Source organism: Narcine bancroftii, chromosome 5 (assembly GCF_036971445.1).
Source record: "Narcine bancroftii isolate sNarBan1 chromosome 5, sNarBan1.hap1, whole genome shotgun sequence".
Taxonomy (NCBI): Eukaryota; Metazoa; Chordata; class Chondrichthyes; order Torpediniformes; family Narcinidae; genus Narcine; species Narcine bancroftii.
In genome coordinates, this window is record NC_091473.1 from 225,052,816 (window position 1) to 225,291,457 (window position 238,642).

At 43.2% G+C, this 238,642-nt stretch overlaps 3 protein-coding genes across 12 annotated transcripts; 2 read left to right on the forward strand and 1 right to left on the reverse strand.

Annotated features, from left to right (window-relative positions):
• The first annotated feature begins 620 nt into the window (after positions 1–620).
• Positions 621–45,600, forward strand: smpd2b (sphingomyelin phosphodiesterase 2b). Of its 2 annotated transcripts, none has more exons than XM_069941475.1 (11): positions 621–684; positions 13,703–13,785; positions 16,824–16,920; positions 21,700–21,776; positions 25,596–25,689; positions 26,396–26,485; positions 26,931–27,013; positions 27,096–27,228; positions 33,742–33,846; positions 33,949–34,105; positions 35,786–45,600. In XM_069941475.1, the coding sequence occupies exons 2-11, from the start codon at positions 13,736–13,738 to the stop codon at positions 36,130–36,132; spliced, it is 1,233 nt and encodes a 410-aa protein (XP_069797576.1). In that variant the 5' UTR covers positions 621–684; positions 13,703–13,735; the 3' UTR covers positions 36,133–45,600. The 2 variants fall into 2 exon arrangements, with proteins under 2 accessions (XP_069797576.1, XP_069797574.1); XM_069941473.1 differs by having other exon boundaries at positions 623–713.
• Positions 45,601–57,705: 12,105 nt separating this feature from the next.
• Positions 57,706–213,562, reverse strand: LOC138764965 (F-actin-monooxygenase mical1-like). Of its 9 annotated transcripts, none has more exons than XM_069941484.1 (31): positions 213,105–213,562; positions 211,501–211,625; positions 151,664–151,738; positions 145,835–146,101; positions 140,670–140,877; positions 139,993–140,100; positions 138,494–138,595; positions 136,610–136,765; positions 135,222–135,322; positions 129,739–129,996; positions 126,823–126,938; positions 125,509–125,635; positions 124,473–124,554; positions 121,017–121,164; positions 113,813–114,003; positions 113,616–113,725; positions 110,538–110,582; positions 109,317–109,451; positions 106,110–106,290; positions 99,932–100,017; positions 99,126–99,177; positions 95,059–95,193; positions 91,538–91,624; positions 90,116–90,204; positions 79,194–80,382; positions 71,467–71,567; positions 67,614–67,718; positions 66,879–66,972; positions 64,201–64,288; positions 61,622–61,695; positions 57,706–58,095 (listed from the first exon to the last, which is right to left on the reverse strand). In XM_069941484.1, the coding sequence occupies exons 4-31, from the start codon at positions 146,075–146,077 to the stop codon at positions 57,899–57,901; spliced, it is 4,608 nt and encodes a 1,535-aa protein (XP_069797585.1). In that variant the 5' UTR covers positions 146,078–146,101; positions 151,664–151,738; positions 211,501–211,625; positions 213,105–213,562; the 3' UTR covers positions 57,706–57,898. The 9 variants fall into 9 exon arrangements, with proteins under 9 accessions (XP_069797585.1, XP_069797578.1, XP_069797582.1 ...); XM_069941477.1 differs by having other exon boundaries at positions 64,201–64,291; positions 110,511–110,582; positions 213,105–213,561; XM_069941481.1 differs by lacking the exons at positions 211,501–211,625; positions 213,105–213,562 and adding an exon at positions 170,139–170,221 and having other exon boundaries at positions 64,201–64,291.
• Positions 213,563–216,658: 3,096 nt separating this feature from the next.
• Positions 216,659–222,962, forward strand: rpl10a (ribosomal protein L10a). The gene is made up of 6 exons (XM_069941486.1): positions 216,659–216,804; positions 218,739–218,813; positions 220,719–220,799; positions 221,140–221,288; positions 221,947–222,119; positions 222,753–222,962. Exons 1-6 carry the CDS (start codon positions 216,800–216,802, stop codon positions 222,921–222,923), a joined length of 654 nt encoding a protein of 217 aa, XP_069797587.1. The 5' UTR covers positions 216,659–216,799; the 3' UTR covers positions 222,924–222,962.
• The last annotated feature ends 15,680 nt before the right edge of the window (positions 222,963–238,642 follow it).

Consider the following 238,642-nt stretch of genomic DNA (forward strand, 5'->3'; position numbering starts at 1 on the left):
AAAGAACAATGCTTCCTCCATTGTATCTAGTTATGGTTGACTACTGTTTATATGGAGCTGGCCCGCCCACTGATAACTCATAGCCTATCACTCCTCCCCCGTGGTCCTGGGCCATAAAGGTCGAGCCACCTCTCCCTCCCTACCATTCCTATCTCTGGATCTGGGCCAGTAAGGTACATAATGGCCTATAGTTCCCTCTGCCTAGACTTTGTGGTTACTGGGAGTGCACTGCACTGCAGTGAGTTAAGTGAGGGACATGCAGGGTGCACGGGCATTGAGTGAGGGTCAAGTCATGTTCGGAGCCGAACTCCACCTTTGATGAGCAGAGGCCGTGCACGGATTTTGGAGGTTGCCGGAATCCCGGATAAAAGGTAAGGTGCCTGTCTGAATGTTGGCGCTCTGATGCTGCCGCGAAACCCCGAGTTTCGTGATTTGTCCATGGCAATAGATTCTGAAGCACGCCGCCAGCAGACTAGGCATTAGATCTGTCAAGTTGGCCCGCTTTTACTTCTCACGGATGCTGCGTTCCCTGCCCTGCCCCGAGTTTTCCCCAGCGGGCTGCAGGGAACTGCCGACGCGAACTACACTACCCGGCGTGCACGGCGCGCGGAGCCGGAAGTCGGGCAGCCTAGGCTGCGGGAGCTCTCGGTCGGTGGCGAGGAAGACGGTTCGGAGCGGTGTGCGGTCAGTGTGAGCCCGGCGGCCGCGGGAGGGTATGTATGTATGTGTGTGGGGGGTGATGGGGTGGTTGGTGGGGGGGGGGGGGTGACGGGAATGGGTGATGGGCGCCGCTCGGACCCCCATTGATTGACGCATCCGATGCAACGCTCCAGGACAGCGCTTGTCCACTCGCTGCACAGGACTGGCTCACAGTGTTTGCCCCTGTATGATGTCCAGCCCAGTGTCTTCTGCCTGCACATGGTTCATCACCCCCCCCCCCCCAAATTCCCCTGCCTCCTCTCCCACCTTCTCACGCTGATACCCTATCTGCCCCCATCACTACCTGCAGGCATCTCCCACTCTTTGTAGAAAACTCTTGCTCCCCACCTTAAATGCATGTCCTCAAGAATTGACAATTTTACTGTGGGGGGGGCGGTTGATTTTACTATTGCCTCTCATAATATTATAAACAAACCAAACCTTCCCTTCACCCAAGGTAAGGGATTGAGGGTGGAAATGTAAAAAAAAACCACTAAATGCTGGATGTAGGGAGGGCTGCCGATGTTGCTTTTTAAAAATCCATGCAAAGTTGGCATTTCTGGTTTGCCCTTGAGGAAGAAAGCGGTGGTTGGCAGGAGGTCTCTGCGACAGTGATTCTGCTGTGAGGGAAAAACTGATGTGCTTGAAATGGTTCTCTGCCTCGAGTTGGCCGCTGTCGAGAACAGGTCATTGATCTGCAGCGTCAGCATATTTGGTGTTGGGAATCCACTGAGAAATTATAATAGGGTTTCCAGGCTAGTTTGATGTTGGCATTTGAATAGTCATGCGTTAATCTGGCTTTGTATTGCTTGGATGTTATCGTAATCTACTCTTACTTTACTTGCTCACATTGCTGCCACAAAATGCCAAATTTCATGATCTGTTCATGACAATAAATTCAGATTTGCATCAGTGACTGACCTGTGAATCAGCATTTTTTAAAATGCTATTCAGCCTATTGTCTAGTCCCAGTTCAAGGTTTCACCACAAACCAACTTCAGGCACATCGCATCCTGTGACAGGGAGTATATCGATGTCCAATGACTTTACAGCTCTGTTATCTACTAAAACAAAGAGCAACATGTCTCAATCTTTCTCAATAATGCTGATGAAAGACACTTTTGTCACGACAGGGAATTATAAGAATGTAATATAGGGCTTTCTTCCAGGAGGCCCAAGGTGAAAGAGGGAAATAGAAAATTATGGTGTGTAATAGGTATCTGGCAAACCATTTTTAACAAATTAATAGTTTAGAGCATGAAGGATTGCATTTGACAAAAAAAAATTCATACTGGAGTCAGGCTCCTGTAGCTTTTACCCAATGATAACAGAGTGAAGAAGGCGTGACCTGGGTGGTGGGGGTCCTTGAGGATAGAGGCTGCTTTCTTCAGACAACACGTCTTGTAGATGTCCTTGTTGGAGTGAAGACTGGAGCCAGTGAAGTTGCAGGCTGAGTTAACAACCCTCTTGAGTTTTTTTCTTGCTTCTGAGCATTGGCACCTCCGTACCAGGCAGTGATGCAACCAGCCAGAAATCTCTCCGTGGAACACCTGTGGAAGTTTTCAAGAGACTTCAGCGTGACATATTGAATCTCATCAAACTCCTCACAAAGAATAGCTGCTGGTGAGTCTTCTACGTGATTGCATTGACATGGAGGTTCCAGGACAGATCCTCGGAGATGTTGACATACAGGAATTTGAAGTTCTTGATCCTCTTCACTGCTGACCCTTTGATGAGCACTGATTCATTTGTGTTCTCCTGAAGACCACAGTCATCTCTCTCCTTGGTTTTGCTATTGTTGAGTGCAAAGTTGATGGTGTAACACCATTCAACTAGCTCTAAGTGGAGAGCTTGCTTTGGAGCTTCTGCAGCAACAACAATGATGTTTTGTCAATGGAAAAGTTTTGTTTTCATCAGGCTAATCTCACTGGGCAATTAACATTTTTCTTCCTGAACACTTTTGGGTGTATTTTATGGATTTTGGGTTGCTGATCACAAGAATCACCTTAAGATTTTCCTATCGCGTACCGTTCAATAGATATTACCTATTTTTGAGATTTCCTGTAATATTTTAAGTCTGCTTCAAGCCGACAAAGCCACGAATTGTGTAACATGTTTGTAAAATTCATTTTTTGCATTCACACTTGCTGATCTTGGTGCAGTCAGTGACTAATGTGGTGAATGGCTTTCCCAGGACATTGTGACCATGGAAAAGCAGTATAAGGGTATCTGGAACCCATCAATGCTGGCCAACTATTGTTGGACACTGACATGAAAGGGATCAGATGCTGAGTACAAACGAAAATCAGCAAAAACATTTTTAGGTCAGTTGAACTAATTCAATCTGTCAGCCTCATTATGCGATTAAACAGGCGAAATTCAATAAAATGTCAATTTAACGTTTCTCCAACTTCCTATGTGATAAAGCAAATCTGAAATGATCTTTGCATTCATTTTTTTTAAATAATTTTATTTTTCACACTGTGAACCATGTCAATCAAAATATGTACAAACGTTTCTCATTAAATTTACAGAGATCTTTTCTATCCTTTTTTTCCCTTTCCCTACCTCCCCTCTACCCCCCCCTCCAAAATCCATAAATATTCAACATTTACAATACAATAAAACCATAAAACAATTTCTTCACATAAAGGAAAATAAACAAGAAAAATGCGTCATCTATTTATTATACACTGAAGCTAGTCATTTTGTCGTCTTATCATTTTCATTCTCATTTTAGGGGATGGAGGTCGTAGGCAAGCTCTCTCTGATATGTTCCATGTATGGTTCCAAAATTTGTTCAAACATTGTGACTTTATTTTTTAAATTGTATGTTATTTTTTTCCAATGGAATACATTCATTCATTTCCGTGTACCATTGCTGTATACTCAGGCTCTCTTCCATTTTCCAAGTTGACATTCTACAGTTTTTTGCTACTGCTAAGGCTATCATAATGAATTTTTTTTTTTTTACACTTTATCCAATTTGAGGCCTAATTCTCTACTTCTTATGTTACTTAAAAGAAATATCTCTGGTTTTTTTGTTTTTTTTTTGTAATTTTATTTAATATCTGATTTAATTCTTCCCAAAAGGTATTTACTTTTGTACATGCCCAAGTTGCATGTAATCTTGTTCCCTTTTCTTTCTTACAGCGAAAACATCTATCCGCTAATGTTGAGTCCCATTTTTAAAAATTTTTGAGGAGTTGTGGCAGTTCACCTCTAGGCAGGTGAACCGGCCCTGCTTGTAAGCCACGCGGAGGGGCAGCCAGCCAAAATGGCACCGTCGGGGGTGTTCCCTTCCTCCCAGGATGGGGCTCAGAAGCCCATGCTGGGGGACCACTTGACGCCCGGGTGATGTCAGCACCCTCCAGCATGGTTCTTTTTTTTCAATTTCAAAATAATCTTTATTCACAATAAAAATATACAATGCGCAGTCTTTTTTCTCTCATTGCATCTTATTTGTATATACTGTACACAAAGAAAAACCGTGTAGTCTTTTAACATTGATAGTGTCATATTCATTTGTTCTTTGCAGCATTAATCATTTGCCTTCCCATTGTCACTAATGCTCCCAGGGTTCTTCCTCCTTCTGTTGATTGGAGATTGGGTGACCACTTCTCCAAACACATCTAATCTGTTTGCAGATTGGCTTCCTATAGCCAACAATTCAATTCCCCTCTTGATTCTCACACAGATTTATCTGTCTTCTGCTTATCCATGGTAAGGGTGAGGCCAAATGTAAACTTTAAAAAAAAAATTATAAATTTTTCACACTATGAACCATATTAATCAAAATACACACAAACATTACCCTCTTGAATGTACACAGTAGCATTTTCTCCCCTTTTTTTCCCCCTCCCTCCTTCCCACTCCCCTCCAAACCCATTACACATTCAATATATACAATACAATAAACCCATCAAACAATGAAAATAAACAAGAAAATTGTGTCATCTACTTTTACACACTGGATCAGGTCATTTCGTCTTCTTCTCATTCTATAATTTTAGGGGGTGGAGGTCTGCGGTAGACTCTCTCTGTTGTGTTCCGTGTACGGTTCCCAAATTTGTTCAAATAATGTGACCTTATTTTTTAAATTATATGTTATTTTTTCCAGTGGAATACATTTATTCATTTTCATGTACCATTGCTGTATTCTCAGGCTCTCTTCTGATTTCCAAGTTGACATTATATATATTTTTTTGCTACAGCTAAGGCTATCATAATAAAATTTTTTTGCGCTTCATCCAGTTTGAGGCCTAATCCAGCGCGGTTCTCAGCCAGATCCGGGCTGGGACTATAAGTACAGCCCAGCAGCCTGCAATAAACTAGTCTGCTCACTGAGCTCAACCCGTCTGGTTGTGTGTGTTATTGCAGGAGCAGAGTAGCTTCTGCTACAATTAGTGACCCCGACTGGTTCAAACATCTTTGAACCCATCATGAGCGAGCCTGGGATCAGCGCTATAGCCGTGAAACTGCCTGAATTCTGGGTTCAGGAGCTGGAGACTTGGTTCAGCCACGCGGATGCTCAGTTTCACCTCTGCCAGATTTTGTCTGAAATGGCCAAATTCTATCATGAGGTCACTGCCCTGGACCAGGCCACCGCCAGACGTGTGCTGCACCTCGTTTAGCACCCACCCGCCAAAGAAAAATACGAGACCATTAAGCAAGTGCTTACTGGATCCCTCGGACTATCCGGACACCAGCGTGTTGGTCGGATACTGCACCTCGACACCCTGGGGTCAGCTCCTCGATGGAGCTGATGTACGAGATGCTCAAGCTCATGGGTGAGCACACCAATTGCCCACTCTTCTAGAGCATTTTCCTCGACCATATGCCCGGGGACATCCAGCCGCTGCTGGTCCAGGAGAGCTTCACTGACCTGAGGAAGGTCACCCAGAAGGCCCAAGAGTTATGGCTTTCATGATTCCCGGAGGGCTCAGCGGTCCAGCAGGTCATGAGGCACAGGCATGACCATGCCAACCTCGTCCCTAGTGCTGCAGTAGACCATCTGGCCCCTACAGGGCCCCCCAAGAGCATAACCAAGGCCACAGGATCTGCTCCAGGCCTCTGCTTCTACCACCAGCGCTGGGGAGCCAGGGCTTGGAGGTGTCGTCAGCCTTGCTCGTTTCAAGGGAAACGACCAGGCCGTCCGCTGTAGCGGCTGGGCAAGGACACAGTCTCCTCTACGTGCGGGACTCAGTCAGTGGCTTGCGGTTCCTTGTTGACACTGGAGCCCAGATTAGCTTCATCCCGGCCACGACCGTCGAGTCCAGGAACCAAATTTCCTATTATTCTCTTTAGTTCCTTAAAGAATTTTTCTGTGAAAGGAATTGGTAACGTTTGAAATATGTATTGTATCCTTGGGAACACATTCATTTTAATGTAGTTTACCATCCCTATCAACGTTAGTGGTAATTCTTTCCAATGTTCTAAGTCTTCCAGCAATTTCTTTATTAGTGTCTGATAATTTAGTTTGTACCAGTGGCTTAAATTATTATCTAACCTGATCCTTGGGTATCAGATTGCTTGTGCTTGCCATTTAAATGGTGATTCTTTTTTTAAATTCTGTATAGTCTGCGTTACTCATTGGCATCACTTTACTTTTATTTGCGTTGATCTTGTACCCCGATATTTCTCCATAATCCTTCAAGTTCTTGTGTAATTCTTTTACTGATACCTCTGTTTCTGTTAAGTATACTGTGATGTCATCTGCAAATAAGATGATTTTATACTCCTTCTCCTTTATTTTTATCCCTTTCATTTTAATTTCTATTTTTATTAGTTCTACCAAAGGTTCTATTGCTAAGGCAAACAATGAGGGGGATAGTGGACATCTCTGTCTAGTTGACCTACTTCATTTAAAGTGACTCGATACATATCTATTTAATGTTACCTTCGCCAACGGTCCATTATACAATGCTTTAATCCAATTTGTATATTTTTCTTGTAGATTGAACTTCTGTAATACTTTAAATAAGTAATTCCACTCTACTCTGTCAAAGGCTTTTTCTGCGTCTAGAGCAGGGGTCTCAAGCTTGCGGCCCGTGGGCCAACTGCGGCCCTTGGGATGATAGTTTGTGGCCCTGCCTTAATATGAAAGTTTAATATTAGTGCGGCCCGCGAGTTTGATATGATTGGCACTTTTCAGTGTTGTGTGCGGAGCTGAACGAACCTACCAATTACAGTGGGGTATATTGCTCTCGGGGGCGGGACATCGGCTGGGCTTATTGCGAATATAAGCAAATTTGTATGCATTTTCTATTTGTCATTATATGCACAAGGCACATGCACAATTTCCGCGGCCGTTCCGCTTCATGCGCTTCGGCATCCAGTCTGAACCCGGAAGTTGTGGCTCGGCTATGCGAGAGGAAGCACTGCCAGATCTCTAGCAGTAAGAAGTAGGCAGAAGAAATGTTCGTAACAGTTTATGTTCAATGTTCCATTCATGTTCAGAAAGTTAAAGGTTAAAGAACTGTTAATACAGACATTTGAATCTGAATAATAATAATTACATTTCTCCAGTCAGCAACTATATGTGGTTTCTTCAGTCTTCTATATCTTCTGTATTATTATTATTTTCATTATTATTATTATTTTCATTTTATTTTCATTTATTTATTACTGATTTTGATTTTTTTTTCTTATGAATTGTTAATTTATTTATTTTTCATCTTATTTTGTGTTTTTAAAAAAAAAAAATAAATAAATACAAATAAAGACATTTGGTAACATTGGAATGTTTTTGTAAGAGCTTTTTTGTGGAAAATCTGATGCGGCCCAGCCTCACCCAGACTCTACCTCCAACGGCCCCCGGGTAAATTGAGTTTGAGACCCCGGGTAAATTGAGTTTGAGACCCCGGGTAAATTGAGTTTGAGACCCCGGGTAAATTGAGTTTGAGGCCCCGGGTAAATTGAGTTTGAGGCCCCGGGTAAATTGAGTTTGAGGCCCCGGGTAAATTGAGTTTGAGGCCCCGGGTAAATTGAGTTTGAGGCCCCGGGTAAATTGAGTTTGAGGCCCCGGGTAAATTGAGTTTGAGGCCCCGGGTAAATTGAGTTTGAGGCCCCGGGTAAATTGAGTTTGAGGCCCCGGGTAAATTGAGTTTGAGGCCCCGGGTAAATTGAGTTTGAGGCCCCGGGTAAATTGAGTTTGAGGCCCCGGGTAAATTGAGTTTGAGGCCCCGGGTAAATTGAGTTTGAGGCCCCGGGTAAATTGAGTTTGAGGCCCCGGGTAAATTGAGTTTGAGGCCCCGGGTAAATTGAGTTTGAGGCCCCGGGTAAATTGAGTTTGAGGCCCCGGGTAAATTGAGTTTGAGGCCCCGGGTAAATTGAGTTTGAGGCCCCGGGTAAATTGAGTTTGAGGCCCCGGGTAAATTGAGTTTGAGGCCCCGGGTAAATTGAGTTTGAGGCCCCGGGTAAATTGAGTTTGAGGCCCCGGGTAAATTGAGTTTGAGGCCCCGGGTAAATTGAGTTTGAGGCCCCGGGTAAATTGAGTTTGAGGCCCCGGGTAAATTGAGTTTGAGGCCCCGGGTAAATTGAGTTTGAGGCCCCGGGTAAATTGAGTTTGAGGCCCCGGGTAAATTGAGTTTGAGGCCCCGGGTAAATTGAGTTGTTAATAAGTTTGCAGACATTGTCCGCTGTTCGTCATTTCTTAATAAATCCAGTTTCATCTTGTTTTACTATTTTAAGTACACAATCAGCCAATCTGTTTGCTAATATTTTGGCTATTATCTTATAATCTAAATTAAGTAGAGATATTGGTCTATATGATGTTGGTGTTAGTGGATCCTTCCCCATCTTTGGTATTACTGTAATTATTGCTGTCTTACATGAATCTGGCAAGTTTTGTGTTTCTTCTATCTGGTTCATTACTTCCATGAGAGGAGGAATTAATAACTCTTTAAATGTTTTATAGAATTCTATGGGGAATCCATCCTCTCCTAGTGTTTTATTGTTTGGCAGCTTTTTTAATATAACCTGTATTTCCTCTATTTCAAATGGTTTTATTAGTTTGTTTTGTTCCTCTTCTTGCAATTTCAGCAATTCAATTTTAGCTAAAAATTCCTCTATTTTATCATCTTTCCCTTCGTTCTCAGTTTGATATAATTGTTCATAAATTCCTTAAAATTTTCATTAATCTTTGTTAGATTATATGTAATTTGTTTGTCCTTTTTCCTTGATACCAGTTTCGTTCTTTTAGCTTGTTCTAAGTTGCCAGACTAATATTTTTGTTTTTTTCTCCCAGTTCATAATACTTTTGCTTTGTTTTCATTATGTTCTTTTCCACCTTGTACGTTTATAATGTTTCTTATTTAACTTTTTTGTCCGCCAATTCTCTCTTTTTCGTTATATCATCTCTTTTTACTAATTCCTTTTCTGTACTTACTATCTCCCTTTCCAACTGCTCTATTTCCCGATTGTAATCCTTTTTTATCTTAGTTACATAACTTATTATCTGCCCTCTAATGAAGGCTTTCATTGCATCCCATAATATAAATTTGTCTTTCACTGATCCTGTGTTTATTTCAAAATATGTTTTAATTTGGTGTTCAATAAACTCCCTAAATTCCTGTCTTTTAAGTAGTATGGAGTTTATCCTCCATCTATATGTTCTTGGTGGGATGTCCTCCAGTTCTATTGCTAATAATAGGGGTGAATGATCTGATATTAGTCTAGCTTTATATTCAGTTTTCCTAACTCTCCATTGAATATGGGCTGACAACAAAAACATATCAATCCTTGAGTAAGTTTTGTGCCTACTCGAATAATATGAAAATTCCTTCTCTCTTGGGTGTTGCCTCCATATATCCATAAATTTCATTTCCTGCTTTGATTTAACCATAAATTTGGCTTCTTCATTCTTTTTACTTGTCTTTTGTCCAGTTTTATCCAACATTGGGTCCAAATTAAGGTTAAAATCCCCTCCTATCAATATATTTCCTTGTGGGTCAGCAATCTTCAAAAAATATCCTGTATAAACTTTTGATCCTCCTCATTAGGCGCATATATATTGAGCAACTTCCAAAATTCTGAGTATATCTGACACTTTATCATTGCATACCTCGCTGGCAGAGCTATTATTTCTTCCTCTAATTTGATTGGTACATTTTTGTTAACTAGTATGGCTACACTTCTAGCTTTTGAATTATAAGATGCTGCCGTTATGTGTCCTACCCAGTCTCCAGTCTCTCTTTAATTTGTTATGTTCTGCTTCAGTTCGATGCGTTTCCTGCACAAATGCTATATCTTTTTTCCTTCTTCAATAAATTTAGTAGCCTCTTTCTTTTAATTTGGTTATGTATTCCATTAATGTTTATAGTCATATAGTTCAACATGGCCATCTTATATCTTGCATACACCTCTTCACCACCTCCATTCCCCTTTACCCCATTTTCATCTCTTAGTTTTCTGTTATTACAGTTAATGTACGACAACACATTTAAAACATAAAGTATCCCCCAGTTCCCACATCCACCAGTACCTTAACCCCAAAAGTTCCCTGCCTCTCTGAGTTGCCCCATATTCCTTGCCAGGCAACCACAACTCCCCTTTTCATTTGGATTGCGATCTTGTTCGCAGCATCAACTGATTTTGCAGTGACGGTTATTCCCCCTCTACCCAGCCCTCTCCAAAAAACACTTTTTTTAAACACATATAACAAAGCTCTTTTTTTTTTTACCCCCCTCTTATGCCCTTCCTTCCCTTCTCTTTTCCCTCTGTAGTTCTTTACATATACATTGTTTTTACATCTTTATATATACTTTATCACCATTCTTCATTCTTGTTACATCTCTTCTCCTTTCCTGCAAACGTTCTGCAAATTCTTGTACATTCTCTGGATCCAAGAACAATCTGTTTTGCTCCCCTGGTATAAATATTTTAAGTATGGCTGGATGTTTCAATATGAATTTGTAACCTTTTTTCCATAAAATCGATTTCACTGTATTAAACTCCTTCCTCCTCTTTGAGTTCAAAACTTGTGTCTGGGTTAAAAGATTTTTTGACCCTTGTATTCCAATGGTTTATTATCTTCTCTAACTTTATTTCCTTGCCCGTTCCAGTATATTTTCTTTTGTCGTGTATCTCAAAAATTTTACTAAGATGGATCTTGGTTTTTGATGTGTCTGCGATTTCGGAGCTAATGCTCTGTGTGCCCTTTCTATTTCCATTTCTTCCTGCATTTCTGTCATTCCCAGGACCTTCGGTATCCATCCTTTCATAAATTCCTTAATGTCTGTGCCTTCTTCACCCTCCTTTAGGCCCACTATTTTTGTTGTTTCACCTACTATAATTTTCCAACATATCAATTTTCTGAGATAACAACTCTTGTGTCTCTTTAATATTTTTGTCACTTTCTTCAAAACTTTCTCTTATGTAATTTACTTCCATTTCTACAGCCATTTCCTGCTCTTCCACATTCTCTACACTTCCCTATTTCTGTCATTACCAGTTCTAACCTTTGCATTTTATCTTCTGTTCTTTTTAGTTTCCTTTTAATTGCATTAAACTCTAATATTAACCATTGTTTTAGTGATCTCATTTGTTCTTCAAAAAAGACTTTATCTATATTCTGTTAATCAGTTTTACCTTCTATTTCTCTTTGTCCATCAGTTTTACCTTCTATTTCTCTTTGTCCATCAGTTTTACCTTCTATTTCTCTTTGTCCATCAGTTTTACCTTCTATTTCTCTTTGTCCATCAGTTTTACCTTCTATTTCTCTTTGTCCATCAGTTTTACCTTCTATTTCTCTTTGTCCATCAGTTTTACCTTCTATTTCTCTTTGTCCATCAGTTTTACCTTCTATTTCTCTGAAGATCTTGGTCTTCTTCTTTGTGTTTGTGTCCCTTCTGTTTTTCCTGATAAGCTGCTTGTATCTCTTTGTCAGGCCTCTTCTTGCTGGGCCTCATCTTGTTGGTCCTCCCCTCCTGGGCTGCTCGTCTGTTGTGCTTCCTGACGTTGATCTTCTTGTCGGTCATCCTTTCGTCTGTCTCCCTCGTCTGTTTCATCGCTCCCTCTTATGCTGCCTTCCTCGTCCTCCAGCTGAGTTCCCTGGTGTGAATGTCCCTCAGGTGTTCACTCTGTGACAGCCCGCTCCTCTGCTGACCCCCCATCCCACTGGTGTCCTCTTTCTCCTTTGATCGCACACTGCGCACTTTTGTTTGGCTCCAAGAGCCATTTTTGTAGTGCACCGACTGGTGGGTCTCGACTCCGCAGGACAGGTACTGACTTCGAGGGATGGGTGCTCCTCGCCACCACAGCGTCCTGTTTCTTCGTACAGGTAAGGCCTTCTTCTATCTTCTCTGACGACTTTTCTACTTTTTTTCTTGTTGCTTTTACTTTGTCCTTCTTGGGAGCCATCTTCTTTCTCTTCGTATCTTCTATTTCTTGTATTTTATTTTTGTTATGCTTTGCTTTTCCTAACTTCCTATTTTCCTGGAGAAGGCTGGTTTTCCCGACCGGCCACTACTCCATCACGTGACTCCTCATCTTTGCATTCATCTTGAAGTTGTCTATCGTAATCCCCAATTTTTTTTTCAGGAAGCAAACCTTTTGAGAAAAATTGTTGTCATATGTTTTTTGTCTGAATTTCAACATTTTGGCCAACATGCTGGAGAAACTCAGCAGATCCTGCAGCAACATAGTAAAATCTAATGCATATTTTGTGCTCGAGCTCTTTGTTAGGATCAGTTGGTCAGGTCGGTAACCCTTTTATATGGATGATGCATGATCTGCTGAGTTTCTCCAGCACTTGACCCCAGCATCTGCAGACTTTCTTGTTTAACTGATTTTTTTTTTAAGCAATTTTATTTAATCTACTCGATTATGTGCTTGAGGTTCTGTGGCTGAGTGTGGCCCACTCCAAAGAAATTGAGGAGTTGGCTGTTTGATCGAACGGTTCCTGTTTCCAATGCATCATATAGACAACTTGAGTATTTCATTCCATGTCATGTAACCTTTCCTGAGATGGTAAATGCTTTGGGAGGCAAATGTAACTGATCTCACTTATGGCGGAATCGCTAAGTGTGATGTGAAGATTTTCATGCATAGCCCGAGTTGGTACTTTCTGTGTGTTTTGAAGTCATTTAAGCAGTAACTTCATTATTGTCCAAAAAGGATCCATTGCAAAGCCACACAGGAAGGATGGGCTTGGAGGGGAAATCTATTTTGGATTCAGAGAATGCGGCTCCTGATGTCTAATGATTAAACACCGTGACTAATATCAAAGAGTGGGGAGAGGTGTTTTGAAGTTGGGGCTCGAGCAATGCTTCTCATGGAAGTGGAGATAATGTCACTGGAGTTAGTTTTAATCCTCTGCTTGATAAGAACTTCATTGGGTGGGCATGAATGTATCCTGAGGAGAAGATGGAGGAGGAAAAGTGTTGGGCTAAGAAAATCAAGTCAAGTTTACTGTCTTCTGATTGCACAAGTACAACCCAACGAAACAGTGTTCTCTGGTCGTTGGTGCAAAACATGCAGACACGCAACCAGTCATAACACAGAAACTAACAATACATATTTATGACAAGTGTTCATGTACACAATAAATAAGTAATGTTTTGTGAATATGAGAGTCTCAAAGGTTGGTGTGAGCAGTTCCTTTGGTCGTTCAGCATTCTAACTGCCCGTGGAAAGAAGCTGTTCCTCAGCCTGGTGGTGCGGTCTCTGATACTCCTGTATCTCTTTGCTGATGGGAAATATTGCACTGGGAATGGGGTGAATTTATCCCTGCATTGCTGTGACATTTATGCATGTCTCTACCCAGTCCCAGCTGTAGGAAATGGTGAAGTGAAGAAAGGTGAATGCAAGATGTGATATCCAACTTTAACATAGAATTTTTGATGTCCATTCATACATTAACATTTTAAATGGAATTGATGGGTGAGTCTTGGAATGGGCTGTGAAGTAACCTGCCATGAATTTGTTCCATCTTGCATGCTGTATCAGATAAATAGAGGCCATATGCCCCAGAACTGCCAACATCTTTTTGTTTTTACTTTAGAGTCTGCGAAGTTTGTCCTTGTTACCTGATACCATGTCGAAGTCACTAGCTGCAAGGTTCAGAGTGTTCACTCTCAATTGTTGGTAAGACTCAAAGATTTGCAGCTGTTTGCCATACAGGACATGTCACTTCTTATTGCACCATACACATTTTAAAGTAGCGTAAGCATTTTGAAGTAGTGAGCATTTCCTTTGAAGCCTCCACCGGCTCTTCTGCATTAGTCTTATGCTCAATGTAATCTTACTTGCATCTTTTTGAGCAGTTTTTGTAGATTAAAATAAAGTTTGTCAAATTCTTCACATAATTGGCAGCAGACAAAAAGGAAAATCAAGAATTTTTGTTTGTGGAGTAGGGATTATTGGGATCTGAATTACAATAATTGCAAGGGTGGTAGAAGCAAATCCAACAACACAAAAGCAAAATGTGAATTAAAAGTTTAAAAATTCTCGAAATACTCAGTATCTGGAGAGAGAAAAACTGTTACTTTTTATCTGAATCTGATGAAACAGGTCTGAGGAACAAAATTACTGACTGTACACATTTGAGTCATCTGCTGAGTATTTCTAAAATTTTTCATTTTGAAACCATGACTGTCGTTGCTTTTAGAGGACTGTTTAATGTATACAGGTACACAATCCTTTATCCGGACATCTAAAATCTGGAATGCTCCAAAAATGGCAATATTTTTCCTGGTGCTGGTACAGCAGAGAGAGTGAGGGAAGGAGACAGCAGCGCGACTAGGTTGAGTGGGGTGGGGGGGGGGAGGGGGAGAGAGACGGCAGCACGACTCGGGTGAGCAAGGGGGAGAGAGACGGCAGCACGACTCGGGTGAGCGAGGGGGAGAGAGACGGCAGCACGACTCGGGTGAGCGAGGGGGGGGGGGGGAAAAGAGACACCAGCGTGACTGGAAGTGGGTTGATATGGCAGCACAATTCGGGTGGGCTTAAATCTGGGATAGCTGGCCTTTGTTCTGAAATTCGGAACACACTGTGTCCACCAAGGGTTCCGTCCGGATAAAGGATTGTGTACCTGTACTTGGAAATCAAAAATGTAAAAGAAGTTTGGGGAAAGGAGAGAATTTAGATCAATTGGAAAACACAATCAAAGTCGGCAAAATTATTCTTTCTGTGGTGTAGTTCGATGAATTATCATTCTAATTTAAACATTAAATTAATTTTATTTTTCAAGTGCTTTAAATGTGTAATTTAATTCTTCTGTGCTATGTGTAGCACTATGTCACTGCCCTCCACCACTGGTGCATCATGACTATAATGTGTGCAATCTTAAAAAGTACTATTTTCTTCAACTAGGCTGCACCAACTGCATTTCCCTAATTTCTTGACTCACAAGTGGAGAATCTGAGGTCAACAATTAGCTCTGATGACCTTGAGCTGGTTCAGAAAATGATTAGTTCAGATTAGGGTAGCGGCTAGGGCAAAGCTATTATTGGTGCCCAAAATCCGTCGCTGTATGAAAGGAGTTTGTACATTCTCCAGGTGCTCCAGTTTCCCCCCCCCACCTTCCAAATTGAGAGTTAATTAGATGTAATTAGGCTGCGCAGGTTTCATGGGCCGGATGGCCTTCATCAGTGATGTATCATTTATTTTAAAAAAATAAAATAAAATCCTAGGCAAGAGGGTTAGATCATCTGGTCAAATTCTTTCTTTTGTTACAGAGTCCAGAGGACCCCAAAACCCAGCAGCAATAGCTATGCACCACGACGCAGGGTTACTTAAACAAAAGTAGTTTTTAATTATAATTGAACAGAAAACAGAATTGAACTTTAGCTTATTACTTAATCAACCTAACTACTTTATCCCCCCCCCCCCCCAATACTAAGCGCGGGTATGTATAATGTATATTTAAGATTAGAAAAGTTCTTTGGTTCACAGTCCAATCTCACTGGTCGCAGGCAATTCTTGTACTGTGCACAGAAGTTAGCATTAACAAAGTTCACCAGGTTTTGGTGCTTAACAGGCAAACGATTACCACTCAGGAGGGTTCTTGCTGGTTTTCAGAGAGAGATTCCCTTCCCAGGATATCCACAACTGATTCCTTCTCAATCAGTCTTGCTGACGAAACTTGCCCCCTTCAGGGTTCTCCAGATGATCCTCTTTCTTTCAGGTCACCTTTCAACCCGTCAGTCTTCTCCTTCGACCAGGCAGCCTTGCAAAGTTTGCCAGCTTTGTCTTTCTGGAAATCATTTCTGTGACTCCTCTCTCTGTTTCACACCCTCCGTCTCGTAGAACAAAACTGTTCTCCTCTGCCTGCAAAGATCACATGCCCTCCCAGGCAAGCTGTTGTCAATACTTTGTTGCCTCCTGCAAAAAGCATTCTGCAGAAGTCCTGCAAATATTCTGTGTTTTAAAATGAGTGTGTGGAAGCTGCTCTAACAATTCCTCTCAAACCACCTCTAAATACTCTGTCACACTTTTTTGAATATTTTATTTTAAAAGACTTGAGCAAATATATGCAAACAATTAAAGACATTTTCTTATCGCACAATATAATATCCATATATAATTTCCCCCTTAATATATTAAATAAACCATAAAAGGCAAAGAAAAAAAATTAAAATTAAAAACTAGTCAAATTCCTTATCCTTGCAATGAACCGTAATAGAGTACTGTTGTCCATAAACAGTGGAAGAGTCTGGTTCAGGCATGGTTTGCTCAATAGTACAATAGTTTATCATCATTTTCTGTGTTGCCTTCTACAATCTTTACAGCCACTAAAGGAAGGTAATGAAAGATGGTTAAAGACCAAAATGACTTTGAATGAATGAAAAGGTACCTATGTCAGTTTCTCGTTACTTTGCCCTCTTTCAGTTTTGAAATTTCCAAATCAGTTCCTTATGAAATATAATCTTCCTTTGGTTCCTTATCTACATGGAGGGGGGGAGATGGTCTCTGGAAGCAGAGAGCTCACTGCTGCAGAAGAGTTAATGTATTGACAGTAGTGTCTCTATTTGACCTTTTGGTTGGTTGTATCTAGTTTAAAGCCTGCATGTACATTTTGCAGACACCTACATCATTGAGCTTAGCTGTCTTTGTTTTGAGAGCTATTGTAATATGCAGTATACATCACAATGTAACTCATCATGCCCCCCTCTCTGCAACAGGGGAATCCGCTACCTCAGCAAGCACTGCAGGGAGCGCTATGAAATGATTGTCCAGTTACTGAGCGAAGAGAAGTATGACGTAGTCCTCCTGCAGGAGGTAGGTTTCTCTTCCCCGCAACTGTCTTTCCTGCTGTATTCAGCAACTTTCCTGTCTGTTGATATTATGGCGTTCGGTCATTTTGGAGTCCTTTGTGGTCCACCTACCTAGGCAAAATATAGAATAGATGACAAAATAAGAACAGATCCTCGTAGGATCATATCCAGGTCATTGGGATTATACTTAGCACGGTAGCGGTTAGCGCAACACGATTTCAGTGCCAGCGACCCAGGTTCAAATCCGGCACTGTCTGCAGAGAGATTGTACATTTTCACGCTCTCTGCGTGGGTTTCCTCTGGGCGCTCCAGTTTCCTCCCACCCTCCAAAAACTTCTGGGGTTTGCTAGTTGATGGATGTATTTGGGCGGCACAGGCCTGTGGGTTGGAAGGTCCTGTAACCATGCTGTATCTCTAAATTAAAAAAAAAATTAATTTATAACACTGCTGTCCAAACTGGATGGAGAAGTCAAAGTAGCCAACCGATCATCACCTCCGTGGAGTTTTTAAATTACAGATGTTTTGAGCTTTGCTGCAGCAAGGAAGAGATGGAAATCCATTTGCTATTTGTAGTGTTCTCATTGAAAAGAACCCTGGTTGAAATAAAAATACATCATCGATTCTGCGAGGCACATTTCAGGAAGAAACTATCAGTGGAAATTTACTAAAAGATTTTTCATCACTAATAATCAATTTTGAGCTGAATTGTCCTGGATTCACCACCCTGCATTGGCTCCACTGAATGGCATCAACCTCTTTTACAAATGGAAGACTAACCAAGTTGACCTTCCATGCTCAAGCATGGCCCCACAAAAAACACAGGAGGCTAAGAGAGCCTCGGACCTTGGATCCTGTGGCCAGATCCTAGAATTACTGACTCCTTTTTTGTGAACTTGTAGCTACCAAAGACCATTGGAATTGTCTTCAAATGTCTCAGAAATGTGTGAAAGCTGTTGAAATATTCTTGTTGTTTTGTTCGTAAATAGTTACTAGCCAAATAAAAAGTAAATTTAATGAAAACTGCTTAAAATTCCAGGAAATGATTCTAATACGAAGATAAAGTAAATTAAAACCAATAAATTACTTAACCCCACTTACCATTAGATGCAGGGAAGTTTGCACCATTGATTTGAATGGGTTTGTGCTTCTTTTGTTGGATAGTCCTGTTGCAGAATGGAGCCGCAGAGTGCTGTGCACCCATCCTCTCTTGCCAGGGGCACCTGGCCTCTGGCGGGCGAGGGGCACCTGGCCTCTGGCGGGCGAGGGGCACCTGGCCTCTGGCGGGCGAGGGGCACCTGGCCTCTGGCGGGCGAGGGGCACCTGGCCTCTGGCGGGCGAGGGGCACCTGGCCTCTGGCGGGCGAGGGGCACCTGGCCTCTGGCGGGCGAGGGGCACCTGGCCTCTGGCGGGCGAGGGGCACCTGGCCTCTGGCGGGCGAGGGGCACCTGGCCTCTGGCGGGCGAGGGGCACCTGGCCTCTGGCGGGCGAGGGGCACCTGGCCTCTGGCGGGCGAGGGGCACCTGGCCTCTGGCGGGCGAGGGGCACCTGGCCTCTGGCGGGCGAGGGGCACCTGGCCTCTGGCGGGCGAGGGGCACCTGGCCTCTGGCGGGCGAGGGGCACCTGGCCTCTGGCGGGCGAGGGGCACCTGGCCTCTGGCGGGCGAGGGGCACCTGGCCTCTGGCGGGCGAGGGGCACCTGGCCTCTGGCGGGCGAGGGGCACCTGGCCTCTGGCGGGCGAGGGGCACCTGGCCTCTGGCGGGCGAGGGGCACCTGGCCTCTGGCGGGCGAGGGGCACCTGGCCTCTGGCGGGCGAGGGGCACCTGGCCTCTGGCGGGCGAGGGGCACCTGGCCTCTGGCGGGCGAGGGGCACCTGGCCTCTGGCGGGCGAGGGGCACCTGGCCTCTGGCGGGCGAGGGGCACCTGGCCTCTGGCGGGCGAGGGGCACCTGGCCTCTGGCGGGCGAGGGGCACCTGGCCTCTGGCGGGCGAGGGGCACCTGGCCTCTGGCGGGCGAGGGGCACCTGGCCTCTGGCGGGCGAGGGGCACCTGGCCTCTGGCGGGCGAGGGGCACCTGGCCTCTGGCGGGCGAGGGGCACCTGGCCTCTGGCGGGCGAGGGGCACCTGGCCTCTGGCGGGCGAGGGGCACCTGGCCTCTGGCGGGCGAGGGGCACCTGGCCTCTGGCGGGCGAGGGGCACCTGGCCTCTGGCGGGCGAGGGGCACCTGGCCTCTGGCGGGCGAGGGGCACCTGGCCTCTGGCGGGCGAGGGGCACCTGGCCTCTGGCGGGCGAGGGGCACCTGGCCTCTGGCGGGCGAGGGGCACCTGGCCTCTGGCGGGCGAGGGGCACCTGGCCTCTGGCGGGCGAGGGGCACCTGGCCTCTGGCGGGCGAGGGGCACCTGGCCTCTGGCGGGCGAGGGGCACCTGGCCTCTGGCGGGCGAGGGGCACCTGGCCTCTGGCGGGCGAGGGGCACCTGGCCTCTGGCGGGCGAGGGGCACCTGGCCTCTGGCGGGCGAGGGGCACCTGGCCTCTGGCGGGCGAGGGGCACCTGGCCTCTGGCGGGCGAGGGGCACCTGGCCTCTGGCGGGCGAGGGGCACCTGGCCTCTGGCGGGCGAGGGGCACCTGGCCTCTCCTCCCCTGATGCAACTATCCCACCCCCTCCCCCCATATCAGGTGAGTCCACGGCAACACAGATTAAATGCACCATCGTCTTTTTTGGCTTCATCATCACCTCTGTTTCATTTGCATGAGCATTAGTGTCCCATTGTGGTCATGCAAATGTTAGTGGTGAGCTCAACAGCCAAATCATGTTAACCATAACATTCTTTTTAACTTATGTGAACATTAATGGTAGATTTCTCCTGATATCTCCTCATGTGAAACAGTACATTATTTTAGAGCTTCAGTAAGTGACAGAACATGTATGATTTAGATACAGTGCATGGAATTGGGCCCTTTGGCCCACTGAGACTGTAACAACTATCATTCACCCATTTAGACTAATTCTGTATTCATCTCTTGTTTTTATTCTTCATATATTCTCACCAACTGCATCCCCTCACCAATTCTATCACTCCCTTGCATGTCTTTGAAGTGGCAGAGGATGCCTGAGAACTCAGAGGCAGCCCACACAGTAAAAATGCACAATGGTAGAGAAACTCAGTGGGATACATAACCAACTTTTCTGGCTTGAGGCCTTCATCAAGGAATGAGCACATTTTCCCCACATTCTCCTTTTTTGTTGGTGGCATGAAATGCTCTTACAGACCCAGCTATCAGGGACCAGGGTTTGTATCCCGCACTGTCTGTCAGGAGTTGGTATGTTCTCTAGGCACTTTTAAGTTGCAGCCCTTGTGTGGCCCTCCTGGGATCTAGGTGCGATTACTGGGGCTTCTAGCACCTTTTAAGCTACAGGGAGATCGATCCATTAAATCACCAACCCAGCGATTTAAGGGGGATGCCGCCTCCACAATGACGCAGTAAGTGACCCCTCTCTTCCCCACTCCCCGTGACAGCGACCCCTCTCTTCCCCTCATCAACCCCGCAGCAGCAATCCCTCTCTCTTCACCCAACCTCCCACCCCACATGGTAGCGACCCCTCCACATGGTAGCGACCCCTCTCTCTTCACCCCCCCCCCCCCCATGGTAGCGACCCCTCTCTCCCCCACCCACCCTGGGCTCTGCATCTGTGACCCCTCTCTCCCCCCCTCCCCCAATCACGGCAGGCACTTCACCCAGGGGTTTCCCTGTGACGCCAGTGCGCAAATGCTGACGTCACAGGAGCAACTGGGTCGGCCACTTTGCTATTCAAGTCGCCAGAGGACACATCCTGATGAAGTGTAACTGGGATCCCTAACCACCTCTGAGGTAGGTCAGGATCCGGTTGGAATTGGACCACGCTGACTGGCTTGAACCCTTTCAAGCTGCCGCGTGAGTGGGGCGCTAATCGGGCAAATTGCCCGGATAATCCCATTCTACATGACAGCCTGAAAGGGCCTTCTGTGACTCCGTAGGTTTTTCCCAGTTTCCTCTCACTGTTCAAAACGTATCGGGGGTGGGGGGGTTGTAGGTGTAATTAAGTGGCATGGGCCACTTCTTGAGAAGTGCACTGTTTGACCTGCTGAGTTTCTCCAGCATTGTTTGTTTTTACCTCAAACACTGTCTGCAGATGAGTTTGAGCAAGGTCTCTGGTACTGTGGGGTGACCTCTCTGGGAGCTCCAGCATTCAGCACAGTGCGGAAGGGTTACTTCTATTGGTCGTGTAGCAGCTTTTTACATTTTATCAAGGCTTTTTGTGAAATTCAGTCACCTTTCAATTGGTGTCAAAGGTAGGAGCAGGCTTTGAATCTGCTTTGCGGAAGCTGTCATTGTGGGAACTGAGGAAAAGGATTATGCATTTAAAAAAAACAGGAAATCTGTCCCTAAGATTGTATACACATGACTGTATCTTCATTCTCAGGAGGTTCCCAAAACATTTCAGACAATTGACTACTTTTCACTGCAAAGATGTGTGGTGAACACAATAGTGAATGCGGAGGCAAATAACTGAATCAGTTAAATCTATCTTAGTGGTGGGGTTGAAGAGATGTTAATTAAGTTCTTTGACCAGTGCCTTTGGACTGCAAATCCAAAATAAAGGAATAGATAGAACTTTGGATTTAACTTTGTATCCAATGGTTAGAACTTTCCACAGTTCCCAATGACCCAGTCATGGGTGTCAGTCTAGATTACTTGCTTCTGCATTTGCGGTAAAACAAAAATCTGAGACTGTTATTTTGCTTTTAGGTATGGAGTGAGCAGGACTACCATTTCTTGAGAAGCAAGTTGACAAGTGCCCAGCCGTATTCAGTGTACTTCAGAAGGTATGCAATTATATCGGTTGCAGAATTGAGCCATTAACTGGATATGGAAGAGTGCAGCTAGATTGACATAGATATTACATTATGCAGTGTTAAACACAAAGTCCAGGGTGCTACTGATCTGAATTAATTAAAATTAGAACCGTTCAACCATAGAACATTACAGCACTGAAAGCAAGCCCTTCAGCCCTCGATGTTGTGCCGACCAATATTATTCTGCCTAGACCCATTGACTTGCATCCAGCCCCTTTCTCTCTATACCACTCCCGTCCATGTACCGTCCAACATTTTCTGAGATGTTAACATTGAGCCTGCATTCACCACTTCAGCTGGCAGCTCATTCCACACTTCCACTACTCTCTGTGTGAAAAAATTCTCCCAAAAACCTCTCCCCTTTCACCCTTAACCCTTGTCGTCTGATTTGTATTTCACCTACCCTGAGTGGAAAAGCTTGCCTACATTTACTCTAACTACACCCCTCATAATATTGTATACCTCTATCAAATCTAGCCTCATTCTTCTATGCTCCAGGGAATAAAATCCTAATCTGTTTAACCTTTCCCTGTAACTCAGTTCCTCAAGGCCTGGCAACATCTTAATAAATCTCTGCACTCTTTCAGTTTTATTGATAGGCTTCCTGTAGTTGGGTAACTAAAAATGCATGCAGTACTCCAAATTTGGCCTCACCAACTTTACAAAAACATGCCAACTTTGAGGCTCAGTACTGTGATTCATGAAGGCTGATGTGCCAAAAGCTCTTTTTGTGTCCCAATCTACTTGTGACACCACTTCCAGGGAATTGTATATCTGTATTCAAGATCCCTCTGTTCTGATGCACTCCTCAGTGACCTACTGTTTGCGGTATATATCCTACCTTGGTTTGTGCTTCCTAAATGCCTCACCTCTCACTTGCCTGCATTAAATTCCATCTGCTATTTTTAAGACTTCAGATTCCTTTTATTGCCATGTAACAATACAAAAATATTGTGGAAAAAAATACATCATATAATTCAACTTTTGTCTATTATAAAGGCAAACAAAGTGTCACCATGGGCATTGCCCTGCACCCCCTTAATAAGAAACCGAGAAGCAAGTTCCTTCAGAAACACTGAATGTCTGTGGATTTGCCTCCAGTGCTCCAGCAGCCTCACAGACTTCTGTACTTCAAATTCAAAACTTCCGATACAATCAAGAAGCTTTCAGTGCCCAAGGCCCCTTCGAGAACCTTTCTTGCCCTCTTGAAACCCGACTTTGATACCTGATTCCCATGAGCCAGTCTTCAGCAACTTGCAGCCTGGTGTGAGATCTTCGACCACAAGTTGCCAGTAGCCCGCAGCCTGTGTGGGTTCTTCATGCGCTAAGCCCCTCGCTAGTCCGCTGCCGTGGTCACCTTACAGTCGGGTCATTTCTCAGGCCTCTCCTCCTCAACAGGGGTTGTTCTACCATTTCTGGTGCCCTGGGCCAGTCCGCTACAAACCTTCATGGTACGCTGCCCAGCACTGGCACCGCCATCTAGGATACAGACTTCCGTGGTTGCAGGTTGTTTAAAATAAAATACTGTTGGCTCCTTTAGCAGGCTGTTTAAAGCCCATAGAGAGCCGTGAGTATCAGAATCGAACAGTAGGACCCGAGGAGCAGTGCTGTCTCTCCGCTTCCTGCTCTCCTGGGTCTGCACCAGAGGCAGCCCTGCATTTCCAGTAGCTCCAGCGGTGCAGCCATTACTCTCTTTTCTAATGTCAGATCATTGGGTGTATGGGACTCATTATTTGTACTATTGAAGAATGGTGTTGGAAAAAGTTGAGGAAATCATCTTGGGCTTGAACGCAAGTCTTATCTAAAATTTCCTGCTAATTGTGATACCAAGCTTTCACGTAGCAGAGGTTGTCTCCTGAAAAAGAAGGTTGAAAATAGAGGTGGCCTCTATCTATAATTGGTGCATACTGGAAGATGCTTCCATAAGAATAAAGTTGATGTAAAGATGAGGCTGTTTCTGTCAACAGCCAGAATCACAGACTAAATAGGCAGACCATTTAAGTATTTAAATTACTAAAAGACCTTTACCCCCTCCATAAATCTTCGTCCGCGAAGCCAAGCCAAAGAAAGAAGAAGAAATATACAATGCATTATATGACTGAGGGAATAACATGGATTGAGAGTTTGCTAACTAATAGAAAACAGGCCAGATATGGGTTGTTTTCCAGTTGGCAAGCTGTATCTACTGCGTTGCCACAAGGATCAGTGTCAGGCCCTCAACCATTTACAGTCTTTGTTATTGATTCATAAGGAGGAGCAGAGCATATTATTGCCAAACTTACTGATGGTACAAAGTTGACTGTAAAAGCAGTGAGAAGAATGCAGTCTATCAAGGGATGGTAGTCTACCAAGGGATAGTTTGTTAGCTTTAGCTAACAAGGGGGGAAAAATGACAGCTGGAATGTAATGTGAAAAAAATATATTGGTAGACAGAGCAAAAAAAAAAAGCAAATTAATTTTGAGCTGGGAGAGAATACAGAATATTGCAATACTGAGAGCCCTGGTGTCCTTGTACATCAAACAGAAAGTTAGGATAAGTACGACAAGTTCAGCTAGGAGAGCATAGTTGGTGTAGTGGTTAGCGCAACGCCTTATCAGCGCCAGTGATTGGGACCGGACCTGGGTTCGAATCCCGTGCTGTCTGTAAGGAGTTTATACATTCTCCCTGTGTCTGCATGGGTTTTCCCCAGTTTCCTCCCACCATTCAAAACATACCAGGGTGTAGGTTAATAGGGTGTAATTTGGGCGGCACAGACTCGGGGCCAGATTAGCCTGTTACAGTGCTGTATGTCTAATTTAACAAAAAAAAATTAGGAAGGGATATGGACAATAGAAGACAAATTGGAGGAATCACTGCCATGGCACTACGAGTGAAGTTTTGATGATATGCAAAGAAGCATATATTGCAATTGAGGCCGTACGTTGGTTGATTGCTAGGATGAAGAAATCTCATGAGGATTGATCGAGAAGTTTGAGACCTTATTCACAGGAATTTAGAAGAAAATTGAGTAGGTTTGACAGTCTTTTTTTTAATGTGTTGAACCAACCACAACACCATACAGCCTCTAGTGAATAAGATTGACGGAAAAGTGTCACCCACCCCTCCGTTTCATTTGGAGTATTCCATTATGTTCCCTGTGACCCTTTCAGATGGATATGGTGTGCAGTGTGAGTGAGTGGAGGATAATGCCGGCAATACTGCAAAACTAGTTCTAGAAGACGGGTGGGAGGCAGGCTTGAGCCTCAAGTGGGTGCTGTGCCTCCAGAGTTTGAAGACACTGGGTGTTCAGGTTCTGTTGGCTGGCAGCATTTCAGAGTTTCACTGAATGTCCAGCAGCTGATAGATCCTGGAACATCGAGTGAATTTGGCAGTAGGATGCTGCAGCCAGAATGTCCTTGGGATTGGGAAGCCTCTGGATGAGATGTGATCAGGATGAACACTGTGAGGAGGTGGTGAGTTGGCAGTGGAGGTACAGGTGAAGATTCATTCCTGCTCTTCCTAGCCCGCAAGTATTTCTGAAAACAGAAGAGTTATTTAGAGCTTTCTTGTCAATTAAATACCTCTGTGTGTGGACCTGCTGGCAGACTGTAGACAACAAGTCATTCCCTTATGAGTTAATAATACAAACTATGCCTTGGCTGGATCATGTGATTATTTCTGATGGTGTACCACATTTTTAATGGCACAATGAGGTCAAACCATTTCAGAAATGAGAGGCTAATGTAAATTGGTATGATTGTGCGCTGTCATTAAGCCACCGTCAGTGTGATCTGTCGGCTCTCTTTCAGCGGCGCTATAGGAAGCGGACTGTGTGTCTTCTCCAGATGCAGAATAACTGAGTCTTTCCTCTACCGCTTCTCCCTGAATGGCTATCCTTATAAGGTAAGGGCAAGAATTACTATCCAAATTAAAAGCAAGCTCCTGAAAAAAATAGAAACCATTTTCTGATTATTCTCTGTTTACTCCATGTGTTTCTACACACGGACTACAAAATACCTTGGCTCAGCAGGTTTGAGGAAGAAGAACAAGTAAATGACTAAAGGAATAGAAATTGAGTTGGTTGGAGGCTGATGCAGATGAAAATATCTGCATTTGAACTTTATCTGCCGGCAACCTGAGGTTCCTGCCCCATCTCAAAATCTGTCCAGGTTCAAAGTCCATTCTTGTATGTGGTTAATCTGCTCGATGAGAGCGATAACTTCAAAGAAGAATAAAAGAAATTCAGTCTCTTGGGCTGAGCAAAGTATGTCTCACATTTTGTCAGTCTAAGAGATGCAGCATCCGTGGGTAGAAATGGTTGGTCAATGTTATGGGATGAGATCCTTAATCGAAATGTTAACGATTTCTACCCATGAATGCTGCTTAACCATTGAGTCCCTTCATCATCAGTAGCTTTCTCTATTAGTCTAAGAAATAATTTTGATTGAAGATGTTATATCAGATTTTAACTTAATGTTGTTCCACATCCTGGAACAGAGCAGAGGTTCCTCTCCGTTGGACATTTATAACATACACGGTTATAGAGCAGCATTTGTACTGTGTCACGCAACTCTGATACAAAAATAATCCATATTCCTATTGTCTCTAGTTGCACCATGGTGACTGGTTTGGTGGGAAATCTGTTGGCCTGGTCATTCTGAAGCTCCAAGGCATCATCGTCCACGTTTATGTGACTCATGTAAGTGTGGAGTGACTGTCTGGTGAATGGGAACATGAATACCAGCTCTGGCACTTTCTCTTGTATGAAATTGCTCAGCTATCTCTATGCCTGCCCTTTTTCCCTTTCTCATGTAGTTTCCTTCTGTGATTAGCTTTGTTTTTCTTTAAAACTTTGCCTCTCTCATTCTGGCATCACTGGTGTTTCAGTGCTATTTCTGCCTGGAAGTAATTTCTATCCATTAGGGTAGTGCTCTCCCTCTCTGTCATTCTCACTGTTCCCCTGCTTTGTCATCTTCACCCCATTCCATCCCATCACTCTGTTTCTGGATGTTTGTCCACCTCCTCACTAAATTCCTTCCCGTCCCCATATTCGACCTCGCTGCCGCTGGTGGGAGATATCCCTGGATGGTGAAAACTGAACTGTCCGACTTTGTGGTCAAATCTGACTCTCTTCTCTCTTGCAGCTCCACGCGGAGTATTGCAGGGAAAAGGATGATTATCTCCCCCACCGTTTGCTGCAGGCTTGGGAGCTGGGGCAGTTTATACGGTAAGAAGCATGAAAAACCACTGCCACTGTCCTTGATGGGCAGTTCAGCCAACCCTCTCAGCATGTCTTTTTGTTTCCCCAGACACACAAGCAAAACAGCAGATGTCACCATTTTGGGTGGTGATTTGAACATGCATCCCAGTGACTTGGGGAACCGACTGTTGCAGTGTTATACAGGGATGAAGGACTCATTCGTTGAGACTGAAAAGTTTGAGGTGAGCATTTTTGTAAAATTTTAAGTGAGATACTACAAGAAACTGGGCGCAGAACAGCAGTCAGTTCACGACTATTATTTTTTGGTTAGAGGCATAAATGTTGATAAAATTTCTCCATCCTCCTTCAACATCTTTAAGTTGCAGTCAAGAAGATGCAGCATTCCACCAGTACAACATTGAGTGAATCAGCCTGAATTATGTATTCAAGTTTTAAGTATAATTTGATCCTGTGACTTGAGTGTCATAGAAAAAAGCCCTTCAGTCCAACTTGTTTATACTGACCAAGCTATTCCCATTTGCCTGCATTTGACCCATATACCTCTATACCTCTTCTATCCTTGTAACACGAGACATCAAAGAATTTTCTTCCTGAACACTTAAGTGTATTTCATGGATTTTGGGCTGCTGATCACAAAAAATCACCATGAAATTTTCCTATCACATACCATGTTTTAGATATAACATATTTTGTGATTTCCTGTCATATTTTAAGTCTACTAGTATATTCCCAACAAAGCAAACTGTTTTGGCCAGTTCTAGCATCCTTGGCCATGCACTCTTTGCAGGTTCTATGTAAATGTCGTCTTAGGCCTGGCCATGCTTGGTCAGGATAGATGCAGACAGGCTATAAAAGCAGCTCACATACAGAGGTACAGGTATACCCTGGTTTACAAAATCTTTGTAAGCCAAAATGGCGTGAAGCGAAGAAGCGATTACCATTGATTTCTATGGGAAAATTTTTTGAGCATTCCCAGACCCAAAAAAATAACCTATCACATCATAGCAAATAACACCTAAAACCACATTTATTTAAAGTAGGAGTGATATGATAAATACACAACCCATAAAGTAGAAATTTACTTTTTGAACCTTCTAATGTGCTCTAGTCACAGGACTCTTTCCTCCCCCCCCAGCTCAGCACTGCCGTCACCTCAGACAGGTAAGGAACCCACACCTCTTTCTTTGGTACACTTGCTCCACGGAGGGGGTTGACACCATGAGTTACTGCACTGGGTGACACCAACCCTAGTGAAGCCACTGGGTGGGAGGTACAGGAGACTGGGATGTAGGAGAGAGAGGAAGAGGCTGATCTATATATTGACATCTCATCGTAGTTCCCGGGGAAGAAGCTGCTCGTGGTGAACGGGCAGCCTCTACAATGACTTGCTGCTTTCGTAAGAGTGAAAATCCTTTCGTAAAAGTGGGCGCAGGTTTCTTCTTAAATGCAAATTTGCGTAAAGCGAGTGTCCGTAAAGTGGGGTATACCCGTACTTTACATTACATTGATATAGGTTGAATGCATGTTGATGTACATGTTCTTCAGGCAAGAGCATTTATCATCTTCAGGAAGATTTAACACAGCAAAAATCTCACCCCAATGTCACAACAGCTGCGTTACATTCTATTACATTTGTAGCAAGTATACACTTAATGCTAAATTCAATAAAAGTCAATTTGAAGGTTCTCGAACTTCCTTTGTGATTCAGCAAATTTGAAATGATCTTTGTGTTCAGCTTCTTCTTCTTCTTTGGCTTGGCTTCGCGGACGAAGATTTATGGAGGGGGTAAAAAGTCCACGTCAGCTGCAGGCTCGTTTGTGGCTGACAAGTCCGATGCGGGACAGGCAGACACGATTGCAGCGGTTGCAGGGGAAAATTGGTTGGTTGGGGTTGGGTGTTGGGTTTTTCCTCCTTTGCCTTTTGTCAGTGAGGTGGGCTCTGCGGTCTTCTTCAAAGGAGGTTGCTGCCCGCCAAACTGTGAGGCGCCAAGATGCACTGTTTGAGGCGTTATCATCCCACTGGCAGTGGTCAATGTGGCAGGCACCAAGAGATTTCTTTAGGCAGTCCTTGTACCTTTGGTGCACCTCTGTCAGGGTGGCCAGTGGAGAGCTCGCCATATAACACGATCTTGGGAAGGCGATGGTCCTCCATTCTGGAGACGTGACCCATCCAGCGCAGCTGGATCTTCAGCAGCGTGGACTAGATGCTGTCGACCTCTGCCATCTCGAGTACTTCGACGTTAGGGATGTAAGCGCTCCAATGGATGTTGAGGATGGAGCGGAGACAACACTGGTGGAAGCGTTCTAGGAGCCGTAGGTGGTGCCGGTAGAGGACCCATGATTCGGAGCCGAACAGGAGTGTGGGTATGACAATGGCTCTGTATACGCTTATCTTTGTGAGGTTTTTCAGTTGGTTGTTTTTCAAGACTCTTTTGTGTAGTCTTCCAAAGGCGCTATTTGCCTTGGCGAGTCTGTTGTCTATCTCATTGTCGATCCTTGCATCTGATGAAATGGTGCAGCCGAGATAGGTAAACTGGTTGACCGTTTTGAGTTTTGTGTGCCCGATGGAGATGTGGGGGGGCTGGTAGTCATGGTGGGGAGCTGGCTGATGGAGGACCTGCCAAAATGTTCAGCTTGAAATAGTCTATCAAAACCTCAACTTTTTTTTCAGGAAGCAAGCATTTTGAAGGGAATTGTGGTCCAATAAAATTTCAGTTCATTTTTATGGAGTATTTCCTTCCTCCTGCTGGGGTGCTGGACAGCTGATAGGTGAGGAGGTTTTAGACGGTAAAGTGATGCTTTGAAAGGTCATGGGAGAAAATGTCAGCAAATTTGTGCATTACATTAGAGCTCTTGGTCCCAACAGGAAACCAGCTAATCTGCCAAAGTCAGGACCATTGATGATTCTTTTGTTTGCAGAGGCACAAATGATCGTGCAGTTTTCTGAGACACATCATTGTGGGTTCACGTCTGTTCCAAATATGAGGACATCATCTAGACTGACACATTTCAGTGCAGGGTGAATTTTTGAGTTGCTGAGTTTAAGATTAAAGATTTAAACCAATAACTATGAAAAAAACATTCTGCTTTTCTATCCCGCAAAAGTGAATAGTCATCATAACCCAAGTGCTTATTATACAGGAAGTAGTACAGCTCAGGGTTGGCCAAACCACGGCTTGTGAGTCACACGAGGTTCTTTGACATGTACTGTGTGGCTTGCAAAAACCGGACTCGTACAAACTGGTGCTCACAATGGTAGTTTTAGTGGGCATGTTTTAATCAAACATCTGAAGTTTATTGTGTCTGGCTCTGGTGTTGAGCAAGTTTGGCCACCACCGGTGTAGCTGCTGCTTCACAGTCCCAGGGACGTGGGATGAAGTCCGATCTCCAGTGCTATCTGTGTGGAAATTCCAAGTTCTCCCTATGATGGTGTGGGAGTTCACGGTGTGCTCATGTTTCTTTCTGCATCCAAAATCCAAATTTATTACCATGAACACGCGTCATGAAACGTGTGGTTTTGCAGCGCCATTGCAGGTGCAAAATTGCTATAAATAACTTTTTTAAAAAAAATAAATAAATAGAAAGACACAAATGAAGAGGAAAGTGAGGTAGTGTCTGTGGTTCGTTGACCATTCAGAAGTATGATGGGAGAGGGGAAGAAACTGTTTTTGTATCTTTGGGTGTTTGTCTTCAGGCTCCTGTACCTCCTTCCTGATGACAGCAGTGAGAAGAGGGCATGGCCTAGGTGGACTTCAAAGATGTGCACATTCACAATATTATCTGCTGAAGACCATTTTTTTAATATATATATATATATAAAATGCATATATATATATATATATATATATATATATATATATAAAAAATAGATAGATAAATATTTAAATATATAATAAAACCCGCCTGGTCTACATGAATCAAATCTGGCAAGTATTTAGCTAATCTGTTAGCTAGAAGCTTGGCAACAATTTTATAATCTACGTTTAATAAAAGAAATAGATCTATAAGATCCTACTTTCAATGGCTATTCCATCTTGAGAATAACTGTAATAGAAAAGAACCAATCTCCATCGCCTGTTTCAATACATCTGTCAATATAGGAATTAATAAATCCTGAAATTCTTTATAAAATTCAGAAGTAAAACCATCCTCTCCTGGAGACTTCCCACTAGGCATTGATCGCAGGGCTTCACTCACTTCTGTAACAGTAAAGAAGGCATCTAAATCCTTAATGTCCATATTCTTCAAAGAAAGTAAAGCCAATTCAGACAAAAAGTTTTCAATTTTAACATTATCTTCCAATACTTCAGAAATATACATTTTCTCATAAAATATATGAAATTCATCATTAATTTCCTGAGGTTTATAAGTAATCATCGAATCATGTCTAATAGCATTTATTGTTCTAGAAGCTTGCTCTGTTTTTTAACTGCCAGGCTAACACTTTGTGGGCTCTTTCACCCAACTCATAATAATGCTGTTTAGTTCTCTGCAGTAACTTCTCAAATTTATAAGTTTGTAATGAACTATACAGTAATTTCAATTTAGTTGAACATGCTTTCTTAACTTCCGTAGAGTCACGCTGCATCTTTATCCAAAATCTCTTATCTCCTCCAATTTATTAGTCTCAACCATATGTTGTTTTCTAATTTTAGCTGCGTAACTAATAATCTGGCCCTGCAGATAAGCTTTCAAAGCGTCCCATAAAACAGATTTACTATCCACTGAATCTACATTTAATTTCAAAAACAACTGTATTTGATCCCTCATAAATTTAATAAATTCAGAATTTCACAACAGCATAGAATTAAATCTCCACCAATAAGGATCTACAATAAGGATTCTCCACTCTCTCTGAACCAGTACAAGTACTTAATAACAAAGAATGATCAGACAAAATCCTGCTCTTGTATTCAGCTTTAAAAACTTGTAATTACATTGATAATAAAATAAGTTGATGGATTAATTGACTGCTGTAAATTGCCTCCAGTGTATAGGTGAGTGGTACAATCTAGAGTAAGAGGAAGGGGTGAGTTGATAGAAACATAGGAGGGAAACTAATTCATTGACACATTTAGGTGGTTCTCTTGTGGACCACCAAGTATGCTAAAAGTTCTCTACCGAAATGCTACGTCTGCCTACACGAAGGAGGCAGGCCTGCTGAGTGTATTGATGTAACCTAACAACATGAGTGAGATCAGTGATGCTTTCTCACTCCCGTTCTTGTGGTTCCAAACCAGGGACTTTGAGGGCCCTTTAAATTTAAATTTAGACCTACTGATCGGTAACAGGCCTCTCTGGCCCACGATCTCGTGCTGCCCAAATACATCAATTAACTTACAACCTCTGTAGGTTTCTTTGAGGATGGGAGGAAATCAGAGAACTGGAGGAAACTCCTGTAGATACGGGGAGAAAGTACAAACTCCTTATGGACAGTGGCGGATTTGAACCCGGATCTCTGTCGCCGTAATAGCTTTGCACAAACCCCTACGCTAACCGTGTCGTGTATAATCCCAACAGCCTGGATATTATCCTACAACTGAATGATGATTGACCTCGACGGAATCCGTTTCACTTTCCTATGAACAAATGCAAAGTACAGGTGACCCCCACATCACCTAGGGGAGGTGGTAGGGGGAAGATGAAGTTAATATTCCAATTTTTCCAATCCTCTGCACATGAAGAAATAAGAGCTGAAGTAAAATTTGTGATAAGACTGCTAATCTTGGCTTGAGTCACTGTGCCTGAATTGTAAGTAAAATTAGCGCACAAGGTTTAATTGCTCCTGGGTTAATGGCTCTGAATCTCTGTTGAAGACAAACCTTCCCTGTCATTGGGTTCATTCACCCCTTGGTTCCTGTTTATTGAGAGCAATTTAATTGTTTTATTTTGTTCTATACCCATCTTTCATTTTCCACTCAGCTCCCTGAATCCTGTGTCGTTGAGCTGCTTTCCAGAATTATGGGGTTTATGGACTTGAGTCAGATTTTTGACTTCACTGTCAAACCTGGTGTAGCAATTTCTGTCAACATCTAATTGCAGACGTTCCAGAAGGGATTGTAATTGGAGGCTGGAATATGGAGTTGAGGAGATAATTAGATCAGCTGTGATGCTATTGACTGTTGGCGGTGGGGAGTGGGAGGAGGTGTCTCATATTTCCTTGACATAGTAGGAGGTCGTTCACCCTGTTGACTCCATGCTGGCTGAGAGCAATTCCATCTCCCACCTTAGACACTCCACTGATTCTCCCACCACCCAACTACCACAATTTCTTTTATTGAAAAAAAAATTTAGACATACAACAGGGTAACAGGCCAATTCGGCCCATGACTCCATGCCGCCCAATTTACACCCACTTAACCTGCAGCCCCCAGCATGTTTCAAATGGTGGGAGAAAACTTGAGCCCCCAGGGGAAAACCCACGCAGACATGAGAGAACGTACAAACTCTTCACGGGCAGCGCGGGATTCGAACTCCAGTCCTGATTGTTGGCGTTGCGCTAACCGCTGCACCAAATGTGCCGCCCAAGGGGGCGATTTAGAATAGCCTATTAACCTGACAGCCAGCATATCTTTGAGCTGACCTTAATCCCAACCCCAGTGAGTAGACTGTCCCTTATTTGCTCATCTGCTTCTATACCCCTTTTGTTATCTTTATAGTAAATTTTTGAAGGAATGCAGCATCGAAACTGTACTTGAAGCAGGGATATTTCTGACTATGCTGTGTTTCCCGCAGGGCTCTGAAGAAGGGTGTACCCTGCAGTCTCAGAACTGTTTTGCCACAGTTGGTGACTCACTGTCATTCCCCTCGGGCATCCGCATTGACTACGTTCTCTATAAGGTAATGTTTGAAAGCAAGTAAAGAGAGCTATTTTGAAGCCAGCCGAATGAGCTCAGAAATTAAAGTGTAAAATGCTTGAATGGTGTCATTTGGGCATCCTAGGGATCAAGGGGATTCCCTGTGAAATGTGAGCACCTGATGACTACAAGTGGTACAGCTCCTGGGAAAAGCATTCCCTATTCAGACCATGAAGCTGTGTGCGCCACATTAAGTGTCCAGAAAGACTGGGATGGTGTCGTCGGGACAAAACACGAAGAAGGTAGGCCGTCCCCCGCTACTTCATCTTGTACTTCAATAGACTTGTGTTGTGACCATATGCTCTTTACTCTGGATAAGCAAAGCCTGAGGTGTAACTTGATGGGAATTGGGGAAGAGGGAATTGATTGGTTAATGGCAGAGGAAAACTTTCCACTAGTTCAAATTCAAGTTTATTTATCATACAATTGTCAAGTAGAACTAAATGAAACAGTGTTCTTCTGTCCTTGGTGTAAAAACATGCAAACACGTATATAGACATAGCACACATATTTACAAGTGATTTATATACAGTACATATATAAAATTAAATATTGTTAAATAATAGCAGATCCTTGTGGAGGGTTTGTATTCAGCCGTCTCACTGCCCATGGGAAGAAGCTGTTCCTCAGCCTGGTGGTTCTGGCTCATATACTATTTCCCGGCGTGAGCAGATGGAAGATGCTATATGTGGGGTGGTAGGGGGTCCTTGTTCAGACAACAATCCCAATAGATCACGTCAATGGGAGGGGAGGAAGACGCCAGTGATCCTCTCTGCTGCTCTTACAGTCCTGCGGATTGACCTCTGATCCAGTGCTCTACAGCAAGCGTACCATACTGTGGTGTAGGTGGCCATTACGCTCTTGATAAAGCTCTTGTAGAAGGTTGACAGGATGGTGGCCGGTAGCCTTGCCCACCTCAGTCTTCTCAGGATGTGCAGTTGCTGCAGTACCTTCCTGACATTATGGGGGGGATCCAGAACTACAGGCCTTAAATGTAAAACAGTCCTTAACAAATCAAACAGGTTAGCTAAAGAATGAACTCAAGATATTCTGAAATGCTTGACATGAAGTATTTTTGAGGTGCAATCACTTTTATATTGCTGGAAACATGAGAGCGTATTTATGCCTTACAAGATCCTATAAACATCAGTCAGATGTTTCAGAGATGTTGTTTGAGTGATGTATATCATACCTACATCTCTAAGAGTGGGCTATAAAATTAAAAGCAATCTATTCTTGGAGGAGGTCATGTACTTGTGAACAGTAAAAGTGATCTGAGGAATCAGGGGATGACCATTGCCAATTCAATCGGTTCAAACAACCCCTTTATTTTTTGCTACAGTGTGATGGACATTCTAATGGGAGTGGTTGATAAATGCTTGCATCTCTCGCACAGCTGCTTGATGGGATTAATTAGACTGGATGCTAGTAATGGAATCTTGAAAGTGATCACTCTTCAGTAGTAAAGCTAACTTTGCAGTGGGTTCAAATTCATTCAGATCAATTATTCAGATGAAGGGTCCCCAATCCAAAGCATTGACTGTTTCTTTTTTCCACAGACGTTGCCTGGCTTGCTGAGTTTTTCCCAATATTTTGCTTTTATTTCAGATCTCCGTCTTCAGTTTAAAAAAAAGTTTTCATTATTTTTGTAAACAATAAATAACATTGTGAACAACTGCTTCAGCTGTCGAGGCCCTCATAATGTGTCCAGTCCTTTTGGCATTCTTAAAACCTGGCTCTGTCATCCAAGCCTCATCCAGGAAGAGGCTTGGTGTGCAATTCCCTGGTATTTACACAACACAAGTGTATGTTATTGTGTACCACAAGAGCCCTTCTGTCTGCAGTGAATGTTGTTCTGTTTTGTGAATCACTTTTCCTTTTGCACCTCGGCTTGCAAAGTACTTGATTGTATTTTCTTTCAGAGACAAATCCGCAGCTCGTGGACATTTTAAATGAAGCTCGGGCAGAGGTGAAAATTGGCATTCATGGGGCGGAGAAGGTGCGCTACTCCTCTGGAAGGATGGCAGTCCTGGGGCTTGTCCTGCTGCTGCTTGAAGTCATCATGGCGATCGTACCATACCTCACCACCCTGCCAGAGAACTCGTTCCCGAAGTTCTCCTTCTACATTCTGGGGATGGTGGCCTTTGCTGTGACATTGCTCGCTGGAATCCTGTACGTATTTCATACGATTGAAGTGAAAATGTTGCAAGGAACAGAAGACCAAATGAGGAATACTATTCAGGCCTTACAAGAGAAACTACGCGAGTGATGCCATTTGCTGGGCATAGTTTCGACCACACTGAATTTTAGCCAGAAACTAATCCGATCTGACATGCACAATCAGTAGTGAGTGGAGCTCTGAATGATATTGCGTGATGCCAGTCTGCATGTTAGCCTTGAGAATTCATATTGTCCAACACACTCCAGACAGTTGTGCAGTTCCATTGGAAAACAGAGGCTGGCATTTGGTGATAAGGTCCATATGCTTCATCATATTAGGAGCAAATATGCTTACTGTGCATTTTTCCTTCTGTATTAGCCTCATGATGGCATACTTGCCTTCTACCTTCCCTAGAAATATTTAACAGTATTGGGCTAATCTTGGAGGCACTCAACTTCTGCAGATATCATTTGTGTTTAACTTGCTGTTAGCAGCTAGGCTCAACCTGGTTTAGAGTTTGAGTGGGAAAAATTCTACCTCCAGCCAACCCATTCCTTCCTGCAACGACCAGTGTGAAAATTAGATCACATCCCACTGTGGCATATAACAATGTGCTAAATATGACCGCAGGGCTGTCGGGCATCCTAGAGGGAAAGAAAGCAGAGCACATTTTTACAGATTTGTGCGGTTGCCAAGACCATGACCCTGACAGTTGACAGTTCTTCCTAAATCACACTTGATTTTACTTGTGGACTAGAAGAGCACCGCAGCCCCTCCCACCCCACCTGCTGCTCGAATTTCCAGGCAGATAGTCACTGGTATTTTTATGCAGATTTTGCTCCATAGGAACTTTGTGTTATCAAATGTAGCACCAATCGTATAACCTGAGGGCATGAATAACAAATAATAATTGCAAACTATTTAATCCTTGCATGCTATCTGATGAAAGGTGGCCAATCTCTCCTTAGTTATAAGGCCATTTCAGGTGAACCTTCCGCCTTGAGGCCGGCGAATGCAGTGGATTGAAAACTACAAACTCGCCTTTCAGGCAGCAGCCCTAAGAGGCTGCTCCAGCATCCCATCCATGCTTCGTAGCCCCCTCCAGATCTGATGGTAGCGGAGAGACTAGTGCCACAGCACCACCCATCATAAATATGCAGCATAGCAATGGCTGGTCTTCCCTATCCACAATCCTCTCCCACGCAGGTAGAACCGCTCTGTCTTTCCCAGAACAGTTCCAGCTGTGTGGGGGATTACAGGGAGGGAAGACCGCCATTGCTTTGCTGCATTTTGAGCCGCAGAGAGTGGCCCTGAAGACTGAAGGGCCCAGTGAGGTGCTGGAGCAGGCTGTCACAGCCCGGACCGTCCGCTACCCCCCCTCCCCTGAAGTCCCCCGCCTCGACAGCCCCCGCAGACCTCCCCTGCCCCGATGTCCCCTGCCGACCTCCTCTCCCCAGTGGGGCGGGGGGCTGTCAGGTAGTGGGAAGTTGGGTCGCGGGCTGATGGAGTCACTAACCCGCCCCAGACAGTCACTTAGCGCGGCTGTACATTCAGGTGAGTCAGCGGAGCATACCTCCTGAGGAGGGTTGGTTTCGGTGCCTCGGAGATGCTTTTGGCACATTCAGGGAGGTAAGTATTTAGTCACAAGGGGGTAGAATCTTCACCTTTACACAAGGGGATTTGGTCCACCTGAAAGGGGCTACAGTAATCACTAGAGCTCAATAGTAATTGTGTTTTTTTGATCCTTCATTAGCATTTTTATCTCTACTATAAGCTATTGACAGTGATCTTTTTCATCTGATGTTCTCTTTGAACTCTACTGCTGCAAGTAGCTCCCTCAAGGCCATGTTTCAGACTCTTATCTCATAAGCAAGTTTATCTCTAGTTGATTCGCCTAAGATCTCTGTACATTTTTCTCACAGCATTGCGATAACCTTTAGTGTGCTGTGACTTCCACGTTGGCCTGAATGTGAGTCCAATGACAGAATGGTGTAGCTGACTCTTTGTGTGACTGTCCGAGGTTGTATGATGTTGCACTGAGTTATAAAGAAATGGAATACTTGTCAACATCTCGGGGAATAAGGAATGAGAAGGAAATGGATCACATCCTGAGAGAAAGGATGAGCTTGTTCGAGTGTTGTGTGGTCAGATATTAGAAGATATTTTTTTCTGAAAAAAAAAAATGACGGTGAATTGAGACTTCCAATCTTGAAATGAATACAGAGAGGCGAGAGCTGTGGCATTTGACGGCGGGGGGGTGGGGGAGGAATTAAATATAAAGGGTTACTTCCTGCAATGCAATGAGTTTTCTATGGCAGTGTTTCAACTGGATGAAAACAACTTCCTGAACCAACCATCCAAAGTCCAGCGAAAAACGTTAAGTGCATTTAAGGACCAAGCGTAGCTTGAAAAAATGTACAATGGATCCTTTTATTATCACATAATATATTCAATTAAATCATTTACATGATATACTTCAACTTTTGTCTGACATAAAGCAACAGAGAGTTGCCTTAAGCTTTGCCCGGCCGGCGTCCCCTAACATTAGGAGATGGAGAAGACAAAGTGAGTCCTTACAGAGACACTGAGTGTCTGTGGATTCAGCTCCAGCTCTCCTGCAGCTGCAGTTCTCCAATTCAAGCCATAGTAGGTGCTGGAGTAGGCCATTCAGCCCATCAAGCCAGCACTGCCATTCATTTTGATCAGTGGTTCCCAACCTTTTTCATGCCCCACACCCCTAAAAAATATTTAATATTTTCTCGCACCCTTTAAAGTAATCTATTTAAGAATAAAGGTGAAGGTGACCAAAACAAATTTGTATAATCAATTTTTAATAATATCAACAAAAATGAAACATATGGAAAAGAAAAAATATTACAACAAATTAAAACCCCACAAAAAAATTAAATTTTCATCCATGCATGAAATTTCTTTTTTAAAAAAAAAATTAAAGAACTAATGTTCAAATGTTCATAAGCCAATTTAAATTTATGACTCTTTTGTTTCTGTTTATTGCTTTGTGACGCTGTCTTTTCAAACGCAAATTTGAAGCCATCTAAGCTGCAGGAACACTTCAACAACCAGCAGGGTGGAGCAGATGTTGCAGGCCATGATGTTGAATCATTGAATGCTAAAAGGGCCCGCTTTGATTCTCGAGCAACCCTTCCAAAATTAGGTTTTATATCTACTGACAAGCCACTGCTGATGGATTCATACCACGTGGCGTATAAAGTAGCCAAATCCAAGAAGCCCCATACAATTGCAGAAGAGGTGATAAAACCATGTGCATTATGAATGGCAACAATTGTTCTGGGAAAAGAAGCCTCAAACAAGCTTAAATTAGTGCTGTTATCAAATAATGTTATTCAGAGCCGAATTGGTGATTTGAGTTTGGACATTTTGGACCAAGTTATCATAGATATCAGGGCTAGTCCCTTGAAAATCTCTCCCCATTTTAAATGTCCTGATTTTAAAAAAAAAAGTTATAGGGCGATGCCATTTAAAAGGAAACAGTGCGTTGAAACATGCTAAAATTCATAGAGAATCTCATTCTATTGAATAGAGGGAAAAAAAGGACATCCCCTTCTTTAATTTGGACTTAAAAAAAAAATCAATATTTTTATCTTAAATATATAGGACCCCTGGTTGGGAAACCCTGATTTAGATCATGGCTGATCTTCCACTATCAGTTCCCTGTCAGCCCGAGCTCTTGACCCATATGATCAAGGAGCCCTTCTTGCCATATTTGGTTCCAATGAACCAGTCTCCAGGAGCCCGCGGACTCTGCAGGCCTTTGTGCATCCTTTAGCCACTGAGACCCTCGCTGGTTCGCTGACACAGTCACTGCCCTGTAGGGTTGTCTAGTATGCTTTTTATCATCTCAAATAAATAACGATCTGTTGTCCTCTCCACGCTGCATGTAAATACTAGGGGCCAGTGAGCAGTTTCAAAATGTAACTGATGGAAATTAACATGAGTTTGTTTTAAAATGAATTTGGAAGTTTTTCTCAAGTAAATCTGATCAGAAATTGAAACCAACACAATTCGAATGAATTAAGATGGAAATAAGTTATTTTCAATTTAAATGGCAGATTGTGTTTTTTTTTAGAATAACTCATCGTGTGATTTTTCTATTTCTAAAGTTATTCATTTATAACTTGTGGTACATTTTATGTATGTAAAGGTTTCAATAGCTTGTCACAGAAATGATGCAAGGATGGGGAGGCGTGGTTAGCGCAATGCGGTTACAGTGCTAGCAATTGGGACCAGAGTTCGAATCCCGCTCTGTCTGTAAGGAGTTTGTCAACTGTCATTTTAAGTGCATTTACAGTTGTGATATGGGATGATTTATAAGATTGACTTGCGACTAATTTCATGTGACCACATTTACCCTGTGTTTGAGGGTTTTCCCGGGGCTCTGGTTTCCTTCCACCAGGATTGTACGTTAATTGGGTGTAGTTGGGCAGCATGGGCTCGTGAGCTGAAATGGCCTGTTACCATGGTGTATGTGTAAATTTAAAATTTAAATCAAGTTATTCATTAACTTACCAAGCTAATATGTGGGCCACTATAAACCATCTGTCTTTGACGACCCTGTTAAAACATTGATTGCATTGAATTATTACTCCGCTTCACTTGGAAGCAAATTTAATAAAATGATTGAAGGTTACATAATGCTCTTACTATTGGGAATCACCTGCCCTTGAATCTTCCATCTGTACAGATGGAAAGTAATATCACACGACTGGCTCATTGATAACTTTGCATTTTATACTTCGCTACTGAGAGAGAGGTTGAAAGGAAAACCTATGAAAGTTTCTGCTGAGTTGGAAACTCTTGTCTTCAAATTATGATTCATCAACAGAAACATTCAGATAGAAACACAGAGCAGCTGTGTAGACCACTGTTATAACAATCCATAAAAACTCTCCAGATTAACTTCATTTTGGTTGGGGGAGATGGGAATAAAGGAAGATTGTACCCAATGTGATCTTGGAACATTATCAAGCACTTTATAACAGTCTAACTGTCATTTTAAGTGCATTTACAGTTGTGATATGGGATGATTTATAGGATTGACTTACGACTAATTTCATGTGACCATATTGAGGTTACGGTGAAAATGTATTTGGTGAATGTCGCTGAGGGGGTGGACCTGATAAAGCTGCACCAATCATGATGGGCATCGAAAAGATGAAGAGTGAGAAATGTTTTCCTATAATGGAAACTACCAAAACCGGACACCATAGGTGAGGGGTAAGAGGATTTGAGGGGGAGGAAACAAATCACCCAGGGATATTTGCTGTTTGGAACATGCATACTGAGAAGCTGGTAGAGACTGGTACTCTAACTCCATTTAAAAAGTATATGGAAAACCACTTGAATTGCCAGGCATTGAAAGCTTATAAATGGATTGCTGGTAAATGGAATTAGTACGCATGGTTGGCATGGAAAGATGGGTCGAGTGGCCTGTTTCTATCTGTATGACTGACTCAATTGTGGTGAAGCACTGGATTACTCATTCTGGACCATGTTTGAACAGGCTTTCTTTGAGTTGTTATGGTCAGTGAGTACTATCTTTCCATTTAAATAATGTGTTTTATTTTTCCAGCTGATATATTGTAGAATATAGAAATCTACAGCACAATACAGGGCCTTCAGCCCATCTAATTATCTACTCTAACATATGCCTAGAATTTCCTGACTGCATAGCCCTCCATTTTTTTTTCCAGTTCCCTGCACCTGTCTAAGATAGACAATTTTCCCCATTAACAAGTTCAAGTTTATTGTCACATGTACAGTAAAACCCCTGGTATCCAGCCCCTATGGTAATTGACTGATGCCAGATAAATGAATTTTCCAGGTGTGCTTGAGATTGTGTTCTGAGGATTGGCAAACTAATGGCGAGGCACGCCAATTTTAAATTTCCGTATTTTTTACCTTTTTTTGACACTTGGTTGAATTCTGGATAACGGGTTTAACTGTGCCAAGATGCATTGATATAGTTTGTTATGCAAACAGTCAGTCTTGACATCTTGTTAATAGTACAGCAAGTAAGACATACAGGGTTGAAGAGACAGATCAGCTGGGTGGAGCAAAGGCAACACAATTTTTTCTACTTGTGTGAGATTCATTCAACAGTCTGGTAATGTCCGGAAAGAAACCGCCCTTGATCTGGTAGTGTATGACTTCACGCTTGCGAACCTCCTTTTGAACAGTAGGTGGGGATGCAAAGAGAAGGTGGCTGGGGTAGTCTTTTAATATGTTGGCTGCTTTTCCAAGGCAGCAGGAGTGACAGGGGAGGTCGATGGAAGAGAGGGGAGTATATGTGATCACCTGAGCAGCGTTCACGACCCTCTCTGGTTGTTACAGGCTTGGGAGGAGCAGTTCCCGTACCACACAACTTTTGTACCCTGACAGGATGCTTTCAATGGTACACCTGGTTTGGGGATACAGGTGATATGCCACATTTCCTCAGGCTTCTAAGGAAGTAGAGGGGCTGGTGTACTGTCTTGGGCATTACTCCAGTAAGCTTCAAAGATATCTACTATCTCAACCTTAGCACTGTTAAGCTCCACTCCTCTTTCAGACTTCTATCCTCAGCTCCGAGCTTTTCTTGACACAGGTTGATCACTGGATCTTTGTTCCTTCACTTTGTAGCCTCGTCATGTCACCTTCACTCCTTACTTTCCTGTCTTTGTGTGATCAGAAAACTCAGCAGCCATTTATTCAGTACCTTGATTTAAGTAATTCATATATAAATTATTTTAAAATATGTACTGTGGATCTCTATGGCACATCATCTGTCCTGTTGCCAACCAAAAAGTCCTATGTCTTCTTTGTTTCCCATTGTCTTGTGTTATCTGGTAATCTTGTCCACAACAGCATGTGAGTGCCTATACCTTGAGCTTTCATTATACTAGTGGAGAAAGGGGAGAGAATTATTAAATACAACTGTTATTGGACCTCGACTGAAAGAAAATATGCAGATCCTCGTGCCACGTTGTTCAGGAAAACTTTAAACATATTTATACCTGTAATTACACAGCCTACAACAAAGATACGAATGAACTTAATGAACATCACTTTTGAACTAAGTCCTTTGGTGATCTTTTAGATCATTACTACTTAGAGTGTCCACTTAGGACGAGATACAGAAAAATTTCTTTAGCCAGAGGGTGGTGAATCTGTGGAATTTGTTGTGGAGGCCAAGTTATTGGGTGTATTTAAGGGAGCGTTTGATAGGTTCTAGATTAGCCAGGGCATCAAAGGGGAGAAGGCCGGACAATGGGCCTGAGTGGGAAAATGGATCAGCTCATGATTGAATGGTGGAGCAGACTCAATAGGGTGAATGGCCTATTTCTGCTCCTTTGTCTTGTGGTCCAATACCATATCACTAACAACCCATTGGTTATCTAATACACCAGCATTGCGTGCTCTGTTTATCTGATTGCATAATTTGATGCTTTGAAACTAAATTAGGGTGTTGGTGACACTGCCATGCCAACCTTTCCCTCAGTCAGTTCCAAAGGAGCAGATGCTTTGTATTTTATCCCTGGTTGCTCATGTTGAATGAGCTGTTTATTAGTGTAAAATTGTTGAAAAAAAGTTCTGCCTCAATGGAACAAGTTACAAAGGCAGAACCAACACCATGCCATGAGTTTTCAACTTATTCAGTGTTGCTGATGGAGAATGATTTTTACAACAGACATCTGGTTTGTGATATCTATCTGTGTGCCAGTTGGGTAATAGTGTGTACAAGGCCATTGCCTTCACATTGGATGTGCTCCATTGTAACGAGTCTGAATTTGTAAGAGGTCCTGTCTAACTTTGAGGATGTGGCTGTAAAAGTGGGACAGAGACTTCACAAGCTTTGGCAGGTTTTTCCATGTACTCTTCCCATTTATTCTGGGCCGGATTGGAGTGCTGGAAACCCATGTGTACTATCTCATTGAGGACTCGTGTCATAAATGCAAGCCATACTGCAATGCACAATGTTTCAACAAATGGAAATGAATTTTAATTGTCACTTGTTTGCATTTTATAATTCTACTGACTCATACATTGTGGATTTATGTTATTCTGTTGAAGTTGATAGATTTTATATTGGTTCAAGTGACTGGTTCTTCATTGGACCACCGAAGAAATGTTATTTGCAGTATAGATACTTTTCTTAAAAATCTAATGTGTAAAATGATAGATACTGAAACAGTTGTTGAAAATGTCATCCAATCTTACGGATTCTGCTTCTCACAAATCAGGATTGGAGGAAATGATGTCCAACAAATGAATGCTGAACTGTGAAGCTGGTTCTCATAATTATATTACCTGGGGTTAAAAACTTGTAAGATTTCAAGCTGGACTGACTGACTTCCTTCTCAGCCTCACACCAGCAGATCGGTACGGGCATTATGTGTCATGCCTTCCTATTCTGCTCCACAAGAGCCTTTTCTCCCACAAGTTCTTGTGCTCCACACAATCGCTTTGATGTTCCATAATTGCTCTTTGAGTGGAGTAGGGGAGAGTGGGGCACGTTCCTCTTCATGTTGAGGGATATTGATGCAAGTTAATTTTGCTTTGGCGCTTAAAATAGACTAAATTTAGGTAAAGGGCCACATAATGAAGATTAATTCCTTGTTCTCTGTGTGTCCCTCTGGGTCCTCCTGTTTCCTTTCGTATCTTAAAGACACCGGCTGCGGTTTGTATGTTAATTGGCTCTATCGTGTGGAAGTGGCTGGCTGAATCTGGGGGTATTGTTGGGAATGAGAGGAGAATGAAGTTGGTTGTCAGCATGGATGTATGGGACCAAAGAGCCAGTTTCCATGCTGACATGGATTATTGATCCTAATATTGTCCATAGCTTTCCCCACCATTGTGCTTCAAAGGAGGGAGGGAAGGGGGGGGGGAAGGGGAGAAAATGACACTATGTATAGTCAAGAGGGAAATGTTTGTGTATTTTGGTCAATATGGTTCATAGTGTGAAAAATAAATTAAAAAAATTTTAAAACTTGTACGTTCCCTATTGCAGCTTCAATCGATATCCATTACTAACAATGAACATCTTTGTTCTGTTCAAAGATTGCTTCTTTTAGTCACAATTTTAACAATTCTCCCCCCAACCCCACCCCTCCCTGGTAATTGGGAACTGGTTGAGGCTGACCAAAACTTGCTTTCGTCCATTTGGGCATTCATTAAACTACACTGTGTGCCATACAGAATCCTGTATGAACAAGGAAGAACATAGTCCTTATCTTAAACTGATAACATTCTAAAAGGGAATTTTCAACTCTTTGAAACACTGTATGCTGTGTTACTAAACTCGCATGGAAATCTTGTTAATGATTTGAAGTTTTTTCTCCAAATGTAGCCACAATCTAAAGGTTCCTGTACGCTGCACTGTTACCTAAAATTAAGAAAATGTACTTGTGTTAATGTATGTAAACCCAAGATATTTAATGCTTATTAATCTCAGGAACTCTATTGTTTTTAAAATGAATAATTCCTTCACCTTTTGATTTGCAGTAATAATTTGTCCTGCAGACTGCAAGAACATAATAAAGCTTTAAATTCAACCTTGTTATTCTCTTGTGCAATTAACTGTTTTAAGACCTGTGACAAATTTGAAGTAAATTGTCAATAAATCAAGGGGTGGGGGGGGGAGGGGGGTGAACACAAAAGTCTACAGATGGTGATATGGTAGTAAAAACACACAGAAATGCTGGAGGATCTCAGCCAGGCTCAGGGCATTCTTCAAGGTATAAGCACAAAGCAGGTAGGCATCTTAATTAAAGACTAGAGAGAAAGGTGGGGGAGGGGGGGGGGGAGGGAAGAGTCCAGACCAACAACCGAAAAGGTGTTGAGGAAAGGTGAGAATTGGTTTTGGCTCTGTGGAAGGAAGGAAGGAGATGGGGAAGAAGAAGGAGGGGGTTTTCTTAACAGAAACTGGAGAAGTCTATGTTAATGCCCTCCAGTTGGAGGGTGCTCAGACGGAAGATGAGGTATTGTTACTCTATTTTGTGGGTGGTCTTACAGGCAGTGCATGATAACATGGATGGATTTTCTAGCAAGGGAATTGAGATGGTTGGCCACTGGGATATCCACTTTGCTTTGTTGAGTATTTCGGCTCTGTCTGCTGCAATAGCGCGCCTTTAATTAAGATGCCTGCTTGTATCCTGAAGAAGGGGTCAGGCCTGAAACGTCAATAATATATCTTCTGGTGGTTGCCACAAGACTGAGTTCCTTCAGCATTTCTGTGTTTTAAATTAAATAAATCATGAGGACTCAGTTGCACACTGAATTCAAGAAAGATGATTATTTTCTATTTGTGTCCTTTTCTGAACACACTGACTTCTTTAAGTTTGTCTGCGTGCTTTTAACGACTGTAACTGCTGCTATGGAAAAATATTAGATATTGGAGATATCACTCACTGTTTAGGTCTAAAGATTTCATTCCTCATTCACACATTACAAGAATTCAGGCCTTCTCAAGCAGTATTCAGATTATCCCAGTTGGTTAACAGATATCCTGTCTCCATCCAGGGTTGACAAGGATGCTTTCAGAGCCTGTTTGATAAAAGTGTGACATTCCCACATGTATGTGGAGAATACTCAGAAACAGCAAGCTGGATTGTGTTGAGAACCTCGGGCTCCTTCGTCAATAGCAAGCAGAAGCTCAGTGTAAGGATCAAAAGGAGGGCAACATTTCCTAAGCTACCCATTTGCCTGGCCCACTTGTGGCTGTGTCCTACACTGTATGTTCGACACAGACCTGATCAACCACCTCACACAAATTGAGTGGAAGTATGTCACCATCCAGAGGGAAGACTGAAGATTGCCGAGTCCTCATCAGTGCATGAAGATGAAAGCTGGGAAATCATTTGTTTTGCTTGGATTAGGTCTAGTAACATGAAATGGTAAAAGGTGGAAAATTGAGTTGCAAGCTGTCATTTGATGTAGGGTGAGTACCGACTATAATGCTTGTTTCAGGTGCTAATTGACTTGTTATTGCCAACATAAAGTCTGTTAACTGTTTCCATGAGCTTTCGATTGGAATCCTAATGACTACTTAAAGTTTTTTTATAAAAAAAAGTCAACACTCATCAGCAAACATCTACACCAGCCATTCTCATTTTAATACAGTTTATCCTTCCTATTAGTGTTAGTGGTAAATCTTTCCAATGCTCTAAATCGCCCTGTAATTTTTTCATTAGTGGATAATAATTGAGTTTATATAGATGGCCGAGATTTTTATTTATTTGTATACCGAGGTATCTTATTGCTTGCATTTGCCATCTGAATGGTGATTCCTTCTTAAATTTTGAGAAATCCGCATTATTCATAGGCATGGCTTCACTTTTATTTACGTTAATCTTGTAACCCGACACTTCTCCATATTCCTTCAATTTCTTATGTAATTCTTTTATTGATAGTTCTGGTTCTGTTAAGTATACTATAACATCATCCGCAAATAAACTGATTTTATATTCCTTGATTTTTATTTTTATCCCTTTTATATTATTTTCTGTTCTTATCAATTCTGCTAGTGGTTCTATAGCTAACGCGAACAATAAGGGTGATAGTGGGCATCCCTGCCTTGTTGATCTGCTTAAGTTAAATTGCTTTGATATATATCCATTTACTGTCACTTTCGCCAATGGCCCCTTATATAATGCTTTAATCCAATTAATATACTTCTCTGGTAAACTGAATTTTTGCAATACTTTGAATAAATAATTCCATTCTACTCTGTCAAAGGCCTTCTCTGCGTCTAAAGCAACTGCTACTGTTGGCGCTTTACTCCCTTCTACTGCATGAATTAAGTTAATAAATTTACAAATATTGTTTGTTGTGCGTCTTTTTTTAATAAATCCAGTTTGGTCTAGATTTACCATTTTAGGTACATAATCTGCTAATCTGTTTGCTAATAGTTTAGCTATTATCTTATAATCTGTGTTAAGTAATGATATTGGTCTATATGACACTGGTGCGAGTGGAACTTTCCCTTGCTTTGGTATTACTGTAATTATTGCTGTTTTACATGAATCTGGTAAGCTTTGTGTTTTGTCAATCTGGTTGATTACTTCCAGGAGGGGAGGAATTAATAAATCTTTAAATGTTTTATAGAATTCTATTGGGAATCCATCCTCCCCTGGTGTTTTATTATTTGGTAGGTTTTTTTATTATCTCTTGTATTTCTACTATTTCAAATGGTTCTGTTAATTTATTTTGTTCCTCTATTTGTAATTTTGGTAGTTCAATTTTAGTTAAAAATTCATCTATTTTGCCTTCTTTCCCTTCATTTTCAGTTTGGTATAATTGTTCATAGAATTCTATAAAGTTTTCATTGATCTCCGTTGATTTGTTTGTCTTTTTTCCTTGATGCCAATACCATTTTCTTAGCTTGTTCTGTCTTAAGCTGCCATGCTAGAATTTTGTGCGTTTTTTTTCCCCCTAGTTCATAATATTTCTGTTTTGTCTTCATTGTTCTTCTCCACCTTATATGTTTGTAGTTTCATATTTTATTTTTTTATCTGCCAATTCTCTTCTTTTAGTTGTATCTTCCTTCATTGCTAATTCTTTTTCTATATTTACTATTTCCCTTTCCAACTGCTCTGTTTCCTGATTATAGTCCTTCTTCATCTTGGTTACATAACTTATTATTTGCCTTCTAATGAATGCTTTCATTGCATCCCATAGTATAAACTTATCTTTCACTGATTCCGTATTTATTTCAAAGTACATTTTAATTTGTCTTTCAATGAATTCTCTAAAATCCTGCCTTTTAAGTAGCATGGAGTTTAATCTCCATCTATACATTCTTGGAGGGATGTCCTCTAACTCTATTGTCAATATCAAGGGTGAATGGTCCGATAATATTCTAGCTTTATATTCTGTTTTTCTTACTCTATCTTGCATACGAGCTGATAACAGAAATAGGTCTATTCTTGAGTATGTTTTATGTCTACCCGAATAATATGAATATTCCTTTTCCTTTGGGTGTTGTTTCCTCCATATATCCAAAAGTTGCATTTCTTGCATCGATTTAATTGTAAATTTGGTTACTTTGTTCTTTCTGTTAATTTTTTTTCCCAGTTTTATCCATATTTGAATCCAAATTAAGGTTGAAATCACCTCCTATTAATATGTTCCCTTGCATATCTGCTACCTTCAAAAAAATATCTTGCATAAACTTTTGATCTTCTTCGTTAGGTGAATATACATTGAGTAGATTCCAAAACTCCGAATATATCTGATATTTTATCATTACATATCTCCCTGCTGGATCTATTATTTCCTCTTCTATTTTAATTGGTACATTTTTACTGATTAATATAGCTACTCCTCTTGCTTTTGAATTATACGACGCTGCTGTTACATGTCCTACCCAATCTCTCTTTAATTTCTTGTGCACCAATTCAGTTAAATGTGTTTCTTGCACAAATGCTATATCAATTTTTTCTTTTTACAGTAAATTTAGCAGTTTCTTCCTCTTGATTTGGTTATGTATTCCATTAATATTTAAAGTCATATAGCTCAATGTAGCCATTTCATACTTTGTTTATCTTCCCTTTCCGTTTCTCCATCATCACCTTTCCTTCTTATCCATTTCTGCTTTCTTGTTTTGAACACTTTATAAGACAACATTTCTAAAACATCAAACATTTTCCTTATTCTCCTATTTAAAACTTCTTTAACCCCATTCTCCCCTCCCCCTCTTGAGTTGCCCTTTATCCCTTGTCGGGCAACCACATCTCCCCTCTCCATTTGGATTTGCGAATTCACTCGCAAACGTCAACTGATTTTGCAGTGACCGTAACTCCTCCCCACCCAGCCCCCCCCAGAAAAGATTTCAATTTTCATATGTAACAAAGGTCACTCTTTTAATTCCCTCCTTATTCCCTCTATTCCCTTTCATTCCCTTATTAATTCTTATCTATACTCTATATATTTTCCTCTAAATATGCTCTCATTACACAGCTCTGCTTGTTTTGTAGTTGTTCTGCAAATTTTCGTGCTTCCTCTGGATCTGAGAATAGTCTGTTTTGTTGCCCTGGAATAACTATTTTAAGTCCCGCTGGGTACTTTAACATAAATTTATATCCTTTTTTCCATAAGATCGTTTTTGCTGTATTGAACTCCTTCCTCTTCTTCAGGAGTTCAAAACTTATGTCTGGATAGAAAAAAAAATTTTGACCTTTGTATTCCAGTGGCTTTTTGTCTTCTCTTATTTTCTTCATTGCTTTCTCCAATATATTTTCTCTTGTTGTATATCTTAAAAATTTTACTAAAATGGATCTTGGTTTTTCCTGCGGTTGTATTTTCGGGGCTAATGTTCTATGTGCCCTCTCTATTTCCATTTCTTCCTGTAATTCTGGTCTTCCTATGACCCTGGGGATCCAATCTTTTATAAATTCTCTCATATTCTTGCCTTCTTCATCTTCCTTAAGGCCCACTATCTTTATATTATTTCTTCTATTATAGTTTTCTATTATATCTATCTTCTGAGCTAACAGCTCATGTGCCTCTTTAACTTTTTTATTAGATTCTTCTAATTTCTCTTTTAAGTCCTCTACTTCCATTTCTACAATTATTTCTCGTTCTTCCATATTTTCCACTCTTTTTCCTATCTCTGATATGACCATTTCTATTTTATTCATTTTTTCTTCTGCATTCATAATTCTTTTTATCTCATTAAATTCTTGTAATTGCCATTCTTTCACTGATTCCATATATTCTTTAACAAAAGATATATCCATTGTCTTGCCTTTCTCTTCTTCCATTTCTTTCTGTTCTTCTTCTTCCTCTGGATTGACCATCTGTTGTTTCCTTGTTTTCTTTTTACCCTCTTCTTTCTTGTTGTCATTATTGTCTGTGTTCTGCACCTGCTGCTGTGCTGCAGGTGTCTCTCTCAGCTGTGGAGATCGACTCCGCAGCTGTTCCCCCCTCCCGTCAGTGTTTTTTTTTCATGCGCGGTTGTGCACTTTTACTCGGCTCCGCGAGCCATTTTTGTAGTCCCGAGCCCGGGACTTCCACTGACCTGAGGGAGCGGGCTTCTCTCTCCGCGGCGGGCCTCCTCGGACAGGTAAGGCCTTCACCTTCTTCTTCCGACGTTATTTCATCTTCACTTCTTCCCGTTGTTTTCGACTTTTCTCTCTTCGCTGCCATTTTCTTCTCACCTTTATTTTTACTTTGTTTTAAATTTTAATCTTGTACCTTTGTGTTTTGTGCGTTTCTTTTTAAAACTTTTCCGGAGAGGGCTGGAATTCCCTGACTGGCCACTACTCCATCACGTGACTCCTCACACCATCCATTCTCAACCTTTTTCGCTATGGGTCCCTTAGGATTCTGCTCAAAGTTTATGGGCCCCTTCCCTGTGAAGCAGCCCAGTTTAGTTGGTTTCTTCCGTACTTTTCTCCTCCCGAACACATTTATATATAAAAAAAAATTATTCTATGATTTCAGTCCTTGGGTCCCCCCATATGTACTGTGACCCCGTCCCCCCCCCCCCAATGAGAATGGCAGATTGACCCAGAGAGTTTATTGTGAATCATTTTTACTGAACACTCGTTCATTCTGGCCCCGACGCACGGTAAGTATAACGGTTAGTGCGGTGCTGTTACAGCACCAGCGAGCCAGCTTCGAATCTGGCACTGCCTATCGGGAGGCTCCACTTTCTCCTCGTGTCTGTGTGGGAGAAAACCCAAAAATGTATGGGAATCATAGGTTAATTGGGCCATTTGGATGACACGGGCTCGTGGGCTGGTTGGGCCTGTTACCCTGTTGTATTTTAAAATTTAAATTAAATGACACCTAAAAGCTACATCAGAACGGCAGTAATGTGTTTTGATTGCCATATTTAGTTGACTTTTAGTTTGTCTTGATAAAGGGTTCGAACACAACATATTGGCTGAATTCCTCCAGCTTTTGTTCATTCAGAATTCCAGCAACTGCCATGTTTGTTTCTCTCGTTCATTTTTGCTTGGATTATCTTAACACTTATTAAGCAACTGCTAGAGTCCCATGATGTGAAAACCACATTTCTTTGGCTTGGCTTCGCGGACGAAGATTTATGGAGGGGGTAAAAAGTCCACGTCAGCTGCAGGCTCGTTTGTGGCTGACCAGTCCGATGCGGGACAGGCAGACACGATTGCAGCGGTTGCAAGGGAAAATTGGTTGGTTGGGGTTGGGTGTTGGGTTTTTCCTCCTTTGCCTTTTGTCAGTGAGGTGGGCTCTGCGGTCTTCTTCAAAGGAGGCTGCTGCCCGCCAAACTGTGAGGCGCCAAGATGCACGGTTTGAGGCGTTATCAGCCCACTGGCGGTGGTCAATGTGGCAGGCACCAAGAGATTTCTTTAGGCAGTCCTTGTACCTTTTCTTTGGTGCACCTCTGTCACGGTGGCCAGTGGAGAGCTCGCCATATAATACGATCTTGGGAAGGCGATGGTCCTCCATTCTGGAGACGTGACCCATCCAGCGCAGCTGGATCTTCAGCAGCGTGGACTAGATGCTGTCGACCTCTGCCATCTCGAGTACCTCGATGTTAGGGGTGTGAGCGCTCCAATGGATGTTGAGGATGGAGCGGAGACAACGCTGGTGGAAGCGTTCTAGGAGCCGTAGGTGGTGCCGGTAGAGGACCCATGATTCGGAGCCGAACAGGAGTGTGGGTATGACAACGGCTCTGTATACGCTTATCTTTGTGAGGTTTTTCAGTTGGTTGTTTTTCCAGACTCTTTTGTGTAGTCTTCCAAAGGCGCTATTTGCCTTGGCGAGTCTGTTGTCTATCTCATTGTCGATCCTTGCATCTGATGAAATGGTGCAGCCGAGATAGGTAAACTGGTTGACCGTTTTGAGTTTTGTGTGCCCGATGGAGATGTGGGGGGGCTGGTAGTCATGGTGGGGAGCTGGCTGATGGAGGACCTCAGTTTTCTTCAGGCTGACTTCCAGGCCAAACATTTTGGCAGTTTCCGCAAAGCAGGACGTCAAGCGCTGAAGAGCTGGCTCTGAATGGGCAACTAAAGCGGCATCATCTGCAAAGAGTAGTTCACGGACAAGTTTCTCTTGTGTCTTGGTGTGAGCTTGCAGGCGCCTCAGATTGAAGAGACTGCCATCCGTGCGGTACCGGATGTAAACAGCGTCTTCATTGTTGGGGTCTTTCATGGCTTGGTTCAGCATCATGCTGAAGAAGATTGAAAAGAGGGTTGGTGTGAGAACACAGCCTTGCTTCACGCCATTGTTAATGGAGAAGGGTTCAGAGAGCTCATTGCTGTATCTGACCCGTCCTTGTTGGTTTTCGTGCAGTTGGATAATCATGTTGAGGAACTTTGGGGGACATCCGATGCGCTCTAGTATTTGCCAAAGCCCTTTCCTGCTCACGGTGTCGAAGGCTTTGGTGAGGTCAACAAAGGTGATGTAGAGTCCTTTGTTTTGTTCTCTGCACTTTTCTTGGAGCTGTCTGAGGGCAAAGACCATGTCAGTGGTTCCTCTGTTTGCGCGAAAGCCGCACTGTGATTCTGGGAGAATATTCTCAGCGACACTAGGTATTATTCTATTTAGTAGAATCCTAGCGAAGATTTTGCCTGCAATGGAGAGCAACGTGATTCCCCTGTAGTTTGAGCAGTCTGATTTCTCGCCTTTGTTTTTGTACAGGGTGATGATGGTGGCATCACGAAGATCCTGAGGCAGTTTACCTTGGTCCCAACAAAGCTTGAAAAACTCATGCAGAAAACCACATTTAAATGCTTTTTAATAGACATAATAATCAATTGAACATTTCTGTTCTAGTTCACTAAAGTGCTAATCAATGCCAATTGCCAGTTGATACAAGATTGTCAATCCTGATGCTTCTGTCAGAGACCACAATTGCTGGGATCAGAGACAGAAAACAATCTGCCCAAGAAGCTCAGCAGGTCAAGCAGTAGCTGTCGAGGTGTGGTGGGGATGTTTCAGGTGGGGACCCTTCATCAAGACTGATCATGGAGAGGATGGGCCAATTGGGGATTGGTAAAACAGGGAGAGATGAGGAATGAGTGGAGGGGGAGACAAAGGCAGAGTTGGGAGGGACTGTATAATTAAAGTTTAGCCAAGTTGGAAGAACTGTGTACGGTTCTGTCGCCACACTACAGAAAGGATGTGGACACTTTCAAAAGAGTACAGAAGAAGTTCACCAGGATGTTGACTGGATTAGCTATAATGAATGGTTGGACAAACTTGTTTTCTCTGAAGCATCAGAGCGGGCCTAAGAAAATGTAACCATGTCAGGCATAGGTAGGGTAGCTCCTCAGAATTCAGTAAAACCCCTGGTATCCGGCACCAGTGGAGATTGGTAGATGCCAGATAAGCAAGTTTTCTGGTTGCTTGACTCACCCTTACAATGCCTAATACACCTGCATTAAGAATATAACTATTTAAAAGATTTATTTTTAAAAAAAGCAATACTGTGCTTACATTGGACAAACTTCACTCGCATGAATATATAAATGTTAAAGCATTTAACTTTATTTTCAGTCACATTCTTTGAAAACATTTAATTGTTGCTGGATCTGCAGGTTCCCCCCCCCCCCCATGGTGCCACCCAAAAGACAAACTATAACATCATAATTAAACCACCCCCCCCCCAACCCCTCAACTTTACAGATAAAGCCTTTATAATATACCTAATAATTTACTAATAAAGACTCTTACTAAGCACGGATAAGGATACACTTTAAGAGTCTCCCCAGCAGCGAGCAGAATCTAGCAGCTCTTCATCCTGGGCAACGCCATTTTATTCAAACTTCTATGAGCAAAGCATAACCAAGGCACTGCCGGCTGAATATTTGCTCCTATCTTCACCAAAGATTAACGTGTTACTTCAGAGAACATTTACAATTTTAAAGTGTTATCTATTTATTTTCCTTTATAGTTGCTTGATAACAGGAGTTTTACTGTTGTTTTCCCATGGTGGAAATAGCAAATATTTGAGGACCTAGTTTTAAGGTGAAAGGTTTAAAAGAGATTGGTGAGCTGTTTTTTTAATTCATTTATACAGAGTGGTAGGTGCCTGGAATACATTGACATTGCTGATAGAAGCAGATATGAGAGGAATGTCTGTGATGCTTTTAGACATGCACACAAGGAGGCAGGAAATAGGAATATGGACCATGTGCAAACATATGGGATTAGTTTAGATTGGCATCACAGTGTGCACAGACTTGGAGATCTGAAGGGCCTGTTGCAGTGCTATGTTTCTGTTTTTGAGTTGACTTCTACCAGGCAGGCTGAAAATTAACTCTCTTGAGCCTTTTGAAACAATTTTTAGTGTAATTCATTGATAAAGAAAATATACTTTATGTGAACATTTTAATATTGAGTGCAATAAGTTGCAAACTAGAGAAGTATTTTTCATCTGGGAATTTTGAGAAATTGATGTGTAAATGGATTATGCTTGCCAATGTTTTAAGCACAGATGCAGGATGCAGTGGTGACTTAGTTCAAAGACCACCAAGTGTTTGCTTTAAGTTAAATGCTGCACTCGCTGCTTCCACTGGACACAAGGGTGAGGTGTGAATTTTTAGGCAGGAATTCCTGTGGAGGAAACCGCTTTTCCGGCAACGGTGAAACTTCCAAAAGATTTCATTCAGCTGTAAAAACAAATGATTAAACAGAAATGAGGGGGTAATTTTCAATTTACTTTTGGAGTCTTGAAGGAAAACCATGAACTGAATCTGACCCAAAGAGTTTCCGCATTATACAGTTAAGTGAAATATTGATGATGCCGGCTGTCATCCCTGCCACCCACATCAAATGAGGGGAAGTATATTGTTCTCTCTGCAATGCACTTTTGGGAAGGAGTATAATAACTGAGACCTTGTCCAGGAGCAGCTGTGGTGCAAGTTGATAATCTTATCATAGCACTGCCCGCGTCACTTATTCACCTTTTCATCCTTGCACTATCCAACTTGATCTTGCAAAGTTCTGAGATTTCCACAAAGAAGCATGGACTCTGATGCTTCTTTAGTACACCTCTCCTTTCTCCCATCCCTGGCCAGAATGTAGTCAATGTGATCTGTGGGTGTCTAACCAGTGTGTCTACCCCCCCCCCCCCATCAAAGCAAAAGACAGACTGGAGACTGACTAACAAATATGTAGATTCAGTGAAGAAAATGTGCAGTAATGATTCAGATGCACCCAAGATGGTGTGGAAATGGGGCCAACTACGAAAATGGTACCCTCAAGTAATGCCACCTTGTGGATGTTCTGATTCCTAACCCGCAGTTTTCCACACGCTGAACCCACTAGTCAAACGAGTGAGGTGGGATGGAGCCCAACAGATAGGGCACAGCAGGATTGTTGGGATTCATGTCTACGGAAGGGCAATACTGAATTTATTTCCCCTTTCTGCTTTGATTGAAGAAGACTTTGAGCTGCTGCAAGATGTTGGGTAAAACCTTTCCGGTGGGGAAGTGTGCACATAGATTCTCAGGAAGAAGGTTTAGGGTGTAGGAAGCTAGCAAAAAAGCACATGGGAGGGCGGGGAGGAAGTAGTTTCAAACAAAATTCAATGCAAAGTACAATGACTAATATATTTTGGAACATCAAAAAAATAATTCACGGCAATGGTAAGACTAAAAACAGTCTTAAAGTGTGTGCCCACTAGTCCCCTGACAGGAGAGATGGAGTCTAATTTTATTGGGTTCAGAGTGTGGAGAACTATGACCTAGGAATTTGAGAGCAGGGAGATCATTTTGGAACTGTTTGTTAATTGTGTGAAGTTCTGGTCTCATTGGAGTTGTTCTCTAGAGATTTGGGATTATGTTGTTATGGGTGGATTGTAGTTATGAGAAAGGATTGGCTAGCATGGAGTTATTCTCCATGCAGCAAAAGAGCTTTTGTAGATTTGAACGACAGATGTAAAATGACAAGATCCTCAGTCAAGGTAAAGATGAAGCAGCTATTTCTGTGAGCAAAGTGCCCTAACTAACAGAGTAGATATAGAAGTCAGTTGAATTTTTTTAAAAACTGCAGATGCTGGAATCTGAAATGAAAACAAAATATATACTGTACTGATAATGCTCAGTAGGTCAGCCAGTAGCTGTGGAAAGAAAAACCCAGGTAAGATTTTGGGTCTCTGCTCTTTCTTAAGGACTCAGAGTAACCAAGCTTTCTGGATTAAAGGAGGGGGCCTTCCAGATCTATGTGGGATCTCAGACCTATAACATTAGCTTTGATTCCCTTTCTACACATGTCACCCATTCTGCTGTTTCCACATTGTTTTTACAGCATAGATTTAAGGTTTCATTGAAAATTTAAAAAAATGCACAAGCTGGAATATTCAGCATAATTTCCAACTCCTCTTGCAGAGTTGTAGGGGAGGTTTTGTGCCTCCAGAGGGGGACAGACTCCTACAAATAAAGTCCGAGAGTTTCAGCTTAATTTACATCTCAGGAGGTATGTGGAAAAAGAGTCAGGTTTGATGACATCACCCTCAACATGAAAACAGGTGCCCTGATCTACGGTATGTGTGCAAATGATGGTGTCAGCTGGTAAGGTGGCTGAGCTGCATTCAGCATGCCACATTGCTTCAGAGTTTGCATGGAGCAAAACTGCAGTAGATTGAGAGGTCAGCATCTATATTTTTGGCTCTCCCATGACCTTTGGCTGCACTGGAAATTGCGGGTCACAAGAGAGAACTGGAGCCAATCCTGATTGCAGAAATAGTGACTTTATCAAAAAGATCAGCAATGATAGAAAAGTTGACTTCTTGAATATGTTGCTTAAAATTTAATTCAATGATTCTGGAAGCAGAAGTGTCCTTCATGAGGTAAGGTCTCCTTAAGGCATTGTCCTGGAATATTGCTCCCACTGAATGATCTCGGACCACTTGAGGTGGAATTTGGAATCACGACCATCTGATGGCAGTACCTGCGGAGAGATCTTTTGCTGCAGCCCCAGGAACCACGACTGCGGGTTGCTCCAGCTCATGTTGTCTCTGATCCTCCAGGAATGTGACCAGCTGGTCCTTCATCCTCACAACCTCCATCATCCTCTCAAGGGTCCTCTTCTCTGCTTGATGGTCCTCCTTTGACTTCAGGGATGCTGCAGGATGCAAAGGTAGGGCTTGTTAATTTTTCAGTGCTTAAGTTCTATTTTAGAATTGTTCCATTAAACCCCCCCCCCCCCCACCCATTTTAGTGTTGATAAACCGTGAAGATAGACCAGGGATTTGTCATGAATGTTACAGCATGGAAACAACTAGTCCCTTTTGCCATGAGTCTTTCCCATCCATGTATTCTAAATATTACAATTGTCCCTGCCTCTGCAGCCCACTCCATAAACACATCACTCTCTGAAGATGCTCCTCAGATCCCTTTTGAATCTTTCCCCTCTCACCTTAACTCCAGTTTTAGAATCACCAATCCTTGGAAAATGACTATTTACCTAATCTCTGCTCTTCATGATGGTTTAAACCTCAAAGGTCTCTCTCCCCTCATCCCAGTTTAGCCTCCTATGCTCCAGAGAGAAAAGTTCTGGCCTCTCTTTCTAACACGAGTTTGCCAGTCCGGTAATATTTTCTTTTTTTCCATAATATAGAAAACTCTCCAATATTAAATATATATACATATATAATAAACTTTTCCTCACAAAAAATAAACAAAACAACTCCCCCTCCCCCATTCCCACAATTTAAAGTCACACACTGTCAGGGCTCACATTTATGTTCATCATCAAGAACTCTACATGGGGAAATGACCTGCAATTATATTTTAGCAGCATTTATTATTATATTTATAATTATTATAATTGGGTCTATATATTATCATAATAAATATGTAGTTTTTTTTCCATGGGTACACAACTATTCATCTCAACAGTCCACCATGCTCTATGCAGAGGGGAGTTGGATTTCCAAGTAATTGCAATACATTTCTTAGCCACTGCCATTTTAACAAATGAAATTTGGAATTTAGTGCTTATTTCAATAAAGTTTCCCAAAAGATAAAACTCCGGATCGCACATGAAGGTCATCTATGCATACTTCCTTGGTTTTCCATTTTCGCGATAATTAAAGTTGATAGCAACTGATCTGATAAAAGTCTCGCCAAATATTCCATTTTTACCACACTAGTTTTTAACTGGGCAGACATGAAAAACAAATCAGTCCTTTGATGTGAATCATGTAACCTTGAGTAGAACAAATAGTCTCTACGGAGTTAAACTGCCTCCATAAATCCTTCAGAAATGATAGTGTCATTTTTGCAGCTTCTGGCTGAAATTGAAGTCTTCTCCAACCAGTATATTTTGTCTTCCATCTGCTGTTTTTAAAAATACATTCCTCATAAAGCTTCATCGTCATAGTTTGATGCATTTGATGTTCATAAATATCCATGATTCTGTGTAAATTTTACAATCTGCCATACAATCTTTCAGTTTGGTCAGTCAGTGTCTCTTCTATTATTATTGGTGTATTTTTATCAATTAATATCACTACTCCTTTTGCTTTTGAGCTAAATATGGATATTACTTGTCCCACCCATCCTCTTTTTAATTTAGCATGTTTCAATTTGGTAAGATGTGTTTCTTGTATATCTGCCTTTAATTTTTTTTTAGGTGTGCCAAGACGATCTTCCCTTTCACCTACCCATTTATCTCATTAACATTAAGACTAATAAACAAATATTGTTTAAATAATAGTGATCTTTCCCGTTTAAAAAGCACATACAATGTCCCTGCCTTGATGATGACATAAACAGGAAAACCCCAAAGCCCATGGAATCTCTCAAGGAAGAAGAACCACTCCCTTTAGCGCCATCTTTTATAGATATTCCTCTCCGGGCTCTATTCTCCCCCTTAGACCTAGTCTCCATCTTGCTACTTCTTTTCAATAAAATTTAATTTTCAACAATAAATAGAAGAAGGTTTTTTTAAAAAAAACTTTTACTTAGTCCCAATGTAAACATTCTTCATGGATTTACTCTTTGGCAACCTTAGCCTTTTCTTAAACCTCGCAGGAAGTCTTCCACCTCGTTCTTAGTCTTGAAAAATCATCAATCACCAGCTCTTCTGGGTCTGATGAGCCCTTTCAATATGCAAGTTTTCTCTGAATTTGTCTTCTCCCAGCACTTGCGGGATCCACGATTCAAATAAGTTCACTGGATCTCTCCTCAGTTACTTCTTTCAGTCCAATAATTCAGACATTATTTCGTCTGCTAAAATTCTCCACGTCGTCTATCTTGTCCAGCAGACCTTATCTGTCCAACTCCCGTCGCTTCGCATCTTTCTCCAAAGCTTTTAGCTTATCTTGTGTTTTTTACCAAGTCTGTTTCTGCTTGGGTCATTCTTTCTATTAACTCTACAATGATTTCTTTAATTTTAGTCATGTCTCTCATTGAATATTTGACGCCAACAAATTGGTTGCTCAAGTTTTCCATTTTCTCCAGGATAAATATTAGTTCTTGTCCCAAATCTCCAGCTCCGCCAGGGAGAACTGGTTCTGAGGCCGCTCTTGGGCTCCCTTTTGGGCTTTCACTCTATGTTCCTGGCTGAGTAGAAACCTCTTCAATTTTTGTTCTCAGCTGCCTTGGTTTCTTATTTTGTCAATTTTTTTTAGTGAAAACTGTCTTAATTTTAAAATTGTAACCGTCTTTTCGTCTAAGCCCTTTACATAGCCGATTTCTCCCCATCCCATTTTCTGTACCCTTTCCTAGGGCTGGGTAACCAGAACTGCACACAATATTTCAAGTGCCGTTTTCCCCAGTGTCTTGCACTTTTAAATGACTTCCCTTCTTTTATACTCATGATCTGGGATTCACCCCTTCCTGTTATGTCCAACCTATGCAGCCTGTTATCTGACATGATTGCAGACATCACTTCAGTGAGATTAAGGCAAGGCAACTGATGTTATCTATATAGATTTTAGTGAAGCATTTGATGAGGGCACACAGGCTAAGAGACTAAACAGATAGAAAAAAATGTGGCTCAGAGACAGGAGGCAGAGAGTGGTAGACAGTAGTTTTTCAGAGTGGATGACCGTGACCAGTGCAGTGCCTCAGTTTGGTACTAGAACCCCTGCTTTTTTTTAATGTGTATATATGCGTGTAATAGTCAGATTTTGTGGACCAATTTTTAGGGGTAAAATTTAGAATCGACTATTAAACGCCTTCTACTTTTGACCGCACTAAGTACCTGCGTCATTCAAGGCATTCGGAGCTTGGATGCCTGAGACTAGGCAAGGGTCCGCAGTCTGAGCTACGGTGGATGGGGCCAAAATTAGGAGGGGTTGACTTTTAACATGCGATATTGGGGACCAAAAATAGGGTGTTGACTTTTACACGCATATACAATATGTATTTTATAAGATTTGGACCAGAACATTTGTGGCAAGGTGATTAAGCTTGCTGATGTCACAAAAATAGTGGGCAGTGAAGAAGATTACCAATGGGATATCGATCAGAGGAAGTGGGCTAAGAAATGGCAGATGTGGTTCAATTCGCTTGGTACTGCTGTGAATCAGCAGAAAGGGAACACTCAAGGCAGCAAAGGGATGGATTGAGAAATGAAATTAGAATTAGGAATTGGGGGGGGGGGGTTGGAAACAAGAGATGTGTATAGGAATATTACTTACCATCCATGTCCATATACCTTCTCATTTCCTGTTCTAGTCTGTTTTTCTCATCCTGCAGTTCCAGTTCTCGACCACTGAGCAATTAATGTGCAAAACTGTTAGGTCTTCCTTCAAGATCAAATTGGCTTCAACTACGGTTACTCAAAATCCATTGTAAGCAAAGTATTTCATCAATAGAACCATGGAACACTACAGCATAGAAACAGGGCCCTTCTGCCCTTCTAGTCTATGCTGAGCCTTTTTTTTTGCCTAGCCCTCAGTCTATTGCCCTCCATACCTCTCCCACCCATGTATCTATCCAAATTCTTATATGTTAAAATTGAGCCCGCATTCCCCTCGTCAGCTGGCAGCTCCACCACTTTTTGGCTCCATATAAAGCTGACCATTCTGATCTTCAAAGGGATCAATTTTGTCCCTTACTATCCTTTTAATCTTAATATACCTGTATAGATCCTTAGGATTTTCCTTTTTGCCAAAGCAACTTCATGTCTTTTAGCCGTCCTGATTTCTTTCTTTTTTTTGCTTTTTTTAAAATACTCTAAGTATATTTGCTCCATGTTGTCTATACCTGCTATGCATATCTCCTTTCTTCCAAACCAGATCCCCAATATCCCTCAATAACCAATGTTCCCTATGCTTGCTAACCTTGCCTTTAATCCTGACAGAAACATACAAACTCTGTACTCTCAAAATTTTGCCTTTGAAGATCCTCCACTTACCTCGCACATCCTTACCCAAAAACAACATCCCAGTCCATGCATTCTAGATCCTTTCTCGTTTCCTAACAATTGGCCTTTCTCCAATTTAGAATCTCAACTCGAGGCCCAGACCTATCCTTCTCCATAATTAATTTGAAACTAAAGGGATTATGATCATTGGACCCAAAATGTTCCCCTACACAAACTCCTGTCACTTGTCCTGTCTCATTCCCTAATAGGAGATCTAGTCTTGCACTCTCTCGTTAGTACCACTATATATTGATTTAGAAAACTTTCTTGAACACATTTGACAAACTCCAAGCCATCCAGCCCTTTTATACTATGGGACTCCCAGTCAATATGTGGAAAATTAAAATCTCCTACTACTTTGTGTTTCCTGCAGCTGTCTGCTATTTCTCTACAGGTTTGCTCCTCCAATTCTTGTTGACCCCCTTTAATACAACCCCCTGAGTGTGGTCATACCTTTTTTTTGTTCCTCAGCTCCACCCATAAAACCTCAGTACACGACCCCTGTTGTCTGCCCTCCTGAGCACAGCTGTGATTCTTCTGTGACGAGCGATGCCACTTCTCCCCCTTTCACCACCCCCCCCCCGCCCGTTCTATTGCGTCTAAAGCAACGGAAGCCTGGAACATTGATTGAGCTGCCAGTCCTGCCCCTCCTGCAACCAAGTTTCATAAATGGCCACAATCTCCTTTACATTATCTGTGTTCAATTAAAAGCACAGAGGTCATTGCTTCCTTGAACTTTCCTTCTCTGCATCCTCTCCCTAACTACACATCCATACACTTCTTAATTCCAACCTTTCCTGCATTCACCACTTTAAATGTCTACAGCTGCCATGCACCAACCCCTACACAGATGCTGCCTGACTTGAATATCTGCAGCATTTTTCTGTTCTTGTCAACTCTTGCTGGATCTACAGGATACACAGCTCCATGCCACAAACCCCCCCCGCCCCCCTCACATTGAGTCTCCGAAGAATCACTCTGGCTCCCAGTGTGATAAGGATCACTCCCTTTCTCTGACATCCTTCATTTGCCAAACCCCCAAAGACTATTCAACATAGCCCAATAACTGTGCCCACCTACTGAGCTCAACCTGCATCTGAGTCCTGCTGCTCCCCTTGGAGTCATTTATGGGGTTTTCTTTTACACAGCCGCTGAGTTCCAGGAAATAATTCCCAATTTCCCAGAATGCAGTCTGTGTAAAAAGATCGGAACGGAAATAAGGACTCATTCCCATTCTGACATTTTATCTCCTCGACTCCCTGGTTATTTTCCTTGATCACCTGCAGTATGCACCGAACTGCAGGTGATCCTGAACCTAATGAATACCCTCTCGGGTAGTATTCTGTGTAAATTCATGGTGTGATACGGATATTTGGTCATTCCTGTGTGAATGGCCACTCCCGGAAGGTAGGGAGACACTTCAGAATGGGAGAAAGAAATCACAAGTTCTAATGTTTAAAATAAAACATAATTATCTTTAATTCCCTGCAACTGTACTTCATTTTTTTCTGTACCTTTGAATTTTTTATGTAACACCATGTCTGTGCACATTATAAATGACCAGTTTCTCATTGGTCATTCGTGTAAGCATTCCTGAGTATAAGACTGTGGTTGAAACCAATGGTTTCCAATGCAAAGGCGACTTAACCTGCAGCAATACTTCTCCAGGCTTTTAGCACAAATAACCATAGACAAAACATCTTCCAACTTCCTCACCTCTTTCTATTATAAGGATTTCTCATCTAATTTCCAATTTATGCAGCATTTCCAGACAAAAGGAATTGGTTGCATTGTAGTGCTAATTCCTTACAGAGCAGTAGTGTGAGTGTATAAAGAATCGAGTGTTCTCACCTGATCATTAGCTCGGACTCCTCATTTAAGAGCTTGTTCTTCTCCTGCACCACAGTAAACCAGGATTGCATCATCTGCGGTTGATCTTCTGCTGCAAAATGAGCACTTTTGTAAAAGTTCATTCAGTTACCCTATCCTTTTATTGATAGATCTGTCTCACCCACAAATTACAAACTGCCTCTGGAACTCGTATCTGCTTTGGTAAATTACCCAACAATTCCAAAGGAGGGCCAAGCTCACTCTAACTTTGCATTTCTGTCGCAGTTTCCTTTATTCAGGTTGAGGCAGAGGAGAAACGTGTCCTGCAGGAAGGATGAACTTCATTGTTTTGTACAACATGTGTCCCTTTGTGCAGAGCCAGGCTGATTTGCTCAGCAAAATGCTGTTTTCAGCTCTACAGAAGGGGTGGGGGGGGGCAGGGAAATCACCAAACAACCACCTCTGCCAAATACAATTTAAAAAATGAACATTATATTAGGCAGTTGATCCATAACCCCAGTGAACCCATTTTTCCTTCCCCTCATTCTTGGCTTGTAGCCGTCACTGAGATTTTCATCCATGCTTGGAGAGGGTGGTGCTTAACCATCTCCCCGAATTGCTGGAGGCTGTGTGGTGAGCATTTTCCCACCAAGAGTTCGGGAAGGAAGTTTCCCACGCTGTTGCCAATGAAGAAATTTGACAGACCCGCAAAGGCAAAGTGGAGGGAACTCGGAGATGACATTGTTCCCACCATCGAGAAACTGACTACAAGTTGAATATTTTTGAAATGCCAGATCTGATGGAGTATTTCTACCATTTTCTGTTTTTAGATGAGAATTTCAGCATCTGTAGTTGTATCGGTTTTCCATTTCCCTTGACAACTTGGAGGCGCAGAAGAGTAACTGTCTGGAGGGTAAGTCGACTACAAGCTCGGTGACGTATCTCTTACAATTGCTTTTAGTGGCATGTGGAAGGAGTTGCCTTGTGATAATCAAGCAAAAGAAATGCAAGTGCCCAGCAAGGAACCACATGTTCTTCAGCAAATGGTCTGACTGACCTTTTATTCCCTTCACCATGAGGTCCATTTAACTGGTGAGAATCTGGTCTGAAGAAGCAAAAACAGCAAGAATTGGCTGGAGTGAATATCTGGGATGAAATATTATAGGTTGAGAATGGGCAAGTGAAGCTCCCTCACAATGGCAGGTGTGAACCTGGTCATCAGCTGTGAGAGGTGCTCTCTGTGATGCTGTACACAACACGGGGAGGTCCATGCTCTATTCCTATGCTTGCAGTGTTCACCAAGCTTCTTCCATTTCATCCAGAGTTCCAAAATGGATTGTGTCCCCCTGGGACATGATGTATAAGGGATGTAAAAATGTGACCCTTATCCTGAAAGCCACGTTTGTATATAACTGCTTGGGAGGGTTTCAAACACCAAGTAACACACTATGTTGAGGTTCTATCTGACCCCAGTGTGGTGATGGATGGGTTGGCTGTATTGCTGCAGAATAATTGCCTGTGCTTGGTAGAAACATCACTTCAAAGAAACTTTTCTACACTAGTCACTAGGGCAGTGATCTACATGAATTATTCTCGGAGCCCTGTGGATTAAGATGGTGAATCCTCTTTGATGAATTCTCACAAAGACTTTCAGGCTTGGCTGATGGTAAAAAATGCATTCCCCACCTGATCCCTGAGGTGGTTGGGTGCAGATGAGGGGCACACTAAAGGTTTTTGCAGCCATCCCAAAGGCATTATGGGGAGATAACCCAATCAATAATGTGATTGATCTGCTTGTGGGAAAGGCGGCCTAATTCTGTTGATATACCTCTCTCCTCAAGGCAGCAAATCTTTTAGTGTTAAAGCTTTGTCCCGAATTAAACATTGACTTAGTCTTTCTACTCTGACCCACTAAATCCTTCATTATTTTCTCGTATTTGTCTAAGAGACCCTTGAAGGTCTGTTCTGCTGGTAACCGTTAGCTCCATTATATGTATTGAATTAATAATTTTTATTGACATTCTCCTTGTTTCTTTTATATTAGTTAAGATTAGGGGGTGGAGGGTGGGAGGGATGACGGTTATACACCACATGTATTTTTTTCCTATGTATACTTATATTCAGTATGTATATTTTGATGTGGTTTTAAAATGATTAAATAAAATGTTTTAAAATAAAGATTCTCTTATTTGTGTTTCTCTAAAGCTTTGTGTGCTTTAAACAAAAAACTGGCTTCTAGACTCCAGCCCCTTTCACACTTGTATCCCAATAAATCGGCCGTTCAGTGACCCGGGGTAGGAATGGGGGTTTGGCCTTTCACACTTGCAAGGGTCTATCCCCGGCATTTGGTCTGTTCTACCTTTAATAGGAAGTGCCTGCAATGCAATTGCCCATTTCACACTTGCCTGATTGCAACTGCAGATGCCAGATATTGTACTAGGGCTCGAGGCAGGCAATCGCCGGCGTGAGATGACGTCATCTCACGCCGGTGTTGAGCAGATTTTGCTTTCACACGTGCCACTTTATAAAGCCTGATTGGTGTTCGGTTCCTGGGAGCACTGGCAAGTGTGAAAGGGGCTTTAACGAACCTAGTTCAAGACAAATTTGCACAATGGCACAAATCAGGATGATCTTAACTTGTACAGAGCTCCAAAAAGATATTTTTCAATTAACGGCTTTGAAAATTTAGCAACTCTTACGTGTAGCTTTGCGCATTTCCTTCTCTATAAGAATTCCTATCTGTTCCAGCTCGAGGTACATCTGTTCAATCTCTTCCAAACGTCTCTGAATCATCTGCAGGATCGAAATAATACAAAAAAAAGTAATAAAAAAGGACATTTTTTGCATCATTTGACAAGATCTGCATGTTTGTTGAAGAATGGAAAGTTGCAATGATCTGGGCAAGTAAAGCCACTCAGAGGAAGACAATGAATTCAGACAGATCCCTAATATTGTGCAGATTAAAATAAGATATCCCTACTATTTAATGCAGAAAAAGAAACTGCTCTTAGTGGGATTTAAATACTGGGGGGGGGTTGGGATGTTGAGATATAAAACATTACAGCACAGGTTCTCCAGTCTGGCTACGATGTGTCGAACGATTTAGACTTGCTCTACAACAATCTAGTTTTTCCCCAACTCACATCCATATTTTTCTTACATCCACATGCCCTTTCTTGCATCTCATACTCTAAAATAGCAGTGTCTTTCCCAAATAACTGCCCATGATTGCAGTTTACCTTGCTGCATTCTTCTCAACATGGTTGACGGTGGGAAATGAGTACAGAGTGCATTCAAACCCATCTCTGAACCTATTCTGTTAACTCGACCATGGATACCAAAGTGGTATGTGAGATTAACCCTGAAATAAACTCTTTGGTCATCCAATTCTATTATTGAAAAGGATATAAAGACTTCATCTGAACATCTGTTACCTGGGCTTTCATAAGCCTTGCCAGTTCTTCCTGCTTTGCACGACGTTCAATGGTTCTCTGGTGCCATGTTGTTTGTCTTGCAGCAGTCTCCTCGGGAGTTAGCTTCTGTGCATAAAGAATGTTTTCATGTTGTGACCGTAGAGATTGGAATGTCATTCAAATAGAGGGGTTCTGATGTAGCTACATGGACTAGATATAACTGCACCTGACTCCAACACAATTGCATGTGTATGTTTGAATACCTGAAACACCTACGCATGTACTAGATCTAACTATTCACATACTGAACACACCAGTAGGTAAACTTCAGATATGTGGACTGCATCAAGTACACACCAACTTCGCATGATTCTATTTGCACTAGACACGACTAAGTGTGCTGTACGTTGTGTAAAATCCCCATTTTCTGGAATTCAGGCAACCAACAAAAACAAAATATTCAGGTAAAAAAATTCAAAAGTTAAAAATTGGCGCCACCCTACCGGTCAGTTCACTAATCATACAATCTCAGGCAACTGGCAAATTCATTTATCCAGCATCTATCAATCCCCATTGGTGCTGAATCCGAGGGGTTTTACTGAACATGAACAGCAAACTGATGCGATTTGGAGACAATAAAATTGTACTTATAGTAAATGCTACTGTTTATGAACTAAACATAAAGGCACAAATATATTTATACAATGCAACTGCTTGCATACTAGAACACGCACATGTGAATTCAATAGACCAATACAGAGCTTCACTGTTGGCTTTCTTCAATTCTTTCCTAAAGTTTCTCCCTTATATCCATGGAAACCACATTTCAGTCATATGTATATTGTACTTATGTGCAGTTTATGGCAATAAATACATTCATAACACCTCTTCATCTCTCGTGGTTTTCAACCACTAACTCTACTTTGTCCCTTCCTGCTCAGTACAGTTCACAACAGGAACTAAGTACAGGCAGTCCCTGGGTTATGAACGAGATCTGTTCCTACATCTGTCTTTGAGTCAAATTTGTAGATAAGTTGGAACAAACACGTACAGTTCTTATTTATTGTCATTTAGTCAAATGCTTGTCTTAGTTCTGTAAAAAAAATTAAAGAAACAGTTCTTAAAACAGTTTAGACCGGAAAAAAAGGAAAAAGATCATGATTAAAATGTAATACTTACTGTCATTCAATCGATGTATACTGAAAGGGGCATTCGTGAGGTAATATTATGTGCATGTGCAAATTGGGGGTACAAATTCGCAAGTTGGACATTCGTAATCCAGGGACTGCCTGTTTAGCGAGTGATCAAACTGATCTATGATCCTATTCAGTCATCTTGAACAAAGGAGCTACTGCTATCCTGATAATCTGTTGAAATAACCTTTCCGTTAGCCAATTCTTTCTTTAAAAGTGAGTACAAAAACTCATATAACCATATAACAATTACAGTACGGAAACAGGCCATATCGGCCCTTCTAGTCCGCACAGATTTAAGTGAACTCCACTAGTTCCACCTACCTGCTCCCTGACATAACCCTCCAACCCCCTCACATCCATGTACTCATCCAACCTCCTCTTAAATAACAAAATTGACCCTGCTGCAACCACCTCTTCCACTCATTCCACTCAGCCACCACTCTCTGAGTGAAGAAGCTTCCTCTTATGTTACTTCTAAAGTTTTGCCCCATAACTTATGACCCCTCGTTCCAAACTCTCCTACCCTCAAGGGGAAGGCCTATTCACATCTACTCTGTCTATCCCCCTCATCTGTGGGATTTTTCTTTACATTCAGATTAAGGAGGCGCTGGCAAGCTGATTGACCCAAATATGCATTGCAGCCATGCTGAAACATGAGTCTAGGACTCAGTTCCCTCTCATTTTTAGTAGTTGGTGGGTGCAAAAATCTTGCGCTGTGCCAATTTGTTCACTGGGACGAAACTATGTACGCTGAATGCTTGTACAAATGTCAACTTGAAATTGTTTTAAGATCCTTCATGGCTAATAAAACGGTATTGGCATATTTTAATATAATACAAGTATGACTGCATTCTATCAAGTAACGTTTTTAGTTAAGATTTTATTTTATCTGAGGAAACTGACCTTTCGTGCACACCTTCATTTCCTTTGTGCATTGGTCGCAAAACGTGTGTGCACGCACACAGCTTAGAGGGATCAGTGACCTTGAACCACTGCATACCAATCAAGAACAGAAACTGTGGCATGTGGTGCATTTTTTGAAGAGAGCAATGAATTCTTCTTTACTGGCAGAGCAGTAGGTCAGAACAGTAGAATATACAGCAGCCAAACCAAACAGGACAGAAAATTTAACGATGGTAATGGGGATCATTAAAGTCAACAGCGATCAGAAATTGTAATGAATTTAAATCTGCATATATCTGTGGTTCTGCAGGAAAACGAACCAGCAGGTAATCCCAGCATAATTTACTTACATGTCATTATTTAGTGTGGAACGGTTTTATATTTTGGAAGCTGCAAAGAACTGTGGCCCGTAGGCAATTCAACTCTGCAATATTGCAAACTGAAAGAACAGTGAATCAAGTTAAATGAGAAAGTCTGCAGATGCTGGGGTCAAGTGCCAAACAAAATATTAGAGAAATTCAGCAGATCACACACCATCCATAGGAAGTAAAGTGTAACCAACGTTTTCAGCCCATCTTACATATCCATTTTTTATTTTTACTGACCTGGCACTGATAGAAGACAAATACGAAATACTTCAAATAAAATCTATAATTATGCCTGAAGTTATTTCACTTTAATAGGATTGAACACTCAGGAGTTTAATTCTCACCTCATTCATCACACAAATTCTAGAGGATGAGGTCGAACACTAGTTTCACACCCCACCCAATATGAATCTGTGCTGACTTCAATGAAGAGGATCACTGGGGTCCCTCTGCTCCCCATTGACATGATCTACTGGGATCATTGTTTGAAGAGGGCAGGCAAAATCGTTGAGGACCCCCCCCCCTCATCACTCCGCACGTTTCATCTTCTCCTGTCAGGAAAGAGATAACAGGAATATCAGGGCCAGCTCCACCAGGCTGAGGAATAGTTTCTTTCCACGGGCAGTGAGAAAGCTGAACGGCTGATGAACTGCTCATACAAACCCTCCAATATTCTACTAGTAATTATACTATATATACTTATGTTACAGCACCAGTGATCGGGATCAGACTGGGGTTTGAGTCCCGTGCTAAGGAGTTGTAACGTTTTCCCGTCTGTATGGGTTTCCCCCAGGGTCTCCAGTTTCCTCCCATGTGCACACGCACACATACTGTGCCTATGCAGCACAAATATACACATAAATAAATATTGTTCAGAAAATATTAGAGTCTTGGATGGTTAGTGTGAGTAGTTCCTTTGGTCATTCAGCATTTTCCACTGTCTGCTTGGTGGTCCTGTATCGCTTTCTCGACAGGAATGGCTGAAAAATGCTGTGTGTGGGGCGGAAGGGGTCTTCAACAATTTTGCATGCCCTTTCAGACAACCCTAGTGATCCTCTCTGCCACTCTTATTTTCCTGTGAATTGACCTCTGATGCATTTCTCTACAGCAACCTTACCAGACTGCGATGTAGCCAGCCAGGGTGCTCTCGATACAACTCTTGTAGAAGCTCTATTTTACGTTTGTCTGTGCTTTATGCCTGCATGAGTGTTTGCATGTTTTGCACTGAAGACCTGAGAATGCTGTTTTATCGGGTTGAATTTGTCCAATCAGGCGATAATGAACTTGAAAAATAGCAGCAAGCAGGGATTAGAAGAACCATGTTCCTGTCACTCTCTTAACACATAAAGTAGGTAAAAATTGCTTTTTAATTATTGGACATTTCTCACATCAAGAGTCACTACTCACAGGCTCGAGAGGCGGATCAGAGGAATAATATAGATCTTCTTCACTTAAGGATTCTTCCTCATCATCCAATTCCTCATCATCATTCAGGTCACACGATTTCACTGAATAAAGAAAAAAATGAGCACACAGTAAGTACATTAACTCAACTGTGAGTCATGAGTATGGGTAGGTTTTGAGGAGTCAATGACTGATAGTAAGAGTTGAAGAACAAGGTTAACCTGGTGTACAGGAAAGAAAGAAGCAGAGAGAAGACATCTGGTCAGTGTGGAGATAAAGGTAGGAAGAAAAGGGCTGTAATTGTGGGCGATTTCAACTTCCCTCATATTGACTGGGGGCAGCCATTGTGCATCAGTCTTCAATGGGAAGGTATTTGTTAAGTGTGCTTAAGCTTTCCCACACAATATGTGGATGGTTCTGGTAGAATTGGGGAGGGGGGAAGTGTGGGGCACTATTGGCAAATGACTGAGGCTGGCAGTGAGGGTGCACTTCAGAAACAATGACTATAATTCTAGTTTTAAAATAGTTACGGAAAGAAATAGGACTGGCCCACAAGTTCAATTCCCAAATTAGAGCAAGGCTAATTTTGATGCCATGAGACAGGAATTTGCAAAGGTCGATTGGAAGGGCTATTAGTAGCCAGGGGGATAACTGGTACGTGGGAGACTTTCCAGTGTGCAACAGGGAGAGTTAGTGAGAGTTCAGGGCCACCATATCCCTGGCAGAGTGAAGCACAAGGTTGGCAGGATAAGGGATTTTTGGTTGACATGACATTGAGGCTTTGATCAGGAAAAAATGATCAACAGCTGGGATGTTGGAGCACCCTTAAGAAGGTACTCAGGAGGGGAAAAAAAAGGGGGCTCAGGATATCTCTGGGAGATGAATTGTGGGAAAATCCCAAGAGATTCCATGAGCGTATTGAGAGCAAAAGGGTTATTAGGGAGTGTCTCAGTTCTCATAATGATCAGTGTAGTCATTTATGTCTGGAGACACAGGAGATGGGCATGATTAAATAAACATTTCTCACCTGTACTTGCTGTGGAGTAGATTGTGAAGACTAGAAAATTCACAGATGAAAATAGTGATGTCTGCGAAACAAGGGAGTGCATAAAGTGGCTGAATCCCCAGTGCATGGGGATATACTATGCTATGCTATTGAGGGAAGCAAGATAAAAAATTACTGGAGCCCTGGCAGAGAGAACTATCTCACCTGAACAGGAGACGTTCCAGAAGATTGGAGGGGAGCCAATTTTGTGCCTTTATTTAAGAAGCTCTGTAAGGATAAGCCAAGGAGCTCCAGGCCATCAGTGGTGAGAACGTTACAGGAGGGTTGTTTGAGAGACAGGACCTTGCTGCATTTGGAAAGGCAAGGACCAATCAGAGGTAGTCAGTCTGCCTCTGCAGATGAGAAATCGTGTTCTGAATTTGACTGATTTTTTTTAATGTGACCGAGAGGATTGACGAGGGCAAGGCAATGTCTATCAACTATGTGGACTTTAGCAATTTTACACATGACAGGCTGGTCCCTGTGGGATCCAGAACAATCTAACAAATTGGATACAAAATTGGTACGAGCCAGAGGGTGATGGTGGAGATTTGCTTTCAGATTGGAGGCCTGTGTGTGCCACAGAGATCAGTGCTGAGTCCACATTGGTCATAATTTACATTAATGATTTGGATTAGAATGTGAATGACAAGTATCCAAAAGACCAAGTAATCTTGAGAGGGACAGAAACAGACTTTAACATTTCATGTCAATGATCTTTTCATGCAACTTAAAAAGTTAACGTTAAAAGTTAAAGGGAAAACAGAAAAGTATGGCCCGTGAAAGTATGGAAGGTAAGAGGGATTTAAAGAAACAAACAGGCTCATTGCAAGGTAAAGAGAAGGTAGTCAAGGAACAAATAAAGAAACAAAAGATCCCCCTGGACATGGTGTAAATGGGGGAACAAGACCATTATCTGACAACATAACAACAACTTCAGAGGCTGGGAATCAAAAGGGAAAATGGTGGAAAAGCTCACGATCTGAAATTGTTGAATTCATCATAATGCCACACACATGAGCCCTATTCACATTGGCTAACTGGTAAATTGGTGGTTCAATGGACCGGTTCAAAATAGTGTTTTTTTGCTGTTCACACTGGACCAATGTTAGCCGGTTCTCTCCTCCCTTTCACGCTCACCACCCGGCATCCCGGAGCAAATGGGCGCCTATCCTCCAGCGGTAGCATCCTGCATACCCCACCTGTCCCTTTCACACTGGGCTAACCTGTACGCCGATTCAAAACAAATCGGCGATGATACATCCTCCCTAGGCAGTCAATCCCCAGGGCGATTTGACACCTGTGTGCTAGTTTGTGAGCGTTCGTACTGGCACATTAACTGGTGAATTATTGGGTTAAAGTGCCAGAGTGAATGGAGCTCTGGAAATGGTAATATATGAGTTCAGGTGAAGGTCTTAAATGAAGAGCCTATCCACCCGATTTGCATCTTCCTGCATTTGACCTAGATCACTATTTATTTGCTTTCAATTTTTTTTAATATTGTGATTGTTCCAGCCTCTATCATTCCTCCGCAGCTTGTTACGTATATCCACCACCTTCTATATATAAAAAAAATTCACTTTTTATCCTTTAAATCTTTCCCCGTAGACAGATATTCTGGTTCAAGCCTGGAACATCAGCAATATATCTTTGTCTCCTACAGATGCTGAAAAGACTAGCCGAGTTCCTCTCGCATTTTGGTGTGTTTTTATTAGACTCCCCTACCCTTGGGAAAAGACAGCGACTATCTCTCCTATTTATGCCATTCAATTTTATAAAGCTCAACAGTGTTCAGGCTCCAGGCTTATCCAACCTGTCCTTGTAAGTTAAGCCCTCTCTTCCAGGCAACATCTTGGCAAATCTCTTTCCTATTATTTCCAGTGTACCACATCATTTCTATAGTGTGGTGACTAGAATTACACAATATTCCAAGCATGGCCTATTCAATATCTTGTTTCGCTGTAATATGTCCCTGCCAATGAAGGCAAACAAGCTAAACCTCTTCTTCACTAACCTACACTACCATAAGCTATTTTCAAGGACTTATGAACGTCCAACGCAAAATTCTTGTTTATCAACACTTTAAAGGTCTCTATTTATATAGCTGGCCAGTATTAGATGACCCAAAGTTCATCACCTCAAAGTTCTAAAGATGCCTACCCTGAAGCCGTTCTCCTCTCTTTGAAGGGAGCTTCGTGAGAGTCTCTCTCACTGCTCCCCATTTACTTTTTACTCATATCTTAAAGAAGGGCTCAGGCCTGAATGTTATATATTTTTTACTTCCTATAGACGCTACAAGACCTGTTGAGTTCCTCCACCATTTCTGTGTTTTATCATGGGACACAGGGCCTGTCCCTTTGTTCTATTGCTCTATGCTCAATCCATCTCCTTCAGTACACTTCCCCTTTCCGCTCCTGTCTCCTCCCAGTTTCTGACATTACGCAAATGGAATAATGCAAATTATAATCTGCAAGACACAACGTTGATCTCACCAGTTTTAAGTTTTCATTTCAGATTTCACACACAGTGTTTTACATTTAATTGATTCAATTTACAGCACCTCCAGACCAATCATATTTTTAAAAATATTTGTCTAAAGACCAAATTCTTCAACTTTTAACAATACACCCTTTTGTCATTTTAATCTCCCCACCTATCACCCTATTACACACTCCTCATAACGAATTTTGCTACCAAGTGATTGGCAATGCGTCTGTTGTGCAGACTGTTAGCCAACAAATGAAAGGCACATGAGGTAACTATTCAATGTTCTGTCTCCCTCGCTCTTTCTCTTTTTTTTTTACACACACAGGAAACTATTGCCATTTTCCTGGAACACATGCTGCATAAAAAGGTCAGAATGGGAATGAGGGTGCTATTCCTATTCTCGTTCCAATATTTTACATCCTAGACCCCTAGTAAATTTCCCAGAATGCCTGCAGTCTAAAATCAACTGCAAGCATTCCATGAACAACAGACTAACTAATGAATAGCACGTATCGATGATGCGTGTTGCAAGTCCCGCCTCTTTGATTACCAGACTGTCTAAACTCGCGTAAGGAAACGGAGATTTCAAGCTGTGGTCGTTCATGTGTGAACAACCAATGTCAAGATTCTAACATTCTTCAGTCCAATAAAATCACAAATTCTATCTAAAAAAACCCCAAATATTTTAGCATGCCCAGTTCAAATTCATCCCACCTCTGATGGGTTGTTCTTTGCTTCTGACTAACACCCATTAAGATATCACCAAAAAATCTGCAATATTAAGTACAGACATGGGTGCAATTGCATTCTGCACATTTCATTTACTTGCAAAAAAAAGAACAAATCAAGCACATTCAAGAGCAATGTGCAGTTGTCACCTCACTATCACTCTGGCCAAAGGAGAAAATGCTATCATGAAGTTTTAAATTTTAAAAATTTATATTTAGACATGCATCACAGTAACAGGCCATTTTGGTCCATGCTGCCCAGTTACATCCAGTTGACTTACAACCCCGGCAGGTTTCGGTGGGAGCAAACCAGAGCAGCAAACCAAACCAGAAGGAAAACCCACACAGACATGGTGAGAATGTACAAACTCCTTACAGATAGCCCGGGATTTGAACCCTGGTCACTGGCACTGTAACAGCATTGTGCTAACCACTACGCTAATTGAGCTGAAGTAGAATAGCTGAAGGGAAAGGGAATACAAGCCCCAGTGCATGTAGCTACTCAGAATGCCAAGAAAATGGCATTTTCCACTGCAGACTGATCAGTCTGACAGCATTTAAAGTTGAGATACATTAGGCAGAATTGCTGTCATCATAAATACACAAAAATTCTGGAGGAACTCAGCAGATCACACAGCAGCCACAGGAAGTATTCATGGCATGGTTTCGTGAATGAAGGTTTAGGAAGGATCGTAGATGTGGCCATGTCGTTCGAGCCTGTACAATGGCCTTTTTATTAAGATGGAGTGCAGTGTGCTCAGTACTGGCCCCACCCTTTACACCCAGGGTTTATCTGCCATGGCCTAGCACACTGGGTCGGTGACAGCCAGGTCCTCGGGTCATAGGTGTTACATCAGAGTGTCCTCCTAGATGGATAACCTGCCAAGGCTAATGAGCCCCATCTGTCCAGGTTTGAAATCAGTTTTCCTCTTAGGCTGGCGGCCAACCAAGGCTAAAGAGTCCAGCCTACCTATCCAGTTATACCGCCGGACACTCAGTCACGCCATGACATAGCAAATTTGGTAAAAACAGGGGACACCAATGAGAAGGTATTGCTATGGACACAGCAATGTAGGAAAGGCCATTTTCAGTGACCTCCTGCCTGGCAAACCGGACAGCAGCCACATGGCGATTACTACTCCCAGAAAGGAGAGGTGACGTATTACGTGTCCAGTTTTCCTGGGTGAGTGGGACATTAGGCCCAGGTCTCACCCGCCCCTCATAGGAGGTAAAGATTATATAACCAAAGCTTCAGGCCTGTACCCCAGGGCTCTATGGTCACTTCCTGATTTTATGAGTTCCTCCAGCATTTTTTGTATATTTACTTCTCTCTTTGGCTTGGCTTCGCGGACGAAGATTTATGGAGGGGGTAAATGTCCACGTCAGCTGCAGGCTCGTTTGTGGCTGACAAGTCCGATGCGGGATATTACTACAATCACAGCATTTACACTCTCTTCTTGCTGTCATCATTGAAGCTTTTGTCCACATGAGCTTTGAAAAATAACCCTGGTATAGTGGATGGGAAGGACGGAGGGAAGGGAGGGGAGAAAATGACACTGTGTATATTCAAGAGGGAAATGTTTGTGTGTATTTTGGTCAATATGGTTCATAGTGTGAAAAATAAAAAAATTTTAAAAAGAAAAATAACCCTGGTAGGCTCTGCAAGTTAAATTTGATCGTCACACTGGGACAAAATGTCTCTTTGCCAGTAAGCTGCAGTTTAGTTTTTTTTTTGGCCATTATGAATCAAGGGGATAATTTCAATAATTGTTGAAAGGTCCCATGACAAAGCCTTGATCTGCATGAATGATTACAAAAATGGCCTAATACTCTCAGTGGCTACTAATTGCCCAAGAAATGATCGTTAGCACAATCTAATCACTGGAGAGCCTGTGCAAATTGGTCCACTTTCTCGCCTTTGTCCATGGGCACAGAGACCTTTCAACAATTATTGAAATTATCCCCTTGATTCATAATGGCCAAAAAAAAAGACAAACTGCAGCTTACTGGCAAAGAGACATTTGTCCCAGTGTGACGATCATGTTTAATTTGCAGGACCAACTAGGGCTATTTTTCAAAGTTCACGTGCATCTTCTCTCATTGCAGTACACTTGCGACAAAGTATAGTAATAAAACTCTGGGGTGGGATGGGATAAATATTCCACACCAACAGAAAGGAGTTTTAAAGATTTTAAGGGTTAAAATAAAAACACAATGTTGGAGAAACTCAGCAGGTCAAACAGTGTCCTTTATGTAGCAAAGATAAAGACACATAACCAATGTTTCAGGCTTGAGGCCTTCATCAAGGGATGAGCAAAATGTCAGCCTGAATAATATGGTGGGGGGTGGGAGGGGCAGGAGGACAGTTCCACAGCCAGGAGGTAATAGGTGGAATTGGCTGGGGGGCTCACCAGCAAACAAGGGGAGGGGATGGGTCTGTGAATGGAGAAGGAAGGGGTCAGAGAACTGGAGGAGAGGGAGAATGGGGAGTAGGCTAGCAGAAATCAGAGGTTGATGTTAATGCCATCCAGTTGGAGAGTTTAAAAGTTATTAAAAAGTGTGTGTTGGAACCTGAAGATCATCTGTTGTGAAGATCACAATGTGCATCAAACCTGTAACATTTCTGGATTTTCTAGTTAAAAGGTTTTAATAGAATCAAATAATTTATTGGGTCATTAACATATCTCTGGCATTTGACATTAATGGTAATCCTATTTGAGGAACAAATAATAATTAATGTCCTTCAGATGTTCTTTGAGGGGCAGTTTTCTGGGTGACATCTGTCTGAGATACAATTCTGATGGCCAACTCACTGAACCCATCTTTCCAAGGTGCATCTTTTTGATTGGGGTCCAACTACTCTTAAGGTGCAAGACTTTGCTGCAGTGATTATTTGAGGAACACCTCTCTGTGTGTCATTTCTTTTGAGGAGTAGTGCTCTGAGTGCCAGCATTCTCCACTGAATCAAGATGGCACACTGCACAGTTCCCTCTGTCGACTGCACTGCAGCCAATCAAACATGAGCAATGGAGGTCAATTTTACTGGGACATAACCTTGTGTTTCTGAAAATTGCATGTTTGAAAATGAATGTTGAGCATAATTACAGAAATCCTTTCCTGTTAGATATCCAAAATATATTTTTTAAATCTATATTTATTAAATTGGACATCTAACAGCATTCCTTTTGACATCTTACCATATAAATGGATGGTTATAGACTCTATAGCTTGGCATTTGAAAATGTATTAAAGTCATGAAGAAGAGATCTCACAAACAACTACTCTACTTGTCATGTCAATTATTCTAATGTCTAGCCATGGAGATTTCCTTCATTCAATTGCTTAGTCACAAATCTGTCCCTCATCAAGGCCAATACAGCCCACCCATTCTGTTCCTTTTTGTGTTTCCTTATTCTTAGAAAATGCAGATGAAAAAGAAAACAAATATAACAGGCCACAAGAATCCTTACCTTCCTTTTGGGGCACAGAAGATACTTGGGCTACTGATATCTTTGCTTTTGACAAATGAGCCACATTTGCAGTTTCTTTCTTTTTCTTCTCTCTTTTTGACATTCGAGAAAACACATAGGAAAAGTGAGGAAACTTAAACTTTGATGTTTCAGAGCCTGAGGCTTTCTCATTTGGTTTTTTATCTTGCAATAACTTTCCCGCATTTTTATCCTTTGGTACTTCTAATTGGTTGTTGGCGTGCAAAGGCTGAATTGAATTTGGACCAGATTTGCCCCTTGAGATTTTTTCTGATGTGTCCCAAGAAACCAGACTTCTTTCTTGCTCTTCAATCCTCCTATTGTTTCCTGTCCTGAGTGCAGATGAGCAGTTACTAGATACCTCCTGTCCCTGACCAGAGTCTTGGAATTCAGTGCTGGTGCAAGACGATTGAAGGATTCCAGACCCCTCAGTTCGTACTTTGTCTTTTGACCTAATACTATGTGGTATTTCATCATCCTGACCTTCTGAGTCAGATTCTGATGTTACACTAAGCCTGGTTAGTTGGTGTCTTATGCTTGGTGAAAGAATCAGTTTCTTCTTCGGGACTGTCCCATTGCTTTTCTTCTCATCCATGGCTAATTTAAAGTTCATTGAAGATGGCTCTGTTGGAAGGCAGCTCGACTCCGATTCTCTTTCAGTGTCCACTATGCTCATTTTAATGTTCACATTATTAACCTCAGAAGAAACTCTGCCACGCTGGTGATCATTTGTGAAAGCGTCTTCATCACTGGCAGTTTCTATTGCCCCACTGTCACTGTTAGAGTGTGATGGTAAAGTCTCAGAGGTAAGGGACTCAGGGAAGTCAAGATTGGCTTTGATAATCTTATCAGAAATTGGCCTCTTGGAGAAGCCAACTCTCTCAGCATTAATTTTGGTCTTATTGCCAGCTGGACTGACATTGTCATCAAGCACTGGCGGGGGTTCAAAGGAGGAGGGTGGGATCTTGTTTGTGCCAGTGGCACAAGATATAGCTGGAGAATGGGTAGTTGATGGAGGACATTCTTCCCTACGTTTAGATTCACCATTGGCTGATTCAGCAGTATTTTTGTATTCCAAGGAATTTCTTCCAGATCCTGCCTCAAGATCGGAGTTACTGCTGGATTCATGGTTGGGCCTCTGGCGGTCTACCATAGATTGTGAAATAAAAGCCTGTACATTTTGAGAAGAATGAAAAGATGGCATAAAAAAATGGGTGGTTAGAAAAGGGACTGCATTCAGGACAGGCGAAGCTGTTTTCATTCACTCCACTTTACATCAATCCAAGAGTCATACTGGTTCTGCAGAGTGAGGCACTATGCATTGACAATGCAGAGTAGGGGAAGACACATTGGTAATATGGAGCGCAGGAGGAATACAGACTGACAATATAGACAGAGCAATACAGAACTGTGGAACACTGACCAGCAATGCAGAAGCAATGAGATTAAAGAGTGTTGAGGCCTGCTTAATTCAGAATCTATTCCAAAACACTGCAATGAACTGTTGAAAGCAATCTAGATCCGTAATTAATACTAATATAAGAAAAATGCAATGATTCAATATCAGATGAGCTCTATTAGTGACTGGTCCTCAACCAGGTATCACTGAATTTTGAAATGTGTCCGTACACCTTGCTTCCCTCTCCAAACAAGAGATAACCTTTTACTAATGTCGGAATCTGTTCTGTTCCCAGCATTGGAACTGAAGGGACTCTAGACCTTAGTGGTGGTGGTTCAGCTCTGACAGACTCTATCAAGGATGACCTGGATGGGAGTGACGTCAAAGAGCATCGAGTTCCCAATGATACGCTGTTAAAACCTGAGACTATAGGAAGGAGGAAAGATGAAGGAGAGAACATTGTTTCATGGTTTTAGAGACAGTGGAAGCGACCAATGACAGTATACTTAAAAGCATTTAAACTTGGACGAACAATGTCATGGAACCATCCTGTTTGTCATTGCCATGACAATCAGAGAGAGCGAAGTCAAAAATCAAAGGTGGGAGGGACCCGAAACAGTCAGAAGATATCCTGACATCTTGCTGAGTTACTGAACTACACAAGAACAAAATCAACGAGAAAGAAAATGAAGGAGTGAAGGCTACATCAAGAAAGCTGTCACACTAGCAAAGTTACAACATTTAGCCCTTCTCTAAACTAGAATTACATTAACATTCAGCTTGGTATACTTCCTTTAGAAAGAACACATTTAATTTGCACACGCTTCCATTTCCAAACTTCTCACCCCCATACCAGGTGTTATTTTGGGGGGTATTTTAGTATGCAGGTTACATTCTCAGAATCCAGGCCTCCTCTAAGGATGAAAGTAATCAAAAAGAGCATTGCCAATACTGCAGGAAGTGACCAAAGGCTAAAAGAGCCTGCACCAAAAGCTCAGTGACTCCACGAGTCATTTCTGAGGAACCTTTCCACATCACAAACTCATATTGTACACCATTGCTCAATGAGAAAATTACACTGCTTCTGGATTCAACCATAAATCATGTTTCAGCCAGAGGAAAAATACAAGTGGGCGACGAGAAATGAAAGGATTATAAAGACTTGAGCATAGCTATGGGAACTGAACATTAACAAGATGGTTATAACTAAAGCAGAAAATGGCAGAAGCTCAAAGCAGGCCAAGTAGCACCCAAATGGAGAGAAACCAGGACAACGTTTCAATCCAAGAACCCTCAATTAGAGCCAGGAAACTGAAAAACACAAGTGTGTTTTAAGTTGCAGGTTGGTGTAGTGGTTAGCACAACACCTTTACAGCGTCAGTGATTGTGGGACTCTAAGGAGTTTGTTTGTTCTCCCCGTGTCTGCGTGGGTTTTCCCCAGGAGCTCCAGTTTCCTCCCATCGTTCAAAAGGTACCTGTACTGACAATAACCACAGCAGCAGTGCAAGTATAAGACAGCTTTAATAAACTAATATGACACATGGGGTTAAGGAAATTTTAGATGTGGGAGTGAGTGGTTGAAATATTTAATGTTTTAGTTGTGTTGTCATACAGTGCGTTCAAAAAAAGAAAACTGAGAAATGGAAATGGAGAAAAGGGGAAAGGTGGTGGTGAGGAAGCAAAAATGAGATGTAAACAAAGTATGAAATGGCCATGTTGAACTATATGCCTATAAATATTAACGGAATACATAACCAAATCAAAAGAAAGAGGCTATTAAATTTACTGAAAAAATAAAAAATTGATATAGCATTCGTGCAGGAAACACATCTAACTGAAGTGGAACACAAGAAATTAAGGTGAGACTGGGTAGGGCACGTAACAGCAGCATCATATAACTCAAAAGCCAGAGGAGTAGCTATATTAATCAATAAAAATGTACCAATCAAAATAGAGGAGGAAATAATAGATCCAGCAGGGAGGTATGTAATGATAAAATGTCAGATATATTCAGAATTTTGGAATTTGCTCAATGTATATGCACCTAATGAAGATGATCAAAAATTTATGTAAGATATCTTTTTGAAGGTTGCAGATACGCAGGGAATATACTGATAGGAGGGGACTTTAACCTTAATTTGGACTCAAAGATGGATAAAACTGGAAAAAAGACTAGCAGAAAGAACAAAGTAGCCAAATTTATAGTTAAATCAATGCAGGAAATGCAACTTATGGATATATGGAGGAGACAACACCCAAAGGAGAAGGAATACTCATATTATTCGAGTAGACATAAAACATACTCAAGGATTGACCTGTTCCTGTTGTCAGCCCATATCCAAGGGAGAGTTAGGAAAACGGAATATAAAGCTAGATTGTTATCGGATCACTCACCCGTGTTATTAGCAATAGAACTGGAGGACATCCCACCAAGAACGTATAGATGGAGATTAAACTCCATGCTACTTAAAAGGCAGGATTTTAGAGAATTCATTGAGCGCCAAATTAAAATGTACTTTGAAATAAATACGGAATCAGTGAAAGACAAATTTATATTATGGGATGCAATGAAAGCATTCATCAGAGGGCAGATAATAAGTTATGTAAATAAGATGAAGAAGGACTACAATCAGGAAATAGAACAGCTGGAAAGGGGAATAGTAAATACAGAAAAAGAACTAGCAACAAGGGAAGATACAACTAAAAAAGAATTGGCGGACAAAAAAAAAGCAACATTACAAACGTATAAGGTGGAGAAGAACATAATGAATACTAGCTTGACAGCTTAAAACAGAACAAGCTAAAAGAATGATACCAGCATCAAGGAAAAAGGACAAACAAATTGCATATAACCCAACAGAGATCAATGAAAACTTCAATGAATTCTACGAGCAATTATACTGAACTGAGAACGAAGGGAAAGAAGACAAAATAGATGAATTTCTAGCTAAAACTGAACTACCAAAATTGCAAGAAGAGGAGCAAAACAAATTAATAAAACCATTTGAAATAGAGGAAATACAGGATATATTAAAAAAGCTACCGAACAATAAAACGCCTGGAGAGGACGGACTCCCAATAGAATTCTATAAAACATTTAAAGACTTATTAATTCCTCCTCTCCTGGAAGTAATGAACCATATTGAAGAAACACAAAACATGCCAGATTCATGTAAAACAGCAATAATTCTCTTCTTTGGCTTGGCTTCGCGGACGAAGATTTATGGAGGGGGTAAAAAGTCCACGTCAGCTGCAGGCTCGTTTGTGGCTGACAAGTCCGATGCGGGACAGGCAGACACGATTGCAGCGGTTGCAAGGGAAAATTGGTTGGTTGGGGTTGGGTGTTGGGTTTTTCCTCCTTTGCCTTTTGTTCGTGAGGTGGGCTCTGCGGTCTTCTTCAAAGGAGGTTGCTGCCCGCCAAACTGTGAGGCGCCAAGATGCATGGTTTGAGGCGTTATCAGCCCACTGGCGGTGGTCAATGTGGCAGGCACCAAGAGATTTCTTTAGGCAGTCCTTGTACCTTTTCTTTGGTGCACCTCTGTCACGGTGGCCAGTGGAGAGCTCGCCATATAACAGGATCTTGGGAAGGCGATGGTCCTCCATTCTGGAGACGTGACCCATCCAGCGCAGCTGGATCTTCAGCAGCGTGGACTCGATGCTGTCGACCTCTGCCATCTCGAGTACTTCGACGTTAGGGGTGTAAGCGCTCCAATGGATGTTGAGGATGGAGCGGAGACAACGCTGGTGGAAGCGTTCTAGGAGCCGTAGGTGGTGCCGGTAGATGACCCATGATTCGGAGCCAAACAGGAGTGTGGGTATGACAACGGCTCTGTATACGCTTATCTTTGTGAGGTTTTTCAGTTGGTTGTTTTTCCAGACTCTTTTGTGTAGTCTTCCAAAGGCGCTATTTGCCTTGGCGAGTCTGTTGTCTATCTCATTGTCGATCCTTGCATCTGATGAAATGGTGCAGCCGAGATAGGTAAACTGGTTGACCGTTTTGAGTTTTGTGTGCCCGATGGATTAATCCGTGCAGTACAAGGAAACAAGATACCAACAGTGGCGGTTGCCTTAGACACAGAGAAAGCCTTTGACAGAGTAGAATGGAATTATTTATTCAAAGTACTACAGAGGTTCAACTTACAAGAGAAATATATTAATTGGATTAAAGCATTATATAAGGGACCATTGGCAAAGGTGATAGTAAATGGATATATATCGAACCAATTTAAACTAAGCAGGTCAACTCGGCAGGGATGTCCACTATCTTCCTCACTGTTCGCTTTAGCTATAGAACCCTTGGCAGAACTGATAAGAACAGAAAATAAAACAAAAGGGATAAAAATAAAAGAGAAGGAATATAAAATCAGTCTATTTGCAGATGACATCATAGTATACTTAACAGAACCAGAATTATCAATAAAAGAATTACATAAGAAATTGAAGGAATATGGAGAAGTATCGGGGTACAAGATCAACGCAAATAAAAGTGAAGTGATGCCAATGAATAATACAGATTTCACAAAGTTTAAGAAAAATTCACCATTTAAATGGCAAACACAAGCAATCCGATACCTAGGTATTAGACTAGATAATAATCTAGGCCATGTATACAAATTAAATTATCAGCCATTAATGAAGAAATTACAAGATGACTTAGAACATTGGAAAGATTTACCACTAACACTGATAGGAAGGGTAAATTGCATTAAAATGAATGTCTTCCCAAGGATACAATACTATTTCAATCATTACCAATTCCCTTAACAGAGAAATTCTTCAATGAACTAAAGAAAATAATAAGGAAATTCTTATGGAAAGGGGGAAAACCGAGGATAGCACTAGAGAAATTAACAGAATGGTACAAACAAGGGGGCTTACAGCTACCAAACTTTAAGAATTATTATAGAGCAGCACAATTAAGATATCTATCAGATTTTTATCAAACAAGGGAAAAACCAGATTGGACCAGGTTAGTGCTAGATAAAATAGGGGAGAAGGTACCAGAACATATACTTTATAAGTGGGATGAAAAGCTGGTGCAACATAGAAGTTCACCAGTACTACACCATCTCCTCAACATTTGGAAGAAGATTCACGTAGAAAGGAAAAACAACAAATTACCAACTACCAAAATTATTATTGACGCAAAATCAACTAATCCCTTTCACAATAGATAACCTTTCCTTTAGAGAATGGGAGAGAAAAGAGATCAAAAGAATAGAAAATTGTTTTTTGGGAAATAATTTATTATCTTTTGAACAAATGAAATACAAATATGGTATAACTCACGGTACAATGTTTGCATACCACCAACTGAAAACCTACTTGAAGGACAAATTGGGAAGCAGTCTGAGGTTACCAGAAGGAAGCAGCTTTGAATATGTGATTACAGACACAATGATAATTAAAAAATTTATAACAAACATGTACATCAAGCTGCAAGAGAAAGAGAATGATGAAATAAGCTGTAAACCCAAACAAAAGTGGGAACAAGATCTAAACATAAAGATAAAAAAATGAATAATAGGAAAAGCTATGCTCCAGAACTATGAGAAATGCAATAAACACGAGGTTATGCATGATGCAATATAATTGGTTACACAGGGTATATACCATGCCCCAAAAGTTTAATAAATGGGACCCAACAGTATCAGATAGATGTTTTCGCTGTAAAAAGGAAACAGGAACAACAGTACATGCAATTTGGGCATGTGAGAAAGTGGAAAAGTTTTGGGAAGATCTAAATCAAGTATTAAATAAAATCACAAAAAGCAACATACCAAAAAAATCTAGAGATCTTTCTTCTAAGTAATATAAGAAGTAAAGAAGTAAGCCTCAAATTGGATGAAGCACAAAAAAGATTTATTATGATAGCCTTAGCTATAGCAAAAAAATGTATAATGTCAACCTGGAAATCAGAAGAGAGCCCGAGAGTACAGCAATGGTACATCAAAATGAATAAATGTATTCCATTGGAAAAAAATAACAATTTAAAAAATAAAGTCACATTATTTGAACAAATTTGGAAACCATACATGGAACACAACAGAGAGGGCCTACCGCAGACCTCCACCCCCTAAAATGACTGAATGAGAAGACGAAATTAACTGACCCAGTGTGTAAAAGTAGATGACACAATTTTCTTGTTTATTTTCATTGTGTGATGACATTGTTTAATGGGTTTATTGTATTGTATATGTTGAATGTTTCGTGGGTAGGGAGGGAGGTGGGAAGGAGAGAGGAAAGGGAGGGGGAAAAAAGGGGAGAAAATGATATTCAAGAGGGAAATTTTTGTGTGTATTTTGGTTAATATGGTTCATAGTATGAAAAATAAAAAAATTTTAAAAAATAAACTAATATGTACACTAAGAGGTCTTGTCTCTCTGCAAGACAAACCTGGAAGGCTAGACTGTAGCTCTGGACTGCTTTATATACAAGGTCACCATGGGTCACCCTGGTGACCTAGTGGTGTAATTACATATCACCACAATACCGGGGTCGGGGGTAGGGGGGAGGGGTGTAGGTTAATTGGATGTAAATTGGGCAGCATGGACTTGTGGGCCAAAATGACATGTTAATGTGCTGTATGAAATAAAAGAAAAATAAAGATGAGGAAGGATAAAGAGAACAGAGAAGATGCCATGACAAAATGCAGGACAAATTGTCATTGGAGCAATTATTTTAATAACTGGCTGTTGGAGACACAAAAGGAAAAAGGAGAAACACATTGAAACTGTAAGTTAGCCAGACCTGTGAGGAGAGAGAGTGGGACAGAGAATTAAAGGACAGGAAGAAAAGGATCACACCTGCAGATTGAGAGAGCTAGTTTGCAAAGTTGTCACCCAATCTACGGTTGGTTTCTGCAATATCAAACAGATGCGCTACAAGCACCAATTCACTGATTCAAACAGAGGGAAGTGAATCAGTACTGCTTCTGGAAGGACTGACTGGGCCCCTGGATTGTGGGCAGGGAAGAGGTTAAAGGCCAGGTATTGCATTTCCCATGGTGACATGGGGAGGTGTTGTAAGTAAAGAATCATTTGCTGAAGTTGGAAGAATGTAGCAGGGAAGAGAGGGGGAAGCGTGGTGTTTAGAACCCAGTCAACAGTGGCAGGAATATGTATGACGATGAACTGAGTGTGGATGCGTGGGGTGAAAGATGAAGACAAGAGGAAGCCTATCCTCTGGAAAAGAAACAGAGATAACCTTTCAGTTCTTCGCGCCAAAATGTTAATTTTGTTTCACTTCCCATAGATGTGGACTGATCGACAGGGCATTTCCACCACCTCCAGTATTTTTTTTAAATTTTCTGAATCCTACCTTTGTTCTGAGTGAGAGCAGAGGTCCAGAACAAGGAACTGATGTAGTTCCAACGACCATGGTAGATAGGAAACTATGGTCAAGGGAAAAGGAACCATCTTCATAACACTGATGTGGAAAATGATAATGCAGTGTTAGAGTAATTGGGAGTTGGAGTTGGTCATCTTATAATGGAGGTTGGCTTTGAACAAATCCCATGGTGGTGATAGAGGTATCAAGGAAAGTCAGGGAAAAGTTAGTTCTGGATGATGTAAAAGTGAAAGCAAACTGGCAGGAAAGGCCAATTCTTAAACCCTGCGCCTGTACAGAAAGCAACATTAATAAATACAGTGAAGAAAAGAGTTGAAGCCTGAACATTCTATGCCTAGGGTGACCCCATTACCTATCATTTTAATCTTACACCAACTATCTGCTGGGGTAAATCAGTGGGTCAAGCACCATTGGTGGGAGAAAAAGAATGGTCAATGTTTCATCAAGACAGTTTCGACCATTCTTTTTCTCCCACCAATGTTGCTCGACCCTCTGAGTTCCTCCCAGTAGAATGTGTGTTGCTCAAGATTTCAGCATCTGTAATTTCCTGTCTCTCCCCTTTAATTATCCATCCCACTTCCACAATGGACCTCTCCCCTTCAGTCACTTACCTGGCCTAAACATTACCAGCATAACCTCATCTTCCATCATGGGGCACTGCACCCCTCTGGACTTGAGAATGAATTATAACAATTTCAGGTCACTCTCTGCCTGTCCCCTCTCTGTCCACTTTTCTGCTTCACTGTGTCTCCTGCTGCTTCTGAAAGCAATCATTACTTTGAGATCCCTGATGAAGGGTTCCGGCACGAAACGTCGACTGTATTTCATAGCCTGACTAGCTGACTTCCTCCATTACTTTGCATATTGTTTCTTTGACCTTCATTCACCACATCACAGGATCTGTTCTCTCCATTTTTTTCAATGTTTGCAACTTAAAGCACACTTATTTTTCACATGATTGCTTCTTGCCTTCAGTTCTGCCCATGTTGTTGTGCCCATGATCAAAAGAAGCTGCAGAGGGTGGCTGCTGGAGTTCAAAACATTGTGCAAACCTCCCTCCTTTCCAAAAGCACACATCGCTGCCTAGGAAAGTCAGACAACATACAGAAAGACCCATCCCTCCCCGGACACCATCTCTTCCTTTTCCTCTGCCAGGGCAAAGGTTCAAGAATGAGCAACCGACAAACCTCAAGACAGTTTCTTCCCTGCAGCCATCGGGCCCCTGAATGAACCCCACAACAGTGCTGCCTTTACTATATACTAATCTATCTTCCTGGTGTAACATCTTCCTCTGTAATTGAGCTCTTGAATTTCTATGTTGTGTGGCAGTATACATGTTAAAATTGACTTGCCATCTGCTCACGAAAGAACCCTTCAACCTGTACTTGGTAATAACATGGCAATAAACTTGAACATACCAGATAACAAGCAATTGCGGTTTTCATACAAAACAAATGGTGTGCAGAGCGAGCTTATTAGAGCAACTTTGAAACGGATGTTAGTACAAATAGCTAAAAGCCAAAGTCAGTAAGTATAGGTCTTCCCTGATTAGTGGGCATTCACTTAACAATATTTATTCCAGCAGAGGGTTTTGTTGGCTACAATGAACAGTATGGAACATATTTGAAGGAGTCACTGAAAAACAATGACAATCTTTTGGATCATTTAATGGGAGGTCAGAAATAAACATGTTGTTTATATTGTGGTGGGGGAAGGAGAAGAACCATCTTGACAACCTACCATTGGATAAATGTAATTTTCAGCCTGCATGGTTGGCCCCTGATTTAGTACATCTTTCTGGGAGGAGACTGGCCTCTGACTTCTGTTCAAGGCAACTATTATCCCCCCCACCTTCCCCCCCCCCCCCCCCCCCCCACAGTTTACTTCTTTTGGATTTTCAAAGACCAATGAGTTGTTCAGAAATATTGCCCTCACATTAACCAGGGAGACCTGAAGACAAATGTGTTAGTAATGCATTCACAGTCATTTGCTTCCAAGTAAACTCCATCATTTCATCAATCACATCTACATTTATAAATGTCATTGCCTTGCAAAATACTTTACTGGGCCACATTTACTATTATCAACATTTATTAGTGTGCTTAATGGCAAAGTGCAGTGAGAAAAGAGCAAGAGTTAAACAGAAAGGTAGTACCTGATCCATATATTGTGTTGGGTTCTTGCCAGCTGATGCAAGGTGGTTCATGACAGGCACTCTGTCATGTTCTGTGCATTCAAAAGGACCTTATCACAAAGGTAGATGACACTTATTAGGGGAAAGTTATTTTATATTTTTTTTGAACAATTATCTTAGGAAAATTGAAATCCACAGCAATGGAGCTGTAGAGTGACGGAACTACTGGGTTAATGGAAGAGATTAACGACAAATATTCTGCAATACAGGGAGTCCCCGAGTTACAAACAAGGTCCGTTCCTACATCGGTCTAAGTCAAATTTGTAGGTAAGTCAGAAAAGGTACATACGGTTCTTATTTAACATCTATTAGTCAAATGTTTGTCTTAGTACCGTAAGAAAAAAGTTAAGTTCTTAAAAAACAGTTTAGAGTGAAAAAAAAGATCATGATTAAAAGTTAACTCTTTTTCAATCAATGTCTTGCATACCAGAAAGGGCATTCGTGAAGTAACATTATGCACATGCATGAACCGGGGGCACAATTTGTTCACAACTACGAGTTGTCTACAAGTCAGGCATGACATTTATATCTCCCTGTACAGTGAAAAACTTTTGTTTTGTATGCTATCCAGATAAGTCACCCTATGCTAAAATACAGCAGGTAGTGCGTAATAAAACAGAAATTAATGATGCTTGTGAATGCAAGAAGAGAACCTGTTGGATGTAGTTCACAAAAAGTCGCCATGCTCCATGCCATGTGTCTTTAACAACAATTCTGCACACACCAAGTCTTTTGTTTGCAGCACAGGGAGAAATCAAGTTTATTGTCATCTGATTGCACAAGTACAACCTGATGAGACAGCGATCTCTGGACCTTGGTGCAAAACACGCAGACAAACAACTCGTCATAACACACATACAGGCAAACAACACACATACAGGCAAACAACACATATGCATATGGACAAATAAATATTGTTTTGTGAATATGAGTGTCTCGAATGGTTAGTATAAGCCCAGAAATGTGTGGAGACCAGCAAAATCCTGCTGCACTGCGTCAGGACATATTTCACGACAGCAATTGACAAAAAAACAGGCCTCTGCCCACTTGAGTGGTGAGAGATTATTTTGCGTGCTGTGGGATCTGAGAAAAAGGAATTGAAAATTTCTTGAACAAGAGCATATCTCTTTAAATGAGAACAAGACATGCGTTATGAAAACAAAATGCAACTCCATTGAGTCCTCACCTTGGCTTCATATATAATCAATACAATGAAGGAGAGCATTGTGGATCCTACTTGCACAGCAACTCAATATTTGGTTAATGAAGGTCATCACACCTAAACTCTCAGTCGAAATACCCTGGAGTCGAAGGTAGCCATTCAGATCCCTCAATCTAGTGCAAAATAAATCAGACGTTTACTTCTCACGTTGTTCAACTAACCATTCTCTGCAATCTTGTCTCCTTCATCCCCTTGATTTTCAATTTTTCCCAAATCTTGAAGCCCATCTTCAATGACTCCTTCTTCATCTGTGGCAATAAGGACACAAAAGATTATCGCTGAAGGCACAAGTACATAGTGCACTAAAATGACATCATCTTAATGTTACATATTTCCATAAATGGAAAGTATTTTCCTGTTAAACTACAGAGGCTCTCACAGTTGATTAGGAAAAGAATGACCTCCATTCTAGATTAGGAGATGTCACTCCCAATAGAGTAGGATCCTTTAACTCACTGCATCAGTTTTGTTTGCATATTTTTTGCATATTTTCATTTTTGCATATTTGCAAAATATTGCATTTTTTTTGCATATGCTTTTTCTCCATTGTGGATAAGTTCAAAATCCTTCAATTCCTTTGCAAGTAAAGCACTAAAAGTGCCTTCACTACATGGACTAGTTGTTAACTTTCAGGTAACTCGCAGCCAGTTTTTGAAGGCAACCTCGATTGGGCAATGATTCATGTCCACGGTTCACTTATACACTGCTATGGTTGGATCATCGTTCATTGTGCATGAAAGAGCTATGAGTACCATTGAAATATAATGAAGAAATGGGCATTGCTTTACCACATTTGTACTTAGTTTTATTGCTTAAGTAGACTTGAATGTTTTTTTAAAATTCTTAAATAAAATGATCCAAAATTGCCTTGAAAATTTTATTGTGATCAACCTGCTAACTGTTACAGTCTCTTCTTGCTGCTCCCTTTATGCAGAAGGCACAGAATTCCAGCTCTTCCAGATTCAACACAGTTTTGAATCCAACAACTATCAGGCTGTTGAATCTTCCTGTACAACCCGAGCCCCAACCATTAACTCCTCCAGGACTGCACCTAATGAAACATCATTTTTTTACTTGCATAATCTGCAAATGTGAATCTAATTTTGATATTTTTAAATTTAAATTTAGACATACAGCATGGTGTGATGGAATTTCCCACCCCATCTCATGCCATCGGGCCATCCACACCGCCAATTCTTTGGCCACTGCCCATGAATCGGTGGTGATGTCCTAATGTCCCGCTGGGTCAGACCAACCCCTCCTGTCTCCAAACCCACCAACTTACATGGAGACAATGAGATTCCCCCCTCCCCCACTTCTCTTGTTTCTTTCACCCCACAGGAACATGCAAATCCTGCACCGACCCCTGCTGCTAGCGGCGACCATTGGCAATGTCACGCCGACGAACACGTTTCTTCACATTGCCTACGACTTCGCCACCACCATGAACAGATCGGACTGCTGGATCTGCATCCAAAGTCCAGTACACGACCTCATGGGGACACTGGTGGCCATTTGGCTCCAATGGGGATACTTGAGCAACTATCATACACTAGGGGATTGTATTTATTCTTATCATAAAAGTCATAATTATCCTTTGTTGTGCTTGTCAAATTATATGCACTTCGTCATTACCCCATTAGGCTCAGTTATCATCTATCATATATTATTGGCGTGCAGTGTGTCTTCCGAACGGGTGGATTGTAATGGACAAGCAGCATCCACCACCTGGTGGCGCTGCTGTGCTCCTGTTCGGAGGACATGCTTCCTGCAAATCAAAGTCAAAGACTCACCCTAAGCTGTCAAGGTGTCCCTTGCGTTTGGCCCACCTAAATCATCAGGTGGTGCAGTCCAAGCAGCCTGCTCAGAGTCAGCCCTTCACCCAATTTGCCCAGGTGAATCACCTCGGCTGACCCCTGCTGAGCCCCTGCACTTGGCTTCGAGCCATTGGCCACAGCAGCCAACGAGGCCCAGCCTGCCCTGAGCGATTCCCCCACCCACCACCCCATACTGCCTGCAGAGCTATAAAGGACCATGTGCCTTTTTGTTCTGCCTCTTCTGGACTCCTCGTGGCACATAAGTACCACCTTTCACACTGGGTTGGTGTGAGTCTTGAGGTTAGGTAGCAAAAGCTGTGTGGGCACATAGTTTCACCTTGATCCTAACTGTTGAATATGTATGACCATGTAATTTCCCCAGCCTTCTGTCGATTCCTCCCTCGTTATCCAAAGTGTGTATTTACCCCTTGCATATTGTGTGTATGTGTGTAGAGGATCGCCTGTTGTCCCATTTACTACATCCCCGAAATAAACATGTGCTTTGTACTTCGACTTTGGTCTAGTTCTTAACCTGTGGGACCCACACAAACCCGAACAACACATGGTAACATGCCAATTTGGGGCTACGAATCTGTGCCGCCCAATTTACACCCCATTAAGCCACACCCCGGTATGTTTTTGAAGGGTGGGAGGAAACCAGAGTTCCCGGAGAAAACCCACGCAGAAACAGGGAGAATGTACAAAGTCCTTACAGACAGCGTGGGGTTCAAACCCAGGTCCAGTCCCGATTGCTGGCACTTAAAAGGCACGCTTTACGCCAACCATGCTGCCCTATTATCTCTTTCGGTCTTGGCTTATTGTGGCAATTTAATTTTATTTTGGAGTTAGTGTGTCTTATGTATCATTATGGTGCATCCGTAACCAACTTGGCCCTTCTAGTCCACGCCAAACACTCCCATCTAACCCCAGTGACTTACACTCATTCATTATACTTATGCACATGACAATAAACTCAGATTGACTGATCTAACCCAGCCATTCTCTGGTGGGTCCTAGGGCCCCCTGTGGCCACAGCATATTCAAGTAAAAGCCTTGTTTTCTTTTTAGCTCACGTAACAAAAGAACTTGTAATGTTTTGTGTAGTTTGTAGGAGAGAAGTACAGAAGAAACCAAAACCTGACTGCTTCACAGAGAAGGGGGCCCATAAACTTTGGGCAGAGTCCTAGGAGGGCCATAGCTGAGAAAAAGGGTGAGAATAGCTGAGGTAACAAAAGGTCAACAATCTTTAACACTCACACACACTCACCTGCACTCTATGGTGGTCCGGCAACTCTCTTGGTCCAGCACGTTTGAATCTGCAGCCGTTAGTACAAACTCCTTACAGACAGTGCAGGACTTGAACCCTAGAACCGATCGCTGGCACTACAGCCCCACACTCTTACTTCCTATTTTAAGCTTTGTTCTACCTTTGATATGTTTAAATAGGGGGTTCCCTTAGGGGTCAATTTCTGTTTCCCAGCATTTTCTGTGGTCAGCAATGGCCAGGTCCCAAAGTCGCCGGATTAAAGAGGTACAACCTGTTTAGATATTTATATATATTCGTTATTATGTGCTGTGTTTGTATGTGGAGGAAACTGTTTTTTCTGGTTGTGTATGTGTAGTCTGATGATAATAAACTTGATCACAGCTAACATTTCAAGTCAAAGATCCTTCATCACAAATGGCCAGCAGAGTCGACGAAGGGTCTTTAGCCTGAAACCAGAACCCTGCTTCACCTTCTACTGATGCGTAATTTCACCATTTTCTAGGTTTATTACACAAATACCAAGATTTTACTTTTGTAAATTTTATGAACCTTCATTGCTTCAGTGTGTTGTTAATATTTAGAGCATTGCTGGACTTACATTTTCCTGCCAATTCTGAAGCCCTATCACATTGATCTAAGTCTTCCTCTAGTTGCTGTTCATCGCCCATCTGGTCTTTATCAAAGGCGATCTCTTCAGTTTTGCTCATTGTTGGTTCAGCATCTGGCTTGTAATCTGTAATCACAAGGAGACAATCCAGTGCAACAGAGTCATTGAGTTGTTCACCAAAGAAGTAGGCTCTTCAGCCCTGCATGTCCATGCTGCCCACTGTACTGATCTGCACTCATCCCATTTTACCTGCACTAGATCCGTAGCCTTCTATGCAATTTATGCCTTGCCTATGCTACACCACACCTTCTCCCCAGCCTCTGCTACACCACACCTCCTCCCCATCCTCCTGTTACCCAGTTCTATTCCCCTTCCCCACCTACCCACCACACGCACATTCCTCCCACCTTATCTCCTCCCTCATTATTCCCACCTGGCCACTATCCCTCCCTTGCACTGTTCCACCAAACTCCTTCCTTCAGCAGATAAGACCACAAGATATCGGAGCAGAATTAGGCCACTCAACCAATTAAGTCTGCCTAGCTATTCCATCATGGCTGATTTGCTATCCTTTTCAACTCCACTCTCTCGCATTCTTCCCATAACCCTTGATTACCTTCCTAGTTAACAACCCAATAACTCAGCCTGAATCGCCATCCATGGCAATGAATTCCATAGATTCACCATCTTTGTGGCAAAGTAATTTTTTCTCATTTCTTCTAAAGGAACGTGCTTGTGTTCTGAGGCTGTGCCCTCTGGTCCCAGATTCTCCCCACCATTGGAAACATCCTCTCCACGTCCACATGATCTTCACCTTCACCCTCCTCCACTATCCTTCTCACTTCCCCCCCCCCCCCACCACCACTCTATCTGCCATCGACCCTTTCCCTTTTTTGTCTGCTTTGACCTATTGTTATGTGCCAACTTCATCTCACCTGGTTCCACCCATCTTAAGTTCACCTACCACCCACTGACTCCCTCCCCCTCCCCTTTTGGACAGACCATCTTCCTTTTCCTTTCTCGGTCAACCCCAAAACAATGACTATCTATTCCCCTCCAAGGGGAGTCGCTGAGTACCTCCAGCGGTCTATTTCTCTTTCCAGCTTCCAGCATCTGCAGTCTCTTGTGCCTCCGTAAGTACATGCTCAATTGTATTTTAAATGATCTATCTCCAGGGATTATTACATTCCAAAGCTTAACCCCACTCTGTCTGAACAAATTCCCCTCTAAACCTCCTGCCTCTCACCTGAAATCAACACCCTCTTGTCTTGCCCACCATAACTGTAGGGAAAAGATTTTTTTACTCTCTGCCCTCATATCAGCTCACTCCTCAGCCTCTTCTGGCCAAGAAAACACACCCACTTATCAAGGCTTTCCTGAAAACTGAAAGACCCTCTTCCAGGCACCATTTTGGTGAATCTCATCCTCATCCTCTCAAGCATAGTCACATCCTCCTTATCGTGTGGTTACCAGAACTGTACGTAATACTCCATGCATGGTCTAAGCAATGGTTTATAAGAACATAAGAAATAGGAGCTGGAGTGGGCCATCCAGCCTGTCAAGCCTGATCTGCCATTCAATGAGATCATGGCTGATTTGATGATAGGCTCGACTCCAACTAACTTTTACCCATATCCCCTAATTCCTCTGCTATGTCAAAATCTATCCAAGCTTGTCATGGGCAGCGAATTCCATACTTTCACCATCCTCTAGGAAAAGCAGTTCCTCTTTATCTCCATCCTAAAACAACTATCCTAAATCTTGAGGCTATGCCCCCTAGTTCTAGTCTCCACTACCAATGAAAACCACTTACCTACCTCTTTCTTATCTATGTCGGAGAAACCACTCGAAGATCAGGAGATCACTTTGCCCAGCACTTCCTCTCCATCCGCAACAAAAGTGACCTCCCCGTAGCCAACCATTTCAATTCTGAGTCACGCTCTCAAGTTCACATGTCTGACCATGGCCTTTCACACCACCCCACCCTGACCACCTGCAGATTGGAGGAACAACACCTCATTTTTCATCTGGGCACTCTCCAACCCCGGGCATGAACATTGAGTTTGCTGCATTCCACTACTCAGCTTGTCTTTTTCCCCCCATCCCCCTTCACTTAACTAGTTATTCCAGTTCCTACTTCCTTTCTCTCTCCACCTAGCCTAGTCTCATCCCCCACTTCCTGCAGTCCTCCACCTATTCTCTCCCATCCTCACCACCCCCCCCCCCAACTTTTGTTCGGACATCTCTCGTGTTCCCCCACACCTTGATGAAGGGCTCAAGCCTGAAATGTTGGTGATGTATCTTTACCTATGCTATATAAAGGCCCTGTTTGACCTGCCGAGTTTCTCCAGCATTTGTATGTTTTTTCACTTAACCACGGTGTCAACAGAATCCTGCGTTTTACCTACCTCTATCTTACCTATGCCTTTCATAATTTTATAGGTTTCCTTAAGATCTGGTCTCATTTCCAAATTCCAGTGAGAACAGTCCCAGATTACTCAATCTCTCATTATAGGCCAACTCCTCATCATTGGAATCAACCTGGTGAACCTTCTCTGCACCGCCTCCAAAGCCAGTACCTGCTTCCTCAAGCATATAGAACAGAACTGCATGCAATACTCCAGTTATAGCCTCACCAGTACCATGTACAGTTGCAGCATAACCTCCCTGCTCCTTACCTCAATCTCTCCAGCAACGAAGACCAACATTCCATTTGCCTTCTTGATAGCCTGTTGCATCTGCAAACGAACCTTTTATCATTCACGCATAGAGCTCCCAAGTCCTCTGGACAGCAGCATGCTGCAATTGCTTGCCATTTAAATAATATTGATCTTCCATTTTTCCTTACTTCCTCACATTCATCAACATTGTACTCTATCTGCCAGACCCTTTCCCACGCACTTAATCTAACTATATTTTTCTGTATTTTCTGCATTATTCATTTTTCCCACTCAATTTAGTGACATCAGGAAATTTAGTAACGATAAAATCTGTCCCCTCTTCTAGATCATTTATATCATAAAGCTATAATCTGAAACAATTGCTCTTATATTCTATGGCACAGGCAAAGTTTCTTCATTGAAATTGAGTCAACAAAAATGTGCATGGATATTACACATTTTAATACTTCAAAAAGTTATCAGATTAAAATCTAGGCACTGAGCCTCGAGGTGGCTAGTTGAACGTCAAGGTGGCTAGTTGAACCTCATAAAGAGGATTGTTTCCTGGTCCGGGGATCATATTTTTGTAAAGGCACAAAGACCTTGGAGAAAGGAGTTACCATAGATAATTACAAGGATAAATTGGACTTATTTTTCTTGGAATAGAGACGCAAGTCGGAAGTTCATATCTGAGAAATTGTAGAAGCTAATTCAATTATGACATTAAAAAATGGAAGGAAAAAAGTGAAGTGGTCAGTGGGATTTGGTAGAATTCTCTTGCATAGTGTTTAATGGGCTGAATGACCTCCTACTGTTCTGTAACCTTTCTCTGATCCAAGTAGTATTTGTAGAATCTTTTCTTTCTGGTGGATCACTCTATCTCTCTCTCTCTCTCTCTCCCTCTCTCTCTCATGTTCTACACCTCTCCCATGTCCTCCATGTCCATGGTCAGCACCAAAATGAATGTTAGAGGAGGGCATTGGGGCACAGTCTGACACTTGTAAACTCACTCAGCTGGGGGGGGGGGGGTGGTGGCCTACTTGCCAAGCAGACGTAAAACTCCTCTGTCCCTCTGACGTAGCAGCTGAAAGTGCTGCTTTGATTGCATGGAGATGCTGGACACTAGTGATGCTTTATGCATGCTAGTGACGTGGGCGGGGCTGACGGCAAGTGATGGCCGCTAGTGTATGGGGACAGCACCTCTCAAGGAGGAGGCATGCCCGTGAATGCCCCACTCTCTTGGTGCTGACCATTAAGCGGTCATTCTTTGTACAATTAGGCAACTCTATGGAACAGGTATGTCATCCGACAGATGCTTGCAGAGAGGTCTTGCAGTTATTCATGTAATGTCTTAAATAAATGATCAGTTACCAAAGTAAACACTTAATCGTCGCTTACCTCCAGTCTTCTCCAAACCACTGCACCATTCCATTTTTCCATCCAGAGTATCCTGTCAAAATATATCAGGAAAGATGAAAAAAAGGTTGAGGGAAAAGAGAAACTATTTAGCCAGTCCTAATTTTTCCACAGAAACTCACATCTCTATTACTATAATTCTCCACATTTCTATGTTCCTCATTGCCTGAGCCCTCCCCCTTTCCAATGTCCATTTAGTTTAAAGCCTTTCTACAGCTCTATGCTTTCAATCTGCTAGGATACTGGCCCCAGGCCATTTAATGTGAAGGCCATCCCAAAGAAATAGGACTCTCTTTTTCCAGTGGTAATGCCAGTGATTCATGAATCATATCCTTTTTCTCCTACACCAAGTATTCTGCTTTCTGGTCTATTTGATCTGATGCCAATCTCCATTGATTCAGGATGGTCATGCATCGATTCTTACCATCAAGTTTCTGCATCAGGTACAGCACAACTGTGCATCGCTGTATAGTCAATTTTCTTCATACAAATGTTGACGAAGGGCCAGATAACAGTCCAAATGTTTAAAAGGTTCATGTTACAAAAGGGGTACAAGCACCGTCAAACCCATAATGGTATGAAAGTTAGCAAAAGAGGTTAACTCAACAATTTAAATAATAGTGTTCATTCACAGTGTTATGTGTTTGAGCAACGCGCATTACTGCACGCAATTAAAATATTGCAAAATGTGTCCATTGGTGATACGTCAATCAGGGATGAGTGCAAATTGCAAACAAGAGCAGAACAAGCATCGCTCCAAAACAAATATCTAAATATTATTCCATTACCTCATTTGCAGATGAACTCAATTCTTCCTCTTTTTTCTCTTGGTCGCCCAAGTCATCAGTGGAGTGAACAATGCAATAGAACTTGCCTAAGAGAAAAGAGGAAGTGAATTTCTTTTTTCTTAACAAATTTAATTCAATCAGACCATTCTGGCCCACACCGCCAAAATACACCCATGTGACCAATTAACCAACTATCCTTGTACGTCTTTGAAATGTGGGAGGAAACCAGAGCGCCCGCAGGAAACCCACTTCCAATGGGAGAAGTTCCAATTCCTTCCATACAGACAGTTGCAGATTTGAATCTGAGTCACTCACGCTGTAATACCTTTGTGCTAACCACTCTATTAACCATGCCGCCATTTCTCTTGCACGTTGTTAGGGAAATAACTAAGAACGTGAGCATATCTTGAATGCTGGTAACGTGAGCTAACACCTGTGCCCAAATTGCTACTTCTGTTTCCTGCAGAAAAAGTCCATCCTGCTGGGGAAAAGTCCATCCTGCTGGAGTGGAGATTGACAATCATTTCCCTGATGCAAACTGTGAGGTGGTAATACACCAAAACCCCTGCCACCTATGGTAGATGTGGGACAGGTGTATTTTCCAGTTGCTTAGACTTACTCTTACAATCCCCAACTAATACACCTGGCAAAAATACTATACCGTACTTCACTGAACAAACTATGTATTACATGAATACATAAACAAAGCATTTAATTTTATTTTCAGTCACATTCTTTGAAAACATTTAACCGTCGCTGCATCTTTAGGTACCTCCCCTTCATGGAGTGACCCAAAAGCCTAACAATAACTTTATAGATAATTAATTCCCCCCCCCCCCACCCCACAAAGTTACCAGTTAAAGCCTCTAACTGGGGTGACCCTGACTCAGCAGGGATAAGAAGACAACTTAAGAGAGTCACCCCAACGGTGAGCAGCATCTGCCAGCTCTTCACCCTGGGCAATACCATTACGGTTTCACACAACTTTATTCAAATAGCTGCTAAGAACAAGGCCCGACCAAGGCACTGGCTGAATATTTGCCCCCATCTTCACCAAAGGTTAATGTTACTTCAGAGAACATTTACAATTTTAAATGCGTATTTTTTTAATCTATTATTTTATTTTCATTACTGTTTAAAAAATTTATTTTCCTTGATTTTTTTTTCCGGGTTGCTTGAGGCTGCCGATTGCTTGACTTCTGGATACCAGGGGTTTTACTGTACATATCCCCAGATGCATGCTGCAATGGTCCAGAGGTTAGGAAATTGAGAATGAAGATGCAATACACAAATGTGCTAGAAAAACACAGCAGGTCATGTAGCATCCATAGGAAATAAAAGGTAACCAACACTTCGGGCCTTTACTTCCTATGGATGCTGCAAGACCTGCCGAGTTTCTCCAGCAAGTCTGTGTATAGCACTCGACACTGGGATCTGCAGAATGAGAATGATCTGGCCTCCTGTGGTACCTGAGAGATGCCTTTTCCATGACATCCTTGAAGAGGAATGGGAGGCTTGACAAAGGAGAATTAAAAGGCATGTTTAGTTGAAGCAAAGTGTTTGAAGATCCAGGGAGGATTCAGTATTGTGTCTGAGTCACATGCAGATGATGTGTGATTGTGTTCAACGGTGCTCACACGGCAACTATGTGTGCAGTATTGAATAACTTAAGTAATATATTTATTTGGAGCCTTCATGTTCAGTGGCACTGTTTCTCCTCTGAATGAACAGCACCTGTCAGTACTCAAACCATACAGCTGACAATTATAGGCACCGTTAACATCTTTTGCATGAGATAAGAACTGGAAAACAAGTGTTCAGGAACAAGAAACTCTCACATGAAAATGACATTATATCAACCACTTAATGTCAATTTACTTAGAAACATGCTCAGAACTGTTTCTTTCTTTCTCTTTGGCTTGGCTTCGCGGACGAAGATTTATGGAGGGGGTAAAAAGTCCACGTCAGCTGCAGGCTCGTTTGTGGCTGACCAGTCCGATGCGGGACAGGCAGACACGATTGCAGCGGTTGCAAGGGAAAATTGGTTGGTTGGGGTTGGGTGTTGGGTTTTTCCTCCTTTGCCTTTTGTCAGTGAGGTGGGCTCTGCGGTCTTCTTCAAAGGAGGCTGCTGCCCGCCAAACTGTGAGGCGCCAAGATGCACGGTTTGAGGCGTTATCAGCCCACTAGCGGTGGTCAATGTGGCAGGCACCAAGAGATTTCTTTAGGCAGTCCTTGTACCTTTTCTTTGGTGCACCTCTGTCACGGTGGCCAGTGGAGAGCTCGCCATATAATACGATCTTGGGAAGGCGATGGTCCTCCATTCTGGAGACGTGACCCATCCAGCGCAGCTGGATCTTCAGCAGCGTGGACTCGATGCTGTCGACCTCTGCCATCTCGAGTACCTCGACGTTAGGGGTGTGAGCGCTCCAATGGATGTTGAGGATGGAGCGGAGACAACGCTGGTGGAAGCGTTCTAGGAGCCGTAGGTGGTGCCGGTAGAGGTGATAAAGTGACCTCACAGTGGTGGCTACGGGTTGAGTTCAGTGAGCAAAAACTTGTTTATAATTGCCTGGTTGGTCTTATGCTCCCAGCACGGACCTGGCTGAGAACTGCGCCGGGGGCCTTGACGTTGTCGGGGTGTCACGTGGGCCGCAGAGCTTGGTGCCGAGGTCGGGGAGAATCTCCCAATGGTACCATATTGGCCGGCTACCCCGCCGTGTGCATTGACATGTGGGGCCGGTTCGCCTGCCTAATGGCAGGTGGCCATACAGCCCCACCCCCCCTCCCCAGAACCGGCGCCAATGTTCTTTTTTGCCAGGCGGCCTCACTTCTTGGGTTGAGGCGTGACCACTGGCTCATTGGGGTCGAGGTGTGCTGGCTTTAATTGGTCCACAGTAAACAGTTCCCTCTTACCACCAATGCCCAGTGTGAAGGTGGATCCTGAATGTTGGATGACTCTGCACGGCCCTTTGTACGGTCTTTGAAGGGGTGCTGAGGAAGGGCCTCATCTGATAAAAACATACTCTGCGGAATACAGCTCGCTGGGGACGTAAAATTCCCGTGTGCTGTGTCTGGGCAGTGGTGGGGGTGTGAAGGAGTCCAACTGGCCCGGAGGCAGGGAAGTAAACCGTGCATTGACTATTGTGGGTTGTGAGGTGCATTGATAAACTCACCGGGCAGGGCGAGTGGTGCACTGTAGACCAGCTCGGTCGATGATGCCTGCAGGTCTTCTTTGGGTGACGAGCAGATGCCCAGGAGTACCCAAGGCAGCTCATCCACGCAGTCGGGGCTGGTGAGGCGGGCCATAGGTGCTGACTTAAGGTGGCGGTGCAATTGCTTGACCAGTCCATTGGTCTGTGGGTGATAGGCCATTGTGTGATGCAGCTCAATTCCCAGTCTGTTGGTGAGCTGTGCCCAGAGCGTGGAGGTGAATTGCACATTGCTGGTGAGGTAGGTTGGGATGCCGAACCAGGCAACCCAACCGGTCATGTGCTTGGGAGCAGGAGTCCATGGAGGCATCTGGATCACCTCGTACCAATGAGTGGTGCGGTCTACCACCGTGAAAAGGTAATGGTTACCTCGGAAAATGGGTAAGGGGCTGACAATGTCCACATGTATGTGGCTGAACTGTTCTTGGATGTGTTCAAAATCCTGCACGGGCACTCTGGTGTGCCTGTGTACCTTGGAAACCTGGCAATGGGTGCAGGGTTTGGCCCAGTCCGCAATCTGCTTTCGAAGCCCATGCCAGACGAAGCGTTCTTCCACCATACAAACCATGGACCTGATGGAAGGGTGGGTAAGGTCGTGGATATGGTGGAAGACTTGCCTGCACCACTGCTGGGGAACCACTGGTCGCAGGGTGCTCATGGAGACATCGCACAGGACGGTATCATTACTGAGAGGAGTTGGGAGGTCCTGGAACCGCAGGCCCATGATGGCAGTCCTGAAGGCCTGCGTCTCCTCATTGGACTTCTGATCCTGGGCAAGGTGGTCATAGTCTAGGCCGGGTGTCAGCGAGCAAATGGCCGGTCAGGAGAGCGCGTCGGCGACCATGTTGTCTTTCCCCACCTTGTGCTGAATGTTGTTGGTGAACTCCGACACAAAGGACAGGTGACGCTGTTGGCGGGCCGACCAGGGATCTCTAGCCATAGCGAGTGCCTGAGTGAGGGGTTTGTGGTCAGTAAAAATGGTGAAAGGCCTCCCCTCCAAGAAATAGCGGAAATGACGCACTGCCAGGTACAAGCCCAGCAACTCACGATCAAAAGCGCTATACTTGCGCTCTGGCGGATGAACAAGTTGGCTAAAGAATGCCAGTGGTTTCCACTGTCTGTTAACCTGCTGCTCCAGGATGGCACCGATGGCGGTGGCAGAGGCATCGATGGAGAGCGCCATATGAAGGTCAGTGCATGGATGGACTAGTAGGGTAGCCTTCGCAAGGGCAAATTTCGTGGCTTCGAATGCCCTGTTGGCCTCTAGAGTCCAGGCGAGTGTCTTGTCTTTGGCCGCGATGAGGGCAAAGAGCGGCTGCGTGATGCGCGCAGTGACTGGAATGAATCGGTTATAGAAGTTGACCATACCCGCGAACTCTTGTAGCCCCTTGAGGTTATCCGGGCATGGAAACTCTCTGATTGCAGCAAACTTCGTAGCAGCTGGTGTAGCTCCTTCGGCCATGATGGTATGGCCCAGAAACTGCATGGACTCTTTTCTGAACTGACATTTGGGAGGGTTGATTGTTAGGCCAAAGTCTGCTCTCTGCTGGCGACAAGAATGTCACCGGGGCGTCATGTGGGCTGAAGAGCACGGGCTTCTGAGCTTGGTGCCGAGGTCAGGGAGAAACCCCCAATGGCGCCATTTTGGCCGGCTGCCCCGCCGCGTGCGTGACATGCAGGGCCGGTTCGCCTGCCTAATGGCGTGCCACCACAGCCTTTCACTTTAAACACCTGCTTTTCTGGCATTCCCCAAATGCTCAATTTGTAAAAGATCAGGGGAATCTAGAACTGGCATGGAAGAAGAGATGGAGCCTGGGGAAGATGAACTATAATCACATTGAATGGCAGGACAGGACTGAGAGGCCTACTGGGACTCATCTTTCCTCCTGAGCTTCATACCTGGAGCCTTGAAACCTGGGCCCTGTAAACCACCAAAGTTCAGTTTTAATTCCCATCTGTTCTAAGTTGATTGAACTCAGCAGATGGCTCTTTGGAATTATTAACAATATGTCAGACAGAAATAAAACAATGATGACTACTACTGATTACAACTCAGTGATACCTGCTACAAGAACCACCCATATGGATTTTAGTTAAGGTTGAGATCAGCCTGGGCCTCAACTCTCCCTTGCTCCCTTGCTGACCACTAGTTTGCAAGGGAAACTAAAGTCAATGGAATAAGGCTGGTAGTTTTTGTAAAATTCCATTCCGGCTCCACTGTGGGTAGACATTAGTTTAGTTAGTGCACCGAGCAATACGTGACAGAGAACTAGTATCTATGATAAACTAACATGAGATTAGGAAGTTTCATTTTTAATTAGCTGGCCAAAACTGTCAAGAATAAAAATCCCATTTGGACTGAAGCATTCTCAGTGAAGTATGAATTCAGTTTTCAATGGGGATAGGATATGACAAAAAACAAATGCCTGGTATTGATGTCTCACAATCTTCCACAAAGCCACAGAATGACAAATCTCACTAATACACAGGGAGGGATACCCTTTAAGATTAGTTGAAGCCCACTGAGAGAAATTCAAGTTCAACAAGAAAGTTTGCAGGTGCTGGCATTAAGTGCAATACACAAAGCAGCTGGAGAAACCCAGCAGGTCATGCAGCATCTATTGGAAGAGGAGGGTAACCACCTTTTCCAGGGTTGGCCCTTTCACTGGACCACAGTTCAAATTCGTTTTATCATTTGACTGTACGTATACAACCAAGCAAAACAGCATTTCTCCAGACCATGGTGTACCCACATACACAACACATAATAATCACATCTATACATAAAGATACAAATTAAAATAAATGCACACAGATATTTTGGAATATTTACTCGGTTATAAGAAACTGTTCAATCTCACAGTCTGCAGGAAGAAACTATTTCCCAGCCTGGCATTCCTTATTTTGGCTTGACCTGAAATGGAAAGGACTACAATTCCTTCTTCATAATGAAAGGAGAAAACACTTGCCATCTGTGCTGTTGAAGGCATAGTTCCCAAGGCGCAGGGTGGTACCACACTGGTGGCAGGTGAAGCAACCCCGGTGGAAGAAGTGGCCTTCGGCACTGAAACGTTCCACCACGTAGACCCGCTTCTTACACAGATAACAGATCTCACTGCTGCTGGGTACTTCTGCCTGCCTGAAGGAGTCCTGGGACACAGAGTGACAACACAAAGTATTCAGGAACAGCATAAGATATACATATTTTTATGCGCAGCTTGTTGTTGGTATGGACTGTGCAACCCAAAAGTCAGCAGGTACTTTCAAAGGGAGTTTTGAACACAGGAAGGGAACCCAATGTTGGAGAATGTACAGTCATGCACTTTGGTAGAAGGAATAAAAGGACAGACTATTATTTAGATGGAGAAAAAATTCAAAATTCAGAGGCGCAAATCGACTTTGGAGTCCTTTCAGAGGATACCCTAAAGGTTAATCTCTAGGTTAAGTCGGTGGTGAAGAAGGCAAATGCAATGTTGGGATTGGATATACAGGGATGTGAAGTTGAGGCTTTATAAGGCATTGTGAGACCTCATTTGGAGTACGGGGTAGTTTTGGGCTGCTTATTTAAGAAAAGATGTGCTGGCATTGGAGATTTTAGAGAAGCTTTGGATTTCTGGAATGAAAGGATTAGGAGATGAGGAATGCTTGATGGCTCTTGGACTGTACCATTTGGTTTACAAAATAGGTGAGGCAGTTCATTAAGAAGAAGGAAGCATATATTAGATTTAGGAAGTAAAAAACTTGAAAGATGTGAAAATTCTATGGGTAGTCAGGAAGGAACTTAGGAGACCAAGAAGGGGGCATGAGAAGGCCTTGGCAAGTAGGATTAAGGAAAGCCCAAAGGCATAGTACACATATGTGAGGAACAGAAAGATGACAAGAGTGAAGGTAGGGCCACTTAAGGATAAAGGAGGCAACAGGTGCCTGGAGGTGGACGAGGTTGGGGAGGTCCTAAAATAATATTATGCTTCAGTATTCACCAGAGAAAAGGACCTTGGTCAAGATGAGGTTCGAATAGATCATGTGCTGGGCCATGTTGAGATTAAGAAAGAGAAAGTGCTGGATCTTCTTACAAACATTAAGATTGATAAATCCCTGGGACCGGACAAGATGTACCCAAGGATGCTATGGGAAAGGTGGGACAAGATTGCTGGGGTGTTGACAATGATCTTTGCCTTTTGTTTGGCCTCAGAGAAACAGTCAAAGGATTGGAGAATGGCAAATGTGGTTCCCTTGTTTAAAAAAAAGATAATAGGAAGAATCCTGGGAATTATAGACCAGTGAGTCTTACAATACTGGTGGGCAAACTATTGGAGAATATTCAAGAGCATTTAGAGAAGTAGTCTTCTCAGGGATAGTCAGCAAGGCTCTGTGAGGGGAATGAAATGCCTCACAAGCCTATTTGAGTGTTTTGAGGAGGTTTCAAAAGAAATTGATGAAGGTAGGCAGTAGATATGGTGCATATGAATTTTAGTAAGGCATTTGATAAAGTCCCCCATGGGAGGCTCACTCAGAAAGTCATGAGGCATGGGATCCATGGAACCTTGGCTGGGTGGATTCAGAATTAGCTTGCCTGTAGAAAGCAAAGAGTAGTATTAATCAGAAGGTACACTGCTCACAGGTGAGTGATGTGGAGTTCTGCGGGGATCTATTCTGGGACTCCTGCATTTTACGATTTTTATAAATGACCTGGACAATGAAGCAGAGGAACAGCTCAATGAGTTTCAGATGATACAAAGGTTGGAGGAGTTGTGGATCGTGTTGAAGGTTACAACAGAATATCAGCAGGATGCAGAGTTAGGCAGAAAAGTGGCAGATGGAGTTCCATCCGGAGAAGTGTGAGTTGATGCATTTTGGAACGTCAAACCTTAGGAGTGTGGATGAACACAGGGACCTTGGGGTCCAAATCCATACATCTCTCAAGGTTGCCATGAAGGTTGAAAGGAGAGTTAAGAAGGCCTATAGGAAGCTGGGCTTCTTTATTCAGTGAGTTGAGTTCAGGAGTCATGAGGTAATATTGCAGCTCTATAAATCTCTGGCGAGACCATACTTAAAATAATGATATCAGTTCTGGTCATCTCATTTCAGTAAGAATGTGGAAGCTATGGAAAGGGTGCAGAGGAGATTTACCAAGATGTTGCCTGGATTGGGTTGGGACTTTTCGCTTTGGAGTGAAGAAGGATGACGGGTGACTTAATAGAGGTCTACAAGATTTTGAGATGCATAGATAAGGTGGTCAGTCAATGCCATTTTTCCAAGGCAGGAACAGCAAACACCAGAGGAATTGTGTACAAAATGGAAAGTTAAGGGGTGACATCAAGGGTGTTTTTTCAATTTTTAGACAGTTGTGGGTGCCTGGAATGCACTCTCAGGGGTGGTGGTGGAGGCTAGAACAATAGGGGCATTTAAGAGACACTTAAACAGGCTCATGGATGAAAGAAATATAGGGTTATGAGGTAGGGAGGGTTTGGGTTATTTTTTGGTAGGTCAGCACAACATCATAGGCCGAAGGGCCTGTTCTGTGCTGTAATGTTCCACGTTCTATGTTTTTAATGAGGGGGAACCACATAGAAGCACTTCAAATGTTGAAAGGTCTGAACAGAGTAGATGTAGCAAAATTGTTTCCTATGGCAGGGGAGTCAAGAACAAGAGGGGACAACTTCAGGATTGAAGGATTCCCATTTAAAACAGAGATGCAAAAGTATTTCTTTAGCCACAGAGTCGTGAACCTCTGGAACTTGCTGCTATAGGTGGCTGTGGAGCCCAGGTCTTTAGATGTATTAAATGCTGAGATTGACAGCAATCCAAATGATCAGGGTATCAAAGGTTATGTGGAGAAGGCAAGGGAGTGGGAGAATGGTTCAGCTCATGATGGAATGGCGGAGCGGACTCATCAGGCCAAATGGCCTACTTCAGCTCCTACATCTTATGGCATTATTTTTCCAAGGCTAAGGGTGGAGATTTGAAGGAGAAAGAGAACAAGAAGTAAATGGAACTAGTTGGATATATTTTTCAGAGAGCCAGTTCAGCTGTTATGGAGCAATCATCATTTGCCATTACTGTAAAAAACTATTATTTCATGAGGTACAATGCAGTTTCTGTTTGAGAATAAATAAGTAATACATTCCAGAACTCTAGGACCATATCCAAAACAATATGGAGGCAAAGACCCTAACCTGTATCTCAATAAACTTCTTCGGATTCTCTTTCTGTTCCTCTCTGCTCTCAATCCATGGCGAATGTTCCGCTGTTTGCCCAACCAAAAACCTATCCTGATCGTCCGTCATTAACCTCCCTTGTTCAGCCTCTTTCTAAATGCAAATTAAATTCTGTCAGTTTGGACAGCTTAAACCATGTAGAAAGTTCCTGTTTTGAGAATTCAACATTGTTTGCAACTTGAGAATTCACTAATTGAACCTTGCTTGGTTGAAATATGAATGACACAGCATCTTCAAGACCACTCACAAAGAGATGCATGCATACATGATGGGGTAGATACGACTGAGTCAACACTTTTGCATAATACAGCTGACACCAACTCTGTAGCCCATTTAAAATATAGGACAATAAAATAGAATTAAAAGTTCTTTCATTTTGAACCATTTTACACAAGCAATGAAAGTTTACGTCCACACATTTATAATAATATATTAATACGTACCAGTAAGGTTGAGTAGACTGGGTCTTTATTCATTGGAGCGTAGAAGGTTGAGGGGGGATTTGATAGATGTATTTAAAATTATGAGGGGGATAGATAGAGTAGATGTGAATAGGCTTTTCTCTTTGAGGGTAGGTGAGATTGGAACGAGGGGTCATAAGTTAAGTGTTAGGGGGCAAAAGTTTAGAAGTAACTTGAGAGGAAGCTTCTTCACTAAGAGAGTGGTGGCTGAGTGGAATGACCTTCCAGAAGAGGTGGTTGGCAGCAGGGTCAGTTTTGTCATTTAAGAGAAGGTTGGATGAATGCATGGATGTGAGGGGATTGGAGGGTTATGGGCAGGGAGCGGGTAGGTGGGACTAGAGGAGATCCCTTAGATCAGTGCAGACTTGAGGGGCTGAGATGGCCTGTTTCCATACTGTAATTGTTATATGGTTATAATAATACTGGAAATAATGCATATTTTAACCCATTTATTACCTATCTCTGAAATAAAAGTAGGAAATGTTGGAAATTCTCTGCAGCATGTGGAGAGAGACAAATATCCAAAAGGTCATTGACCTTCGACTTTCTCCTATTTCTCCTTCAACATCAAGAGTCTGACCAGCTGAGCATTTCTAACATGATGCAGATTTCCAGGTTCTTGATTTTCAATCATTTTTCTCAAGTTACATTTTGTTGCATTGATCAGATTATTTCTGAAATAATTCATTACCGGATAAAACTCACAGCAGAACCTGACCTTCTGTTGCTTTTTCTCGGATTCATTGTCAAAATCTGTTTTTTTCTAGAAGACAAATCAGAATGTCAGAAGACTTGCACACTCCAAAACATCAAGTTCCTTCCTTCATGTTCATTTTGCATCATGAAACACTTAGAAAACATTACAACCTCTTAAATCATTCCAAGACACTTGGCAAAATATTACAATGTTTAATTTAATTTGGAGCTAGAGCACAGTAACAGGCCCTCTGGCACACGAACCCATGCTGCTCAAATATACCTAAGTGACCAATTAATCCATTAACCCCACAAGTCTTTGGCAAGTGGGAGGAAACTAGGGCAGCCAGAGGAAACCCACGCAGGGATGGGAAGAAGGTACAAACTCCCTACAGACAGCGTCGGATTTGAGCACAGGTCACTGGCTCTGTAATAGCATTGTGCTAACTACAACATTATCCCTGCCCCACTAAACGTAAATGTAAAATTTGACCTGTGCAGATATTAGGTCAATGAACAAAGGTTTGACCATTAAGGAGAAGCTTAAGGAACCTCTTGAAAGATGACCGAGAGGGAGAGAGATTTAGGAAGGGAATTCTAGGGCTTGACATTTTGGGATATTTTTTTCCAAATTGAGGCATTGGTTAACTGTGACCGAATACGAGTTGGTGCACTCAAGAGCAATGGGCAAACAGTAGTAACTTTAAGATATGTTCAGGAATGGGTGGGCTGCTTTACATTTATGAGGGTAGAATGAAGAAACCCAACTTGATTGGAATAATTCCAGAGTTAACAAAGAAATGGGTGAATGGTCTAGCAGCAGAAAAGAGGTTGGTCAAAGCTACCGCTTACAGGTGGCACAAAAATATAATCCAAAATTCACCTACGAGTCAATAATTAATCAGGGTAGCAAATATGCAGCTTGATTTTAGACTACTGTCAGCAAGAAAGGAGTCAGTGTCCAGGGAAAGGAAGTTGTAATCAAATCCACATGTACATCCATGGCCAGCCAAGTGGGTGGTAACTGAGCAATTGCAGAGCTGATGCTCAGCTTGTGTAGCTGAGGTGAGGGCAAGCTGTCTTCAACTGATCATCTGTGTAATAACGAGGGACACATATCCTTTGCATCTTCAGTTTAATACTCCTTCTATTGCCTGCTGTCTTCAGTTTTCCAGCACCCAAGGTCTGAAATCGTTGAATCTCCCCATCTCTCTGTTACTCCCTAAACCTGCTGGGTTACCAGAAATCAAATACTTAACTGGTGTGTGCCACACCTTAGACACTTCATTACATTAAAGATGTTCTAATGTGAAAGCATTTGTTCTATCTTCCCATTTTAACACAAAGGTGTGCCAAATCCTTTTCTCATGATCGGTGGAACATGGACTTAAGGACATCAAGACTGTTCATTAAAGGTTTGAATATCTTGTTCTAAAATATTAGTAAACTATATATAAAGTGCAGTCCAGTGCAGACCACGAAGGATGTGGGTAATGGAACTCCAATGTAGATTCCAATTTCCTCAAACTAGAAAATACGTGCAGTATCATCAATGTTCATCCACAAGACTGTGCTTGCCTCCAATTCAAAGAATTCATGGACTCATGGACTTACAAGAAATTTTATTCTGTCACACACCAGAAGAGAACTAGGTTGACGCAATAATTTTCAAGAAGTCATCATTCAGACTTAAGAAGGTCGAGATAATGACAAAACTGGCATCGTATTGGTATGGTTTTTTTTGGGGTAGCAGTACTTCCTTCCATACAGAGAATATCTCTGACAGGAGGCAGTCATTGTTACATTTATACAGGGTACTGATGAGGTCACCCCTCAATTACTCTGAAGATTTGGATCTCTTATTTAGTAAAGGATAGACTGGCATTGGAGGCACTCCAAAGGTAACTCACAAGGCCAACTCTTAGGAGGATTGTCACAGAGTCAGAGCACTAAAACAGCCCCATTGCCCACCAAATCTATGCCATCCATTAAGCATACATTCACTCTAATCCCTATATTGATACCTTTTCCTTATTCTGCTCTTCCCCCACTCTGATTCCCATCGCTCACATACAGACTTTGGGCAATTTAAATAATCAATTAATCAGCACATCTTTGGGATATGGAAGGAAACCGGAGAACCTGGAGGAAGCCATTGTGGTCACATGCAGACAGCGCCGAAGATGAGATCTGGCTGGCATGGCACAGTCAGTGAGGCAGTTAGCATGACGCGATCAGGACTGGGGATTCGAATCCCGTGGCATCTGTGCAGAGGTTTTACATTCTCCCTGTGTCTGCATGAGTTTCCTCTGAGTGCTCTGGTTTCCTCCCACTGTTCAAAAAATGTATGGGGAAGGAAGGCGGGGTGGGGGGGGCGGGGTTTGTAGGTCAATTGAGTGTAATTGGGCGGTATGGATTTGTAGGCGAAAGGACCTGTTACCATGCCGTATGTCCAAATTAAAAATAAGAACCAGGGAACGAGAGCTGTGAGGCAACAGTTCTGTAGCCTTCTTTGTCCAGTTTCCTTCATTTTATTCACTCTGGCCACTGGAAAAAACAAAAAGTGTCACCCAAGTAGCAAATTTGCTTCAACCTTTTCTGTTGGTGGAGCTAACACTGAGATCACAGTCACATAGGTAACCAGTCACAAGGTCTGAACTTACAGGGACCTTCTCTTTTCAAAAAAAAAGTGATACAACATAATAAGAGGCCCCTCAAGCCCATGAGCTTTATGCTGCCCAAATACACCAATTAACCTCCAAACCCCAGATATATATTTATGGATGGTGGGAGGAAACGGGAGCACCTGGAGGAAACCCAGGCAAGTCATGGGGAGAATGCCCAAACTTGTTACAGACAGCACAGGATCCAAATCTGGATCGCTGACACTGTAAAAGCGTTGAGCTATTCTCCGTACCAAAGGAAAGTTAGAGGTGATGCAAACCTGGAGCACAAGGTCAAGGGGAGGGCAAGATTTATCCACCCACCAACAGGAAGAATCAGAAAATGACAATTCTGTAGCACAATTAACAATTCCTGCACATGTCCTTGAACAGCTTCTTGAGTCAAAAGACTCGACAAGTGCAACACTTTAAATTACCAGTGAGCTTCGTTTGTTGGCCACATTTTTCCGTAGCGTGCCTAGGAACAAGAGGGCTGACTTAGCGGACGCCAAGTTTATCGTCTTCTTTTTATTCGAGTCTTGTTGTCCTGAAATGGACAATAGTAGAGCTTTTGTGCTTCACCTGCCAGATGTAGCATCATTAAGAAGGCACTGAAATTCTCCACAAAACCCACCTGGAGATAAATTCTTGAAGAACTCATTGAATTGGGTCAGATACATAACCATGCTGAGTTTGTCAGGACAGGATAGAGCAGCCATCTCTCTCCCGGTCATTATCGGTGAGATTCCAAACTCACTTTCTGCAATGTTAAAGGCTAGTTGGTTGTTTTCAGCTACAGATTCCTCTTTCAAACTTTCAAAGTTTCTGCAGAATAAAAAGATAGTTTAGTAGAACAATAATAATTATCTTAAGTCAAACATCCAGAATTGCTGGAAGACCATTAACTCGGTCGGTGAAAGACGCACTTTGGTCTGCCCAAAACTTGTTGGTCTTTCAGCAGGAGGAGATGTCCATGCTGGAATGCTGTGGTATTGGTGGACAATATCATGAAATGAAGGTGCGGTATATACGTGTAATAGGGTTAAGATATTGGATACTTTGAAACAATTATTATAACTATAGAGTAGACTTTTGAATGATTGCTGTGACTTACTGAGAAATGGATATTGGAACCCCCCACCCAGACAGGTTAGCTGCAACTAACAACATTCCAGACAACTATCCATTTTCACCTCTTCCACAAAGCCATCTCCTGGTCCTCTGCGCACTACAAGTTTGCAGACGATGCCGCTTTAGTTGCCCATTCAGAGCCAGCTCTTCAGCGCTTGACGCCCTGTTTTGCGGAAACTGCCAAAATGTTTGGCCTGGAAGTCAGCCTCAAGAAAACGGAGGTCCTCCATCAGCCAGCTCCCCACCATGACTACCAGCCCCCCCACATCTCCATCGGGCACACAAAACTCAAAACGGTCAACCAGTTTACCTATCTCGGCTGCACCATTTCATCAGATGCAAGGATCGACAACGAGATAGACAACAGACTCGCCAAGGCAAATAGCGCCTTTGGAAGACTACACAAAAGAGTCTGGAAAAACAACCAACTGAAAAACCTCACAAAGATAAGCGTATACAGAGCCATTGTCATACCCACACTCCTGTTCGGCTCCAAATCATGGGTCCTCTACCGGCATCACCTACAGCTCTTAGAACGCTTCCACCAGCGTTGTCTCCGCTCCATCCTCAACATTCATTGGAGCGACTTCATCCCTAACATCGAAGTACTCAAGATGGCAGAGGCCGACAGCATCAAGTCCATGCTGCTGAAGATCCAGCTGCGCTGGGTGGGTCACGTCTCCAGAATGGAGGACCTTCGCCTTCCCAAGATCGTGTTATATGGCGAGCTCTCCACTGGCCACCGTGACAGAGGTGCACCAAAGAAGAGGTACAAGGACTGCCTAAAGAAATCTCTTGGTGCCTGCCACATTGACCACCGCCAGTGGGCTGATATCGCCTCAAACTGTGCATCTTGGCGCCTCACAGTTCGGCGGGCAGCAACCTCCTTTGAAGAAGACCGCAGAGCCCACCTCACTGACAAAAGACAAAGGAGGAAAAACCCAACACCCAACCCCAACCAACCAATTTTCCCCTGCAACCGCTGCAACCGTGTCTGCCTGTCCCGCATCGGACTTGTCAGCCACAATCGAGCCTGCAGCTGACATGGACATTTACCCCCTCCATAAATCTTCGTCTGCGAAGCCAAGCCAAAGAGACAGCGATGGGAATGTATAGATAGGAAGCAATGGGAGGGAAGAGACGTTGAATGGTTTTCCTTTTGTAAATAAAGTCTAATTTTGGTTAAAAAATACTGTCCTCTTTCTCTCATTTTAAATAACCATTGCCTTGAAACCATACTTTATATAAAGCCAGAACTGAAAGAGAGCTGGTACAAGATGGCGCAAGCTAGTGTTAAGAGCATGGGAGAGAGTGCCTAGAAACCACAGGTTAATCAGTTAATGTTAGTAAGACAACAGTATCAGTAAGAAAGGTACAGTTACTTACACTGACCTACTACCCTCTGGCAGACGCTACAGGTCAATCAAGACAAGAACAAACAGACTCAGAAACAGCTTTTTCCCCCAGGCTGTCACTACACTGAACACACATATCCACAAATTCCCCTCTCTGTCCTCTACATCTATTATACATACAGCCGACACCCCCCCTCCATTCACATAAAGGACATATACGGCACTGTAAATTAAATTTTTTATTTAACTTCTGTGGTGCTGCCTGTGGTTGCGTCGCTGCATTGGTAACCTTGTCTTCTTTTTCTTTGGCTTGGCTTCGCGGACGAAGATTTATGGAGGGGGTAAAAAGTCCACGTCAGCTGCAAGCTCGTTTGTGGCTGACAAGTCCGATGCGGGACAGGCAGACACGATTGCAGCGGTTGCAAGGGAAAATTGGTTGGTTGGGGTTGGGTGTTGGGTTTTTCCTCCTTTGCCTTTTGTCAGTGAGGTGGGCTCTGCGGTCTTCTTCAAAGGAGGCTGCTGCCCGCCAAACTGTGAGGCGCCAAGATGCACGGTTTGAGGCGTTATCAGCCCACTGGCGGTGGTCAATGTGGCAGGCACCAAGAGATTTCTTTAGGCAGTCCTTGTACCTTTTCTTTGGTGCACCTCTGTCACGGTGGCCAGTGGAGAGCTCGCCATATAATACGATCTTGGGAAGGCGATGGTCCTCCATTCTGGAGACGTGACCCATCCAGCGCAGCTGGATCTTCAGCAGCGTGGACTCGATGCTGTCGACCTCTGCCATCTCGAGTACCTCGACGTTAGGGGTGTGAGCGCTCCAATAGATGTTGAGGATGGAGCGGAGACAACGCTGGTGGAAGCGTTCTAGGAGCCGTAGGTGGTGCCGGTAGAGGACCCATGATTCGGAGCCGAACAGGAGTGTGGGTATGACAACGGCTCTGTATACGCTTATCTTTGTGAGGTTTTTCAGTTGGTTGTTTTTCCAGACTCTTTTGTGAAGTCTTCCAAAGGCGCTATTTGCCTTGGCGAGTCTGTTGTCTATCTCATTGTCGATCCTTGCATCTGATGAAATGGTGCAGCCGAGATAGGTAAACTGGTTGACCGTTTTGAGTTTTGTGTGCCCGATGGAGATGTGGGGGGGCTGGTAGTCATGGTGGGGAGCTGGCTGATGGAGGACCTCCGTTTTCTTCAGGCTGACTTCCAGGCCAAACATTTTGGCAGTTTCCGCAAAGCAGGACGTCAAGCGCTGAAGAGCTGGCTCTGAATGGGCAACTAAAGCGGCATCATCTGCAAAGAGTAGTTCACGGACAAGTTTCTCTTGTGTCTTGGTGTGAGCTTGCAGGCGCCTCAGATTGAAGAGACTGCCATCCGTGCGGTACCGGATGTAAACAGCGTCTTCATTGTTGGGGTCTTTCATGGCTTGGTTCAGCATCATGCTGAAGAAGATTGAAAAGAGGGTTGGTGCGAGAACACAGCCTTGCTTCACGCCATTGTTAATGGAGAAGGGTTCAGAGAGCTCATTGCTGTATCTGACCCGACCTTGTTGGTTTTCGTGCAGTTGGATAATCATGTTGAGGAACTTTGGGGGACATCCGATGCGCTCTAGTATTTGCCAAAGCCCTTTCCTGCTCACGGTGTCGAAGGCTTTGGTGAGGTCAACAAAGGTGATGTAGAGTCCTTTGTTTTGTTCTCTGCACTTTTCTTGGAGCTGTCTGAGGGCAAAGACCATGTCAGTGGTTCCTCTGTTTGCGCGAAAGCCGCACTGTGATTCTGGGAGAATATTCTCAGCGACACTAGGTATTATTCTATTTAGTAGAATCCTAGCGAAGATTTTGCCTGCAATGGAGAGCAACGTGATTCCCCTGTAGTTTGAGCAGTCTGATTTCTCGCCTTTGTTTTTGTACAGGGTGATGATGGTGGCATCACGAAGATCCTGAGGCAGTTTACCTTGGTCCCAACAAAGCTTGAAAAACTCATGCAGTTTGGCATGCAGAGTTTTGCCGCCAGCCTTCCAGACTTCTGGGGGGATTCCATCCATACCTGCTGCTTTGCCACTTTTCAGTTGTTCGATTGCCTTCTGTCATAAATCTCGTTGTATAACTTGTACAATGACAATAAAAAGCTATTTGATTTGATTTGATTTGATTTGAGGTAACAAAATGTGAAATTATCTAAAAATGGGCATGCAAAAATCTTGGAGACGCAGGAGAGAGAATCTGGAATCTTAAATAAAGAAACAGCTGGAGGAATTTAGCAGACAAGCAGTATTGATGGAAGAAAATCTGTGGAACCAAAATGCATCCTGTCTTCCTCCTTAGATGCTGCCTGACCCACTCGGATCCTCCAGCAGTTTGGTGGGTTTTTTTTTTTTGCAAGCATAAACATCGATTTGGTTTTCATTGCAAAAGATTCAGGACCTTCACAGGGAAGAGACTGTCATAACCCAACTTCCAACCAAACACTACCCAAATCACTAAAATTTCTCAAAGGCACAATGTCTTACTCGGTGGGACACAGGCCGATTATTTAGGAATGTGAATGAGCAGTCCAGTGATTTAAGAGCTGCCTTGTGAAGAATGCCAATGTCAGGAGTGTCTCTTTCAATCTGAAGGGAAGCAAGATTCAAAGAAGCTATCTGAGACTGGGAAAACATGAGGTAAACTTTAATGATAGGGGTATTGTAAGGCAGGTGAACAAGCTGAAGTTGTAGATAGACACTTGGCAGTATGACGTGGTAACGATTTGTGAGTTGTGGTTGCAGGAGGGTTTGACTGGCAGCTAAATATTCCTGGATTTCACTACTTTAGGTGTGATAGAATTGGAGGGACAAGGGGGGGGGGAGTGTGGTATTGCTTGTCAGGGAAAATATTACAGCAGTGCTTAGGTGAGATAGATTGAAGGGCTCCTCAAGGGAGGCGGTATGGGTGGAATTGAGAAATGGAAAAGGAGGTTACACTTATAGGGTGGTATTATAGACCATCTAGCGCGGAGCGAGAAATAGAGGAGCAAATTTGTAAGGAAATAGCAGATATTTGTAATAAGCACAAGGTTGTGTTAGTAGGGGATTTTAATTTTCCTAATATAGATTAGGAAACAAATTCTGTGAAAGGGCTGGATGGATTAAAATTTGAAAATGTGTGCAGGATAGTTTTTTGCAGCAATACGTTCAGGTACTGACTAGAGAAGGGGCAGTGATAGATCTACTCTTGGGGAATGTGATAGGCCAGGTGACAGAGGAATGTGTTGGGGAGCACTTTGGATCCAGTGATCACAGTACCATTAGTTTCAATATAATTATGGAAAGGGATAGGTCTGGTCCAAAGATTGAGATTTTTGAGTGGGGAAAAGCCAGATTTGAAGAGGTGAGAAAGGATTTGTGAGGAGTGGATTGGGATGATATTTTTTTATGGGAAAGATGCAGAGAATTGGAGGTCTTTTAAAGGTGCGATTTTGAGGGTACAGAATCTTTATGTTCCTGTTAGGATAAAAGGCAGAGCCAAAAGTTCGAGAGAGCCATGGCTTTCAAGGGATATTAGAAATTTGGTTCGAATAAAAAGTGAGGCCTACATTAAATATAAGAAACAAGGTGTAAATGAGATGTTTGGAAAAGACATTGATTGCAAAAAGAACCTTAAGAAAGAAATTAGGAAAGCGAAAAGGTACGAGGTGGGGTGAAAATAAATCTGAAGGATTTTTACAAATATATAAATAGCAAAAGGAGAGTGGTCCTTTAGAGAATCAGAGCGGACAACTGTGGGAGGAGCCAAATGAGATGGGGGAGATATTGAACAAGTTCTTTTCTTCGGTTTTCACTAGGGAGAAGGATATTGAGTTGTGCAGGATAAGGGAAGCAAAAGGGGTAATTATAGAAAATGTAGGGATTAGGAAAGAGGGGGTATTAGAGCTTTTGAAGCATATAAAGGTGGATAAGTCTCCGGGCCCAAATGGGATTTTTCCCAGGACCTTCAGGGAAGTCAGGGAAGAAACACCAGAGGCGCTGATAGTGATTTTTCAAAAGTCATTAGAGAGGGGCGTAGGGCCGGAGGATTGGCGTATCGCACGTGGTTCGATGCCTCTGGGAGTTGTAGTGCCAGTACACATACAACATAGTAACAAGCCATTTCAGCCCTCGTCCCTTTGCTGCCCAATTACATCCAATTGACCTGCAACCCCGGTACGTTTTGAACAATGGGAGGAAACTGGAACACCCAGACGAAACCCACGCAGACATGGGGAGAATGTACAAATTCTTGACAGCGCCAGATTCGAACCAAGGATGCAGTCACTGTAAGAGCGTTGCACTAACTGTGTCGCCCTTGACATTCTCTCCCTTTGATGGCGAGGCAGTCAAAAGAAATATATCTGTGTCCAAACGTTGCTGTTTTAGACAGATTCCAAAGAAATGCAGGACTCTGGTACAAGAAGAGCAGTACAGTAGTGCAGCTAACTGAGCGACTGCCTCACAGTTCCAATGGCACACATTCAATCCTGATCTCCAGGGCTGTCAGGGAACACATTCTTCCTGTGACCATGTGGGTTTCTTGGAGTGCTCCAGTCCCTTACTGCATTCCAAAGGCATGTGGGTTGGTAGATTAATTGGTCATTGTATATGATCCCTATATAGTGAGGTGGAGAGGTAGAATGCGGTGGGAATCAATTGGAATGCGGAGAAGATAAAGTGGGACTAGTGTAAAAACACAGACCCAAATCCGTGATTCTAATGACATGCACGACAGGCAGCTTGCCTCCTTCGGTGGTCTAGATGATACAATAATTCTCGTTTCAGCAAGAAAATGTTGCTATTTATCAGAGTTGTTCCCAGCTCCTCCTCATTTTTTATTCATTCGCATCACAAACATCACCAGCACTTATTCTCTCGCCAACACGCCAAACACAATTTAGCTGGTAATTCATTAAATGTCAGTCTGCACAGTAGTGTGGGATGCCACTCGTATAAAATGAAAACGAACCACAAGGATGTGGGCCAGATCGGTGATACGTAATTAACACACAATTATAAATACCTGCACTCAAAAACATACATGCTGAGGCAAGAATTTCCATTGCCTTTCTGTGTAATGTTGTCATGCATCAATGTAATGTGTTTGAAGTACATTTACAGAGGTAATAAAAGCAAATTGCCAGGCATATCAGCCAATTACTCTCAAGCAAAATCCAAAAAATAGCAATGAGATTAATGACCACCTTATCCATTTAGTGATTTTTTTTTAAGAAACAACGGCCATTTCAACAGCAATCTCCAGTCTAGAAGATCAAACTTTTACACTTCCAAGTGCTCTCAATCTTAAAAATATTGCTGTAACTATTACATAATAATTTACTGGAACTCACACAAGGTCAGGGTGAAAATGATGAATGAGTGCACACAATGCCAGACCACTCTTCCAGGATGTTGTCAGGTCAACTACCTTCACATTTCTGTACCCTTCTGTGTGCTCTTGGAACCAGCTGACGAGCTCCTCATATTCCGCCACAGAGTCTGCAACAGGGGGCATTAATCATCCTCAGCAGAAAGTCAGAGAAAGGGGCTGCGCATCTGCAATCCAGTGTATCCTGAAGCTCACTATAAAACAACAAACCCTCACCCATATCTTACACTGATGGTCAATCTCTCATCGTTCACTATGCATTAATCTATGCTCATCCACAAAGACTTTGAACCATAGAACACTTCAGCACAGAAAACAGGCCATTCGGCCCTGCTAGTCTGTGCCAAAAACATCATACTGTGAGTCCCACTGACCTGCACCCATTCCATAACCCTCCAGACTCTCCCATCCATGTATCTATCCACTTTATTTTTTAAAACTTAAGAGTGAGCCCACATTTACGTCAGACAACAATTCGTTCCACATTCCTACTACTCAGACTGAAAAAGTTCCCCCTAATGTTTCCCTTAAACCTTTCCCCTTTCATCCATGTCCTCTTGCATTTATCTCTCCTAATCTAAGCGGAAAAAGCCTACTCACTTTTATTCTGTCTAAACCTCTCTGAATTTAGTAAACCTCCTTCAAATCTCCCCTCATTCTTCGACACTTCAAGGAATAAGGTCCTAACCTGTTTAATCTTTCCCTATAACTCAACTCCTGAAGACCCAGCAGCATCCAAGTAAATCTTCTCTGCACTCTCTCAATCTTACTGATATCCTTCCTGTAGTTTGGCAACCAGAACTGCACACAATACTCCAAATCTGACCTCACCAATGTCTTATACAACCTCACCAACAATTGGCACTGTAAAGGGATCAAGTGTATCGAGGATTGTTATGAACAAGGACAATTTATGACATTTGAACAGCTAAAAAATAGATATGATTTGTCAAATTGAACTTTCTTCTGCTCTCTTCAATCAAGATCTTTCTTAAGAGGTAGTTTAGGACCAGCCATGTCCCTGCCGATGTGTAGTTTAGGACCAGCCATGACCCTGCCGATGAGTAGTTTAGGACCAGCCATGACCCTGCCGACGTGTAGTGATGTGGGGTCTCTTCTTTGAAAGGGATCACGAGTAAATGTATATCGAAGATGCATTTCCTATTGCAATAACCCGAAACCGGGCTTTGCACAAATCAAGGGAAAGGTGGGAGACGGACTTGGGGAAAAGGATTCAAGAATATTATTGGTCAAAATTGTGCTCTGATATAACATCATTTATTAATGTCAGATATAGATTGGTACAATACAATTTTATGCACCAATTATACCTTAAACCACAAAAATTACACGGTTTAAAATCTGAAATTCCAGACTCGTGTTTTAGGTGTGGTATAGAAGTTGGAACATTTATACATTCAACCTGGTTATGTGTGACAGTAAGATCCTTTTGGTATGACATGGCAGAAATTTTGACAAATATTACAGAAGTGGATTTTCCATTGGAACCAGAACTCTATATTTATTGAGCAACTTATGGTTATTGCCACAAAACTATCAAAATATCAAATCCGGTTTGTGGGGAGTGCACTAGCCAGGAAATATGTAGCTGTTACATGGAAGTCCAATTCCCCCCTACTTACTACTCACTGGAATATGGAAATGCAAAATTGTGCCCCCTGGAAAAGATAACTTGTAACCCAAGATAGAAATATGATGTGTTTGTTATTTGAATCATACTGGCTTAAGGATACAATTAACTTCCCCAAAAAGGTTTAAATAATATAGTTAGATTTAATAGTGTTGAATTCCTGAAGATCAAGATATGGACTCATTAATGAAGGCTCAAACACCCCTTCTTTGGACAATTGTGTTTTTTTTTAATGTTAGCAGTGGAGGTGGGAGAGATTTGAGCAACCATATGAGAATCTGTAATTTTAAAATATTTATATGATGTATGTAATAATATTCCATATGAGTCTTGGAAAATTTTAAATTAAATATTCCAAAAAAACTCATCATAACATTCCTACATAACATCCCAACTCAATACTTTGATTTATGAAGGCCAAGATGCCAAAAGCTTTCTTCACAACTTTGTCTAGCTATGACGCCACCTTCAGGGAATTAAGTATCTTAATTCCCAGATCCCTTTTGTTCCTCCGCACTCCTCAGTGCCCTACCATTTACTGTGCATGTCCAACCTTGGTTTGTCCTTCCAAAATGCAGCACCTCACACTTTTCTGCATTAAATACCCTGGCATTTTCTGGCTCACTTTTCTAATTGGTCCTGATCCCTCTGCAAGCTTTGAAAGTTTTCCTCACTGTCCACAGCATCTCCAATCTTAGTGTCATCGGCAAATGTGCTGATCCAATTTATCACATTGTCATCCAGATCATTGATATAGACGACAAACAACAATGGTCCCAACACCGATCCCTAAGGCACATCACTAGTCACAGGCCTTCAGTCTGAGAAGCAATCATCCACACCACTCTGTCTTCTCCCATTCAGCCAATTTCGAATCCAGTTTACAACTTCCCTATGGATACCTAGTGTCTAAACCTTTTGTTCTAGCCTCCCATGTGGGACTTTGTCAAAGGCCTTACTAAAGTCCATGTAGACAACATCCTCAGACTTGCCTTCATCTACTTTCTTTGTAATGTCCTCAAAAAACTCATAAGATTAGTTAAACACAACCTGCCAGGCACAAAGCCTTGCTGACTATCCTTAATCAGCCCATGGCTGTCCAAATACTTGTATACCCAATCTCTCAGAATACTCATACCTAGTGTCTGAACCTTCTGAACTAGCCTCCCTTATGGGACCTGGTCAAAGGCCTTACTAACTTCTCATCTTCTAATTTGTAGGATTCTATTCACCCAGTATTCCTGCCATACTCTGAATTACTCAATACAGGACCACCATCCTTAACTTTTCTACTTTTTAATCCCTACATGATCTTTAGCTTCCAAGTACCCAATATTGTCTTGAATGTTCCTTATTTTCATTGTTGCCCATTTTCTTTAAAATGGAAGAAATTCAGATGAATCTTTGACAACATCCATAAGAACATAGAAATAGGAGCTGGAGTCAGCCATCTGATCCGTCAAGCCTTCTTCGCAGTCAATCAGATCATGGCCGGGACGCATATTCCCCATAACCCTTAATTCTTTAAAATTTGATCTATGTCTTAAATGGATTCTCTACTGCTTCCTTGGGCAGAGAATTCTAGAGATTCACTTCTCTCTGCGAGACACAGTTCCTCCTCATCGGTCTTAAATTTACTCTTTTGAATCTTGAGTCTGCATTCCTTCATTCTAGTCTCACTTCCCAGTAGAAAGGCCTTCTTGCTTCAATCTGATCTATCCCCAGACTGCTCAATCTCTCCAACAAACATCTCTTTCAATGGCTTACCAGTACGACACATCTTCACCTTTGGTTCGCTGGCCTTGCTTTCTGTATCTGTGGTTTGCCCAGTATCGTACAAATGTTGCACCTGAAATTATGGAGATGAACAGTTCACAAGGAAGCAAAGAAAATGGATCGGAAATGTGACTAGCAAATAAAGAACTGCCAAAGGAAACAAAATGGTGGAGGAAGCTTCTCATCTGATATAGGAAACCTGAAAGAAAAACATATTACTGGAGACATTCAATGTCAGGTGGCATCTGTGGAGAGAGAAACAGAGATAATGTAGATTGGTGAAGGGTCTTTGATTTGAAAGTTTTGTTTCTCTTTCACAGTTGCTGTCTGACTTGTTGAATGTTTTCAGCATTTTCTTGTTTTATTCACTGATTTGCCAATCTGTTCAGGACTGGGTTTGCACGCAATGTCATTATCTGCAAAGCAAGCATTAAATGGGAAAACAATAGAGGAACATTGATTCTTCTAACATCAGCCTCCATGATCACCTCCCATCAGAGGCAGAAGGGCCTTCCTCTATTGGCCTTGAGCACAGATGCATTCTCAACGAAACCTGTCCCAAGACTCTCCACAACAAAGTATAGAGGCTTCTTCTCAGGCCCTGAATCCCCATATCTAGGGCAACCCAATCAAAACTGTCTGTTGGAACTAGGCTCACTTTGAGGCTGGACTAACTCCAACTTAAACTAAACCAAGGGCTTCCTCCACTAAAATTAATCCAAATGCCTTCTGCACTAAACAGCACCAAGGAATTCGCCATGCATGGCTGAGGTCAGATCCAACATTTGTTTTAAAAAGTGTAAAGCAAGCTTTACTTAATAAAAGCATCTTTTATATAGATGGGGGACCATGGTTTGGATAAAGGTTGGCCTCATGGACATCTCCTTCAAGTTGAGGGGAAGTTACCATTCAGGTGCTATAAACTGAGGCGAGGAACTACAGCGTAAACAAAAGCCACACCCTTTCAAATTAGTAACACGTCCAGTCATAGTGAGCTTTACAACAGGGCACGTCAATAAGTGCTTACCTGGGAGGGTTTGAAGTAGCTGAGGTTGAGGTGGGGATAACGAGTAAGTGGGTCAATGCTGTATTGACTAATTTTCTGGTTTGTGTTTTCAGGGGTAGTCTGAGACAGCAGTTGATAGATGCTCTCCCTAAAAAATTCGAGTTCAATAAGGTATGAGGATAGGAGACAAGAAATACAAGAGGGTGAATGATGCAGAATTCAAGAATGGTTTTGCTTCGTTATGGTGAAAGACATGGCAACATTTTGTCTGATTTTAAGTCCATGAAACAGCCATTTTATTTGTGGAAGGATTAAGGAAGCTTGACAGGCATAAAATCATTTCTTATCAAATCACAATCTCCAAAGCCATATGGAGCAATGCAACCACTAAAAGACCGTTTCATTCTTATTATTTTACAGATACAAGCAGTTTACTCTCAAGTTCTGCCGCATTGGCAAGGTGTTCCTTTTTTAAAATTCTCACATTATAAATGCAAAACAAAGTTGCAAACCAAAAAGATTGCCTGAAGTGATCACAAGCAAATTCTAAAAGTATTTGTGGTATTAGAGCTTATTCAAATTCTTTTCTCGTTCCAATATCAAACCTCAACCATCCAGAAAACTCAGCAAGCTCAGGTAGGTCAACACTACTAATCATTAATCTCTATGGGAAAGTGTGGGATAAATTTGATTAAATTTGCCTGAAATGTTGCATTTCGATAGCAACATTTAGAATCCAAGGTCATCATACAGCCAACTAAACAATGAGGTAGCATAGGAAACAAAAAAGACAACTTCATAGAGTACAGTTTAATGAATCAGTGAACTGCTCTTAGGAATGACTTGGTGTAGTTGTGCAGAATTGTTCTGAAGGCCAGTAGTAATCTATCATTTCATCGGATAAGAGAGGTCCTGGGGGTATTAACATGGAATAATATTAAAATGCCATGAAGTATCAAACTTAAGAGATTGGGGGATAAAATGAGTTTTTCAGATTCCTTATAATCCAAATATAGGAGAAATGAAGAAAAGGGGGGAAAATATCAATGCCCATAATATTTCACAGTGCTCTCTGGGGTTTTGGAGTAGATCACAACATATCCAATCTTCATCCATGCCAGGGCGGCCCGAGTCAATGAGGAAAGGAAGCCTAGGTTCTCTCCACCTACGGTACCCTTGATCAGTCTTGCCTACATGATCATGTCACCTTTATTCAAGCAACTTACCTCGACTAAAAAGACAACCAGAAAAAAAATTCAAACTTTCTGACTTATAAATGAAATTAAACAGAAAAGAGGGAGAACAACACAATATAGATTCATATTGCCATCTCACCTCTCAGCCAAGAGCTCCACAGGGGCAATCCCTTTACACCACCTTCGCACTAACCATGCAGCATCAAAGGCTGCCAGGAATCCGCGTGCTATTCCAGTCCCCAGAGGCCAGAAGGGCTGAAATAAAATAGTTAGTGTGGAAAAGTGGAAAGTTATTCACTTGCATGCAGCGCATCCTAAGTGTGGCGCGTCAAGATACAGGGTACGTAACAATGCTTGGCTCAAAGCACTGATGGTGCTTGGGACAACTGGAAGCAATTTTTACCAACTCCCGCTCTGCCTCATGCAATGAATTGGCGAGGCTGAATTCCTTCAAATAAGAACTGTGCAGGGTTGAGATCACCTGCAGAATAATAAAATAACATTGAGTTATAGGCCCAGAGCATTCTTCTGGATTAGTTTAGTTGTTCACAGGTCAGAGATCTCCAAGGTTTTCTTCCCCAGATTGATGCATTAGTTGCATTTTATTTTGTCACTTCCATTTCCAGATCCAGGTTTTGCTTGGTGGTCGGTAAAATGTATTTTGTGACACTTAAGGCATCACAAGCTGCGGGATCCAGGCCGGATAGACCAGTGGGTCATTTCCGACCTTGGTTGACAGAGGAGAGGCTCTTAAAATCTTTCAATGGATCAGACATTTAATTAACATGGAGAGGTTGAGGCCGTGAGACACTGCCATGGGACGGAGAACAGAAGTTTAAATGGCAGGAGCAGGACATGGTGAATTCTCTCTACAAAATAATCAAGGACATTTGTTTGAGTTGAACTTTTTGTTGAAGTGTTAAATAATGGTGATGTAATTGAGGGTGCAGTCAGAAGTGAGTTACTAAACTTGACAGTGCCTTGGAGCTCAGTTAATGTGTTGTGACATTCTTAAACATCACAATGCAAAACAATGATTAACAATCACATTTTTAATTAAAAATAAAAATAGAAAAATGTTAAAAAATCACTCAGCAGGGCAGCTAGCAAGTCTTAGAGCCACAGAGTTATACATCATGGAGATCGGCAGTTCACCTAAGAGGCCTGCCTAAGTTTGCCTGCATTTGGCTCAGATCCTCTAAATCATTCCTATCCATGTGTCAGTCCAAAATTTTTTTTATATATATTTATAAAAACACACTGTACTTGTACCTTCTTCTACCACTTTCTCTGGCACCTCATTCCATCTACCCACAACCCTCTGTGTGAGGGATAAAAAAAAATCACTCTCAGGTTCCCTTCGAATTTGTGGACATGCGAAACAGTCATTGTTTCGGGCCAAAGACCCTTCATTGGGCTTCATAGAGCTGGTATTTTCTTTCATTTCCTCAGCGTGTATTATTTCAGATATCTGCGGGGTTTTTAAATAAAAATAAATGAAAAATGAGCTCTGTTCAATTACAAAAATCCTTGATGGATTTTGAGAATTTTTACAGAAGGAATAGATGTAGTCTTTTGAGTAAGACACAGACCTGTCAGAATGAGCAGTGTACGATGGCACAAACTCTGTCCACCGGCTGACAAGGCAAGCTGTCAATGTCCACTGTGTTATCATACATCAAACAAACAATGGGAGAAACTCTCAGTGACAACATGCCACTGAACTACATGGGAATAAGCCTCAAATTCAAAAGTCTGACAAATGTACAAATATTCATTTGTGTAAACAGCAATAAAAGTTTCTCCTTTCTTTGCACTTTGAGTGATTATTCTTTTCAATCAAGTTTTATGTGCGGAAGATGCCTTTCATCACAATTCTCTGGAGGTGGGTGCCATACCGTGCATTTTGTGACACGGTCAAAATCGACTTCTAGATCTCAGTAAGAATGGATTTTGTTCATTGCCTTGATTTGGCTGTAAATCAAATACTGTTGCAGCTGCATAGGACAATTCAATGGCATGTGTTGCAAATGGCCCAGTTGGGATCTCAGGTAACAACTGAATTGGACTGGGGGCCATGATGTCCCTAAGGTACAGCAGCCTTCCACTGTGGAGGCCCCACAAGATTGCAATTGGTATCCACAAAACAGTAGTGAAGGAAAAACTAAATGCTTTCTGGAGAAAAGAGCAATAAAAGAGTCCCACAACAGCTAAAATTAAGCATACGGGAGTATATATTATATAAAGAGTATTTCCAACCAATTGCTATATGTCAGGAGTGGCCAAAGTGCGGCTTGCTAGCCATATACAACTCTCTGACCTATAATGTGCGACTCAAAGAACAGTAATCTTATGAGCTGACGTTCACAATGGTAGTTAGTGGGTGTGGCTTGCGATCGCGTGTTGTGGGCAGTGAAATTAGCAGAGTGTTAGTGTGATTCAGGCTGCCCACTCTCTGGATCTCCCGGCGCCCTGACCCCAGACTCGCCAAGGATCCAACTGGCCTCATCTGAGCTCCCGACACACCGGCCGCCAACCCACCCATCCGAGCTCCCGAAACCTCGAACGCAGACTTACAAACCTGGTAGAGCTAATTTGTACAGCCTTGAAAACAATCAGCTGAATTTTTCATGACTCACAGACAAGATGGAGACTCACAACAATCAGTCAGGATTTAAAAAATATTGGTATGTTCATGTGTCATTTTGATTATTGAAACAAATACAAATGAGCAGTTTAAAAACTACATACCTTAACAAATATTATCAGGTACATGAATTTCTTAATATTTACACAAAATTTTTGTAATAAAATGTGCACGTAAGCATAAAAATGTGTATTATTTTCATGTCTTGCAGCTCTCAAACATCTGAAGCTTTCATACAGTATATGGCTTTTGCATTAAGTAAGTTTGGCCACTCCTGCTATATGTCCATCTATCTAATAGATGGAGCCAACATGGGGAATGGATTTATTCTACAGGAAACCCACTCCAAAGGAATAGGCCACATCTAATGAATGCACCAATCCCATTCCCCCAATACAAAACACTCACCTCCACCAGGCAGTCTCCTACCAAGGCAATCAGCAACTGGCATCCATGCCGTTCCTTCACCAACGCAGAGTTTTCTGATCTGTACATGCATGTGAAGTCGAACATGGCAACATCCGGCTTTCCTTGGTGATTTGTGGCAAATTCCAAGTTTGGCAGTTGGTACTTTGTACTGAAATTTGCAGCCTCGCTAGCATAGCATAGCAGAGATTCATAGTTAACGTTGTGTGCAGACAGGAGAGATTCTGCATCCTGCTTGTCCTGTCAAAGTAAAGCAGATCAGTGAGGATTGGTAAGAACCTCTCCTCCACAATCTCCATCAGTAATGGAGCACCACAGGCCTGTCTTCTTAGCCCCCTGCTCTACTCACTTTACACCTTTGACTGTGTGCCTCAGAACACCACTACCTACAAATTTGCTGATGGTACCACACTAGTGAGTTGTATTAAAAGGGGTGATGGATTAGTGTACAGGAGAGAGATTGAAAACTTGACAAAATGGTGCACCAATAATAATCTTGCACTGAATGCCACCAAAACCAAGGAGCTGATTGTTGACTTCAGGAAGGGAAAACCAGAGGTATACAATCCAGTGATCATTGGGGGATCAGAGGTGGAGAGGGTCACTATCTCTGAGGATCTTTCCTGGACCCAACACACTAATGGTTTTGTGAGAAAGGCACGTCAGCGCTTCTACTTCCTCATGACTTGTAAGTGTGACATTAGAAACTCTGGAAAATTTCTACAGATGTGTCATGGAAAGTGTGCTGACCAGCTGCATCAGAGTTTCTGGAATGGGGACACCAAAACTCCTGAGTGTAAAGCCCTGCAAAAAGTAGTGGACACAGCCCAGGACATCACAGGCAAAACCCTCCCCACCATCGAGAACATCCACAGGGAACACTGCCATCGGAGAGCAGCGGCTATCATCCAGGATCCACACCACCCAGCAACTGGAAAGCAGTAAAGGTGCAACAAGATTCGCACCACCAGGTTCAGGAACAGCTGCCACCATCAGACTCCTCAACAACAAACTCAATCAGGGACTCATTTAAGAACCTTTGCACTTTATTGACTGTTTTCTTCTCTCCGTATTGCACAATTAGTTTACATTTCTTTATTTGTTTACATATGTACGTTGTGTACAGTTTTTATTGCAGTGCCAATAAGTGGTTAATTCTGCCTCTCCTGCATGAAAAAAATCTATGATGTCATGTTTGTACTCTGACAACAAATCTAAACTATGACATTTTTACATTTAACTAGTAAACATCCTGAAAAGTTTGTATTTGAGAGAAATTGGAATTGCTTCAATTTTCCCACGTCTCTCTGGTCTAGGCAGCTAAAAAGAAACGAGTTGGATCGCTTGCTCCATTAGCAAGCAAATTCTATAGAAAATTCTTGAGTCAATATTGATCAAGGAGAGAATTGCACACATGCTCTGCTCCTGCACTGCCCGTTCGTGCTCACTCTTGGATTTTGTGCATTAGGATTAAAGTTGGACTTCTGCAGAAGCCATTGGCACATCGGACAAGAGTCAGTGTCATCACACAGGCAAGAATCACGCACATAAGGGTTCCTCACGTCACCTCTCGTCATAGAGCGATACAACAGGAAAACAGCCTTGTGTCAACTACAACGGCATTTATTACCTCCAGATTACCACAATTTACATTAGCCCATTAACCTGCACCCACATGGGTGAGCAAACGCCATGTAAGCAACCCCCGAGGGCAGGACCGAACCCAGGTCCGATTGGAATTCTCCGAAGAAGTGACAAGCAGGCTAGATAAAGGAGCTGCAGTGCATGTGGTGGAGTTTTGGCCTATTTGGATTTTCAGAAGGCATCTGACAAGGTGCCGCACATGAGGCTATTGAACAAGAGAAGAGCCCATAGTATAAATGGAAACATACTAGAGTGAGTAGGGCATTGGCTGATTGGCAGAGAGCAGAGATAATATTTTGATTGAATGCCAGTTCCACAGGGATCAGTGTTGGGGCTGTATAGCAATGATATAGATTATGGAAATGAATGGCTTAGTGGCCCAGTTTGCAGATGATATGAAGGTAGGTGGAGAAGTGGGTAGTGTTGAGGAAACACTTAAACAGATTAGGATAATATGGCAGGAAGTGGTAAAATGAAATGCAATATCGTGTATGGTCCTGCACTTGGGTTGAAAAAAATTAAACAGCCAGACTATTTTTTTAAATGATGAGAAAATTGAAAATACCCAGATGCAAAAGGACCTGAGAATTTCGTTCAGGATAACCTGAACTTGCATGTTGAGTGAAGGAGGCACATTCAATGGTGGCATTCATTTCAATGGAATTTGAGGGCAAGGATGTCACATTGATGTTTTATGAGGCATATTTGGAGTATTGTGAGCAGTTTTGGGCTCCTCATTTAAGGAAGGATGGACCGACTTTGCAAAGGGTTCAGAGGAGTTTCACAAGGATGATTCCAGGAATAAAAGGGTCCTCATACTGGGAGCATTTGACAGCTCTTGGCCTGTCCTCGTTGGAATTTTGAGAATAAGCGGGAAACATTTCAAATGTTGAAAGTCGCGGACAGAGTAGATTTAGAAGGGTTGTTTCCCATGGTGGGAGAGTCTAGGACAAGAGGGCACAACTTCAGGATTGAAGGTGTCCACTTAGAACAGTGATGCGGAGGAATTTCTTCAGCCAGAGTGGAAAATCTGTGGAATATGTTGCCACAGGCGGTTGTGGAGGCTGGGTCATTGGGGGTATTTAAGGCAGAGATTGATAGGTTCTTGTTTAGCTAGGGCATCAAAGGTTTCGGGGAGAAAGCCGGACAGTGGGGCTGTGGTAAAATGGATCAGCTCATGATTGAATTGCAGGGCAGACTGAATGAGCTGAATTACTTATTTCTGCTCCTATGTCTTATGGTCTTGTAGCCTGGACTGTCTGGCTTGAGCAGAGCTCTGGCATTTCAAATGAGATCTGTTTTGAAGTGTTTGTGACCTACACTAAAAAACCTGCCACTATTTATCTCTTTTAAAACATATCTATACACAATACAAAATATAATATAATCTGTCACAATGATCTGTCGCTTCAATAAATTTAATGCTGTCATCTGCATCAATATAATAGGTGTGATCCTAACAACTGGAGACTCAAAATTTCTTCCAAGAGTCATCAGAATCATCCAAGCTGCTCAATTGACAACACCCAGTATTCTCTATAAACTTCAGAGGCAGATTTCACTGACACATTCCAAGATTACTCAATATTTAATCAGAAGAGAGAACAGGTTGGGTGGGGCTGCTGGTAGGGAGAACAGGGAGAAAGTGAGACACAAGCCCCTTTCACACTTGCATCCCACTAAATTGGCTGTTCAGTGTCCTGAGATAGGAATGGGGGTTTGGCTTTTCACACTTGGCCACTCCTAACTGGGACACTGAATTCTTTCACACTTGTAAGGGCCATCTTCGGGGTTAGGACTGTTCTGCCTTCCACTGGTGACGTCATAACGCATTGAGTGTTGGTGGACCTGCCTTAAATCCTGATCAATGTATTACGATCTTATATTTGAACAATATTAATCATGCATAATTATAATATAATTAAGCTTTATGTACAGCACAGAATGAGCCATTCAGCCCCTGTTGTTGTTGTTGTGCCAACCTATATAAACCTTCATAAGGGACTGTGGGAAAGTGCTGGCAATAAAGGACAACTTTTAAACAGGAGAGGAAAGTTGATAGCGCTTCAGCGCACAATTTATATAGCATTGGAAAGTTTGTAGTGCTATAGCACACAATTTAAACAGGTGGGAAAGTTGGTAGCACGATCGCATACAATTTACAAATACTGAGGGGAAAAGTGATGGTGGACCTCCCCTCCCAGAATTCCATGCAGCAGAGAAAAGGCTATATGCCCGGATGCATGCATGGAGCATTCATAGAGGGGTTTCTCTGCCATACAGCATTCTGGGAAGTCAGGTCCGCCATTGCTTTTTACCCCCCACGGTCTTTATAAATTGTGCACTATAGCACTACCAATTTCCCATGCTGTTTAAAAATTGTCCGCTATTGTGATTTATTGCTATTATTGCTATTTATTTCCTCTCTCTCTCTCTCTCTCCCATGGTAAAGTTTAAACATTTTTCATTTTAATCTTTTCTTCTTTCACGTTCCTGCACTCATGCAAGAACTTGGGTCATTTCAATCCCACAATGCAATTACCCATTTCACACTTGCCGGATTGCCACGCCAGCATCTGCAGATGCCAGGGATTGTACTAGGGGTCAAGGCCGTCAATCCCTGGCGTGAGATGACATTATCTGAACCAGCCCAGAGCTGATTTTCCTTTCACCCTTGGCATTTTAAAGGCCAATCGGTGGTTAATTCCTGGGATCACTTGCAAGTGTGAAGGGGCTATAGACCACTAAAAGTGGCATTCTATATCAGTGTCTTCTGTTAATTTTTCAGCCCCTTATGCCATCTCTGCCATTCCAAGTCATCTGCTCCTGTTGCAGAAAGGGACAACCAGCAAACCCAGATGTGGCTAGAAACGATGCTCTCCATTGCTACTGCAGTTAGCTGGACTATGTAGAGAGCTTTGTTCAAATGACATCCCCAGTTAAGGAGGAAAATAATCCATAGATTCTTGAAGCTACATACAGGCAAGAGCTAAAAATCGTGATGACATTTCCTTTGTGGTCAGATTGCTTGAAATTGCACAATGTCAGAGCTCATCAACAGCTGAATCAAAGGAAAAGGTCAACATGAATAACCCAATGGCTCAGTGCCATCAAAAAACAGACTGGCCTCTGGCAGCGGTACAAAATAGTCAACAGCCATTCAGTAGACTGACTTCCAAAGAGAAGGGTCAAACAGGAAAATCTGCAGATGTTGGGGTCTGGTGCAATACTCAAAAATGCTGGAGAAACTCAGCAGGTCACACAGCATTCAAAGGAAGTAAAAGGCAATCAATGTTTGGGGCCTGACCCTTCATCGGGTATTGTGAAGAAATGATGATTGCTTTTTAACTTCCATTTGATCCAGTGTAACCTAATGAGTTTCTCCAGAACCTTTGTGTACTACATAAACCAGGGTTGATGCTGTTCATCCATCACCTACCATAGTCATCAAACTATACTGGCATCATGTTCAGGTTCAGGAACACTTCAATCTTCTGAACATTTCCAAAGGCCCAGCCCTTCTCTAAATTTCTCACAACTTTGAGGGGCTATTCCTTCTCAGTTCTACAGTCTGCTTCACTTATAATTCCTCCATCTTTGTCAGCCTTCCCTTCAGTTGCCCAGATCCTATCATATGAAATTGCCCTCTTAAACCTTTCCATGTCCCTCCTATCTCTTATTTAACAAACTTGTTAAAATATGCTCATTTCCCAAGCTTTTCATATCCCTTAAGTAACTGATGACAAATTTAATTCTAAAATATTACTGGTTAATTCAGTAATCTGATGTCATGTTTGAAGTATTTTGTAAGTGGACAGTACCTCACAAATAACTCCATATTTGAGTAGGCTTTTCTTTCTTGCAGTCATCACAAAATAATGAGTATCATCCTTGTAATAGACAATATTTTCCAGGTCAATGCCTATTTAAATAGAAAATTAAAAAGTCAATCATTTATAGAAGCCGCACACTATTGAGGTTTGAGTGTCGTGGGATGGATGGTGGAAGAGCAGAAACAACTTTACTGTTGTATCTCAACAAGTATGGGAAGCTTTGAAAATTTTGCAATAAGATGGAATAAAGGGCATCTAACAAATTACCAGTACTGGGTGTTGTCAATTGAGAGGACAGTGGGTGGGGATGCTAAGAAATGATGGGCGGGAGAGAAGGAATGGTGTTCCATTTGTGTTGGGAGATACTTGTTCTGTTTTTGGAAGGCACGCATAGAGTTTGACTCTAACAGCAGTGGTTTTGGTTGTAGTAAGTTGGTTTTATTAGAAGTGTGGCAAACATAAGTTAACAGTAGGAAGGAAGGTGTGGATGTTTCTGGCGTACTGGTGATTGCATCTGCGAGTTGTGGTTATGAGAACTGCTGGTTGAGGGAAAAGGAAGGAAGTGGGTATTGAGGATGAGGGAGCAAGGGTCATTATGATTGGGAGAGTGAGTGGACAGGTGTTGATTGGGGATGGGTGAATGCTGTGGTTAGCAGAGAGCTGGATGTGAGCAGAGTACTGGCCAGTTGCATTCAGAGGGTTGAGTGATGTGGCTGGGAGAGTTGGTGGGCACTGCAGGTGGCTGATGTAACTGGGTACTTGTGACCAGGGGGTTGCGCATCGCTTCAAATGTCATACATTTTCAAGCCCCACTGGGCAAGAAACAGGATATAGCTTCCCCCGCTGCAAGATGAGATTACACTGCTTCATTGTGAATTGACAGCACAGGGTTGCCCAAAACTAGCACTAATTAAATCAAGTCACAAAATGTAATTCTAGGAGCTTATTGTGACAGTGGGGGATGGGGAGATGTTACTGTGGTGCCAATGGAGCATTTGACAACACTGTAACTTGATTAAGTGAGGCAAGGATGTGAAAGTCTGGTGTTTTGTTCAGTAAGAGGGAGCATCTCTCAGAATGGTCTCAGATCCAGATCAAAATGACAGGAATAAATCATTCAGTTCCTCATTTCTGTTCTGGCACTCAGTTAGATTACAAATGATTTGCACAAGGCCAAGCTTGCACCTTAGTTAAGTCAATATATTGTGAGTTCAAGTATTACTCCAGGGTCATGAGCTGAAATAAGTAACTGACACTCCAGATCAAAGGTGAACAGAAGCTGCATTATCTGAGGTGTCAACCCACAGATTAAGCACAAAGCCAAAGCTCCATCTGTATGTATATTTTTTAAAAGGAAGATGTAAAAGTTCCCTTACCTGTTTCCTTGTAGAGCTGTTGGAAAAACTTCTGATTGTAAAGGTAGGCAACACCACTGATTTCTTGAACCTTAGCTTCTGCTGTGCTGTGATTGTTCACGAAGTTGGCTGTGATTCCAATTGCCAGTTTTCCCCTCATTTCTTTCTTCTTAAATCCTAAGAATTTCAGACACAGAGATCATTGAGTCAGCAGACATTAATGCAGTCTGGGTCTCTTTTCGGGGGTCCCATGCACATAAAGAAAAGGTGCAAAAAGCAATAATGCTGTTATTGCTGACCACTCACTCTTCACTGTGATGGGAAGCTCCACTCCACAAATACAAATAAAACTGAGACAGCTTATTAATTTCTGTCACTGGCAAAGGCCATCATTTATTACTCACTTCATGTCACTCAGTTTAAGGTACATATAGGGGTGATTTGCTGGCCATTTCAGGGAAAGGTGTAACACCATTGGTGGGAGTCACACATTGGTTAAACCAATCAAAAATCTGCAGATTTTGTGTCAAGAGGGAAATGGGTGAATCAAGAGGATTTCCACAACTGTCCACATTTTGGATGCTCCTTTGTCCACGTTTAATCATTTGAATTTAGATTCCTCAACTTTCATTGTGGGATTCAAGCTCTTGGCTTGATACTGACAATACAGTCCTCTGAATATCAATCCAGTTCTTAACCACTGTGCTGCAAAACACCACATAGTGAGCAAGCTGCACTCTCTAAAGCGCTGTCTTTCAAATGAGACATTTGACATTAATGCCCCCCTCTCTGTTCTATGGTCCCTTTGCTCATGATGTAGTGCAAACCTTTGGAAATCTATTCCACATCAGTGTAAAATTTCCCCATCTCACACTGATAACCCTCTATTTTTCTTATATCCACGTGCCATTTTTGAGTCTTTTGAATGTTGCTATTGTTCCAGACTCGACCACCACCCCGTCAATGAATTCCAAGTACCACCACTCTCCATGCAGAGAAAATAAAACCTCTGCCATTCCCCCCCCCACCTCAATTTTCCTTCACTCACCTTAAAACAATGTTCCCTGGTGTTGGCTATTATCACCCAAGAAAATGGTGCTGGCTGTTCTCCCTATCTAAGCCCAGCATAATCTATTAAGTTCCCACTCATCCTTCTTCATTCCAAAGAGGAAACCCCTTGCTCTGTCAACCTTGCTTCATAGGACATGTTCCTCAATCCAGACCACATCCTGGTACATCCCCTCTGCACTCCTCTCCAAGGTATCTACATCCTTCCTGTAACAAGGTGACCAGAATTGAACACAAAGTGTGGTCTAAACAGTATTTGATAGGGTACAATATTGCCTCATGGTTCTTGTACTCAATCCTCTGACGAACAAAGGCCCATACACCTTCTTAACCACCCTATCAACTTGCATGGCAATCTTGAGGGATTAATGGGCATGGACCCCAAGATTCCAAGTGCGTTCGTCTACACTGTTAAGAATATTGCCATTAACCACATACTCTGCCTTCAAGTTCAACCTTCCAAATTGCATCATTTCACACTCATCCAGATTGAACGCCACTTACCACTGTTTTAACCCACAGCCACCTTCTACACTATCTACAACACCTCCAGCCTTTGTAGCATCAGCAAACCTCCTGACACACCCCTCCACTTCTTCATCCAACTCATTGAGAAAAATCACAAGAGTAGAGCCAGAACAGATCCCCGTGGAACACCGCTAGTCACTGACCTCCAGGCAGGTTATTTTTTTTAAAATCTTCAAAGCCTAGCAATCAAATTATAAGAAATATTTGAAATGGTAATCGAGGCAAAACATTTCAGTATCCTATTGTAGAAGAGAGAGAGAGACAAATAGTCATGCAGTTTTGGACCCATGTTAGCACATTATGTCTTACCTTCAGGCGCATATTTGCCTCCTCCAGCAGAGACAAACACATCAAACTCATAATCAGACACTGGGTGACCAGCTGGGAGGAGGTCAGCACGCCATCCAATACCTGTGAGGAGGAAAAGAGGACCAATATTGTTATTAATGTACGGCGAGCAGCCACAATCTGGGAACCATGAAGGATACAGTATGGATAAGCACTGGAGTTGGGATCTAAACCGAATCAAGTGCAGAAAGTAAATATGACAGATGCAGGTCATGCAGCAATTAATGCATTCAGGTTTCTCCTCCAGGTGACACAGCCCGATAGAAAGACCCTGGGGACCTATGGAGAGTTGGCACATTGTCTGTGACCACAGGGTCCTCACCTCCCCCTTGTGCTCTGGTTTCCTCCTTCATTCCAAAGACAATGGTGGCTGGGTAGGCTCATTGGTTATATAAATGACCACTACTGTTGGCAATCGGCAGGAAAATTGAGTGAAGTTGGAGGACAGGTGGGAAAGAAAAGGTAGGCCAATAACAATGCTTTGAGAGCCAGCATAAACCTCACAGGCTGCGCTGTCTCCTTCTATGTCAGAAGGAAATATGAGATTTTGGAAAATATGTGTGGATTAGAGTCAAGAGATTCAGCACAGAAACTAGCCTTTTGGCCCACTGAATCTGTGGTGGCCCTTGGCCACTCACTTACCCCAATCCTACACTAATCCCACTGTTAGTCTCTCCTCATCAACCGCCCCACGATTCTACCACCCACCTATATTAGGGGCAGTTTACAGTGGCAAATTACCTAGCAACCTGCACATCTTTTGGATGTGGGAGGAAATCGGAGCAACAGGGGGAAACCCATGAAGTGACAGGGGGATCTCCAGCAGGCAGCATGGGAGGTTGGTGTAGTAAGGAGGGTCAATGTGATCCCTCTGGCAAGAACCTGGTCAGAAGCCACCACATCTGCCAATCAAGGTCAAGACCAGCCACAGTGAGCACACTCCTCATCACTGGCCGCTTTGAAAGATTACACACCTCGCCACTGGCTCATTTAATCACTTGCCATATTTTGAGCGTACCTGAGTCAGCCCAACTGGCTTTATAGATCACGGTGTGTAGCAATTACTGGTTCAGTTGTGTCTAATGCAAGTATATTGTATGTGTCTTGTTTAGGGTGATGTGTGAGTACCCTGTGGTGACTTTCCCTTGCAGATAAATAAAAATCTTTTGCTGCAATCAAGTTGTGTTCATTGCTTCACGGTTGGAATTGATCCAGGTCTTTGGCACGCAAGGAGCATCTCTACCAGCTATTCTACTGTGCATTATTACTTCACATAATAAATAACAATTTGTTCCTCTTTTCTTTTAAGTTAATTTTCGATCTTGCCACGACACATATAGACACACTCAAAATGTTCCAGAGTGACGGGGTAGCATTGTAGATTTGATCCACACCACAGACACGGTCTTGTATCCCATGAGATGTAGTGCAAGTAGGGCTGTTTAATACCTGGTCCTCACCTTTGTCCCTTGAAGGTTCAAGTAATCCTTTGTATTCCACATTTACGTGGATCTCAACACCCAGGATAAGGGCCACTTTCAGCAGAATTAATTGCAGTTGTCGGATACCTATGGCAACGAAAAAAAAGATCAGAAATTAATTACATGAATAAGCTACTTTTACTTGGAATCAATCGCCCCAGGGTTTTCAGTAATTTAGATAATGAGTTCAAACTAGTTTTTCACCCTGAAATGAATGTGCCACTCCTATTTCTACAGGAATCCCAATAGTCCAGAGGGTTTTAAAAACAGTACATCATGCATTGTCCTGTTTTAACGAGACATAATGAGACACAAGTAAAGCATGAAACCCAACAGACATTGCAATTGAAGTAAAAACACAATGCTGGAGAAACTGAAGGGCTCAAGCCTGAAACTTTGGTTATGCATCTATATCTTTGCTTAAATATATATTTATCCAGTATTGTTTTACAGAGAACTCATAATTTGTCATGTCCTGAGATTATGAAAAACACTACATTAAAGGCACAATTGTATTCTTTCGATGAGTATTTCACACATGAATACAAGTACACTTGCTCAGGCACACAACTTAATACTCCAACTCATTTGCACAATCACACATGTGCCCAGATGCACCTAGTACAGTCTCACATATGGGCTGTCTCTGAACTTACTGATATGGTCTAGTGAACCAGAGCAGAATTTTCCATAAAATTTCTTGGCACCGAGAGCTCGCAGGTCATGGATGGTGAATGGCCACAGGTGCAGGACGTTGTTCCGTGAGAAGTCATCTCTTTTCTCCACGACGAGGACCTTGGCCCCCAGAAATGCTAGCTCAATCGCAGTTCGGAGCCCACATGGGCCGGATCCTAGAACCAAACACTGCAACAGCAAATGAAAGGTCAGTGATCCAGTGTAAAAAAAAAAGGAAGTTAACCATATAACCATATAACCGTTTACAGCACGGAAACAGGCCATGTCAGCCCTTCAATTCCATACCGGTTCACTTGAACAACTCCACTAGCTCCTCCGCAAACCCTTTGGTTGGAGCTGTCATTATTACCCAATTACAATTATACTTTGAATCAGGTGCTTCCGTCTGCAAGCACCAAAGTACGCGCTGTGGTTTTCGTGCAGCTGATGTTTATATAATCACTGCTTTTGTCAAATTTTCTGGTCTTTAACAACAATATTGTGGTAATTAGTAATTGTGAACCTAAATCAATAACTTTTTTAAGAATGTAGTAATATGATATTGTAATTTAAAGGTGTAATTTTAATTTTGCTACAAGTTTACCTCAGTACTAAGGATTCTGTATGGTCTGGTACAGGAGGAGGTCCATGGTTTGGGGTGTGTAGTGATATGATTATGTATACTGGCTGGCCTGCGCTGTGGGTGTCTTCCTGCTTTGGTTCCTCCCTTAGTCCTGCCCATGTGTTAGGCCAAAAATATTTACATGGTTTTCAACACACAATAACCAATGGAACTTCTCCCTGGAAATTACATACAGCAATGTGTGCAAATATTCTGACATTAAAACGGGGATAGATTGCAGATCATCCATGCCAAAAGCTACAGTTCCATTTAATGTACTCAAGACTCTGGGACAAGATAAAATTAAATCTAGAATGACTACAAAAATGGGCACCATTTATGATGTGCAAAGTCATAAAGTGACAACCAAGCTGAATGGGGTCTGCTCCATATCCCATCAGCACCAAAAATCCACCAGTGTGTGTTACCTGCCCACACAAATGTGAATACAAGTTAAAGACGAGGATTAGTGCTGGAAAATAGAACTCCAACATGAAATGGGAGGAGTGCCTGCACAGTTCAGGAAGGAGTGCTTCATTGCAGCAACTGTGTGCCTGGATAGAGTTGATCGTTGTAAAAATCTGCTTGTACAGGATAGGAAGTGGAAGGACTGCAAAGTGCAATTCAATAGGAACAGCGGTGGCCTTTAGTACTATGGCAACACTATACAAGGTTAAGCACAGCTCTATCAAGCTGACCTGATCCAATCCAGGGCAACAGCATCCAAACCTGGCAAGCCCTCAGCAAACTCATCCACCCACCTGTATGGTCATATTATAATTGTATTCCAATTGGCTAAAGCAATGCACATAACTTTCTAAAATTCTAACTAAGACAAAACTACCAAGTTAAATATAAACAGCAATTAGGATTAGCACCCCAATACATGTTTTCAGCTTGCATACTAATTTAGCGAAACCTCTATTTAAAGATTCACACCCCATTACGTTAACATTTTATCAAAACAATCTCGTTGAAGAGTCCCGGCCCAAAACATCAGCCATTCTCTTTCACCCATCTGACCAAAAATCAGATTGACCTACTAAATTCCTCCAGATGATTGTAGTCAGCTTCAGATTCCAGTGTCTGCAGTCTCCAGTGAGCCTTGAAACCTTATCTTTGACCTGAGCTGCTACAACACAAGGTGACCCAGCATCCAATCAGGTACATGAACTCACTGCCAAGCTTTGCAGTTCAGCAAGGCTCAGGATCATATTTTCACAATCGCGTGGAGAATCAAGAGAACAAAGTTCTGGTTTCTCTTTGAAGTTTTTGATTCTCGCTGTTAACCTTACCTCTTCTTTCCTTCCAACTCATTTTTGCTTGCATAATTAATGCTGCAGCAACTTCCTCTAATTAAGTTAATTATATTGTTAATCAAGTGTCTGAGGCACATAAATTTCAATGAACATCTTTATGTGCCTGTCAGGACAAAAGGCAAGGGAGCCATGGTTTTCTCGAGAGATTAGAAAGATGGCTTGGCATAAGAGGGAGGCCTATGTTAAATACATGAAGCAAAGGACTGATGAGATGTATGGACAATACATATATTGTAGAAAGAACTTTAAGAGCAAAATTAGAAAGGCTATAGCAAATAGGGTGAAGGCAAATCCGAAGGGTTTTTACAAATATGTGAATAGTAAAAGGAAAGTTAAGGATAGAATAGGTCCACTGGAAAATCAGAGTGGAGGTATGTGTGAGGAACCATATGAGATGGGGGAGATATTGAATACATTCTTCTCGTCGGTGTTCACGAAGGAAAGAGATATTGAATTGTGCAAGATAAGTGAGGCAAAAGGGTTAATTATGTAAAAGATAGGGATTAGTAAAGAGGGGATTTTAGATCTTCTGGGGTGTATAAAGGTAGATAAGTCTCCTGGTCCTGATGGGATTTTTCACAGGACCTTAAGGGAGGTCAGGGAGGAAATAGCGGAGGCTCTGACTGATTTTTCAATGCTCACTGGAGGAGGGTGTAGTGCCGCAGGATTGGCGAGTTGCAAATGTGGTTCTGCTGTTTAAAAAGGGTGCTAGGTGTAGGCCAAGCAACTATAGGCCAGTAAGTTTGACATCGGTGGTGGGGAATCTAATGGAAGGAATTCTTAGGGATAATATGTGGATAGGCAGGGATTGATCAGGGCCACCCAACATGGGTTTGTGAGGGGAAAGTCATGCTTGACAAATCTTGTTGATTTTTTTGAAGAGCAGACCAGAAAGGTTGATGAAGGAAGAGCAGTTGATGGAGTCTATTTGGATTTTAGTCAGACTTTTGATAAGATTCTACATGGAAGGTTAGTGAAGAAGGTTCGATCTCTAGGGATTAATATGGAGGTGGTCAGATGGGTTCAGAGGTGGCTGGAAGATAGGCACCAGAGTCATGGTGGACAACTGTTTGTCAGGATGGAGGCCGGTGACTAGCGGTGTGCCACGGGGATTGGTGTTGGGTCCTTTGTTGTTCATCATTTATATGAAAGATTTGGATGACGGAGTGGTAAATTGGATGAGTAAATATGCAGACAATACAAAAATATTGGGAGTTGTGGATGGTGAAGAGGGTTTTCATGGACTACAGTAGATTTGGACTGTTTGGAAAAGTGGGCTGAAAAGTGGCAGATGGAATTTAATGTCAATAAGTGTGAGGTGCTTCATTTTAGGAAAAATAACCAAAATAGGATGTATGCAGTGAAGGGGAAGGCATTGAGGAATGATGAGGAACAGAGGGATCTTGGAATAATGGTTCAGCACTCCTTAAAGGTAGATTCCCATGTAGATAGGGTGGTGAAGAAGGCTTTTGGTATGCTGGCCTTTATAAATCATAGTATAGAATATAGGAGTTGGGAGGTGATGTTAAGACTGTTTAAGGCTTTGGTGAGGCCAAATTTGGAGTATTGTGTTCAGTTCTGGTCTCCAAATTATAGGAAGGATATAAATAAGGTAGAGAGGGTGCAAGGAAGGTTTACAAAAATGTTGCCTGAATTGCAGTATCTTGAAAATGGAGGAAGATTGAGTAGACTGGGACTTTATTCGTTGGAGCGTAGAAGATTGAGAGGGGATTTGATAGAGGTATTTAAAATTATGAAGGAAATAGATAGAGTAGATGTGAATAGGCTCTTTCCCCTGAGGGTAGGGGAGATTGGTAAGGGTTAGGGGGAAAAACTTTAGGAGTAATATAAGAGAATGCTTCAGAGAGTGGTGGCTGAGTGGAATGATTTACCGGAAGAAGTAGTTGTGGCAGGCTCAATTCTGTCATTTAAGAAGAGGCTAGATGAGTACACGGTTGATAGGGGGTTGGAGGGTTATGGGCGGGTAGGTGGAACTAGTGGAGTTTCACGTAAATTGGTGTGGACTAGAAGGGCCAATATGGCCTGTTTCCATGCTGTAAATTTTTATATGGTTATATGGTTTATAAAATGGCAATGTGAGCTTAAAATGACTCAGATAAATTAGCCCAATCTAAACAGCCACCTCATACACAAATCTATAGTGTGTAACACTTACAATGCACTGCAGCAACTTACCAAGACTTAATTATTATTTTGTAGCAGTCCGGTCCCGTACACAAGGAGCCAAATCGTTACAGCCCGCAGCCTACACACAATGGCGCAGAGACCACCTCCTCACTGAGGAGAAGCACCAGGGTTAAAGAGCAGACTGCAGGGAGCAAGTGCCGCTCCTGGGACTGTGCACTGATGTCACTCCCGTGAGCCAGCGTGGCGGGTAGGGGTTTCGCAGTATTGCTTTTGTAGCTCTTCCAGCCTCCGTTTCCCAACCTACCAACTTGATAGGTCTTTGGAATGTGGAAAGAAACCAATGCACCCAGAGAAAACCCATGCAGACACAGATAGAATACACAAACTCCTCAGAGACAGCGCTGGATTCAAATATTAACTGTTTCTCTTCTACAGATATTGCCAGGGCCACTGAATATATTGAGAAGGCATTTACCTGTTGATCAATTATAAGAATCTGGAAGGAAATTAATCATTCAAGATAAGTTACAAAAATGAAGAAGAAACTCTCTTTCTCCCTATCTAACCAACAGAGAACCGAATGAGCTTTAGAAACACCTTCTATGGTATGTAGTATGGAACCCAGGGGAAATGAAAATATCTACAATGCTTTAATTGTAAAATAAAACTGTCAGGATCAAGGGCATGGGAAGAATTGAGACTGAAGACAACTGCTGAACAGGGAGAATAGAAAATGGAAGTGGAGAGAAGCCAATTAATCACCTTACAAAATAACAAAAATAAGATCTAAATCGTCAAATGTAAAAGGAAAAGTAAATATGGACAGGAAAATGGTGCTTTATTTGAGTGCTTTCAAACAAGCATCTATATTACACTTCAACATTGTCAAGGAAGTAGAATCTGAGCAAATCTCAAGTAGAGAGACTAAATTTCAAAATAGCAGCATCAATCCTTTCACCAGGAGTTGAATTTGAAGGTTGGGCCTGCAATTAGAAGGACTGCAATATTCCTCAACGTGGATTTTCCAGTCAGCTTTAACAAACAGGAAAACACTTGCCTTGGTGTTGACACAAGCCTGGCCTTGTTCATAATCCTTATGTGATGCTCTCTTATCCAACTTAACCCATAGGGCTTTGGCCTTCCAGTAATTGAGACTGCCTTTGAGCTTGTGGTAGAAAGTGTGATAGTCAGTGGGATCCAGGCACAGAAGGTGGCAGAGCTCCTGGAATAGACTTAGGGTCTCTTTACACGTCTTTCCTTGAAGAAACTTGTCAAAGAGACAGTGAGCCTCGTTGTCCATCGAGTAATCTTTAAGTCAGTGCATCTGAAAATTGGAACATAGTAGAGAATGCATAATTTAAAGCAAACATCCTGTTTTTGTTTGCTCAGCATACAACCAATGACAACTCTTCCCACATCACAGGAGCAATTTGAGGAAAGTTGAAGCTCTGTTTAACAATAATTCTCATTTCGTTCTATTGTATATCGATACGTCACCCAAGTCATCATTCATTTCTGTCACTGAACAGTGCATTTTGTCAGTCTGATCAACTACACTGGACAACAAAGATTTTGCTTCCTGAACATTTTTGTGTGTATTTTTTAGATCATGAAAATCAGCTTAAAAATTTTTTCTACCACATACTGGGTTTTTTTTCAGATATAACCTATTTTTTGTGATTTCCTGTCATATTTTAAGTCTACTAATATATTGCCCACAATGTATATGTTTTGGTCAGTCCAAACATACATGGGCAGGCACTCGGTACAGGTGCTATGCAAATATGGCCTGGGCATGCTGAGTCAGGATAGATGTATACAAATTATAAAAGCAGCTCATATATCCAGATGCAGTGAATAAAAATGATAGAGATTGAACGTATGTTGATGCACATTTTCTTCAGGCAACAGCATAGCGAGTGTAATTAACAGTAGCATTTATTGTCTTCAAGAAGATTCAATACAGTAGAAGTGTCTCGTCAATGTCACATCAGCTGCGATACATCCTGTTACATTCTGTTGTGGCGAAGATTCAAAGACATAGCATGACTGCACTTTATTAAGAAAGCTTATGAGCCTGTCTCGATTGTAAAATTGGTGACCAAGACAAAACCTGGGCTCTTCACATTTGTTGTGCAACATGGGCAGTCAGCCTGAGCGATTGGCTAAGAGGTACATTATGCAATTAAACAAGCTAAATAAAAGTTAAAATTTCTCCAACTTCCTACATGATACAGCAAATCTGAAATTTTCTTTGGTTTCAGCTTGTATCATAATCCCCAACTTTTTCAGGAAGCAAAACTTTTGAAAAAAATTTGTTGTCCAGTGTTGGACAAGATAGTGCAGTTCAATTCTGTGCAATCTTGGTCACCCCATTACAGGAGGGATGTGAAGGCTTTGGAAATAGTACAGAAGGGATTCACCCTACATTAGAGGGTATGAGCCATAAGGAGAGGTTGGACGTACTTGGTGGTTTACTCTGGATTATTGGAGGCTGAGCAATGAACTGCTGGAAGTCTACAAAATTATGAGAAGGATTGATAGGGTAGACAGTCAGAATCTTTATCCCAGGGTAAAAATGTCACATGTTAGAGAACATGAGGGAATGGAGATGCACAGGGTAGGGTTGAAACAGATACAATAGTAGCATTAAGGGCTATTAGATAGACAATAGCCACTTTCAGGTGGCCAGAATACCCCAATGTAAAGCCGCCTAAAATACCCGAATGTTGGGAGGCCACCTGGAAGCGGAGAACCCTGACCCGAGGAGTACTTACCCAACCCTCCTCGGGTAGGTGTATTCTCCACTTCCGACCGCTCTCCCTAGGCACCTGAAAGCAGGCGGGACTATGGTCACAGTCGACAGGAGCTGGCATTTGCTCCGCGGTGCCTCTTCCCGCTGTGAACCTTTCAGGTGCCAGAACAGCGCCTTCGGCGCTACCACCTGAATGTCGCTTTGCATACACCCGCAGCTGGCTCCGGAGCCGCATTCTCCCAGCTATTCCACCTGAAAGCGGCTATAGATGCAGGGAATAGAGGGATATGCATCATGTTCAACTGGTGAGTTTTAGTTTAACGAGACAGACAAAAGAGTCTGTTTCTGTGCTGTACAGTAATTCTTCTGACAGTAAGTGTGCATGCAGGCTTCTAACAGAAGTTTGAGTGATTGAAGAAGGGTCCAAGCCCGAATCATCAGTGACCTTTTACTTCCCACGAATGTTGTGTGATCTGCTGAGGCAAGTTTGGGTAAGTGTGATTACAGTCAACCATTGCAATCAGCAACTCATCTCAGCCAGATCCTGTCTATCAGGTTCCCAAAGGGAAGACATTGGAGGGTTATAAGCAGAAAGCACCAGAGTGAGACGAATGAGATTGTCCTTGTCCATTCAAAGAGCAGAAAAAAATTGCATTTGGAAAAATTACTTCCTTCTTTGATGGACCGTGTGATCAACCAAATATTTGATCAAGAAGCAATTGTCTGGTGTTTATGGTTGTGATTACATTGACCTTATGTAAATTGGGTCCATTGTCACAAAATGAACAGTCATTTCATCCTATCTTGACCATCAGCTCAATGACACCATCCACTTGTTTATACAGCTGGTCCAGGGCTTCTGAACAGATGGTTGAAAGCAAAGTTCGAATTAATCCTTTGTTGGCAATGGGTTCGAGGCTAAAGATTACAAGAATAATTCCTAACACCTAACTAAGAAAAACACACATATTCTCAATTGCATTTGATAGCCTTTATTTACAGATTATGTTCAATCACCAAACAATTGCAGATCTGCTGAATGTAGATGTTTGATTGCTGCAGGATTATAACCAAATGTTATCTTTCTCTCCGATAGCTTCAAACCCAACTTCTGATAGGAAAGTGAACACTGGACCCAACTGGTTGGACCCACCTCCTCCTCCCCAATACATCTGTTCATTAAGTTAATGCAAGTGCTCCCTTTTATTGTGGATTTAATTTTCAACAATAGATTATTTGCATACAATTATGACACAGCATACCAAAAGCCGATAAGCTCAAGTTCTTCCAATTATTACTATGAATTTATGAAATGTTTGCTTGTGAAAAATATGAAATTTCAGTTAAAAGTATTGATGCCTTCAGGTTTCCAAACAAGGGGTTCTTCTCAAATGCTGGTCCATTCACATCTAATTGGTTACTCCAACTGTCTGCAATTTCATTTCCGATTTCCAGCATTTTCGTGGGTAAAATAATCAATAGAACAGATAGTGGGGATTATTCTCATTTGAAATATTACCCTGAGTGCTTGTTTTCAGATTATTCCTAAAGCTATTTTCAGGTGCATTCTCCGCCAAGAATGCGCCTGCAGAAGCGGATTCAGACCTGTGGAACAGACATTCAGGTGGCAGCGCTGAAAGCGCAGAGCTGGCCATCTGAAAGGGACAACTGCATGGGAGGTCCCTCAGAGTGCACTCCTGTCCCTTCAGGCTGTCAGCGCTGGAGCGGTCGGCGTGTGCTGTCCCCACACTGATTTCACTGCCCCATGCTCTCCCCACACTGATCCCACTGGTCTGCGCTCTCCCCACAGCCTTGTGTTGGACCCCACACTGATCCCATTGCTCTGCTATCTCCGCACAGCCCCATGTCGGTCCCCACACTGATCCCACTGCTCTGCTATCTCCCCATAGCCCCATGTCGGTCCCCACACTGATCCCACTCCTCTGGGCGCGCCAGCTTCACTGGCCGCCCCACAGTGTGGGGACTGATACAGGGCTGTGGGAAAGAGCAAGGGGCAATGGGATCAGTGTGGGGACTGACATGGGGCTATGGGAAGAGAGCAGAGCAGTGGGATCAGTGTGGGGATCGACACGGGGCTGTGGGGAGAGAGTGGGGAAGTGGGGTCAGTACGGGGACAGCCCATGCTGGCCGCCCCTGCCCTGATGTCCCGCACCGGGGGGCAGGGGTAGCGGGGAGGGGGCTGTCGGACGCTCACCAGCTGATTGCCATCCCCTTCAAAGCCGCTTTCAGGCGGCTGCATTCAGGTGCTGGGGGACGGGGGGACCTCAATGCTCTGGCGATTATCCCTCCCAGAGGAGGGTTACAAACTTTGCTCGCATGCGGCTCCTGCGCTTTCAAGTGGTTTCCCGACAGCCGCATATGGGCATAATATGTGGCTTTACATCGGGGGATTTTGGCCACCTGAACTTGCCTTAAATTTCTGAAAAACAGAACAGTGCAACAATGCAATAATAGGCCCTTAAGTCCACAATAGGCCCTTTCAGGTGGATCCTCTGCCTTGAGGCCAGCAGCAGGAGTGGATTTAAAACTGCAAATGCACCTTTCAGGTGGCAGTCCAAAAGGCTACTGCAGCGTTAACTGGTCCACCTGAAAGGACCTATTCATATCCAGAGGTGCCTTGTAGCACCTCCGGATCTGATGGGGGGTGGGGGGATCGCTGTTTCAGCACCACCCGGCATAAATATGCAGCATAGCGATGGACATCTTCCCTACCCATAATCCCCCACACAGGTGGAACTGCTCTTTTGGTCCTTTCAAACTCCCTTGCAAAATGGGGGTGTTAACTGGGCCCCACTCACAAGGCAGCTTGAAAGAGTCTAACCCAGTCAGCATCGTCCAAAGTCAACCGGGTCCCTGCCCTACTCAGAGGTAGTCAGGGAACCCAGTTAAACTTACCCAGGATGTGTCGACCGGCGGCTTGAACAGCAAAATGGTTGACCGGGTTACCCCTGTGACATCAGTGCTTACGTGCTGGTGTCACTGGGAAACCCCGGCTGAAGTGTCTGTGGTGATCAGGGGAGTGGGGGGGCGTCGCTGCAGGGCCCAGAGTGGAGAAGTGGGGGGTTGAGAGTTTGCTGCCGTAGGGGGAGAGGTCAACATCAGGGGTGGGAAGCAGTGGGGGACTGCCACGATCAGTGGGAGAGGGGTCGGCTGCCACGGGGGCAGAGGGGTTGGCTGCCACGGGGGCAGAGGGGTCGGCTGCCGTGGGTTGGGGAGAGCACGATTAACAGTGGGAGGGAGACTGACAGTTGGTGAGTGGGGAAAACTAGTTTGCGTGACGCGAAACTTACCGCGTCATCGCGGGGGTGGGAAAACCCTTAAATCGCTATTGCCTCCTCAGCTTAAAAGGTGCTAGAGGCACTTTTGCCCCACTTTAGCCTCTGTCCCAGGAGGGCTACCCAGGTGCTGCAGCTTAAAAGCACCTAGTGTTTCCCACAACTGTTCCAGCTGCGTGGGGAATTATGGGTAGGGAAGACCGCCATTGCTATGCTGCATTTTGAGCTCTGGTGTAGCAGCGGCCAGCCGGGCTGCAACAGCCTGCCCCAGCCACTCCCTGACATCCCCCGCCGGCCGCCCCTGCCCCGACGGTCCCCACAGATCTCCCCTCCCCAGTGGGGCGGGGGCTGTCAGGTAGCGGGGCGGGCGGATGGGGGGCTGTCAGGCAGTGGGGAGATGAGTCAGCACCGCGGAGGCGCTTCTTCCGCATTCAGGTGAGTTGTCTTTAGCCCCAGATTGGGGGGGGGGGGGGCGGAAGAGCTTTACAAGGGGGTGTTCAGGCCACCTGAAAATGTCTGCATGGAACATGACACCAGAGTCCAACTAAGACCCTGTGGCTTCCACATGGTACACATCCCTCCGTTCCCTGCTTTCATTTATCTAGGAGTCTCTTCAACAAAACCATCATATCTGTTTCCACCACTACCCCAGCAGCCCGTTCCAGGCACCCACTGCTCTCCATATAAAATAATACCCCTCACTTTAAACACATCCCATCTAGTATGTGAAGGATCCAATTCTTGTTTTCGGATTGCTTATTGCCCGTCTAAATACCACAACCTCCACAGCACGTTTTTAATACATAAATTGGGGAACTCAATCTTGTCTACTCACTTGGGTTGGCGAAGCATTAAATGGTTACAAATCCGATCGCGAACCGGTCTGCAACAATCTTCTGCCAATCAGCACCTGAAATTAATACATCAATAAAATCCTCGATTTCAAATACGAGTGTTAAAAGCCTCCCCAGTTCGCTTTGGCACATCCCAACACAAATTTGTATGTACTTAGAAGGGCGCCTATTACATTCAGCGCCAAACTTGACTCGTGTCTGTAACGTTGAGAGATGGGACCTCCGTGGTGCCGTTCACTGTTTGAAGTCAGTGCTTATCGCTGACCACACCCAGTCTTGTCATTCTCATACAACACATACAAGGTCATCTTTTGCTAATGGATGTGAACGCTTCGGCATTCACAGTCACGAACACCCAGAAGAGCTCGTTGTCAGGGAGGGGGAGCACGATCGTTGATGGAGGTTTCAAAAGGAAGTGTAAGAAAGAGTCATCATCATGTTTGGGGCAAAACCTTACCAAGGAAAAAAAAAGCCTGTAAGGCATAAATATCCCAGGGATGCAAGAAACTGCAGATGGAAGCGTTGGGGAGGCGAGAAGGATTGGACGGGTTAGGCAGATGATCCAGGGTTAGAAATAGACAAAGTTTATGGAGTCTGATGGAATCTGAAGGGTGGGGGGTCTGTTCATGAGACTCAAAACATGATCGCGATGGGAAACGATGACCTTTTCTCCCCAGCGAATTCTCTCCCACATGGAGAGGAGGATGCTTATATTCAAGGTGGACTTAACTGCATCAGAACTTGATCTTTACAAGTAGATCACTGCCAGATGCAAAATATCGTTTTAACTTTCAAACTAATCAGAGGACGTCAAAAGTCAAGATCAAATGCTCCAGTTTCAGATCTCAGTTACACTAATACTTTCCTGTTTTTTTCCCTCTCTCTGGAGGATGGTCCTGAGACAACGACCTTCCTCATTCATCACGAACATGCAGAGTGTGAATGCAGTATGATTCCCAATGCAAGTCACCGGAAAGCAAATGCACAGCATTACCATCAATGTAATCATTTGAAGTAACTTTACAACACAAGAGTGGGCACGTTTGGAGATGAGATTTTAAACCAAGGCCTTATCTGTAAACCCCACTACACTATTCCAAGATGAGGAGGTGGATCTTGATCAATATTTATCTCAATCATTATTACTGATTTAGATTAATCCAGAAGATCTGGACATCACTAGTTTGCACAGCCTGACAGATTGTGGTGTGCCCATTGTGTGCAAATGCAAGATGCTACAAAACCAGACAAGGTGGGGATATTACTGGGCAAGTAGGCATTAGAAAGGATGAACAGGCTGGGATTTTTTACTGATTAAATAGATGATAACCTTAATTACAAAGAGTATTAGAAATGGCCTGCTTAACTATGGCAGATAAAATCACAACCAGTGCTATAAATATAACATGCTCATGATCAGAGTGAATTTTGGAGAAATACCATCACCTAGAACAGGGGTTCCCAATCTTTTTGTTCCTCTGTACACCTTAGGCATTTTTATAGGTTCCAGTGTACCCCTAAAAATTAAGGATAAAAAAAAACACAACATTGTGCAATCTGACTGCAGATTACAATACATGGTGTTGTTCTTCTTCTTTGGCTTGGCTTCGCGGACGAAGATTTATGGAGGGGTAATGTCCACGTCAGCTGAAGGCTTGTTTATGGCTGACAAGTCCGATGCGGGACAGGCAGACACGGTTGCAGCGGTTGCAAGGGAAAATTGGTTGGTTGGGGCTGGGTTTAGGTTTTTCCTCCTTTGACTTTTGTCAGTGAGGTGGGCTCTGCGGTCTTCTTCAAAGGAGGTTGCTGCCCGCTGAACTGAGAGGCACCAAGATGCACGGTTTGAGGCGATATCAGCCCACTGGCGGTGGTCAATGTGGCAGGCACCAAGAGATTTCTTTAGGCAGTCCTTGTACCTCTTCTTTGGTGCACCTCTGTCTCGGTGGCCAGTGAAGAGCTCGCCATATAACACGATCTTGGGAAGGCGATGATCCTCCATTCTGGAGATGTGACCTACCCAGCGCAGTTGGATTTTCAGCAGCGTGGATTCGATGCTGTCGACCTCTGCCATCTCGAGTACTTCGACGTTAGGGATGAAGGCGCTCCAATGGATGTTGAGGATGGAACGGAGACAACGCTGGTGGAAGCAATCTAGGAGCCGTAGGTGATGCCGGTAGAGGACCCATGATTCGGAGCCGAACAGGAGTGTGGGTATGACAACGGCTCTGTATACGCTTATCTTTGTGAGGTTTTTTAGCTGGTTGTTTTTCCAGACTCTTTTGTGTAGTCTTCCAAAGGCTGCGTTCTTGCACCAACCCTCTTTTCAATCTTCTTCAGCATGATGCTGAAACAAGCCATGAAAGACCTCAACAATGAAGACGCTGTTTACATCCGGTACCGCACGGATGGCAGTCTCTTCAATCTGAGGCGCCTGCAAGCTCACACCAAGACACAAGAGCAACTTGTCCGTGAACTACTCTTTGTAGACGATGCTGCTTTAGTTGCCCATTCAGAGCCAGCTCTTCAGCGCTTGACGTCCTGTTTTGCGGAAACTGCCAAAATGTTTGGCCTGGAAGTCAGCCTGAAGAAAACTGAGGTCCTCCATCAGCCAGCTCCCCACCATGAAATGTGCCATATAAATGAATAACCTTAAACTGTATTCATTTATTATGCAATAAAACAGAAAATGTGATATTTCTGCCATCAGCAGAAATTGCCCAGTAGCCTTTACAGTCCTAGAAAGAGAAGCAAAAGAGTTCCCCCCACCCACCCCGAATCACTGAATGTCCATTGATTCACCTCCTGGACTCCTCCACAGCCATGCATACTTCAGTGAAAACCATCAGACACTCAAGCTCCAGATCCAAATCTCTGACACAGTCAGGAAGCCTTCAGCACCCTCTTGTGTCCCAGTTCGGATACCTGGTACCCCTTCAGCCAGTCTGGTGCGAGTTCCTTTACCACAGTCACCAGCAGCCCGCAGCCTGCATAGGTTACTTGCTTCGACTGTCAATAAAGACCACCCTTCTGCCTGAAACATTAATTCTGTTTGTCTTATCCCAGACACTAACTTTCCAGCAGTTTGCTTTTATTTCCAGGTTCCAAAAACTGTATTCATTTTTCTCCAATTCATTCTCTGCTGTATAACCTATCGAAATATTTTGTAAAACATACCACATCATTTACTTTTATGCATCATATCAGGTTGTCATGGGCAAAGTGGGAACATTTTCCCCATGAAGTGGCACCTGAGAGGGTAGTGTCAGATTACTTTCTCATTTCAGGCATTGGAACACCATGTTTGTCAATACAGTTTTTCACCTTGCAGATTCAAAAGGTTATTGAGTCTTGCATCGACCATCCCAAAAGGCACGATATTCACAAGTGACAGTGACGCATGCACATCACAGCTCGAGTTCTCAAGGTATTCTTCAGTCCACTGCAAAGTGCAACATTTATTTTAACAAAAAAAACTTGCACTGCAACCATCTCTTTCCAGATTTCTCCGAACTGTTTCAAAGTGCACAAATTGAGGTTGCTTGTGCACAGTAAGATCTTATTCATAGCAATGAGATGAAAAATGCAACTACTATATATACACAGGTAACAGCAGAGTTTTGGGGACCAACTTTTTGAGTCAAATTTTTTTGGGGAGGGTCAACTTTTGCATGGATACTACTTTTGACAGTGGTATGTACCTGCATCATTCAAGACATCAAGAGCTTGATTGGGTGGACAGCCATGGCGAAGATCTGCGGTTGGGGCTTCGGGGGCTCCAGTGGGGGGACGGCCAGGGTGAGGATGCGCAGTCGGTACATCTGGAGCTCTGGTGGAAGGGTAGGCAGGATAAGGATCCGCGGTTGGGACATTGGGAGCTCGGCTGAGGGTTGGGTCCACAGTCGGGAGCTCGGATGGACGGGTAGTCGGGGCATGGGTGAGGGAAGACGGCCGAGGCAAGGGTCACAGTCAGGGCGTCAGGAGCTCGGTTGGGTGGGTGGTCGGGGCCAAATATAGGGGGTTGACTTTTAGATGGGATTTTCAGAAAATATGCGATATTTGGGCCAAAAAAAAAAGGGGTGAGGGAGCCAGCTATTACATGAGTATGTATGGTAAGCTGTTTACTTGTTAATTCTGGTTGAGAAGAGGGTTGTTGTTCAGGACATCTTGTTAACTATAGATCCACCATTCTCATGGGGGGTGGGGGGGGTGGGGGGGGGGGAGGGGGGTTTATAGCACATTTAAGTAAAAGCTTTGTTTTCTTTTCACCCCACTTAACAATTTTATTTAATGTAGTCAGTCAGAGAGAAGTATGGAAGAAACCAAAACTTTATTGCCCCTAAACTTTGGACAGAGTCCTGAGGAGGCCATAACCAAAATAAAGATCGAGAATGACTGCTTTTGATTAATGCCATTCTGCTTCATCTACCTCAGAGATTAGGATTTGGTGCTTGATAAAGGGCTATGACCCAAAACATTGACTAATAATTTCTACCCATGGATGCTGTCTGACGCTGAGCTCCTCCAGCTTCTCATTGTTTGCTCATGATCCCAGAATCTGCAGTTTCTTTGTGTTTCTCTGTTAGGATTTGGCCTCATGGTGCTGGGTTGCTGGGCTCATCGATGTCTTGTTGTCCAAATGTCTTTTAATCATTGTAATTGTACCCATCTCTCGCACTTTCTCCTGCAGCTTGTTCCAATATCTACTACCCTCTCTTGAGATAATTTGGAGTAGGAAACCGGTCAGCTTCCTCCACCATGCTGCTTCTCTTCTCTATTTATGATGCTGCCCCAGAACTGAGCTGCACCAAAACACAGCTTCCTTATTGCAAAGTACAGTTTCCTCAGTGTTGCCCTGTGGTGTAATAGGAGCGGAAGGTCTATACTCAGAAGTGTCACATCCTCTTCTACCACCTAAACCATCTCTTGCTTGAAATTGTTCCCACACTGAACAACTTTACTTCCTTTTGCTTCCTCCACATTAGACTCAGCAATACCTTCCTCTTGGATCATTCTTTTCTTCAGTTCTGCCAGGTTTCATACTGCACTTCTTTTCTCATAAACTTGGTGCTGGTTCTTGTTCTTGCATTAAAATGAGAAATGTAACCAACTTCGCTACCAGGTTCTATCTTTCTCATACAATTGCTTGGTTAATTCTGCCCTTCCCTAAATTTTGGGATTGGCTATGAACCAAATTTCACTATACTGGCCCATCGCTACCTCACACTGTAGACCATGTAGACATCTTTGCGTCTGAGCATGAAGTCCAAATCAAACTAAAAACTCTACTGCTTGCACTTGATAGTTATTCTGCCATCCCTTTCATATTCATGTGTCTGTCAGGAAGCTTCTTCAACCCCACCACTACTCTTGGCAGCCCATTCCAGACACACACTACTCTCTGTAAGAAATGTTTTCCGCACACATCTCCCTGATTCGATGGCACTTCTTCCACCCAGCTTCCTGCAAGGCCTCCAATCCATTCCTCTGGTTTTCAGCAAATTGCAGCTTTTATTTTTTTCCCAGTTTCTTTGATTCCTTTTTGATGCTGCATCCCAAACCAGATACAGGTTTCTTTCTCCCAGCCATGTTTGATTACCTCTCACCCCTTCCAATTCTTGACAAGTCAGGGAGCAACTTCTATCAATTCAAACACCTTAACCCTTTCATAATACAGGGCATATACTCCAGACTGGGTCCATGGGTAAACATTTACAGTATGAAAACCGGGACATGGATTGTTAGCAGTCCAGCAAAAACAGGGACACGGAAGAAATGCGCTTCTTGGGAGTCCCTTAAAACAGCGACATGGAGTCCAAAGGGTTAAGTTGAATATGATCCTAACAGCAAATACTTCTCCTTCTCTGTCAGGATTCCAAGGAACCATTTTGCTATATTCCTCAATCCCAACTGGACCATCTCCCCTTCCAGGATGCCCTTATATGCAAATGCAGAAAATGTAATACCAGTCCTCAGAAGTATCCCATTTACAATGAATAAGGCCTCAAAAAATCCTTCTTCTGAAAGAAATTGTATTCACAATTCACTTGTGGTTTTTCCATCGTCATCACTTTGGCACATACCGGTTTTCCAGCTGATAATGGCTATCCCTTTGGTTCTTTTCTCCCATCCTTTTTCATGCACCTCAAAACCGTGTGCTCTGCCCAACGGTGCTTCAGGATAGGTCTGTAATATTCTTTCTAAGGAGCCAATGGTTAGTTGAAATCTGATACACTGTTCCCCCACATTACATTATCTCTGTTCAAGTGTCTGAAAAACACCCCCATGGAGTTCACATTTCCAAAAGAAATTTCTTAATAAAAAAAATGCTCTTAGACTACAAGACCATAAGACATAGGAGCAAAAATAGACTATTCAGCCCATTGAGTTTGCCCCTCCATTCGATCATGAGCTGATCTATTTTCCCACTCAGCCCCCCTCCCTTCTGAGTCCATAAGTTAATTTTGTCTTTTAGCCTTACTTGGTCACCAGTGTAGAGTTCCGGTAGGTTTTTTGTTTATCTGTCAAAGTAATATTTTTGCTTTTCTTTCTGTTGTTCGTTGAATTTCCTCACTTTATCTTCCTCTATTGTTTTTAGGAGGTTCTCCTGAGTGGGTAGGTTTGATTTTAGCCTATGTCCCATCAGGAATTGTGCTGGTGACATTGCACACTCGAGCGGTATTGTGCGGTATACTAGCATGCTCTGGTAGAAGTCCGTTCCACTGTCTTTGTCTTGTTCATCAATCTTTTCATTGTCTGTTACAATTTTTCCACTAAACCATTGGACTGAGGAAAATGAGGATTTGATGTGGTGTAAGTCTCACTCTTTGGCAAAATGTCGGAAACTTGAATTGCAAAACTGGGGTCCATTGTCTGTTAAGACCTCGCTTGCCACGCCATGTCTGGAGAATATGGCTTTCAAACCTGTTATTATAGCATCTGCAGTGGTGATGTTCAGTCTACACACATCTGGATACAGGAAGTAATAGTCTGTGACTACAAGATAGTCCTTCCCTTGACATTCAAATAGGTCAGCACCTACCTTCTGGTAAGGTCTGTATGGTGCTGGGTGAGGTTTTAATGGTTCTGGAGGATTGCTTGCTCAATATTTCTGGCATATTGTACAATTTGATACTTCATTTGTTATATCATTGTTGATTCTTGGACAGTACATCACCTCTCATGCTCTTTTCTTACACTTTTTGATTCCGAGATGTCCTCCATGGATCTTTTTTAGCATCTCTTTTCACAGACTCTCTGAGATAAGGATTTTACTTCCTTTGTAGATGATGTCTTCAACATCAGATAGTTCTGCCCTGCAGTTCCAGTACTCAGAAACATCAGGTGAGCAGTTCTGCTTCATGTTGGGCCATCCATCCAAGATATTTTTCAGGACATCTTGTTAACTATAGATCCACCATTCTCATGGGGGGTGGGGGGGGAGGGGGGTTTACAGCACATTTAAGAAAAAGCTTTGTTTTCTTTTCACCCCACTTAACAACTTTATTTAATGTAGTCAGTCAGAGAGAAGTACGGAAGAAACCAAAACTTTATTGCCCCAGTTGTCTCAGTGTTTCATCTTTGTTTATCTCTGACTTTATGAGTTCCATTTTTGCATTTATATGGGCAGTGCACTTGTGATCATGTCCACGAAGGCATTCACATCATCATCCATTTTGGTGTTTGCGGGCTTTCTTGTGTCAACAGCTCTAGACACCATGTCCACTGTGTACATTAGCTTACCTGGAGTGTACGCCACATTCAGTGTATAGGTTTGCAGCCTAATCATCATTCTTTGTATTCTCAGTGGACATTCATTTACTGGCTTTTGGAACAAAGCAATCAAGGGTTTTTGGTCAGTCTCTACACCGATTGCTTGTCCTGACACAAACTGATGAAAATTTTCACTGGCGTATGTGATGCTGAGCAGCTCCTTTTCAATTTGAGCGTATCATGTCTCCGCATCTGTCATTGAGTGTGATGCATATGCAGTGGGTTGCCAGTCATCATATTTTTGCAGAAGAACTGCACCAAGCCCACTATGTGATGTGTCTTGATGATATCTTGATGGGTCTCACTGGGTCATTAAACCTCAGAACTGGTTGCTCTGTGAACAGTTTCTTTAGTTCCCTTCATGACTTTTCGTGGTCCTGATTCCACTCCCACTCAATGTTCTTTTCTGTTAGTCTTCTCAATGGAGCCATCTTTACTGAGAGGTTGGATATGAATTTACCCATATACCCTTAAACCTCTGTACGTCCTTTTTGCATAGTGGCCTTGGCATGTTCCCAATGGATCCCTTTCTGGGATCTGGTTTGATGCCCTCACTACCAATAATATCTCCTACAAATGTTAGTTCTGTCACCCTGAACCAGCATTTCTCTTTATTCAGCTTCAGGTTTGCTTTCCTTGTTGCTTCCAGCATTTTCCTTAGTTCTCATCATGCTCCATTCTCATGGTTCCCCAAACTATGATGTCATCCAGGTACTCATAGATCATATGGATAGTTTTGTGATACATTTCAGGAGCTGAGGCGATTCTGAATGGTCACCTTAGGAATCTGTATCTGCCAAATGGACGATTGAACGAGTACAGTCTTGAACTTGCTTCATCCAATTTCAACTGCCAAAATCCTGATGATGCATCTAACTTGCTGAAAAACTTTGCATTTGAAAACTGTGACATGATTTCTTCACGCGCAGAAAGTTTAAAGTGTTCTCTCTTTATTGCTCTGTTTAGATCTCTTGCATCCAGGCAAATTCTAAGCTTTCCATTCTTTTTATCCACAACGACGAGTGAACTCACCCTCTCGGTTGGCTCATCTATCTTCCGAGTCATGTTCAGGTTTTCCATCCTGTCCAACTCTGCCTTTCGTTGCTTTTGAAGCGCAAATGGAACTTTCCTGCATGGATGTATTATCGGTGGCACACATTTTTCCACTCTGATCAGGTGTTTTCCTGGAAGGCAGCCTAGAGCCTGAAATAGGTCTTTCATGAGTTCATCATAGACTGTCTCTCCTTGGTTTTCCAAATGAAGACTCTTTTTACCAGGTTCAGTTTCTCATAGGCTGTTAAACCTGTTAAGCCTGTACATCCTTTGGAACCACAATGAATGCTAGCATATGCTCTTTGTCCTTGTGTTTCACTTTGACCATGCATTCTCCTTGCACTGGTATATTAGTACCTGAATATTCTGTCACTTTCACTTTTGTTCAATACATCTTTGGTCTTGGTTTAATCTTCTTAAAATCAGCTTCTGATATTACATTAATTTGTGCTCCAGTATCCAATTTAACTCAAATGTATATGTCATTCACTTTTAATCTCAACATCCAGTCTCTGATTTCTTTCTTCTTTTCAGTCACAACATCTACAAAGAATTTCTCTATCTCCCTTTCATCTACTGCATGAACCTTGCTTTGTTGCACTTGGTTCCTACAGCAACGGGCATAATGGTTGCTTTTGTGGCACATCTTGCACGTTTTACCATACACTGGACACCTTTTTGGTAGGTGTTGTGTACTGCATCGAGAACATGGCTTTCGCTTGTCCCTTTCATTTTTCTTTGCTGGCCATGCCTCTCTTTCCACTTTGGCACACTTTTTGTTAAACAGTTTATGTCTGTTACTGCTCACAGCATCCACGTTGCAGCTAGTTTCACTGAACAGCTCTTTTGCCTGCTCTTTTACAGTTTCTGTAGCCCAACAGAGTACCATGGCTTTTTCCAGGTCTGTATTTTGCTCTCTTAGCAGTCTTTCCCTTAGACTATTATTTGGAATACCACACACAAGTCTGCCTTTTATCAGCGAGTTGGTCAGTCCACCAAATTCATACGTTTTGCTTCTGTTTCTCAATTCAATCACATACTGATCAATACTTTCTTCCATTTCTCTACACGTGAAAAATCTATGCCTCTCCAACTGTATCTAACGTTACAGTTAGATGTGCCTCAAACTGTTCCATTTTTTTTCCAATTTCATTTTGTCAATGTGAAGTTATTATACATCTTCCAGGGCTTCATCACCCACGATATGTAAGAAAATTGATGCTTTCACTTTATCACTTTTCTTGTCAGCTCCAACTGCCACTAAGAACAGATTGAAATGTTTGAATCTGTTCCAATTTTCAGCCACATTACCTGTCAACTGCTGGTGGGTGTAATCCTTCCATTTTTCACTTTGTTAGCTTCTCTTCACTGATCAGGTGCTGACTTTAGATTTTCCTTTTAAGGCATTTCCTTTTAGTTTCCTTCATCCCACTTTTAACACCATATTTCATCTTGTATTCGTATGTGTGATTTCATAGACAAGGCAAGGATGAAGGAACAGGTTCTTCACTATAAAGTTGATGTAAACAGCCCAGGAGGCATGCCGTGAAGCTGAAAGCCTCCATTACAGATCTTTCTTACAGCAATCTCTCCTTTTGTGTCAGCCCCCCACTAGCAGCCAAGTATAATCAAAGAGGAACTCTATCCTTAAGACCTTGCTTGTAGCAAATGCAACCACGATCACTATCATTACAGACTCACCAGTGCCTCATAAAGCCTCAACTTCACATATAACCATATAACCATATACAGCACAGAAAAGGTCAGTTTGGCCCTACTAGTCTATGCCGGAACAAATCCCCACCCTCCTATCTCTGTTCTTAAGTTTTATTCCAATTGTGTGAGAAAATTTTAACAAATAGACACAAAAATGTGAGAAAAAAAACAATATGTCAATTTTTGTCAAGCCTTTTGTGTTTTGGAAAGTAATGACACAGATGGTTTTCTGGGAATGGAACCCCTCTGTGGTGTGGAGGTACTGTACTTGTGAAATTGCTGGAGTATTACGTGCCTCCTGGTCTCACAAAAAAACTCCAAACCTGTTGACATAATTCTTACTAACTTAGAAGGAGCAGATTCCCTTCCTTCAAAGCATGAGACCTCAGTATCAGCCGACCGCGGCCCATAAAATCCAGACTACTGCTCCTTCACAACATCACAACAGGAACAACAGCACACCTGCAGCCTTCTATTGTGACCATCTTCAGGCATATGGCAGGCCAGCAGAATGAAGGTCATGAAAGGGTAGCAGAAGAAGACCATCTCTGCTTCCTGGTAGGTATTGCTCAGTCCCTTTTGTGAGAATTATCATTCTGGCGAAACGAGGGACTTAGTCCTGCAAGATGCTGACACGTCGCTTCAAAAGGTTACTGCAGAAATTAAAAGCTTATGATATAGGAAGCAACATACTGGCACGGAAGGTTGCAGGAAACAGAGTTTTCGTAAATCCATTGCTTTATGATCGACAAGGGACAATGAGTGGTATGCTACAGGAATCAATGCTAGAGCTTTAAATAACTACCGTTTATATAAATACATAGAAAAACAAAAGGAGTTGGCCATTTGACAACTCAAGCATGCTCCACCATTCAATGTGATCATAGCTGATCTTCTATTTCAATACTATTCCAGCCCAAACTATACCCCTCGATGCCTTCAGTTCGAGACAGCTTTCTCCTTCTTAGATAAGTTCAATCACTTCGTTTCCAAAGCCTTCTGTGGCAGAGAATTTCCAAAGTACGCCACTCACTGAGATGGTGATATCTCCTAAATGTACCTAAATGTGTAACTTCTGATCCTGACATTTTGACAGCTTGTTCTATTCCCCTAAATCAGTGGACTCAACCTCCCTGCTTTCAACTTCTTAATTTCTTCTCATCCTGAACTCTGAATAAAGGAACAGAGAACCCAATTTCTCCTTATACAACAGTCTGGGCCATCTCAAGAATTAGCCTGGCAATCCTTTGCTGAACTCCTTCCACGATGTACACATCCATGATGAGGTGAAGAAATCAAAATGGCACATGATACACCAGGTGTGGTCTCACCCTGGCCATGTACCATTCTATTCCTGTACTCAAGCTGGTTGTGATGCAGGGCAACAAATCCTTTGCCTTCTAAACTGTTTGCTCCATTTGCATGCTTGCTTTCTCTGGATTGATTTAAAGAAACTATCCCGACCCCTTTATACATCAGCATTTCTCAGTCTATCTCCACTTAAATAATATACTGTCTTTCTGTTTTTCCCTAACAAAATGGATAGCTTCTTATTAATCTACTTTATAATGAATCTCCCATGAATTTTCCCAGTCAGTAAACTAGTCCAAATCTAAATCATATTGAAGCCTCTTTGTATGATCCTCTTAACTCACAAATATTATATCTGTGGTACCCATTTGTCACTAATTGTCATCTGAAAGAAGATCCACTTATTCCTACTGCAAGACAGCACCCAAATGTGCTGGAGAAACTCAGCAGATCATACCGAATCCATGGGAAGTAAAGGGTAACCAATTTTCTGGGCCTGGGACACAGTTATTTATGCAAAAGTAGGAAGAATATGCTTCAGTTATATAGAATAATGGAGGGAACGCAGGTAATGGTCCCTTTATTTAAGGAAGGATTTTAAGGTATTAAAAGCAGTGCAGAGAAAGTTTATTAGATTAATAATTGGAATGGGCGTGTTAACTTATAAAGAGACTTGCACTTGCTGACTTTCAGAATCAGAATTTATTGTCAGAAACGTGTCGTGAAATTTATTGTTTAAAAATGCTGTAAATTAGTTTTTAAAAAATAAATAAATGAGTGCAAAAAGAAGGGAAAAAATGAGGTAATGTCCTTGTCCATTCAGATTTCCGATGGCGGAGGGGAAGAATCTCTTTTTGCACCTTTGGGTTTTGAAGAGTGAGAGTAGAATTCATTGAAACTCATCAACTCCTGAAAGGATGGAGGTGAAGAGGATGTTTCTCTTTGTGGGAGAATTTAGAACTTGGAGTTCACTGTTTAAAATGAAAAAAATCTGATTTAACATAGAGATAGGGCAATTCTTTTTTCAGATCAGCCCTGATATTATTGAATGGCAGGCCGGAGAGGCTCAAGCATTAGGAGGTTCCTAATTCATATGCATATCCATTTGGTTCCTGAAAATGTGTGGGAAAACACCTGATCACAGAGCCACCAGTACAGCAAAGCTGCCATTCAAAATTACCCAGACACTCCAACGACCACCCTCCCCCACCTCCTATACAGACTTGGAAACTCCAATTTTAGTTAGACATGAAGCAAATAAAAAAGCACCACAGAATGAGGCAGGGGTGAATGAGAGGGATGAGTTCTAAATAAGCTGTCTGAGATAGAGCTATACACAATCATTTAGGCTCGTGCTAATTGGAAGATGTGGGCTGGATCAGATAGAGGAGCAATTCAGATCTGATCTTCAGGCAGATCTATATGCCACACCTTTGATATCCCAGGAGTATTCCCAGGCACTTTAGAGCCATTGAAGCACTTTTCATTCTGAATGGTAGTGAGCAAGCGGTCAAGAATTTGCACACAATATTCCCCCACAGACAGCAATAAGATGATGGCTGAGGGATAAAAGCTAGCCACAAAGCAGCAAGAACTCCCATATTTTTCTTTCATCCACCTAAGAGAGCTGTGATGACCTCCATCTTGAAGAAGTCACCTTGCAACTGGCCAAATCTGCCTGTGTACATCCGGGCTGAATGTCATCAGATTTCATGGTCAAGCCATCTAATATTGGGAATGAATCCACAATACTCCATCAGAGATGATCATGAAGGTTTCCCTCCCTGTCATCGATGTGTTTTACTGGGATTGTTGTTTAAAGAGAGCTTGTAAAATTTGTAAGGACACCTACCACCCCACACATAGATCTTCCAGCTACTCCCATTGAGAAAGAGATAAAGAAGTATTAGAATGACAGTATTAGAATGGTGGTACAATTAGCGTAGTGGTCAACGCAACACTGTTGCAGTGCCAGTGACTGGGATTCAAATCCAGGGCTGCCTGTAAGGCATTTGTACATTCTCCATGTGTCTGTGCGGGTTTCCTCTGGATGCTACAGTTTTCTCCCGCTGTCCAAAAAAGGTACTGGTGGTTGTGGATCAGTTGGGTGGGTGGCACGGGCTCGTGAGCTGAAAAGGCCTGTGACTGTGCTGTATGTTTAAATTTAAATTAAATTAAATTGGAGCCAGATCCACCAGGCTCGAGTGAGACTACAAAATGATTACTGGACTGCTGAGACAACTTCCCACGATTCTACTATTTATTAATACTTTTAATATATGTATATAAGACATGTAATATATACACAAAAGAGTCTGGAAAAACAACCAACTGAAAAACCTCACAAAGATAAGCGTATACAGAGCCGTTGTCATACCCACACTCCTGTTCGGCTCCGAGTCATGGGTCCTCTACCAGCATTACCTACGGCTCCTAGAACGCTTCCACCAGCGTTGTCTCCGCTCCATCCTCAACATTCATTGGAGCGCTTTCATCCCTAACGTCGAAGTACTCGAGATGGCAGAGGTCGACAGCATCGAGTCCACGCTGCTGAAGATCCAGCTGCGCTAGGTGGGTCACGTCTCCAGAATGGAGGACCATCGCCTTCCCAAGATCGTGTTATATGGCGAGCTCTCCACTGGCCACCGTGACAGAGGTGCACCAAAGAAAAGGTACAAGGACTGCCTAAAGAAATCTCTTGGTGCCTGCCACATTGACCACCGCCAGTGGGCTGATAACGCCTCAAACCGTGCATCTTGGCGCCTCACAGTTTGGCGGGCAGCAGCCTCCTTTGAAGAAGACCGCAGAGCCCACCTCACTGACAAAAGGCAAAGGAGGAAAAACCCAACACCCAACCCCAACCAACCAATTTTCCCTTGCAACCGCTGCAATCGTGTCTGCCTGTCCCGCATCGGACTTGTCAACCACAAACGAGCCTGCAGCTGACGTGGACTTTTTACCCCCTCCATAAATCTTCGTCCGCGAAGCAAAGCCAAAGAGAAGAGAGATAACTCCATTACTCTGAGTTTGTGGTTTGTAAATCTCCTTACAGATGAATTTCACTCTCTTAATTTGACAAAGTTTTATGCCCAAAAAATGATACAAAGGAGAAAGAAAATCCATCAAAAATAGGGTGACAGATTTCTCAGGCTTGCAGAAAATTTCACAAGAGCAGTGGTTTCCTATGGAGTTGTGTAAATTAATTTCCAATATTCTATATGCACAAATAAAGTAAGGCACTGTCTGATCTTTAACACTGAAATCTGCTCCAGGAAATTTGGTGGAATTACAAAAAAAGTTTTCAGTAGATATTTCAAGAGAAATTACAGTGGTATGAGAGAGGAACTGGTCAAGTTGACTGGAAAAAAGTTAGATGGAGGGTCAGCAGAGCAGAATTGGATGATATTTCTGTAAGAAATAGGTGCAGGCCTGGAAGTCAGCCTGAAGAAAACTGAGGTCCTCCATCAGCCAGCTCCCCACCATGACTACCAGCCCCCCCACATCTCCATCGGGCACACAAAACTCAAAACGGTCAACCAGTTTACCTATCTCGGCTGCACCATTTCATCAGATGCAAGGATCGACAACGAGATAGACAACAGACTCGCCAAGGCAAATAGTGCCTTTGGAAGACTACACAAAAGAGTCTGGAAAAACAACCAACTGAAAAACCTCACAAAGATAAGCGTATACAGAGCCGTTGTCATACCCACACTCCTGTTCGGCTCCGAATCATGGGTCCTCTACCGGCACCACCTACGGCTCCTAGAACGCTTCCACCAGCGTTATCTCCGCTCCATCCTCAACATCCATTGGAGCGCTTACATCCCTAACGTCGAAGTACTCGAGATGGCAGAGGTCGACAGCATCGAGTCCAAGCTGCTGAAGATCCAGCTGCGCTGGATGGGTCACGTCTCCAGAATGGAGGACCATCGCCTTCCCAAGATCGTGTTATATGGCGAGCTCTCCACTGGCCTCCGTGACAGAGGTGCACCAAAGAAAAGGTACAAGGACTGCCTAAAGAAATCTCTTGGTGCCTGCCACATTGACCACCGCCAGTGGGCTGATAACGCCTCAAACCGTGCATCTTGGCGCCTCACAGTTTGGCGGGCAGCAGCCTCCTTTGAAGAAGACCGCAGAGCCCACCTCACTGACAAAAGGCAAAGGAGGAAAAACCCAACACCCAACCCCAACCAACCAATTTTCCCTTGCAACCGCTGCAATCGTGTCTGCCTGTCCCGCATCGGACTTGTCAACCACAAACGAGCCTGCAGCTGACGTGGACTTTTTACCCCCTCCATAAATCTTCGTCCGCGAAGCAAAGCCAAAGGAAAAAGGATAAGACATGAAAATAGGTTTTCTGTATATGTATCATTTATCTGGATGTGTGTCTGCATGGTTTTTGCACCATAAAATGCACCACAGGCTACATGAATCTGATTGTGCTGCCAACATTCTCTTGATCATTATCAACATCTGTACTGCCTCACAACTGTCGGCATCCAGCCCAAAGGTGCCAGAGCTCTGATTATCAGTTGGAGATGTGAGAAGTAATCATTCTGATTGAGAGATTGGTAGGAAAAGGTACGATGCACTGCAGTGGATGGAAGGAAAATACAGAAATGTCATTATCTCATTGAATAGCCTACTCATGTTGTACATTTTTAAAAGCCAGTTCTGCTTGGAGTCTCCTTCAAAATTCATGAAATCAGACGATTTCACCACAGATTTAAGGTGAGAGGGAAATAGGTATGTGGAACAAGCTGCCAGAGGATGTGCAAGAGATGGGTATAATTACAATGATCTAAAGACATTTGGACAGGTACACGGATAGGTACGGTTAAGAGCAATGGTTTTCAAATTGCCCCCGAAACTCATATTCCACCTTAAGCAATTGCTATGCCTTACTGTGATTAAAAAGGGATTGCTTAAGGTGGTATGTGAGTGGGAAGGGAAGGTTGAGAATCACTGCTCTAGACCCAATTATAACTGAAATATTTTGTTTGAGAAAAATTATCGTTGGCCCTTTTCCTTTGGAGTTATGAAACTTCAACTGGTTGTACAATTCCTTTCTTTAACTCCACTCACTGTCTCCAAATCCAAGTTGCAGCAGTGGGAACTCGCGCAGTCCCAAGCTATATCTGTCTGTTTATACGATGCACAGAGCAATCCTTGTTTCAGTACTACTTCCTCGTTGGCCATCAGTTTTTCCACCATTTGTAAAGTTTCATCACGTGGCTGTCATTTTCATGCCGCCCATCTCTGACTCTTCTGTTCCCTTTCCATCGCAGGAGAGAGTTTTGTGCGAAGCATCGTGTATAAGCCTACAGATTCCCCTCTCACTGCAATCTGAAACGCATTGGATTCTCACTTTTCCTTGTTCAGAAAAGAGGTCATCCAACCTCAACATTAACTCGTTTTTCCCTCTTTGTAAATACTGCCTGCCTTGCTGAGTCGTTTTCTGCTCTTATTCGACTGTTTTAAACATTTATTTTCACCACCTTCCTCATACAAATTTATAAAAAAAGAACATGTCAACACAGCAGTCGCTGCTGCTTTAAATAAACAAGTGTAAGCCTGTAACCAACTGTTCAAACCAGTTGGACTATGCTTACTCCAGGCTATAGAAATAGAACTCAACTGAAGCCATAGTTTTATATTAAACCTTGTCCGTGATGCATGCTCGGGTTTGCTGTGTGGTTTTATCAGTTCCAACATCTGCAGCGCATATACATATGCATTATTTTTCAGTGTAGGTTTGCAGGTGTGACGTGTGGAAGGAAGGAACATATGGTTTTGTAAACTGAAAGCACTTTTTTTAAACAGAGCTTCTGGTTACTCCTTAGCACAGAGAGCAATTTGCTACTCTGGCTCCACTTCTTTCGAGGGTTCTGCAGAAAGAGCAGGCAGGGGAATTGTCCAGCCATTGTTTTTATGCTGCCTAGTTCCAAGACAGAAAGCTGTGGATTCCAACCCAACACCAGAGGTATGCACAGAAAAGCTTTCCCTATGTTGCAGTACTCAGGGAATGCTGCACTGTTGGACATAATGTCATTAGACCAAAGCCACATCTGCCTTGTAAAGCAGAAATTGTTTAAAAATCCCTTGGTATTATTTCAAGAAAAGCACAAGTTTTTCCAGTCGCCTTAGCTAATTAAAGCTACCAAAAAGAGATAATGTGGTCAAAATGAATGCTAAGCATTGTAAGATGCTACGCACAAACTGGCTGCTCTAATAACATCAGCAACAATTCTTCAAAAGTGCTTCAAGTATGTGTAGAACATTTTATTACCTGGAGTCTGTTAAAAGGCGCAATATAACTGGATCATTGTTCAAAAGGATCAATTTGAAAATTCTACATTTCCACCTTTATTCCAGACACGTGCTGTCTAAATAGTGGGTTATTATATGAGCTAAATGGTATTTTTAATGCTACTGGAATTATAATATTCCAGCATAACCAAGCAGTTCAAGAGGAAGAAAGTACTCCGTATATTAAAGAAAACTAACACATTTTCAGAGACAGCCCATCCAGTCAGTAGCCTAAAGTTAAAACCATGCCTGTTAACACTATGGCCACAGAGAAACATACTGCATCATTCTTACCGTCTTCTCCCCATAGATCTCTGTCTCTCTGCTCTATGAATCTGTCAATGCAGAAGCTTCCGTCTGTAACTTATTGTTTGCTGTAACGACCAGCATGGGCGGGATCTGACTTAGGGTGTCACAACGAGGAAGTGAATAAGGGAACAGTATTTCTCTAAAAGGACAGATTGTTTGACAAAACAGGATGCTAATGCGTTATGAGCTACATTTCTGGCATCTCCTGCCTTATAAAGCACTTCAGTGGGGAAGCTTTCTGTAAATGCACTGATGCTTTAATTATACATACAAGTTGATAATTGTGGTGAAGTACAGATTCACGACAATTAATAACTAGCATGCAAATAATCAGTGGCTTAACTGAGCAATGAAGCTGATGGCAGTGGAGACTTTTGCTGACTACTGGCCTTTCAGAAAGATGCTCAATTTCACATATCAGGTGAGATATATTCCATCCCACTGTCGCTTGTAGGTACGCTACTCTGCGCGTCATTGCAGCACTAGGTTGAGATGTGCTCTGCTTTCCCAGTCAAGCTGAGAGGCAAATTCAGAAAAGCCAAAGTGACACAAAAGTATGAGAAGGTTGGAGGAGGACGTACTCAGAGTGACGAACCCGAATCTAGTTAACGAGTGCAAGGTCCTCTTGATGCTGCTGTACGTGGTGCAGATCTGGTTCATGACCTGCTCCTGCATCACGGAAGTTACCCAGCCCATTTTCTGTTCTCTGAAGATTCAAAAATGGAACACGTCTACTGGGTTATGACAAACATGTCTCCAGGGGAAGGGGGATAAAAATGTACCATCGTAGTCCTCAACCTGATGGCCACCTTCATATGTGGCTGCATGTCATTGTATGTGCAGTATGCCAACACCAAATGTCTCCAGGTGCCAAGGTTCTGCCCATCCCTAGTGAGCCAGACTTCGTTGTCAGATAGTCCGATTCAGTTGGACCTTGCTGCACCACCAGCCCTTTGTAGAAATATTCCCCTGGATAAACACTTCCAAGCACAATTCCATATGCCTCTGGCCAGCACAGTTTGTCCTAGTGGCCCTTTGGAAGAAAGATGTAGTGAATTCTGTTGGATGGTTCTAATGAGAAGACTATTAAATTTGGCCCGGTCACCAGAATTCACGAGCAAGCACAAATGAGAGGGGTTCTTCCCGTCAGATTCTTCCTGCATAGCCAAAGTTTCACCCCCGCTGCACACTGCTCTTGAGATGGCTGGATGTGGATGAGATGACACTCCACCTCCTTGTGGCCTATATATTTGTCAAGAAGATGGGAAAGTGGTTCTGGTGGAGATGTAGCACACAGAACTCTGTGTTCCAGTGGTTATTTCTGGAGCACGTACTGAGACAAACATCAACCGCAGCTGGAAGTAGATCAACTCGATGAAGAATACACATCAACCTGCCCCAAAATTGTTGGTCTCCCAGTGTAAGCAGGCATCTTGCGAGTGCAATGTGACAACACGAGAAAGGCTTGATAACAAGGGTTAAATCTGAAGTGGTGGGGCAGGTATTTGAGCAATAGGTTGTGGGACTTCGTGGAGGAAAAGGAAACATACAGGCTAAACAATGAGAAGTTGGAGAGATGCAAAGGGCCAAAGAACATCTATGGAGAGAAAGTCAGTCCACTTATTGGGTCAGGACCCTTTGTTGAGACTAAAATGGAGATAGCAAGTACATAAAGGGGGTCCCAATGCAAAATGTTGACTGAATACTGCTCTCCTTGGATGCTGCCTGACCAGCGGAGTCACTCTAGCTTCTTATTGTTTACTTAAGATTCCAGCAAGCACATTTCCTATGTTTCTCTAACATGCAACAGTGATAGTGATTGGCTGGGTGCTCCCACTAGTTTCAGAAATAATTCCTTCATACCCTGAACCTGTCTTACTCCATTCATCATTATGTGCAGTTAGAGCAACTGTGTTACACAGCACCACCGACTCAGGTTTGAATCCGCCACTGGAGTTTCTATGTTCTCCCTGTGAACTGCAAATGTTTTCTCCTGGTCTCCAGTTTTCTCCCACCTTCCAAAACTAATGGAATGAGTAGGTTAATTGGGCAGGTTTTTATGGGCCAGAAGGGTCCATAAAATGAAGGTATTGCTAAAATGAATAAAAAAATGTTTTAAACCATCCAGGTCCCAAACCCAAATAATTATTGTAGAACCCAAATCCTTGCCCAATTGCGTACAGTTTGAAACAAAGCCACTTTTCCCCCTTTATTTGCCCTTGTACTCCACAGTTTAAAATTCTAATCAAACAATTCACATGTAATTAAAGTGTACATATTTCCAATCTACATGCAATTCACTGCACATGCATGCTCAATCTGTTGCAATAGAGGATGTGTCTGCGGTATTGGTCTGAGGGCTAGTGCTATTGAGGTATTAGTTTCTACCTCAATTGATTCCACCTGGGCTGGACACCTTACCTACCTATACCGAAAAGGACCTCTGAGATAAGCAGTTAGAAGATAGTGTTATGTTCTATGTTGAGAGGTATCAGAGACCTTCTAGGAGAGAAAGATTTAAAGAGCCCGTCCCTGTCACAAGGTACTTGATAGACATACTGTGAGAAATGATGTGCTGTGCAGGATTTTGAGGGACCAGAAAACCAAGGCAAAGCATTTTCAATATGTTGTCTCTGACTCACTTAAGGTCTAGGTTCTGCACAGAGTTAACAACGAAGCCAGACATCAAGCTCGATTCAGGAGTCTTAGCTTGGTGAGACAGAGGTTTTTCTGACCAAACCTTGAACGAGATGTGAGAGACTATGTTCGCCAATGTCAGCAATGCATCATCAGCAAGACAGCTGAGCCTGAGGGAAGAGCCGCCCTGGAGAGTAGAACATCAACCAGGCCACTGGTGCTAGTCTCCATCGACTTCTGGTCGGCCAAAGACTCCAGAAACAAGTTATCAATATCAACCACTTTGGAGACCCCTACTTTGATGTACTCAATAGTGGGGAGGGTATTTTCCTGTGATGTCCTGGGCCGTATCCACTACCTTTTGGAGGGCTTTATGCTCAGGGTATTAGTGCTTCCATACCAGACTGCCAAGAAGTAGTTAAAAGAGCATGCAGAATTCTGGTAAAAGTCTTGTGGACAGATGAGACCAAGATTAACCTGTATCCAGAGTGATGACAAGAGCAAAGTGTGGAGGTGTACACAAATTGCCCAAGTTCCTGAGCATTCCACTTCATCTGTGGAACATGGTGGTGGGGGTATTTTGGCCTGTGCATGTATGGCTGTTACAGGTATTGGTACACTCATCTTCGTTGCAGATGGCAGTAGCAAAATGAATTCTGAGCGGCCTAGAAACACTTTATCTGCTCAGGTTTGAGCAAATGCCTCCAAACTCATTGGGCAGCACTTCACCTTCTGTTCATGTACACAAAGCAACTCGCATACAGTTTGCAGATGCTGTGTAGTACATTGATATATATATTGAACAGAGGTTCATGCACGTTGTTCAGGCAATAGTATAAAGACTCATTACAGCGAAAAAGTCTCGTCAATGTGGCAACAGCTGCGATACACGTTTAAAGCTCAAAGACGCTGCGTGATGTCACTTATGAAGAGCTAAACTTTGCTTGTAAAACTGATGACCAAGACAAACCCTGGGCTCCTCACATTTGTTGAGCACCATCTGCAGTCAACCAGAGAGATTGGCTCAGTATCATCATGTGATAAAAATGTTATTTATTTATTTTTATATATGTATATTTGCCTTGCATATGTATTGCTTCTCTATATGTGTGTTATATCTGGTTGTGTGTTTGCACTGAGGACCGGAGAACGCTCTTTCATCAGGTTGTACTTGAGCAGCAAACTTGAACTTCATACAGAGAGTGGTGGAGGTGTGGAACGTGCTGCCAGCTGAAGTGGTGAATGTGGGCTTAATTTTGGAAAGGTGCAAAGACCTATGGTCCAGGTCAATGGGACTGCTCAGAATCGTTCAACATGGACTAGATTGGTCAAAGTGCCTGTTTCTGTGCTGTCATGTTCTATGGTTCCATGGACTGCACTGCTCTGCATTTCATTCCATTTCATCGTCTTCTTCTGCAGCCCTGCCCACCACTGACAGCTAAAGTTTGCGTTCGTACCCTCTCAGTTTCACTTGAAATGAGATAAATCTTCAACTTGCAACTTTCACCATTCAGCCCGTTGTAAAAATGTGAAACTTTCTGCCTGTAAGAACTTCTCTTCCACAATCTCCATCGGTACCGCAGCCCCCTGCTCTACTCACTTTACACCTACGACTGTATGGTTTGGAACGGCAATAACACCGTCTACAAATTTACTGATGATGCCACGGCAGTGGGTCGTATAAAGAAAGGGGATGAGCCAGTGTACAGGATAGAGATTGAAACCTTCGATGAATGGTGCACCAACAACAACTTTGCACTCAATGTCACCAAAGAGCTAATTGTTGACCAGGAGAGGAAAACCAGAGGTGTACAATCCAGTGATCATTGGGAGATCAGAGGTGGAGAGGGTGAGCTAATTTAAGTTCTTGGAGTCACTATCTTGGAGGATCTTTCCTGGGCCCAACACACCAATGGCATTGTGAAGAAAGCTCGTCAGTGTCTCTACTTCCTCAGGAATTTGTGGCAGTTTGGCTGAAGTGGGGGGGGGGGGGGGTCAGCTTATAAGCTGAAATATACAGTAATATGTACCACGTTTAACAGAGATCATGCATATAATGAACTTGACCAGGTGCTGACAATAACATGAAAGGTTACAGCATAGGAAGTGGCCATTCAGCCTATCACATACATGCCAGCTCCCTGTCATAGCATCATTAGTTCCACCCTCTGGCCCTTTCTTTGTACCCTCACTAATATTTCTCTACCATATTTTAACCCATTTCCCTTTTGCTGGCTGCAATGGGATTTTCCCCCACCATATCAGCAGGGAGCAGAGAGAACATGGAATATATAACATTACATCACAGTACAGGTCCTTCAGCCCATGATATTGTGCTGACTGACCTATTGAACCTACTCCACAACAATCTCAATTTCCCTACCTCACACCCATACATTCATATATCTATTTAAGGGTCTTCTAAAAGTCCCTAGTTTACCAGCCTCCACCACAATCCCTGGCAATGCATTCCAGGAACCCACCACACTCTAAATTTAAAAAAACTTACCTCTGCTATCTCCCCTAAACTTTCCTCCACCTACCTTAATCCGATCTTCTCTGGTATTTGTTATTGTCACCCAGGAAAAAGGTGCTGCCTTTCCACCCTATCTAAGCCTCTCATAATCTATCAAGTTTATTCTCATCCTTCGTCATTCCAAAGAGAAAATTCCTTACTCTGCCAACCTAGCTTCATAGGACATGTTCTTGAATCCAGACAACATCCCGGTAAATCTCCTTTGCACCCTCTCCAAAGTATCTGCATCCTTCCTGTAATGAGGTGACCAGAACTTAACGCATCACTCCAAATGTGGTCTAACTGGAGCTTTATAGAGCTGCAACATTGCCTCACAATTGTTGAACTCAATCCCCTGATTGAAAAAGGCCACCACACTATATGCCTTCTTAACCATCCCATCTAAACCAATGGCAATCTTGAGCAATCTGGACCCCAAGATCTCAAGTCATTTCACCTTTAATTCTCTTCCCCTTATCTACAGAGCAACACAAAAATTACTTGTACCAACCATGCTCATACCAGCTGCACTGTAACTCAACTGCGCTGGGTGGGTCACATCTCCAGAATGGAGGACCATCACCTTCCCAAGATCGTGTTATATGGCAAGCTCTCCACTGGCCACCGAGACAGAGGTGCACCAAAGAAGAGGTACAAGGACTGCTTAAAGGTGCCTGCCACATTGACCACTGCCAGTGGGCTGATATCGCCTCAAACCGTGCATCTTGGCGCCTCTCAGTTCGGCGGGCAGCAACCTCCTTTGAAGAAGACCGCAGAGCCCACCTCACTGATAAAAGACAAAGGAGGAAAAACCCAACACCCAACCCCAACCAACCAATTTTCCCTTGCAACCGCTGCAACCATGCCTGCCTGTCCCGCATCGGACTTGTCAGTCACCAACGAGCCTGCAGCAGACGTGGGCATACCCCTTCATAAATCTTTGTCCGTGAAGCCAAGCCAAAGAAGAAGAAGAAGTAGCCTGGACTCAGAGAGGCAGGTCTGACAACATACTGGTGTGCTCTTAAGTTTGCCAGGAGGGTCTTTGAGAAGCTGGTTCATCACAACACCCACAGTAGAGTTTCTTTGTTCAACACAGCTGCAAAGCCTCACCAGACCTATGCCAGGGACTGTCAGGAAGGTCGCTGTAAGAAATTGTGTCAGCTATGAATGCTTGGACTTTGGGTGAGCCTGCAATGGCAGTGCGTACCTGCTCGTGTGAGCTGAAGGAGTCTGGTCTAAATAACGTTTGGTTTAATCTCATGGAGAGGTTAAAGCAGAAGATGATTTTGACTTCCACTGAGACAGCATTACAAACAGATAGACATGAAAATGAAGTCTTCTTCAAAAAGTGCAGGGAAAAACCAGGGAGGATAGATGTTGAACCCTTTTGCCTCCCATGACACAGTCCTCATAGGCATCATTTTTTGCATGATTCTTATCATTCATGATAAGGAATGTTAGAACTCTAGAACATTAGGACTAGAGCAGGGGAAGGCAACCTTTTTAAAAAAAACCTCACATTCCACTTTAAGTAATCCCTATGCCAATAAATGCTCTGTGATTAGTAAGGGATTGCTTAAGGTGATATGTGAATGGGAGGGGAAGGTTGAGAATCACTGAAGTAGCAGAAATAGCACTTTGGGTGCTCCCAGAGAACAGCGGTCATGGTTGGGTTGCTGACTGAACCTGGTGCTAGTGATGAAAAGTGTTCCCAGGGTACTGCCACCATGGTCAGATTTTTAATGGGGTGAGGGGGCGGGGGGGGGGGGTCCCAAGATTGCAGTGGGTGGGGCAACCACAAGCAGCCTCATTGTTGGTTGAGTAGGCCTCCATATTCTGAAGGTTGAGAACCACTGCTCCAGACCCAATTGTTACTGAAATATTTGGCTTGAGAAAAATTGTCATTTGGCCCATTTCCTTTGGAGTTATGAAACAGTGTACATAACGAGTCAATTAGGTACAATTAAAAGAGTGGTTTTCAAACTTTTTCTTTCCACCCACATACAACCTTAAGTAATCCCTTCCTAATCACAGAGCACCTATAATATAAGGATTACTTAAGGTTGTATGTGGGTGGAAAGAAAAAGCTGAAAACCACTGATTTAATGTGATTTTGAATATCATGCTGTCACATTGCCGGACCCTTATTTTACATTATAATTTTTAAAAGGCCGGCATGGTTAAGGCATAGCAGTTAGCTCAATGCTGTTACAGTGCCAGTGACTGGAGTTTGCATGTTCTCCCCATTTCTGCAAGGGTTTCCATTGACCGTTCAAAACAGAGCAATGGTGTAGGTCAATTGAGTGTAATTGGGTGACATGGGCTTGTGGGCCGAAAGGGCTTGATTAAAAAATTGTAGGGGCAGAAGCAATGAGCTTAGCTAATGAGGATACAAAGAAACTTTTGGGAGGAGTAGAGAGGAAGGGGAAGGGGGGGGGGGAAAGAGGGTGCATGTCCTCGCAACATTAGTGAATAGAGAAGCAGCGGTAATGTCCTAAACCAACAAATCTCTTCCTCTAAACTTGCCACCATGAGAGATCAATCTAAACTAACCACCATGCTGTCCTCCCCTCTTTAACCAGAAATAGCCAGCTCTGATACTCCACTAAACACAGCACTCAATCGGAAGAGCAGCAACTCATTATTCTAATGTACCCAACTGTGCTACATGCAGATCTCCCACATGTACGTCAAAGATCCCACGGTGCCAATCACAGACGTGCAGGAGAGCTCATCCTATTGTCTCAGCCAACATTTTGTATTTCAGCCAATATCTGGAGCAGATTATTTGTAAGTGTATTTCATTACTTTTTGTGAGCTCTTGTTGTTTGTTGCTTAATATGTGACATTACATGAATGAGTAAGCACTGAAAATAATTAATTGGCCAATTATATGAATGCCAGTGATCTTGAAAGATACCCCAAGAAATGCTTGTCTACACAGGCTTGTATGTGCACCTGAATCTTCCATGACCTGCCCTCGCTCGCCACTGACAAATCTAATTCTTACTTCCAATCACACTTTTCCACTTCACTCTCTTGTTTGCTGGATGCAGGACCAGTCTGCAGAGAAGCAGATGTAATCACTACTGCAGCTTCCATCTTCATGGTATTATCTAAAGTTTGGGTTCTCCCATGAAATCAAGAACTTCTTTTAATGTGTTGTGCCAAAGGTCTGAGGCTGGTGTTGGGCACATTATCAAAATCAATGAGTTAATTTTAGGTCAACATCAGTGTAAGGTACACAGGAACGATCATCTTGCTTTTAAGCAACATTGACAGTGTTCTGCAGCTGCACTGTGTAGGTGCCTCAAGACTCGTACCACCAGGTTCACGAACAGCTGCTCCCCCTCCACCATCAGATTCCTCAACGACAAACTCATTTAAGGACTCTTACTTGTGCACTTTATTGATTTTATTTTTCTCTCTGTATTGCTGTCAGTTTGTTTACATAGTTATCTGTTTACACTTCTTTTATTTGTTTACATATTTACACTGTGTACAGTTTATTTTTTCACTACCAGTTAGTGCCGTGCCCACAGGAAGAAAGAATCTCAGGATTGTATGTGATGTCATGTATGTACTCTGACAATAAATCTGATCTAGATTCATAGCAAGCAACGTGAGGACTTTGTGGGGAATGAGCACAGACTAGAGGTGTCATTCTGAACCTTTGTTTTGGCTATGACCCACTTAGACCTCTGCTCAAAGTTTATGGGCCCCCATCCCTGTGACTCAGTTCAGTTTAGTTGGTTTCTTCCGAAATTCTACCAACTACATAAAAAACATAAAAAATATTTTATGAATTCAGTGTACGGCCCCTCTTAAATGTGCTGTGAACCTCCCCCCACCCCCCCGACCCCCCCACTGCCCATTGAGAATGGCTGGTATGGAGTCCTTCTGCTGCTACTGGGGTATTGAGGGGCTAAGACTGAAGGGGAAGTCCCTCAAACAACAGAGGAGGGAATAATGACAAGATGTCACAGTGATTGCAATGAATGGATATAACACCAAGAATGGGAAAAGTTTGGGTGGTTTTCTCTCATAAATAATTTATTGTGAATAAGATTTATTTTTGGAAAAAAAAACTCCAGATTAATAGCAAACAATGAGTATTCCTGAGATGGTAATGCAAAATGGGAGAAGGCTGCATACATGGAAATGCCAGAGGAAATCAGCAAGTCTCACAGTGTCCATAGGCAGTAACAGATATTTCAGTTCTTAGCCCTTGTTCAAGGTATGAGTGAAAAAGCAGGCAAGGGTCTGAATTAAAATAAAGGGCAGGGGAAGGTGTACAACACAACAGACAAAAGTGTTAATTGGATATGGAGAGGAGGCCAGGAGAAGGTGAGAATCGTACTGACAAACTGAGACCACCCACAAATTGGAAGACAAACACCTCATTTTCCGTCTGGGCATTCCCCAACTGGATGGCACTTACATCAACTCTTCTGGTTTCCATTAGCACCCCACTCCTCCTCCAATCTCTCCTTTCCTCTAGCTCTGGCACTCTCACCTCCCTTTTCCCTCCGTCTCCTTTACACCCCAGCTCTGAATTTTGAGCCAGCCCTCCCCCCAATTTATTCTCACCTTTCCTATCTCCTGGACTCCTATCTATATCCAATTAACACCTTTTATCTGTTGGTCTGTACTCCTCCTCCTTTCTTTTAATTCAGACGCCTGCCTGTTTTTAACCCACACCTTGAGGAAGGGCTTTCCTTCCCTCTTGGCTAGGCAGGCAGTGTTGCTCGGATGGAAGGACATCGCTCTGCCCGCTCAGGCTCATTAGTATCATGATTTATAATAGCCAATTGTGTTTAATTGAAGAAAGGATGACACGTTTAGCGCAGCCATTAGTATAACATTGTTCCAGTACCAGAGGTCGGGATTAAAATTAGGTGCCGTCTGTAAGATCTCCCCTTTTATTTTTGCATAGGTTTTCTTGGGGTGCTCCAGTTTCCTCCCTCAATTCAAAACGTGCTGGGGTTATAGGTTAATTGGGCCTAATTTGGTGGCATAAGCTCGTGAGCCAAAAGGGCCCTGTTACCATGCTTTATGTCTAATTTTTTTTTTAAATGACCTACCCAATCAGCACATCTTCAAGATGTGGAAGGAAACAAGAGCACCCAGCAGTCACAGGAAGGAGTCCATTCAGACACACTGGAAATTAGATCCAAACACAGGATTATTGGAGTTCTGAGACAACTCCACCACAAGCAGCACAACTGTTCTCTGTAATCCACCACATTCTCACTTGGTGCGGTCTAACTCTGTTTAATGAGTGATACTGATGACGTGGCAGGATGATTTTGAACCTGCTTATTGTTTGTATGTGTCTTTAATCAGCAAAGAGAGTTTAAATTTAGAGACGATTAGATGCTCAATTTCCAATTTGAATTTAAATTTTCAAACACAGCGGGGACTTTTTATGAATTATTTTCAGAATCTCTGATTTGTATTAATGCAGAAGTGCTGACTAATAAGTTAACTTAATATTTTGATTAGGATTTTTTTTTCTTTCCTTGCCAAACAACTTTATTTTTGGTAGTGGGTTTAGATCTTTTTTTAAATAATAAAATAATTTGTTTAATTGAGAATGTGAGTTACCTTGGATGAACTGATATGATCTAAGTGTAATTTTTTTTAAAAAACTTTTAATATATATTCTTATGTACGCTGTATTTTTCAATGTGGAACTGCAATTTCAATAAAAATATTAAAGAAAGAAAGAAAAGAAGAGGGTTTCAGGCCCAAAACATCGGTTCTATATCTTTACCTTTTATGGACACTGTGAGACCTGCTGAGATCCTCCAGCATTTCTGTGTTTTTACTGAATCACAGCATCTTTCGGGTTTCACTGAATGCCACATGGAAACTAGTATTATCATTCATGCTCTCAGTTTAAAGATGTTCTTTAAGTTCTTTAAGTAGGTCTCTTTGCTTATTAATAATAATATTATTATTAATAATAATAATATTATTAATAATAATAAGCAGGTTCAAAATCATCCTGCCACGTCATCAGTATCACTCATTAAACAGAGTTAGACCGCACCAAGTGAGAATGTGGTGGATTACAGAGAACAGTTGTGCTGCTTGTGGTGGAGTTGTCTCAGAACTCCAATAATCCTGTGTTTGGATCTAATTTCCAGTGTGTCTGAATGGACTCCTTCCTGTGACTGCTGGGTGCTCTTGTTTCCTTCCACATCTTGAAGATGTGCTGATTGGGTAGGTCATTTTTTTTAAAAAAAATTAATTTAGACATAAAGCATAGTAACAGGGCCCTTTTGGCTCACGAGCTTATGCTACCAAATTAGGCCCAATTAACCTATAACCCCAGCATGTTTTGAATGGAGGGAGGCAACTGGAGCACCCCAAGGAAACCTATGCAAAAATAAAAGGAGAGATCTTACAGACGGCGCCTAATTTTAATCCCGACCACTGGTGCTGGAACAATGTTATACTAATGGCTGCGCTAAACGGGCCACCCTTTCTTCAATTAAACAATTAAATCATCCAGAGTTTAGGTGGATAATCAGCTGGGCAGTTAATGGGTGCATGTGAGAAAATGTGATGGAGGGAAATAAGTGAGGGAATGAAATTGATTCCTTTGTTCTGATAGATGAATCAATTAGTGGACTGAATAGCCGCCTTCTATGTCAAAAGAAAATATGAGAATTATGACCATGAGAATAAGATGTACAACCAGAGAAAGGAGAAGGAGAATAGCAGGTTTCATTATGTCTAAGAAGAGGTATGAGAGTGATGACAGGATCTGAGCAGGCTGTCAACACAAAGGCAAGGGGACAGTCCCCAGTACTGGCCCACACTCACGGACCATCCAGGTTGCAGACCTCAGCCCCACATCCTGGGCCTGTGGCCCTCACCACTTTCCCCCAGCCCTGACCACACCAACTCTAACAGACGGCCTCTCTATGCACTGAGCAATGGGAACACAAAATACTGGAGAAACTCAGCAAAGGTAAAAATACATAACCGGCGTTTCGGGCTTGAGCCCTTCATCAAGGTATGAGAGAATGCTGGCAGCATCCAAACTAAAAGGAAGGGGGTGGGGTGGCAAAGGCAGGAGATGATAGGTGGAGAAAGGAGGGAGGGGACAACAGCACTGAGGGAAAGAATGGATGGTTGGTGGGAAAGGGGGAAGGGAAGGAAGAACTGGAAAGACAGGAAAGGGGGAGGGGGAAGACAAGATGAGCAGGTTTAGAAGAAAGTAAAGGTCAATGTTAATGTCATCTGGCTGGAGCATGCCCAGATGGAAAATAAGGTGTTGGTCCTCCAATTTGTGGGTGGTTAGGATGGGATTACACACAAGGCCATGGACAGACATGTGAGTCTGAGAGTGTGACTCAAAATTGAAATGGTTAGCTACTGGGAGGTCGCTGTTGTTGCAGATAGAGAGCAGGTGCTTAGCGAAGCGATCTGCCAATCTGCATCCAGTCTCTCCGTTGAAGAGAAGGCCATAAAGGGAGCACCAGATGCAGTCCTGTGGAAATACAAGTTTTGCTTCACTTGAAAGGCCTGTTTGGGGTCCCGGATCATGGTGAGGGAGGAAGTGTGGGCACAAGTGTTGCACCTCCTGCAGCCACAGGGGAAGGTGCCCGGGGTAGGGGGTGAGGAGATAGGAGGGAGGGGTGGAGAGATAGAAGGGGAGGGATAAGTGCACGAGAGAATCATAGTGGGAGCAGTCAAAGTGGAAGAGGGGAGGAGAAGGAAAAATGTGTCTGGTGGTGGGATCCTGTGGTAAGTGCTGGAATTTCCGGCAGATAATGTGTTGGATGCAGAGGCTTGTAGAGTTGTAGGTGAGGATGAGGGGGATTCTATGTTTTTTGTGCCTGACGGCAGAGGGGGCCAGGGTAGAATGTGCAGGGAATGGAGGAGGTGGGAGTGAGGGCTGAGTTGACAGTGGTGGAGGGAAGCCAAGGTTGTGGAAGGCAAACATTTTGGAAGACATTTCAGAAGAAACTAGAAGGTAGGCTCCTGGTATTGGTAGCACACTGCAACAGGGAGAGCAGTGTTTCGCACCAGTTTTCTGGCACTTAGGCTCCCAACAGAGCAGAAGGCCGGAGTTTGCTCTCAGAGGACTGTAATGGAAAGGTCAGGAATTCACTCCAGGTTCCTGCCGTAGTAGTGCACACTCCAAATGAGTACAGAGGTGCATGTCATTTTATGAATAGTGTATTACCACAGTTTTACTGCTTTTACTCACTAAAACAAGCATAGTTTGGTGCAAAAGTGACTTCTCTTTCTTTGGCTTGGCTTCGCGGACGAAGATTTATGGAGGGGGTAAATGTCCACGTCAGCTGCAGGCTCGTTTGTGGCTGACAAGTCCGATGCGGGACAGGCAGACACGGTTGCAGCGGCTGCAGGGGAAAATTGGTGGGTTGGGGTTGGGTGTTGGGTTTTTCCTCCTTTGCCTTTTGTCAGTGAGGTGGGCTCTGCGGTCTTCTTCAAAGGAGGTTGCTGCCCGCCAAACTGTGAGGCGCCAAGATGCACGGTTTGAGGCGATATCAGCCCACTGGCGGTGGTCAATGTGGCAGGCACCAAGAGATTTCTTTAGGCAGTCCTTGTACCTTTTCTTTGGTGCACCTCTGTCACGGTGGCCAGTGGAGAGCTCGCCATATAACACGATCTTGGGAAGGCGATGGTCCTCCATTCTGGAGACGTGACCCATCCAGCGCAGCTGGATCTTCAGCAGCGTGGACTCGATGCTGTCGACCTCTGCCAAAAGTGACTAGTGACTGAAGAACCATGAGCAATATAATGAAGTTGCTCTCAGGACAGTACTCAGTAGGTTTTCAGAATGCCTGCTGCAAATCCATTGTCACTGGTTTAATGTGTTTGTTCATTTTTCAGGATGAGGATGTTCTTGGGTGTCCAACATTTAGTTCCTGTTCCTAAATGCCCTTGAACCGCTGAAGGTACTCCCTTAGTGGGCTTGTTAGGAACAGTCAGCACGGCTTTCTGTGGACAGGCCATCTTACAAACTCAACAGAGTTTCTTTGAGGATTGACGAGGATAGATTTTGTCTACAGGACTTTAATAAGGCAGTTGGCAAGGCCCCTTAGAGTAGGCAGATCTCTCAGGTTAATACACATGGAATCCTCAGTGACTTGGCAGATTGGATTCACAATTGGGTTGGCCATTGAAGAGAGAGGGGAGTGATGGAGAAATGTTATTAGAACTGGAAATCTGTGACCAATGGTGTTCTGCAGGGAACAATACTGGGACCTCAGTTATTTGTCATATATGTAGGTGAGCTGATTACTAAGTTTGCAGATGAGAAAAATTGAGGAATCATGGATAATGAGGAAGGTTGACTGAGGATACAGCAAGATGCAGAACAGTTGGAGATATGAACGGAGAAACAGCAGATGGATTTTTAATCTGGACAAGGGTGAGGTGTTGCACCTTCGGAGATCAAGTGTAAAAGACAAATATAAAGTAAATGACAGGATCCTTAGGCACATTGATGTGCAGAGGAATCTTGGGGTATAAGTCCATAACTCCCTGAAAGTGGCAACACAAGTGGATAAGGTGATAATGCAGACACATAGCATGTCTGGAACACCCAACAAGAGAGATGAGAGAAGCAAATAAGATTGCAAGATTTAAGAGGCATTCAGACAAGCACATGAACAGGCAGGGAATGGAGGGTCATTGGCCATGTGCAGGCAAAGGGGATTGGTTTAAGTTGGCATCATGGTCAGCACAGACATTGTGGGCGTAGGGGCCTGTTCCTGTGCAGTGCTATGCTCCCTTAGCACAAATAGTTTGTTTCTTGGTCTAATATTAGGCAGAATCTTGCACTTTTCCTGTTGAAAGAAAACCGCCCATCCATTGAGAAACATTTTTGGTTACATTTGCTTGGACTAGGAAGTAAGCAGCAAAATTGTAGTAAAAACACTATTCATAAATACTATGATTTTTGGCATCTGGCTCATTTAGCAGAACAGTAACCCAATTTCTGGGCTCACTTTACACACCAGTGCCCCAGTTTGCATGTTCCTATTACATACGTGTCCCAGTTCACATGTTCCCTCTACACACCAGTGGCCCAGCTCCTACACTCCTTATAAAGTGAAACACGAAAGTCTGCAAATGTTTCGGGCCTGAGCCCTTCCTCAAAGTGTGGGGGGGGGCGGGGGGGGGGGAAGAGACAGGCGTCTATGTTAAAGGGGAAGAATGGGAGGGGGAGGAGTACAGACCAACAGACAAAAGGCTATGATAAGAGGACAGGAGAGGTGAGAATTGACTTTGGCTCGGTTAAAGCAGACAGAGGGAAAAGGGAAGGGAGAGAGAGAGAGACCAAGCTAGAGGAAAGGAGACATGGGGAAAGATGGTGGGGGAGGGTTTCCAATGGAAACCGGAGAAGTTGACGATAATGCCATCCGGTTGGAGGGTGTCCAGGCGGAATAAGAGGTGTTGTCCCTTCAATTTGCAGGTGGTCTCAGTCTGGCAGTGCTTGAGACCATGGACAGACATTTAAGCAAGGGAATGGGGTGGCAAATTGAAATGGATGGCTTCTGGGAGATCTCCGCTATTGCAGCGGTCAGAGCTGAGGTGCTCAATGAAGTGATCTCTCAGTCTGCGCCCAGTCTCTCTGATGCAGAGGAGACCTTGATGGAAGCTCCGTGGAGCAATCCATGCTACAAGCCTACACCGGCAAGGCCCCCAAACATCAGTAATATATCTTAACCTCCTACGGATGCCGCAGGACTGGCTGAGTTCCTCCAGCATCTCCATGTAAAGAACCAGGACTCAGTTCCCACACTCCTTGTAACACACTTGGCCATAGTTCCCATGCTCCTTTAACTCAAGAGGCCCTTTTTCCCATACCCCCCCCAATCTGTTTCCTGCTCTCCCTTCAAGTTCAAGTTCACTGGGTTCACATAGGAACATTTATTAAACTATTTTGTTGAAGTAGATTGAAATTGAATTGAAATATTAATTGAACACAAGCAATATTTTGAAAGGCCTGCCAGTTCGGCACCACTGAAGACCCGAGTGCGGCGGTCTGACAGTTTACTGTAGACACCTTTCTCAAGACTGTCGAATCTCCAGAGAAAAATGAATAGTCAGTGACTGAAGTTGCTCTGAAAAGTCTTTCCTTTGGGTGGGGGAGGGGGGAAAAAACATACCAGAGAAACCTAGGCTAAGGTACGTGCTTCAGTCTGGCAGTCTTTGGTTGATGCTGAAGAAACTACTGAAGGAGAATTTTGTAATTCAACTGAGATCTTTTGCTTTCCTCAACAGCAGCACGGAAACCAGTCTTTGTGGGCATGGAACAGCTGAAGCAGGCCTTGTTGTGAAACAAGCCAAACTTCAGTGAAATATAAAGCAACATTACCACATTCTAAAAATAGATGTGAGTTGTCCTTTTGATGAAGTGGTATAGGCAAAATCACCCAAATTAAGTTTAGTTATTGAAAAGATTCTCAGGAGATGGACGAAAGCATGGAAATCTTCTCAGAATTGACAAAGGTAACAAAGTTCATTTTGTGACTATCTGGTAGAACAGCCCTCACTGAACGAATCTCATCAATCACAGTCTACTCAGGTGAAAAGTCAAATCTGATGTTCTCGACAAGTAAGTCTATCTTGTTTGTGTTGATAACCTTCACCTTGTCTACACAATGATCTGTGATTTAAAAAAAAAACCTGCTAACCTTCCAGAAAAAGAATCCACAGTGATCACAGCCCAGGAGTTCACACAACAATGGGTACTTTGAAAGGAATTGCTCATGGGCATTTTCAATCTCTCAGTGCTGCAAAGGATCCCACCTCCTTCAAAGGGGCATCAATTATCCCAGTGCCCAAGAGCAGAGTGAGCTGCCTCAATGATTATCATCCAGTCGCATTCACATCTACGATAATGAAATGTTTTGAGAGGTTGGTTATGGCTACATATCTAAGGAAAGGACTGGACCCACTGCAATTTGCCTATCGGCTCAATCGCTCCAACAGCAGGCACAATATCACTGGCTCTCCCACTCACCTCTGGAACACCTAGGCAACAACAACTCATACACCCAGTTCCACTTCATCGACTGCAGCTCAGCATTCAACACCATTATTCCTTCAGTGCTGGTCAACAAGTTCCAGTCCCTGGGTCTCTGCAACTGGATCTTTGACTTCCTCATCAGAACACTATAATCAGCGTGAATCAGAAACCATGTCTCTTCCTCACTGATGATCAACACAGGTGCACCTCAAGGTTGGATGCTTAGCCCACTGCTCTACATCTGTGATTGTGTACCTAGGCACAATTCAAATGCTATCTACAAATTTGCCAGCGATTCCATGGTGTCGGCAGAATTACAGATGGCAATCAGGAAGTGTACAGGATGGATTTTGATCAGCTAGTTGAGTGGTGTCACAACAATAACCTTGAACTCAATGTTAACAAAACTAAGGAGATGATTGTGGACCAAAAGGAATTCACGAGAACACGAACAAGTCCTCATCAAGAGGTCAGCAGTGGATAGAGTCAAGAAGTTCAAATTCTGGGTGTCAGCTTCCCTGAGGATCGGTTCTGAAACCTCCATATTGATGCAATCACAAAGAAGGTTCACCAATGGCTAAACTTTGTAAGGAGTTTGAGGAGATTCAGTATGTCACCGAAGTCTCTACAGCTATACCATGGAGAGCATTCTGACTGGTTGCATCACTATATGGTATGGAAATACCATATAGTATGGTATGGACAACATTACCCAACAGAAATGACAAGGACAATAAGTAGAAGTCTGGTATACCTTCGTCAAGCCAATCATAACTGGGGTATTCCCAGTCTTTCAATGTTGTTTGTGAAACATGCACAATATCCAGTTAAAATGTAGGCTGACTTCAAACTCCTTATTGTTCCAGGTAGTACACGTTAATTATTCTTTCACAACACTTTAAGATAAGCAAAAACCAATAAATAATACAGTAGTGAACATTATCCCACTCCTACCGGTAAATTCAAAACATAGAAAAAGGGGTGGCTGTTATCTGGAAGGTGCGACTTCAACCCGGCAGAATTGAATTTCACCTCATGCAAAATTAAGTTTCTGTCTGAGAACCAGTGCACTAAGCAAGATACCACACAATTTTCCCACCTCAATAACCGCTCAAATACAGTTGCACTTCTAATTTAGTTGAACTTTGCAAAAGCTCATTGGCCTGAATGGAGTTGAGGGAGGTGTGGGTGAGAAGGTGGTTTCACATGGTTGAGTAGGTGGGATTGGGAGCAGTTGTGGGCTGGGAATTGGATTAAATTAAAGAGAGAAAATTGAGGGGTTAGGAAAGCCAACTCCAACCCAAAGATGAGTGAAATAAGAAAGTCTGCAGATTTTGCGGTCAAGTGCACAAATGTGCTGGAGAAATTCATCATGTCACACAGCAGCCATAGGAAGTAAAGGATAACCAATGTATCAGGCCTGATGAAGGGCGTAGGCATGAAAATCTAGTTAACCTTAACATCCTATGGATGCAGCATGACCTGCTGAGTTTCTCCCGCAAATTTGTGTTTTGCATTCAACTCAAGGATGTTTGGTTTTCTCTGAGATGGAAAGAAGGATAATAAAATCAAAATCCTCCCAAAGTTGGTTGTCATTTTCAATGTTAATTGAGGCAGACAGCCACTGAGTTAACATGCTTTGCAAGTGGTTCATTTGACAGTGTGTTTTTCAGACAACTACAGCATGACAAAGACAGCATCGGGGAAAAGACAGCTCTCGATCCTTATCCCCCTCCTCACCAGAGAAATAATCTCTCAATGGGAAGAACATCTATAACATCAGAACCTGAACTCAAGGTCAGAACACAATCCTGCAATCATCTTGATCCTCATCCTGAGGTAGGGGTAGATCTCTTCCCATCCTCACTATCCATGCGGACTGACTACTATCCAGCATTTTCTGTTGTTATTTCAGGTTCCCAATCTCTCTCATAACACTGGACAACAATCTTTTTTCCCCCCAAAAGGTTTGCTTCGTGAAAAAAAATCTTGAATTATGATAGACAACTTCACAAAGATAATTTCGGTTTTGCCATATTACAACCAATTAACCTAGAACCCCTGGTACAGGGAAATCCCACGCAGACACGGGGAGAACTGCCGACTCCCTGGTCCCGATCACTGGTGCTGTAACAGCATTGTACTAACCATTACACCAACATGCTGACCACTAAGTCTAAACAAAGGGTACAGGATAGGAAAAGTTTAAGGTGATTTTCATGATCAGCAACTCAAAATCCATAAAATGCACCCAAAGGTGTTCATGAAGCAGTCTTCCAGGTCAAGTGTGATTTGCCTTTGTTTCTTTTTCTACTCAACTGCTTGCTGTAGTTCAAAAGCCAGGTTGTACACTACCGAATGCTCAACAAACCTACATCAGAAGCCCGTTGTGATTCATTGTGGGATGATTAGCCTTCATTCCTGGAGATGAAACAGTCACTTTCTTTACACTAGAAGCTGATTTGATGTGTGCACATGTAATAGAGCAATAAAGAATCGAGTGAATAGTTTGTGCTTGTTACAAAGAAATATTCATGTATGCAAAAGCACCTTCCAATGCAGAGTAATGCGAGTTAGGGAACTCCTGGATGCCAGACACAAACCTATGCCATGGGAAATAATAATACAAAATGCCGTAAATGCATCGCAGGTTAGGTAGCATCCATTGAGAGAGAAACAAAGTTAACATTTTCAAGTACGTTTCTGTTCCTTTTTGTTTTCATTGGGAGTGGAGGACAAGCCCAGCTGGACCTGCTGGACACATCTTCCTGCTCTGCTTTTTTGAAGTGTGCTCTTTCGTCTATGTCCTCACTCTCATAGACAGACAGGAGTGAAACCGAAAAGTCTGCAGATGCTGCGATTGTGGTAAAAGCGCAGAAAGGCTGGAGGAGCTCAGCAGACCTCGCAGCGTCCATAGGCCTGAGGCCCTTCTTCTAGGTAGAAGCAAAAAGCGGGCAGGCGCCTGGATTAAAAGGCTGAGGAGGCAGAAAGAAGGGCAGGGAGAGGACGCAATATTCTCCTCATATACAGGTATATGCCGTCAAGCATGCTGAATATTTCTAGCATTTTCTGTTTTTATTAACATTTCATTGACTTGCTGCGTTAACGTGGTTTCTCTGTGATTCAGTGGTATCTGCTGTCAATTCACAGCACTTGCTGTTTTTATTTCAGATTTTCAGAATAGAAGCTACTTTGAACTTCATAGGTCTACGCAAGGGTTTACGCAGTCAATGGCCATAAGGCCATTACAACTGACCCATGATCAGCTTCAGATTTAGTCAGAGTACATACATGATATCACGTACAACCCTGAGATTCTTTTCTCCTGCGGGCACGGCGGAATTACCAATAATTGGTAGTGCAACAAAAAAAGCGTGCACAGTGTAAACATGTAAACAAAGAAGTGTAAAAAGATAACGGATATAAATAGATTGACTGGAATACAGAGAAAAAAAATCAATAAAGTGCACAACTAAGAGTCCTTAAATGAGACTCTGATTGAGTTTGTTGTTGAGGAGTCTGATGGTGGAGAGGGAGCAGCTGTTCCTGAACCTGGCGGTGCAAGTCCAATGGCACCGAGACCTCTCTCCTGATGGCAGCAGTGAGAACAGAATGTGTGCTAGGTGGTGTGGGTCTTTGATGATTGCTGCTGCTCTCCAATGGCAGTATTCCCTGTAGATGTACTCAATAGTGGGAGGGTTTTGTCACAGGTTACGGCATTTCGACTACATTTCTAACATTTACCAGACAGTATAAAGCACTCTCTAACCAGATGTCATTAACATCGATTTCTGTTCGCTATCGCTCTCTGTCTTTTCCTTAGCTTCTCAACCCCTTTCTTTCCCTCTCCTATTCGATAGATGCCCTTTCCCCCTATTACCTCAGCATCTTCCTCTTCTGCGCTCCCACCTGGATCCGCCTATGACCTCTTTCTTACCTGTTGGCCTGTGCTTCTTCCCCTCCTCCCTCCTCATCCTCTCCTCTCATCCCCTGCCCCTACCTTTTCATTCAGCATCTGTTTGTTTTTCCTTGGCTCAGTTTCCTGGATATTTGATCCTGGACATCAGCTGAAATACATATTTATAATTTCCAGTTCATAATTTTACCAGTTGAACGTGCTTTTTCATATCGCTGCACCAAGCCACTGAGTGTAAAACAGTTCATAGCAGTGCAAGTTTAATAATACTTAGCCTTGAGCTTGTACTTTTACAAGTGGAAGTCATAGTCATATAACAGTGTGTTGTATACTGACATAGATTGTGAGTTCAAGTCACACACCAACAAAGAAGCTGAGGCCAACATTTCAATAATGAAAAGTGCTGGACACTCCCTGGTGCCATTTTTAGGGAAGACTATTAACACATGAGGCTGGGGTGAAATTAATCAACCCAACAGGAGGTTTCTCACTAAGTCCTAATTCTTTACTATTTCAGAACCTCCCAAAGCCTTGCAGCACAGAGTGTTTTTTATTTAAAGCGTAATCATTCCCTAACGTCGAAGTACTCGAGATGGCAGAGGTCGACAGCATCGAGTCCACGCTGCTGAAGATCCAGCTGCGCTGGATGGGTCACGTCTCCAGAATGGAGGACCATCGCCTTCCCAAGATCGTGTTATATGGCGAGCTCTCCACTGACCACCGTGACAGAGGTGCACCAAAGAAAAGGTACAAGGACTGCCTAAAGAAATCTCTTGGTGCCTGCCACATTGACCACCGCCAGTGGGCTGATAACGCCTCAAACTGTGCATCTTGGCGCCTCACAGTTTGGCGGGCAGCAACCTCCTTTGAAGAAGACCGCAGAGCCCACCTCACTGACAAAAGGCAAAGGAGGAAAAACCCAACACCCAACCCCAACCAACCAATTTTCCCCTGCAACCGTATCTGCCTGTCCCGCATCGGACTTGTCAGCCACAAACGAGCCTGCAGCTGACGTGGACTTTTTACCCCCTCCATAAATCTTCGTCCGCGAAGCCAAGCCAAAGAAGAAGAAGAAGAATCATTGTTGTAATGTGAGTACTGTTAAAAGTGAGGATTATGTCAGGACCCAAGGTCAAGGATGGCCTCATGACACCTAATAGTTACCGTACATACGTGCATAATAGTCAATACCCTGCAAAAGTTGACCCACCACCCCCCCTCCCCTAATTTTGGCCCCAGCTACCTGCCCTTCTGAGTTCCCAACATCTCGAACATCAACCAGTTTCGGGTGGCCGTCCACCCATTCACGCTCCTGTCGCCCCGAAAGCAGACTTACTGGCCTCCCGCCCATCTGAGCTCCCAATGCCTCGAACACAGACTTAACACCTGGTCCCTACCGCCTACTTGCCCATCCAAGCTCCAGGCACCTTAAACGACGCAGGTACTTAGCATCGTCAAAAGTACTATACAAGTAATAGTTGACCCCCTAAATTTTACACTAAAAATTAGTCCACAAAGACTATTACATAAGTATAAACTGTATCCACTTTTGAGCCACCAGATCTGCACTACACTTATCCCATTTAGTCAGGTGGTAAGACATCGGAACAGTGTACCAGTATGCTAGAAAGGGACAGGATGGGTAACGACAGGTTTTTGCATTGTGAAGGGCAGGATTAATCCACACTTGGAAAGGAATGTTAAGTCAAAGCAAGTAACCATGGCTTTGTTGGGGGAAAATCCTGTCTGACCAATTTGAAGAGGTGGCAAAATGTATTGGTGAGGAAAATGTACTTTATGTTGTCAACCTGGAAATCATCAAAGCCTTGACACGAATGAGCTGGAAAAACTCATCAGGTCACACAGAATCCATAAGAACTAGATGCTGCGAGACCTGCTGAATTTCTCTGGCAGATTTGTGCATTGCAGTTGACCCCAACATAGACAGACTTTCTTATTTCACCTCATTGGGGCCTTTGACACAGTCCCTTATGAGGAACTGATCTGAACATTCAAACCCATGGAATCCAGGGTAAGGTGACAAACTGGATCCAAAATTGGCTTGGTTATAGGAAGCACAAAGGGATGCTAAGGGATTGCTTTTCTGATTGACCAGTGAAGCAGTATAGGAATCAGTGCGAGGGTGCTTACTCTTTGTTATATACATTAATGATTTGGATATGAATGTTGAGGTGGGGGGGGGGGGTAAATCTTTGGTACATTTGCAGATTGCATGCAAGTTAGTAGTCCTGTTGATAGTGAGGAGAATAGTCGTGGATGATATTAATCAGTCAGTGAGATGGATAGACAAATGGGAGATGAAATTTAATCCTGAGGACTAACGATTCAAAAATGAATGATAGGATCCCAGAGAGCACTGAGGAGGGACCTTGTGTAGATTTAGACAAGGTGGTTCAGAAAACAAGTGGTATACTTGTCTTCATGACCTGGAGCAAAGAAAACAGAGCAAGGAGGTTTAATACAACTTTATATATTAGTGAGGCACATAGAACATTACAGGCCCTTCAATCCACAATGCTGAGCCGAATTGTGGAAACCTACTCCACAGCAATCTCATCGTTTCCCACCTCACACCCATAACCCACTATTTTTTTCATTTCCGTGTACCCACTTGTCTTGGGTAAACTTATACCTCTCATTTTGTTCATTTAGATTGGTCACAGTGTTTGAGCTACCGAAAGAAAATAGACACACACACCGAGAGCAGTTCAGTTTATACAAATGTTTATTACTAATTCAAAAGCTGATTTCACACTACAATATGCAAGCCCTTCCCAACTATACTTATCAACGCTTGGACTGGTCCCAACTGCCGAAGCGAGGCAACGACTGCACACTTGTAGTAGGTTGTCAGGGCGCTGGTAGCAGCTTCTCCACCTCCCCCGACCGGGACGTTGCTCAGACTCTGGCTGTTCTTCCTTCTTGACAAGGGGTGTTCCCACCCCTCGGAGAGTCTAAACTTCAGCAGCAGGACCACAGGCTTATATACCCCAAAAACAATTAATCATGTGCCTACTCCTTCTAATATTTGTCAGTCAAAATCAAAACTGAACATTACATTCTACAATTTAGAAGATTAATTATTATGGAACCAGGATGTTATAACTTCCTGGTTTATCTCGTAGATACAAAGACTTATTAAAACTTCTCGAGCAAGACAGGTTGTGACCAATTCGTCAATTTCAGAGTGTTGCATTTGACAACTGCTTTCCCTGGGCCTCACAGTGGAATTCCATTTCAAAGTGTATCTTCAGATAAGTCCCCATGGCTGAGTTTAATTACATCTGCTAGTTCTGAAAGTAAGGTGACCTGCGTGTGGACCCAGTGTCGTCAGTTCCACATAAGCAAAAAGCATCTGGGTACATGGTTTTAATCCTCCATTACATTCCACCCCTTGGTCACAATCTGTCATTTGCGAGGCCTAACCAGTATTTGAGTACAGAGGGAGCGAAAAAAGAGAAATCAAAACAACAATTACAAAGATAAGCAATGACGCGAGCAACCAACGGAGGATAGTGTGGCCCACTCCCCCAAATGTAGCAGTTAGCCATGAGAAAGGATTCCAACCAAGGCTCAAATTATCCTTGTTGGCCACAATACCCAGATACTGGAGCTCACGAACAGATTTTGAAACATGCTGAACAATAACATATTTATATAAGCTGCACTTGAGGCTGGTGACTGAGGACTTCCTTGGTGTAATGCATCGGACCGTGTTTCCCATGGGGAACTCCCTTGGAACGTCCTCGACATTACAAATCCAATTGCTGGCATCAAAGCAGCTGTTAAGCCAGATCACCAGGAGTGTAAAATGGAGAACCTGGAACAAAGAAGCCTGACACATGTCACTCACGATACCATAAGCGTTCAGTGTTTAAACAGACTAAATCATCCTGTCCCTCAATAGCTACCCACCGAGTGTTACCCTGGGCAGGTGTCACTATTTCCCCTTTTACAGGAGGGCCACTACCTGGTGGTGCCACCCATACCTTTTGTCCAACATTCTCTAGTTCGGGGATGGGGGGGCAATGACTGTTATTCCTCTGGAATAGGCTGTAATTCAGGAGCGTGAAGAAGTCGGTGGAAAGGTGTACCTCCTTTTAAAGGGCGATGATTCAAATTGTCGACTGCCTGCTGCAGCACATGGCACCATCCCTTCTGGGTCCCCAGTGATGTTAACAAACAAATTTGTTCCTTCAGTAAGCCGTTCATTTGTTCAACTAACCCGGCAGCCTGCGGGTAATAAGGAATATGGTGGACCCATAAAATACCGTTGTCATTTGCCCAATCACAGATTGCTTTCCCGGAGAAGTGCGAGCCATTATCAGAGTGAATCTCCTCTGGAACATCATAACGATAAATCAAATGGTTTAGTCCTTGGATAGTGCTAGCTTGGTCAGCTGTCTTGGTGGGAAAAGTAAAAACCAGGCCCGAAAAGGTGTCAACCATTACTAGGACGTAATATTTACCCATACAGTCTAGCATGGGGCCTATGTAATCAATTTGCCAGACCGCAGCTGAGTGAGCACCCCATTTTATTTGGCCATGCGGACCAGGTGGAACGGTATGGAACTTCACAAGCTGACATTCTGGGCATGTACGTACGACCATGCGGACATCATCCTGATGGACGGATAAAGCATGTGTACGGGACCACATAGCTGATCCCTTCTCCCCCAAATGACCACTCTGTTCATGTGCCCATCGAGCCAGGGGGACGGAATCAGCACAGCTGATAGTGGCAAGCCGATCTGCTACTGCATTATGTTGAGCCATGTTAGTCGCCATATTGGTATGGGCATCAACGTGATAAACGGTTATCTCACGATGGTGGGAAGCATCCCACAACAGCTGCCACAACTCTTTGCCCCATACTGGGCGGTCATGTATCATCCAGTTGTTCTTTTGCAAATCAGGCATCCATACCACAAGTCCATTAGCCAAAGCCCAGGAATCAGTAAACAGGCGAAGAGGGTGATCATGGGGATCTAGTGGTAAAGTGACTGCCTTCAACTCATCATACTGACTGGAGCACCATCCCCCTCCTCCGATAAGTGAGTTCCTGACCTGGGATGGTAAGCCACCTGTTCGTGTACGCGGCCCACCCCTTCAGGCCCTCTGGTCGCATGACTCTGAATATACCACTTCCATTTAACAATAGAAGACTGCTGAGCCCGCCCGATCTTTAGATTAGCATCATTAGCCAGGACCCAATTCATTATAGGAAGTGCAGGTCGCAATTGAACATCTGCATCACCTGTCATTCTTTCAGTCTCTAGCAGGGCCCAGTAACAGGCTAGTAACTGTTGTTCAAAAGCAGAATAACGAGCGGCAGCCTCGGGCATGGTATGTGACCAGAATCCCAGTGGGACTAGGCGACCCTCTTGTTTCTGCCAGAGGCTCCAGGAGGCCACATCATCAATATAATGGTGAACTGAGAGGGAAGGCGATACTGGAAGGTGGGTGAAGGTATACTGGCGCCCCTTCCAGGTAAAGGCGAACTGATCCTGTGAGTCCTCAGCTATAAGAATACTGAAGAAGGCGTTAGCGAGATCAATGACAGCATACCATGTTCCTGAGTTCCCAGTAGCAATGTTTTCAATAAGGGTGACAATGTCCGGAACTGCTGAAGCAAGTGGTGGGGCATGTTTGTTCAAAAAACGATAATCAACTGTCATTCTCCAGGAGCCGTCCGGCTTCTGGACCGGCCAAACGGGGCTATTAAAGGGCGATGTTACGGGCCTCACTACCCCTTCTTCTTGCAGAGCATCGATGGTGGCAGTAATCTCTTCCTGCCCCCCAGGGAGACGATATTGTGGAATGCACACTGGTTTCATGGGGGCTGGCACCATCACAGGATCCCACTTAGCCTGACCCACTACTAGTTTTTTTGTAATAGTTCGAATTCCAAATTCAAATCCCCCTTGGCTAGTATTAAGGGCCATACCGGCCAACATATTAATACCCAGGATACACTCGTCAGTAGCAGCCACCAGGGCATGTAACCAGACAGGGGAAGGGCTATCACCCACCATGGCACAGACTTTTATTTCCTTTGCCAGGGTGACCGCTCCTCCCAACCCCTCTATTCGAAAGGCCGGTCCAGTCCAGAGGTCGGGATTACCAGGAATCACCGAGTGCTCTGCACCGGTGTCGACCAAAGCCAAGTATTGGCGATCATTACCCCCACCCCAGTGGATTGTTAACGGTATGTAGGGCCGCGGATCCCCGTGTGTGCGCCGTGTCTCGATGGAGTAGACACGGGAATCCTGCCCACACCTTCAGGCTTCAGAAGGGTTCGGGGGCTTCCAGGACCACATGCTATTGTTATCTTTAAGAGCCTGTTTAACCCATTGTTTTACCTCATCATGAGTAACTGGAGCAGGAGAAGCCAGCTCGATAGAAGCAGCAGTGGGAGCAGAAAGCACAGCTGGGCCAGGAGGACTCAGCAGCTGGGGATGATGTTCCCCTGCTTTTTGCCTAAATCGATCTCCAATGGCAGCCAGCTCTTTTACAGAGAAATCACGGATCATTGACTCCTTCTGACCCCTGTTCCCACTTTGGCTCACAGGGTCCTCCACCCAGTCTAGGGGAGGAGGTGGAGGCCATCCAACAGAGGGAGTAGGCCATAGAGCATAAGCAGGGGTTTGGGTATTTTCCCCTGGGTCCACATGGGAAACCGGGGTATCTATCCCTTCCATCTCTACCCTTACATCATCCCCCCTTCTGTCTGTTTGGGAAATCTGCTGCCTTATAGGGCGGGCGTGAACAGCAGATGGAGAGGGTAGTATGTTAGACACATGCTGAGGAGTATCTGCATTATTACCATTGTCATTCCAGATATTCCCATCCCAATCCTCAATTACATCAGGATCGTCACCATTCCTTATCATGGCATGAATACGATATGGATCGGGTTCTACTCCATGCCTTTCCTTATCTGCACAGAGCTGCTGCTGGAGTTTAATATTACGGCAAATCATTTGGACATGCTTATCTTCCCATTCTTTGGCTCTGTCCTGACTGGTGCGAACAATCTCGCTCATCATGGAACAGCATTGTCGCAGGACTTGTAGCTCCTCCTCTAATTGCTTTCTTTTGCACTGAGATTCTACTTCTCTTTGAATTAATTCTGCTTCACGCTGAACGGAGTGGCGTAATGCTGTGGCCAGCAACCAAAAACCATTCGTCAGCGTTCCCTTTTTATCAGGAAATTTACTTTGTCGAAGGAGAGTGGCAACCCGCTCTCCCAGAGGTGCACTTGATGAGTCTAACTTCTCATCCCAACTAATGGGTGGTCCCAACAAAGACAGGGTATTGGCCAACATGCCAAACCCATCGTCTTTGGAAGTCCATCCAGGAATCAAGAACTGCTCAGGGCTCACCTGTTTCTTTCGGCGAAACATCTTGAGACCAACCCTGCTCGCAGCGCCAATTGTCTTGGGTAAACTTATACCTCTCATTTTGTTCATTTAGATTGGTCACAGTGTTTGAGCTACCGAAAGAAAATAGACACACACACCGAGAGCAGTTCAGTTTATACAAATGTTTATTACTAATTCAAAAGCTGATTTCACACTACAATATGCAAGCCCTTCCCAACTATACTTATCAACGCTTGGACTGGTCCCAACTGCCGAAGCGAGGCAACGACTGCACACTTGTAGTAGGTTGTCAGGGCGCTGGTAGCAGCTTCTCCACCTCCCCCGACCGGGACGTTGCTCAGACTCTGGCTGTTCTTCCTTCTTGACAAGGGGTGTTCCCACCCCTCGGAGAGTCTAAACTTCAGCAGCAGGACCACAGGCTTATATACCCCAAAAACAATTAATCATGTGCCTACTCCTTCTAATATTTGTCAGTCAAAATCAAAACTGAACATTACATTCTACAATTTAGAAGATTAATTATTATGGAACCAGGATGTTATAACTTCCTGGTTTATCTCGTAGATACAAAGACTTATTAAAACTTCTCGAGCAAGACAGGTTGTGACCAATTCGTCAATTTCAGAGTGTTGCATTTGACAACTGCTTTCCCTGGGCCTCACAGTGGAATTCCATTTCAAAGTGTATGTTCAGATAAGTCCCCATGGCTGAGTTTAATTACATCTGCTAGTTCTGACAGTAAGGTGACCTGCGTGTGGACCCAGTGTCGTCAGTTCCACATAAGCAAAAAGCATCTGGGTACATGGTTTTAATCCTCCATTACACCACTTAAGAGTCTTTCAAATTTCCCTATTGTACCAGCTCCACCTCCACCCCCAGCAATGAATTCCAGACATCCACCTGAGTAAAATGCTTAACTCTGATGTCTCCCCTAAAGTTTCTTTCACTCACCTTAAACCCATGGCCTCTGGTATTTGCTGTTGTCGCCCCAGGAAAAAATGTGCTGGCTGTCTATCCTATCTACACCCCTCACAATCTTATATATCTCCATTAAGTAACTTTTCTTCCTTCATCATTTTAAAGAAAAAGGTCTAGCTCTCTCATCCTTGCTTCATAGTACATGTTCTCCAATCCAGACAACATCCTGGTAAATCTCCTCCACTCCCTCTCCAAAGCATCTACATCCTTCCTTTAATGAGGGGACCAGAATTGAATGCAATAGTCCAAGTGTGAATGAACTCCAACTGTACAGCTAAAGTACATGTACAGTTGCTCACCATACTACAAGGAGGACGGGATGGCACTGAAGAGGGTGTAGAGGAGAATCACCAGGAAGTTGGTAAACAAGATGCTGGAGAACTAGATCAATACACCAAAGTGCTGGAGAAACCCTGAAGGTCAGGCAGCATCCATGGAAAGCAAAAGGTGGTCTTCATTTCAGGCCTCAGCCCTTCATCAGTTTGCATCCGGATGAAGATTTTGGCCTGAAACACCAAGTACCTGCTGCTATCCATGGACCTGCTGAGGTCCTCCAACATTTTTATCCTTCCCCAGGACATTGCCTGGGATGGAGTATTTCATTCATGAGGAGAGGCTGGATAGATGGAGTTTGCTTTCCTTGGAGCTGAGGAAGGTAAAGGGGACCTGATAAAGGTACACAAAATTATAACACTCATCAATAGGTGAGATATTAAGAACCCTGTCCCCATGGCAGAATGTCTAAAGACTAGAGGACATAGATTTAGGGTAATGAGTAAGAGGTAGAGAAAGCAGAAGGGTTACCACAAAACTATTACAGCACCAGCGACGTGGGTGCAAAACTGGCAGCACCTGTAAGGAGTTTGTACCTTCTCCCTGTGTCTGCATGGGTTTCCTCCAAGTGCTCCGGTTTCCTCCTACCCTTCAAAAACATTCTGGGGTGTAGATCAATTGGGTGTGATCGGCCAGCATGGGCTTGTGGACTGAAAGGGCCCGCTATCATGCTGTATGCCTAAATTTAAAATTTAAGGGATGTGAGGAAGAACTTCTTCACCCAGACAGTGATTATAATCTGGAACACTCTGCCTGAGTGAGTGGCAGATGCATGGGCTCTCAATACTTTTAAGAAGTATATAGACAAGCATTATATCGTCAAAGACTATAGACCAAATGCCAGTAAACATGATCAGTATAGGTGGATGATTGCCATGGACATGATGGGCCAACGGCTCTGTTTTGAGGCCATGGTTCTTGAATGGAGAAATGGATAATCTAGTCATTATGTTTGCTGAGCCTTACTGTAGGAAAAGCCAGTGGGGTGAACACTAAATTATTCTGAGTGATGATTTAGCAAACTGCCCCAATGCAAAAAATTGCAACTGAAAACCACACACTTTAACATGGGCATCAAACATTTCAAAGTCAGGTGCAATCCTGCAAAGTCCTGATCCCTAACAACTAGAGACTTGTTCCAAAATTGTTCACCATATCCCACTTGAAGGTAAAGTTCTCACAGAGTGATATTCGGAAATAGTTTGCGCTGTGACAGTCACGTAACTTTCACACAGGGAAGGCTTCTGTTGATGAGATTGCTCTTTCTACAAGACACAGGCTGTTTTCAGTGAAAGGTTTGCTGCCAGTTACTGCCTGTAGGGAGATCAAGCTGAAACAATGCAGTATTCCATTCTCCTCTGATCCAGTCACAGTATACACCAAGTAAAAATTGTTCCATTTAACTCAACAGACTTAAAGGAGTTTTTTTACAGTTGAGTTTCAAGCTATATTTCAAAGATCAACTTCGTCTTTCAGTGCCTGTGACCTCTGCAAGCCTATTTGAAAAGAGACCATCTTGTGTAAACCAGACAGAAAAGTAAGTACCTGCACTAATATATCAACTTTCACGACCTCAGGATATCCGAAAGTGCTTTGCAGCTAATGGAGTTCTTCTGAAATATAATCATGTAACCTCGTTTACCAGAGATTTCTGTCCTCTAATTTTAACAAAAGACTGATGGGCGTCAGGTGCCAAGGACATGATCTCAAGAGTTTGTGCCAAGTGAACACCACTGCTGTGATGGACAGTGCAGCAAAATGCTTTTTATTTTTTTAAAATCATAGGATAGGAGTATTACTTTTTGTTCAGCCATAAAGAGTCAATCACTTTGGTTGGTCAGGAGTCACATAGATGTCAGAGTGGATAAGAGCAGCAGGACCCCTTCCTTGAAGGGCATTAGTGGGTTATTAACAATGATCCAATCGATTTCTCATCGCCACTGCTAATACCGAGTTTTTATTCCAAATTCACTGCCAGACGCCATAATCGATGCAAGCTCGTCTCTTGATCCACAGCCCAGGAAAGTGAGCCCTAGATAGTGGTCTAGTGAGTTAGCCATGATGCTATTGTATAATAAGACCATAAGAAATAGGAGCAAAAGTAGGTCATCTGCCTCATCGATTCTGCTCCACCATGGATTATCTGATCTGGCTCCATTTACCGTCATGTTCCACATAATTCCTCTATTCTTGAAAAATTTATCCATGAACTTAAATAAATTCAACCACAGACGGACAAGTTCCAACCTGGGAATGTAACCCCTCTGACTTTCAGGGGCCAGATTCCCAATTTTATGCACCAGTTGTGACAATCAACCCGATGGTTACAGGAGCCCAGTGAAACTGATGAAAACAGCTGCCTATGACAAGAATCCTCATTCCTCATGGTAGTCACACTGGATCGGATGCCCAGTAGTTGGGATGGAATCCTGGCCAGACTATGCTAACATAACTAAGGTAGCTGATTTTTTCTGAAAGCGTAGTGTGGCTGCAGATTGCAGGGAAACCGTCTTGCTGAAAAAAAATAGTAGCTCTATATTCAGGCAGCAACTTAGCACTTAGTGCTACACGGTTAGTCTTCGCTAGTCGTTACTGGTGAACTGGCCAAAAGAATCTATAAACTAAGAGCAGGAGTAAGTAACTTGCCCCCTTTCTCCCCCATTTACCATTAGGGTTGATCTTATTGTAACTGCAGCTCCACATTCCCAGCCTACTCATGATGACTCTTGTCCATGAAGTACACATCCACTGACCACTTTAAAACTCTTAAACTCCTCTTGCTACCATTGTCCTTTGAGGAAGGGAGTCTTTAATGGTTCCAGCTGCTCCCACGATAAGAAGCATTCTTTCCTCATTCACCATGTGTTTCAATCAGGTCCAACCTTGACTCAAAGACCACAGGCATTGATCTGGTGAACTTTCTCAAAAATCTTTCCAACACACTAATCTTCCATAAATAGATGACTAATGCTGTAGACAATATTCCAGATATGGCTGCAATATCCTGTAGAACTGAATCATATCCTCCCTAAATATATATTCAATTATAATAAAAAATAAAATCTTGTGAGCTTTCTCAATTACTTCTTCTTCTTTTTTCTTTGGCTTGGCTTCGCGGACGAAGATTTATGGAGGGGGTAAAAAGTCCACGTCAGCTGCAGGCTCGTTTGTGGCTGACAAGTCCGATGCGGGACAGGCAGACACGGTTGCAGCGGTTGCAGGGGAAAATTGGTTGGTTGGGGTTGGGTGTTGGGTTTTTCCTCCTTTGCCTTTTGTCAGTGAGGTGGGCTCTGCGGTCTTCTTCAAAGGAGGTTGCTGCCCGCCAAACTGTGAGGCGCCAAGATGCACGGTTTGAGGCGTTATCAGCCCACTGGCGGTGGTCAATGTGGCAGGCACCAAGATTACTACTGCACCTATATTGACATCTGTCTTTTGTTAAAACCTTCCCTCCCACTTCTTCCTCCCTCCCTACCTTCCCTTCCCTCAGTCTGTCTCTCACCCTTTCCCTCTGTCTCCCTCCCGCACAGACAAAATCAATTCTCACCATTCCCCTCATCATATCCAATGAACACCTTGTGTGGCACTGGACTCCTCCCACAGCCAGCACTGTCTCTATTCTAAGATTTCCTGGGTTTTTTCCCTTATTCTTTGCCTATTCCCTGAAGAAGGGCTTAGGCCTGAAATATCCGCAATGCATATATTTAATAGTTGTTAGATAGCATTTGCATGATTTTACCGGTCTGAAGAATGTTGGTAGTCTCGGCAATGGTTGTTCACACACAAACGACCAAAACTCGAAATCTCTGTTTCCTTATGCGAGTTTAGACCGCATTCTAGAAATGCAGTAAGTAAAGAGATGGGATTTACTATTCATTAGGCCCTTGCTCATGGAATGCCTGAAGTTCAGTTTCGACTGCAGGCATTCCGGGAAATTTACTAGGAGTCGAGAAGGTAAAATATCGGAATGGGAATGAGTCCTTTTTCCCGTTCCCATCTTTTTGCACAGACTGCACTCCAGGAAATTGGGAATAAGTTTGTGGAATGCAGCGGCCGTGTGAAAATCACATTTATATCCTCTGGACACTGCAAGACCAGCTGAGTTCCTCCAGCGTTTGCATTTCTGGGTGTTTTACTTCTATTTTTCTTTATCAGACACGAGGACATTGAAATCCTTCAGAATTCTACATTTCCTCCTTGTGTCTCATTTTTATCTTATTGAAATGAATCATTTCCACATTTTCCCATAAAATATCCCATTTGCCAGGCACTTACTCAATTATTTAATCCACCTACCTCTCTTTGTAAAAAACCAACACTGGAGAAATCGGCAAGTCACAGAGTATTTAATATAGCAAAGATACATGACCATTTCAGGCTTGAGCTCTTCATCAAGGTACCTGCTTAAGCAAAGTGTAGGCAGGTGTGGAGTACAGGTCCACGGGCAAGAGATAATTGGTGGATAAAGGAGGGAGGTCACAAGAGAAAGCAGAGGGAGGGGGGATAGGTCTATGAATGGAGAGGAAAGGGGTGAAGAGCCAGAGGGAAAGGAACAGAGGGATAGAGATGAACAGGGAGCAGTCTAGCAGAAACTGGGGAGGTCAATGTTAATGCCATCCATTTGGAGAGTGCCCAGATGGAATATTAGGTGTTGCTCCTCCAATTTATGGGTGGCCCTGGTTTGGCAGTGCATAAGGCCATGGTCAGACATGTCAGCTCAGGAGTGGAGTACAGAATTGAAATGGTTAGTCACTGAGAAATCCCTGTCATTGATGCAGAGCAAAGGTGCCCAATGAAGCTTCTCAATGAGGTAATCTGTTAATTTTATTCTGTTGCACAGTACCAAGTCTAGAATAGCCTGCTCTCCATTCTGTTAGAAAGCACTCTTTAAACTCTTCATCGTGATGAACTTTGCCCATCTGATTGTCTTAGTCCATACATAGAATGAAGTCCCCTAAGATTATCATTGTATCGTTTTGTACTACCAGATAGTTATGTGCCTGTGCACCTCTCCGACAAGTAGCTTCTTCCTTTTATTATTTCTTATCTGCAGCCAGTCAGTTAGTACATCCTGGTTTCCTGGACATATCACGCTCTACTGATTACCATTGAAGGGAAGGCTCTATTAATTCATAACTAACCATTACTAATTAATAGAGCCTTCCCTTCACCAACTTCCTGTCCTTCCTAAATTCCAAGAGACCTTCAACATTTAACGAGCCCTCACCGCCCAATTGCACCCAATTGACCTACAACCCTGGCACGTTTTGAACAGTGGGAGGAAACTGGAGCCCCCTGGGCAAAACTCACGCAAACATGGGGAGAACGTACAAACTCTTTACAGACAGCATGGGATTCGAACCCCGTTCCCAATAGCTGGCGCTTTAACAGCCTTGCGCTAACCACTACACTAACCCTGCCTGCTGTCCTGTCTCTGTATTGGCTATTTCTATTTTCACTCTCAGATTGTGTTGAATGATCACTGAGGTACAGAGCCTTTAGCTTTGTTATTGCATCATTAATGTAACGTCTGTTCACATCTATTGGATTACTCTTAGATTTCTACTCTATACCTTATTAATTGACTCACTACATCTTCACAACTTTAATTCCTTGTCTCCGCTAACTAGCTGAATTCTAAAGCACAGAGTTTTGGTAGCCAAAGGCATGGCTGTCAGCAATGGGGCAGGGTGATTGGGATTCAGAAGAGGCCAGAAACAAGGGAAGATGTAGATTTCTAAAGGGGTCTGGACCTGGCAGAAGGTTATGGAGAAGCAAGACCAAGGGAAGATGAGAATTTAAAGTCAAAAACCATTTTAGGTTGCTGAGCAGATGCATAAATAGCACCAGTTCAAGTTAAGATATCGTAAGCAACACAGCCCACTAGCCATAAGAGAAGTAAAGGCTAATACATGCAGCTCAGATGCTGTTAAAGTTATGTCACTCTATCCAACATTATCAAATAAAGCAGTTAAGGGATTAGGTTTAAAATTAACCCTAAAAAGTGTAGAGAAAGTCTGAAATACTTCATTTCAATATTTCTCAAGACTCTGACATGTCCAGAACAGATGAATTAATGAAGCATCTCCATTGTTCCATATATCACAATGAGGAGGAGATACATCCACATAAAGACGAGATAGTTTGACTTTGGACATGTGAGCCCTATGGACTATTTTAAATTGTAAGAGAGAGTGGTGGGCACAAAATGAAGAGGTATTAACCAATTTGAAAATTACATTCCAAGTTTCCTCAGAAATTGAAAGCTGTAAGTCCTGTTCCCAGGCTTTTTAATTTACCTGAGAATGCCTCTCTTATTCCCAACAACATATCATAAATCTTAGAGACTGAAACATTATAGAAAGATTGTAAATTAAAAATTACATAAATTAAATTCATCAGTCCTCTTAGGAAATGTATGTAATTGAGATCGTAAAAAAAATCTATTCTGAAGTTAATGAAAAAAAATGAGTATTTGGTAGACCATATTTAACTGAAAGTTGTTGAAAGGAAGTGACAAATAAATCTTTAAAACATTTAATGCCCAATCTATATCATTTTTTAAAAGTTCCATCATATCATAGGTTTAAAGAAATAATTTGAAAAAATAGGACTAGAGAGAGAAAATCTCATTAAACCAAAATATTTACTAAATTGTATCCAGATCGTCAAAGTATGTTTAACCATCAAATAATTAGTTAATTTAGAGATATAGGAAGTGAGGATCCAAGAAGAGAGATGAGAGAAAATTTTGTTAAAGAATTAGATTCCAGAGAGACATATATTGGACAATCTTCACTGTTAATATAGCATATCCGGATGTAATAATTCTGAATGGCTATGTGTTGTCATGTCATGTTTAAATTTAGAGAAGATTTGATGCTCAATTCCCGATTTGAATTCAAATTTTCAAAAACTGTAGGGTCCCTTTTTGGGTTACTTTTATAATCTTTGATTTATTATTAAGGTAGAACGGTTGATTAATGAGGTAAGTTATCTCTCTGATAAGAATTCTGACCTTTTTTTTGCCAAACAGCTTCTTTCTTGGTAGTGGGTTTAGCTTTTTCTTTTTATAATAAATCAATAAAATATCAATACAATATAATCTATTTGATTAAAATCTAGATACCTTGGTTGAAATTATATGATTTAAGTGTATCTTCTTGACGTTTAACATATATCTGTAAGTACTCTGTATTTTTTGATGTGAAATTTCAATGTTAATAAAAATATTGGACAAGAAGATATAAGCAGAATTTTGAATGAGCTCTATTTAAAGTACTCAGACAGCCAAACTAGAATAGCAAGACCAGTGGTAGCAAATATTCTTTTTTGTAAACATAACAATAATGCACTTTTTAAAAAATGTTTAAAGATCTCTTATTATGAATTAATAAATTATTTTCGCCATTGGCAGGACTATTATTACTGGTTCTAGTTTGGTAATGCTAAAGTATGAAATCAACTAAGATTTATCACCTATACCCATTTTTGAATTTAAGAATAATGTTGTATTACTACATAACTACTCACATTTAAGAAATACTTCTCTTCTTCATTTAGGAAATTTCTTCTCTTCAGCCAAGTGCAGTGGTTCTGTAGAGCACCTGCTGAGATCAGCTAATTCTTCCCCCCCCCCCCCCCAGAGGATCAGAGCTGGGATCTGCTTTGTCAGGCGAAGCAACACAGCACGTGATGTAGTTATCTGTTAAGTCTTTGCAGGTGCTTCTTTTAGACTCACTCAATGAACCACTGTCGAGATGCACTATACTGCATGCAAACTCAACCACTCTAACAGCTGAAAAGATGCTTCCCCTCCGTGTCTAGGTGGCTGCGAAAGTAAAAGATTGTGTTCTACGGGCTCGACTGTTCGTGAGCAACGTGTCAAAGTAACAACTGGGTGGAGTGACAATTATAATGATCTTTGCCCCCAACAACCTTTGGATATTCGTAAACTTATTGTCCACTGTATCTGTGAATCCAAGGTATAGCTGTATAAATATTTAAGGCTGCTGAAGTTAAATAGCTCATATACAAGTGACTTTGTGCAGATGTTCCTCATTTCACATTTTCTTCTCCCCCTTCCTAACCCTGCTAATCTTCACAGCAAGTATAAACAGTGAACAACAATTATATGTTTTAATAATTGAGTCCTTCCCTCCCCCAACTGTTCTGAACTTTCCCACAATCCCTTGTCATTAAGCGAATTCTGAGACTTAGAAAATGTGCCAAACTCTATTTTGTTATCTATTTGTGGTTACAACTTGCATCAGCACTCCCTGGGCTCATAGCAAGATACTCAGCTGGTGTTCCAGCTTTTTATGGTTTAAAAGGTTTTGGGTTCATGATTATTTCCAGAGATCTGAGCACATTCTTTCTGTACAGTGCTACATTATCAAGAAAGAAGCTGTTTGGCCAAAAAAAAAGCCACAATTCTTATCAGTGATAAATTACCTAATTAATCAACAGTTCTACCTTCATAACAAATCTTTCAGATGAGGCTTTAACTTAAGGCTCACTTTGCTCTGGCAAATGGGCAAGAAAGATTCTCTGGTAGTACTTTGAATAAAAAGAAAATTCTTTTTTTACGTGCTGGGCAATATTTATTCCTTCCCCAACATCACTAAAACAATCACTGAAAATCGAGTGTGCAAAGTCAAATTTATTGTCAGAGTATATACATGGCATCACGTACAACTGTTAGATTCTTTTTGCTGCGGGCCAGGCAACATTTCTAATGAATGTAAACAAAGAAATAAATCTAAACAAACTGACTGTGAAAATAGAGAAATGTTCAATAATAAATAATTCAACAACAAATAAATAAATAAATAATGAGGAGGATAAGAGACCTTAAACAAATCTCTGATTGAGCCTGTTGTTCAGGAGTCTGATGGTTCCTGAACCTGGAGGTACAAGTTTTGTGGCACCTAGACCTCTTTTCTGATTGCAGTAGAAAGAACCGAGCACATCCTGTTTTGTGTGAGTCCATGATTATCTCCAATGGCAGCGCTCCATGTAGATTTTCTCAGGGTTGGGGAGAGTTTTGCCTGCGATGTACTAAGCTGCACCCCACTGCAGGGCTTTTGTGCTCCTATATCAGGCCACGATGCAACTGGTCAGCTCACTTTCCACAACACGTCTGTAGATGTTTGCCAAGTTTTTTGAAGTTATACAAAACACAAACACCTGAGAAACTAGAGGCACCTGCATGCTTTTTACACAATGATGTACAGTATGATAGGTCCAGGAAAAATCCTTCCATTAGTAACACACAGGAATTTAAATTTGCTCACCCTCTCCATCTCTGATCCCCCAATGATCACTGGTTCGTACACCTCTGGTGTTCCTTTCCTAAAGTCTACAAACAGCTCATTGATCTTGGTGACATTAATTGATAGGTTGTTGTTAGTATATCATTCAGCCAGGTTTTCAATCTGCTTCCTGTATGCTGACTCATCACTCATTTCAAAAATAATGATTTTACTGCACAGTCGAAGTTGATTCCATCTATTAAACCTGTGCCACCCAATTACCCCCAAATTAACCTACAACCCCATATATTTTTGGAGGGTAGGAGGAAACCAGAATAGCCAGGACAAACCCACACAGACACGGTGTTGTATGTGGAGGAAACGTGGCCTCCCTGCCTGTTTAGAATGTGTGTATTATGGGTGGTCACATGTTCTCTCAGTCTAAAACTTATTTGGAAGTCACATCACCTATCAATCAAGGTTGGACTCCAGCCACCGATTAGTGCACACCTTGCCGTTGACTAATTTAAATCACCTTGGGTCATTATTGGCTAGAAGTACAGATTAGCACTGAATATAACACCAATGCACAGGCACATTCTTTCTTTCTGCCTCATGGTCCAAGCCCTGGTCATCGCTCCATGTCAGGTCGCTACTGTGGACATCTCTGGAACTGTTGTGTTTAAGGTGTGCACTCATGGGAGGCTGGAGTCCAACCTTGATTGTCAGGGATGCGACTTCTGAATAAGTTTCAGACGGGGAGGACATGACCACCCACAATGTACACATTCCAGACAGGCAAGGAGGCCACTTTTCCTCCAACACAACACACAGGGAGAATAAACTCCTTACAGATGCCGCCAGATTTGAACCCGGATTGCTGGCACTGTAATAGTGCTGTGCTAATTGTGCCGCCTTACAGCCTATCAGCAGCCAATATGTATTTTGTGCTATTATCATTCTGAGCCATAGAGTCACAAGTCTAGGGTGATTAGAACAGGGGGCTAAGTACACAACCCTGTGGTGCTCGAGTGCTGATAAAGATTGTGGAGGAGATATTTTTGCCAATCCTCACCCGACTGGGGACTGGAGGCGAAGAAATCCAGGATTCAATTGCAAACAAGATCGAACAGATTAGCTTAGCAGATTTCACAGCAGGAAGATTAGTGTCCTACACAATTCAGCTTTAATGAAATTTGATTGCCACCACCTTTCTGGTTTCTTTGTGTGTCTGACAAGCCAAAGCATGAGGAATCCGAGGTTTACTCAGTTGAACAGCATGCAAAAAGCATTCACACACGCCACGTTTGGGGGTTGAAGGCTGCCTTCAGCAAAACTTGAAGGATGAGGAGGGCAGCTGTTTGAACACATTTGGAACAATTTATATTATATTGATTTATATTATATTCATTTATATTAGAATGGATATCTGAAATCAAGTTACCCAATAGTATCTAGTCATACAATTTCTTAGTGAATTGTTTACATGGTCCATCATGTACACAGCATGTGACAATGAAGAATTGGGCACTTCCTTCCCCAGAAGTGACAATAGAAAGCAGAGCAACCTCAAGACAATAGAACAGTGAGATGATCTTAGTCTGTTCAGCAAAGAACCACTAATGAACATTTCACCAAATCTAAAAGCATAGTCAGGCAAAATATTGAACATTTTATGCTGGATAAAATGTTTAAATCAGTAACAAAATTTAGTAAATAGAACTAACAAAGTTGGAGGCTGATTAGATTTGGCAACTAGTGTCAATGCCCATTGAGTGACTCAGAGATTGGAGCTAGACTTGAAAGTATGGCTGCATGAAAAAAAATCAGTTATTTAGAAAATATGTAGTAAAGTATTACACGCCACAATGCTCATCTCTGCATCAAGACAGGTGCAAATCCAATATACGACAAACATGCACTTCTCCCTGAAATGTTGAACACCATGAGGCAAAGGCTTGGACAAACCAGAATTCTGATGAAAAGAAGCCAGAGTGAATGGGAAATATCAATCGTAATGGTACCTGAAGAAGAGAAGACAACCTTCTCTTTTAAGTGCATATGTGTAATGCAGTTATAATTTCAGCCGAATGGGAGAAAATACTCAAGGGTACGTTTAAATCTTTCTTCAAAAAAAAGTTAATATCCTGACTGAATCCAGGAATCTCTAGCTGATCGAGGTAAAGTGGAAGCATTCAGGATATTACTAAGTGTCAGTGTCATCCATTGGAGCATGCAGAAGCCCAGCACAGGTGCCAAAAGGAGTACACATCTTCACAAACTACTCACCTGCCTGTCCCATGAACTGCCTCGTATCCGAATTGTACACATCTGTAGTTCCCACATCGAACTCTTTCTTCCTCTCACTACCAAGATGTGGATAGAGGTAGCCATCCTAGACTTTAATGGATTGCCTTGAAAAGAAAGGAATTTCGTGTTTTAACAAGTCTTCCCAATAGTAATCTGAACTACCATTTACAACAAGTAATGAGTACATATATGTGCATACACTATTGCATTAAATAACTTTTTAGTCTCTTAATACCTCTTAATAATGAAATGTCAAATTTTGTTTGATGATCCTGATATTCAGTAACAATATTTTCCCCCAAAGACTCTCAGCTTTTACAGGTGTACTGTGGAGAGCATTCTGATTCGGCAGTGATGTAACCAATGGTCAGGACTGGAAAACTCCAGAGGGTTGTTAACTCAGCCTGCAAAATCATGGGCACCCATTTTCATTCTATGGAGGACATCTACATGAGGTGGTGTCTTAAGAAAGCAGCCTCTATCCTCAAGAACCCGCACCACCCAGGCCAATCCCTCTTCACTCCGCTACCGTCGGGAAAAAGGTACAGGAGCCTGAAGTTGAGCACTCAGTAGCACAAGGACAACTTCTTCCCCTCTGCTATCAGATTCCTGAATGAACAATGAATCACAAGGCCTATTCGCACCGACCACATTGTAAAATGGAGATTCTCCAGAAATTTTCCTGGGAACCCTCCCGTGAACCTGTGATATGAAAAAGTCGGCCTGGGAATTTTAAATGCCCTCTCTCTGCAGTGTGAGGAGCCAAATGGCAAAGCAGAGAAGCCTTGTGACGTCAGCGCTTGCATACTGTGTTACGTCGGCAATTTAAATTAAAATATACTTGCCATCTGACAACAGCAGGCAACTTCAGCATGTCGCCACGGCACACAATGTGGAACGAATGGCCGTCCTCGTAAACCATAATCCTTCACGCAGCTGTATTTCCCAGAGTGGTTCCAGCTACAAGGGATTATGGGAAACAAAGTCCACCATTCATCCCGCATTTGTGCCACTGTCGCGACATTCCGAAGCAGACCCAAAGCACTGGGGGATGGGCGGGAAACTGACTGACAGTCAGCGGGGAGGGAGCGGCCAGGCAAGTGACCGGAGGGGGGAAAACAGCTGTGGGGTCCTGGGGAGGGAGGGGGGAGGAACAGCTGTGGGGTCCTGGGGAGGGAGCGGATGGGAAACAGCTGTGGGGTCCTGGGGAGGGAGGGAGGGGATAGGGAGAGGGAATGGGCAAACAAGCGATTGACCGACGGACGGCTGAGGGAGAGGGAGCGGGCAGGTGAGCGACCAATGGCCAGGAAAGAGGAAGTAGGCAGAGGAATGACTGACTGTCAGCTGGGGAGGGAGGGAGAGGGAGCAGGCAGGTTACCGATGAACAGGCAGGCAATTAACAGATGGTGGGGGGAATCGTACTCCAGTGAGTGCATCACATGACATCATTTGGGGGAAGAACTCCACCTAAATTGCAGGAGGGCAAATTCCCAGGAATTTGGTCCACGGTGTGAAAAGCCTGAATTCCTAGGAATTTCTCTAGGATAAACTTGGTTTGAAAACGTCCACAGACACGGCCTTACTCTGAATTTTTCTTGCACTATTGTTGTTTTATTTTGTAAGGTGGTTTATGTTTGGATTATGATGCTGCCACAAAGTAATGAATTTCACGACATGTTCACGCCAATAAATTCTGCAAGAGTTGATGCAAAAAATGTAGAAATTCTGGAGGAACTCAGCAGGTCTTGTAGCATCTATTGGAAGAAAAGGTGAAACAGCCTGGGGGTCCCAGGGAGGGTGGGGGAAAAAAATCAGTGAGGATCCTGGGGAGTGGGGGGAGGGGGGGAAGAGCCAGAGGGTCCTGGGGAGGTGTTGGGGGGTGGGGGAACAGCCGATGTATACAGGGGGGCGGGGGGGGAGCAATCATGGGGTCTCAGGGAAAGAGGGAAATAGCTCCGGGGTCCTGGGGAGGGAAACACCTGTGGGGTCCTGGAAGAGGGAAGGGAAAAAACAGCAGTGGGGTCCTGGGGAGGGAAGGAACAGCTCTGGGTCCTGGGGAGGGAAGGAGGGGGAAGAGCTGTGGGGTCCTGGGGAGGGGGGGAGGGGGGGAGGGAGGGGGAAGAGCTGTGGGGTCCTGGGGAGGGAGGGGGGAGGGAGGGGGGAACAGCTGTGGGGTCCTAGGGAGGGAGGGGGGAACAGTTGTGGGGTCCGGGGGAGGGAGGGGGGAACAGCTGTGGGGTCCTGGGGAGGGAGGGGGGGAACAGCTGTGGGGTCCTGGGGAGGGAGGGGGGGAACAGCTGTGGGGTCCAGGGGAGGGAGGGGGGGAACAGCTGTGGGGTCCTGGGGAGGGAGGGGGGAACAGCTGTGGGGTCCTGGGGAGGGAGGGGGGGAACAGCTGTGGGGTCCTGGGGAGGGAGGGGGGAACAGCTGTGGGGTCCTGGGGAGGGAGGGGGGAAACAGCTGTGGGGTCCTGGGGAGGGAGGGGGGAACAGCTGTGGGGTCCTGGGGAGGGAGGGGGGAACAGCTGTGGGGTCCTGGGGAGGGAGGGGGGAACAGCTGTGGGGTCCTGGGGAGGGAGGGGGGGAACAGCTGTGGGGTCCTGGGGAGGGAGGGGGGGAACAGCTGTGGGGTCCTGGGGAGGGAGGGGGGGAACAGCTGTGGGGTCCTGGGGAGGGAGGGGGGGAACAGCTGTGGGGTCCAGGGGAGGGAGGGGGGGAACAGCTGTGGGGTCCTGGGGAGGGAGGGGGGGAACAGCTGTGGGGTCCTGGGGAGGGAGGGGGGGAACAGCTGTGGGGTCCTGGGGAGGGAGGGGGGAACAGCTGTGGGGTCCTGGGGAGGGAGGGGGGAACAGCTGTGGGGTCCTGGGGAGGGAGGGGGGAACATCTGTGGGGTCCTGGGGAGGGAGGGGGAACAGCTGTGGGGTCCTGGGGAGGGAGGGGGAACAGCTGTGGGGTCCTGGGGAGGGAGGGGGAACAGCTGTGGGGTCCTGGGGAGGGAGGGGGAACAGCTGTGGGGTCCTGGGGAGGGAGGGGGGAACAGCTGTGGGGTCCTGGGGAGGGAGGGGGGAACAGCTGTGGGGTCCTGGGGAGGGAGGGGGGAACAGCTGTGGGGTCCTGGGGAGGGAGGGGGGAACAGCTGTGGGGTCCTGGGGAGGGAGGGGGGAACAGCTGTGGGGTCCTGGGGAGGGAGGGGGGAACAGCTGTGGGGTCCTGGGGAGGGAGGGGGAGGAACAGCTGTGGGGTCCTGGGGAGGGAGGGGGAGGAACAGCTGTGGGGTCCTGGGGAGGGAGGGGGGAACAGCTGTGGGGTCCTGGGGAGGGAGGGGGAACAGCAGTGGGGTCCTGGGAAGGGAGGGGGGAACAGCTGTGGGGTCCTGGGGAGGGAGGGGGGAACAGCTGTGGGGTCCTGGGGAGGGAGAGGGGAGGGGGGACAGCTGTGGGGTCCTGGGGAGGGAGGGGGGAACGGCTGTGGGGTCCTGGGGAGGGAGAGGGGAACGGCTGTGGGGTCCTGGGGAGGGAGGGGGAACGGCTGTGGGGTCCTGGGGAGGGAGGGGGGAACGGCTGTGGGGTCCTGGGGAGGGAGGGGGGAACGGCTGTGGGGTCCTGGGGAGGGAGGAGGGGACGGCTGTGGGGTCCTGGGGAGGGAAGGGGAACGGCTGTGGGGTCCTGGGGAGGGAGGGGGGAACGGCTGTGGGGTCCTGGGGAGGGAGGGGGGAACGGCTGTGGGGTCCTGGGGAGGGAAGGGGAACGGCTGTGGGGTCCTGGGGAGGGAGGGGGAACGGCTGTGGGGTCCTGGGGAGGGAGGGGGGAACGGCTGTGGGGTCCTGGAGAGGGGAGGGGGGACAGCTGTGGGGTCCTGGGGAGGGAGGGGGGAACGGCTGTGGGGTCCTGGGGAGGGAGAGGGGAACGGCTGTGGGGTCCTGGGGAGGGAGGGGGAACGGCTGTGGGGTCCTGGGGAGGGAGGGGGGAACGGCTGTGGGGTCCTGGGGAGGGAGGGGGGGAACGGCTGTGGGGTCCTGGGGAGGGAGGAGGGGACGGCTGTGGGGTCCTGGGGAGGGAAGGGGAACGGCTGTGGGGTCCTGGGGAGGGAGGGGGAACGGCTGTGGGGTCCTGGGGAGGGAGGGGGGAACGGCTGTGGGGTCCTGGGGAGGGAGGGGGGGACGGCTGTGGGGTCCTGGGGAGGGAGGGGGGAACGGCTGTGGGGTCCTGGGGAGGGAGAGGGGAACGGCTGTGGGGTCCTGGGGAGGGAGGGGGGAACGGCTGTGGGGTCCTGGGGAGGGAGGGGGGAAACAGCTGTGGGGTCCTGGGGAGGGAGGGGGAACAGCTGTGGGGTCCTGGGGAGGGAGGGGGGAACAGCTGTGGGGTCCTGGGGAGGGAGGGGGGAACAGCTGTGGGGTCCAGGGGAGGGAGGGGGGGAACAGCTGTGGGGTCCTGGGGAGGGAGGGGGGGAACAGCTGTGGGGTCCTGGGGAGGGAGGGGGGGAACAGCTGTGGGGTCCTGGGGAGGGAGGGGGGGAACAGCTGTGGGGTCCTGGGGAGGGAGGGGGGGAACAGCTGTGGGGTCCTGGGGAGGGAGGGGGGGAACAGCTGTGGGGTCCTGGGGAGGGAGGGGGGGAACAGCTGTGGGGTCCTGGGGAGGGAGGGGGGAACAGCTGTGGGGTCCTGGGGAGGGAGGGGGGAACAGCTGTGGGGTCCTGGGGAGGGAGGGGGAACAGCTGTGGGGTCCTGGGGAGGGAGGGGGGAACAGCTGTGGGGTCCTGGGGAGGGAGGGGGAACAGCTGTGGGGTCCTGGGGAGGGAGGGGGAACAGCTGTGGGGTCCTGGGGAGGGAGGGGGGAACGGCTGTGGGGTCCTGGGGAGGGAGGAGGGGACGGCTGTGGGGTCCTGGGGAGGGAAGGGGAACGGCTGTGGGGTCCTGGGGAGGGAGGAGGGGACGGCTGTGGGGTCCTGGGGAGGGAAGGGGAACGGCTGTGGGGTCCTGGGGAGGGAGGGGGGAACGGCAGTGGGGTCCTGGGGAGGGAGGGGGGAACGGCTGTGGGGTCCTGGGGAGGGAGGGGGGAACGGCTGTGGGGTCCTGGGGAGGGAAGGGGAACGGCTGTGGGGTCCTGGGAGGGTGGGTGGGGGAAAGAGCCTGGGATCCCGGGAAACGTCGGGGGGTCCCGGGGAAGGAGAACAGTCAGCGAGTCTCGGGCTTCGATCTCGCGAGATTCCGCCGAGGTTGCGCGTCCATAAAGTACGTCACTTCCGCCTCTCCTCTCTCTTTCTCCGTTGTTGCAGGCAACATGAGGTGAGGAGTTTGGCGCCTTGTCGGTAATCCGGCTTCATCCGCCCTCAACCCTCCTTCACCCCGACCGAGTCACTGCCCAGGGGCCCGGATCAGGTGGATGCGCCCTGTTACCACTGAAGGCGGCGCAACGTCGTCTGGGCCCCGGGCCTTACGCTGCTTTGGATGGGAGAGGCGATGTGAAGGCCCGGGGCGGGGGTGGGGAAGAAGTCATGGGGTACAGTCCCGGGTGGAGAGGGGATTATTGGGGTTCAGGCCCGGGTGGAGGAGGGGGGAATTCATGGGTTCAGGCCCGGGTGGAGGAGGGGGGAATTCATGGGGTACAGGCCCGGGTGGAGGAGGGGGGGATTCATGGGGTACAGGCCCAGGTGGAGGGGTTAATTCATGGGGTACAGGCCCGGGTGGAGGGGGGGAATTCATGGGGTACATGCCCGGGTGGAGGGGTTAATTCATGGGGTACAGGCCCGGGTGGAGGGGGGAATTCATGGGGTACAGGCCCGGGTGGAGGGGTTAATTCATGGGGTACAGGCCCGGGTGGAGGGGGGAATTCATGGGGTACAGGCCCACGTGGAGGGGTTAATTCATGGGGTACAGGCCCGGGTGGAGGGGGGGGGAATTCATGGGGTACATGCCCGGGTGGAGGGGTTAATTCATGGGGTACAGGCCCGGGTGGAGGGGGGAATTCATGGGGTACAGGCCCGGGTGGAGGGGGGAATTCATGGGGTACAGGCCCGGGTGGAGGGGTTAATTCATGGGGTACAGGCCTGGGTGGAGGGGGGATTCATGGGGTACAGGCCTGGGTGGAGGGGGGAATTCATGGGGTACAGGCCCGGGTGGAGGGGGGATTCATGGGGTACAGGCCTGGGTGGAGGAGGGGGGAATTCATGGGGTACAGTCCTGGGTGGAGGGGGTATTCATGGGGTACAGGCCCAGGTGGAGAAGGGGGGAATTCATAGGGTACAGGCCCGGGTGGAGGGGGAATTCATGGGGTACAGGCCCGGGTGGAGAAGGGGGGAATTCATGCGGTACAGGCCCGGGTGGAGGGGGGATTCATGGGGCACAGGCCCGGGTGGAGGAGGGGGGAATTCATGGGGTACAGGCCCAGGTGGAGGGGGGAATTCATGGGGTTCAGGCCTGAACTCTCGCACAAGTCACTGCATTTGGATATGTGGGCAGCAGAGTTGACTAAAGGTAGGAAATTATTTTTCCTCCTTTTGTTACTGTGCTTGGCCCTTGATGTACTCATTAAGTTAATATCCACTCCTATTTTCTTTCCATGTTCTTTTCTTTCAATTTTTCTCTCTGCCCCCACACGCCCAGTTTATATTGTTCAATCTGAATTTTCATGGTAAAATTTAGTTTCTCTCCCACAGTTAATCTTAAAGATTGCCTTTAGTTCTATAACCAATATGTCTAACCTCTGTCACCTGAAAACAATGTAACCTGGAGCAAAAAAGTGCGGCATCCTGATCCAAAATGATAACTCAGCTTGTCTTGCCTTGGACTTGTGTTTTTGGCACCAACGTCATCTAGTTTGTTCATTCTAGATTCCTGTCCCTATAATATATTTTTAAAAAATCTTTTTGGGAAACACAGAGTTCTAAATGTTTTAATTTAATTTTTTTAAATTAAATTTAGACATACAGCTCGCTAACTGTCCATTTTGACTCATGAGTCCGTGCCACCCATTTTTCACCCTATTAACCTGCATCATTTTTGAATGGTGGCGAGAAATTGGGGCCACTCTTCGGAGAAAACCCACGCAGACACGGGGAGAACGTTCAAACTCCTTACAGCGTAGGATTCAAACCCTGGTCCAGTCCTGATTGCTGGCGTGCAAAGACTATGTGCTAACTGCTATGCCAACCGTGCCATGCAACTTATCGGTGGGTGACTTAGTGTCTGAGGATTTTATCGGTGCTTTTCTTGTATCACAGTAGCAAGGTCTCTCGCGATACCCTCTATGAAGCTGTCCGGGAGGTCCTTCAGGGCTCTCAGCAAAAGCCTCGCAAGTAAGTCTGTCACTATTTAAACTGATGCTTGAGCAGCACTGACTGATATTAAGACCCCCGAAGATGATTCATTCTTGATTTGAGCCACGTTGAAAACCAAACCCATAGTTAGGGTTGAACTATAATGCGTGTTTTTAAGGAAAAAGATTAATATGAGTGATACAGGATAGGCAGCCATCACCTTATTCGTAGGATGGCAAAATACCAGAAAATATCTGTCAGGGGAGTGGAGGGAAATTTAAGGGAAATGTCAGAGGTAACTTTTTTATAGGATGGTGGGTACCTAGAATGTAATGCTGGGAATGGCAGTGGAAGCTAGTACCATATGGACATTTAAGACCGATAGCTGCATGGTGTAAGAAAGGGGGTTATGGGCTATGAGATTGGGAATATTTAGATTAATGGAGTCGTAATATTGGTGCTGTCCTGAAATTTTCCAATTGAAGATGGAGAAAAATCCAGGGCTCCTTTGTTAATAAAATTGGCAATCCTCAAAAGTTTGGGATTAGAGCACAGCGATGAGAGGTGTGGCTGGGATGGTTAATGAAGGGGCTTTAAAGGCATTTGAAAACATTAATACGTTCAAATAAGACAGTTTTATGAGAGATGACAGCACAAAGTTTGGTTATGAAGTTTATAGAGGAAATGATTGAGGATAAGGACACTACCTTTGAAGTTTGAATTGAGCGAGATTGAAATCTGGGTGAGTGCAAAGGGAGATGGTGAAAATATTTAGAATTTACCACATAATTAGTAGATTTAGAATTTCAATAAGACAAGTTGTCTTAATATTTTGAAATATGCTTAAATTAATAACATCCTGCTTACATTAAACATGCTTGTTGAGTTGACTTCAGTCTGATCAGATTTACTGCAAATTTTTTTTGTTTTGGTAGGTATTTATGCCAGCGTTCTTTGGAGAGTCAGACTTGAACAGATTACTGATCTCTTGAGCTAGGCTGTGATTATCAGGTTGTTGCAGTTTTTCCCCCCCATGTGCTGTTTCCTCCTCCCCAGCTTTGTCCTTTGAATAGCCAAAGTAAGATGCGCCTCTGCCTTGAATCACCCAGGATCTTTCTCAGAATTCTCTGGTCATTGTTATTATTGAATGAAGTTTGCACTTTAGTGGTACCCATGTGATTTTCTGTCCACATTCTGGTTGAATCTCAAGGATCTGACTGAGTACAATCCCTCTGTTGAAAACACATTGCTTCTGAAGCCATTGGGACCCTTCCTCTGTACATTCAGGACTTCTGTTAGTTCCCGAGGCATGGCCTCTTCTCAGTCCTATCCTGTATGCTCTTCAGAGCAATTGTGAGCTGGGAATTGGGGGGGTTGGGGGTTAGCTCAAAATTTTGACTTCATGAACCTTTTTCCATCTGGTAATCTCACAACAGAGCATCTGAGGAAGAAGGACCTCCATGCTGCCGCTGTTGGTCTATCAGAAGATGCTACTGTTGGTGTGCTTATTGTTTCTTTGGTTTGAGAGGAGCTTGAAGAGAGCATTGGTGCTATCTTTCCAGTGCCTTTGGATAACCTGCTGTAGATACTCCAGTTATCAGAAACATGGAAGAGTCGGTATCACTGCAGGCTTGTAGGCAATGAAGATTTTTTTTTTGCCAGTGCTGTACAAAGGACTTAGCCTTCAATATCCTTTTCCTTAGTCGATCAAAACTAATGCTTTGCCTTGGTTGTGTCAAGCTTCACTGATGGCTGCCATGTGCTACAGTTCTGAAGATAGTGGATGGAATCCATGTTTTCAAGGGCTTTATCAAGGTTGTGATTTTTACTTTTTTGTCCATGTTTTAATCAACCAATGTTTTAAGTCAAATAACCAGAGCTTTAAGATATTTGTCAGGTATGTTCACTAGTTCTGCAAATGTGATGAATAATGTCATTTTTTAGGTTCTTGGAAACGGTGGAGCTGCAAATCAGTCTGAAGAACTATGACCCTCAGAAGGACAAGCGTTTCTCTGGCACTGTCAGGTTCGACCTCTTATTGCTCAACCCAGTTCTCAGTGCACAAGCTGTAAGATAGGAATTCAATTGGCTTGTCCACAAATATCATTTCACCACAGCTTTAGCACTGATTAAACATGGGTAGTCCTGCCTGTAAAGGTTTGGACGGACCTCTACCCTGGGTCTTAAAATATGAGGGGAGGTAAGGTGAGGCATTATTGCCAATCCTACCGACCATTTGTGAGGATATTGCTGGTGGATAAGTTCGAGAAGCCAGCAGTGAGGGTAAGGCATTCGCAAAGGCTTTTGAACGCTGTCTGCATTTTTCCAGTTTCCCTGGCTCCTAACTTTGAATTATTGTGTCTAGGCTAAAGAGTGCCCCTCGGCCCAAGTTTTCTATATGTGTACTCGGCGACCAGCAACATTGTGATGAGGCGAAGGCTGCTGGCCTCCCGCACATGGACATTGAGGCTCTGAAGAAACTGAACAAAAACAAAAAAATGGTTAAGAAGCTTGGTGAGTTATGCTTTGAGTGGATGCAAATACATTGATGTGAGATGAAATATCCCAGATAAAGTGTGTTAAAGTTGGGTTAGGCCTTTATTTACACCAGTAGTTTTGTGGTATTCTTGAAGATTAAGTATGAGAGCAGAGAGGCGGACAAAAGTTGGGTGTTGAATCCTCAAAGAGCTGGTTGACTTCAACTGGAAAGTTAGCTATTTGGAAAAGTCTTGAAGGTTGAAATAAGGGAATGAGCTGGAAAATTGAACCAATTTCCAGCAGAGGTGTTTCATTTGTCCCAATTAATAGTCTCCAGTAGCCTGAATTGTCTGAGCTCAGAAGCTAAGCAGGCATAGCCCTGATCAGCACTTGGCGGGGAGACTGGCTAGGAACACAAAATGCTGTAGGTTTCTGAGAGGGATGCTGGACAAAGTGCCTTACGGTTAACAAAAGTTAAAGAATTTTATGCACGTTACATTCTAAATGTAGTAGTATGTGACAATAATGGAACCTTTACCTTTAGTTTCTTGCTCAAGAAGTTGGAGAGGATGGGGGAGGGAAAACTTGAATTAAAAGATGTGTTCTATTTTAGATGAAACAGCTGCAACTCTCTAGTGTTTATTAATTGAATTTTTCCAATTTTCAAACTTTTTATAAATCTGTTTCTTTGCAGCAAAGAAATATGATGCTTTCCTTGCCTCCGAGTCCCTCATTAAGCAGATTCCTCGTATTCTGGGGCCCGGTCTGAACAAGGCTGGCAAATTCCCCTCCCTCCTCACGCACAATGAGAACATGATCACCAAAGTAGATGAAGTCAAGTCAACCATCAAATTCCAGATGAAAAAGGTGGGTGTTTAATCAGTTGCCAGTCTTAAACATCCTGGAATCTTTCGTGGTAATTGCACTGGTAAAGATTCATGTGACTTGGTTGTGGTGAAACCAAATGACCATTTCTAATTCTTGGGTTGAATTATTTTGAATATTTCAATTGTATCGACTGGCAAACTATTTTGTTGAGATGGTCTGGATCAAAAAGTAACTGAAAGTACATTGTATTGGTTGCAGTTTATGCATCTGGGATTTTTGTTGATTGGATGTCAGTGCTGTTAACAGCAGCTGAATTTTTTAGTGGGGAAAGTGGAATTGACGATACAAATTCTGCAGTTTTTCCTGCACGTGGAAACATTTTGAGGCTGGGACACCTTCACACTGCTCACTCCATCACTTCATTTGAGAACTGGATGTGATTTTTCTGAGAATGAACCCCAAATGCAATCAAATTATTCAGATATCGGTCAGAATTTGTCATGAAGGTATTGGGGGGGTGGGGTGGAGAAGAATGATGTGACATATATAGTGAGAGGGTATGGAATTTTGTTTTCTATTTGAGCTTTACCAGTGCTTGAATTTAATTGCAGAGTCCAAATTGGTGCTGCATTCCACTTCTGACCTCTTGCCATTCTTTCCCCCAAACCCCAGGTCTTGTGCTTGGCTGTTGCAGTGGGACATATCAAAATGTCAGAAGAGGAACTGGTTTACAACATACATTTGGCCATCAACTTCTTGGTGTCACTTCTGAAGAAAAACTGGCAGAATGTGCGTGCCTTGTACATGAAGAGTAGTATGGGCAAGCCCCAACGCCTCTATTAAATGTTCTGTCAAAGTTTTAAAATAAAAGCTTTATAAGCACTTGGTGCTCTGACTTTTCAGTTGCCAAAATTAGTGAATAGGCTGGTTAGGGAAACAGGAAGTCATAGACAGGAGTTACAGCCAGGTGATCACGCCAGGGCCACGGGAGGATGAAAGGTGGGTAACTGTTAGGAGAGGGACAAAAGAACGTAAGGTGCCAGAGATGAGCCCTGTGAATGTAACCCTCAGCAATAAGTACGCCTCTTTGAGCACTGTTGAGGGGGACATCAAGGTTGGGGGGAGTGACAGTGGCTGTGCCTCTGGCACGAGGTTGGCCTCTGTAGCTCAGAAAGGAAGAGGAGGCAATTGTGGTAGGAGAGTCCATAGTTAAGAGGACGGATAGGGGATTCTGCGGACGCAGCAAGGAGAACCGGATGGTGGTTTGCCTCCCTGGTGCCAGGGTCCGGGATGTTGCTGCTCGTGTCCCGGATATCCTAAAGTGGGAGGGACAGGAGCCAGAGGTCGTGGTACATGTAGGTACCAATGACATAGGGGGAAATAGAGAGGAGGTCCTAAAAAGTGAGTACAGGCAGTTAGGTAGGGAGTTAAAAAGAAGGACTGCAAAAGGGGTAATCTCTGGCTTACTCCCTGTGCCACGTGACAGTGTGAATAGAAATAGAATGAGGTGGAGGATTAACACGTGGCTGAAGGGGTGGAGTAAGGGGCAGGGTTTTAAGTTTCTGGATAACTGGGACCTTTTTTGGGGGAGATGTGACCTGTACAGTAAGGACGGGTTACACTTAAATCCCAGGGGGACCAGAATCCTGGCAGAGGTATTTGCTAGGGCTACTCAGGATCCTTTAAACTAGAATGGTTGGGGGGAGGGAACAAAATAGTACAGAGCAGTAAGGAGAAGGTTAGAATGCAAACAAAGAAAGTTTGTAGTAAGTATTTGAATATGGATGGGCAGGTGATAGAGAAGGGAAATGCTCTGGAAGAAGATGAAGGGCAATTGGCAGAAAAAGTAAATAATGTTATTAAAGATGAGGGAAAACAGGGATTAAAAATTGGGAAATCTCTGAAATTCATATATTTTAATGCCAGGAGTATTGTAAAAAAGGTGGATGAGCTGAAGGTGTGGATTGATACTTGGAAGTATGATGTGGTAGCGATTAGTGAGACATGGTTGCAGGAGGGATGTGATTGGCAGCTGAATATCCCTGGGTTTCGTTTTAGGTGTGATAGAGGCTGAGGGGCAAGAGGAGGTGGGGTTGCATTGCTTGTCAGGGAAAATATTACAGCGGTGCCTAGGAAGGATAGATTAGAGGGCACATCCACGGAGGCTATTTGGGTGGAACTGAGGAGTAGGAAAGGAGAGGTTACACTTGTAGGGGTGTATTATAGACCACCCGGAAGGGACCGAGACCTAGAGGAGCAAATCTGTAGGGAGATAGTAGATATTTGTGATAAGCACAGGGTTGTAATGGGAGATTTTAATTTTCCACATATAGATTGGGAAACACATTCTGTGAAAGGACTGGATGGGTTAGAGTTTGTGAAATGTGTGCAAGATAGTTTTTACAACAATATGTAGAGGTGCCAACCAGAGAAGGAGCAGTGTTAGATCTACTGTTGGCAAATGGGATGGGTCAAGTGACGGAGGTTAGTGTTGGCGAGCACTTCGGGTCCAGTGATCATAATGCCATCAGCTTCAATGTCATTATGGAAAGAGAGAAGTCAGGGCCAAGAGTTGAGGTTTTTGATTGGGGAAAAGCTAGATTTGAGGAGATGTGAAAGGACTTGCAGGGTGTGCATTGGGACAATTTGTTTTATGGGCAGGATGTAGTAGAGAGATGGAAGTCTTTTAAAGATCAGATTTTGAGAGTGCAAAAGCTTTATGTTCCTGTTAGGTTAAAAGGAGGGGCAAAAGGTTTGAGAGAGCTGTGGTTTTCAAGGAATATTGGAAACTTGGTTCGAAGAAAAAGGGAGGCATACATTAGATATAAGAAGCATGGAGTTAAGGGGATGTTTGAAAGATACATTGAATGTAAGAGGAATCTTAAGAGAGGAATTAGGAAAGCTAAAAGAAGGTACGAGGAAACTATGGCAAGCAGGGTGAAAACTAATCCAAAAGAGTTCTACAAATATGTTAATGGTAAAAGGAAAGCTAGAGACAAAATTGGTCCCTTAGAAAATCAGAGTGGAAAACTGTGTGGAGCCTAGAGAAATGGGGGAGATATTGAACAGTTTCTTTTCTTCGGTATTCACTAAGGAGAAGGATATTGGGAGATGTGAGATAAAAAAAAAGCAAATTGGGTAAATATGGGGAATATAGAGATTATAAAAGATGTAGTTTTAGGGCTTTTGAAGAATATAAAGATGGATAAGTCTCCGGGACCAGACGGGATCTTCCCCAGGACATTGAGAGAAGTGAAGGAGGAAATAGCAGAGGCTCTGGCGGTAATTTTCGAAATGTCATTAGATATGGGGATAGTGCCGGAGGATTGGCGCATTGCGCATGTGGTTCCGTTATTTAAAAAGTGTTCAAGGAGGAAGCCTGGCAACTATCGGCCTGTAAGTTTGACGTCTGTGGTAGGTAAATTAATGGAGAAAATTCTTAAGAGATAGTACTTATAAACATCTGGATAGACAGGGTCTGATCAGGAGCACTCAACATGGATTTGTGGGAGGAAGGTCATGTTTGACCAATCTGATTGAATTTTTTTTGAAGAGGTGACTAGGAATGTGGATGAGGGTAGCGCAGTGGATGTTGTGTATATGGACTTCAGTAAGGCCTTCGATAAGGTACCACATGGAAGGTTAGTTAAGAAGGTGTAGTCTTTAGGTATAAATTTTGAGATAGTCAAATGGATTGAACATTGGCTGAAAGAGAGAGGCCAGAGAGTGGTAATGGATAATTGTCTGTCAGGTTGGAGGCCAGTGACCAGTGGTGTGCCTCAAGGATCTGTATTGGGCCCATTGTTGTTTGTTATATACATTAATGATCTAGATGATGGGGTGGTAAATTGGATTAGTAAATATGCAGACGATACTAAGATAGGTGGAATAGTGGATAATGAAGAAGGTTTTCAAGGATTGCAGAGGGATTTGGGCTGCTTAGAAAAGTGGGCTGAAAAAATGGCAGATGGAATTTAATGCTGATAAGTGTGAGGTGCTTCATTTTGGTAAGAAGAATCAGAACAGGACATACGTGGTAAATAACATTTTTTTTAATAATAATTACATGACAATTACAGCACGGAAACAGGCCATTAGGCCCTTCTAGTCCGCACTGAACCAAACACCCCTCTCTAGTCCCACCTCCCTGCACAATGCCCATAACCCTCCATCTTCTTCTCATCCATATACCTGTCCAACCTTTTCTTAAATAATACAATTGACTCCGCCGCCACTATTTCTCCCGGAAGATCATTCCACACGGCTACCACTCTCTGAGTAAAGAAGTTCCCCCTCATGTTACCTCTAAACTTCTGCCCCTTAATTCTTAACTCATGTCCTCTTGTTTTAATCTTTCCTCCTCTTAACGGAAATAGTCTATCCACATCCATTCTGTCTATCCCTTTCATAATCTTAAATACTTCTATCAAATCCCCTCTCAACCTTCTACGCTCCAAAGAATAAAGACCCAATCTGTCCAATCTCTCCCCATACTCCAGATGCTTAAACCCAGGCAACATTCTGGTAAACTCTCTCCACTCTGTTTATATCCTTCCTATAAATAGGCGACCAGAACTGCACACAGAACTCCAAATTAGGCCGCACCAACGTCTTATACAATCTCAACATCACCTCCCAACTCCTATATTCCATGCAATGATTGATAAAGGCCAGCATACTAAAAGCCTTCTTCACCACCCTATTCACGTGAGTTTCTACCTTCAGGGAACGATGTACCGTTACTCCTAAATCTTTCTGCTCTTCTGTATTCCTCAATGCTCTCCCATTTACCACATATGTCCTATTCTGATTCTTCTTACCAAAATGAAGCACCTCACACTTATCAGCATTAAATTCCATCTGCCATTTTTCAGCCCACTTTTCTAAGCAGCCCAAATCCCTCTGCAATCCTTGAAAACCTTCTTCATTATCCACTATTCCACCTATCTTAGTATCGTCTGCATATTTACTAATCCAATTCACCACCCCATCATCTAGATCATTAATGTATATAACAAACAACAATGGGCCCAATACAGATCCTTGAGGCACACCACTGGTCACCGGCCTCCAACCTGACAGACAATTATCCACTACCACTCTCTGGCCTCTCCCTTTCAGCCAATGTTCAATCCATTTGACTATCTTAAAATTTATACCTAAAGACTGCATCTTCCTAACTAACCTTCCATGTGGTACCTTATCGAAGGCCTTACTGAAGTCCATATAGACAACATCCACTGCGCTACCCTCATCCACATTCCTAGTCACCTCTTCAAAAAATTCAATCAGATTGGTCAAACATGACCTTCCTCCCACAAATCCATGTTGAGTGCTCCTGATCAGACCCTGTCTATCCAGATGTTTATAAGTACTATCTCTAAGAATTTTCTCCATTAATTTACCTACCACAGACGTCAAACTTACAGGCCGATAGTTGTCAGGCTTCCTCCTTGAACACTTTTTAAATAACGGAACCACATGCGCAATGCGCCAATCCTCCGGCACTATCCCCATATCTAATGACATTTGGAAAATTACCACCAGAGCCTCTGCTATTTCCTCCCTCACTTCTCTCATGTCCTGGGGAAGATCCCGTCTGGTCCCGGAGACTTATCCACCTTTATATTCTTCAAAAGCCTTAAAACTACACCTTTTGTAATCTCTATATTCTCCATATTTACCCAATTTGCTTTTTTTAATCTCACATCTGCCAATATCCTTCTCCTTAGTGAATACCGAAGAAAAGAAACTGTTCAATATCTCCCCCATTTCTCTAGGCTCCACACACAGTTTTCCACTCTGATTTTCTAAGGGACCAATTTTGTCTCTAGCTTTCCTCTTACCATTAACATATTTGTAGAACTCTTTTGGATTAGTTTTCACAGCATTGATGAATACAGAAGAGCAGAAAGATTTAGAAGTAACGGTACATCGTTCCCTGAAGGTAGAAACTCACGTGAATAGGGTGGTGAAGAAGTCTTTTAGTATGGTGGCCTTTATCAATTATTGCATAGAATATAGGAGTTGGGAGGTGATGTTGAGACTGTATAAGACGTTGGTGCGGCCTAATTTGGAGTTCTGTGTGCAGTTCTGGTCGCCTAATTATAGGAAGGATATAAACAGAGTGAAGAGAGTGCAGAGAAGGTTTACCAGAATGTTACCTGGGTTTAAACATCTAGAGTACAGGGAGAGATTGGACAGATTAGGTCTTTATTCTTTGGAGCGTAGAAGGTTGAGAGAGGATTTGATAGAAGTATTTAAGATTATGAAAGGGATTGACAGAGTGGATGTGGATAGACTATTTCCGTTAAGAGGAGGAAAGATTAAAACAAGAGGACATGAGTTAAGAATTAAGGGGCAGAAGTTTAGAGGTAACATGAGGGGGAACTTCTTTACTCAGAGAGTGTTAGACGTGTGGAATGAGCTTCCGGGAGAAATAGTGGCAGCGGAGTCAATTGTATTATTTAAGAAAAGGTTGGACAGGTATATGGATGAGAAGAAGATGGAGGGTTATGGGCATTGTGCAGGGAGGTGGGACTAGAGAGGGGTGTTTGGTTCGGTGCGGACTAGAAGGGCCTAATGGCCTGTTTCCGAGCTGTAAAAAAAAATTGTTATTTATTATTTAATCTGAAACAGCTGATTATTTTCACATTGGTGTCCAGCCTGCTGCTCAATAAACAAACGTGCTGGAGAAACTCAGTATGTAGGTCGCGCAGTACCTCCAGCACACTTGTGTATAGCAGCAGATAATCAGCTTACTGCTCCTGGTTGAAGGGGATAGATCAGGATAACTGAAGCTTGGCTTCTCTAGACAATGTCTATTGATAGGTTAAGGAGTTACTGCTGGAAGGAAGACAGTTCTTCAAGAGAGTGGCTTATTACCTCACTCTCGAGACCAGTTAAGTAACACCCATATTGTGAAAAATGAAGGAAAATGTTTGCAGAGCAGGTCTAGAATTTGTATCCTTCGGCAGGAGAAAGTGTCATTGAATGAGTCGCAATGGGCACCGTGTGGAAGCCAGGTTATGAATACTTATAATGGAGAGAAAATGTTGCATGGTCTCTTAGCAGGACAACAGAATCCATTCTGAGCTATGTAAAGTTTGCTCTGCTGGCCAGAAATAACTGGATTGCTATTTCCAGTATGCCTGTTGGTGGCAGTGTTCAGCCTTTTGAATGCATGTTGAACTGAGATGCAGACCATTAAAGTAAACTGAGCGACAATGTTTAAGAGTAGTTGTTCCTTAATCTGGAATAAATGATGGGGTAGATGGCTTCAGATTGACCTAAAAGTTGAAGGAGATATCCAATCCCAAGAAATTAATCAATAACGGAGAATGCTATCTCACCCTATCTATGCCCCAATCTAACAATTTTCTGTCTCCTGTCACCTTGTGCTCTTTAAGCAACCGTACTGTACCCATACATCTGGTTCATCTTTGAGATTTTGTTCAATCTCTGATGTAAAATAGGCCACCAGGGTCAGCCACACAAGTATACACTCAGCTTCCAACCAACTTCCCTTCCTGTCGTCTACATCATCTGATGCAATGGACAAGTCCTCAGGGACTGTGTCCCCCATCTTTGAATTACCTATCCTTATCTCATCTACCCCCATCCTTTCTCTTGTCCTTAAGCTTGTTTACTCCCAAATCCTTGTTCTTTTCCTGGCATTCATTATTTGAAGTAGTACAATCCTATTTCTGCTCCGATATAGCAGAACTACACAGAAAGAGGTACTGTGTGGCTGTTTCAAAGTAAACTATTGTTCAAGGCTTCCAATCATTCTGGAGATTTTGAAATTGCATTATAATCCATTCACATCCATGTTTTTAAATTGGATGTGTTCTGTTTTCATACTACCTATTCCATCTTCATTACATAAAGCTAACTCTACCCCTGCCAATATTTTGCCTCATCCTTGAACCTGCCTTTATCTGTGACCTTTCGCATGACACTGGTTGAACAAAATTATTCTAATGCAACTGACCAGCCTCAGTAGTTTCACTTACCTTACGTGGTCTGTTTGCTATCATACATCTGAAATTTTCCATTGCACTTCGCCACCAGTCATAGTCCAAGTCACCAAGATTCAATATAATCATGTATAAATGAATCCCTCAGGATCTAAATGAGACCTTTCAAACACCAATGCCTCACTGTGGTTGGAAGGCTGGTAGTGTTATTTATTCAGCTGTTGCAAGAGATTCATCATGGTTTAACTACATGCCTAGTATTTGTGGGATCTTCAAGGATCTGCAGCAATTTATGGCCCCTCATTAAGTGTCACTTTCTGCCTGGCAACTCAATGCAACTGATGTAATTTGTAACATTGGTGTTATATTTGAGCCAAATTGAATTTGGAAGAGTTTTCTTGGTACTACCAAGATTTCCTATTGTCACCTTGATAACATTAACCAGTTTTGCATATGTTTGAGACATATATAAATTAGACAGCCACCACTTTTTACTCAGTACGAGAGTCACAGGCACCAGAAGGTGCGTACAAAGTAAAGGGAGGAAAGTTTAGGAGAATGATGGGATAAGTTTTACAGTGTTGTGGCTGTTTGGAATGTATTGTCAGGGGTGGTGGTGGAGAATTAAACATTAGGGGCATATGAGAGTCAGACATGTGGATGAAAGAAATAGAGGGTGATGAGGTAGGGAGGGTTTCAGGTTTTTGGTAGGTTCTATACATTGGTGCCACATTGTGGTCTGCTGTAATGTTCTATGCCAGTCTGCTTTCACTGCTGAACTTAATGGCACCTCAAGACAACTATTCAATGTGGCTACTTGTGTTCTTTCAGTAAACCGGTCTACTAGATCTCTGCTGTCCATGATCTAGCTTGCACTAAATTCTATTTAACATTGCAACTGAACCCTTGACTTTTCTAACAGATCTCAATCGGTGAAGATGGGTAGCAACATCTCCTTGATCATATTCAACACCGTTGCTTCTCAGATATGTGCACCGTGTCTTCGACAATACTCCTGCCCCCACCCCCACCCCCCCGCCATGACTCCAGCCAGGTATTGAGTAATGATACATTGATCAAATACTATATTGTCATGTAACGAAATTGCTATAAGGCAGAAAAATATTTGGCATTTGCATTACCTGATGCCCCTTCCAGTCAGAAGCAAGAGAGTCCCCGAGAGACACAGTGCTTATGATTTACCTCCAGTGCCCTCCTGCAACCCCACAAGGTTCCAGTTCAAACCTTTGACAATCTAAGCCCAGATCCAAACCTCCACTGCCAGGGCCCTTGGCCTAAGCATCCTCTCCAATCCCGATTTTGATTCCTGGTCCTCATGACCCCGCAGCCAATGTGGGTCCTTTGACCTCGCCACCCACAGCTGTGTGCATCCTTCAGCCACAGAGCCCCCTTGCTCGTCTGCCATCGTGATTACCCTCCTTAGGATTGTCTCCTCTGCTTCTCATTAGGGGATATTCTCCCTGTTACTAGTGGCCTGCACCAGGCTGCTGCTCCCCTAGAATCTATAACTTAAAAGTTTCCGTCCAGGTTCTGCCACCTTGGGGCCAGACCCCACAGTTACAGGAGCCATTCATTGACTCTTTTAATAGGTGGTTTAAAACCTGGACGAGCCTTCGGAGGTAGAGCTTCACAGGGGAGTGCCCACTCCCCGGTACCACATCAGCGGTGGCCCTGCTGTTACAGCAGCTCTGCCATTTTTTAAATACAGAATGGAGATTCAAAATCCAGTGGCCTGGTGCCAAGAACTTTGCGCTATCAATAAGATGAAGGATTTGATTATAGTCTTCAGGGAAGGGGATAGAGACAACCACTGACCACATCAATGGCATTGAAGTGGAGTAAGTAGGTACAAGTTCTTGAGAGTACACAGTATTAATCTGCATCAACCACAGACGTGGTGGTCATGAGAGCACACCAATGCCTCTACTTTCTGAGGTCTAAGGCAGTTTGTCATGTCCTTGTCCTTTAGAGGCATTTAGCACAAAGCTATTACAGCGCTGGCCACCTGGGGTCAAATCTGGTGCTGTCTCCAAGGAGTTTGTACCTGCTCCCCACATCCGCGTGGGTTTCCACCTGGTGCTCCGGTTTCCTGGGGTATTTGGGCAGCATGGGCTTGTGGGCTGGAAGGGCCTGTTACTGTGCTGTATGTCTAAATTAAAATTAAATTAGTCTCCAGAAGTGGACCATCAAAAATAACCTTGCATCACTGCATGGTTTTGGAGCTGTTTTGCTCATGCTTTAAAAAAAAATTACTTACAAATTTAAAACCACAAAGAATTCACATGATTGATGATATTGAAAATCAAGTCCAAATACATGTGGCATATATGAAAAGAAAGAATAAAGAAATCCTCTCCCATATACCCCCTCCCCCCAACCCCTTGCTAAAAGAAATAAAAGAACAAGGGACCCTCAACAGAAACGCTTATTACTTTAAGGTTTTTTTTAATATACTGAGACCTTAAGGAGGAAGGGAATGTCAGAGCTACATTTAACAATTCACCCCCACACTTTGTAAATATGGGCACCATATCTTCCAAAATATGTAGTATTTTTCTCTTAAATTATAAGTAATTTTCTCAAGTAGTATACTGCACCGTATTTCAGGATGCCATCTTTCTGTACCCAGATCTGTATCAGACTTCAAAGTTATAGCAATTCATTTTCTTGTTATTGATAAAGCAATTTGAACAAACTTCTTCTGATACATAATCAATTTCAATTTAGGTTTAACCCCTCTAATATCATTCAGTAAAAATAAATCCTGTGGGAATTTAATCCCCATTATTCATGATTCAATAAATCACCTATTTCTAATCAAAAAGGTTTAATTTTAGGACACTGCCAAGTAGGATACAGAAACGTACCAACATTTAAATCTGAAGAGGTCTGGTTCGATTTATTTAACTTTTGTGGTGTCAAATATAACTGATGAATAAAATTATATTGTACCAACCTATACCTCACATTTATTGTGCTTTTCAAACCTTCTCTACGTAACTCAATCCAATCACGCTCATCTATTTGGTTATTCAAATTTACTTCCCATCTTTGTCTAGATTTATGACCCTTGACTTTTTGGGCTTTCTTTTGTAATAAGCTATATGTATATCACGGAAATAAATTTCTTTATATCTCCATCACACAACAATGATTCTAATTCTGTCTCTACTGGTAAAAACGGTTCTTGACCAAAATTTTCATGTAAAAATTCCATAACCTGATAATAACTAAGTCTAGTATTCTTAGGTACCTTGAACTTCTTAATTCTGTTAAAGAAAATAAATTTCCCTGCTTCAAAAACATCCTCAATTTTACTAATACCCTGACACTGCCAAATCTTTATAAATTGGTTTTATATAGAAAATAGAATCAATCTCTTCTGAATTTTTTTTTCTTTTTCTTGACAATAAACCTCCCCCCCCCCCCCATCTCTTTATCAACCTTATTCAAAGCTCAATTAAGTTTTTCAATATAGGAGTTTCTCTATCTGCTGTTAACAATCTTACATTCCATTCATAAATAAAATCTTGTGGGGTTTGGTTCACCTATTTTACTAAATACGCCCTAGGTGTAATTTTATTTAAATCATGCATTACGTTAATAAATTGCAACTGGGCTGCTTTAAAAATAATTCATAAAATTAGGGAGCTGCAAACCTCCTAAGTCATAATTAATCCAAATAAACCCTTGCCATTTTTCCTTTCCATAAAAATTTCCAAACACAAGGATTTAATTCTTTAAAAAAAATCTGAGGAATTGCTATAGGAATGCTCTGCTCGAGCTTGGGAGAAACTGCAGAAGGTAGTGAATGCAGCTCAAAGCATCACGAAAACTTCCCTCCCCAAATGTTGATCCCATCTGTACCTGCCACTGCCAAGGAAAGGAAGGCAGCCAGCAGACTGAAGGACCCGTCCAACTGTGGACACATTCTCTTCCTCCTATCAGGCAGAAGGCTGAAGAGTGGGAGATTATGCACCAAAAGTTTCTTCCCTTCACTGCAACAGTGCTCTCTTGCTGTCCTTGCTTGGTACTAATTGGTCTTTCTTTTCACTGTAACTCTATACTGAGTACATTGTATTTTTCGCACAGCTGTATGAATATTAGACTGCTCATAGAATGTGACAAATAGACGTAACTACTTCCAAGACATGCCACAAATTTAAATGAACTAAAAAAGGGGAATTCGATCGCCTAAAGTTTCTTTCCCACAGCCATCAGACTCCTAAATGAACCCCACTTCAGTGCTGTCACATTGCCCATGTTTTGTTCTAATTGAGTCTTTTTTTCATTTTAACTCTATACCCTATAATTATGCTGTTGTTCTTTCTCTTCATACAGCTCTAGAATGTTAGAGATAATCTATTAGACTATTTTTACTTAGAGATAACCTGTTAGTCTGTTCATTGAAGAACCTTTCTCTCTGAATCAGGTATAGTGAAGAATAAACAGTCACCCCCGAACCTCCATGCATACAATGGTGTCTAACTGAACAATGCCTTGTCTTTGAAATTCATGTGATTTTTTTTGTCAACTACAGAAGCGTCTGAACGTTCTTTTTCAAACTTTCCACCAGTGTTTGCCACTTCCAATCTGTGACCACAAATGGTCTCTGTGCTCCTCCAGTTCCAACTTTTGGTCCATCCCTGAACCTTTTGCAAGTGTCCCTATTTCTTTTAAATTAATTTAATATGGAGGTAGATAGTTTTTTGAAATAAATTGAGACGTGAATGGGAAGAAGAGTCACGCCTGGAACAGATCACCCATGATCATTTTCCATGACGCTTCAACACTGCATTATTGCTTATTATGGGAAACCACAAGTCCATCACCTCTCCATAATCATACCATGAGGGGACAGTGCAAAGGTGCCTCAGGTGGATCCCTCAGATACTGGCTATCTTCCCAAAACACTGATAATCTTTCTCCCACCAATGCTGTTCGACCCATTGAGATCCTGTAGCGGTTGTTTGTTGTCTTCAGTGAACTTAATGTTATTCATGCATCTGTTAAAATTCTGCTGCTAATTGTGAATCAATTGGCCTTTTTGATATAGTTCTTCCATTGCAATATAATGAATAAACCTTTCCCTCTTAATTGACACTTTATATATCATATATTTCCCCTTAATAGTCTTGGAGGAAGCTTGACCATAGCTGTAACTTATGTTGGATCAATTTATCTTTATGGTTTTTCATTCCTCACACTTTCAAGTGCATCTTTCACGTTGTATAAATTATATAATGAAAGGCATATCTGAATGGAACTGACTATTAGATTATAGAGGCTGCAGTTGTATTATTACTGCACAAGGGAATTAGAGTAAATGATTTGTTGGATTTTCCAAAAATGTCCTTTTCAAAAGTGCATTGATTGTCCTGGCAATGTTTTTTTTTGCATTTAATTGGTTCATATTTGATCTTAGGAACTATGATTTTTTTTCTTTCAAATTAATAGGAAAGATGAAAAAAATAAGGTTTGGAGTTTAAAGCTGACATTTCTCTAATATATCTGCAAACAGTACAATAGACAGCTCCAGGTAAACCTCTGTTCACTTTCACCTTTCTTTCCTAATATTTGCTCTTTCTAACTTCCAAATGGATGTGTATTGTATAATTAGATAGTTCTCTGACAAACCCTGTGTATATTCTGATGAGTGACAGAACCTCTCTATATCACGATGAATCATAGATCCTAAATGCATTATAATGGTCAATGGATTCTGCATATTTTATAGTGAATAATAGCTGCCGCATTTGGTAAAGTGAACAAAAGGCCCTGGGAATATCACGTAAACAATTTCCCTTGTATATATGATAATGACAGGAGCTGCGTAAATAATAGTGAATTATAGACACTATAGATTAAACACATTATGCAAAAAACAGATCTTCTGACACTCAGAAGGATCTAAAGACTGCATAAAACATCTGTACTCTAAGGCAACAAAATTTCTGACAGATGTGGGTCTGGTGGAACAACATGACAGCAGAGTCTGAGGACTTGGGATTTCATTCTCAGTCTGACTGAGCAGACATTTATTGGGATGATTTTATGCAAACTACATTGAACCCAAGGAATTATAACTTTAATCAAACCTGAACCTTGTGATTAATCCCAGTGCAAATTTAGGGAAGACCAGTTGTTTGAACCCAGGCACAATATCTTCTTTTTCTGCTCATTGGCCAATGCAACAGTATTAACTCTTTTACAGTGGATGGTTGAAGAGGGCATTAGGATTTAATTTTAATATGTAGTTGTATCATTGAAATCAAAGAAAATAGGCTTGAACTGTGAAGTAGTACAGAGAGGGTTTGGCAATTTATGAAACTATAAACCCAAGAGCTTCTGAACCTTAGTGCAGCTTGCCTCACAGAAGATCAATTATAAACAGCACACTCCATTTAAGGCTGCGATTGCATCAAGTGAAAGATTTTCTCTGGTTTCCATGGGCTCATGTAACTGGAATAAAATGCGGGCATTTCGTCACTTAATGCGTTGGTAGGAATCTCACTTTATAATAACAGGACAGAATATAAAATAAACTGGGACAAGAGTGAGATTTTACCTTTAAGCAAAGGAGACTATACACAATATCAATACGGCAGTCAGTTTAACTGGGCCAAATCCGATATGAAGTATTTGGGGATTAAATTTAATGGTCATTTGAATGATCTGCATAAGTTTAATTATATCGCCTTTCTGCAGAAGATTGATGAGGACCTACATAGGTGGGTAAACCTGCCCATCATATTATTGTGTAAAATGAAGATAATGCTGAGACTTCAATCCTTTTTTCAATCCTTACCTATCCCACTACCTAATAAATTTAAAAAAAAATTCTTAATGGACATATTCGTTCATTCCTTTGGTCAGGTAAATTGACTTGGGATTATAAATTAGGAGGGTTAAAATGACCAGATTTTTAAAAAATATTATTTAGCTGCACAAATTCATTTTGTTGCTGTTTTTCTGAATGAGGCGATTCCTTCCTGGGCTATATTTGGCTTGCACATGGTAGGAGAGGAGATGGCAGAAGAATTTATTTATAAATGGAATTTTAAATTAATTAAAAGGAAAACAAATAACCCTTTATTGAAACATGTACTCTATATATGGGATAAAATTAAACAATTTGAGGGGTTATCCTCAAAGATGCCTCTATCTCAAAGCAGTTTAATACCCATGGCTTTGGGTAATAGAATCTAGGCTACCTGGTGCCAACATGGTATCAGGTGCATTGAAGATTGTTTTGGTCAACAGAGGCAATTTAAGTCTTTTGAGAAACTTAAATATAATTTACCTAAAAACACATTCTTCTGCTATCTCCAATTGCAATCTTTTTTGAGGGAAAAGTGGGGACCATCAATGTAAATTCTAATTCGAAAGGAGAATGTAACCAAAATATCTCTAATATATATGCTCTGATCCAAGATCAAAGCCCAGAATCTGGACTACATAGATCGAGGGAGAGATGGGAATCAGTTTTGGGCATAAAGAGGGGATTGGAGTATAGGAACAGAGATGCCCTTCTGCAGTTATACAGGGCCCTGGTGAGACCCCACCTGGAGTATTGCGTCCAGTTCTGGTCTCCAAACTTGAGGAAGGACATACTAGCTATAGAGGGTGTGCAGCGCAGATTTACAAGGTTAGTTCCAGGGATGGCAGGGTTGTCATATGCAGCAAGGCTAGAAAAACTGGACTTGTATCCATTGGAGTTTAGAAGGATGAGGGGGGACATGATTGAGGTATATAAAATCATCAGGGGGATAGACAAGGTGAAGTCTGATTACTTGTTCCCAATGATGGGGGAGACGAGGACTAGAGGGCATAGTTTAAGAATACAGGGTAGGCCCTTTAGGACGGAGATGAGAAAGCATTTTTTTACCTAGAGAAGTGTGAATCTGTGGAATGCTCTGCCTCAGAGGGTGGTAGAGGCGGATTCGCTGACTATGTTCAAAAGAGAGTTAGATAAGACTCTTGTGGGTAACGGAGTTAAGGGTTATGGGGATAAGGCTGGAAAGGGGTACTGATGGTAATGATCAGCCATGATCTAAAATGGCGGTGCTGGCCCGACGGGCCAAATGGCCTACTCCAGCTCCTATTGTCTATTGTCTATTGTAATCGATCCACAATGCTGGTCAGATCTATGTGTAGGGAGATATAGACTAATTCATTATAACATTCTGCTTCAATTTTATCTCACACCTCAAAAGATACATAAAAATAAGCCAGAATTTTATGATAGGTGTTTTAGGTGTGGTATAGATGTTGGTACCATTTTAAATTCCACTTGGTTATGCAAGAAATTAAGTCCTTTTTGTATAGAATTGGGGGAAGTGTTGACAAAAATTGTAAGGGTGAACTTCCCTCGAGACCCGGAATTGTTTCTTCTGGGGAATTTGGCAGTTACTTCTCTAGAAGTAAATCTAAATTTATTAAAATTGCATTGTCAATAGCCAGGAAATGTATAGCAGTAACATGGAAATCTGATTCCCTACTTCACATTGATCATTGGAACATGGAAGTGCAAAGTTGTATTCCCTTTGAGAAGAAATGGAA

Excerpts from the sequence above, each read along its gene's own strand:
- LOC138764965 (XM_069941477.1), bottom strand. The coding sequence starts at position 146,077 with ATGGACAACGAGGCTCACTGTCTCTTTGACAAGTTTCTTCAAGGAAAG. Across the intron at positions 100,018-106,109 it reads TGCCTTCAACAGCACAGATG|GCAAGTTCTATTGCATTGTT; the intron begins GCAAGTGTTTTC and ends CTTTTCTCTTAG. Across the intron at positions 71,568-79,193 it reads TTCTGTGCCCCAAAAGGAAG|TGAAATCGTGTGACCTGAAT; the intron begins GTAAGGATTCTT and ends TTCTTTATTCAG.
- smpd2b (XM_069941475.1), top strand. The coding sequence starts at position 13,736 with ATGTCGAAGTCACTAGCTGCAAGGTTCAGAGTGTTCACTCTCAATTGT. Across the intron at positions 16,921-21,699 it reads ACGTAGTCCTCCTGCAGGAG|GTATGGAGTGAGCAGGACTA; the intron begins GTAGGTTTCTCT and ends TTTTGCTTTTAG. Across the intron at positions 27,229-33,741 it reads TTGAGACTGAAAAGTTTGAG|GGCTCTGAAGAAGGGTGTAC; the intron begins GTGAGCATTTTT and ends TGTTTCCCGCAG.
- rpl10a (XM_069941486.1), top strand. Across the intron at positions 218,814-220,718 it reads TCTCAGCAAAAGCCTCGCAA|GTTCTTGGAAACGGTGGAGC; the intron begins GTAAGTCTGTCA and ends GTCATTTTTTAG. Across the intron at positions 221,289-221,946 it reads AAAAATGGTTAAGAAGCTTG|CAAAGAAATATGATGCTTTC; the intron begins GTGAGTTATGCT and ends GTTTCTTTGCAG.